Source organism: Varroa destructor, unplaced genomic scaffold (genome assembly GCF_002443255.2).
Source record: "Varroa destructor unplaced genomic scaffold, Vdes_3.0 BEIS01000001.1, whole genome shotgun sequence".
In the NCBI taxonomy this organism is placed as follows: Eukaryota; Metazoa; Arthropoda; class Arachnida; order Mesostigmata; family Varroidae; genus Varroa; species Varroa destructor.
Genome location: NW_019211454.1, coordinates 39,397,279 through 39,648,684, shown reverse-complemented (window position 1 = coordinate 39,648,684; position 251,406 = coordinate 39,397,279). Strand labels below are relative to the sequence as shown.

General features: G+C 40.2%; 9 protein-coding genes and 4 long non-coding RNA genes across 31 annotated transcripts; 6 read left to right on the top strand and 7 right to left on the bottom strand.

Moving 5' to 3' along the window:
* The first annotated feature begins 794 nt into the window (after positions 1-794).
* On the top strand, positions 795-7,420 carry LOC111247265 (uncharacterized). The gene is made up of 2 exons (XR_002672052.2): positions 795-5,420; positions 6,066-7,420. It is a non-coding gene; the product is annotated as an uncharacterized LOC111247265 (long non-coding RNA).
* A 3,291-nt stretch (positions 7,421-10,711) lies between these two features.
* RpS3 (ribosomal protein S3) lies at positions 10,712-12,957 on the bottom strand. The gene is made up of 3 exons (XM_022797961.2): positions 12,798-12,957; positions 11,984-12,193; positions 10,712-11,331 (listed from the first exon to the last, which is right to left on the bottom strand). Exons 1-3 carry the CDS (start codon positions 12,825-12,827, stop codon positions 10,822-10,824), a joined length of 750 nt encoding a protein of 249 aa, XP_022653696.1. The 5' UTR covers positions 12,828-12,957; the 3' UTR covers positions 10,712-10,821.
* Positions 12,958-13,108: 151 nt separating this feature from the next.
* Ctu1 (Cytosolic thiouridylase subunit 1) lies at positions 13,109-15,552 on the top strand. Its single transcript, XM_022797952.2, has 5 exons — positions 13,109-13,462; positions 13,849-14,000; positions 14,237-14,396; positions 14,564-14,685; positions 14,939-15,552. Exons 1-5 carry the CDS (start codon positions 13,331-13,333, stop codon positions 15,516-15,518), a joined length of 1,146 nt encoding a protein of 381 aa, XP_022653687.1. The 5' UTR covers positions 13,109-13,330; the 3' UTR covers positions 15,519-15,552.
* A 5,592-nt stretch (positions 15,553-21,144) lies between these two features.
* Polr2K (DNA-directed RNA polymerases I, II, and III subunit Rpb12) lies at positions 21,145-22,194 on the bottom strand. The gene is made up of 2 exons (XM_086978451.1): positions 21,903-22,194; positions 21,145-21,355 (listed from the first exon to the last, which is right to left on the bottom strand). Exons 1-2 carry the CDS (start codon positions 22,016-22,018, stop codon positions 21,289-21,291), a joined length of 183 nt encoding a protein of 60 aa, XP_086834577.1. The 5' UTR covers positions 22,019-22,194; the 3' UTR covers positions 21,145-21,288.
* Positions 22,195-22,414: 220 nt separating this feature from the next.
* G9a (histone-lysine N-methyltransferase G9a) lies at positions 22,415-36,010 on the top strand. 5 transcript variants are annotated; one of them, XM_022796604.2, is made up of 10 exons: positions 22,415-23,537; positions 24,479-24,592; positions 25,142-25,260; positions 27,677-27,851; positions 28,075-29,165; positions 30,024-30,440; positions 30,659-32,127; positions 32,313-32,477; positions 32,771-32,947; positions 33,269-36,010. In XM_022796604.2, exons 2-10 carry the CDS (start codon positions 24,490-24,492, stop codon positions 33,429-33,431), a joined length of 3,879 nt encoding a protein of 1,292 aa, XP_022652339.1. In that variant the 5' UTR covers positions 22,415-23,537; positions 24,479-24,489; the 3' UTR covers positions 33,432-36,010. The 5 variants fall into 5 exon arrangements, with proteins under 5 accessions (XP_022652339.1, XP_022652169.1, XP_022652251.1 ...); XM_022796434.2 differs by having other exon boundaries at positions 27,470-27,851; XM_022796516.2 differs by having other exon boundaries at positions 25,142-25,404.
* A 227-nt stretch (positions 36,011-36,237) lies between these two features.
* Positions 36,238-41,603, bottom strand: Dus1 (Dihydrouridine synthase 1). Of its 4 annotated transcripts, none has more exons than XM_022796743.2 (8): positions 41,403-41,562; positions 40,423-40,725; positions 40,123-40,282; positions 38,574-38,772; positions 38,070-38,318; positions 37,615-37,812; positions 36,928-37,153; positions 36,238-36,744 (listed from the first exon to the last, which is right to left on the bottom strand). In XM_022796743.2, the coding sequence occupies exons 2-8, from the start codon at positions 40,675-40,677 to the stop codon at positions 36,565-36,567; spliced, it is 1,467 nt and encodes a 488-aa protein (XP_022652478.1). In that variant the 5' UTR covers positions 40,678-40,725; positions 41,403-41,562; the 3' UTR covers positions 36,238-36,564. The 4 variants fall into 4 exon arrangements, with proteins under 4 accessions (XP_022652478.1, XP_022652565.1, XP_086834576.1 ...); XM_022796830.2 differs by having other exon boundaries at positions 37,615-37,692; XM_086978450.1 differs by having other exon boundaries at positions 41,324-41,453.
* Positions 41,604-42,718: 1,115 nt separating this feature from the next.
* LOC111246460 (uncharacterized) lies at positions 42,719-55,711 on the top strand. Its single transcript, XM_022796217.2, has 18 exons — positions 42,719-42,935; positions 43,974-44,050; positions 44,241-44,487; positions 44,619-44,909; positions 45,413-45,891; positions 46,153-46,391; positions 46,529-46,792; positions 47,017-47,637; positions 48,223-48,386; positions 48,562-49,182; positions 49,642-49,920; positions 50,215-50,610; positions 50,884-51,449; positions 52,180-52,572; positions 52,778-53,037; positions 53,404-53,584; positions 53,870-54,115; positions 54,470-55,711. Exons 1-18 carry the CDS (start codon positions 42,912-42,914, stop codon positions 54,543-54,545), a joined length of 5,424 nt encoding a protein of 1,807 aa, XP_022651952.1. The 5' UTR covers positions 42,719-42,911; the 3' UTR covers positions 54,546-55,711.
* A 2,811-nt stretch (positions 55,712-58,522) lies between these two features.
* Positions 58,523-68,666, top strand: LOC111255628 (protein THEM6-like). The gene is made up of 4 exons (XM_022817783.2): positions 58,523-59,139; positions 62,723-62,943; positions 63,147-63,236; positions 63,463-68,666. The coding sequence occupies exons 1-4, from the start codon at positions 58,995-58,997 to the stop codon at positions 63,655-63,657; spliced, it is 651 nt and encodes a 216-aa protein (XP_022673518.1). The 5' UTR covers positions 58,523-58,994; the 3' UTR covers positions 63,658-68,666.
* A 341-nt stretch (positions 68,667-69,007) lies between these two features.
* On the bottom strand, positions 69,008-75,631 carry LOC111242851 (prostatic acid phosphatase-like). 2 transcript variants are annotated; one of them, XM_022787744.2, is made up of 5 exons: positions 75,407-75,631; positions 74,441-74,752; positions 72,978-73,258; positions 70,102-70,259; positions 69,008-69,709 (listed from the first exon to the last, which is right to left on the bottom strand). In XM_022787744.2, the coding sequence occupies exons 1-5, from the start codon at positions 75,447-75,449 to the stop codon at positions 69,280-69,282; spliced, it is 1,224 nt and encodes a 407-aa protein (XP_022643479.1). In that variant the 5' UTR covers positions 75,450-75,631; the 3' UTR covers positions 69,008-69,279. The 2 variants fall into 2 exon arrangements, with proteins under 2 accessions (XP_022643479.1, XP_022643480.1); XM_022787745.2 differs by lacking the exon at positions 75,407-75,631 and adding an exon at positions 75,078-75,282.
* Positions 75,632-82,986: 7,355 nt separating this feature from the next.
* On the bottom strand, positions 82,987-87,914 carry LOC147758624 (uncharacterized). 2 transcript variants are annotated; one of them, XR_015318968.1, is made up of 3 exons: positions 87,448-87,914; positions 86,674-86,763; positions 82,987-85,547 (listed from the first exon to the last, which is right to left on the bottom strand). It is a non-coding gene; the product is annotated as an uncharacterized LOC147758624 (long non-coding RNA). The 2 variants fall into 2 exon arrangements; XR_015318967.1 differs by lacking the exon at positions 87,448-87,914 and adding an exon at positions 87,050-87,193.
* Positions 87,915-97,094: 9,180 nt separating this feature from the next.
* Positions 97,095-249,203, top strand: rdgC (retinal degeneration C). 10 transcript variants are annotated; one of them, XM_086991390.1, is made up of 15 exons: positions 197,803-197,819; positions 198,620-199,284; positions 205,041-205,168; positions 216,190-216,289; positions 225,255-225,357; positions 226,257-226,329; positions 228,183-228,344; positions 229,547-229,713; positions 238,731-238,767; positions 239,890-240,102; positions 241,529-241,714; positions 243,972-244,117; positions 244,584-244,690; positions 245,916-246,167; positions 246,687-249,203. In XM_086991390.1, exons 2-15 carry the CDS (start codon positions 199,068-199,070, stop codon positions 246,962-246,964), a joined length of 2,169 nt encoding a protein of 722 aa, XP_086847516.1. In that variant the 5' UTR covers positions 197,803-197,819; positions 198,620-199,067; the 3' UTR covers positions 246,965-249,203. The 10 variants fall into 10 exon arrangements, with proteins under 10 accessions (XP_022651143.1, XP_086847820.1, XP_086847755.1 ...); XM_022795408.2 differs by lacking the exons at positions 197,803-197,819; positions 198,620-199,284 and adding an exon at positions 97,095-99,186; XM_022795428.2 differs by lacking the exons at positions 197,803-197,819; positions 198,620-199,284 and adding an exon at positions 154,222-154,355.
* On the bottom strand, positions 130,471-132,630 carry LOC147758623 (uncharacterized). Its single transcript, XR_015329518.1, has 3 exons — positions 132,452-132,630; positions 131,044-131,173; positions 130,471-130,633 (listed from the first exon to the last, which is right to left on the bottom strand). It is a non-coding gene; the product is annotated as an uncharacterized LOC147758623 (long non-coding RNA).
* On the bottom strand, positions 134,395-154,178 carry LOC147758622 (uncharacterized). Its single transcript, XR_015329538.1, has 2 exons — positions 153,889-154,178; positions 134,395-134,510 (listed from the first exon to the last, which is right to left on the bottom strand). It is a non-coding gene; the product is annotated as an uncharacterized LOC147758622 (long non-coding RNA).
* Positions 249,204-251,406: the final 2,203 nt, after the last annotated feature.

Here is a 251,406-nt window from a genome sequence, read left to right as displayed (position 1 = left end):
ACTTCACACATCAGTTCTTATAACACCAGTACCTAGTATGCAGTACATCTTACTTCTGTTTAAAAACACACATGGCATCCTTGATTCAATTTATAGTCATTCGACAAGTATAGATTTTTTCGAGAAAATACTTCATTAAGGGACTTCTTGATTTTTCTTAACTGTATTCGGCTCAGTCTTTAGATGAAGATATCAGCGTTAACATGTGAGTGCGATATAATAGGAGGTACGCCACTGTGGCGATGATGGCAGAGAAAAGGACGAGGCTGGCGGGAATTAGAAACCAGAGATTAACGACTGAGGTGTATGTATGTGATTAATGCGTTGTAAAGCAGGCAGGTGTTCCGATCTATCAGTTCACAGAACTGAGCTGAACTGAAAGATAGCTGGTTGGGCGGGTGCTAATTTGCCAATAGAAACAGGAATCTGTCCCTTCGGAAGATGATAAAGGAAAACAACAAGAAGAGTGGGATGATATCTATAATGAGGCGGCAATCGAAAGTGGCGTTGCGGATAAATTGTTCATATGGGCTTAAATAAAGAATAAAAACAAAACAGAAGACGGTGTTGCCGGTTGACCGCCGAAAAAAGCCATTATTTTCCGTTAGCTGTACGATTACGCATATAGTTTCTATAAGACCTTACTTTATAATTGTTATTATTTTACGAAATAGTACCGCTATTGTTACACTTCTAAAAAGAGGGAGCAAAATACTTAACACCTTATTCTTCGTGGTCGTTTTGGTCTCCAAGACTTCCATCAACATAGCGAAAAGCCTGTTTGACTGAGACTAACCTGAAAATGACATCAACAAAAAAACAACTGAATGTATTTGCATAAATCTGCTTTTATTACAAATTATATACATTTAAAACCTACCTAAATAGAACATCAATACGAAGGGCTTGCTTGGTTTTTTTATGGCAGTTATTCTCCTCATTCAGTTGGCGGCTACTTTTTCGCATACATCTGCTCGTATCTCTAAAATGGCGGCACGGATATTTAGTTTAGTTTGTTCATCGTCGGTGAATTACCGTATACCGAGAATTTCCAGGCATCCACGAAAGGGATTTGCACCCTACGATAATTGCGATGTAGGTCGTAAGCATCATTGGCTTTTTTTGGCAAAACTGTTGACCTTGTTCGCTAAAAGGAGATGATCGCACTCCTTTGTGCAAATTATATCGTTGCAAGACTTATGGCTTCAACAGGATAATTTATCCCTCCACGTAACTAGCATCGTCATCATTAATAAAGGATCGCTTAAGTGAGCGGCTGATGTCGAACGTATCCTAGGTAATGTGGCCTAACTTTGCTCGATAGTTTGTATAGGGGTACTTAACATGCAACGTGTGCTACAACAATTCACGGATTGGGGACAAATTTAAGGAAAGTATTTAAGAAAAAGATAGATGTATACGACAAAATAGACTAAAACTGGATGAAGCGAATAACTGCAATGACAAAAGCCATGGAAGACGTCGTTATTGATGTTGTATTTAAGTAAAATTTTGACCATATGAAGCATTTCATGAAATATATTAGGTTATTCCTATCGGCCTCACTTCGAAGTTGTCCGTGACCAGATGGCCCTTCTTGTACTAGGTGAATGCGTAGCTTTCAATTTCTGGTAGTTGCAATCTGCATTCTTAAATCAGACTCATCTCTGGTTTCGTTGCAAGCAGGGCTCTTATTTAGACTGGGTCTTCTACTCGCTCTCCACAGTTGACGGCAATGGCTAATTAGTGTCTACGGTAAAAAGTGAAAAGTTGCATAGTCTGCGTAAAATATAAGGAACCACGTACATACATATAATCGAATAATGAGTTATGCCTAAGAAAAGCCTTTCAGTCTTTAATTGGATATAGAAGTGTTACCATGCTAAGTGGTCATTGGGACAGTCACTGAAATATCAACGTCCATTCACTCTAATTATCAGTCTAACTTATTTATTCTATTTTGCCCTATTTGATAAATCTGCCTAGTCAAATATCAACCTAGTCATAGGACACTTTATGTGGTTAATTGCTGTAGACCTAATAACGCTGATGTTTCTTATACGATGAACACGTGATTTAAAAATGCGAACCACGCTGGGGGGCATGCCAGGCCTCGCAGGTCGTTATTTCCTGCGCTGATACTTCAGCTCCAATCTAAACATTGGTTAATGATACGTAGGATACAGACCAAGCGGACGAAGAAGTCAATTATATTATGTCATCATCTATGTTAAATCCGAGCATCCTAATCCTACTGGTAGCATTTATGTACTCGAATGTTACATTACACATTCAACTTGTGCTGTTATTGTTTCGAAAGGGAGACAGCAACAGCCCCAAGGAGTGTCATGGCTTCCTCCTTATTTAGCACACCAATATTATTGTATTCCCATAGAAAGAGATATGTGGATTCATAGTAAAATTTGCTCTTCTCACTCAGGGGTGCCAAATCAATACTTTCAAGTATTTCATCTAAATGTAATTAGGCCACTGGCGTATGAAACGTAGTATTACAAACGGCACCAAATCCATTGAATTGGTCCTGGAACCTCAGTTGGTGCACAAAGGTTATTCACAAATTTAGAGTTTGTCACAATTATACTTTTATCAGTATAACTGCAATTGGATTAGTTAAAACATTCTAATTGTAGCTATCCCTTTAACAGGACACACCTGTCCGAAAATGAGCAATACAAGCGTATATACATTGATACATATGCAACTGCTGTGAACATTTTAGGAGACAAACCAAGAGGTAAAACTGTGGTATTACTTTGTATGACTTTAGTTTTGTCAGTGCTTTGTTTCTAAGACTGTATCTAAACGAGAACAGATATTTCAAAGATTTCTTTTGCCTGCATGCATGCGCCACTCACTAATCATCGTCAAAATATTCTTTCTTTAATTCGTAAAGATTTATATATATGACGGTAAATAGTGGCGCCGTTTTTTAAATAGTTCCCCCTAATGCTGCACAATATTCGAAAGCTCTCAGCCTCCTTCATCAGTCTGTATCATTTGAGTTAAAAGGTAAACGCAAAATACAATACAAATAAAACCACAAAAATGAACTTCCAGGTCAATAAATGAACTTTCGAGATAAAACTGTGACATCCACATTAGTTCTCGTTCTTTTCATATAGAAGCTTTAAAGCACTTAGTGAGATCTCTGATCTCTAATGTGTGTTGTGCGATTTCTAATCTGATAATGTATCGAAGAGGTATGGTAAAACCTCAAGACAATCGTGTATTCATTGTATCACTTATTATATAGCAATCGGATGGACTCCATCTGTAATGGGCCACCGTGCAGCCGAGGAGATAAATAAAAACTATCCAACGTGACCTAGACGATAACTAAGCCTTTAGGCTGAAACCAAGGTGCAAATTTGTCTAGCTGTGATTCAACAGTGTTGGTTCCCAGTAGAAAAGTCAACGTTGTATGCCGACACCCTCGTCTTACTCTGCGATTTTAGATTTATGGAGAACACAATGAATGAGCAACCTTTACGAGTGGTAAGGAGAAAGCAGATAAATCGGATGGAATTGTCACGGTGATCTACGAGATACAAAATGGCTATACTTCTCGAGAGGGTGACGGGTCTTGAATCTCTGTCCGTCGATGCTGACAGCGCCAAGCCTAGAGTATACGACTTAATAGCCGCTGCTAACCGAGAATATATTAACGGAAGTGCGTTTACTTTCGTACTCCTTTGATGCTTGACATCGATAGCTTAAAGACCCGCTCTATATATCTGGCTATAAGATATTTTCCTTTTTGTTAGCAGTTCGTACATCTTCGTCTGATAATTCGATATCGTAAAACCGCAACTCTACACTTGAGGAGATTTCCAAATTTATAAGATAAAGGGAGCTTCGTTTCTTACAAAACTTTTGAGGAAAAGAAGTTTTGCAATCTTTTACTAATTTATACGAATTTTCTCAAAAGAAGAGTGAATAAAAACTGTACTTTTCAATCTATCTAAGCCCAATGAATGTCATACCATTGTGCATCAATGATTTTCTATGAAGTTGTCAATTTCTTACACCTATATTAAAAATTTACATATAGTTACAGTATAATACCTATGGTGATCATGTTTAGCAAGTCCAGTCTCTAGATCCATTTCGCAGTCAAAAAACAAAACACAGGTTGTCTATGCACCCGTAGTTTAGCCTAGTTTTCTGTCTTTTTCCTAGCAAATGATTAAAGGGAAAATAAAATGAACCCGTATGAAACTGCGCGCACGGAGAAGACAGCCATTCATTGATATACTGATTGCTATGCATTTGATAGGGAAGCAAATCTCCGAGCAGAGAATGAGAAAATGGGTCGCCACTTTTATGTTTGCAGTTAGTAGTTTACTGCTTCTATTTCTACTTCTATACTTCTAGTTTACTGCTTCATGACTGAATAGAACTACAAATCGCGTTGATTAAGTAGCGATTTTTTCGATTTTTATGTCGACTCTTCCTGCACGGGTACGACACGATTAAATGGAGTATTGCTTGAATTCTCGATTAACTCGGCACTTACTTTTTCGGAGGTACAAGCGAAGGTACATGAGGAGTTATATCTTATCTTCGGTGAAGGTCGCAAGTCATGTGCCATTTTCGAAGATTTGAAGGAACAGCGCTATTTTAAACGCGTATTCAGAGAGTACGTCTTTGTTTTATCTATAAATCGTCGCTGTACAGTCGACGGTGTTAAGTTTGGTGTGTTACCCGTAAGCCAATATCAAGATCAAGTCATCACTATAACCCGAAATCATTAATGATGTTACTGTACACACTGTTTTTCTCGTAGGGCTTCCTAGATTCGAAGATGTTACGCGGCTGATCTAGAACATGGCCTTAACAAACTAAAATTGACCCCATTCCTTTAAATGGAACCTTTAAAACCAATAACTTTTAAACCTTTTATAAACAATTAGTGTTTTTCTCGGGATTCAACGATTTCACTTGCTTTGCATCTTCTCCACCGAGGCGCGGCTGTGTATCTGTTTTGAGGCCAACAATCTTGTACCAAAAATGTTCATCAACGTCACCTGTATGTATTCATGCCATTCTCAACTCAACAACGCAATTGTTGTGTTGGCTAGAAATTCGCGAGAAGTCAAGATGGCACTTGTCAACTTGCTTTGCTTGTGCCGCGCAGATAGCTGAAGACCTTTCGAGAACCTATACCTCGCCGACAAACTTCTCTTGCGCGTCAGAAACGACCTCCACAAAGACTTTGAGCTGCGTTAGGTGATCACAAAATAATTTTAGCGATTTCCATTAGCTATGTGGTATGCCGTTTCTTAATTTTTATCTTTTTCTCAATTCCGCTTTGTCGCACAGTGTTAAGCATTTTCGTGCTACGCATGTCAAAGGAGTTTTCTAAAATTACCGTGTATTACGTGCCTATGTGAATTAAGGTGAGCATACACCTTTCTCTCTATCAGAATTTTTATGTCGCCGTGCTTCTATTGAATTTGAAATTTTTTTCTATTCTATATTGGCTATGATACTTAGAGAAAAGTCATTAAGGAAACGATTAACCGTTTATGGAAAGTCATCTATAAGAGACATGCCAAAAGATAATCGGAATATCATGTTCCAACTTTCAAACCATTATAAAACGCAAATGCAATGAATAATTATTCATAAAATACTATGAAGTGGTTTCGAAAAATTGAGACATTTATTTTTATGTCATGGATCGCCACTAATATAATTAAAGATTATAGAGATAGATATTATAAAGCTCCATACATCTGATTATTTACCACTTCCATAAAATGAGTAATAAATAAGCATAACCGTATGGTCCGTTTATATTTAGGCTTATTTTTTGTTGGGTACATAAATAATGTTGTAGTTAAATAGATAGCTACTTCATCTTTGCTAGTATTTATTGCTTTATTGATTTTAAGAGGGCTACATGAGATACTCATCAATTTTTTTTTTGCAAAAATAGAGTCAGCACTTGCGATATATATTGTAAGATAAGTGACTAAAAGGATTTTTAATTACTTTTAATTAAGTCAATTAAACTCATTAGTTATGTTGTTTTGCTTCAGGCGATCTCATCCATTCGTTTGGCCCGCATGAAAAATGCTGTAGAGATTGTCTACAACTCTGCTAAAACAACCAAGCTATAACAACAGCAACATAAACCATGAAAAGTGGGTGGTGTGAAACTAACAATATTCGGGCTTCAATAAGGCATAACCTTACCTCCGTTAGGGTAGCACTTCGTTGATGCATCCCCCGTCCCATTTCCCCCGTTGTACGGCAGTTCGTTTTCCGTACAAACTCGTCCTGTCGCCCCTTTTGCATCAAACGTGTTTCCACAGACAGTAGTCGTCCGCGGCCAAGCCCCAATCCGCTGTGGAGGTCGCCACCGATGCCACCCGTTGCAACAAGAATAAACTGCCTCTTTCGGCGATCTCAGCAGCGAGTCCCCAGTCCCGTATTTTGAGGGTAACGCATTTGCCTGCTAATCTTAGGGAGACGTTCTGGTCTAGGCTAGAGCTCGGGCATAAACAGACTTCGTTTTCATGTTGGGAACCAGCCGTCTGGTGGGATGCCTGACGGGGATACCGCACGTAAAACTAGAAACATGGAAGTCTCACTCTCCATTCTTTAGAATCGAACACGAATCGCGGAGATAAATAGGTCTCGCGGTTTAATGATTAGGTCATGTGTGGGCTTCGTAGATGGGACCAAAATCAGAAGCTGTTCATCAAGCACCGCTAGTGGCTAGGGTTTTTTGTGTCCTTACCACATTCAAACTGTAATATTGCCACGCTTCATATGTCCAAAGGCGTACAGGACATAAAGATTACCTGACCAAAGATACGACCAGAACTTTTTTGGTTAACTTCGCGTAATTACTATTAGCGGATAGTGAAAAAATCATTGCCTAACAATACTTAATCCATTAGATACCTACGCCATCCATAAAGCTTGAAGATTGAATTAATCATACCGTTAAAACGATATTTTTTCATAACATTTGGTAACATTTTCTCTAAGAAACCCAAAAACATTCTATTACTCTTTTCGGTGACCGTATCAGCGCCAACGTATCCATCTGGTTGCGCCTGCAATCGGTAACCTCCCGTGGCCACACACTACTTTTAATATCTTCAATAGTAATAACTTCAATAATTATTCATCTTATAATATTTATTTCCTCTATAAACTCCATAGCCCTGTTAGTTGATTATCAGTTTTTTTCCAATTGAAACAGAACGCTATAAATTCATACAAAAATAGTGATTCAAACTACTGTGTCCGCGTTCATTAGCGACATCCAATGTTACTTTAGATTGCTTCATTATACACAAGTAAGTAGTCTCTTTAGCTATTGAAACAGCGATGTTCTACAGGAATTCTAGTAATAAATTCATTTATTCTGTATTCGCCGTTACTCTCCGCCACTTTCTTTCACCTCTTAGCCAATTTATTTTATTTATCCTGCCATGAATTTTCTACTTTCTGTTGAAATATATACATAGCTTTTCGTTACCTCGCACCAGTTTACATTAAAAGCTGTCATTATGGATGCATGTTGCCTGGTTCTGGACCAGATGTCGGAAGGTCAACTCTTAATTAAAATATTATTTATATATAAAAAATTAAATACACTGCTCGTAAAGTTTTGGGCGACAAGTGGTTTCGAAAGCTAAAAATAGTGATGAATATTGATTATTACATATTACAATTTTTGGCAGCTCAAAAGCTTTCGTTTTCTCTAAAACATTGGTGGTTCCTACCGTAGAATGACGGTAGGGTCATTCTATAATCGTATTTCAAAATAACAGAAATAAAGAGGCGCTACATGGGAGCATATTAGTGGAAAAGATATCCGTCACCCCAATGATGGTGAATAGCCACTTTCAGCCGCGCAGTGTAACCTGACCTTTGCTGACGCTTCCCGGATAGGAAAAATCTGACTGACTATTGCTAAAGTTCCGGAGTTATTATTTTTATTAGAACTGAATTCAATTCAGCTGAAAGTAAATGGCAGCGAATCAACTAAACCTTTTGCGACAAGCATGTACTGTATTGTCGTTTTTAAAAGAAACAATCTCATCACTTCGTCTTCTTATTGAACATATATGTAAAAGACATATATGTACATATATATATCTAATTTAACTGTTTAATAATATATAGAACAAAAAATCTGTTATTTCTATACCTGCATTTACATAAAAACAAGCATTTTAGTGAAACGTTTCCTATGCATTAAAAGTATCGTCCCCGAGGAACATGTTTATTCGATACAGCTACCATCAACCGCGATTACAGCTTCAATTCAGGAGTTAAAATACTGTAATTTTTAAGATATTTCTTTTTTAATCCGCAAATAACGTTTTAATGATAAGCAAGCAATATTGATAAGTATAAACTCGTTGAAATGTCGTTCAAATACACTACGTACAAAAAATTAGTAGGATTAAATTTTGGGCTGATAATAAGCCAAAAATACATATGCTCAAAACGGCTAGAGACTTCAAAAGGTATAAAATAGTACGAAAAGCCTCGAGAAGACTACCGGCTGAAGTTTATCTGGACGCAATTGACAATTGATATTTCGCTGTTCATACTGATCGTCTATCTCCGCCTAAAAAATCCAGATGTATCAAATATAGCTTTTTGAGTCATTTTTATTATATTTCGAGCCTTTTAGATTCAAGCTCTCTTGAGGATCTCCAGACTCGCCTCATAGAAATGTTTTTCGAATTTTTCAGACCCCGCACGAAGCTTGGAAACAAGACATCGCATAATAGCTGATCTACGTTCCAGTTGCGAAAACGAACCATTTGAATTTTGAAACTGTTTTCCGCGGTAGCGATTTCGCTGTTTTGTTCTAAAAAAAAACTGCCTTTCTTCTAGTGCCACAAAGTAGCAGGTGAATTGACGCCTGCTTTAATAAAAAACTTGACTAAGTTGGTCCGTATTTATATGCGTTACCTTCAATATATATGACGTGCGTACGCCTATCCATTTTTCTTAATATATTAAGTACTGCCTCTTCATCCGGCATCTAAAAAAAAAAAAAAAATATATATATATATATATGGTGGAACCAAGGTCACTTAACACTTAAAAAGACTTGATTTTACGTGAGAGTGACATTGGAATACAGTACGATAGAAATGAGAATGAAAAAGAGGTAAGTAAAAACTATCAAATTGTCAAGTGACTTTTGCCTCACCTATCTAAATATAGCTATATATATGAAAGCGCATTATTCGAACACAAAAACAATTTTTTTTGCCCTTCTTCAAGATCGTAAATTTATTCAGTTTCATGACTATGCCGAAAATCAGTTGTCATTATTTTCCAAACTCATAGAACAGCCTAGGCCTTTTTCGGAGCCAATTTACCATTCGTAGTTTATTGTTTCGACTGTGCCTTGTTCTCGGTAGCAAAAAGCCCTGTAAATACAATCCACCTCTGTCTTACTTTACGTACTCGTATTGCCTTTACTAAAATTTAGTGACGCCACGATATTATGCATTTTTCATTTTTGCAAAAATACCAACACCGAATGATGGACTCATTCATTTGCCCGCAGGTAAATTAAAACTTAGTCTGATAATGTCAAGCACGGTAATACCCGTTAAACATATGTACAATTTAATATCCACTAGACATAACACAACCCGATAAAACCACCTCAACGAGTTTATGATATAGTAGAGAAGTTTTAGCATAAATATTTTTAATGTCGATCCGCTTAAGGGTAGGTTAGTTGTACAAGCACATACCTTTACATGCAACCACGAACTTTATGATTAAATGTGTATTAGTTATTAGAATATATTCTATGAAATAAAACCAGGGAGAGGGAGCACGAAAATACAACACGAGGTGAGGGAAAGTAAGCTTAGCAACAGTTTTAGTGGGTCCATTTGTTTCCTAGCTTTAAAGCCAAGAAAAAAAAACCTTAAAGTAAGAGAACGACGAATAAATTGTGCTAACCTGGACATGGGCATAAGTTACTTTAAAATTTTGGCAAGAATAATGGAATGCCACCCTCCGGCCCACACCTATATTCGCAGTAAAGAGCATTATCTTGGTTATTAAAAATGATTTAAACGGCACAGAGCTAATTTGCTTTCTCATACATCTCCTTATTGAACACGGACCCTTCCCGTGTAACGTGTCACGTTGTAAATAACGTATAGGAGAAGCTCCTTTGATCACTTGGGTGTTATACCCAAAGAGCAAAGGAGACGGCGCCCCACATAAAAAACAATGTGCTACGCTCGAGTATATCCGCTATAAACGTTAACATCCAAATACTCTTAACAGAGGAAATAAAAAGGTTGCACACTTTTGTGCACATTTAGAAAGGACTGCGAAGCAGAAACAAACTGGCTGGAAAGGTCGTAGTAAAAATAGGCAATTCAAGGGAAGGGCGGCAAGATCACCATAGACAGAAACAGCTTAGGTAGACGATTCAAGGAACCAAAAACAAATGTTTCGAAAACAGGTATTCTTATTGTGAGCCAAATCTATATCAAATTTAACAGATCCTGTTGTAGTTTATAATATGTATTTGCAATCAATTTTACTGTCCCTGTTAAATTCTACTATCATATTAGGCAGAACTGATACGGTTAAATCACACTGAAGGTCCTAACTATACACGACTATGGCGATATTACACGGGTATTGCACCTAACCGAAGTAAAACACAGCTTAATTGTCCCCAAATGATTTATTTCACATTTTGCCCGCCTTTGCATAAATGGAACGCGGCTAGCGGGTGGCCACTACTGGCCAAATGTTCCGGGTGAGCGTTTCCTTTTCATATTAAAGAACAGCTGCCGTAGCTGCCACTGCAGCCGTCGCCGCAGCCGCCGGTGGCTTTGTATTGTCCTGCTTGTTGTCCGAGCGGGTCTCGACATTGTCGTCCTCGTACTTGGGCACCATAACGGTAACTTTGTCGGGTAGCATGAGAGCGGGGCCACGCTTGCCTTGCGCGTCGAACGGGTGCATGATCTTCACTTTGATACCAAGTACGCCCTGTTTGAGCAGTACATGACGGACGGCAGTCTCAACATAGTGGTTTGTTGGATCGCCAGAATGAATCATGAGACCCTCGACGAATTTCATGCTCTTCGCGCGCTGGCCTCGAAGTTTACCAGAGACGACAACTTCACAGCCCATAGCTTCAGCCTCCATAATGCAACGGAGAACTGAGTAGCAAGCCCGACGAACAGCAAGGCCCCCAATCAATTTGTAACGGAGGGATTCACACTGTGTGATGGCACACAGGCCACGAGCCGACACCTTCTCGGCGAACAGATTGACCGTACCCTCCTAAAAAAGAACACGAAAATATGGGGCGAGCAGAAAGTTGAATTGTTAAATAATGTGAACGCAGACAATGTTATACACTAGCGTCTATGTTAACTAGATCGGTTTACCACGTACTTATCAAGAAGACGCTTGCTGGCAGCATTGAGTGCCCCTATTAGCTATTATTATTACTCGAACTTTAACGTTGACGTCTACCACAAAGGTGTTACAAACAATTATTGACACACAATTGAAAGCATGAAAGCAAGCATGCATGAAAGCATGAAGCATGTGTGACCGCCTTGGCTACTAATTCTAGTGGCTTGTTCTTTAAAGGACTACCCGTACGGTTCGCCAGTCGATAATATAGCAGTTGTAATGAGGATTTTACAATTTGTTATCTAAGCCTTGCGAATTATCTTAGGCTGAATGGAACTAAACTTAAAACAAGAAAATCAACACCAGATTTACTAAATAATACAGAATCGATTACAGTGGCACCAGCCAGCTACTGCTGCAATACAAATAAGGAGTATCGGTACATAAATGGCCAATGTCTCCTTGTTTGCGAATAGAAAAATATGGAACAAGTACACACGTCTATGAACATCTATTGATTAATAGATTCAAAGTCCAGCACAGTGATAATACACTTAATTTTCTGGTGCCCTACCTTGAAGTTGAATCTTTTTTGAACAACAGCGGTAAGTTCACGGATCTTACGTCCCTTCTCTCCGAGGACATCTTGCGTACGAGTGGCCATGATGATAATGTCAGTTTTCATCGCGCCGTTGCGCACCTCTACGCCCGAGTAACCATTTTCGGCGAGCTCTCGGCGAAGGAACTCGTTCAACTCAGCATTGAACACTCCGTCCGCAACAAACTATATTACAAAAGCACACCGTTGAGATATAACACAAAACAGAACAAAAAAAGTAATTACAAGTAACGGAGCTTTTCTTTTTTACCAAAATTTACTGCTTGAGTTAACAGTGTACGTTAGCCACTTCGTGATAACTGAAAAAGCCTCGCAGAACACTGTCAAACTGTCGTTTTAGAAGCTTGAGTTGACAGAGTCCTAAATGACGTCGTATAAACTTCCAGACTGGTGTCACAAAATCTGACTGGTGATGTGCCGCGAAACCCACATTGCTAAATTGGTTCAGTGCCCAGTAATTCGGCTCAAACTTAGAAGAAAATTTACTGTCTATTTCAGCTTCCCAAGTCCTACAAATTCGTTACTTTTTGCGCTCATATCCTGCGATTAACACAATGCCACAATACAGTAACGGAGCTAATAACTCCGGCTCAACCGCATAGCGTGTCATGGCTTGCTACGGCGGTTCTGTCCTACGCTCATCCGTACAAATCCCTGATACAATGAATATCATTTCACACAAATCATATATGGTATTGATCTACAGACACTTCTTTTCGCACTGCACACAACTACCTCGCAAAAATATAGGTGAATTTTAATAAATTACCCTGCGTTTCTTGCTTAGTGCCGTCGCCATGGTCGGGCCTTGACGAAAAAAGAACAATCAAAACACAGCGACATCCGGTTTCGGAAATCTATCGGATGTAAACACATATATGGTACCCTTTTCTCCGAATTCTGTTTTAGTAACAAGTATAGTTCTTGTTCACTCTGTTTTTGAATCTGCTAATCACATTGATAAATCAAGATTTAAAAATAGGTCATGAATCGAACTATTTTAAGCAAAAAATACTGAGTTTTTTAAAGACGAGAGTGGAGCAGACGATGTTTTGCTAACAAATGGAAATATTCCAATCTTCGAAAATTTAGAAATGCCATGTGATTCCCAGCAACAATATTGTTTTTCACTATGGGACATAAATAATTTATGACATGTTTAGATACCGAAATGGTTGTCGCTCGCCTATTGCATAATGATTTTTGCATTGGATACAAAATTTAATTGGGACTTGGCGACGTGATAAGAGTGTGTTTTGCTGTCAGAAAAGAACTAGAAGTTGAGCTTGAGGCGATTCGAATATGAAATTGTGTACAAAGTGTTCGACACGCAAGGCCTGCTTAAAGCGGCCAAAAACCGGCGACCCCTTGTGCAAAGAATGCTTCTTCGAGGCATTTGAGGAGGAAATCCACTGGACAATAACAACATTCAAGGCAGGGAAAATGTAGATCATTGTCTATTAGATATTTAATATGTCTTTAAAAAACAGCTTTAGAATAAAGAGATAGAAGTGCGCACCATCGCAATATGTGAAAATACGATCCAACGTATTTGAGTATGGCACAATTTGTATGAATAAAGAACGCGGCTTATTTTTCATAATCTGAAGCAAATTTATTTGTCAAACTAAACATATGACCCAATAATATAATATCATGTTAATAAGAATAATAATAGTATGTTTGTCATTTGTCCGTTTTATTTTATTGTTATCAGCGATCTGTTATTCCCAAAAAATTTAGTCCGCCTGAAAGTATAAAGTACCTCAGACCATGTCAAGCAATATTTTGCCTAATTCGGAATGTCACTGGTATTTTAGTTATTTAATCCAGGCGAGTATGTAGCGATTGCTGCATCAGGAGGTAAAGATTCAACGGTGCTGGCCCACGTAATAAAGCTCCTTAATGATCGTTACGGGTACGGCATAAGGCTTGTGTTGCTTTCAATTGATGAGGGAATCACCGGATACAGGTAATAACTACCAATGGTAACGTTTTTAAAAAAGCACTTGAAATAAAGACACGATAATAACATTTCGTGACTAGAGATTATTGACCATTGCCAAATTTTCATCCTTAGTTATTTCTTTCAACTGCAATTAAACATACTGCAGGCTGGGCCTCTCGGAAATTCATTAGCCCTTGCATGGCCGCATTAATAGGTGTCTTTTAGGCTATATTCGATTCATCTTATTTTGTAAATTTCAGAGACGATTCGTTGGAGACTGTAAAGCGGAACGAACATCAGTACAACATTCCTTTGAAGATTTTGTCATATAAAGATCTGTACGGATGGACAATGGATAAGATCGTTGCCGCAATCGGGAAGCGTAGTAATTGCACATTCTGTGGAGTATTCCGTAGACAGGTTAGTATTATATATTGCAGAAGGGAAGTTGATGTACCTACAAATTGTTTTGAAAGCGATGACCTAGAGTTTTTTTTTTCTGGAAACGAAGTACTTAAGAACACAAATGTGATTTTTATGAATTTGCCATAATTAAAATTAAAATTGATGACCTGTTTTCTCTGCAGGCCTTGGATCGAGGTGCCATGCAGTTAGGTGTTACTAAAATGGTAACTGGGCACAATGCAGACGATATCGCTGAAACAGTGATTATGAATATCCTTCGGGGAGATATTGCTCGGCTACGGAGGTGGGCAAGCCATTTTATGTATTTACAAGTTATTACTTCCATTGCTAGATATTCAAAAGAGCCATACTTGGCTACTAGATCGATCTGTTACTGTTTGTGATCGAGACATTAAGACTCCAACATTAATATTGTTCTCCGACAAATTTCTTGCTTAAAATATCAGCTTCCTGCCGGGATTTTAGCCATCTAAGCGCATATTTCCTTTTATTTCGTGTACGTAATGGAAATTGTTTTATGTGGACTGTGCTTTCAGATGTACGTCTATTGTCACAGGCTCCGACGGGCTTATACCTCGTTCAAAGCCGTTTAAATACACATACGAGAAAGAAATTGTTATGTATGCGCATTTTAAAAAACTTGACTATTTTTCAACAGAATGTATCTATTCGCCGAATGCCTATCGGGGTCATGCGAGAGCCTATATCAAAAACCTTGAGTTGCAGGATCCGTTGGCTATACTCAATATTATTTATTCAGGAGAGTGCATGGACGTGCGGGATGATGTTCGCTTGCCGTCCAAGCGAACGTGCAAACGTTGTGGGTACATTTCGTCGCAGGAGGTGTGCAAGGCATGCGTTATGCTTGAAGGACTAAATAAGGGCATACCGCGGTTGGGGATTGGAAAAACAAGCAAAGTAAATAAAAAAATAGAGAATCTCAAAATTTCGTCCGACAGAAGGATAAAGGGGGGTGATGAACTGAAGAACGTAAACATCGCTAATGATAGCAACGACAAAGCGAATAAATGTACTAACAACGACAATCAAGCCTCCGATACATGCAAAAATAAAATTAAGAGCTCGCTTTTGAAAGAGACCACGTTAGACTGGTAATAAATTGTTTGTCTTTGTTGTTATAGTTTCTTTATATCATGTCTTTCTTTCTAGACAATTTTTATTGCTATAGAATAGTTATTATGTTAATTGAGGAGCGTTTCGTGTTTCAACTCATTACGTTGAATAGTCCAAATGGAATTCGACTTGCATATAGGAAGAAGATATACTTTGTCACTGGAGTCGCGCCCTGTTTAGTTGGAAACATTTCGCTACTTCACCCCCAAATTACAGCAGTGTAGAATAATAAGGAAAAAGGCTAAAAGCAAAAATCCTGGTCTATATTCTCTTAAGCCTTTATTAGTGGAAATTATTAACGAGCCTCAATTGCATCTGACCGACGCCGAACTTTCCGATTTCTGTGATAAGCCGTCTGTAATGCTGTTCTTTATAATTTGGTTTATTGGATAAACGGCAAAAGGGACATGAAACAGTTCGTACAATACAAGTACCTTTTAGCGGTGCGAACAATAAACTCAGGCTATATAATCATTCACACACAGCGAAATATGGACAATACAGATGAAAACACATTCAAACATTCCCGTCCAGTAGAACCCCAGTACCACTGGGAACTTAAAGCCATATATTCCTAACTCTAACCTCGCAACGCGTGCTCAAAGTGGTGCGGATTTGCTGGGAACTTGCTAATTTGTTAATGAAGCATAATACTGTGATAATTTTGAGAGCCTGCTGTTCACACCAGCTTTGTGGCAGACAAGATTGTTGTAAAGCATTCCAAAACAAGTAGAATGATTTGTCATTTCTATTAAAAAAAAAATATGTAGATTATGTTAAAATTTATATAAAAACAATGGACAGCTAATTGCTACAAAGATAAATTTGATCTTGCATAAAGCATTCATTGAAGATGGCCAGAGTCCACTCAAGTGTAACTTAACACGGTAGCTTTCTCAGTGCCAAAGATGACTCACGTGTGTGTACTGCATTTTCCTTTGATATCTCGAATGCTAGTAATAAAGCATAGCATAGTAATCTATAATATCTAAGTAGATAGTTTACAAGTCTAACCATGTTGGCGAGTTTTGTAAACGCGTGGTTCGTGCAGATATCTATTTATAATGGTTAGGTATCACCGAGCGCATTGACATACTAGTATCTATGCGACGATTGCGAACGCATTGCTATTCGTCACAAGAAGGATATCGGAATCTCACAGTAATTTCAAACCTTTCCTCGTTTTTTTAATGTAGCCTCTTTGGCAATCTAATAAAAAAAATTATAAGGGTGGAAAGTTTGCCTCCTCGCAAACGTTATATGGTTTAAATATATTCGCTTATACAGTTCCGCGCTTTGATGCACTCACTGCTTCTGTAGACTGTGTAACAGAACGTTTAATTCCATCTTTTTCAGAGTGTCTTAAATGCGAGTGAAAGCGTAGCTGCGATCATGGATTTTTTTTCTTTTCCTAGCAGCCGCTACGATATAAAGGAATGTAACATACTAAAACCACCTTTTCACTGCTCAGACCGACCTACTGACAACGTTTTTGTGAAAACATGTGAGGTTAGCGACAAAGATAAGCAGGAAGTAAGCAAAATGTCCCATATCATTTCAGGAACGTGGTACCTGCCGAATTTGCCTGTATGTTTGTTTTAATAAATTAGTAAATTTCACAGGGATTTGTTTGCTGCTATCATTGCGTAGACAAACTATTTTTACTTTTTACGCGTTTTTTTGATAAATTCTAGTAGCTATCAATGATTTTAACTCCTAATTAGAGCCTTTCGAGTAAGAGTTTGAACACCTAGTGCAAGTGAGCACTTTAGTCAAGGAGGTGTTTGTGATAATTATAGGCCACAATAGAGTCGTTGAAAAAAATATGGCGTTACTGGGAACTTACATTCGTTTATCATTGCTACTTGACTTGAATTGGTAAGTGAGAAACGTTGATACTCACCTATTGATGAAGGTATTTAAAAAAAGTCGTGAGCGTAACGACCTTCGTTGATCAGTTTTTCAAACATTGTCAACTACACCGAACGGAAAATCGTCATTCTCGAATAGCAGCTATATGCATCTTCCTCGCGAACGTTCATTATCACGTTTGCAATCAGAGGTGTAATAAAGACCAGGGGTCATATCAATATCCCGTCAATGCTTTGTTACTGGCCTGAGTAATAAATTCAGTAAAAAAAAACATTGTAATAGTGGCAAATAATAATTATGACTATAACATCACATGAGTATATAAACCCAGAAAAGCAGCTTCTTCTTTTTACTTTATTTCGTCCCAAATACTTACATAATCTTGTACGAATAACTCTAACAGTGTATATACCTACATCCTTTGCTGAGATAACTAAGAGAGGTTCTTTTCAGCAAAAATTTCTCATGGGTTGCAATATATTATATATATGTGTTACATTTTAGTTGATGACGAACACACATCCACATGGAACAACTGGACAAATCACTTGTTTGGTCTATTTGATGGCGCTGCGTACTCAGAAAAAGTTAAGGAACGCGTGACAATTATAAAATTCGATTTGGATGTCTCAATAAGACAGTTGTCTCTTATAATTAAGCACGTAGTTGCGTGTTCCTTATACTCCATAAAAATGTTGACTTCACTGAATTAACAACCATGGTTTGTTCACAAAAGCTATGAGGCTCTATAAATAATAGAGTAGCCACGGCGAAGTACTTGATATACCTCATAACCTTTATAGTTGCCACGCTGGGCAGTAATTAGAGTGATAAAAGATAATGAATGCAAAGAGGACTAGAGCAACGTATGTCTACACCAATGTTTTCTGCTTTTCTCACGTAACGCTGAAAATCTGAGTAATTAGGGGCAACAAGCTGTTGCAGTAACAATGCTTCCTGCACACTCGACAGATGGGCGTTAAACAATTTGTAGCGTTTTTTCGTAAAGTGGTACTGCTAAGTTTTACGCACGGTATCGCCGTTCGGCATTCCATCATACGGCTGGCTCCTCGTACGAAACGAGCTGTTTTTATATATAAGGACTCGAATTCAGACCACAACATGTCCCTAAAATGATTATGCAAATTTGTTACCCACTAAGCTATCGCGGGTGTAGGTCTAGTAAAATATGGATCAGCATCAAATCAAGTCAGAGGATGAACTGATGTGTCAAGCCGGCTATGCACACATACGTTGTGGAACCCTCGCTTAATCCTAGTGACCGTTCTTAGACAGCGATATAATCAACAACATCGAGCAGCAAGTTCCGCTCACTCGACACAAAGCAGAATATGAAAAAACCATATGGGGGTTCAGAACGAAACTCGCTGGTAAAATTAGACTGCATCTATCAGGAATGTTAAGGGTTGAAAGCACTAGGGAACCTCCTGTTCAAGGGAAACCATTCTCCTCATTAGAACAACTGGTACAACTGTTGCTACGACCCTGTGGGTTTTAATCTGTCGAGTGCCTTAGTTACTTATATGGTACCTGATACGAATAAATAAGAACTCCTCCTTGTAGAAGACATTTACGCAGCTCACAAGGGTTTGTACTTTAAAAATTAATTTTCAGATATATTAGTGATAATGCCATGGAATGGCGCGGAAAGTTTTGCTTAAAGACTGTGCTCTTGTTCTAGATATTTGGATATATATGTATGTGTTGTGCCTGTGTAAAGTGGCATCTGATAACGCAGACTTGAAGTACGTAGATATTGTGTGTAAACTTGAGTGCTTTGCTAGGATAATCGCAAACATGCAGTTATTGGTGGTTCAAGTTTCAACGTAAGCGAATTGTTACTATGGGATATTGTTATCATGCCTTTCAGTAAATCTGTTAAAAAAAAACCTAGATAAGTCCTGCAAGATTCACAAACCGGACAGCCAACAACCGATGGAAAGAAACATGGCTTTACATCGAGGCTGACATTCTGACTCTTGCGGGGAGGTTGCCTTTTGTGGTTTTCGCCAGGGGCTTGAAATGAGCCTAGTTCGCCAGGGGCCTCGTCCACGAAGAACGCGATTCAGACCCAATATGACTAAATACACATAAATATATACAGAAACTTTGAGCTTTGGCTATAAAGCTTATTCTATACTATGGGCACTGTATGATTTCTTCATCGTTGTGCATGCGGTTTAGATTACGTGATGAATTAAAATTATTATTTCGTTCTGTTGGACTTGTAAGAGCCTGTTGATATGGATTATCAGCCTGCAACAAAACATATGGTCTAACTTTAATCTTAACAAGTTTTCGTCAATAGTTGAAATGTTTCCAGCTTACCTTCAGTACTGGCATTAAGCATTACGACAACGAACTTATTCAATGTATAAAAAATATACAGCTGAAATTAAACAGCTTATCGTAATACCTCATACGTCTCACCTTTTGGACCTTCATTAAGCTCATATTGTAAGTAAAAATCTTATGTGAGATTTTTATTGGTCGTTGTAACTGTTGATGTCCCACAACAACCATAGCTTATGCGCACGAACTAGCCTCTCAAATTAATATGCTAGAAAGGAATATGTGAATTTTTTTATACCACCATGTGTGATAGATATGCCCTTGACACCTTATTGCTTGATTTATTTCTCCATCCCCAGTCCAATAGAACAACGCAGCTCCTAATGATGGAGTCACTTATTCTATCCTATCATTTTTTTTATTAACGCAGGTATCAAAAGTTCGTTTGGGCATGCAACGCAATGTTCTTCCATCTCAGTAGACAATTCCTTATTTTATATATAAACAGAATACAAGTAAATCCTCATTTTTATTTTTGATCCTTACGAAACTTGTTAATTTTTTTATCATTAGGAATAGGATTTTCAATTATTTCCTAAGTAACTACTTGTATGATGTCTAATTGGAACTAATGCAACACGTTTCACCTGCAAACTTATGGACTCGGCCGTTAAACATCCACTTGACGTACAACTGGCGAAATTTAAGAGTTGGAAAAAGAGTCAGCGCTGATTCCAATTTTTATTAGTGGAATCCAAGAAACCGAACAGACGCGACAACAGAATCTAACGAAGGGTTTGGAAATCAATATACACCTCGATTCTATTATAATGGCAAGTGCGGCTTAAGTTAGCACTTAGGGTTTTCTCCGACACGGTCGTGAACACTTTGCCGATTGCTCACGGGGACGCACGTTTTATTCAAGTTTCAAAGATGAAGGACCAAACAACTGAGAGAAAACAAATATTTCAGGATATCATGGGATATTTTTAGGTAAATATGACCATGTAGGTTACTAAAAATTCGCTCATACTCTGGAACTGACTAACTCTTCTGACAGATTTCCTGCGTACAACATGGAAACTTAAGTGGATCCCTGCCTTTCTTAGCACCTTTTTTTAAAGCGCTGACTCTCTCTGGAGCTCTGGTGGCCCTAACTAATATAGTTTGATCAATGACGTCCGACTGGAGTTACGGAGACATGTGCGCGGCATTCCTACCCAAAATCACCCCGTTACCTATATTTCGCACACGAAGACAATTTAATTCATTTTAGCCCTTTAGCATTCGACTAGCTTACCTGCATTATCTAAATATTAACCCTATGTCTTTCGCTACTTCCTGACAATCTGCGTATTTAAGACGACCTTATTGTCAGCACTAATTGCTAGATGTATTATTACTATTATTAAAACACGTGAAATTTGCATTATCAAATAATTGTTGAGGCGACTACTTTATTTCAGTTTACTAACTAAATTAATATGTTCAACAATGTTCAGAAATCCGACTGTACAGCCGACGATAGCTGCATATAGGCATAAGGGATCTGTGTGAACATACGTTATTACCGAGCGTCGAACACGTTGTGGTTCTTTGTCCGTCGCTTGTACATAATACGATAACCACACTCGCTGCAAAAGTAAATAAAACCACAGCGTTATATATAGTTTTTTCAATGTGTTAAGCCCGGCTATTTTGCGCAATTTATATTTGATAACCATAATCATGCAATGTTGTTCTGATTGTTTTCAAATTCATTCAACAGAGTCGATTAACAGTCGATGGCACAGAACGGTTGAGATGTCATCGATTGCTCAGTGGAATATTTTTCGACGTACACGTAAAGCATACCTACTGTGTACTAGTCGAAGCATTCGTATATACTTCGTGTGTAATTTGCAAACAACAATTTTTTTCCTGCTGCACACCAATTGTTTACCAATTGCGTAACTTATTAAAAAAATAAAGCTATGCCAATAACAAAATTAGTGTCCACCTTGCAATATGAGTCAAAATGGTAATGGAGTATGGTAGTCAAGCAACGTAAGTCAAATCGTACATCGAACACAACTGTTTTCGCACACTTCCAATTGTACCGCTTGACGAAACGTTGCTTACATTTAGTTATGGGCTATCTACAAATTGGGAAAAAGTATAACCAGAGGTTGTTTGTCTTACCGACAACGGATGGGATCGGAAAGTTTCATTTCGTTTTCATGATGACAGTCTCCACAGATGTATACCATCGGCGGGGGCTTCGATAGTGAACTACTGTTTCCCGGCTTATCCGACATCTTGTTCGCTCTCGATTGTTAACTTGCTCACGATTTTACAGAATAGTCGACTATTGTCGATACTAGCCAGCTATATCTCGGTTGATGTTACCAGCGTATCTCAGTTTGGCAAACCGGTCGACAGCTAACAATGTCTCACACTGCCTCCCAAAACGCAATTACAGCTGAAACAAATCACCATAATGTGCGCTCACCTCTCTTGACTAGATGCAGCCTTGGACTAGACACGAGCCCTGCATCAAACAACTCCATTGCCTTTTATATTCCTATCTTCCTCTCTCTACCATGACAAGCCGATAACCTAAAATAATAAGATAAGATATGAAACTACGAGTACAATTGTCCTATCCACACACTCAAATGAAAAAATGCATCCGGTCGCAGGTCGCGTATCTAGCCATCGGGGACGAGCGATAGACCGAAACCTGGTCCGGGTGCAAGCAGCAGCGCCAGCACTAGCTGACCACTGAACTCAATTGAACCCGAGGAAGTGCTCGCCAAGCTCGATTGGCCGCGTCGCTTTTGCCCAGTGCTAACGCAGACAGTACCGTCAAATAACAGTAGCGGTACGCAATTGTTATTTTCAGTGACAGTTGGGTCAGCAACGGCAAGAGGCTTTCACGTCGCGGCGTCTTCGTCTGCTGTCGGTGGCCACTGCAGTGACCGTCGTTGCCGCTGACCTGGTCTGCTGGTTCGTCCCCTTGTCGCGGCTCGCACCGTCGCTGCCAGCAGCAGCGATAAAAGCCGCTAGGGGGCCGCCGCACAGCTAGACAAGCGATCTCCTGCTAGTCGTAACAAATCAACGACAAGATTGTTGTTGCGGTGAGGCCGATTCGGACGGGGGAGTCAAAAGCGGGCGTCTTCTGACGGTCTTTACTACTTCTTCTGGCGAGTGCCGTCGTAGCACGGGGTGGGCGCGAGATCTGCCGCTGCTCCGACCACTTCTATTCGAAGAAGCTTCTGGGGCCATTGTGGATAGTAGCAGTACTGGAAATCATTGTAGTATTATCATTAGCAGTCGCAATAGCTGTGTAATAATAACAAGACGAGCGACTTCAACAGCACGGGCTTTGTGTCGAGTGCGGTCTCGGAAGTTGTACTGCTAATGAAGTCGTAGTTTGTTAGTATGCAACTGCAGTGTTGTGTTGCAGCTTATCTTGTACGATGTTAGTGCCGGTGTAATGCCAGTTAACGCAGCACCAAAGGCAACTTATGCGTATGAATAGTGGCCATTACAGTAGTATTAATGTATAGGTGATAAAAGGCAAAGAACGCTGGCTGGCTGGCTGGCTGGCGGTTTTGTTCGGTTCAGTGTACTACTGCTGCTGCCGTCGCCTGCTGTGTCTGTGCTGTGTTTTCTAACAGCAGATAGCAGGCGCCCTCGTTGGAATCGCTGAGGACGCCGGCTTGCCGCGTAACGTTACGCAGGTCGCGTCCAGTACTACCCCCTGAAAAGATCGTGTGCTATTACAACAGAACAAGGTGCCGCGGTGGAAACAATCGAGATTCGGCGGCCGCGGTGAGTCGAATTGTCAATGCTGAAATCAACAGTACGCGGGATTCTATTGTTGTTGTTCATACGAAATATAAAGTAAGTTGAAGATGGGGCCAACAAAGACACGACAGCGGCGCGTACCTGTAAACGCCTCCGTCTATGAAAGTTTGAACTAATTTAACTTCTGATTTTAAAAGAAGTTTGTTATATAAAATAGATCAAGTTGTGCGCTATTTCTTTTTGTTGTTATTTTTCGTTGTCGATCCGACACGCCAGTGTTGTTGGCGCCGAAAGGTCCGTGCGATCTTTGCCCTCAGGAAAACGATACACAGGTGTTATGATGTGTATAAACGAAAACATGTCGTTTATATTACATGGGAGACCTGGTCTACATTTGCTCTAGTTAGAATGTAACACTCTGCAAGTAAAGTAAAACTATTTTATTTCATTAATGCTGTACAATTAAATGCCACACGATTTGTTTTAATAAAGAAAGAAGTGCTATAATTAGATTACGTGTGTTAGACTGTCCAACCGGCAAGTGAATCGACTAAAGACTATTTGAGACCTTTACGTCGAAAATTTTTTAGTGATATTACGCTGTATGGTTTTACAGGCGCATTTATAGACTTTTCGGTTAGAAGGTTTACGACGGGGTTATAGTTCTGGGGGAAATGACCAGGACCAATATTTCATGACGGAACTGGTACAGCAAAAAATGAAATAGACATGTACTGATAGCGCACATAAAGAAGGCCCGCAAAACTCATTCATCCTGCTAGAAATGACCCGTATTACATAATCTATGTATTTAGAAACGCGTAATGTGCATAGCTTTAACAATTGAGTTAGAGCACACCTTTGTGTTTCTACTCCATTTAATCCTAGGACACAGGGAATATCAGTTTAATATGTACTTCATTTCTTAATGTTATATATAATTAAGTCTTGTTGATAAATTTTAGATACGCCGAAGATGGATAAGTCGTTAATTCGGCCACGAGGCCGACCGCCGCAAGCTGTCAAGAGATCTCGTCACAGCGACGGACTTTCGGAGCCAGCTGCTCCTCCAGCTCGAGGTAAAAAAGAAAGATGCTACTATAAGGGCAGTCTACGACCGCCGTTGTTTATAACCACTTTTCTTTAGAGGACTATAAATTCTACATGTGCGGTACTACAATCTCTGAAGAGAGTACACAACTCACTTTACGAGGAATGAAGCTTGTGCGTTTTGTTGGTGCAAAATCGCCCACGTCAATATATAAATAATTTGATTGTAAAATCAGCACTTATGATTACTCCTCCATGATTTCACTGGTGCATTGAAATATATTGGGAACAAACACGTACATCCAGTACTCTTTGTAAATTAGAAAACAGGATGAAGCGAAATCACTGCATCAAAATTAATGATTATTTTACTAGCATGGCGTTCCTACCTGTCGCATCAAAAAAAAACTTTATCACTTTTATTTCGTTAATATATAATTAAAGGGACAGCGTGGTAAAATCGCAGATGTGTGCATAATATAATTAAAATGGCAGTACATGCGGTAAACCTATAAGGAAATCCTCAGCTAATGTCGACACACTCTTCGGCCTTTTTTTCGGTTCAACTTTCTACACAGAAAGTGAAATTCGAACGCGCCGAAGTGCTGGGGCCAGCACTCAATTGGGTGGACTCGGACACGACAACACAGTCACCCCATCGCCTCCCCGAAAGAAAGCCGCTCACGACAACTCCAAGGTACAGAATTCGTCATCCGCTTCCACTCCTTCCGAAAGCAATGGAGCTTCGGCCAATGGCGAGGGCGGCACCGGGCCGCTAGCTCGTCAAGGTTCTGGAGTCAACACCAGCAGCAACGTTCACAGGACGCGCTCTAACAAGCAGGTGTGCCTATTGCGACGGGTGGTGAACGTTGTAATGCTAGATGTCCTAAACTTTGAGATGATAATCTGATTTAATGTTATGCGCATTTTAACATTCCTTTAATAGAACTATGAAATGGCCGTAACGCTGTAGGGTTTAGCCTAAATCTTATAGCCTAAACCTTACGGCGCAAGAGATGATTAGCAAACATAAGAGATAGGAAAAAGATTGGAATTTGTTAAGCCTAATCCGTTTACCAACCCGCTAAAGACCACATTCTAAAGTTTGAGTGGTACTTTATTTGACTGTTTGATCCGATCTAAAGTATCATTAGCTTGCTAACGGGAATTTTTGTCAGATTTTCATCCAACAGTTATCGCTGTATTAGCAGACTTGAGTTGGATAGTGCTGTATGAAATCTACATCCCTAGAATAGCTGATTTGGTAGCAGCTTGATAGTGCCCTAGGGCACACATGTATGATACATTGCTCGCCATGATTGTCTTTATCAGTCTGAAAAGGATCGTTTCCATTGAGATCGCGTGCGCCACCCGTAGCACGCACCTTAACCGCTACCTCTATGCGCTTACGGGTTTTTTTATTATTTTACGATTTTATTCGCACATCGAGCTTTGCATTGGTTATTGTTATTATTGTTTTTCCATTGATTAACATTGCGGATGCCTGAATTATACGGACATGTAACTAACCGTTAATAACGTTGAAGCTTTCTGTGATGCTATCAAAATGTCGACGAGCACAATGATAGATATTGCCCTTTGACGTTGTAGCTAAAGGTGAATTCAGCAAATGCATGATAGTTCATAATTTTAACGAAAAATTCAGCGTGAAAGTCTCTAGTTAACGTACAAAATGTGTGATGTCCATACATATACGACACTGCAAATGTCACAAGATTCCGAAGTCTTTTTTATTACGTTATATGAACAGAACCCCTTGATAAGCTACACCATTTTCTACAAATAACAAAAAAGCCCCTGCAACACTATAGAATTGTTTTCCTTCGGAAAATATTTTCCCGAAGATGTTTCCATTTATTTTAAGTATCGTTGTAAATTCAGTGACAGCCATGCACGGGTTTAGAGAAAACTTAACTACAGTTAACTTTCGTTACAACTTACACTGGTGCTAAAAAATCAGTCAAAAATGTAGTTATATTACAAACTAGCTGTTTGTTTATTTATGTATAATCGATGAGAATATCATATTTAGCTTTCTTAATTATATATGTCCATAAAGCTGATCAGCAAAATATGCACTACTGTTTATCTGGTAAAAATCATTTGGGTGCTTTGGTACAAGATGTGTAATACAACCTTAGAAATCCTATCCTATGTGCATTTGGCTGTGTTTAATTTTAGGTTTAGCATGTCATTTTAATCATTGATTCGCGGAACTCTAGCGCTGAAACCAGCATCTGCTGGTTAGGGCTTCAGTATGTAATATTTGGAAGATACTTCGCAACCATCATGGTCTAAGGAATAATTATGTGCTTAAAGTCAACGTTTATAAGATTAGAATTGTCTGTGTTGCGTTTTTGGTACCACATTTGGCTGTTGCTTACATGTAAAGACGTGCATTCTAATAGACTAATGGTTGGTAATAAGGCCTCAGCATTTATGAAGTTTTCTATTCAATTATATACATACCATCATCTTACATACATCTAACAATCCGGACATCCGCACCTCTCCATTAAAAATGAATTCTTTGTCAAGCACTACATGTGTGTGTATGCGGAATCTCATCGTATGCTTCAATCTACCTAATTATACGTCTAACATGTATTGTTCTCTAACAGCTTTGATAGTAACGCATCTCTTATATCCTCCATTCCCAGCCGCTTGTGTCTAACTAATGTGTGTCTGTTTGACGTGCACTTACCTGAATCATCCATTCTGCTGTCAACACCCGCAACACCTGGCATCTTTCGTGGTGATGGTGGGGCTATGACCCTGGCCTCTCGCTGCTGGTAACTGGGTTCGGTGGTGCTATTCTGTTCTCCTGGCTCCGCCACGGCTGCTCGGGTTGGTGCCTTTGCGGGCTCGCTTGCGTATGCTTTTAGGTTGCTCAGCAGTTAACGCCGGTATCCACCACCGGTAAGGCGTCCCACGCCGTCGTGGCGCCTGTAACCAAAGCACAGGTGATTCCTAGCAGGAACCAGTCTGTTGCTTCACAAAACGCTGCTCAGCCCAAGATTCAACCGCTGACGGTTGTCCTGGAGCGTGAGCGGCGATGGGTTGCGAGTCCAACTCATTCGACTTCGTCGCAGGACTCCGCCGCCATCCCGCCCGCCGACCAGCAGATCCGCAGTGCGTTCTTCCGTAAGGAGGTGAAGCGGCGACGCTACTTTAAGGGCATGACGTACTCACTTGGCACGCGAAAGAAGAAGCCGAAACCGAAGGCAGCAAAAACTAACAGTCCAACTGGAAAAAGTGTGGCATCCGGTGAGTGAGGGTAAAGAAAAAATATATGTCACACAGGGTCTGAATGAGACTAGGGTTAGGTCAAAGCCTAACCAAATATGAATTACGGCAAAGGAAAAATCGTTTAAGCTCCTATTGAAAGCGAAGATTTCCAATTAGGTCTTGACCCTGTTGGTCTACGTAGTAATCTATGGTTCTCTTTTTTATGCTCTTCCCTTTATGGTCGATATTCCGCTTTTTTTAGCGTCGAACGCTACTTCTGTGGAAGGTCAGGAAAGCGAATCAACCCAGGAGTCGTTTGCAGAGGATTCGGCCGCTGAGGGTCACGCAGATACATCGGCGGTAATGGAGACGTCCTGTGATGACAGTAAGGACGTTATCGAGGAAGATGAGGAGGAGGAAGAGTGCCCACAAGAGTCTGACGTAGAACAAGACAATGCCGATCAAGAAAACGATGACGGTCAGGAGATCGATAATGATGATGCCGACACTGGTCACGATGATGAAGGCGATGCCCATGATGATCAAAGTCGTGACCAAGCAGAGGCGGATCAGGACGAACAGGACGACGATGAAGATGACGATCAGGATGAAGAGGTGGAAATTACCGAGCCACGGAAAAGACGAAGCCTCAGGGAACGCGTGCCAGTGACGACTGACAACGATGCTGACGACGACGAAGTTGACGAAGATGAAAGCGAAGAGGAAGAAGACGAGGATGAGGAGGAGTCACAGGACGAAGCGAGCAAGGACGCCGTCGTTATGAAATCTGAGGAGGGAGTCGTAGATGAGCCTGATGATGAAAAACTCCAACAGAAAATACACATCACGATCAAGATGGCCAACCAAGACACCAAGGAGGGTGGGACGCCAAAGGTAGTTGAAACTCGACGACGCCTTGAGGAGAATGGCGCGGCTGCGGGTGTAGGTTCAGTATCGACCCCAAGAGCAAACGGTAGCGCAGTGAACGGCAGGGAAAGTCGTGACTCAGGTGGTGGTGGAAACGTTGGCAACAACAGTATTTTGTCGTCGGTGAAGACGCGAAACCGAGTGAAACGAAGGTACGATGAAAATCTTGTTGATATTGACGACCCTACGTTTGTAGAGGCTGCCGGTGACGTTCAGGGCGGCGACACAGGACAACAGACCACAACTACAGTTGCGGGAGGCACGTCTGCTGCTGCGACGGCCGTTGCTATTAGCGACGGACCCGAAGAGCCCGCTAGACCTTCCCGTGGCCAGCAACCCTCTCCGCCCGTTCAAGGAGCCGCGCTAGTGCCTTATTACACTCAAGAAGCATCGATCGTACCTTCCAACTATAAGATCGAGCATCTGGTGCGTCCAAACTCAATATCAATATTGAACGTATTTTGTAAGCAGTTTAGAAATGGTCTAGGTAGGAGATATAGCCTTAGTAATAGACATGCAATGATTGAAGTGGGGTTAAAGCTGTGCATTTCATTCGAGATAATAACTGGACATCATTTAATTCTTTTGGCGTTGTAAGTAGGTGAGTAAGCAAAATTGAGTTATTGTATTCAAAACGGTCGATTGGAATGGGTTAAATAGCTTTTTTTGTGTGGAAACATATAGTTCATATATGAAGTAATTTCGCGTCATATTGCGCGTGCTATTGTATTTGGCTTTTCGCCATTTTCGCAGTGTGCAATTTTAGCTCGTCTGTCCAGTAATAGCAACACCATATTAACCCACCTAAAACTGGACTAGTAGATAAATGTAGAGGTAGCGTATGTTTAGGATATTCGATTTTAAAGTCGTTTACCGTCGGTAAACGCTTTCGGCATCATCAGCTGTACTGCTTAAAATTTTAATGAATCGATCGACAATAAACGCTTTGTGGTCAGATGCATATTTACAATCTTCGAAGCATAATGCACGGCCGTAATTCTTTCTAGAACGGTTAACATTTATCTATTCAAGTCTCCACAGTTCGCTACTATTAACACTGATGCGGATTAGCACAGAGGGAGATAAATTATGAGTTTTCATCGCTCTTATTTTAATGCCAGTTACTCAAGGTCGTGGTACATGTTTTGAGATTTATGTTAAGGGTAGTAAGAGTGACAGCAGCTAGATTTTTATGCGTATAATGGTATACAGTAGGTACAATTTATGAACTGTTGTTGAATCATGCTTCAGTATAACAGATCTTTTATCAATGCATGCTTGCAGATCGATAAATCGATCCCAATGTACCGGTGTCACTGTTTATCGCTACCTCTCTCGCATGCCCCACCGCCAGCGGCAGGAAACGATTTTCTTTGCCAGGCGCTAGATGGCATTGCGGGACGCATTCTTGGCTGTTCCAAGAAAGTCAAAAGCTTCGATTTGTATCGAGCATCGCAACGCACGGCCTTTGGCTTGCTTTGTGAGGGTCACCTCGTGCGTCTTCTCGGACACCAATGCTGTCCCACATGTGGTGTGTTCTGTACTCAAGGTGAATTCATGATGTGTAGAACAGGCGAAGGCACTCGTATCCAACGGCATTTCTACCACCGGGAATGCGCGTTTCGGCCATCGCCACTAGAAACCGTTGGCGGCGTAACGGACTTGTGCCCGCACTGCGGTGAGACCAATAAAATGATGTCGGTATGTATCCTTTAATTATCCTCAACATGCCTTGATGATATTTAATCGCATTAATAAAGGAGCCCCTGTGTAGTTTGTATATTTCGATTACTTTGAATTTTCGTTTAAACTCTAATGACGACTTTCGACTCTACATGTTAGGTGTAAGAAACGCTTTGATCACCATTTTAGTCTACTTAAGCCGATTATATAACTAACCGTGGTTGCTTTGACTACAGATCAAGCTGACATTGGAAAGTGAGTCGTCAGCAGTAAGTTTCAGCCAGAAGATCTCATCAACCGGTCCACGAGCGAAGATGAGTCTTGGCAGTTCAGCACGAGATATGAATGACGGAATAGAGAGGCCAGCAATAACTTTAGCCGGAATGCCCACGCCGGAGGAACCGCTAGGTGATGAAGTTGATATCATGGTCAATGACAAATCGTTGCTCACTGCCAACACAGCTTGGTGTCCGGACATCAATCGAGTGACTCGTGCCGCACAAGCCTTCAACAAGGCGTTAGCGCCCCGGGTGAACACGAAGACGCTGTTTTCAGCCGCGCGTCAGGGTGACGTCGAACGTGTCGTACTCGCTATCATGTCAGGTGTGGATCTCTGTAGCACGTCAGCGGAGGAAGATAACTACACAGCGTTGCATGTGGCAGCCGAAATGGGACATGTTGACGTGTGTCATCTTCTGGTACGCGCAGGCTGTCCACTCGACGCGCTTGACGCCGGCCTATATACGCCATTCATGACGGCGGTCGCTGCCGGGAAGGGTCGTGCGGCACGGTGCCTGATGGCTCTTGGTGCGGACACTGCAAAATGCGGTGAAGACGGCATGACATGCCTGCATCTTGCCAGCAAGGCTGGATTACACGATGTCGTACAGCTAATTCTCAAACGCAGCACGGCTCAGGTAAATGCACAGGACGAGGGCGGTTGGACGCCGATTGTCTGGGCTTCCGAACATCAACATTCGAACGTCGTCTTACTTTTGCTGAAACACGGGGCCAACCCGAATATCCGCGACTCGGAAGGTAACACGGCGTTACACTGGTCCGCCTATTCCGGGACTGTCGACATTTTGCTCATGTACCTCGAGCTCGGCTCTGATATCAACGGAGCCAATGAGCTGGGCGACACACCATTGCACGTGGCTGCTCGCCAAGACAAATACGAAATGGTTATGTTGCTCCTGGGTCGTGAGGCAGACGTGTGCGCCATCAATGAAGCTGGCCAAACGCCCATCGAGGTTGTTAAGGACAAAAATTCGCCGTGCTTTTATGCGATTCAGCTTAGCGTCGAAATGAAAAAAGCTATTCGCAGCGCTCGCCGAGCTAAGCCGGTCCCGCGTGTCGTCCACAAAGACATTTCTCGCGGCAAGGAGAAGCACGCAATCAGGGTCGTGAATGAAGTCGATGAGGACCGTTCAATCCCGTCCGATTTCATGTACCTGACTAACAACTGCGAAACGACGCTATTACACATTGACACGACAATACAGTCGCTTCAGTCGTGCAAGTGCCAAGATGATTGTACTTCGATATTGTGCCAGTGTACACAACTAGCGAATGGGTGCTGGTACAGGGACGGCCGACTAGTTGAACATTTCAACTTCAAGGAGCCCCCGATTCTATTCGAGTGCAACCGAGCATGCGCCTGTTTCACGACATGTCAGAATAGAGTGCTGCAAAACGGCATTAAGTAAGTGTCTCTCTTTTATTATGCTGCAAATTGTATCTTCTCCACTTTTCCCTTTTAGTGTAAACATTGGAGGTTCAGTTCAGCCATTGAAGACTATATCCGGTTGAATGTGTTTCTGTATGAGTCACAATGTATATTTTTCAAAAGGTTTTTTATATTTGCTACCACGTTTGGCTCTTTTTCAGGGTACATTTAGAATTATTCAAAACGGCACTAACCGGTTGGGGAGTGCGAGCGCTACAGGAGATTCCCAAGGGTTCATTTGTGTGTGAATATGTCGGGGAGGTGATAACCGATAAGGAGGCTGATCAACGTGAAGAGGACAGCTATCTTTTTGATCTCGAAAACAGGTAAGAGCCTCATTTATCGGCTAAACATGACAAGATATCAGGACGTTTCTACTAGCCATAGATCTAATTGAAGGGCTCCCAGCATCATCGACAGATCTAAAAGATGAAAACATGGATTTCAATCACTCCTTTGTCGTCCATTGTATACCTTGTGTACCTTTAAAAGCAATCCAAAGCATGCGTCAACGTCTCGCATAATAGCCCAGAAGTGCACTAAAAATGTACTTTCGATGTCTTTGTAATTTAGTGATATCTTAATGGGCAAATATGCTTATCGGGGCGTTATGTTACAGGGACGGAGATACGTTCTGTATTGATGCTCGTCACTATGGTAACGTGTCACGTTTTATTAATCATGCATGCGAGCCCAATGTGCATCCGGTGCGAGTATATGTTGACCACCATGATCTGCGCTTTCCCAGGATCGCCCTTTTTGCTACGAGGGATATTGCTGCTGGCGAACAGCTAGGGTTAGTAATTAACACGACGGTTTTTGTCCATTTATTAATAGAAAATACACCTAAACACATCTTACGGTCATTGTCTACAATGATAGTTAGTTGAATCGAGCAAATATGAAGGTAGATATCAAAGGAAATATTCTTCATGCAGTCATTATCGAATACACGATATAACTTGTCTTTGTTGAAACAACGGCAAAATTATTCGCATTGTAAGATCGAATCCGTTCCATATAACCTCTTAACTTGTCGTTCCACTGACATTAGGTAAAATGATGTGGTTCTACCTAACATGCTTCATCTTTGCATGTGCTGATTTTGCGTTTGCAGTTTCGACTATGGTGAAAAATTCTGGGTGATTAAATACAAATCGTTCCTGTGCGGGTGTGGTAGTCCACGATGCAAATACAATGCCGATAACATTCAAACCGCACTTGAGGCGTATTATAACCGTAACGCGACAGACGATGACTCCATAGTGAGCGGGGAATAGTAGTTGCGCTGGACTACCGCTGCCACCATGGAAAACTCCGATAGCCGAAGATCTATAGATTGTTTATGCGGAACTGCTGCACCGAGTTGCCAGCGTCATTGAATATCAGAAATGCTCACTCGCGTCATTCCGGAGCCTGCGACACAACTTTGAAGCAGGAGGGCAATATCGTCACACAAACTGAATATATTACTCTGGAGCAGTTACATGGCGAAAATAGAATATAAGAAATGCCATTTGTGCGCAGTTAACTGCGCAGCACTGGCGTTCGGCTGTTGGGCTCAGTGTTAATCAAGATGCCCCACAATCGCTGTAGTGTCGACATAAGAAACGATCCTTAAAGCAGATGTAATATGTAACGGGTCGTATGCGTTATTTAGCCAAACCGAGAAATAGCTTCGTTATGGGGGAACTGTATTAGGCGTTATTATTAGAAACGAGCTTTAGTGAACACTTAATACCCGTGTGTGTGTGTTTATGAATGAATGGTGATGATTCGTAAAATCACTGACGAGCAGCTCAATAGGCTGGCTGGCCGGATATGTTAGGAGATATAGAGATGCTAGGATAAGAGTGCTCGCGGATAAATGTCTAGGATAGATATAGCGCTAGAGGAGACAACCAGAAAAAGTATCTGGGGAAAAGAATTAACAAAAAATTGTATGAAGTGAAATTGGGTGGTGCTAAGCAAAGCACGAATGGGGGACTGTACCTTTAGAAATACACATTGCCTAATATTCGAGAAACACCACAAAAATAACTATTCCGATACTATTGATTAGAGCAAATGTGATGATGATTATGATTTACATCTTATATGAGATATAAGACTTCCTGTTAGATGCAACTAAAGTGACTTAAATGATCCAGTTCGTTTTTACATATTTGCAATTTACAATCGGGTAATGGTGAAATGAGAAATCAGTAGTCACATTAATGACGGCGTAAGCCCCCACAGTCACGTCAGGCACATGTTCGCAAGGTTAAGTCGATTTAGCTGAGTAGTCACCAGTCATTCTGTGGATAATGAAACGAAGCTAGAAAAAACTGAAGAGTTCACGCGATAGTTTTTTTAGACCAACTTGAACATAATTAGAGACCGAAAAATTGTATCATGACGCCCAGAGAGTGCGTTTTTTTTGTATTCAGAAAAGAACAAGCCACGAAAATTATATTAAAATCTCCTTTTACTATAATGTTATATATATATATATATATATATAATTGGTTTCCACAGCGACACGAACAATAATAGCCTTGTAGAGTGAATACTAACAATGAAATATTTCAGCTCTTGCAAAAAATTGCACATATAAAATCTTGTTTAATGACTCATTTGAAACCATCGCAAAAACTGACGTCAAATCGGCTTTTTGTCTACATCTATGTACGTATTGGTAATTGAAAGTATATACAGGCATTGGTGATAACAGTCATATTGAGCTTGTAATCCACTGAAGTAGTGCAGGAAGAGCATAAGCAATAGTTTTGAGATATTGACATGTCGCAGCATTGGTCTTATTCTGAGAAATAGATTCTAGTATTATTTCTCCCAAAACAGTTTTATTTTCGAAATTATCTTTACCTAATTTTTTTTGGGGGTTTTTGAGTTTCTTTACACCTGCCTGACATCTGAGTAAATAATCACGTACTAGCAATGAAGATTTCGTTATACATCTAATCTTTTTTGATTAACGGTTTGTGGCTAGAACAAGATAAAGTGAATCTACAATATAGAAACCAACTAAAAGAAGAAAAGTATAGATGACATATAAGCCGTTCATTCATTTCCTCTGCTTATAAAGAATGCTACTCTCAGTCGTCTACGGTAGGCGAAAAAAAGGAGCTTTTCTTATTCATTTTCCTGGCAACTAATCAGGAGTCGTCGGCTCTGAACATTTTGTGCATATATATAGACATATTACTATATTTTACGAATGTAGTTTTTGGTGGTAAAATCGAAGAGACGAGGATCGTAGGATACGAAAATATCGCGTCTATTGTTCTTTGTATAATTTTGTCTTGAATCAAATATATTGGTAAAAATAAAGCAATATTGCCCTTTCTACTATTATTATTATTATTATATTGGTCGACGCAAACGTATTAGCACACTAGTCAATTTGCGACGTGTTTCTTTAACGATAACACTTTGCTCCATTTGAACGAGCGGCTAGCGTTATCCAATCGATAGAACAGAGTTTCTGTTATTGTTACTATTCGGATTTATGGAATGGATCTACGCTAATGATGAGGAATATACAACACATGGTGGTGAAGGATTTGCGAAAGTATAAACATTAGCATCAACGCGTAATTTATAGTTGAGGAAATCTGCGTGGTGTATAGAATGATTGAAGAATTAGTTTACGAAACGGTGAAAAGCTATACCCGGGAAGGGTGTGCCGAGAACGTGTGTGCTCGCGTGTGTGTGTGTGTATATATTCATATAAACAATAATAATAATAATAATAATAAAAGTATTATTATTATTATTACAAGTGTATCAATTGACAAGGGTCCTCAATTATGAATAAAGTGTATTGGCCGTTGTAATCTGCGCCAGCGGTTTACTTGTAGATACAGATTTTTCCTTTCATAGGTGTGTCATCACTAAGTTGGCTTGTACGGAATTTTCATAATATGTTTCATGGTTTTTCTGGTTTTAGTTGAATTAAGCACGTTTAAATTTAAATTGTGTTATGATTGCTAAATAGCAAGTTTGTTAGAAATAGTAACATATTTTAGGTAAGCTACGAGGATGATCACATTAACAAAACTGTAGTTAAAACTTAACACATTTCACTTAAAAAGATATGTTTTTAAATTAATTAACGGTTTTTATTTTATTTATTAAACGCTAAATATTCACCCAGCCTTTAACGCCGTAGTACCGCAACCGTTATCAGCTAATTTGGTGGCATGATACCAAATTTAATCGTGGGCTCAAGAAAGGCATAGGTAAAACGCCTTGAAGCCCAAAGGCGGAATATATCACTTAGACGTATGATAAGCTCCTGAATGCCGAAATAATGTAAATAGTTATTAATTTTATAGCATACATAGCATTCTAAAATGTACATGATATGTACATGATACAGAAGTGAATTAGTTACTCCTAGAAGGACTCGTCTCACAATGATACTTTATCTCCGTTTTTGTGTAGATCGCCAACCACTGGTCGGTCTTTCGCGGGTTCATTAGATTTTGTTAGCGGATCGAAGTACGCTTTGTGGGACTCGCAGTTCAACTCGTTGGTCTGTACATGAGCCCGGCAGCAGGCACGGCACATTGTGTAGGGACATTTTGCTCCCTGAAAAAAATGTCGTTCATTTACGAGAAAATGACATGTGTGAAAAAAGTAAATTCTTCATACGTCTTGCACAGACATATCACACAAAAGGCAAATTTAGTATCTATTCCAATATTATGCAGATTATATATAATGATAATGTGCGTTGAAAAATGGAAAAGCACAATTAGCTCGTCAACTAACCTTTGGGTTTTTGCACTCTTTACGCGTACATAGAGGAAATTCAGGCCTCTCTGCCAATATTGTGAAGATTTTAGTTGGATTCCGACGCAGCTTCTTGAGCTTGTTTTTAGACAACGATTCGAGATTCACGTCAAGGGGTCGCTTCAACTTAGCCGTACTCTCCAAAAGTTTACGATATTCCTCAACGGTATCACGTTTAGGGACTTCGTTTGGTTCTTTATTTGGACTGTTCAAATGCCAACAGCATAAGAGTTGAGTTGCGTTACCCGAACACGGGTGTATTATCTGTTAGAAACCAGACACTGCTGGCTGCACTTTTACGTTATGAGATCAAACGACCAAAAACTTTAGCTCTTGAGTATCTGTACACACATAGATTAAATCAGACGGAATCACGTTTATTTAAGAAAAGTTGTTCCGTTACTTCTTAGACATATACAAAGATACTGTATGTCATGGTCATACCACTTGGTCGCCGTCAAAGGAAACATTTGTGACGCGGACCACTTTCAATGAATGCGCTAGAAACGTTTGCGTAAAGCTTATTTATTAAATATATATATATATATATATATATATATATTATATATTATATATTATATAAATGACCAACTAGTTACATGTTGCATCTGGCAAAATGCGTCTAGTAATTTCTAATAAAATAGCATGAAAGCCGTTAGTACTTACTTGGGTCTCACATATGGTTGGCATCTCCAAATGGCCAAGGGTCGAAGGCCGCATTGCTTCTCCCAGCCCGACAGTTCCCTACGATCAAAAGCTCCTTCATATTTCTCTTCCAGCGCTTTAATGACAATTATAAAATCGTCTACTGTGTCTGCTTTCGCTATTTTTTCCCGTAGATAATAATTGTCCGGATGTTGAATGCTGATTATTGAATATAAGAACGCGAAAATTTTTTTATTGCTATTTTGAGTAGGTCCTCAGGACCGATCATAAAATCTACATAATTTAAATAATTTCTTTTGGTATTTTCTTCAGCCGATTTGATAACTATGGTTGGCATATTTTTAGAGGATATTTCTAGTATAATTAAAGGTAGTACACTGAGTCACGGCTCTCCATACATTCGGGTACTAATTAACGAATAAAGCTGCAAACTGTAAATTAATTATTTAACATACGCATGATGCAAAATTTTAAAGATGTGACCCCGCATAAATGAGAACGGACACGGATGCTCCTTAGTGATTTCAAGATATTCTCGAGCCATTTTCCAGATAGGCGGATTTTCGGAGGTGAAGAGGGCGGGATTATGCAACTGACCTTCGGCAGACATTACACCATCAACTCCTGTATATTCAATACACCGCTGTACGTCTTCGAAGAACTGAATATTACCGTTAGCGAATACAGGGATTGGTATATTCGCTCTGAAGTAAACAAGAGACAAGCAAAAAGTCAGGTTTCTTGCTATTTGTTTAATTGCGTGTATCAGCGTTACAGAGACAAATGCTTGTTTCGATGGTTATTGATTGTAATAAGCGGAAAACGGGCAAGACAGTTTGAGAGAAATATATCAGTAAAGTGAGTTTGACGCTATAATGATTGAGGGTATCCATTTAAGGATACATACAATTATGCAACTATATTTCATTATATTCTAGCCAATTAAAAGCTGAACATACTTAACATCTTTAATGTATGACCAATCCGCGATGCCTGTCAGCCTGCCCTTCATTTCTCGTGTTCGTCCATGTACGGTGAGCATCGAGCAACCAGCTTTTACAAGGGTACGCGCATACTCTATAGTACGTTTCCGATCATCAAACCGGCGAATCTTGCACGTTATTGGCAAATTTGGGAGTTCTTGATGCACCTTCGAGACTGCAAAGTTAAGGAAAATAGCAATTGCGTGCAAATTATTTTTAGGAATGGTAAATCACTGTGAGTCAACATTGATTTAATGCTAACTCTGAGAACAGCTGTTGTGACGAGAAAAATACATAAGTGTGCCAATTAATATATATAAAAATGAATTAATTTTTCGAAAATATCAATTACAGACATTTATGGTCCACTAAGGATCTTGTAAGAATAGACGGTTATTGAATAAAGCCATAGAGTGAACGTCTGCTCTTTGCGGAAACGCTGTGACATTAGATAAAGATGGCGGTACGTTACGATCACTTAGGTCCAAGCTAGGTAGATCATATTCTACCACAAGTTTTCATAATTTTCTGCTGGCAGTCCGGAGTAAAGTTTTGAATGTTCCAAACACTGGCACATTGAGAGCTTATATTCATTGTGAAAACTGAAAGGGTACTGTAATAATATACACACAGCTTCCTAGCGTTGACTGAATTGCATCGAAGTCTATGTAACTATGTAACTTAGCAAAGAGTGACAAAGATGACGACTCACTGAAATGCGATGCAGTTCTTAACGATATCATTTAGTCTCGACAACACCCTATGGCGAATACGTCACACTTTTCATCAAATGACAATCCCACAAAGATACGATACTTCAATTTAGTTACATCTACGCAACTGTTAGACGCATTTATCGCCGCTACGCTGAATTATTGTCTAAAGCAAGATAGTTCTTCCAAGTTATTTGTTAATTAGCAATTTATAGCATCCTATTTCATATATGCCAAACACATAGCAGCCCATATAACTACAATATTATCCTGAGCAGAATATTCATATAAGTTAGTGTAATTTAGTTTCAATTCAACAAGCATTTTATAAAATACCAAAAAGAGATACTGAGGTACCTCGATCCAACTTTTTGAAATCTGCTTAGAAAAAATCTAGAAATTTAAGTAGAAACATATTCGTCCTAGAAATCCTGAAAGTTTGATACTATTTGTCAACAAAGTTCTTTTCATTGGAAAAACTCAATGGTCGTATAACCTCATCATTACCGATATCAACCAGACTCACGCTAAATTACTGTGATCTATTATTTATCTATCAGCTTTGATGTAATGATACCTAAGATCGCATCCTGACGAAAAACACAGAACATTTAATTTAGATAACGAGGAGTTTCCCTTTTTGTAATATAAGTCTAAAATTTACATAACAGTAATTAGTATATTGAAATTTCAGATATTTCGAAAAGCAATGTCTCGTGGTGGATATTCCTAGAGAATAAATAATTATTTTCTCATTTATAAGCGATCATAATGTCTGTGCAATTGTTAGAGAAACGTATTATTAGAACTACCCATTAAAGCGACAAGGTCCCATTCGTCCTGCAAGAAAGCGCCATAGTGGCCCGCACGTGCTATAGCCTGTGGACATCCAAGGTTAAGGTCCACGGCATCGCATTGCCCTTCTACAAGCCTACATGCTGCCAGCAGTATCTCAGGATCGTTTGCACAAAACTGAAACACGAAAAGGAACGCACATACCGCAAATACCGAGCATTATTCGCTGATTACCAAATCATTTCGTCATTAGTATAGTTATTATGCAAGAGAGTAAAAATGCGATTAACAGCGGAAAAAGGGAACTATCGTTCTACCTGCACAATGAGGGGACGATCCTGCTCGCACGTTTTAAAATTCTCCTTTCGGTACTTAGGATCGTTCACGAACGTGTTAGCGTGAAACATTGGTGTGTAACAAAGTTGAGCGCCATAGCGCCGGCTTAGAAGTCGCCAAGCCAGTTCACTTGCGTCGACCATAGGCGCGACCAGATACCGTGGTCGACCCAACTTCTCATAAAGTTCCCACCCCGGATGACGTTCAGCATGACTGCCAACCTTATTCGAAGACATTGCTAACTGAGATCTACCCTTTTAAACAAACTGGCCAGTTTCATAAATCTGAAAAAGATGTGTAACAATGTAATTCCCCGAACTCCTTTGATATAATAACTATGTATTATTTTGAAAAGCTATTTGTTTAGCTTCTTAGCTAAAGTTTAATGAGATTTTTATATGGCCTACCACTACAGAAGACGTCGAGAAGCTTTACATATATCTATAGCTGTGACAAATGATCAAGCAAAGCTTTTGTGACTTGGACTTCTATTTTTTTAAACTTTCGCCTTTTTTAATTTCATAATTTTTTTCTTTAACAACGACTTAAGTAATCTGGATTATTCTCTACGCATAAAATGATGAACCCACCTTTTATAAATATAAAAAGTCTGTTGCAATAATCTGAATGAAATGAGAAAAATACGAGCTTAATAAAAACATCATATAACACACGTACTTGAATCCAAAAAAAAAAATAAATGTGCCCCTTCCTACACCATTAGGTTTATTTAATAATCAGTTATAATCATCACATAAATAGAGAAATTCGGAGTATTGAAATATATGGAAAGTCACTCTTTCCAAATGCCCTCGTCAGCCTTAAAAGGTTTTACTATATGCCACATGTAGGAGTTTATGAACACCGTACTGAAATACATACGTAATACCTGAACACACCAACAGCTGATCATTTAATCTCTCGGCTATGCGAATCTATTTGTTATACCAATTACACTTACAGTTAACTTTAAGTCGTTTACAGCCTGTAACAATGGCTCACGTATCATTAGAAGCAACTACTGAGTAATCACGTTCTATCTTTATGTCCAAGTGCTGTCGTAACAACATAACCAAGATTCATATCCAATCGTTCGATTTCTTCGAGTGATCACCAAGAGCTCCACGTGCTTGATAAATCGAGAAACCCTCTCTCACTGAGACACAACAATGCTTGAAGCAGACGCTTGCCGAATACACGTAGAGCAGTAGCTGACGGCTCACTACTCTTACCTCAGTAAAAGCTATGTTGTGGCGTCATCTTTTTTATTTCGAGTTGAACAAATTGTCGTCACCAAACTTCCGAGGCGGCTTCAGAAAGCCAAGCTCATTTTCGCTCAATTTATTACTCTAGAAGGAACTTATAAATTGGGATGACATTGAGTCTTATTGTGGAGAACAAGTAATTGCTTCAAGCTTCACTGTTTATTCCAACATTGGTCCTTAAATCATTTGCCGCTTACGTGTTGTACCGTTCAAGATAAATCTATATTAGAACGCGAAGTGTTTTAATGAGTAAAGCATGAAGTGCTATACAGATATCAGGTTTTGTTACTGGATCAACGTTGCTTGCTTAATGTAAATTGAAATTGTGCTCCCATGCGGTCCAAATCCAAAAAACGCAATTGGTTATAATGAGCTGTTTATTTCTTGGCAATTTTTTTGGTTAATTGTTTAACTGCACGCGGAATCTCCTTTTGCATATATATATAATGAAACATTGAAATCGAATGACTTTCAGCGCTAGCTATTATGTATTGCTTAGCGGATAGTGGAAAACCACAGTTTAGTACTGATGTTTGTTTCAGTACACATCCTACCTATTATTTATCGATGCGCGCACCCTATATATACGCATAAAGGGTTCAATGATTTAGTAAAAATTTAAATCTCTATGTATATATACCAGATCGAAGGCAATGTTACGATTGTCAGAGTTTTTGTAAAGTACTATGCTCATGAAGCTTTCATGGAAGCCAGGAAACGAAATTAACAATGATTTTGATTTACAAATTACATTTAAAATGTTGATGCCTAATTTAAAGACTAGTAATATAGAATTCTGGGTCAGCACGAGTATAGACTTTGAATGTCTAGAATCGCATTCGGACTGCTTTCGTTATGGCGAACCTCTAGAGCTTGACAGGCGCTATGCTCCTCGCATTTAGATTTTTTGAAAACAAGAGTTAGTAAATAACAATTATTTACTCACAAGTATCAATTATGAGAGGAGGCAGAGCAGGCGAGTATATGTATGCGCGAAGGAGCCGCGATCTGTAGGCGTCGCCAAGTCAAACCGTTTCAAAAGTTGGGCGAGCGCTTAAGCAATTGTATCAGTTACAGGGATAGACTTCTGACTGGCAGATTCGTGTGTACTTCTTTAAACAAGATTTTCGCTTGTGGTTTTGTTTTAATAACGACGAGTTCTGTGCGCGCTATTTTAGATGCTCAGCGCGTACATCCAGTAAGCAATGGCAAACCCTCTCGACGTTCTAGTGAGTGTCATCCACCTTAGCCTGTTAAATGTTGTATCTACGATCTAACGGACAACCAACTGATTGTACTTTTAGACTTTTTAGACTTCGTGAACTAAAGGATTAGTCTGAACTTATATTACTTATGATTTGTGCCATAAGTATACTCACAGCGAAATAATCTTGCTTCCCTTCGTTTGTATGTGACAGTTGTGACTAGAGGAAAGCCGTTGCTTGCGCTTACTCAAAAATGATTAACTGTTTGTTGCCGACAGCTGTAACACAACGGGAATTTTGTTGAGTGTTAATGAGAGCAGTCAATAAACGAGCATCTATAAACCAATAGAATTAATTGCGGCTATATTCGGTGTATATATATATATATTTATATAGTCAACATACTCTAATAAGAAGAACCTTCGGAAGCTTTGATTCATCACCTTATTGGACAGAATTCAAAGACCTAGATGTCTACCAGATTAATATTTTTCACTAATAAATTCGGACAGAATTAGGAAGATTTGATGACAAAAGTAAAAAAGAAGCTCCCAAGGTATACGTAATTTCTATTAAATATGATAGCCATATGATCGACGATTATTTATATAGCAATGCTCTCTTAACTACGATATCTTTAAGAATATTAATTGGGAATAAGGTCGTAGTGATAACGTTAAAAAATCCGGCTAGTGCAAATAATGAGTAACTCTTGGTATATGGTATAAAAAAACTTTGATATATAATATTGGATAAAAACTTAGAAGAATGTAAGGCTCATGAGCAATATGTATTATAGAAAGAAAGGTTTATTGCTTGTTTTAAATTATGTAGTCCTTTAAAGGTTAAGTTCTAGAGTTTCTGTAGATTAAATGGGGAAATTGCGTAATAACAAAATTTTTATGGTGAGCTTTGTTCTATAGACCTGTTTGTTTTATAGACAAAGTAAACATTTTGGATTTTAATGATATTAGTTAAGATTAGTAGTAGCTAAATTGTCAAATGCCATCGACGCAGGTTACAATATAATTAGTTCTTAACTGTTTCTTTGCTAAATTTCAGCTCAATTTATATGGAGTCAACGTCAAATCGGTCCGTCATCTTCGCGGCGGCGTCAGACTTTTAGAATTATTCTCTATGTGAGTGCTTATTAATAGCAAGACTTAAGGAAGATTTCAATTGCAGCTAACCACTAATCACGTAACCATTTCAATACTAACCACGCAACTTTGTGTATTAGTTTATTTAGAATTAGATTAGTGTATTAGAAAAACCGATGGAATTGTGATTTAAAGCAATACATGTTGTGCTTTATTATTATTGGTGTAGTGAACCAACAAGTTCGCCGAACGAAAATTGGAATCAGCTGCGTGATGTGCTTCGGTCCTATTTCCCGCAACTCGACACTTCGTTGAACATCAACAAGTGCTGCCATGGAGAACTGTTTGAGCTATCCGTAGCTTCAGCACTGTCGGTGGGAGCGCTAATAGCTCAGGACTTTTCGAAGAGTTCCACTTCACCAGAGCACGAGCTGAGCGGCCGTCTTAAGCTTCTGTGTGACTATAGAGGACCCGAGGTACGTAGATACAAAAACTTCGCGCTTGAAGAGTACAGGAAGTCGAAATCTGTTTTCAATCTAGACCACGAAATTTTAGAACAGTGCTTGAAATTAATCAGCGTTTTGTTCATGGTGCTGTCACTTCGTAGGTGGACGCTATAAAGGACTTCTGCGAAGTTGTGTGCACGGGCGAACGTGTAGCTGCTAAGGTGCGTGAAATCGTTGCGGCATGGATGGAATCAGCAATAGCGGCCGGTTCAACGATGTTTGTGGGAGGCCTCACTTGTGGAAGCACTCCTGACCTACTGTCTGTGTCTGCGTGTTCGTCGGCTAGTTCATCCTCCTCTTGCGTTTTAGCTCTTCGGCCACCGGCTTCACCCCTGCACGCGCTACGGACTCCGGAAAATCACCAGAGAGTACGCGATAAATACTCCCAAGATGTAAGAACTTGTATCCAACACTGAACCACATCGGACTAAACACATCTAATCGATACGATAGCATATTTGGATCAATTTTATTTAAAATTCCAAGGCGTCATAACTAAGGTAGTCATACATTTGACTTGAGTTTTGATCTATTAGTTATTTACTGCCATATTAGAATACATAGTGTAATTTATCATGATGCATCCAACTCAGGTCTATTTGTTTGTATTTACAGAGCGAGCAAGATAAGGAATTGGTTCGTTTTAACATCACATGTTTATTAAGTCTAATATGTGGAACAAATGGTTACTGTACATAAGGAACATGTAGACTTTGCTAATTCGCTGTACGAAGCCGTGTGCATAAACATTTCATGCCTCCTTTGAACCATACTGTTTTAGTACCCTTGAACCATTTTAAAGCCTATAATTAGGTGCATAAGTAGGATCTTTGGGCGGTGTTCATCCAGGCAGTTGGAGAAAGTAATCGTTTTATCCTTTCTGTACAATCGGCAGATCATCAAACTTCGCCGTGAGCTCTTAGTCATGCAAGATCGTTATGAACACCTGGAGGCGGATTCCAAACTCCAGATTGATGCCAAGGAGAACCAGATTCGGCAGCTGCAAGCTCGACTAAAGATTCTGCGAGAAATGATGGATCAAGAACAATCAAAGGAAAATCGATTTCCTGGGGGCCAAGAGGGTGTTTTAGCAGATAGTGATTCGGTCACAATGTCAAGACTCAAGGTTGCTCAAAAAACGGTAGAGCAGCTGAAATCGTACGAGCAGAAATTTTTCGATGAAAAAGCCCGAGCTGAAGAGCTCGAAACGAAAATACTTCACGGCGAAAAGAAATTAAAGGAGTGCAAGGCTCAAATACAAACATTGGAGCTTCTGATTAACGAACGTGATGAGGAACTGTTGGAAGCGACGGACAAAATTGTGGAGCTGCAGTCGCGGCTCGAAGATGAACGTCTGCAACGGTCCTTTTCTAGGTTAGTAGATTGGTAACCACTTTTTTGTTCGGTTCTTGTTCGGAAATCGGTTCCCTTGTGAATTCGACTAATGCTGAATGCGTCCGGTGCGGCTAACTGGTATAAAAGACGTCGTGTCAAACCTAAATAGAAAAACACAAGCATACGGTTATTTATATTGTTTTAAGTAAATACGTGTTGTGTACATGTGCTTGAAAGCAAGGAATTTTCTGACATATTAGTAAATAATTGAGTGCATCTAATATGTACTATTGGATACAGACAAAGGAACCGCTCGGAAGACACTTTGGATAATGTGTCCGGTGAGAATATGGGTGAAGCTGTTGAAGCAGTACTCGTTGAAGATCATAAAAAAGTCATCATTGACCTGCAAGAAAGACTGAAGATAACTGAAGAGAATCTTAAAATAAAGGAACAAGATCTAGCCGATGCCACTTTGAATGCCAACATGAAGCAGGAGCAGATTGAGTCTCAAGAAGCGCTTATTGCGTCCCTGCGTGGTATGTAATATTCTTGAATGCAAGACATATATATATATATATATATATATATATATATATATATATATATATATATATCGTTTACTAGTTCTGAAAGTAATTTATAAGAAGTCTGATGTTGTTTTCTGAACAACCAGGTCAAATTAGCGATCACACCGAAACGATTTCTCAGGCGGCTACTCGCGCTAATGAGCTCTCCGAGAAACTGGTCGTGTCAAATGACGAATGTAACGGCTTGCGGGAAAAATTAGCAGAGGTTAAACTCATTCGAGATCAGCTGAAAGAAGCAATGACAAAGAATGAACTTCGGGCTGAACAACTTCACGTAGAAGTAGAACAGTCGAGAGAAGAGCTTCGCAAAATGAAGTACATCTATGAGCTTCTCGAAAACCGATATGAAGGTAAATTTGATTTGACATTATCCATCTCAATCCTTATGCGAGAATGCAAATCGTACGTTTTGAACTGGAGCACACAGAAGTATATAGTTGAGTGAGAAATAAAGCAACAACTTGAACCTACAGTTATGCCAAAATTCCCGTAGATTGTGCATCAAACAGTACACGTGTTTATACGAAGCGTACTTGCTTCATTTCTGGCCTTATTTTCAATAATTATTTTGCAGTTGAGTCTATCGGGGCTGAAGGACTGCGAGAGCAGCTTGTTGAAAGAGCGCAACGTGTCATGACTCTAGAGAGAGAGCTAACAGAGGCTAAAAACACGCAGGATGCCGCCATTCGATCACTTAACGGTGAAATGGAGCAAAAGCGCAGAGAACATTGCGAAGAGAAAACCCTTCTTAGTAGGAATATTTCAGACCTTGAGGGGCAGTTACAGGAGTTATCCTTTCGAGCTGACAATCTGTACCAACAGTTACAAGCGTCGAGGGATGAACAAGCCAGAATGTGTACTAAGTTAGGTGTCAAATGTGAAAATATCATTCGATTGGAGCAAGAAAAAACGTCCGTCGAGAAACAATTACGCCTCGAAACCGAAGAGAAAAGAAGTTTTGAATTGTCGCTTAAACAGGCTATTGCTAAGCTGGAGAAACTGAAGACCGACTGTGAGGAAACATTAGCTGAAAATGAACAGTTGCGAGCCAGTAAAACAAGCTCAATGGAACAACTTATCAAGATGGAGTCTGCATTAGAGGAGAAAACAGCTGCAGTTCAACGACTGGAAAAAGAAAAGAGCGACCTTAAGAAAAAATACATTGCCATTTGTTCAGATAGGGACAATATTGCTGGTAAGGTGTTTTTTCGTAGTAGATAGTCGTGCATAGAAACATACCTACGATTTTTCCGTACAAAAATACGAATTTGTGCGGTAACTAGTGTATTCATTGCTTCTGTCGTTATAAAACTTGAGGCCTCTTATTATGTCAGCATAGTTTAGGTAATTAAGGTTATTATGACCTAATTTTTTCGCATTGGCTGGAATATATCTATATATCTATATTGGCTGGAATATATATAGAAAATATCATAAGTGTTTGATGCTAAGTGTTTGTAGCACTGCTCAGGCATTATTATGAGAAATTATTGCTGCGCAAGACTTCCAAGTGATTAAACTGAAGAACATTTTTAGATAATTATCTGCTATCACCTGGCGCCCTGGATAACGAGCTCCTGTTCGGACTTTGATGGAAACATCCAAATATTTGGGCGTGTTTATTACTTCAACCACAGTCGGCGTTGCCGAATAATAGAATAACCCATCGGAAACGTTGTTGTGGACCATCAGTTCATAGGGTACTAGCTTGAACAGATGCAGGCGAATAGACCGTTAGTGCCGATGCACCCTGAACTCACGGATTTTGCATGGATTCCAGAAACGAGCAGCCTAGTGGGTTCTGTCAGCTACTCAAAAACGAAGATTACAGAACTTGAAGCAGCACTTTCAGAAAAAAATAGGGAGCTCGCCAAAGAAGAGGCCAAATGCACAGAACTCAGTGATGCCATTTCCAAAGAAGTTGAAGACAAAGAGTTCATGCAGGCAAGTCACAGATCAGTTTCATATTCTCCAATATGATTTTCCACATTAATCGATGTATAAGCCTGATTCTTGTTCTTATCAAGGTAGTAACGTTAAGTCATTATAGAGATACTTTCCAAGCATTCACCGCACAACTTAAATGTCAATACGACAATTGACTTTCTCTCTGTCATAGGAAACTTTGAATGAGGCGACACGAACGTTGTCTGCTAAGGAGAAGCAAATCGCCGAAATGACAAAGTCAATAGCTTCTCTTACATCGGAACTAGAATCTGCGAAGGCTAACCTAGCTATAAAGGATGGCACCTTGAAGATTATAGAAGTAAAACTCGATGAAGTTAATTCAGCGGCGAAGAATATGAGCGCTGTACTCACAGTTGCACAACAAGAGAAGGCTGAACTCGAGAAAAAACTTGAAATTGCCAATCAGACCATTGCAAAGCTTGGTCACGAACGAGATTCTATCGCTGATCAGATCGAATCAAAATCGAACGAAGCAATTCTCAGGCTCAGAGCGGAAAAGGAGGGCATGGCTAATGAGGTCAGGGATATTAACAATAGAGCAGCTATTTTAGAAAAACAGTTAGAAGCCGCGCGACAAGAGAATAAGGATGTTAATGAGGCGGTCACAACCGCTCGTCAGGAATTGCAAAAAACCAAAGCAAAGCTCGAGGCAAACACGCAAGCATGTATAGAGAACTCGAGTTTCAAAGATCAGGTGGAAACCCTGAGGAAGGCATTGGCTGAAAGTCAAGAAGAATGCGCAGTACTCAAAGAGTCTATCTTTTCGAAAAATGTGAGTCTCTTTCCGTACCTTTAACCCAAGCTACCGTGGTATACGATTTACTATTTAGGCGATCCCTGTGAATGATGTACATAGCGCATTGATGATTTTCTCCTCCATAATTTTCAAGAATATTCAAACCTTTTATTTAGCCCTAATGATGAGATACAATATTCTAGTCTGATTGTACTGATTTTAATAGTTAAGAGTCATTGAGTAATGAAACCCATTTTTCCTATATATACGTACAGAACGATATTTCCTGTTTTGTATACAACAGATCGCCGGAAAGGTTGGATGTCAATACTGGATGAACCTGATAGGACGTTTCAGACGTTGGGCCAAATGTGTCAAATTTTACGTTAAGCATTTATGGTTACTGCTAGACTACTTAGGAGTGTAAATTTTATACACCTAAAAGCTAAAGAAACAACCGAATAAATTATAGTGCAATTTTGTTCAATCGTCTAGGTTATGTTGGATAATATCGGTCGTTCAGTGAAGTCACTGCAAGCCGAGTGTGGCCACCATTTATCGAGAATAAATGATCTGCAGGCGAAGATCAAATCATCTGAAACCTCTATTAAAGAACAAACAGAAGTAATTCATCAACTAAAGAGAGCTCTCAAAGGATCCGAGGCAGGCCGAACTGAAGCCGAAAAAGCTTTACAGGAAAACATCGCCGAAAGTCAACAACTTACGAAGGACATAGATACTAATCTCGAACAAATGAAAGAGTTTATGGAAGAGGTGTGAAAAGTTATTATACCCGTTTTTAGCCTAGTGCTCATGAGCTATAGCTTCTTGATCCAGGCCTATTACCGTTGTTTCGATGTGAATGTGTCCATAATCTATTCGTTTTTATTAAGATTCACCGAAGCAAATTCCGCTTTTCTATTGTGCCAAAAAATAAGGGAAATATGGGCTTATATTATCTATATTGAAGTAGCAGATAATAAATAAGTGTAACATGTAGGAATTATTAAATATACTCACAACACACATGCGGGTTAACATGAGGAGATTTATGTTTTGCGTGTGCAGGTCCAGAGCGCCAACAAAGCAAAAGACGAAATGGAAAAGTCTAACAAGATACTTAAACTTGAACAACGAAAGCTTAGTGCGGAAATCGCACGTCTGCGAGCAAATGCAAGCTTTGAATCCAGTGAAGACGCTCAGAAGCTAAAGAGTTTCAAGAAGAGTCTTGCGGATTTGCTGGAGCAAATGGATGTTCAGGCGCCCATCATGGGCCAGGATGAACTCCTAGGTGTCGTCGAGAAGTCAGTCGAATCCGCTAAGAGGGTCAAAGAGCTTGAAGCAGAAAAACGAACATTGCAGCGGCTGGCAGAGAATTCTGAAGCTGAAGTCAAAGGTAGAATCACGTTGGTAATCAGCGAGAACGATCAGCTCAAGCGAAAATTACGTGACGCGATGGAACAGGTAAGTCACTTGTTACTTCGACTACAACTGATAGGGTAAAACGGATCACATTCGAAGTGCATTTTTAATTTGGCGGGTAATCGCTGGAGTGAGGAGTAATAGTGACACAAGTATTAATATCATAACAAGTTTATTTGCTATCTAGATTTTTATGCGTTACGTTTATGTTAAGCTTTTAGTCCCCGATACTCGTAAAACTACGAACGCAGGAATTCCCATAAAACAAATTACTATTAATAGCTGATTATTTGATTCTATTTGCTTGTTTTTCAGTTGAAGCGAACAAAAGACGAACTAACAGAAGTGGAAACAACCATTATTCGAGCAAAGGCGGGCGACATTGTTGACGGTGGAATAATTTCAATGGTGGCAAGGGACGTCATGAACCTCGCGGTTAGCGCTCAAGATAACAAAATAACGAAAGATGAAGTAACGCAGCTTCGGCTTCAGCTTTCGAAGAGCAACAGTGAATATGAACGACTCGTGAACGAGCTAAAAACAGTTGAGGATGCCCGGGTAGAAGTTGTTAACTTACGTGAGCAAAGATCCAAACTTATAAAAGAAGTGACAAATATGCGACAAGAGCGACTGGAAAACGATCACGAACAAACAATTAATATTCTGCGAGAAGGAAATGATTTTGAACAGGAGCGATTACGCAACGAGCTAGCCGAAGCTCGAGCGCAACTCGATAACGCTAAAAAAGAGATCAAGGTTAAAGATGAGCAAATATCCACTCTTCTCGATAAATATGACATTACCAAGCACCATAGCGAGCGTAAAATCTCAGGTCTACATGGGATCCTTCACCAGAACAACATCTCGCTTTCAAAAGCTCGGTGAGTCAACATTGTTTCTTGAGGTAACTATAAGTCGCATTCTACCAGCGCTGTGAGTAAAGCGTTAAATACAGATGGATGCTCATAGTAGACCGATAGTACTGTACTTCCAAGCTGGGAATAACCACATTACTCTGTCGTTCAAAGAGAAATGCTCGACTTCGTCACGTAGTAACAAGGCCACAGCATAGCATAGTATCATCAATAGCTAAAGTATCAATTACATCCAAATAGTTGCAACCCAAGAAAAGCAATTTTATTGTGCGTACGGGTCGAACGACTCAGCTTATATTTTTTTAACAAAAACAGATATTTCGGGCTCTGTGTCTCCGATCGTATCCTGTATTGTAAAATAAATTTAGATTCTTTTCACCCTGTTCATACGACCTGACGTCACTAGACTTTCCCCAATGGTCGTTTGAACAGCAGAGCCTCATGAAACTTTGTGAATAAAGACTGTATCCGACATAAATATTTGCATGAATTATACTAAACTTTGCATACACAACAGCATACTGTTTAGGATGCTGTTGTGTATACAAAGTAATATAAACTCATCCGTTCCTACCGATAAGTTTCGGGAACCATCCTGTAGGTAGGTGCAATGTCATTGCAGTACAATAAAAACATCTTTTATATTAGAGGCTTTCATGTGGTATGAGAATGCTATTAAAACAATATTGTTGACTGTGTTATGTCCGGCATTTATTATGGATCATTTTATAAATAGCCGCAAGAGCCCGAATCAGCTGGGCCTCCCTGTAGTGATGCCACGTACAAACAGCGACGATGATCTATCCCGGAAACTAAAAGAGAAGGATGAAGAAATCCGACGGTTGAAATTGGCCAAACGCGAGCTAGAGAAACTAGTTTGCAGCAATACGATCATGGAACGCTCTCGAATGAACGAATCAAAAATCAGCTGCGGAAATTCCATTCGAACGAGTTACGCGCCCGCAACGGATGCTGACCATAGAAATCAGATGCCACCACCGCAAGCTTCACTGTTAAAAGAGTCGCATAGCGCACCGAATAGTCGAGCTTGGAATGAATTCCGAGAGCCACCAAGGCACTCAATATCAAATCTGTCTGATACGAACAATGACGCATCGTCAGTCCAAAGGTAGGTCCGCCTAATTGCGCGTTTTCGTTCAGTGAATTGCATAATTTTCTAGAGCGTGCTGTTGGTTTCTAACAGTTCGCCCATCAATATTATTTTTTTTGACGTCATAAGTTATGTGGAACTCTTTCCGCTATTATACATGTGAAAATTAGTTGGCCATATTAAAGCGCTTTATTTTTGTTCTGTCAATCTGCTTTACGTTTAGTTACCCGACATATCGCCAACTGTCCATCTCCACAGTCTCTCGTTCGTACTCGTCACGGTCACTACTAGATAGGGAACCCGAGCAAAAGCCTATGCTAAAACCTCGAATGGATGATGAAGATGAGTACATCAGGAGAACTTACGCAAGGAAGCAATACCACATTTTACAAAAACCACAGCTACAACTGACATCAGAGCGACATTCCGATATAATAACCTCGACCCAAGAAAGCGTTACGATATCCACCTGTTCACAAAAAGGTTCTGACTAGTGCTCTTTTTTTATTATCCTCTCAGCTTGATAGTAACTTGACCAAATAATAGAATAATCTATAGAATAAATCTTTATTTTCGGTAAAAATTTCTTCTTTGATTTCGTGTCAAAAGTAAAGGTAGCTTTCTTGGTAGCACAAAACTCGTACTCAAAAAATCTGAGAGGCCGCGTTCCACGCCAGAGGGATGAATGTAAAGAAGTACATTCAACTCAAGTTCAGCAGACGAAGTTCAAACGATGCTTAGAACAATGCAAATAAAGAGTGAGTCTTGTTGCTATAATTGAAGATCGCTAGAGAGTCGTGGTTGTGGCTGGCTCGGGATACTGTTTACCATAATCTCTGCTCTTTTCAGCATCGAAGGCCGCATCAACGTCCAAATTGTTGATACCTGAGATTAGCGAAAGTTACATAGATCAAAGCCTGCCCATCGCAATGTTGGAGAAGCCACTACCGACGCATGAAACCGTTCAAAACAGCCTTTTAACAAGAATGAGCGTATTCGATAATATCGGAGATGGGCTAAACTATAAATAGTAAGCGCCTTTGTCATGTAATAAAGTGAAGTAGAAAAACATGTGAAGTAATCGCTGAGGCACAGCTTACATGACTTGCACTAAATGTGTGTATAATCAAGTCTTCTTTTCGTCATATTACCTATCCGAGAGCGATAAAGACACATCAGTGAGAAGAGAGGGATAAATTCGATAGGTGATGCCTTTGATTCCTTCTAATTGTTAGCGACAAGCTAAGAAAACTCTTCCATAATGATTATGCCCTGAAGTTTCTCTAACATTTTTTATATTTGCATTCTCGTACAGTGACCTTCGAGCGGCAGCGGGTTGTTTATCTGAAGGAGGAAGTCGTGGAGCGCCTGCGCGTGTAACCGGCTTAAGTGGTCTGGGAATGGGTGATGACGAGGAAGCACAGTTTATGAATCCAAAAAACCTTGAGGAGCTCGAGCGAGATGGTTTCACAGCAGATTCTAACTCTCCACCTTCGCCGACCGACCCATCTCGTACCGACGAATTACTTCAAAGAAATCTACAAGTGTTACCGCATCTTAAGTAATTACTGTTATTGATAATATCACCTAATGGGTATCGTCTTGACCATCTGGTGCCTATTTATGAACACCATTTAACTTGCTGAGTACTACGTCATTACCATGACATGTCCTACGATGCTCCGTTTTCATAAATGTAAATACGTTGTTTTCTTCGTGCCCTTGACAAGCCAGCCCAACGAGTCAAACCAATAATTCTCATATAATATATACATAATAACAGAGCACAATAATAATGAGCCGCGTTATTGAATACTGAATTAACATTACACGCTATTATTGCAGCGAAGATAAATCATTTATGAAAATAAAGCAGATCCTAACTGTACGTTTGCGTGATTGTTTTCTATCTCAGATCTTCCTACCCTGTGGAAACCCAAAGCGGTAAAATTCCTGTGACCCCTCTACTCAAGAAATCCTTCAGGAAGTAACGCAAAGGACGGCGGTGATGCACAAATAGACATCATCGTTTTAGGGTTTAACTGAATCTTTCATTATATTATGGTAACGCGAGCCATCCTTCGCGAGTGTCATTTATTAGGTCTTAAATTTTTACCCCACTTCAAATATGTGCTATATATCATATGCAAATCAATTATTTGACTGTATATCGCAAAATTATTTAAATCATATTAATAATAATAGCAATAATATTGCTACTAGTAACTAGTAATAACAATAATATCGGTAATAGCGATTGCAGTAAAGCGTTTTCAACGCTGAGCATACCTCGTCTTGCAGCCCGTCATTATGGAAGTATTAAATAATTGTTAATAAGACTATATATAACTATTTAAATATTTGTTGACGCCATTTACGTCGACAAGAAGTTTTTTTTCGCTATTTGACTTCATTCGTCCTGAGCATATCCTACCATGTAAAAGCTCCAATTTTGGCAATGGCAAACAACAACTCTTGTTCTTTCGTTACATTTTCCTTTATCGTGTATTCTATAGTCGTACGTTTATGAATTCTATATTTGTTAGGGACGCTATTACCAATATAGGATATGATGCATTTGAAGGATCTGTCACATAGTTAAGATGGTGATGAAAGTTGTGACGGCACGCTGAATAACAGTGGCAGCCAATATTTTAGAATAGAAAAATGTACCACGGCATTTGAGAATCGGTCATAAAGGTCGGATAATTAAGTTTGTTTGAGTTTGGGAAACTGGAAAAGGTTTGTGCGCTTGCAGAAAACCAAGTGGACGAAAAGGTTAACTTCCATAGACAGTGTGGTCTAAAGCGAGTGTTTTAACGTTATGTAAGTTGAATAAAATATAAGGAGTGTTGCATTGTGAAATCATGTATTGAAAGAACCTTTTCTTATGGCTGCTCTGCTGCGTTGAATTGGCTTTTCAAATTTTTGTGAATAAGTGCTTCGCAATGTGACATGGGAGGTGACATTACGGCGACAAACCATTGTTTGACCTGTAGTTTGGCAAATGTCATGTGTTTTTTCTAAATCGCTAAGTATTGTCCTAAGACAACTACGTGCCGTCAAATACATTTATTTTGCAAGTCTGTACAGAAACACAGAATTTTAATAAAAGGTTGATTACGACAAGTTGTGTTACTTTGGAAAGAACGATGAATATATGTTGTATTCAATTACTTGATTATTGAGCGTTTTTTTCCTATCTAAAACTGAACAGCTGCTGAATATGTGCCAACGATTAAACTTTCGCCGGTTGTTTATTGTACAAAATTAGCATGTGACGAAGTTAGAAACTCACACTTTTTCTCTGTGGTATACAACAAGCTGCTTGACCAGTGACTGTCACGATGTACAACCTAGTTGATTCATGAGAGTCCGAGGAAAGAGAGACTGTAAAAAGATTCGATCTGATGTCGTCCACTTATCATACAGCCAACTCCCACGGTTCCATATTGTTATGGAAGCAAGCTTAGACCGTTACGACTTTTTCATCTTTTTAAGTATCAAACGCCGCAATGCTTTTGATATTACTGCAGCCTTGGTATGGTTTAAAAGTCTTTAGGAAATAAGATTACCTTCTTAAACCTTCAGTATTGTCGTGAGATTTTTCATCTGCCTTATCACCCGTTTTGTGTAACTAAAACGACACACGCTTCAACACTCTGTACATATATTGAAGTGGTACAGCTAAAGCTACAGGACTAATGTACAGGTCTAAGCGTCTTTCCTTGAAGCTCATAGCGTGGTGTTATTACATATATACAATCATTTATTGAAATAGTCTCGCTTAAAAGAAAATGACTCTTGTTTTGATAACAAACGATCTCAAAAGCGGCTTGCAGAACTAGGCATGATTTAGTAACATGGATAGTGCACTCTCAAAAGTTTATATTTGCTTACGTAATTATGAGTAGGTACACGTTAAATGATGCTCGCTAGAAACAGTCTTTCTAAAGGTACAACCTTAAATCCGTATTTGTGTGCTATTTGAAATCCTCTTCTTGCCACTGGCGCGTGAACATTTGCTCCTTAATGAAGCTTTGCCAGTTTACCGAAAATGACCTAGACGGCAACGCTTTGGTAGAAAAAATCTGTGATTGAAGGACCTAACCGCTTTAATGAACGGAACTGCCTGTTACAGACACTACCGTTAGTTGACACAGAACTTCATATAGTTTACACATCGGCAAAATTAAGCTTGTCTACCACTAAACCGGCGGAAGTATTTATCTATCCAAGTAAATCCTTGCATATCTTTGTTCCTTCTCTGTTAAAGTTCCGGTCATGAGAAATGCATGGGTCTCCCTATTGTTTACGACTGTGACCATTGGTTGCACAAAGACTCAAGCATTAGATTTCAGCAAACTATCTGCTGAGTAGAGAAAACAAGTGATAAAACGTCTTGTGTAGGCCTTCCTTATGCCTATTTGTATAGAGCATTAAGCTGAATATAAGAACAGTGTCGCTCCGTAATCCGGCGTCTATGGCCTGGGAAATTGCTAGCGCCGGTTATGCATCGTCGAGTCGAAATCCAGGGCTACTACCTACGTACGACGAACATTGGAGGAAGGTCACACAATGATACAAACAACAAGTTTCGAAAATAAATACGTCTAGACTGTATTATGGAAAGTATTGTGAGAAAAACATAAACGTTTGTTTAACTAAACACGGAAGCAACTAGGTTCAACTTAAAGGAAATTATTTCCAATCTGAAGTAGCGGAGTTATTTGCTTCAAAAAAGCATCGTACAAGTCAGTCTATTCATTGTAAGTTGCGCACATACATATGGCGAGCTTGAACCTACAATCCTCTAAACTCGGCATTCAGGTGTTTATGAATTTTGAATTAATTGACATGCCGTGTCACCAGAAAGTTAATGCATCACTTTAAAGAGCATTGAATGTTCTAAAAGTAATACATCCAGCTCTGGTCTATTCTGATCTCTAGTTTAAAAGCTATAGAATAATCTTAAGTTTTTAAAAACGTTTATTCTGTTTGAATCGAATGGCTTTATAGGGCACGTTACAAGATCGTACAGCTAAAATTATAGATAGGAACTTGTCCGTGGACCTGTACGTCATTGTTTGCAAAACGGTATGCGTTCTTAAACTTCAATAGATAATTTCTAGTTACGTTGACCTTTATATGTTGTGAAGAAAGTACGTCATTGCTAACAGTCAGTTCCAACATACAGCGTAATTACTAAAGATGGATCGCGACTTATAATAATCTGTGAAGCCTGATGGACGATGTACATTGATTAAGGCAACCAAATCTAGATGTTAAAAATTTTACAGTTGCTAGACCATAACAGTGTGTACCGGACGCTCATCTTTAGCTTTCTCTCTACATAAGCCAGCGACTGTAATTGTAACACACCGTTCTTTGTAACAAGTGGTTTCGGGGCAAATATGCAAAACAAGGATAAGTGAAAGGAGTTTTTTGTAACGTATCATGTGATCATAAAAATAAATAACATGTGAACTAAAAGCTAGATTCAAGCTTAATGATGACATCACAACAAAACTATCAGCAGTTTACCAGAAAACAGTATCAACATATGCTTAGTGTGCGGATCATATCTTTTCGTGTCCAGGATTCAATTAATAATATTGCCTAGTTCAATTTCCCTCTTGCATGAATTCTGTAAAGTACAAAACCTATACGTGCTGTTTGGTAAAGATGTGACACCTGAACAAGCCTGTGAATTCTTTTTTAAATGCTCCTTCATTACTTTGTTACTATTCTAATATATCTGACTTATTTATCATGTCTGGAATAAAGAGCGCACAGTAGTGATGAACAATATATTTGCACATATGAAGCATCACGATCTGAAGTTTATTTTCCAGCACATAGGTAACCCGCTTAAATGTGATCCAAGCTCTCTCCTCGGACCTGTCTGCTCATGCGCAGAGTGTCTGCCGACACTCTCCCGATCAGCCCTCGCCTCTTGTTTCTCCTATCTTAGAGTGAAGTGTATAATACTTACCGTTGCACCGTACGGTGTAAAGTACTTGGACCCCCGATCAGCGAGATGAAGTGGGATAGGTGTCATGCTGTCAGCTGGAGACATTGATCTGGAACGACGCTACCTACTCCGTTTACGGAGGACGTGTACCTGAAGTGTGCCTGATGTGTAGGCCGCTGTTCCGGCAAGCGACGCCTCTCTGTGGGTGTACTAGTTGCGCTCAAATAAAATAAGATAAATTGCCGGCAGAAAGGCAAGACCACGAATAGAATGACGAAATAAGTGGCTAGCTTCCGCCCAGAATAACTATTTAAGAGTCCAGCTCCTGCTAAAATTATAGTAATATCACAGTTGCTATCATCAAAAACGAGGAAAAAAGCGATTTCTTATTGCGTCGTATGCTGTCTGACCGAACGGATACTCGGTTAACAAACAGCAAAGTTGCATGTACCTCTGAAACAGTAAAATGGAATTGATCAGCATAGCGTTGGTGTCACTGTGTTTGATATTCGACGTGACATACTTCGTCAAGGTAGGCCTCCAATGTCTTCCGTACCTACTTGGCTTCAAGAAGAAGATACGAGACGTGCACGAAGACGTTGAATCGTACGGTGCGTACTTTCCGAACCTTAGGTACGAATGCAGTGTTTCGCTGCTGGCTATATTAGCTTCGAATCGAATAGGATCTTGCTTTTAAACGTCGTGCTTTTAGCGAATACAAGCGTACCAGGCTGGCGACACATGCTGCTGTATGACATCCCTGATTTCTTCTAGTGTAAAGGGCGTGAGAAATTGGCTTAATAAGAAAAACTAGGATGCTGTCGATTTGTAGAATAGGTTCATTAGGAAACCGTTGAAGGCCAAACAGGTTTTCCATTTTTTTAACGCTGGTGGACTCGTTTCTTCAATTAAACCTGTTAAGAATGTGAAGATATGAGGTTATTGAGGTTATTCTGCTAGTACATGCTAATGTTTTGTAAGTTTTATCGGCGACAGGGAATCAAAGAGCTGGTTATGCTTGCTTGATATCGAGTGGTTTATTTGAAACGTGCATAATATTAACATATATCTGAATATTAGACTAGGCCGGTCTTTTCTGTAATGTATCAAAGATATATATTATAGGCGAAATATGTATGTGATTACGATAACATGTACCATCGGTAATATCTAGCCACAGATTCTGTCTTCCTAGCGTTCTGTTCAACACATCGTGCAGTAAATACATCACTTGATTCCTTTGAAGATCATCAATACGTTTATATTGTCAATCGTTGCTTCATTATCTATAATTACAAAATTGCTTAACTAACTGATAACACTGTTCACGTTACATCTTATGTTGTTACTGGACACTTCGATATGCATATAGTCATCTTGCTCAACATTGAGTTTCAATCTGATATTAGCTAACCTTTCTTTCACCTTCTGCGTAATTCCTTATAGCACCTAGTCTATCGATTAACATTCAGTCGTGAAACTGGTCTTTTGTTAAAAATCAGTTTTGCTAAACTTCTGTCTAAATTTCTAAAAATTTCTAAAATTCTTTGACGAAGTTGTTGCTCAGTTAATGGGGCTTTGCCTACTCTAGGGATCAGAGTATTTAGCATGTTGTCCTTTCCAGATGCCGGTCTGATTATTAAATACCTCGATTACTTACGTGAGACACCCCTCCTGAATAACTTAAACTAGCATTTCTAAGTCAATTCATATTAAAATGGATCTAACTCGTTATCGAAGATGAATATTTTGCTTAGTAGTTAATTGTTGTTTTTCGGTGTGTCTTTGTCCGTTTGCTATTTATCGCGTTCATTCTTGCGATTATCGTTAAGACGAGTAACACATTTGAGTAGATGCAATCTATGCTGCGATATTTTTCGATTGGGTCACAAACGATAGCTATAGCCATTTGCACCATACAGTTTTCAGAATGTATGTCAAGAAAAGAATAACAACTCTTTGTTCTCTTAACTTAGTTCATTACGAGAATAGGTTGGTTATGGACTTCAGTGCTTTATGCTCACAAATCTATTCTGTAATTAATTCAGTTGCGATGGGTCCTAAAATTTAGTTTTAATTTCTGCATCGGGGTACATAAATACTACAAATAAAAACTGTTTTTATGTTCGTGAAAGGGTCTTGTAATCTCAGTGAGTTTGTGATGACACATAAAATAATAGAATGGCACTAAGTAATCTTCTGGAAGACGTAATACTTTGACGAAATGTTTTAGGGTTGGCAGAATTGCCATTACGATACCAGCGTTATATCTAGTATGTGTCTTGTTGTAGCATCGGTAAAGTTACGACTAGGAAATTCTGGCAACCGGTTTGGGAAACACGTTGGCCGATTTGGTTAATCTTAAACGAGGTTTTTTTAATTGCTATGGCCAGAATAGCCAGCTTGGCTGCATAGCGTTTTTTCGATTAACAAAAGTTCGAGAGAACATTGGCATGATTCACTCAAATGTTATCCTATCCCTTGGAGCACATGTAAAATGATCATTTCAAATTATCTTATGGACTAACGAAATCATTCCCTATTGAGGCGTGATTGACATTCAACGCGTTAGTATAATTTATGCTTTTATATGAGAGGTAAATTTTCCCAGGAGTGCGATTAAAAAGAAATATATATCTCCATTCTTTCTATGATTCTTAAATTAACGAGTTATTCTTATAATACGATTACTAGACACGTTGTATACAAAGTGCATACGTCCAGACACATTTAGTACATAAACATATTATGTTTATCCTTTCTGTCGGGCTTGTTAGGTTGAAATTGAGGCCCACCTGCCGGTTTCTTCAATATTGATAAAATCATAATTATATTTAATGTAGGTTAGGCTCTGTTCTAATGTACAATTCAAATATACTCTGTAGAGACAGGCAGCTCAACGAACAAAGCCTCTTCACAGTCCCTATAACTTCTGTGGTACTTCTCCACACATAATCGCTGGACTTTGAAATTTTAGCAATTGCAAGATATTTGTACTGGTTAACAGAAGGGTCTGAATTCTTGATTTAATTAAATATTTATTTAATTGAAAAAAATGTTAAAAATTAATTTTTGAAAATATTTAAAAAATAAAAGCTTACTGGTCGCGAGCAATGCTGATAAAATTATCTGATAGAGCTGATATTACAAAAATCAAGCCTTGGGGAAATAGGTGTTATTATCTTGGATGGTCCATATTGATAAAATAGCTTGTGACCTCGATGTTTAATTAATGTACCTAAATAAAGTAGAACTTGTGTAATGCTGATTGCTCACCTGTTAAATCATCACGTAATTTTTAGTTAGAGTTCAGACCGATGCAAGACAGGTTAGTTTTCTTAATTTGGCGTATTTATCTATCACGTAGTTATGAAACATTACCTAGTATACCTAAACCAGGTCGTTGGTGGCACGCCCTTTAAACATACGGTAGTTACAAAGAAAAGATTGAGGTCAACATAGCTGCATAAATCACATGAGCATCGTCGTATTTATAAACAATGAGGTTCACAGATAGCGTGAGTGGCCTTAATAGGTTGTCCGAGGGTTTCAGTGAAGGTCGCATTAAAAACACTGCACCCTTTTCAGTGTTTCAATTTAGGTAGTGAAATTTTGCTATTCGCAAAGCTTAAAAGCAGCGTATAGTCTTTACGATTTGGATCTGACGATCTTGTACGGTATATAGCGTCCTGTACTACATACAGCACAGGTCTGATGTCCCTTCTTGGTCACGCCTTTTTTTCGTCGACACTAGTCTCCCTTCAGTGCCTTATTTCAGCGCCGGCGATTACGTGAATCACAAGCTGACGCCATTACTGGTATTTACGGTTGCTCTAGAGGCCTGCCTCCTGCAGCGATCCGGTAACTTATGTGCTCCGGGTCTGGTTCTCGGACAGCTGACGTGCCTGCAGGTCTTGTGATTCGGTCGCTTTCACAGGTTTCGTTAAGCGCGGGCTTTACTGCTGCCAGCGACTTAATGAGTATTAGACCGTTAATTGCAGGCGGATATATTCACAATGTGTTTTAGTATATAAGCATTTTTAATTAACCTTATATTTGAAAATGAGCTGAAAATATTGTGATATCACGCAGATACTCGTTCGTACGGTCTTTAAAAGTAGTAAACGACGTTGATTTTATATCTTGCCACTTATTTACTTCGATCCCTCTTTCCTGTTCCGTCTTCTGTACCAGGCATCTGTTTACCATTCGATTTGGATTATATGTTGCATATGAACCATGGTAAATACCTTCGCAGTTTCGAGTATGCAAGGGGAGTATTTGTTGGTGATACAGGACTGCTAGACTTCGTTCTCGACCTCCGAAAGACAAACCGTAATTTCGTAATCGCTGCTATGGCGATTCGTTACCGGAAGCCGGTGACTTGTTTTGAGACATACAAAATTATCACCAAGGTAGGACGATCCAAGCGTCGACTAGATAAATAACGATATTCTCATGCTCTAATACATACATGTACATGGTAAAAAAAAAAGCAGGTAAAAACGAACTAGAGCTTTTAGTTTCAGATTATAGAATATAGAACCGAAGAAACCGAAATTTTATCTCCAGAAATTAGTTTTTCATTAATTGTATTGTTATGCTCTATCTATTCTAGTTAGTCTTAGCCGAAGATCGACACCTGTTCTTCGAACAGTGGCTCGTCGGCATTAAGGACGAATTTATCAAGGCCGCCTGCTATTGCAAGGTAATACCAATGTAAAGAATTGCGATAAGATTAGGAAAAGCGCCACAATGAGGGTAAAATTCGTCGCCGAATATGAATTTAATTATTAATATATTTGCATATGGTAATAATACGAATCCAATCAGAAAATATTACTTAGCTTTGAGGTCACGTATGATTTTTAGAGATAAAACCGTACTTAATATATTGAACATACTTATTCGTTCGTTTTGTCGATTTCTTAAAGGTAACTATGACCCAATCTGGAGACCTACGGGAAATTTTGCAAGCGCGAGGAATTGAGCCCAGGGTCTTCTGCGGACCTATTACGGAGGATCTTCATCATTTCATCGAGTTGAACCGGGCCTCTAGTGAGAAGCTTAACCCTACAAGGGGAGCCTTAAAAGTCGAACAAAAAAAACCTACCAAAAAGGAGGAATAGTTGTATCGATAGTAATAATTAATCTACTACGGGGGGCTAAGTGTTGTATAATGTATGCGGTATAATATATTGGATATAGCCCTGTTATACATATGTTCTTGGTGACGCGAATATTTAACGACTGGCAAACCGAATGCGTAGGAATTTCCCAGTATGATACCTATTTTGATTGATGCCTATCGTGTAAATGTACGATATCGTGATGCTGAATGATCGTATCTTCTCGCGCGCTTTATTAAAATCGCAATTTCTTCTTATAGATTCGTTCCATACGTACACAGCTCTCGAATAATGCAGGATGCATTCAGGTACCGAGCTACATTGTAAAACAATGATGAGATGGCCGGCGTACAGCATCATTGTATTGCATAATTTCACTGTGTTTCACTGTGTTTTTGTTATTTCGGTGAATGCTTAGTGTAACAGTGAAAACCTTAAGTAACCCTTATTATAATTCCGAAGCCAGATCGCCATATTTTTGTGGCTCGACTATATACGATTTGGTTTTCGCAAACTTTGGCAAAGATGCAATTCTATTCTGTGCTCAAATGTTATTAGAATCCATATAGGAGTAGAAAATAATCCAGGTTTTTTTCGGCCCGGTAGATCATTCAATTGTATTGAAGCTGTTACTTCCGAGGACTGCCACATAAGTACTTGTGGAGAGTTGAAAACGCGTGTCTTTTTGAGGTCACTTTATCTAAGCTGTGTGTAATAATCCGACCGTCTCCTTTTATACGTTAGGTTATCTTTGAGGAGCCAACATAACACGTGTTAATTAGTAAACCAAGTCCTTATCGAAAGTCATATGATGAAAGACCACTGAACTAAGTAATAAGTTCGTCATCTATCACTGCATCTACATTTCTTTTCAAAACCTCACCTATAGGCGTAGCCATTGTTAAATAGCCCGTGTAAGGCCAAACTGAGTGTCGCTTGGCATCACGGCTATGGGCATTTCTATCTTTTTGAGATACTTTAGGTAGGCGCATAAAATAGATGCGGGCTTAAGTTATATTAGTTTATAAAGATGCTGATCTCTTGACAGGGAGTTTAAATAACTTCTGTAGGGGCGGGGGCTATCAAAGGGTTTACGATATGTTAAGTTTGCTAATCGAACGCGAATTTTGATCATTTTCGTGTTGGTAGTGGATGATTAATTTACATGTTACTAGTTGTTACCTTGTTAGTGGTTGATCTTCAGCTTACAGTTATATCTATATGGTCGCTGACTAAGTTAAAAATCAAAAAAAGAAATAAAAATAATTTAACAAAAGCTAGAAAGCTTATATATATATATATATATATATATATATATATATATATATTATATGGGGCGCTCTATTTTTAATTGCTGTTAATAGTTTTGATTTTTTCGTGAAAAACCAAATATGTTATTATAAGCTCTTGAAATGTTAACTAGTGGATCTCGTCAATTCAAACGCGCGGCAGCATGTTTCCAGCATGCTTACGTAATTGAACTCATAGCTACAAGGTAGGTTAAAAAGCACGGCTTTGAAAAGCCCCTGTTTGTTACCGTTTCATTTTAGAAACTTACATGTATTGCACTTGCAACTGTCGGTAAAAGACAAAAAACAATCGAATAAAAACGTTCTGATAACAACAATTATCTGATTGTGTAGAAGTAAAAAACGTTGGTTAATAGTATACCTATTAACACCGCCGAAAAACTAGGACATAATCAAGCACTGGATTACTAGAGGCAATATGCCTTTTAAAAGCCTGATCAAAGAAAATGCTTGCTAATACACAAATATCATTGCCTGTCACCATTTAGCACTTGTGGCAACGACATGGAGTACGACAGTATTGTCTTAAGCTCGTTTTGTTTTGTTTTGTTTGTAATGAGGTGAACATCATGCGTCTCCAGATGTTCAGGTTTGGAGTACCGAATTTTGTTGTTAGGTTAAACGCCTATGTATTAAAACAAGGTGTGATAAATGTATCTTGTCATTTTCAAATTTTTTTGATCCAAACACACACCCACACGCAGAAAAAAAAAATATATATATATATATATATATATGTAGGTCTCTAATGAGTAACTAATTTTGTGGAGGAAATACGTCGTACGTGATACTATGTTCAGGGCTATATCAACAAAAAATCGTAGAGCAAAAGCGATAGCACAACTTGTTATTTGTTTGTTATGTTCCGGAACTGTTTTTTTGCCCAATTTCATCTTGACTGTAATAGTAGGACAGCAAAAAAGCATATGCCACTGAAGCTCTATGTGGAAAAATGAAAAGTGAATAATCTCAATTTCACGTTCGGTCTCATTCGATAAAATTTGACGGTGGTATGAAAAAACTAAATAGTTCAATTAAGACGACCTTTAGTTAATCCTATGTTTATGTTACATATATGCAGGGTGTTGAGCCTAAATCTGGACTTCGTGCTGCGTTTCTAAGACTGCATCTATTCTATATCTATCTAAGACTTCAGGTATTTTAACGTTACTATTTTGCATGCGCTAAAAGTGTCATTTAGACGGCTATAATTATTTTACATTACTGCCGTTTTCCCCGACTACAACTATAATAATAAATTACTCATTAGCCATTCTCGTAAAGCGTTTTTTGGTGCGTGAACACTTGTTAATGTATAGACAACAAATTTCGGTGAAATTATATTTTGGATTGATATCCCGCCTACGAAATTCAACGGGTCGAAACTGCCAAAAAGTCCAAAAGGGGCAAAATATCTCCAAAAGAGTAATTGATCAAGCTTATCTATCTAGATGGCCACTCTCTTTTGTCCAAAACGGCTGTTAATTTTTATTATGTCGCTTTTTATGCAATTTGTGAAGATTTTCTACCTCATGACGAATCTGACTATTGAGAATCATCCGGTTTATCTCGTGAAGGTCTTCATCAGACTTCACGGACGCAATAACGTGGACCGTAGCCTTTGGTTGATGTCTTGCTTAGCGCGAGGAGATTGTAGAGAAGCTGGTCTTTGATCAAATTCTGAAAACGACGGTTTGACAAAACCTGAACGCGACGAAAGGTTTGTTCTAAAAATAGTGAACATAACGGAACCTATTTGCGTTATTTTCCAGCGAGGAAACATTACGACTTTCAGGCTATATGGGACAGCTAAGTATCTTTGCGTATTATTGAATTTTAGTTGAGCGATAACGCTACCTTGTTTCACGACTACAGTTTTGCCTGTTTCAAGGACAAACTGTAAAATCATAAGATCAAGTTATTATCGTCTTAGAACTTATGTTGGCAAAGGTGAGATGGAACTAAATGGGCCATCGCATTTCGAATCCATTCTATTATACACAAAGGTAACTACAAAGGTGCTTGCAGAGTGCAACTCAGCACAATAGGGACGCAGATATGTGTATATATGTCAATTTAAAGTAAGACATCGTAGTTTTGTATCTATCGTGCCACATGGAATCGCTCTTAAAACAAATTGTCGACGACCTAACGCATTGTACTGGTGAAACAATGTTTCACACCTATGCACCACAGTAAGATTAATGATCACGAGAATTTACTACGTATCATTATCTAAACCAGAATCATACATAACTATAATTGTTATACAGACTTCAATTAAATCAAGCTGGCTTTGAAGAACGGCGCGCATATTCCTACCGTCTTTCTTTCTCTTCGCACAAAACACAACTCGTGGATGTGCCATTTGGGTCATTTAGTATGGTCGACTCCACATAGCGTGGTAGGATCCATCTACTCTGGGCCTTTAGTAGACGGATCATAGCCTTTGAGCTGCTTAACTCGTTCGTAAATGATTAGGGCTCGGCTTTTCTTACCATTACCGCAGTTTTTCTAGCGTTTCTTCTTCAACCCACTTAAATGACTGACTTTTTCGAAAATTACTAGCGGCCCAAATAGTCCTATTTTTGTGGGCTAAATGAACTAACGATACAGATGTCTTCAACTGACATGTCATCGAAAATGAATAAATGATACTGAGCCTATTTAAATAATAGAAGAGCCTTGACCCAATAAGCTGATATATTATTTTCGTTCTAACGATGGTGTTCAATAAATTCTTGGCCCATATAGCTATACTTTATTCTATATATTAGAAGCGTTGTTTCGTTGGCATCTTACATGCATTTAACTAGCATGAGACAGGTGAACGCATCCATAAGGAATAACTTTGAGTGACTCCTATAAAAAAAAGTCTAGTTTTTTTTACAGAAAAAACCTACACAGAAATAGCTATATGATTTCGGTAGTTTTTAAAAAAAAAAAGTATTTGCGCTGAACGTGATGAGCAGAGATGATTCTTTCAGAGAATAAAGTGAGGCATTATGGGGGAAACAATAATTTTATTGAATGTCTACTAAATAGTGACTTATACGTATAAAGTGCGAATAATAGTTTCACATCACAATAGTGGTGACTAACAATTTCGTTCGTAAATGAATGAATAAGTCGTTCGAATTTTCGCGCTTTTGCGTCATCATTTGATGCCATTCTGGAAGACCTTTGATAGCGATTGCAGACAAAAACGTTGTACTTCCTAAGGTTTGCTTTGACCGCCAGGAAATTGTTGATCATGAGTTCATGCCGTATGATTCGACGCTTCCCGATGAGTACTATCGAAATATTTTCACATGGCACGAGTTTCTTCAACGCAAGAGGCCAAAATTAAAGTATAGAAGGTCTTAGGTCCTCTAGCACAATAACACACCAAACCGCATTTTACCACTTGCATAACAGTTTTTGCTAAAAAGGTCTGTGTGTCTGCCCTGACCTTGCTGTTCAGCGGACTGAGTCCCCTGTGATTTTTCCCTATTCCAAAAACAAAAGGGAAGCATTGTAACACGCTAAAAGAAATGATAAAAAAATTCGCTGGCTCTAAGGGCTATCCGGTTGAATTTAAAAAGGGGTTTAGGGGTTGGTTCGAGCGGTGGCATTGGTCTGCGCATCTGGCGGAAATTACTTCAAAAAGCATAACTTGAAATTAGGACTACTAAAAAATACTCACCAACCTGAAACAAACGATACATTTTTGAACAAACGGATTAATTGTGTGCGCAGTATTAAGCGAATATTATGCCGTGCAGGTAAGCGAACTAGGCTAGAATTCATGGTTATCGCAACACATCGCCAACACCGATAATTTGGGGATCGGGGGTATCTTTTTACGCTACAGCTTAAAAAAAAAGAGTATTTGCACTTTTAAGTCGTTTGCTAATACCGGTTTTTCGCTTTATAATCTTCTATTTATTTGTGTACTTTCATATTAGTACTAGGGAAGTTAATCAATATTACTTTAGTTAGTTAAATGTTGGTTGATGCTGCTCTTCCTTGTCCAAAACTAAAATAAGCACATCATTGAATGCAAATACATAACTTTATTGAGTTCGAGTTTAAAAAAGCTATTAAATCATTTTAACTAGAATTGGTGTTTGTTTCAATCGGTGAAATATGTAATGATATTTAACTTCACCGACTGAACGTTTCGAAAAGTGGCTAACTCTTGAACCAACTCAGCTTAGGCAAACACGATACGTTTTCAGTACAAATCACAGCCTTACCTGAATTGTTGCGAAGATTTTTAAAATCAACTTTAAATATCAACCGTGGTAACATTTCTTAGACACTCGTCAAGTTAAATTTTGGCATCATTACCAAAATATCCACAATTAGTTATATTGAGCCTATGCTCGTAAAAGGTTCTCATAATGTGAAGAACCTCACCTAATTCGTCAATTACCTGGCCACCGGCGTTCTTCATTTTTAGGTACTCATCCGGCTGATAGACCCAATTAGTTGTAAGGCCTTCACTCATTCTTAAAGCCACACGGAATTGATCAGTCTTACCAGGGGTCTCATGCTTCCACAGTTCGAATGCCATTGTGGAAAGTGGCTCAGCAGCCTTGTTTCTGATGCCTAACGCACGCAGACACGAAAGAACACTGATATCGTGAAACGAAAAGAGGGACAGCTTAAATTTAGAGCTGCCTTCTGAGGAGCTTTGCAGCTGATCGGCGATTCCGTTTAACAGGTGGTGCCCGTAATAAGGGCCGAGCACGTCGATACTGTTGACAACCGAGAAAAGTATACGGATTGATTACCATAAGGATGACCTATTAGATGTGTCCGCAACTTATTTATATAGATAGTATTCTTTGTTCACGTAAGCGGTAGAGGCTACCTTAGCACGCGCATATAGTTAGCAAGATGCCAGCACGTTACCCGTCAACAAGGAATTAGTCAAACTATTTCTTCAATGATTATTAGTATTACCACCAAAAAGATACTCTATAGCTGTTAATGTGCGCTAAATTACTGAACGATCCTTTTTCTAGAATTAAAAAAAAAAGAAGGATGTTATCTATGGACAAAAAATGGTTGTGTATGAGATAAAAAGGGGCCCCTGCTTTTTAAGAAGAGGAACGCAATATACAGAAACGGTAGCAGCTCTTATTACCTGATTTCGAGAATATAAAGTCGGGAAAACTCTCTTGTCTTGGGGTACTTCAATATCCAGTGATCATCTTTAGTAAATCGATGCTCGAAGTCAATCGACACGAAGCCTTCCATGTATGCCATGTAGAAGTAGCTCAACGATTGATTATGCTCACCTGTCTAGAACAGGAAAAGAAATACAAAATGCTTATACGCTAATTGAAAGACTACTTTTTTTATCTGTTGGCCAGCAATGCAAGTTTTAGTTGAAACAAAATACTAAGTAGGTCTTCAGAGTACTTCCCATATAGATTCGTGGCGGACTCATTTATTTGACCGCAAACAACGCCGCTTCACGCAAGCAATATTTCTATTATTATTTGGAAAACATAGACTTAGGAGATTTCAGTAAAAGCAGCATGAACATAGTGCGGTTAGTAGCAATGTAAGACTTACAATGTGAAGAAGCAAAGGACCCAAATCCATGTTGGCTAAAAACGACGATAGCAATTTCATATCGCGCGTAAATAATCAAGTGTTCCCTTTTTATTCTGAACGAAAAAGGTCGTCGACCTAAACTGCATTTTAAGTTAAGTTCAGTAACTTTCGTCTTTGTAGTTCCTCCGACAGCAGCATATATAGAAATGTACTTAGACCCTTTTCATGGAAAACCCTAAACCTGCCTACGCCTGCCGATATTGCATAGTGTACATATTATGTAAATTTTTTTTAGGATATTTTGTCAGAGGCTTTGTCAGAGTTTGTCAGTAGTATATATATATATACATATATATCGATATACATATATATCGATTTAAGTCCTTTTGAGCTGAAACCATGTGCCTTCTTTTACGCAGCATTATTAATTATACGACCATTAAAAACACTGAAGTAAATTATAAATGGCAGGCAACAGAATACTTCCGTTTTTTAAAGTTTTTTTTTTACCATAGCTACACAAGCGATTACCTCACTAAGGTAACTTAAGTTTCTGATCTACAAGCTGTCCACATTCAAAAGTCTTCATTAGATAGCCGACGACATCTTCATTTTTACGTAAAATTTCAGTTTGTTTATTCATTGCAGTTTTTCACTTATCCAGTTATTGCGATGAGTCACACTGTGTTTTCTAAGATCGGTCGCAAGTAATTGTCTAAGGAGACCTTCAGATTATCTTGGCGCTGCAACCAAGAAATATCAATACATCAAGTTCACGGCATGGCTTACGCAACTACACTTATCAAATGATGTCAATGGCACTATATTGCCCATAATGTAGATATTACGTAACAGAAGGCGCATATGGAAGGTCTGTGCTCAAAAAGGCGTAGATCCATATTATATATATACATATATATATATATATATCCACATTCAAAATGCATTTAATGCTTCTGACAAGCTGACAAAATATCTTAAAAAATTCAAATTATAGGCACTGCGCAACATCAGCAGGCATAGCAAAATTTAGGCCTTTTCATGCAAAAGAGTCTAAGTACATTTTTACATATGCTGCTACCGTAGAAACTACAAAGATGGTAACTACTAAACTCAACTTGAAATGCAGTTACTTTCATTAAAATCATATTTCATTAATAAATATTGGGTATCAGAGATGTGTCCGTGTCCTGGGACCACAGGACCATTGGCAAAATACAGAAGGTGGCAGTGGTGTCTTTTGAGGTCAGGAGGTATTTTTTTTTGAGCGCCCACTTTCACATTACAGGAAGGATGCAACGCACTTACTGTACACCACGTTAAAACAGTTGCGGACGCATATCTGTTAACGAAATTTCAGGCTGTGGCTGGATGAGGCCTAATCATTCTTGAGGTTTAACTCTGAACAGGTAACTGTCCTTAGACATCCAATGGTAATAAACATGCACATCTAAATTCTAATGGGGATACTGTTTATCGAAACCACTAAATCTGAAGTAGCGAATTAGTAGCCAATCAAAATAAGTAGGGCAAACTTGAGCGTTTTCAGAGTATAGAGTACATATGTATTCGCTCACCACAAATAAATCCAACCAGAATAATGAAAAGGCATGAGACATTCTACCGTCTGGTGTTGACAAATGACTTGGTAGCATTAATGAAAATAGACTCATTTCTTACTATACGACACATCATGACATCGTTGATACGGCCACCTTATAACTACGTGACGTATATTCACCTTTGTATGCTCTATGATTGTTAGCCCTTGGGGCTGTAACTGGCCGCCAGTTTATTCCACAAATAGAGGATGTCAGAATCAGTGTCCTTAAGTAGGGAAAAACTGGAAAATTTAGATCTTGTCATGACCATTGTTTCTGTAGCCGGTCTAGAGATTAAGCCGTACTTAAGACGAAGTGGTAGACATAGGCAGGGCGAAACAGCCTGACTTTGCTGAATCGATTAAGGGCATTACATACAAAGAGTCGACAAAACAACCTTCGATATCCCTTTAAACCGTTCTCTGCGAGACGCAAGGTACTCACAATGGTGCAGTGAAGAATCTGTATTCAATAAAGGGTTATCTGCATAGAAGTTACTGGTCAAGCTGCATGAATAATAAGTTGAGGGTTGGGATACAAGCGTAGAGGGCAAAAAGGACAATTACTTGTCCGTGGAGAACCTAATACTAGCTAGATTTGCATAATCGCATGTATTACTAAAGTGACGACAACACGATAATCCGGTATTTATTTTTTACGGGCTTTCGAAAAATACATGTAGTTACGTATTCTGAGATACTTCAATGCTTGAGTATCAATCTCTGCTGTATAGGACGCCGATTAGGGCGATGATTGGAAAAGAGGTTTTGGTAATTTCAAGTGAACCCTCAATCAGAGAAATAAAAGAAAAAAAAAGGTCTAATAAATCTCTAATTCTTTCAGTTTTTTTTACCCTTACCATGTTTCTGAGGAAATCGACGTACTGGCCAACTGTGTAGAAGTTTTCTTCCTTGGCAATTTCGTGCGGAATTGGATGTTGTGGGTTGTAAAGGCGAGCTGTGTACGCCATTTGACCGCAGTTCTCTACGTATTTGTCCGTGCCACGTGGGGGCATTCGGATTGCCACTTGGCTGAGAGGAATGTCATCAGGTGAGGGATACCATGAATGCAGTACCATGGCGAGTGTCTCATAGCATCGTTCGGCTTGTGAGCTGCGTGCGAAAACCTCGTTTGGGTTGCCTGAAGGAAAGCCATCCACCTCATTAGACTAAGAAAAATCGTTCATTTTAATGAGCTAAAACTCGTATACAAACGATTTTGTTGTTGAAAACACTGTTGATATAGGGTTTGACCCGTCTCACAGTGTACTAATTTGCCTAGATGATTTTGAATTCTATTCTCGGATAGCATTTTCAATTGCTATTGGAACTCAGTGTTTCATACACTAAACCGTTATAACTGTAGCGCTAAAATCACTTTAGTCAGAAAATACCTTGTAGAGAATTTGCATTACCAAAATACATCGGGCCAACAAGGGCACGTTATAAATATTACTCAACTAGTGAGGCTCTACTTAGAATAGATGTTTAACGTTAGCGACATAAAACACGTAATAGTTTAGTCTGCTTACCACGTTTCTGGCGCTTGCAGCGGGCCTGTTAAAGGTCAAACTACCTACGTATATCAATCGTCTCATCAAGACATATATAATGAAAACTTGGCGTGGCCAAGTAGCATGGCAAGGCAGGTAAATAAGAGCAAACTAGGAATATATTTTATGACCTGTCAGTTATAGTACACCGTTATACAACTGATAACAGTATCGTTAGTGGACTGGAGCTGTTTTTGGTTTAGTTTTTATATATGAGCAACTGAAAATAGTTGGACTAACGATGTAAGTCAGAATTTTATCTAAATATCTCTACTAGATGTTTGGGCCGGCGTGTTGGTGGCTATTCTTTACAAGGCGGCTACAGTAGTAAATGGGGCCGCTAAAAAACCTCTGCTAAAAGTTCTGTTGCGTACTATATATTGAGATCTTGCAGCGAGCTAAAAGGTCGAATGCTAAATATTGTCTAACATTTACCTACATGCGAAGTATCACATCGTCTCTTATATATCGTGTGTGGGTTGTATTGCAGCTCAATTTGACTTTACTCAAGATGCCGTCACAAGTCTCGACTGATGAGATGCTTTTGCAATCCAATGATGCGGTCTTAGTATCACACATTTACGAATTTTGCAATGGGTTTTGTTAAGTAATTATAATAACGAGCGGGCCTAGCTGTTCGAAAGGCTGTTACGTTTCTTGGACAATAAAGGGGGGTTTTCAGCGATAGCTATAAAGGTCTTGCAACGGCGGCCAGATCCCTTGCTTGCATAGGAGAATTTTCTGCGCAAATAGGTAGATCTAATGCATACCAGTGAGGAAGTTTTTGTACCAGTCTTTCCAGATGAGCGACGTATTGCGGGCGGCTTGAAGTCCTTTACGTGTACTCCGTACTAGGCCACGCGGAAAGGATTCCAACCGGAGTAGAGGGTCACTTATTGGTAAAAGTCGCGGTGCGCGAACCGTATGACGGAAGAGCAAGGCAACGTGGATGAGTTTTGGAGGTACAGGTGATAGGTGATTCGCTGACTGCTCAGTGGTTAAGTTTCCTTTAGGTATGGAAGCTTCGAGCTGTGCGCCCCGTCCGCTGCTGGCGCCAAGCATGGCAATAAACACGATGATGACTGTAACATGAGAGGACAAACGGCATAGTATCTCAGTGTCAATTACTTGGCGAAAACTTATTGAATCGAAGGGAAATTAGAGAAAGGAAAATTAATTGTGTTTTGTATTGGAGAGAGATCGGAGTAAATGATAATGCGTTTGTGGTTAGTCTAACTGGCTGGTCCCATGGGACCTGTGTCCTTATCTAACTTAATAATTTCATATTCCAAATCAAAATAGTCTTTTTCGAAACACGACGTTGATACATGCAGCGAAAATAGGTCGAATAAGATCCTATTTATATTTGTGTACACCGTTCTAACAGTTTAACTAAATGATAAGAACAATTAACGATATTCCAGCGGTTGCGCATTTCGTTCTTCGCTCGTCAGCTAAATCCTAAGCACGGTGACAGTACTGACGGTTCTGGAACAGTAAGCACGACTCTAGCACACTGAGATACGGTATTGTAATCGTCGTGCTTTTATCCTTTACTGAGGCGTATCATTGCGGGGCCACATAAAACATAAACAGACGCCTATGAGTACGAATGCATCTTTGCCCGTAATCTATAGATACTATTCCGATTTCATTTGGCTGCGGGATTAGCGTGCCGACTCGAACACGCCTATTGACCAAAAGTCACGGCGTTGATCGGCCGGTAGAACACTTACTAGCGATAATCGCGAACGCCGGTAAGATAACTCGAGTATTCATTTTGACAGCCAGCGAAAGGACTACTGGGTAAGCAGAGTGTAGAACAACGATAGGATTCGCTAGCTGATAGGTGTAGCTCCACCGACGCCGCTATTATCTCCCTCAGGAGGCAAATTAGGCGCATCAACCTGGCGTTAAGACCGCTTCGGCGTGACTGTTTCACCGTTGCCGTTACCGAAATGCGATATCACTACCGTATGTCGTCCGACACTATCATAATAGCTTCCCTCTCACTTGAAATTCGCGGGCGAGAAGACATAAAGTACGTTAGTAGGTGGATGATACAGGACGCTCGTGGCTGCACCAGAAAGGCAGAAACGCGTAAGGCGACTAGCGAAATGCTAAGAGTACAGACGAAAGTCGTTTCAGGGTGAAGAAGTAACAGTGGCAGTCTGGCACAGTGGAGTAAATCAGACTAGGCCGTCATTTATCACGTCCATGATAGCTCCTTATCGAGTTTGTAATTTTTTATGTCTCGTTTTTTTTTTGCTAATTTCTAACTGGACAAGTTATTCCGGCCTTAATGAGTTGGCCATCGGAAACACCAAAACAGGTTAGGATTCGAAAAAATTACTCATTTCGACGTGTAAGTAGGTGGATTAAGAGTTTGCGTCTCACAGTGAGATACTTTAGGAAAAGAGCAATATTAAAACTGAAAAAAAGAATCGCCAATTTATCGAAGTCACGTTTTTTCAGGGTAAATAAAGTAGATTCATTCAAGATTGCGCTCCAAATCACTGCAACAGATAGGTCAACAGCCAGTCGTGCTTAAGGAAGAAATGGGCATAGTGAGTGTCTGGCAAGTTGACGAAATCCTTATAGATTTAAGTGCTTTATTGGAACATTGTCGTCAAACGGATAGCCAACTTTCCTGGTCCGAACAGCAATCAGCAGCCTGCGTCGGCTGCGTTGGAAGACTGAGTTATAAGATTTTCTTTTAGTTCTTTTTCTACGGTTATTTGCGAGTCATGACTTCCTACGATCGACATTGCACTTAAAGGACATAGCTTAGCGTTATCGGTTTGATTAGAGAAGTCTATTGGTACAGCTCAAGTTTGCCAAGAAAAACTTAAACGGAGGAGCGTAGTATACAAAATAGCGAATTACAGAGAAACACTGCAAGATTTTTCGCAAGGCACAGTAGAAACGTAGAATAAATGGAAGGGAAATTTTGAAAGCTTATATAGGTTAGCACGAATCGTTTTACGGGTGACCCTATCGCAAAACAACCAGTAAAATTAACATTAGCTCTATTCATATTTAATGTTGTGTCTAGATAATTATTAAATGCTTAGAGCAGGCAAACCACGGAATACTGCACCAATGTAGGGTCCAACAGGTAGTCTGCTTTAGATCTTGGGCGATTTATGTGATGCATTTTCGTTTCTGATTTATCAGACAAGTCCCATTTTTAGAAATCTCTGCTCGTAGACGTCATATAATGTCGAAACAGCTTGTTCATTCAGTGTTTCAAGTGGGAAGTATCCTTGGAAGATAGTAATTGTTAACCGTGATGAAGTTGCACTATGTAACTACCATTTACATTTCAACTAATGGCTTAAGTAAAGATCTCTGATGCGGCGTTCTCGGCCGAACATATATATATAAGTACAGCTTTTTTTTATTCACATACATTATCTAGTATTTGTGAGTCGTTTCCAGAATTATATACGTAGATGAGACAAACAATTACGATATATATAATACCTTCTGGAACAGATAATAAACAAGTAGTATTTGTCTCATCGTCGCGCTTCTTGATGTCACTTTTACGCAGTTGGCTTTGAAGAGCAAAACTTTTACCAAAAATTTATTATGTATTAAAGATAAGCTATCAATACATTGTGTCCTAGCTGAAACATTTGCGCGGAACTACAAAAGCGTTTGATGTACTCTTCTCAGACAACGACCTTCGAAGTTAACACGTACTCTATGAGGCTAGAATGTCAGTTTGCAAAATACGGCCGTATCTATGTTCAGTGACGATTACGTCATCAACCGTATCTTCGTAACGTTCAAAGCTGTAATTGATGAGGCTTTGTTAAACATATGCTTTTCAGGACCGCACAATAGTGAGCGCTGTTTTCAGATAGTGACGGTGGTGGAATATGATGAATCGCGGTGAAACAGTGAAAGAATCTACCTATAATTAGCTATCAAAAACACAACTACCGAATGAAGAATATTTTCTTTATTCTTCCAGGTGGGCAGATATGACGAGAAACCATCCAAGTAGTAGAATGGCCGCGTAGATATGTATGTAATGGACATTCTAAAAAGAGCATCTGGGAGCAGTTTACCCCATAATGTAGGTCCCTTTTTCAGCTACTAATTATTTTTTAGCTCGTTTTCAGAGAGAAAATCAGCTATGAATACCAGTATATAAATTCAGTTGGAAAAAATAGCAATGTGGGCCTCCTTGAACAAAAGAAAAAGCTGGAGATTGATCGGCGGTGTACAAAATTAGTATCTTCACTTATCGTATCGCGGATGATGACTGGTGGTTAACTCAAGTACGATTAACTGAGTGTGGATGTAAACACGTCTCAAGAGCGAGACACGGTATTCAAACTCACGTAGTTACAACGAGGAGATAGGCTGTACCTTAGCTTGCCGTCAGGGTAGTCGTAACAAGGTTACGTCCATCTGCAATAGTTACATAATAGAAGAAATAGATACATTTCACTCAGATCCCGTCTATATATACAATGTACACAAATGTGATGGCGGCAACATACATGTGATTATCGTATTGTTTTTATAGATAACTAACTAGAGATCACGTATTATTTTACGTATACCTACTGCATGTCTTTTTTGCGGTTCAGTAATATAAATCTCATTGTTTCACCTTCATTGCTTCAGAGTTTCGAATCTTCTCGTTGTATTTATGCGGCCGTTACGATCTGTAAAATATTCCGATTTCATCAAAGGTGCTAAACATCGAAGAAGACAAACTAGATAATAGTATTAATATGTATATAGCATGTAAAAGAATATAAAAAAGCTACGAAAAATACATTCGCTGGTTTCAAATGCTAAGCGGACTTGGTAGTTATTAGAAAAGATTAAGGTGCTTTCTGTTGCTAGCTCGAGCGTCTCAATGGAACGTTGAAATGAATGTTATGTTCAGTATTACAAGCAAGTGAAATCTTAAGCGTTTGTCAAAAATCACAGATATTTTCAGTACTAATATTGAAAATGACATAATTTCTATGGTGATATACGACGATGATGCCTCCCATCAATCTGCTTTATACACTTTCGCGTTTCGGTAAATGTTACTTTGTCTTCGGTATTTAATGATGCCATGGATTTGTCTGTGCAGCCTTCAAACTTCGTTGTGATTACGTTTCCGTTTTCGCCGGTCGCCAGTACTTTTCATTAAAACGAGGTAGGCACCATTTGGTCGCTTACACTTTCACCGATTCGCTTCAGGCGTCATGGCTCCATTATTAGTACCGTTTCCTGCGACGAAATCGGAACGCTGATTTTTGAAGTCATGCACTCGTACCTACTCACTATATTTTTCGGATTTAGGTCTTATTCCTTCAAATGAATAAGAGAGAGCTTTACTCAGATTAACAGAGTACACACATATCGGTTTGAAGATAGTTAACTGATACCAGGTTAAACGTAAAAAATAGATTGTGCGTAGAATCTTTAGCTAATTGAAAATGAATTTTTCGATGCAAAGTGAACTTGAATTCTTGCTGGAAATAATGCTGGCACTAACGTCTGGAACTCAAAAGGTGCTCTGAGATTTATGTGTCGCATAAGATTTTCTATACATGGATGACGTCTCGCATAAGATGATTTTTTTCGCGTTTACATATACTCCGCACTGCAAAGCAGCATTTAGAAACAGAGAGGGCCTATTTTGCTTCAGTGTTTTTTCCTCGTCGTGAAAGAGTTTCAAATGTTAGGATTCCATCTAGTGAAGAAAGGTTGTCGATGGCCTTGAAGGACACCTCAAGAGCTTTTCCTCGTCCTTTTTTATTTTGAGGTAGCCTCATCGCCTTCGTAGAGGCGCACGTGTCGAAGCTTCTCTCAGTGATAGAATGTCGATACGGTTGAAAAATAGATGCGGTAGATGGGCGATCCGTTAGTCACTTATCGTAAAAGGTTCTATTCAGCAGCCTCGCGGAAAAAGCGACCAGTCTTCTAGAGAAAAAAATCAACGTCCTCTTCTTATAGCTTGAGAACCTAATGCGATAGGTCTAGCCTCGGCCTATCTGAGAGTATGATGATGATGATGGCTGGTGTGATGAGACGTCCGTGGCGTCTTTGTTGAAGTAAAATTGAAAAGATACAAATAATCCCATAGCAAAGGATCCGTCTGACACGAGCTAGAAGCAATTAAGGAAACTTTTCTTCAAGCCACCAGCAAGAAAATCGAAGAAATTGAATGCTCATCTATACAATGCTTCTGCCTGATTGATGTAGATATAAGCTACCTTGTTCGTGCTGTCAATAAATATCAATGCTGCTTTCTTTCTTTTTCATTTTTCATTGTTTCGCCGATCCCGTTTGTCGCAGGTGATTACGCCTCGTTCTTGAAGGATGCTGCATGTGAATGAACAGTTACGCTAGGCGTTTACAAGGCATTGGTTATGCTCCCTTATCCGATAGCAATGCAGTTTTCGGGCAATTTGTAGAAATGTTGAAGGCACACGCTGTGGCATATCTGATAGTTGGCTGTTACAAAAGTGACTTTGCTTCACCGGACGTCCCCTTTAAACAGGATTAAGGAGACAATCTAGAAGCTGAACTGGCCTATGGCAATTCGTATCGTATTCATGTGGAAAATTTGGCCTACATTCAATATTGAGGTAATGATAGCGAGAGAAATGTCATTAATTAATTCTATCTCTGGCTTAATCACATCTTGACGGGCTGTACAGGCAAATCTTCATCGATCAATAAATTTGTTTATCTGGCTCAGGAAGTCGACTTATATCGCAAATACAATTATTGTTGAAGTTGAGCGGAGGTAAAGTAATTAATTACACGGCCGATACAGTCTTCAGTCGAAGGTAATGGGTCTGGGCTGATTAGCATATCATCATCGGGAGCTGGCTATCATTAGAGACTTTGAGCTCTGAAAATTCTATAATCTTTTGTAATACCGGCATTCATTATAACATTTAGGAGGCAATACGTCGATTTGATGACATTTTTTTACAACTAACCCTTTCAGTAGATAGAGAGAGATATATAGACGAATGCCATTGTTGTGTCTAAATAAAATGCAAATTTACTGAACAAACAATACGTCGTAAAGCACTGAATAGGGCCTACATTGTGATAGGCACCTACTTCATATTAGTGCACTTCGTTTGAACCTCATGTTCGAGGAGGTTAGGTTCGATCCAAGAAAATTCTGCTAATTTAATCTTTTACTTTACAAAAATACCTCTAAACAACGAGCTTAAGACGTAACCGATACTTTTAGGATACGACACTCTATAAACGGGCTGTGAACATTATATGACATATCGGTTTTATAACTGAAGTAAAATAGAAGGCCGACAATGCTAGTACTATCTGTCATGAGACTGACGCCGTTATGGGCACTGACGTCGACTGCTTTCCTTAGGGATTTTCAGCACGTGTCAGACCTTTGACCTAACATAGGAAATAATATAAACAAGGTGTTTTTTCGCTCCAGGGATAAAATTTTCTTTTGTTAATAATTGATTGTTTGATCCAGTGTTTCATACGCGTTAAAAGGATAGGCAGCATGTAGAAACTACTTTTGAATATACAACTTATCTGTATGTAGAGATAATTATTTATTATCCAATTCTTCGTTAAGAGAAACACTTATACTTACCTTATATATAATAGAGAAAGAAATAATGGAATCATTACATGTGCAAAGTCACTGGCGATAAGCCGCGCTGCGTTCTCTATTATTTTTTATATAATACTATTTTTATATAAACGAATGTTTATGTAAATAGCAGGAAACGATCAAGTCTTTCATCAATCAAAAATTAAATATCTATGACGGAATAGACGCCTAGCAGTATACTAAAAAGGAAGTACGATATCTGCGCTTTTCATATATATATTAGGCGCTATTGGCATTCTACGCCGAAACAATACGCGTTGTGTTTTTATGTTGTACATTATTTCGGTCCGATACGTCCACAGGGTCAAACCTCGTACGACGAGGTATATCATCGAAAAGGGCCAATACCGTACTTTCTGCTGTTTACATAAAAACATCATTGAATTAGTGTGGATTATCACAAATAATATAGTATTATGACTTCGCACGTGTAATAACTGTAACATTACATCTTTTACTATACTTTCGTCTTGCCTCTTGTGGGATGAACTGAAGGGAACGATGTAGACAGCGCGTCTGATAGAACGTTAACAAGATTGCGCCGACTTACGTTTGAACAGATTGACTCAGAGGAGAGTTTAAGGAACAAAAAAGCAAAAAGAAAGAACTTTACGTCCCTCTTCCGGCTGGTCCTTTCTTTTACAGTCCTTCTTTTATTTCGAAATACGAATATTAGCATTTTTATTAACTTCTTCGCGTTTGAGGTGGTGGCGTATTACTCTCGTATATCTGATATACTATAAGGACAAGTATACGTACGTACGTACGTACGTACGTACGTACGTACGTATATATGTAAACTTGTAAAAGCTCTCAGAGATCCATGCTGAGTTCAGCGCCTTTTGAATCCGGGAAATTGTAGCGAAAATGATGGCTTTCGAAAAAGGACGACACAGAGTGATATTGGGGCCTAAAGATGAACGTCGGCCCGGGCATGCAAATATGACATATCATAAAAATTTCGCGGAAAGAAAACTGATCATTGAAATTCCCTTCTCTTAGTGGTGGTATATATTGAAGAAAACGAAAAGATGAGCATCTCTCACGGCCGAAACGCAGCCAAAACGGAAATGCTTGGGGGAACTATAGGTAGGTGGCTTTTTCAGGGTGGACTCAAATAATGCTCTCGTTCGATAAAAACTATTTTTCTTTCAATTTCATTTCATTCATCAAGCGATTTCACTTTCAATATATAGCTAAATAACGATATTGTATGCGCCAGCAGCACTCACTCTGAGAGAAACATTGTAATCAATGAGCCTGATAAGGTGCGAAAATGGTTAGGAGCCAACCTGCCAACCGTTATGCCACTCTGACTTGCTCCGGACACTAGCGCTAGAGCTTTTACCTATGTCGGAAGAATATTTAACGGAAAACCGAGTTTCGATTAGTCCGAGATCAACGTAATGGAATGACCCTGATTTCTATATCAAAATATGCATAGCTATAGCTTTTGAGACCCTGAAAAATGGTATCTATAAAACTCAGGCAACTTTTCTTTTCATATCTAATGCGGTTCCAAGGTCATAATAATTAAAACCTTGAAGGCAAGTTATGAATTATGCTAATACGAATTGATAGCTTGTCAATGTAACTTAATATGATTAATAGGGTAGCACTTTATATTGTACCTTTAAAAGGTATATTAAGTTTATTTGCGAACCGAAAAACTTCAGCATCAACAGTTCCGTGGTACGCGTACATTGCTTTAACGAAGTAGAGCCTGATTGAAACGCGGTTCTTCCTATAAACCTTTTCCATCTATCTAGTTGAGTGTTAACAGCTGTCCTTAGGCAGATACAAATGTAATGATTCTTAAATCTAGAAAAGAATGATTTTGACATTCCGTGAATGAAAAGAGGCCATATAATAATATAGAAGTGTATGGCAGATCGTGTCGTCACGACTAATTACCGCTGATCGACAACTTCGGTTCTCATTTATGGGTAGCGTTTGTTTGCGGGGCTTTGATGTTTCTCCAGAACCCTCTAGTCTTCCAACTGTTAAGTATAATATTGTTGAGCTTATAGAAACCAGACTATGTCCCCCTGGAACTTGTAAAACTTTATTGTGAACCCCGGTCTAAGTTATTGCCACTATACAGATACACTAAATTAATAACACTGCATAATGAACTGTAAAAGATAGTACGTTCAGATATGTGTAACGATTGTCCTTTTTACTGATCGTTTTCATTAACTACATCTGTGATGTTATGGTCAAATAGAGATGCATGTTTGCGGCCAATGTTTGAATACGAGCACCATACGCGCACGCCATAACTTTACTAGTTTCATACCTCAAGTATCATTCTAAATAGCACCCTTCTACACATGCATTGTCTTTAACTACGGATCAATTAACCGACGTATAATATGGACTTCCTTCATATTTGGGTTTCTGAAATTACAGAGAAGATGCGATGAGCTAACTAACTACTCGTATTGATATATCTAAGTTTCTTTTTTAAGACTTGAATAGCAAAGTGCTCAGACTAAACTGAAAACTACCTCAAAAACGTAAGAAACATCTCAGGGGGAAGTTACTATAAATATATCAATACGAAAAAAATACATATAACATTTTTCAGTATTCAGCCAAGATATTTTTGTAATCGTTTTATATACAATAGTATATTTACGCTCGATCGTATCTTAGGATTGTCAATATTGTTATCTCTAAGTCCTCTGCGTCTCTGTTGCCCCCTGAACTCTGACAAACTAAAAGCCATATCCGAACTTTTCAATTGTGGATTTGTTCAGATACAGAAGTGAACAGTTGAATTGCATGGATAACCTGTAAGCACGCTCCAAGGCGTTCAAGTTCGTAAACGAAATGCGTGACATGCGGCTGCTGCATAGGTATACGATTCACAATATTTTTTTTAAGAAAATAGAAAGAAGCCATGGATCACATAAGTGCTTTCGTGCAAAAGCCCTTCAGTCCACTTCACCTAGTACTGAGAAAATTTAACTTCCCTATACACATTACAAATTTGAGTGTTAATTCTTGTTTTTAGTACCGTATGTACCGTATATTATTGCAGAGTTTAGCAAATATCGCATAACGACATATATTGAAATTGATTTAAGCCCCTTTTGACGGAAAGAATTTATATCCTATATATATATATATAAGTATACATATCGATGTAACGATTCAGAACATTCCTTCAGAACATATCTATCAGAAACGTAGTGAAGACACCGTACTGTGCTTTATTGCCAACGACAACCACATGTTCGTCAGCGTTATTACTAGACTCTTCCAAATTTCATATGAATTATGACAAAAGCCGATTCTTGTAGCAACGAGAGCAACACGAAAAGCTTATCATGCGCGTAATATCTCTATTGCTTATATATGCACCTATAACTGCCGCACCAACGTCTCACCCGGTCTGAATCTATTTGGCAATCTCGATTCCTACCTCCTGAAAAGTAGACGAAAACATCCAAGATGGTAGTCCGTCATCAATAGTTTTTGATACGCCCACTGCTGTGGCCTCTGCTTCGAAGTTGGTGACAACGGCTTCCCCATTTCTTCAATAGGTCTCCCTGATGCCTCTGGTACGCCCACACAATGCTTTGCACTACCCACTGTCGAACTCGTCGTAAACGATGCACAGGGTTATGTGAACGGAGTATGGTGTTAGCCGGGGTTTATATACAGAGGCTAGTAGATTCGAATTAGGTAGATACTATATCTGAAAGATGATGCCCGCCTCACAACTGGTCATCGCTCAGAAACTGCCGACGGTAAGCTGTCATTTCTCACTTCATGGGCAGTATTCGGTCGATAGCCGATGTCCAGTGGCAATTAGGGGCCTCCCCGCCACGTCTCTTGGCGTTGTTTCCCTGTGCTGTCCTATGTCCAGAATCAAGATGACAGACCGACTATAGAAAGGTGTTCAATCCAAGGCAGTCGTGCAAGCGAACTATTTCGGTTAGCCCGCATCGATCGTCAAGCGCGGCAGTAACTTCGTTTAATGACGTATATACTGTCACAATGTACGTGCGCGCGTGTCGATGTATTAAAATATGTCTTCGCTGGTGAGTCTTTCTTCGAAGCTACTGAGAGGAATATCTCGGATGGTATCACGCCTCATGTTTCTGTCCTGCCTTTCTGCATGCAACTCACTTTGCGCTTCCTGTCAGCGGCGGAAAAAAGGGTGAAGTTGATCCAATGGTAGCTTAATTTGTCAGAGTAGCAATAGTAAAGCTGACGAAGGGCTAGCACAGCTGAAAGGGATTAAGTAACGAACGAAGAGAATGAGTGGACAGAGAGGCAAGGAGAACATGCTACTGTTGCTGACTCGTGAATACTCTGTCCATCTTAGTTAGTCAGATGCTTAAAAAAAGAAGTTATGCAGTGGGTGAAAATGAAGTATACAGGTGTATGACATGTAGAAAAATTCATAGGATCCCTATATGGCAGTCAAGGCCCAGAATGGTTAAACCATAACTCGTTATCAATACCCACAATATTTAAATAAATAAATAAAAAAGCAACACTTTATCTGTAACTATATAATTAGACATAATATTAGATTGGTTGCTTGCAATTTTTTAATCTTTGTCATTTTTATGTTTTTTTTTTTATTTAGCCGTTCGATTTGAAATTTGGCGCGTGCCCCTCAGTGTGTGTGTGCAAAAGCTGCACGTGCGACACTAACTACTTCACTGTTTTCTAGCAGAAAGTACGCAGATAGGGGGGTAAAAAGTATTTTAGAAACTGAATACTGATGTGGAGTACTTGACAACTGTCCTCGAAATCCTTGCTGTGATTCCTCAGAACTGCCGATTCTCGTTTGATTAACCGCAAACTACTGCCGGGCGGTCATAGAAGGTGGGGCTTTTTTGCATGTAAGTGCGCCCCAGCTAAGTCAAGATACGAGTTAGTCGCACCACTGTCACGAACAGCCTGCATACACTAGCAATTATATAAAAAGTAATAGAGTGGATTCCACGTGGCCTTAGTAGAGGTGTGATTATCACCTACTCGGCCATGTAAATATAATTATTTATGGTAGAAAAAAGTAATTCAAGTATATCACAGCATTGCTACCACGAATGAAAAAGGGGTTCTTTAAAACAACTATTAGTTTAAAAATCAGTAGAAGAAGTCCAGATGAGCCTTAGCTTTGACAAAATTCTGTCACATTTGAACGAAATACTTTTATACGAACCCCGGAAACATGTTAGATTAAAAAATTTCAACTGCAAGTTAGTTTTGCAAATTGGCAACATACCTCGAGAGGCCAAGGACTTGCCCGATGATACTTGATTTCATAACATTTTGTCAATCGTAACATTACCCTAACTTTAAATTGTTTACAATAACGTTGCTATAGTAATTTGAACTTACGCTGCTGCACAATTAAGAACACCTCGTTGATATTGCTGCTGCCCACGATGACGAAACTCGGTCCTTCATCTACGGACCTGAGGGGTTTACCTGAAATTAGTGATAAGATAAGGAAAAACAGAGGGCCTTGTCACCACTCCAAAGATGACTATCTTCCCTCGAACATAATGCTAATAAATGCTAGAAATGGTGATCGAATAAGGTTACGTGAGGTTATATAAATATATATTTGACTAGATAAATGTATGAATATTGTGCTCGTAAGGTTCGATACAATTACATGGAGCGGTATGACACCTGTCAAGAATTAAGCGAGCTAGAGATATTTTTCCTAACTAACTAACAAAAATTAGAGAGACTAACAAAAATTTCATACATCCTACGATACCACTATATGTTCAGCAAAGCTTTCGGTCGTATCTATAATCGTTTCTGCATCGCAAAGAGAGGATCGCAGTTAGTAGATCGATCCGCCTTAACTGTACATTGACTGTGTAGCGGTGACGAGAATGCAGGACGCGTGAGAATGTCCGGCAGAATGATTCCATTATCCTTCGTTTTATACTATTCGAAAAGTAACGTGACCCAGTCTTTTGCCCGGAGAAGCGTGGTCACCGCCCAACGGAAGCAGCAATTGCACAGCGATCGAGCCACATCCGTTAGCATCTAGAAAGTTCGTTTCGTTGCCAATAGATATAGAAGAAAGTTGTTTCCCTGCTTCTAACTAACCCTATTAGAAATGCAAATCGGAAGGCAAAATACCCATTTACTTACGAGGGCCGCTTTTCTGATTCGGTTCAACGGCATTCTCCAGCAAACGCTTCCAGGTGTCTTATCGACTGCTTTCGCGCAGCAGGTCTACTGACTGCCAGGACTGTCATTAGGGCGGCTACAGGTTGTGGAATAGATAAAGCAACGCGTCTCCGCGAGCTATCTGAATGTGGATTGTCCCTGTTTATATTAAAGTTAAACTTCGAGCAGGCGGGTGTACATGTGGGCATGCATCAGAATAATGCGAAGTCTCTATGTGATACGTAGCGCTACTCGAAGGCGGAGACATAAGCATGAGTATCAAATCAGGAACAAAGCTGTTACGGAATCGGTAGCGAAATCCGAGCAATAAACGGTTGGGGAGGGCAAGTTAGAGAATATGCGCTCAGAGGTTGCTTTGCATACACAAACCAATTGACAAATTCACTGGCGCATGTTTTTCTATTTGTAAAGTTCCGTGTCTGTGCAAACAATCGCAGAAGCAGGCATCAATCAAAGTTGACGTTTTTGTGATTGCTATGCCATGGCGGCATTGGCAAAGGCATCCCTAAAGGATTACTAAAAGTGGTGAAATTTTAAGGATATATATATATATATATATATATATATATATATAGATGACAAAACCTGTGAAGGCAAAGATTAAAACTTACTTTTTGCCTGATTTATTTTGTACAAGGAAAATAAATTTTAGAGTGGAGCTTAGTGAATAGGGACACGTTTTTGGACATATAGCTACATTGGTTTATGCAAGCGAGTCGCTTAATTATGCTCTAGGGTTGGCTAGCTCCGTTGCTAACCGAACTCCAAATCTCTGAGTGCCCTTCAAAGCCAATCAAAAAGCAAGCTGAGTGTTGCGTTTTACTCTCTGACGCGTCGTTCTAAAGATTTTCCATCCCAACGCTGCCTTCCATTAATAGCTACTATGAACTAACGTACCGGCTCGACACATCGTCCTGAACGCGTACAGGTTCCTCCACCTTCTATTAATAGGCACACGGTAAAGCGACTCTGGCGCAAATCATTGTAAGCCATTTCCGTGGAAAAAGATGTCGCTGATAGAGGCGGCAGTGCGCTAGTTGGAAAAATATTAATGATAGCACCGAAATCAGGCAATCACGGGAATTGCTTCGAGATCATAAGGGCAGCTAATAAAAAAATTGCCTGACGCTGAAGTGTGTAATGGTTTATCAATAATAACGTTTACTTTTCTACGGTATGGAAGCAGCGCTATCATACTTCGAAAGAATTGAGTTTATTACATTCAAGCAAGAGAGCTTGTGCTTGAAGTTCTCTAGATTTGAAACTTAATTGGCGGTCCAAACTTTCATCTTTCAAGCTGGCATTGATATGTTTTCCTGTTAGGTGCAAGGATACTGAGCTGTTTCCAATATGCACAGTTTGCCAAATAGTACACTGGTATTAATGTAAAATAAAACATTTCCTTTGTTCAACCATATTGTACGGCTAGTTAATCATTCTAATTACGTTGTGAGGTTTGATGTTAAATTGCTATAATAAATTTATTTACTAATCAACCTTCTACAGGCCATGTCCAAGCGAATCTCTATGTAAGGCGCTTGGGATCTGTGTCCGCGGTTACTCTTGCTGCATATTGTCTCATGCCATCCCCTTTTAAACTGATCCTTTCGTTAACTTTTATCATAGGTCATCCACACGATTTAATCCACAAATTGTAATATTTATTAGTCGGATTTAAATATCGCATATATGTTTGGTTCGTATTTTATATCTAACTACAGTCGTTAATTTTGTATCGAATACCACACTAAAATATGGGCCCAGCCTTGTCGAAAATTATTTAAAGTAATTTTAAATAGATAAAATTAGGCAAATTAGTAGTGTTTATTTTGGCAGCAAAGCCTACTCTGTGCCGGTACTACTGTCTAAGGTGATGAAATATTGGCCTGTGTGGCGTTCGCAAGGACAGAACTAACGGCCTCCATCTACCAAACCCGTCGGCCCCTTCGATAAAGCACCTCAAATATTTTAAGTTTTATCTATGCAATTCCGAATATATATTATTATACTCTTAAATATTTTTAATGTGTACGGTAGGTTATATGGTGTTCTATCTTCTCACAGTACTTATTGCGTAACAAGAGTCATTGTCCAGCGCTCGTGCATGACCGAGATTTGCAATGCCCTACACGTGGAACGTGGCTCCGAAGCTCTCGTTGCCCAAAAAATAAGATGTCGACTATAAATTTTAATAAAAAAAAATTCAGATAAAGAAATATTTCAGTTCTAGAATCCGTTTGCTGTGTAATGCAACGCTTCAGACATGTGCGTGTAAAAACCTATTACGTACGGCTCGAAATTTAGGACAGATTTCGATAATCACAACCTATTATCTAGATATATGTATGGATTAGGATAATGTAAAATAATTATAATACGTTTTCTTATCTTGCATTATCGAATTGAGTAGGAATGCAAGGCTTTACTATGTTATGTTTAACAAAAATAGTCCGTACTTGCTTTGCCGCAATAGCTTTTAGACTTACATAAGATTCATTTTCCCACTGTGCTCTTCTTTACAAAGGTTTAGAGGAATACCTATGGTAAAATCCTTTAAAACTAGGATCCCAACTTAAAGATCCTTAAAAGACTATTTTACTTAGAAATCTCAATTTTAAGCCTTCAAATAAGACGTAGCATAAACAGGTATAGTGTAACGATGCTTAACAGAGACGAGAAAAACGACAAAAGATAAAGAGCTCAACCTTCAGACGTACGGCAGACGATACTGGCTTAAACAATTCTTCTACAAAAAGTTTCGAAACTTTAAGAAGAACGTATCATTATATTGTATTTGTGATATTGCCATGAAAGCGTTGCACACGTAAGTTAATCAAGTTAAAGCGACCTGGATATTTTGTAAGTAGAGGTCTCGTCAGGATATAGCAACCAATGGTGATATCTTCAAATTGATACGCCTTTGGGGCTCGTACGTTTGAACAAAGTTTATTTGAATTGACAAGAAAAAAATTGAACTGCGGATGGTCATCGTATCATTGTTTAAATAAGGACAAGGCAAATTAAGCTGGGTTTGGTTTTAGTCCTTTCTATTCGTTCGTGAAGTTGGGACTCTGAGTTAAATGGGTCTGCAAGCTTGTGGCACGAAACGAATCAAATGCTTAGTGTCATTGTTATTGTTAGATTGAAGCGTTTCGTGATCGACCGATTTCATTCCTGGTTCGCTATTAACTTTCAGATTGAGGACAGTTGCTAGTGCATAACTGTAAAACACCTAGTCGAGAGACCTTAGCTAATAGAAATGCAGAGACTACCGGAGTTTTTAGTTTTCAGAAGTTAGTGAACCGATATAACCTCTAAGCCGGGAGATGCTGTCGCAAGCCCCGTAACTCCAAATCAAGTGGTATTACCCATCACACGAGGGTCTCCAGCATACCTTGGTAACGATAGTAAAACTGTTTTTGCTCCTGTGCCACGAACCATTCTATTACGGAAACAAAGCAAAGTTTCCGAACGTCTGATTACCATCAAGATGGCTACCCCAGGCCTATATTTGAAAAAATTTTCTAAGGACAGTAAGATGGATACAGACCAAAACCTAGAATTCAATAGAACAGCTGCGGCAGTTCCCCTAGCGTGCTACAGGACGACGTCACCGATTACATACCTGAAATGTCTCGCGGCAGTATGCTGTATCAGAAATCGGATTCCGATGCGCTTACGTCCATTATATGAGTTCAGTTCAGTCGAAACAAATGAAAACTTTTATTGCTAAGCGAGCATGTGTTTAGACCATAATCAAAAAACCGGAGCGTTTAAGGTTCGCCGTCATATAAACAAAATTATTTTGCCAGTCCGTGTATAACAGATCTGTTCTCTAGAGTCATCTATAGTGTTGACAAACCCAAATGTATAAATACGTGGTATTGTACAAGTTTCATGTAGGAATAGCTTGTCGCATCGCCAGTTAACATGGAAATTAATTTGAAACTAGTAATTACGTCTGCAGGTTTTGCTTGATCGCGTGCAAAATATATATTTTTGCAATATCTCATTAGACCAAGCGCTCCTTCGTAAAATCAAATTAAATATTAACTACTATGGGAAATACGAGAAAAGCTAAACATGGCTTTTGGGAGACCTCATTGAAGGTCCACGTTAAAGTATAATAGTAGTTCTCGTGTGGTACTCTCTCATTGATATACATTTTCAAATTGATAATCATTTAATAGCTATAGGTAGCGCCTAAATGTACTGATTATTTTTACTTTTATACGCCAAGGTTTATACAGATATTATTCGTTTTATGTAGTCATTATGCATTGATGCTGAATTAGTGTTTACGTTAAAGATATAATAGGACGCGTTAAGATTGTTGCAATGTCGAAGGCTAATTCTGGGTAGGACTTACGCAACGCAGACGGTCAAAAATTGGCCTGTAACTTGCGAAGGCTAAATGGAAACGATGTCGTTCAACAGTATTCTTTCGTCGGGTTCTGTTACCATGCTGTGTAAGGCGAACACTTGTATCGAGAAGGGGCGAAAGTCCCAAGATAAGAGTTACGAAATCGAAACCTAGAAGGTATTCAGTAATGTTGTCTTTTGCTAACCTTATTTATATTAGGAAATAGACTTATCCTTAGTGTGAATTGTAAATAACCATAGCCCTCAGGGGTATGTAGAGAATATCGAAAGGATGCTTGTGCATTCAGCCTACTCCGACGCTTTCTGTCAACTCAAATCATATATTTGTATGTATATATATGTTTTTATAGATTCAACGACACTCTATAAAAACAATAATTGGTTTTTTTTAAATATCGTCGAACGTAAACGTGTGGGGCACCTCTGGCCCTACGTATTACCCCTTTCAACTAAGCAATACTGTCATTCACTCTTGTCAGTTGTCTTCAACTAGTCCCTGCCAGCTGAATATCAACGCGCAGACGCAGAAATGGCGAACTGTATTCAGATAGGGGGCAGCATCATCGCCAGCTGGAAAACCCGCTCAGTTGTCTGGAACAAGTACGAATCTCCTATTAGCCATCTGTGTGGTGTGCATGCGCGATAAGCGGGCATGACTGCTCGTCAACAGCTGCGAGCAACCAAGGCAGATGATGGAGGCACATAGACTAGGAAGTTTTCGCCTACTTTCCATAGCGGTGGGTCGATAAAAGGTTAACGTTCCGCATTGATGGTAGCAGCGGGAGCGACAACATACGCAAAGGCTGCCAAAGTAAAAGCGAGACTGAGAGACATTCTGCATGATGGGAACTAGAATTGGAAAAGCATCCCATCGCGTCCGGGGCCTTCGAAAGCTGACTTGGGCTATTTGAGACTGTCTTACCTACTGGTTCTTGTTTCGCGTCACCATCAAGTGAGAGCTCACCCGTGCATTGATTGCTTCCCACTCGATATGCCTCATTCGCCATGCATCCCTCTTCTGGCTAGCCAAATCAAAAAGAAACTAATAAATAAACGGCCGAAGCGAGCACAGGTAATAGTCGCGTGTCTTGCTTGAGCCACACATTATAACGGGGCATTCCGATTTTCATGTGAACACTGAATTAGCAGAACCTGGCGGTCGTAGAGAAGTTTCGTGGTGCGGTGCAACGATGCCAGTGGTGGAGAATAATTTAGTCTACTCTGTACCGTACAAATCATATGTTTTTTGCAATGCTACTATATCCGAAACGCGATATCCGTAGTCGCTTAAAACAGTGCTACAACTGCTTGATGCAACAATCATGTTTTTGCCAGAGAAAATCGAAAAAAAACTTGAAACGAAACCACCGCAAATAGGCCCACATCTAACGATAGAGTACGGCCGTAAGTATGTTGTCGAACTGATCACTCCTTATTATAGTGTCGACTTGATGACAAGCTATAATACTGACATGACTACCGATCTTGTGTTACATAGATCTCCGAAATTGATTGTAATATAATTTTTAAGAAACCCGCATTTTTTAGGCAATTTTTAGGTTTCGCTTTATTATATATATATATATATATATACTATACATTACTATCTAATATAGTAACATTATTTGTAAAGACTTACGCATTGAATTTAATTTACATTTTTCCGCTCTACAATATTAAATCACGCAATGAACTTTTCATCGAACTAACATCGCTTCGTTCCAAAACAATCATATTCAATAGACTTCACGTGAGTGCTACGGTTGCGTTGTGGCTTGGAAAAATAACTGAATAGTCTCTTCATTAGTAATTACCTTTTATTTATAAGCTACTTTAATGAAGCAAAATGCTTTCGACCTTCCATCACGTAAATTTAACGGGCTTCGGAGTCTCTAGGCTCCTATCGAAATAATGTTTTACAGAAAAGTAAACAAGTTTCAATTAGTTTACTACTGAAAGGGCCTGAATCGAACCTATAAAACATTTTCTCACGGCTTTCATCACGCTCAACTGTTGTGTGTATGATCCTCAATTAAAATACTTTATTAATATGCATGTATATAATATTTTTCTCCCGGTATATAAAAATAACGTCCTAATATAAAATCTACATCTATTTGCCTACGACTAAAAGTCCCAAGTGCTTCGTGTTATGTATTATCGGCGGCACGATGCAACAAACACGCGATGGAAGAACGGCACGCGATGGAGAATGGGTGCCCCTATACCTATTTTCGCTTGAAAAAATACGCTATGAATTCGAAAAATCGTGCCGAATTGTTTGGCGTAGCCGCAAGGAATAAATCAAGTTTCTGAAATAATGCTGCATGTTATATGAATAAAGTTATCTTACGATAAATGGTTATAATGGCTTACGTAATTACGATCCTTTGAAATAATGGTAGCTTCCTATTGCTCTGACGAGTGCTGCATTATTTTCTGTTGGCGTCAATGTCTACTATATACACACATATATAAATGTAAATTAGCGTATATTAACTCCGGGGCGATTCTTGATGCCCACAACAATAATGCCCTCGATGGCTGAACAAAAAAAAAGCGAAGCCCTACAGCAACATTGGCTTATTCACTCCGCCCAAAAAATCAACTATGGTATTTGAACAACGATTGATAATTCTTTATATTGTTAAGTAGTAGATGAGATAGCGCGAGCCAGCAAAAAGAATGACAACATTTTATGTACAATAGGTTGACGGCTGGCGTCAAGCAGCAGCAGATATTCCAACGATGATTCCTGGTGCGCATCGTATCGAAGTCTCGAATCTTGCCATAGAATTTTTGTTATGTACTTATGACTACGATGCATATAGATTTGTCTAGAGACGTGTCGGGTTCTGTCTGACGGCTCATCTCGCCAAGATCGCCTAGGCCCTGGCACGTGCTCCAAAATTCGTTTGTATCACGTTAAAGCTGTTCTCAATGGCACCGTTTAGGGGAGAAAAAAAGGTAAGTCCGACTGGATAATCATTCCACGCAGTATCATTATACGAGAGATTGATCCAATCGGTTGCCGCGAGCCGTTGTTGAACTTTTCAGAAACTGTCGTTACCAGTACTAGATTCGAATAAATAGATCTTCTATCACTGATATGTTTCTTAGTTCACAACACCCGATTAATCACGCTGTCCCATTAACCTGCGGCATGGGCTGGAAGGAAAGTTTTCCTGGTTGCCTTTCTTCCTAGGACAACAATCATTTTGATCAATTTCTTTTTAGTAGAAACAGTCTAGAGAAAAAAAGAGCTATACAAAAGGTAGCAAGTAAATATATAGTATATATATATATATATATAACCAAGAAAACATGCTCTGTCGAAATTTAGGCATTTGCATTGAATTCTGGGGCACTGTTGCTCACTGTTGGCTAGAATTTTAATCCTAAATATTTTTCTAAAAAAAAACCAATTACATTATTTCGAGACCGATAACACTCCAGTGGTATCGTACGGTAGAAACTAAAATTCTTTTTCCATTATTTTATCAACACAGTTTTATATACCGAGATCTTCGTGCTGGTTTTATTTAATAAGAAATCCAATCTCTTACATCACTTTATTACAATAGTCTGCTCCTTCAAAAAAAGCTAACTCGTACTAACTGCTTGCTCAAACAAAGAAGCTTTAACCGCCTGTCTTTTTTGATAATGAAGGCCTTGATCATCTCATCAGCCAAGATGCTATTTCTGATCTGCTAGGGTCTGTACGGGATGGTTTCGGAACTGCGTTTTTATATTATGTTAGCAGATCAATCAGGACGAGCGAAAAATGTGTCCTAAGTTGTGTCCTTCCTAAGGCTTCCGGTAGGAGTAGCTGAAGACAGAACATAGACAAGAGAATTCGATTACGTTTCGTTGTCTAATTAATTGTAGGCACAATCAACTACGTCACGGTAGAATGGCTAGGTGAAAAATCTACGGCCGGGTGCTCATCAATGAGCTTAGACTTTGCTACTTGTATGACAGTCGAATCCGATCAGTTGGTTCGTAAGCTACTTAAAGCTGACACTAAGCTTTTTGGAGCAATCCTTTTTCGAAAGGTTTTTTTGCCCCTACGTTTATTCGTGGTACTATCCAGCATTGCCTTATTGAATGGCAGTACCCGTTTGCCTAAAGTTGTATACTCTGTCTAATTGACTAATTCATTAAGGGCCTATGATACAAGATAAAAGGTAACCACGGTCCTGGACCTTCAAACAGTTCGAGGTGCTTTCATGCAATACAGCAAAGCGACTAGTGGCACCTTTGCTGAATTCTAATAAAGGTATCATCGGTTGACCTCGAAGGAGTCTGAAGCCTCGGATATGCAATCGAAAATCCTCGATACTGTCATTGTTGCTTCTGTTTTCGTATGAAAAATATGCCTCGTCACCGCTGGTGTTCAAACTGATTTGTTGATATACCGTCGAACCGACTCGACAGACTGGGAATGGCGACCAGAGGGAACACGAAACTGGCCCGGAACTATAGTTCGCGAGATTCCGCGAATACTTTTCATAAGATGGGGCGGGAAGCTCAAGGGAAAACCGTGACGAATTTGTGAAAGGGGCGGCCAGGGTGGCGGGTTAAAGTTGGGAATCGAGGCAGTACGACTAGGTGGGTCGAAGACGCAGGGAACCAGCAGCTGGGAGCTCAGCGACCTCGAGTCTGTAAGAGCTTTATGTTTGTGTGTAGAAGCCGTCTCCGCTGGTGGTGATGTTAAGTCCCTTCCCAGTCGCTGGAGGGAGGGTAGCAGCTGAGTGCCACGCGGATAGTTGGTTGGCTATGGGCATGGCTGAGGTCGAGTATGGCTGCTGAATGTTTGTCGGTCTGTTGGCGTCACGGGAGGATCTAGAAACGGGAAGGGCTGGTCCGCTGCTACCATCAGCACCGCCGAACCCAGCAGTGCGAGAAAAAGCTGTCGGCCGGCCGACTGGCTGGATACCCTACCTCGACCAAATGCGTAAACCGCTGTCGATGCTGCTCCAGCAACGACTGACTGTGTTGGTGGAGGCCCAGGCGGCCTGGCCCTGCCGGTGCCGGTCCTGCTAACAGTGGCTTACCGTTTCTGCTGACGGCGCCACAACGCACGGGCACAGTCAGCACAGAACAGCACAGCTCGGAGGCGAGGCAGCTAGCTTGCGGGAGAGGGCAGCAGTGGGAATTGGTAACGAGCGGCGGCTGAGAAGGGAAAAGGGTGCCCGGCGCACGCACGCTACCCAAACAGGCGGGCAAGTAAGCGAACGAACAAGCAACTAAGCGCGGCGTTGCGCGGCTTCCACCTAACAGCGACGCTGGCGGTGGCGGCAAAGACGGAACGGCGCGTCAAATGCCGTCGACGTCATGCGACTGCTGCACCTGCGGCAGCAGCTGAGTAGCGCGACTAAAACATCTATGTGCAGCAAGTTGACTAGTAGTTATTTTCGCGCATGTGAAGAAGATTGGCGGCAGCGACGAGAACAAACGCAAGAGACCAGCGACAGTGACTCAAACGACGGTTGCCGCTATCAGCGATACGGATAGCGACGGCATGGGCACGGGTACAATTACTATCGATTGCCTAGGTCAAGTACAAAATAATTGACAGCATTATATGGCTAGAACTTCAATCATTACTTCTACAGCATTGATAAATGCTAATATTGAATTAATACGAGCTAGCCGCGCTGATATTGCCAGCTGTACGTTGGTATCAGTACAGCCGCCATGATTGTGACTGGATTCGACCGCTACTGCGGCTACCGTTGAATAGCGTTGAACTTTGACCGCGAGCTTTTGTCATCTCTCCTGCACCTGCCACAAATGACAACACGGACGAAGTGACTGGCATGGACAAAAGGCAATCGTATATACGTTTGTAAATACAAAGAAGCAGAGTTACAAGTAAACAGAAAACGAAAAGGAAGAAAGACTAGTCAGACAATGGCTGATTGATAGTTAAGTCCTGCCCATCAGTGTTATATTGTACATCTGCGATCATCGTTGTGGCTTTTTTATGGTGATAGTGATGATCGCAATAACCGTTATCGGTCGGCCTAGCAATTTTACCTCAGCCGATAAGAACCCTGATAATTTTGGCGGACGGAGAAATCGATGACATTAACGAAGAAAGTTCGGTGGAAGTGAATGAATCAACAGCAGTGAAGAAGGGGAACGGCAGAAAGTAATCTATAATGGCACCCATAGTACCGATGTCCACGCTACCACAACGCTTCAACATAGAATGAAAAAGTGGAAAGCGAATTTAAATTGCTTAGTGTCTCGCAAGCAAACAAAACAGGATTCGCGGTATGAGCAATGTCGACGATGTCTATCGCCGGTCGCCGTTGTTGCTGACAGGCAATTCAGTCAAGTTAATCTGATCCGAAAAGCACGAAGATAAAGAACAAAAGGAAAAAAATTAGAAGACTCTCTTACAGTCCTATGACTTTCAGCTCGGTATTTTCAAAATCATCGTAAAAACGTAGACAAAAAATAGTTCAATTGCCCCCTTCGGATGCGGCTGTTGGGACACACACAGGCTAACTTTTAACTGGTGTTATTATGGATTACGCTTGTAATTCTGTCGTCTAGAAATACTGTTTGTTCAGCGATGCCAATACTCTTCGCAATCCAGCTATGTTAATTTGCTGTTAGCAACATATTACTCCGTGAAGAGAACGTGGCTTAAGTTCAAGGGCAGTTCTGATTTTTCGGTATGTAGAGTTGACCGTGTGTTAGGGACGTACCGGAATGCGTGAAAGCGCACGTGCAAGTTTAAAGCGTAGACCGAAACACGGGACGTGAGCTAAGGCATACGGTTACGTTTCCCACACGCCGATAAAGCTGTGTGTAATACATCAGAGGGTTGGCAGATCTGCGACTTCTAATTCCAGTACCGTTCTTCCGTTAGTGCCACATTAAAAAGATTCGACTCTGAGGTTGATTGTAGCAGAGAAGAAAACGAATTAAAGTGAAGTGAGTGCCGACTGTAAAACTTTGTTTCCGTATATTATGCGTCAACCTGCCGTCTTGGTTTTCCGATCGCTTCAGCTGAATAGTTCTGAGTTTGTTATTTGTTCACACGTTGATTTTATCATACTTCGAGACATCTTAATGTTATTTCATTGCGGTCGTACTGAAAACGAGGTATCGTGAACGACGAGTCAGGCGACACGCTGACTAGCTGAAACAAGAGACAGAGTCAGGGTTTCTGGCCGGTGTTCAGTGTTCGAACGCTGCGCCCAGCTACTACAATGGGTTGTACGGGAACGAAACATTTCTTCATGAAGAAGGAGTGCAAGGCCCTGCAGAAGAAGGAGGTTATGGGCAGTGCAGAAAGAGGTAAGAACGAGTTGCAGTCATTGTTCGAGTATGTCAGAAACAAACGGAAAAGAAGAAATTCACTATGATGGTCATTTAGGTGTTTCGATACTTTCTCCTGTGGCCATCATTATTCTGTAAGCACTCGATTTTAACCCGTAAAGCACGACAATTTGCAGTTAATCGATTATACACCGTCGATTGGGTAGTACGTGCTTGAAACAATGAGAGAAACAGCACCTCACAGGAAGCCTACCGAATTTTGGACTACAGTATTTAGAATGGTATAAAATAACTGATCCGAGTAAACGATTTGGATCGAACGTACACCACGCAAATAGGGAGTGTACCATTGTTACAGTGTAATCGCTGCATGTTTGATTGCAAACAGCCATGTTTTTCAACTGGGCCATCCGAATTCAGATTGTATGGCTGTATGCAATCAGACAACCGATCTATTACCTCTCATCGATGATCTGTCATCTGTCGCCATTAACGACCATCACCCACCTGCTCCTTCGTTTGCTCATTCCTTTGTGCAAACGACCCATTTTTCCTGTATTGTACACTTGCGTTGTCCGGCTCCTGTTCTTCTTTTTCCGGCCCATACGCAAAAACCTCCGAAACAATAGACAAAAGAAAGTGGACATATAGGGCTTTTCGTACCTCAACAACTTATGACTTTTTATAGCGGCTGTTTACTTATTGTTAGGCGTCCTTCCCTCCCCCATTGATCCACTTCACAAGAGTTGAGCTTCTGGTCGCACGTGACAGCGTTGGCCAACTGTTCTGGCTATAGATTTTGGGCTGGTTTTACAAGGACCAAACCCAACCACGGCCGGAGTGCCAAGTCTAAATTTCCAGTGACATAACGTTGACTTAAGGAATTGCAAAATACGCTCTTTGTTATGGTACGATGTCACCGGAATCCAGCTTAAATCTAGTGACGCATCTTCTCGGATGCGATTATAGCTATAAGATCCTGTGGGGTGGTTTCCATCATCGCTTTTGCTGCATTGTCCAGATGTTCATGGCGCGCTCATTGTGGCTGCCGTTGTTGACAGCGTACGCCGTTAATAAAAAGAAAAATATGTTCCGTCGAAAGGGCGGCGTTTTTGTAGCTTGCGAGAAGAAACGGTTGCCGGATCGTCAAAATATTGGGTGACTGGGTTGTCCGGACTGGCGAAAACGCTTGCCCACTAGCCTAAGGCAGAACAGGAAAAGGGGAAGCTGATGAAGAGAACGCTGCTGCTGTTGATAACAGCCGACTGGTGACTGCTGTTGTAATGTCAACAATTGGCTATCAATGCTGTTACAACAGTCATATGTTATAGCATGCTTTTGAAGCTGTTGTCTAAGGGCCAGCAATCAAAGGCAGCTACACAGGATGGGTCTATACGTTGCGCCATTTCCAGGTAACTGCAACTCCCAGAATGCAGGTAACTGCAGCGAGCTGAATCTCTGATGGGAATCCGTAACTTCTATGGCTAGTCTCTTCCTTTTTCCATCTCATAATGTTAACACGTTACGAACATGGCAGAAAGGCTCCCGAAGCGATAAAGCTTCTTGCGGTGGACTGTAAGGTGAGGGGCTTCGTCATTGTTTTTTACAAATGCTGAACTGGCGCTTGTACAGGTTTATGCAGGCGATCTTATCTAGTGGCGATATTGGCAATATAAACGAAAGAAAAAGGAAAGTTTCAGCACTTCGACAAAAAATAAGAAACTGCATTTTTCACGTATATTTACGTTACAGTTACCTTTACAGTTCTAGCCGTTCAGCTATCTAGTTTGCGTTGTTCGAAATACTGTGACATCTTAAGCTATTACAGGGCAGATGCCTCGTTTACAGGTTGCAGTTTCCTAATTTAATAAAAAATGTTTACTATTATTATGAAAGGATTATAATTTTATTATTCACACATAAATCGTGTTACATTTTCATGTAGCTAGCTTATTTTCTGATTCGGTAGATACATTAGCAAACAATACGAGCACTAGTTATCTGAAGGTAGAAAATCATAATAGCAAAAATATTAACCTCACCTTCACTGACCTGTCGTCATGGCAATTGTTGAAGTATCGTATGCTTTTGGCAGTGCATACACTTTACTTCTTAGATCTGTTTTGGCATTTTATGTCTCATTTACTTATTTCACCCACGTTAACTCAATATTTCCTTTGACGGAAGAGTAAAAATTTGAATACGTTGAACATACGAGACCACAGGGAAGCAACCATTACCCCGTTGACGAGGGCCACTCCACTCAAACATAATGGCTCCCAAGAACATCAGCGGCCCTTTGAGCTGGAGACGTACAGAGCATTTATATGGGGTAGTCAGGATATAGGTCGGTATTCGTGACCCTTGACATTTTTTTATTGGATCGCTCACTGGGTCCGGCGGAGACATCGGCCTCCGTGCACTTATACCTATCTAACATGCTTACTTAATATCGCTAATGTAAAGATGCAAATATAAAAAAGGCATTTCGGAAAAGGTGATCAACAGCGGTACTAATACTATAAGTTCTGCAATGCCTTAATGAGCGCTGGCGAAAAAATTAAATGGAGTGATGGTCATTTGTGTAAAGGATCGATAGCATTTGATAAGTCGAGGAAGTTCTTCTAGTGGTCTCGTCGAAACCTGTCCTATTGATAGGAATAGCAGGAGACGAGTTTAGGACACTTGTCGAGCGTACGGATAACGAGACTGCTTCAAAATTCTAATCTGCAATAATGAAAGATAATCATCTACCCGATTACTATATGGTTAATGATGTCCTCACGATATCTACTAACGTTATGATAACGATATGATTAACGCAACCCTTACAACATATGCGCAACGCTACAACAAATCGTATCTAATTGAATTTTGTTAGGCCATCGACCAAACACGACCAAGACCACGTTCAACTGAATGGCATTGGCAGAATACCAATTCAAAACAAATTTCCTGGCAATCGTAAGCTACCACAATCGGATTAAAAGCAATGAATATGGATTATATACACTATAAGAACGGCTGAAATCAATGGGTTCCTTGTATTGTCAGGCAATTGTGGTAGGACAAACGCAATGCGAATTGGTAAGGCACCAACAACCAAGCCAGTGTCGTTTCTTATCGAGTTTCGATACAAGCAAAGGCCAAACAGCCTTGATTCGGCACAAAAAATTGCCTACGTGTCACGATGGACTACCGAACGTTTAGCGGATAATCTTTAATAGATAATACAGCACTGGAGAAAAATCACAATAATTCCACTGCGGTGGAATACGTCAGTTGGTCACACATGTCTAGTGCATAAATTCTCCTGTTGGGTTTTCTTACCCGCCTAGGACAAACTTTTTCAGTTTCATATACAGTAAATTTATGCCTTGGGTTAGCTGAATTGATAGCTCCGACTATGTACAATGCCACCCATCTTATTATGATTTTTTAAGACGGTTTTGATTACTGTCATATACACAGCATAAGATTGTTAAAGAAGTACTGGCCTATCTTTACTTATTGATTTTCTTTTGTAAGTTTTGATTCGCTAGAATCCAATTGTTCCACAGTGCTATTTTCTCCAAGACCATTGTCATTGTTTCGTTCGAACCAAGAAATTTTATCCCGTACTTGGACTCTAAAAATAAATATATCGGACGGTAGGAGACAGCAACTACAGACACTTTTTTTCCTTTTTAGCTGAGAGCGGTAAGTTGTGGGGCATTTTAAGCTGCGAATCAGCCAATAAAACAATTTGTTTATAACTGAAATTGAAATTTAACTATGGAATATCGACCTAAAGAACGGATTCTGTTTGACTTTCGGGTTCGATAAAAATAGCCCCGAACCACTTTTGAAGGAGGATAACTGTTAGATGAGCCTATATCTCTTTCGCATATAGGATCCTCACAGTACCTGGAACAAATTTTCCAGGCTGTTTCCGCAGCTTCGCGATTTGAGGAGAAAGTCAGCGTGGCGAAATTACTCTCTTCCATGGAGTACGCCACCATTTGACTTCGAGCTCAAGCTAAAATTTCGTAAGGAAGAAACTTTCTCATAGTAGATGACGTTTAGCCACTAGCAGACGAAAAAAAATTCATCAACAAAACAACAGATAAACCATTACAACCGTTAGCAATGATTTGATTAATTTTCAATAGCCAAGATATGTGCTCGACAAAGCTGGGTGCTGCCTACGCGTTCTCATAGCCCTTTTAGCACATCACGGTTTATCTTGTATTCTGTTTCTATGCCATTATGTAGTTCGACCAGATTTTCGTACGTCATCGAAAAATTATGGTAGAATACGAAGTACGTGTTTAGTTTGTAGCCAGCTAAGTTAGTCAGTAGATCTTATCATGTGGTCATACAGGCAGCAGAGAATACATTTTCTGTCTTTACATCCCTATTATATCCGTATTTAGCACCTTTACCTGTACATAGCCGGTCGTAGCCGCCCGACCGGTAGAATGAGATACCTCTGTCAGTGTCAGAGACCCGACTGAACAGACGGATCATACAAGAGGCGATCACAATAACAGCAAAAGCAGCAGCGGCATAACTTTATTGAATCATTTAATCTCGGCATGTGTTCATAGAACAAAAGTACAGAGTGACTGGTCCTCGAATTAGATTTTTTTATCCTTATATTAACCTCGTCTGCCCGGCCAACGCAGTAATGTTGCCGGTAGTAACACAGAACAGACATAGGTTAAACGTTACCGTATAGCTCCGGCTATAAAAGCACACCGCCCATATCAAACATTACTTCTCCTCTACCTAGTTTTTACCTATAAGTGGTGCGGCATCACGTACTACTAACAATTTATTATCATCTTTTCTTCCAACGCGTATGTACCACTTTATATCGCAGCAGTGGTGGCAGTCCGAAAGTTCACTTAACTCATTGTCTGCTCTTCTGTAGCAAATAGATATCAGAACCGTTTAGCAGTTCTCATCAGTGGGAACGATTTGTTAAGCAGCCTCCCCACTTTCTCGTCTGTCCACTTTAATTTCCCAATTTACAGACACAAGTATCCTTTCTTGAAAGTCGATTTGTACACAATGCTTAGGAAGATTACAGGAAACCTACTGGCCCCAAAGGATGTGTATATATATACATATTTTTTCCTTATGATCAAGATATGATCTAAGCGCCTAGCTCCCTCTATCAGTCTCTGTCTTTTCGACTAGCTCGCTGGTTTCTCTATACGTGCAGAAAATGACTTCTCAAAAACGGACGGTCTCGTACGACTGCAATATAATCAAGAAGGTGACGCAGCTGATGTTTACGTTCCTTCCTATAAATTTACCTACCTATTATTCCTACATATTTATCTGTTACATACGTAGAGCGTTATATCGCGTATTTCTGCGCAGTCGCGTCCGTGTCGATAGAATTCTGAGCGCAGATCATCACAACTAAATCACTAAATAGTGAACGGAATAACTCTTACCATAAGTGTGCGACAATCAGCATTACCTCACTGCATATTGGTTACCTTATACGTCCCGTCAAATGATCTACGAAAACGCTTTGAATGGATCGGGTATTTTTCTCAAGTAAATAAATACTGTTGAAGATGTGCTTTCTCTCATGTGAAAAAAATGACATAAAATAGTAACTAATACAAGTTAATAAATTTAGTTAACTAGGTTCAATTATGGCTGATATAAAATTCTAGTGAATTTTCTATAAAAAGGAATACGTCCGTAGGAGCTGACGAAGGCTCGATATATGACAGTGTTGGCCATAACGTGTAAACAGATATTCCCTATACTTCATTATGTATCAGTAACATTATCAAGTACGTGTAAGAGAAGTTCGTATATCATATGATGATGTCATCATCCTGTGACGGCGGCACAGTTCGCCGTTCTAATTCGTCTTCATCCGAAAATTGGTATCACCTCAGGCTGTTAATGAGCAGTTTTGACCTAGTTTTGGTGCGTGCATGTGCCTGACAATATCTAATTAATTAGCCATTAGCACATCTTTTTGGCACGGGCGAGCAATTTTCAGTAAGTGACATTTGTATTGGTACGTTCGTCCTAAGTCAACAACAATTAAAGGATCGCAAACGAACGTATCTATATCAGTTTTCATTAAGAATCTGTCAACATCATCTAACAGAAATAAGTAAACGGAAAGCGTAGTTATTATTAGCTTATAACAGCACTGTTTACGTCAGCCTCGTTTACATCTGTACGTAAATAGATACCGAGGATTCGCGCACCGTACCATTAGAGAAGGGTGAAGACTTGTTGCCAACTCCCTATTACTGGCCAGCATGGCCTTGGCCTAATCAACTGAAGAACGAGCAAACGTCATCGGTTGGCTACACTCTTTCACGTCACACCCGCTAAGTCATATACTCGACAATATAATGGGCGTACTTAAGAGTGGCTGGTCTCATGTCGCTTCCCGCCTGCATAGCTCGTCTGCTAAACGGCTGCTGTTGGTATTGATGCCACTGTCATCGCCTCAGCACGACACGGAGACGAAGCTAAAACGGCGGAATGCCTCGTTAGTAGCTTATTAACCGACAGCTTACATTATCAACTATACACAAACGACATCCAAAGGATTCTGGGCGGGTTTCCCATTTACGTACTACTGCTATTAAAATAATAGGTAAAATAGGTGCGAAAGAAATTTCTTTAACAGGAAGAGTGAAATAGAGAAAAGCTGATGCGCAATACACGATTCATTCATGTACACATCTATCTCGCTATAATCCCAAATCGTTTTGGCTTCTGTTTCAGTCACTTTTGCTGCGATCGGCGACTCGGAATAGCTAAAGGAACCGATCGCTACTGTCGTTCCACGCTCTACGAGATTGTATAACATGTAATCGCGGGCGAATGATGTGAAAATTTTATTTATGGTACAAAAGCAAAGCAGAGAGTACACGAAGATGACAATGCACGTACATATATGCATGTATATATAGTTGGTGCTTCTAGGACTGGCTCTGTAGCTGCATAACTATTGTCCATCGCAGCAAGTCCATCGCGCGACGAACCGTTTTTGAATATGTCGTGAGCGGAAACGTAATATTGTTTTGTCGAGTCGGTATTAGGTAGGCGGTGCCTCGATTGTGGTATAAATGGTCGTGAATAAAGAAAAATAGTCAATCATCAGTTAAGATTTTCATAATCTATATTATGCGCTCAATTCACTTATCCTAAGTATCTCAAGAGTAGCGAAATGTGCAGTAATTCTGTTGAGATTTCTTTCACAATATAATTACCCGGGGAAATTATCTCGGTTAAATGTACAGGTAGATTAATTCAAGGCGAATCTTTTACCGAGAGAACATTGACAGTGAGTATATCCTTGTGCTGAGGGGTCGAAATGGCCTTTTACGGAATGACAACAGCCGAGGGTTGTCAGAAAGGGGAAATTGTTAATTTGACAACTGCTAAAGTATAATTGTTTTGAACGGACTGTACTTAGTTGTCTGTCTATTCAATACAGCCAATCGTTATATCTCAAGTGTTTCTATCATTCGGGAGAAGCTTTGGACAATTGATAGGTATTATTATGTGTGAAAGCTGAATGCATTAGGATCTATTTATTTCTCTCGATTCAGCACGTGTTCGCGATGTATTGCCTAATGTACGTCTAGAAATACCAGTAGATTCAGTCGTAGGTACCTTTCAACAAATCTCTTATCGGTGAAAAAATCGAATGTGGGGTAAGAATTTTTATTGTGTGAGCAGCACGTGTAGGTCGCCTTCTGCACAGTGTTTGATACTATGCAGCTTTATTCATAAGCCTATTGACATACACACATTTTATATTGTAGCCATGAGTGTCTCTCTAACATAATAACAGCAACACCAATTCCCCTGGATACCCCGTATCGTTTTCTGCGCGTTTCATCTCGTACCTTTTCCATCGAATAATATTAGTAGCATATATTGTGCACCAACGCGACACGTCAACAAAATTGATTAAGATGTCAGCAAATATTCATCTGTTCCAGTTTAGCACGTCAACACGACCGTACCTTGTTGTTGTACCGCTTTTTCGTGGTGGAAGTAATAGTGCGGTTGCAGGCGGACGCTTTTGTATGAAGGTGAAGATTGACGGAAGGCAAACAGATTGCAACGAAAGTCCAACCTTTCTGTCGCATCCAATCCAATCTCATCTTAAGTCAGCTGATACGTCAACTGTTTTTTCTTCTGGTAATAGCCGGACGCACGCACCATTGACTTGACCGTAACCGCCGCCGCTGCCCACGCCGAGCGTTCCAGCGAATTATGTTGATCCCGTTCGTAAGTGGCAAGTGGACAAGCAGGGACCCGACACAGAATAGCGAACAGCCAATAAGTAGCGCAAAACGTTATCCAGCAATGGTCTTTCTTCCCGTACATTTATAATAAATACATCTTTGTTATTCCCGCTGATTCAATATAGAAACCCTGCCACCCTGCCTGAGCCGGATTAATCCAGTTAAGACGTCCAAAATAAGGGAAAAGCGCTAGCTTCCTCGCAAAAAGATAGACCCCACATGATGCACATTGGGCGCGACGCAGCTTAGTGCATTTGTACACCGCAGGTCTACGAATCAGAAAGGAATCTGGTCAGATAAACATGCTGGCCGATTGTATTGTGGTGCAGTTTCTACATTCTGCTCCACCGTTTCCTTGTAAGGAAACCTCGCACCCAATGTTCCATCCGCAAAGGAAGACAAATCAGGGAGGGCAGAATATGCGTAGTCTTTGCTGGCATCCCTATGGAACTTCATTATCTTCTGTTGTAGGAGTAGCAAATAAATTGACTTAGCAACACTAGCGGGGGCAAATACTCTTATTGGCCATGGGAATACTGATCTTAGGTGGCTATTCGTTGCTGGCCTGTTTCTTAATCGAGCCAACCCGCTAGGCCACCATGGGCTCAAAACTGTCGTCGTGCCCTGAATGCAGCTGCGGCTTATCTCCCGAGAGTAGCTTTTGGTTTCATCTCCGTTAACTGACTATCTGCCGTCGGGCCATTGGACATCTTTTTCCTCTCCTGACGGTGTCCTGCTTATCTCGCAACACAGGCTTCCGGCCTCAATACGCCTGGCAGCAGTAGCAAGATCTATCGTAGCGGAGGCAGCATGGCGTACTGACCAACAAGCTCCGTCCATTTACGCAATTGTCTTTTGCCAGGCTTAATGCCCGTAGGTGGTTGGAAAGTGTATGGATGTGAGGTTCTTCTTTGCAACAAAGACGGCATTGCCCTGCCCACTTGGTATTACAACTTCTATGAACGCCAGCCACAAAACCAGCATCCCACGTCGTTAAACCATCTCGCGTCCAGTTCACCTGTAGTATATGTAGAGAATGCAAGGCGATACACCTTCCACGGGTGATCCGCTACTAATAATAAACCCCAGCTGGCACCTCCTCTAACAGAAGCTGATGTGGCCCCGTAATGGATAAATTGTTGATTATTAAAGATTGATAGCCAGGATTGGCTTATTTGATGGAAACTGGTCGTTTACTGGGTGAAGGATGTCACACGATACATAACCTAGTCAACATATTACCCATAGGTTATGAGGCTACGTACTGTTTTCAAAGCACGCCGACGCCGCCACCCGTGCGCTGTTGGAAGTACTGGTCCTTTAGAGAAAATGGAACTAAGAAAGTTCTTTGAACAGATGCCCCGAATTTCTGAAAAATTCAGTTTAGAATTTTCTTTAACTTATATTTGTTTTAACGTAGTATAAAAGCGAAATCGATGCAAGTATTTACAGAACGAAATGTTCGGGCTTACGAAGATTACATGCGTGAATATCATTTCATTGTATCTCTTATTTTTATTTATATTCATTATAATTTTTATTATTTTATGTTATTTTATTATTATTTGTTTAATATTTATTATATTATATAATATTAAATGCTACAGGAGTGCGTTGGACAGCCTGTATGCTGCTTCTGCTTTTCTTGATATAAATATCAACAAGATATTAGCATTCTCTATAGATATATCCCCAAGTTTCTAATGTACAAGGCTATATGTTCCGTATTACGTGTCCAACGAATATGATTCTAATTTTTGGATTATCCTGAATGGATTAGTACCTAAGGAGGAGCTACGATGTGCTGTGCTTGTGGACGGCTGGTTTTTACGCAAGCCACCACACTACCATTCGCATATCGTAGAGCATTACGTAAACGTGTAGCTGTAAACAATCACAGTTCGTAGGGCCTCCGGGCTACTGCACTCATATCCTGGTAATCTACCAGGCAAAAAATAACTACACTCTACAAAGTCTGTCACACACCAGAGCCTAATTTAGGTAGATACTTCACAGCGCAGCTATAGATCAGGTACCAAATGACCTACATGTATACTATTGTTGGGCCGAATCAGAGAAATCGTGTGTTTTGGCATATACGCCGTTTAACTAGGTATTCGTAAACGGTGTGAGCACAATTAAAAGAAGCTCGGTTTTATTAAAATAAGACATTTGTTGGTACCCGTCGAATGTACCACTACTATGAGATGTAATTGCAGTTACATAATTTTTGATAGAGACGTCCTTAATGTATTGAATCATTGTCATTAGAAAGGTCGGACTTCGTATCCTGACACTTGATATTGAGAAAATTGTTGTCCTTAGATAATTAAGCTATCGAGAAAAGCACTATAATGTATCAAATAAAAGTGCGTACAAAGCGAAACCGTCATTTATTGATTCAGGATTAATTAATTTTTCGCACTCGGTAAATCTTATGATCTTGCATGGCACAAAGGGTCCCGTGAACGGGGATGCCTTTCGGCGTCTTATTTTACGAGTCGTCCGACGTTCAAAGGATGTGCTACGCTACACAGAACGAAACGTTCTGTGTTTGTGATCTCTCAGATCAGAAATTGCACAGAGTGAGCGTAAGCATGATATTTCTCTCAAGAGAAACGCATTAATATGATTCCCCTTATTTGCTTGCTGATTGCTACCTAAAAATGGTGGCTGGTTAGAATCTGGTTAGAATTCGTAGATGCACTCATGTCGTACACATTTTCTATTCGTAAGCGCTACCCATCAATCTATCTGTCACCGAACTATCGTGTTAGTTCGATGTTGACTCTATGTACACCTGTACCTCTATAGGCAAACAGATCTAGTGAAGACCAAGGTGACAAGGTAAAATAGATTTGTTTACAAACGTTGTAAAGTGAAGGTCAGTGGCAGGCCTCTTAGCCCTATTGTACTGACCTGCGTAATATGGCTAGGGCAGTGTGAACTAGTTTATTTTTCTCTACCGACGGTCGTAGCACTTTAAAAAACGGATAATTTTTCTTCTATAATCACCATGCTGCGGCCTATAGTTTTTGTCAATTGATATTAAATCCTAGTTTTTTCAACATAGTGCACTCATCGAAGCACAGTTATTACTAACATCACTAATTGGACTATATTCAATCTATTAGTGACTGTTTTGGCTTTTGTTAGCAAAACCCTCGTTAAAGGCCTCGCCTGTGCCTCTTCTACCGGTGCATTGCTATTTCAGTTGAGAGAGTACCACTTTAACATATCCCGTAGCACTATCGTCGCCAATGTACCGCCTTTTACTGTATATATATTGTACATCAAATATTTCTCCTATTTTTGTTTTCTGCTGCGCATCACTGACATGACTATATAGTGCTGTTATTTTTGTCCTTAACAATTATTTTTATCATTATATTTAGCGAGTATTTCTTATACAGAGAAACAAACAAAAACAAATACTGATGAGAGTTTTTTTTTTGATGAATCTATCCCATCCGTATGTACTATGTGTGAACGCGGTAAGCTAACCAATACCGCTCAGACTCCCAAATCTATGCGGTTTTATCATTCGTTGTCCACGTTCTGTTATATATGCTATTGATGTTAAATGTTGTGTGTAAATTCAAAACTTTCTTGCACGCATATAATGTACATACGTAGCTATGACGATACGAACGCCAAAAGCAACGGGTTGTTTTACCAGCTCAGTATCCTTACGCCTTACGGGGCGTATATTCCCGCACTTCACAGTTACTGCTGTGCTACGTGTGCTAGAACGTTACATTTACATATAAATGTAACCAAGACGTTCGTAGAGATGGTGATTATATGGATGCATGTAAGCGACGACTGGGGTGCTGTTCGCCGCGGTCGTCTGCTTGCTTTTTCAAAGCGAGATCGAGGCGGCTTCGTATTAAAGGATCGTCTGTCCCTTCGGTCCCGCATGCTGGCAGGCCGATCCAATGAAACAAACATGAGCCGCCGATTGCCGAATATTGGTAGTTGTTTGCTCTTGAGGCTGTCGCATGACCGTCGGTTTGTTTTGACGACTAGCGACGCCAATGGCAACAGCTATGACGTTGATTTGGTTTGCCCTGAGGCAACTGCAATAAAGACACGTCGAGGCCCTTACGCAGATTACTCTGATACAAACACCCAATATACATGAACACTCAGACATGGACAGACACATGTATCTGTCTGTGTGTGTTTGTCCATGTACATACGACAAAGATTACAAAAATCAATGCACAAAGGTATTATGTGTATAATTATGGTCTACTCGCGTGAAAATGGTTAAATCACTGTCAAGTTAGCCAGCTACAGTAAATGATACCCAGCAGAGTTCGGCACCCTGAGTTTTTCAAAAATCGTCAGGAACAGCGTGTCATACAACAAAAGTGGCAGTTTATACGGGGCAGCCGTGTCAGAGGGCTAGAGGCTTGTATCTATAACTGATATCTGTCATTGGTGATGGTGCTTTTCATGCAATGGATGAAGCAGGTTTCCTTCACTTTGCTAGACATCTACCAGTGTCAAGTTAGCCGGGGGATCGCTTTCAAAACGACTGCCGCTTAAGACTAGCCGTTTTTCCGGTTCGTCTTTGGAAAGAATTAGGATATTACGTCTATTACACCCTGCGTGACTTTTGCGACCATTTTGTATGTCTAGTACGAGGCGGAGCGTCACTAGCTAAGCTTCTGGGTATTGAAAAAGCATCATCAAACTAAAAACCGTCTCATATTTTTGGCATCAATTGAATCGTTTGCCGTGGATTCGATAAAGCGTAGTGGCACGCCGGCACATAAGGTAGTTACAAAACTGTAACGGTGACGCGGTGAGCCAGATGAGGCCTGTTCTTATGTTATGATATCGTTGTGTGTTTCATTTGCTGCTGTTGTTGTTGTTGTTACTACATGGACTGTACGCAAACTGGAAACAACAAAGTATTCAAAGCTAGTGAGCTTTTCGCCGCTATTTTAGCGGCAGAAAAGAACCTGTTCGTTTACTTCAGGTGAACCGAAAATTTCTCCAATGAACTTGGCCGCTTTATGCCATGTCGACGGAAATTACTATAAAAAAAAAACACATGACAATATGATCACGGATCAACATGATTACGAATGTGCAGGTACGCTTTGAAGTGGTAATCGTGGCATACCGAACGCTGACACGGTTCCAGATTTAAAGCATGACGTTCCCACTTGAAGCTCCAGCGGGTTTAATACCGATAGATATTAATTACCAGTTGCAAGTGGCTCTAACCATTTATTTAATACGTATTAACAGTATGCTTGTGTAAATAATATTACTAATATTGTGAAATAATATAAAAATAGAATTGACTAAACGCGAGACGTTTAAAAGAAGCCCGATATGCGGTACGTATTCATACATTTGACGGTAATAAGCTGCTTCATGTGAGTAGTAGATTCATTCGACAATTTAATACTGACTGGTCTACCCTAAAGCCCCGCGGTGACAAATTAGACATGAGCTATATATATATATATATATATATATATATATATATATATATATATATATAGATATATATATATACGTACGTGATTTATATATTTGATACAAAAGATATTCAACAAAATCTATTATTTTCGTACGAATGTTAAGTCAAAAGGTAGTGCTTTCTGTACTAGTGGACGTGAGCTATGTATTGAAACTTAGTTTGGTGAATTCTGCTTTCTACGGTAACGGTTTCTTTTGGGCCTGACTTGAGCTTTTTTGCACAGAACTTTAGTTCTGTTCAATGTTCTTTTAGTAACTTCCGGAGTGGTTAAGTATAGAATTTCCCTAGATATGTGTCATCGGATCGTCGAGGACATCAACAAGATCCAGAAAATGGATTTCGCTGGCAAAGCATTGTTCTGGGTATATAGCTGCAGACGTGTACAGAGACGAAAATGGTGTTATGCATCGTCATAGATAGTAATATTAATAATCGTGTACATCGTTGAGAACGACACAAATTCTTCACGACTTCAATGTGGCCTATGATGTTACTATTAATCACGCTTACGCGCTCCATTAACGCCACCAACACCAATTACCGGTAATCAGTGGTGGGGGCCTCGAGGGCGGACCTTCTTTGCAAGGAGTACGTTGGGTACAACTGCAGAATCCTTTTGCACTGCGTCTTCTGTGATATGTGAATTTGGATGCTTCTTTGGCCTGCTATCGTTTCTGTCGGCGCTTTGTGCTCGTGCGTTGGGTCATGGATGTGATCAACGTCAAGCAACGCTAATTTATTCGAATGACGAACACAACCAATTTCAGGGTTTCCATAATAACGAAGGCCGTAGTAAGTATAAAAATTAAATAGCCCAATTTCGTTCGTCTCATAATTTTCACTTGCATTTGAAACACAATGCTTTGTGGTGGTCCTAATTTTGAATTGCTACTGCCCAGTCATTGAAACTGGCCCTATCATCGACCAGCAGGAACTGCTGCGCTCTTCAACTTCTTCTGCTGATACAACAGATTTGTTTGTCCAAAGACAAGTTACGCGGTTTGCGCACGCATTCTCTATGTACATACGTACGTGCCAAACTTTATAAGCCCGCCAAACGTCAAACGACCGCCAAATCGAAAGGAACAATCGGCCTTTGGTCGATGCCGTCAGCAATCCACTTCTGGTTTTCTTAACAGAGGCAATAATAACAACAATCATAAACTTGAAGAACAACTAATGACTATGCTCTAAGGGAAAGAAAACTCGACGTCGACCAGAAAAACAGCTTTAACATCGCTGCACATCATTTCTGTATGTTTTTCGCATTTGCCCCTTCTACCACCCCTCACCTGACTAAGTCTTACCAGACAGCGTTTTGAAACAGCGGCAAAAATGAATGATATGAAGGGTTAAGAAACACAAGAACCAGGAAACGCATCGGCAAACACCAGCACAGATATCCGATAGTTGTAGGGTGCGACGGCGAGCAATCGAAATTATTTTGCCTCGCCGTCGGCTTCATAAAACTTCATAACAAGACTGAAACGTCAGTTGCTGATGCACAGCAGACAAGGCCTTCACCAGAAAAAAAGAGGTAAACCACAGCGGGTAGATGCGTATGGTTTGTTTATCAGGAGAACACAGGACGGGTAAGGCAAAAAAAGAAAAGATAGGGAACACAGTCCTATCGAAAAAGAACTGCTTGGGGCAAAACGCTTCGAATATCCATTGAGACATCACGTTAGCGAAAAAGGAAGACAAGTTTGGAATTAAACAAGTCTGAAAAAGTTGGGTCGTTACGAGGCAGTTCCAGATTATTAATTATCTAAGCAAACTAAATAAGTAGCGAAAAAGTTACAAAAAATTTAGGCAGCGATATACAGAGTAAACACGGCGCAGCGAATTATACCTGCATTTTCGTGAGACTGTCCTATTATATAATCAAAATTGGTTCACTGTAATTTTTTCATTTTCAAAAAAATATCAATTGAATACACCTATATCGTTAGCCCATATATACACACTAGGTGAGATTCCATCGGCCATAGGTAGGGCTCTATGGGCGGCTAATGATTTCGTGTAAAGAAATCAGTTACTTAACAAAGCTAAAAGGAAAATACTTTTCTTCATAGAAAAGGCTGTCCTTTTGGCCTATATTCACTGTCAAGATAAATAGGTCAAGGTTTGATACGCTCACTACAGATCCGCATAAGGTTCTGCTGTGTGGTGCGAATTCGAGTTTTGACTAGTTCAAGTACTGAAGCATTTATGAATTGCATTTTGTTCGAGGAGCACAATCCTTCAAAATCGAGTAGATCGCCTTGGAGCCTGTATAACCATCCTGATTTTAATTAATAATTAAAATTCCAAAACAAACAATTATCCATGGTAAATTCTGACTTATTATCGTAATTCACCATATAGTAGTGCATAACTTCGAAAATTGTATTCGTACGAATGATGCGTCATATCAATAAAGACGTTAAAACCTCTTTTAAAAACAACCGCTTTTAGCACTTTGTAGACAACAGCGACATGTGTATCAAGATGTGCGAAAATACGATGCCTTAGTTTCATCTACGTTCGTACACATACGGGTTAGTGTTACTAAGCTAGGTGTTACTATATGTTGAGACTTCCTATTTTTTTTTTATATCTCTGTACAATTGGAATATACGCTTATTCAGTGGCTCGTATAGTCTCACCTCACCACGGCCCATACGTTGTTTATGTAGTACAGTTACTTTTATAAAAAAAAAAAGGTAACTTATTTACACTTTGTCAAATTTGAAGCAGAGGGAACCGAAGAAAAGAGGAAAAGAACTGAGCCAGTTATTTTGTTCCTTTATGGTTCAACAGAAGTTCGATAGAATGCTAAAATATATAGACCCGCTTTGTTTTTAGCTTGGTTATAGGAAAACTTAGTATCGCAAGTGGCACTGAGTTTTTAACGCCTTTGCGGTTTAAAAAACTGTAAACGTTTAATACTACTGAGCATTAAATCAATGTTACCTAGCTAAAAAGAGTTACCGGCTCTAAAAAAAATAGGGCCCCACATGATCTTACATTAAAAATCCCGTATACTGCATAAGTGTATAATGGAACTCAATGGAAGTTGATTAATATTATTTTCCATTTTTTTTTCGGGATTTTTCACAAAGACAATTTTGGCCTTTTCGTCACTTTGGAACAGAAAAAATCAGAATAAAAGTCAAATAAATTCTTTATGTACATGTCCAGAAGTGTAAACAAAATGGCTCTGGCTATCATCTGGTTACTAATTACTGGTTCGGTACTTACAGTGAGTGAATTGGATTTTGTTGAGTACACCGTTGGGCTATGCCCTGGATCGGAATACCCAAGGGTCGTCTATCTAGATTCGCACCTTTTCTATCTTCGTACCTAAAAGTCCTAAAAAAAAAGAAAAATATACAGAGATGCAAAAGGGCCCGAAGCGTCTCAACAAGACTAACCGTTACTTTTTTTTTTTTTTTTTTTTTCTAAAACGCCGTTAATTTCTATGTTGAAAACTTCGATGGAGATTTAAGTTTTTTAAATCTAAACCCTATTGAAGATCTACCAGTTTGCCCAATAGAAATAGTTCTGGAGTTTTTTAGATAGTTTGCGGAGGCTGCAAATTGATATTGGGGTAAGAGGGAAGGTTTCCCACTTTCCGATCGGGTTCGTCCCGCATAAAAATATTGACCCAAACTGCGAATATGGCGTACTGTTCTTACTATGACCCATGTGTTGTTGCGTTTAAGCGAAAAATTGATTTTTTCTATTACTAACAATACCGGTGCATCATGTCTGATACAACAAACAGTCCATAAAATTTCATCCGACTTTAGCTGGACCATCCTGCATGGTAAAGAAAGAGGACAAATGATCGCCGTGTGCTTCTGATGAATTGTTTCGTGCTTACTGGTTGATGTTGCTATTTACTGTTAGATGAATTTAAGAAAGTGGTGACTGGATGATCCTTTGTAGAGCATTTTAAAACGGAAACGCACCTGTTCTAGCCATTGTTGTTAAAAGCATAGCTGATTAACAACCGGCCAGCCACAATATATTCGCTTAGCTGGTATGTATTGCTACTAATGAATGCCGTGTTTAAGTGATATCCGGCAAGGGCGACCACGACATGTTTCCTGTTTCGATTTTTGTAATGTTGTTCGTTTTGTATGATTCCTACTTCGGGAAAAGGACAGCTTCGACGGACCTTCCGCTGTGCGACTGCTGGGGGGGGGGGGGGTTCGCTTCGAGATTTATATGGCCACCGTAATTTTGTTCATAGAATGATTAACTGCAATTCTATGAAATCAATGATAATTAAATAGTAGTATTGGAAACGAAAGTGTCAGACGAGATACTCTGTTCAAGCTTGTATCTACTGTTATATTATTGTCGAGTTTATCTGATAGTCCGCGTTAGGTGATGGACAATTCTCAATGACGAACGTTTCCATGAACATTCTGTATTCGACCATTTCGAACCATTCATTCTCTTTATGTATGTAATATATGTTTCTTGCCGTAACCTATGTCCGATATACGTAGCATGTCGTCCATGCTGTAATGCATGACTCGTTGCGCGTCGGCCGTATTTAGGGGCGATCATAACTGAACATCGCACGGGTTTGAGTAGTTATTATCTACTTATGTTTTTCGAGTACGAACAGGCTTCAGTCTATTTGACCAGTATTTTTGGAAGCTGTTAATCCAATCTCTCCCACTATATAGACTGCATATATCCACTACAGAGTCTAAACAGCATCTAAATTTTGCAAACGATAGACAAGTAACCCGCATCCTTCATGTACCAGTATTGTTCCAAAAGCTTTTTCGTGTCCTATTATCTGGAAACGAGGCGAACATGGGCAGAATATATATGTAGTACTAAGGGGCAGTGAATGGAGCTAACTCAGTTGCTTTCATGCAGTGCCTGTTCATGGTCCATCTATAGAGATGACTTCGCTCGTGCTCTCTCCAAGAAATGAGCGTGCGTCATCACAGTGGGTGTCGCCAATGCAATATATGATAGAATTATTTCGACCGCTAATCCGACGCGGGCAAAGTTACGCACAAATTTCATAGTACGAGCCATCAAGGCGTGCCACATTGCGTGGGTACCAGCCTTATTGTGGTTGGCCTTCTGCATGTTGATTTCGCGAGAAACCGTACAAAGTGAACATGATTCTAATTTTATCCCGAGCTTGGTATATAAGACAAAAACTTATTCGGTATCGTTGCAACTGGTGGCTAGTTTTAGATTGGCTTGACAAATGTTAGCATGATTTCTGTACCTGATGTCAATGTTATTGGCGCGACAAATAAGAAAAAGCCCCAGCTTCATAATCCAAACTTATAGGCGCTGCAGTGTCAAGAAGCACTTGATTAAGTGCTTTGTAATAACATTTAAGTTTATGCTATACGTATAACTAAAATAGTCAGTACAAACGTAGTGAATCAGTTAGTGGTTTACAAATGGCGTTTGGAGAATGTCATGTGTTTTACAATGTCGCAAGCTTGTTAGCTTATTCCAATTAACGGCGCTGTGAAGCAAACATATTCTCTTGATACTATCTGGGTATAAAATCTTTTGAAAAAAAAATTTTGGCGCCCACATATGGGTCTATTTGCCTTAATTCAGCTACGACGTAAACTATTACAAAGCAATCTGTGCGGATACAGATAATTTATGGGAATTTTCATGGCAATTTCTATAAAGATATTTACATCATTTAGTATTTGCAGGAAGGCGCGCCGTATAATGAGATCAATGTATACAGAAAACGATAAAATCATACTGACCTCGCTTTCAGATCCTTAACAGGTTACCTCATATGGACGATCGATGTTAGGGGATTCGCTGCTCCAAGTTCGTCAGTTCACTCGACTCTGATGTTACTTGCGTCCGCATCCTACGCGCGCTGTTTGCCATCGAAAAAGAAGTCCTAAGAGAATTATCAGAGTGACTAGTCATCCAATGGCACAGGTTGCCTGTACCTACGATTATTTTAGCACCATACTTTCCCTAGTCCTGCCTGATGCTACATTACAACCAGCAACCGCAATATGCCATATTATAATGTCTATTGTCTGGCAAAGTTTCCACTCCCTCGTAGCTGTGCCCAAAGACGACGCGTACTATATTGAACATGTGCTTGGTGCCTGTTGGACCGCCGGCAGTTGCTGCTGTTCTTCGTCATCAATGTACCTCGTCTGGTAGCTAACCGTTTTGTATAGTTGGATAATGAGGGACATGCACACCTAACCTATTACTGCAGTGACTCTAGCCTTAATAATAAAAATTTAACCATTGAGATCTTAAGGCAATTAAGCGTCAAACTTAATCAGGCCGTTGTTATATGATAACCATCGAAACAAGCAATCGTTTATCGATAGACTCTTGATACAATATGACGAAGTAAAAAGAAGGAGACATTTTAACACATTTCGAAATTATGCCGACAATTCAGGATTGGTAGATCATTATTCGTTATTTGGGTTCTATGCTTAAAACGGAGGTCAAAGCGTGCCGTACCTATTTATGAAATCAACTCGAAAAAAAAATACATGTTATGGCTTAAATTATTATTTCATGTACGTATAATGACGAGTGCCAAATCGTGAACGATGTAGCGCACGTAAAGGTATGGTTTCGGTAGTGGATCAAGAAACGGGATTTTATATAACCGGCAATTCACATACAAATCGATGAGTTCTAAAAATGATTTAAAATATAATTTGTTTGTATGTGCGTGCTTATACATCGCGTCAGGAGAATCAATGTAAACCTCTCTTCTGGACAGTATATACTTTCTTGTTGGCTGTACTGTTGAGGGACGCTGTCGTCTCTATCTATGAACAAATATATATAGGCTGTTGTTAATGATAAGACGCAAAAAAACACTGTTTGCTCACACGACCAGGCGCACTCAACGCCTGCTACTATATTTTCCGGCCTTGGCGAAAGGTGCTTTTGTAGGTTTCGATCTCTTAGGCTTACTGGTACGATTACCAAAAATAGTAGCTCATTGTTGTAGGGGATCTTCTCTGTTCCGAGGAGCAAACTGACTACCGGCGGTGAGTTATGATAAACTGGACTTCACGTAACTGCTATAGGTGGCCGAGGTCAAAGCCGAGGCTGTCAAAAGTAAGAGTTGGGTGTGTCATGGGAGTAACTGCCTCGTTAGTCACTCTACCTTTCTGAAGTGTCGTCAAGCTTTCAGGTGCCTATGTCAATTTTTTTTCCCTGAAAGCGTCATACTTGTATCTTTCAAACCATAACTCGTACGATAACATAGTATTAGGCCGACGCTTGCTGCGCCATCCTAGCCAAATTCTTCACCGTCATCACCGTTCATTTCAGTCCGCTTACATGTTACTGTTGGTTTTGACTTTTCGCCGTATTTTGTGCCTATTAGTTGAATCTATGCGCTAGTTTAATGAAAATATCCGAGTTCTAGGGTGCTGTGCCAGTGGACGCTGTCGCAGAAGCTCCCTTCGTTGCGTTGTCCTTTCTCCGAAACCGGTGCGGTTTTTAGAGTTAAGGGCTCGGTAAAATAACGTTTTGCTAGCTATACGTACAACAGTGATGATAGAACACCATATTGAATTGCGTATTCTAACTTCGGAGCATCAGTGCGTAATAATGCAGCGTAGTCATTAAGCGGGCGTAGTTCCGTCGACGGCTCTTGTTTATTCTAAGTCCCGCAGGACGTAAAGATTCTTGGGCCTTCATTGGTCATTCATAAGCATACTTGCATTGCAAGTGTAGAAGTTCAGGACGGACAGCGGGTATAGGGTCTGCCTAATATCATATAGTAGGATAGCTTTTATTATAAACTTTAGTTGATGATTAAATTAACATTGATTATATATGTACAAGATGAGAGATGTTATAAAAGAAATAGTACACAGGTTGGTTACAATGCCATCTAACGATAATTGGCCAAGGCGGTGCTCGTACAAACAGACGTCGACAAGGTACGTGACAATACGTACTGATACGTGCCTACCTAAATTGACGAACGATTGATTCGTGAGAATTGACGAGTAAAACAAATGACATACACACAGATAAGATAATCTGCATAAAATCGAACTCAGCGATTACGGATACTCGACTACTGCTTGGTCGATCACGGAGAGACGATGTTGCAACCGTTATTTATTATTCTCTTTAATCATAGAAATGCAGGTGAGGTTCATCTAGTGGAGGCACCATAACAAAGGTTATTTATGGAGAAATCGCTGAAAAAATAAATAACCTGTTGGCGTGATCAAAGAGCCGACCCGAATTGTTTAAGCATTTTATTATCTTCAGGACAATCTCTTCATTGAAAAACTTATTAAAAGAGGAACTTACCAGCTCTGTATAACTTGCCGTTTTTGTGCAAGTATTAATGATAAGCTCAGTTTTATAGGACTGTAACCCATCGGGTTTGGCCAAAAGGCCTTGCATTTTACTATCTGCTACTTTTATTTTTAACATAAAGGGCGCACTCGGTTCCAGCGTAAACTTTATTATAGTGACTTGAAAGTTTTGTGTGTCTCTCGGCCAGTGATGGCAGCCGCTTGTAATTTCAACGATGATTTGTTTATACAGCGCTCTGCGAGTGACGCGATTATCTATATCCGAAAGCTTATAATTCTACGCCTCCGCCAGCAGTACAAAGAATACACCTTTAGCGATGAAGCTACGTACGTAGAGAGTGCCGTAACAAATCTAGACGCTAAACTTATGCTATATTCCATATAAATATATGCCATATTCAACTATACAACAAGCATAAGTTACCACTGGTATATTTTAGACGCTTTACGGTTAAACGATTCCGAATTCTATGTAAACCACTAAAAAAAGTTCCCAAACTTTTATATTGCTTTAAGGTTTGACGACTTATATGAAGGGTTGCGTAGATTTTGTTCAGCTCGTGCTAGAGAGTATTGCGATTCGGAAGGTTGACTAAGCTCTTTTAGAATAAGGCAAAAGATCATACGTGTTATAGGTTGCTTTTATCTGATAATATGTTGCACGTTGATAATGTCGGAAAAAAACGCATTGCGCAATGATACGGCCGTTGCAGACGACTCTGTTTTTACTGACAGTTTTTCGTTAGCTTTGTAATGTATAAATTGAAACAGTGTTATTGCTGATATGAAAAAATGCTTTTGACAGTATATGATAGTAAATAAATCACTAGGAGTATTCTCATAGCCTACTATGAAGGTGCTATTTCGACTTAAATCAAACTCATATATATATATATATATATATATATATGTGAATAATGACTGGTAATAGCAGACAAGTCCAGTATTTTAAATAAGAACCGACGTACCCAAGTATTAATTGAGACAGCAGACCTTCCCTCTCGGTACCAACCGCAGCTACAAATAAAATCACCTGTTTTGTAATAATAAGAAGTAAAAAAGGGCATGTGATGGCCTCATTTTGATAGACTGATGATTTGCAATGAAATGCAATCTTATAAACAGTATGTCCGTCGCCCTATAGTAGCTTCTGTGAGGCTCCTTTTTTCCTGAGAAAGTTTGTCAAAAAGCTATCGTTTTCCTATATATACACATGGTCGTACGTGTTCTCTTTGAAACGCGTGGTGTAAATGACAACCCCTACCTTCTACGTCGCTACAAATTGAAGGTACATATTTCTACCAGTGAATGCCTGTGGGCTAATCATAAGTTGGAGTTCGCTGTCTTAAGTGGTTAAGAGTGAAAGAAGGACGGTTCTACGGACTGCAGTAGCCCGTGCTGGCGTCTTTGGAATGGAAGATATGTTTCTTTTTTCGGCGACTGCGACGCAAGAACAGATCATGGGCCGTCGGGACTAGGGCGGATGGATTTTGATAGAATGATTGATGATGATTAATGTGTAAATGTTTGGGTCCGTATCCGGCTGTACGTCTCTTGGACGCGATAGCAAAGATCGAAAACGGCCTCAAGTGCAAGAAGGCTGTGTAAATGATCTAGGATTTTGAATTGGAAAATACCGCCAAAAGCTCCGGTTGTGCCCTGTTGCTAACTCTGCAATTGTTGTGGTTTGCCTAAAATCCACAAGACACACCCGGTGCTAATGCCGTTGCCAAGAGGTAGTCACCGCCTCGTCACACTGGGCTAACACTCGCCGCTAAATTAGCGCGATAAATGCGCGAGCGTTTAGTTTCGCTTAAGTCTATACGAATGTGATCACTCTATAGGTTAGCTTCACATCCCTTTTAGCTAGTGGCAAGATAGCAGTCAGCGAAAGTGCCATTTCAACAACTGTTGGCGTGCCAGCTACCGTCGATTAACTAATATAGTGTAGTCAAGGCATATGCAGACGGCTACGAAACACGACCGAACTGGGTTGTGATTCTTTGAGGGCGCGCTAAGATCGTCTATTCGCTGTGCCCAAACATTTTATTTCAAATAGTTTTTCCCGTATTCAGTGAAGAAGGAATAACGCTAAAAGGCCGACTAGTACCTGAATGAATAGGCTAGACGGTCAGGCTTTGATTCCTACAATAGCCTCTCCTCATCTTTGTTTATAGGACAACACCCATTCTGCAACTACTACTACTACTACTACTACTACTACTACTACTACTACACCGATGGTTCGACACTGGCGCCGCCTTCGAAAATGTTATTGTCAGGGTAGCGCCGACCAACCCAACCAGCCGCTAGACGAAGGCCAAACATAATAATAGTAAGCGGCTTATCCGATTCATCGTAATAGTCGTACAACTTTTTTTTACTACCCCTACTGCTGGTGGTGCTGCTGGTAGCTTTACGTAGTCAGTTCAACGTTAGATCGACATCGCAAGGCTTGACAGTGGGTCAACGCAGCATATCGTCGTAAGAACTGTTGTTATCGTCGTTGTTCGACGTTTACTGTTTTTCTTTTCTGAAGCCGGCCAAATGACTGTTCATGATATTGATTTGTTTAGGTTTTGCAAGTGTGATCATTATTTTTAACCTCTCAGTCCTCATACATAGGCAGCCGGGCAGGTACGTACACAACGCGCACGCCTCCACCAGCTTTCACATAGTCCGCAGTCACTCGCGGATACACTGAGAAACCCACTGTGTTGAAGAACTGACTGCTACTGTTGGGCATCTATAAAAAGGAATGCCGCTTTTTGCGCCAGCAGGCCTTGAGGGCCTTGGATTCATCAATGCTCAGCTCCGCAGCTTCCCAGGTTGCTCGGTTGGCCTAACTCGGTAGGCTGCCTGCTGCAGCGGCTAGTGCACGCTATAGTGTGCTATATTCTGGCTTCCTATGTTAGCCCCGCTTGCTCTTCCACTTCCTATGCATATCTATTTATCACATTAAATTCTGTCTGATTTTAATTGTTTTTCCACAATAGCTCCCCCTAGTCTTTGAAAGAAAGCTTTCTGCTGCGCCAATTTACGTGGCAGTTAACGTATGCAATAGACACGCATGTTTAGCTGTGGTACAGATCAGATTTGAAACTCCTAACTGAAGTCGCTCTGAGTCGATCGTATGCCGACGTGTTCAACCGGCAATGACGCTTTGTACGTGCTGAGGCGTCTGCCGTCATTGGCGTGGTTGACATTGCTTCTATTGAAATTGTCAGTATCATCATTAGACTGATTTATTTGATGTGGGATGAAGTAAGGGCGTAATCGCCTTAGGGAGTGATTTGTTGCCTTATTTAAGAATAGAAAAAAAAAAAAACGAAGAGACCTGATAAGGGCGAAATAGGATGGAATTGAGAAAAACATAATGCTCTTCTGTAAGTGTGGAATGATTAACATAAATGGATGCTAAATTGACCGTTCTGGCAACCGGATGTTTGGTGTTAGTTGCCTTTGTCGTTTGGCTAGGATTACTATGCATTACATTTGAAATTTCTCCTATATAGTTAAAATTCAAGGAACAACGATGAAAAAGCTCTAAGTGAATTCACTGCTAAATGTGGTAAGGGGTACACCACCCGTGCTAGTGTAGACGAACCTCGACACGATTGCCCTTCTTGTACAATACACTATCTGGATAAGATGGCAGCCACCGACTGTAACACTGAAAATTCTTTTTGCTAACCGACGTTTCATACTGCATCGGCTAACAGATGCCCTACAGATTCAACCCAGAAATTTGTAATTCCGTTCTTACGTCGTCATGTTACAACTAAAGATATTCAATTTGATGTTTACAAAGGATTATTCGACAAAAGGAAGAGCGTCTCCAAGAACGAGGTCTGGTCTTCTTTGGGCAAATTTCTATTTTGTTATTCTTGTACAAGTCGCTCGTTAAGGTCGTGAATTAAACGATACCTTCGTCTATGGCCGATGCCTTGTTGGGGTTACGGTAAACATGATCAACTTCCATTTATGCTACAAATTCTGAACATGAAATTAATGTTCAATTGAGTAGAATCAGCGATGTCTGGTGGTGATTCAAGTTTACATCCGTTACTAGTATGACACACAGCCTTTTTCCCTTCATTTTACTTAAACGTATGACTGAACGTGAGCACGACCAGTTTCTTTGTGTGCACTTGTGTTGTCTAACTTTACACAACGGTCCCATGACAGCTTACTGGGTAACGAATTTGCTTGTTAGTGTTGGGGGGCACGTGGTGGCCTAGGTTCGAAACTGGGCATGGACACACGATTCGTTTCGTGCTAGGAGCCAGCCGCCTAATGAAGTATCAAACATCGCTAGCTGTCGTTTTACGGAGGCTTTCATAATGTGTCCCGTGGCCTCTTAAGTATGGAGTTGTTTCAATAAATATTGTAGCTTTCTTATTTGAGCGCTAGATCTGCCCTTTGGACGTATCTACAGGACTGCGAAATTTGGCAATATTAGCTATTGCAGAATAAAAGTTTCTTATTCAATTTGCTTTTGCCTAACTGAAAAATGAGAGTGGTCTACTAAAAAAATAAGAGTAACACTGATTCAGGAAAAAGGATTGTCGAGTACACAGCGATGAGAGAAGATCATTGGTGTAGTCGTAAAGTCACCCATGTGATGTATGTTATGGCAGCATTATACCGAAATGTGTGGTCGACATTCGGGGACAGTTACTAAAATTCTCAAAACAACTCATCCCGTTTACGCAGCGGACAAAATCTGCAGATATTTAAGTAAAGGCGATCTTGGTTTACTTTCAGTGGAACCGTAGATACTGATTACAGAACTTGTTCAGTAAGTGACCGCAGGACGCGCGAGCGTCATTTGAGGTGGGGGCTTAATTCCGAACAAGCACCGTACTAGTGAACTGGCACTAAACGCTAGTACTGATCGGCCTTTCCTTAAGTCGTCTGTCTCTTCGCATGAAATTGACAGGGTAACGCTTGTCGGGCACAAACACACTGCTTACAAAAGCAAAAATATAGTCATATCGAGGCTAATTAGACATCGTTTGACATTTGATTAGTGATTTCAGTGAAAACTTCGGTACGCCTTAAGCCAAACGACCATCGCAGTTGATTTCAATACACAAATATACTTCCTGCTGGAATTTTTCCCTTCTTGCAGTACTATCAGGTATTTATTCAACAGTTCAAAGTTGTGTTGATAAAAACGAGATAAATTTGGCGTCTTAAGGGACGGTACGATGACAAAACAACGCTACTTGTAAGCAGCAAAGCCCGTTAGAAGAAATGGCAACTTCTATGAAAAATATGTGCTCAGAGAACGGCAAACAATGTCTTGTACACATAAGCTGCCATCAAATTTTAGTACAGATAACTAAGAAAGTTTCTAGACTCGGATCTATACCGAAAAGTAGTTTGCGATTCTAAAATGCAAATAATGTCGTGATGCTCTTTTGAAATGTAAAGTTTTCCCTTTATACGAACTACTTGACGCACTAGAAAGCCACACCTGGCGTAAAAACTAGCATACTACTGGAGTTCTTCTTCGGTCGTGCCACTGAAAGAGTTGTATCATACCGCGTACGTACGTACGTATGTGCGTATGGGTTCATTCTATGCAATGTACATAGCTAACAATTGCGTACGCTATATGCCTAGTTCTAGATATATTTTTCGAGAAAGCATATAACCCGTTGGCCGCAAGCACTGTTACCCTTTTGAAGAGAATTAACAGGATTTAATCGACTATATCTTCAGGAACCGATTCGGCCGGAAAAATGGATTCTGTTCCGCTACATTGCCTTAGGTTATTTTCTAGTAGTGCACTAAGTATCTCCTGTCTAAGATCCTCCTGTCCAATTACATTTACTGGATAATAAGGAACATACGCCAAACGATATTTGAGGTAAAATCAGGTCAATTTGATTATGACATAGTTATTTGGTAAATATATCATTGACAAGAAGCTAATTTACTACCTCTTTTCTATATATGTATATGTATATATAATATGCTGATCTTAAATAGAATGTCTCTACTACTAATTAAATCATTACAAGCTATAAGACCGATGTTAAATTGCTGGTGATCGGACCAGCGACCACCAAAATAGATTTAATTAATTTGATTGCAATCAACAGGTAACGCCATGTTTTAGAGTCGAATTAAAAACGAACAGGATAAAATCTAAGCAATGCCAGCTTGTCTAGGACATATGACCTAGTTGTTACAACAACAAGGTTATTGACAAGGTACTGATGTCTAACATGTAATTTGTTTAAGTAGAAAGAATATTTTCGTTCGATAGGGCTGACCGTATTCGGACGTATGCCTACGTATGTAAAAAACCTCAGTAATTTATCGTAATGACGATTGTTTTTGTACTAGTAAGAGAAATTTGCCAAAAATATGGATCTATCGTGCTACTTCTGGCCGTGTTCCGGCCGTGTGTATACGGCAGGTTTTGCTTTAACGCCGACAGTGTCAATGTTTGCAGGGTGGTGAAACGTACTGTGTATAGGTGCACCAGACTATTTATCTATAATACCATCTCGATACTGTGCCTTGGTAATAAGCTTGTACGGTCTATGTAAGGGTGATTAGATGACGGTGTTCGATCGTTATCAATTCGTTATCGCGCATTTGTGTCACACAGGCATGGTTGATGGCGTCAAGTCTTATGTGGCAGATGTTTTTCTCTAAAGAAGAGGTGTTTCTCGGAAGTATTAAATCTATTTAATATCCTCTACTGCGTTTCTTTTATTAGTTCCGGCTCCAAGTAAGTCGGCTGTTTCTCGAATATCGTTCCGAAGTGACGAGTAAGTTATGAAAGTTCATTCAGTAGTCGTCTGCTTAAATGGGTTCCTAGTTCAATGGATCTATCGGGAAGTTGGGCTCAGTACCAGTATCACTAGGCAACCACAGTTGCGTAGTAGTAGTAGTAGTAGTAGTAGTAGTAGTAGTAGTAGTAGTAGTAGTAGTAGTAGTAGTAGTAGTAGTAGTAGTAGTAGTAGTAGTAGTAGTAGTAGTAGTAGTAGTAGTAGTAGTAGTAGTAGTAGTAGTAGTAGTAGTAGTAGTAGTAGTAGTAGTAGTAGTAGTAGTAGTAGTAGTAGTAGTAGTAGTAGTAGTAGTAGTAGTAGTAGTAGTAGTAGTAGTAGTAGTAGTAGTAGTAGTAGTAGTAGTAGTAGTAGTAGTAGTAGTAGTAGTAGTAGTAGTAGTAGTAGTAGTAGTAGTAGTAGTAGTAGTAGTAGTAGTAGTAGTAGTAGTAGTAGTAGTAGTAGTAGTAGTAGTAGTAGTAGTAGTAGTAGTAGAACAACCCGCCTATCAGGCCGAAATTGAATTAAAAATATGAAGATCATTATTGTACCTCAACTCCGTTCTAGACTGAATTATTCAGATGTCTGCTCGGAGCCCAAAAATGGTCCACATAAAACAAAAAATCAGACATTTTACGACTAAATATTTGTCGTTATATTACATTGTCGTTAATAATAATTAGCTGAAGTTATATTGGCCTGTTACCGTCCTAAGGTAGAGATTGCTGTCACCTTTCAGTGACCCATTGGACCGAATTTCATTTAATGGCGTGTGTATGTGCGGGTGTGTATGATCGGAAAGGAACTCAAAAGGTTAGCAGAACAATAAATATGAGGCGATAATTACCTATCCAATTGTTCTTCCTTTAGTACCTAGTGAATAACGCACGTGCACAGCTTTCCTACTCTTCTTCGATTAAAAGCTTCATTCAATTAGACCTACATTTTTAGGCGTTGAGTTATGACAAAACAGTAATCTGCTGCTAATACGATATCAATGGAATGCGCCTTAATCTTCAAGAGTTAATAATTATACCAGATAACATCGTGCATAGAATGATTTTATTTGAGGTTAAGTTAAATTATTGGATTGTTTCCTTTTCGTCATTTTTTACCGTGCACCGTGCAAACGATAAATCCATATTATCAACCCCGAATTTTTCGCTACCTCGATTGTGCTGTTGTGACCCGAAGATGTTAAGAAAAAAACTCAAATATTATGTGTGTAGCACAAACATATTTAAATACTAAACGCTGAAATAAGAACATATTATATGATATGGCCCTCCACTGCGTAATATCTCGGAATAGAATAATTTTCTCAGAGAACTATTCGCTAGCAGAGATCTAACCAATTTTGTCTCGTTCATTCGTTCCTTGGGGGGAAAAAGGGGAGCTGAACTGGGTCACTTCAGCTATTTGCTGTTCATGTACTCCAACAGAAAGAGGTCGAAGTCATCTTTACTCGATCTGAATCTTATTGGCTCGCTTGTTGCAAGGCGACGAGAGGTTATACTTCCGTTTTCTGAGTGAATTCTTGACTTTTTCTATTTACACTAATTATTAAGTGTACTACTCTGATTACACACATTGCCTTTAACAAAGGTCGAAACTGTCTTTGTCCATCCCTCGCGTATTGACGTCTACAGTGAAGTTAACGCCGAAAGCTAATATTCGTAGCCATGATTTGAGTACTTTACGGTTCGTTTAACCAACGGTACCTGGATAGGTGATCGAATTTGGTCGGAGAAGAACTGCGGACAAATAAAAGTGATCGAAGTTCGTGGATGAAGAGGGCGGGAAGGCTAAAATAGAAAGCTCGAAATAAACTAGAATCCTGTTCGCCGTCTAGACTGATTATAGCTGCCGTTCAGCTAATGTTTTAGCAATACAAATGGGGGACCGATGCACTCGTTTCTTTTAGTTGCCTCGTCGTTTTTGCCGTGAAAGGCCAACGTTATGAAGAGTAACGTCAGAAAGGAATTGGATAAGAAAGTCATCTATTTTCATATCTTCTTCTACCGCTGATTCTACCCGCTCATGTAACTAGGTGAATTTGCTTTTACATAATTGTTCAAATCGTTTTGTGGATTGCAATACCTTAATAATTATGGCAGAATTATGTAATAGCTGGTCCTGATGGTTTTGTCCTCTGTCGATTTAAGACACAAGCGAAAAAACATTTCCTTCAGTTATCGTCCAAGGGCTTTCTTAGGTTGGTAACATCTTGTAAGCAATATGGTATATTATATCTGTGTAACACTTTGATCGTATACGTAGATTCTTCATGAACGTTGCTTACCCGTTGGTATTTATCCAGCTGATAAGTACATTCGTGGCCTGCGCAGGGGAACTAACTTCTATTCGTCCATGTGCAAGTACTATTTATCCGCTGGCCGTAAGTGGCTTTGCCACGCTGTAAGTATTCTCGTTTATCCATTATTGAACTGTCGACAGGAAGTTCCCTCCTTCCCTAAGCTCGTTTCACCATTCCTTTCATCGGAACGGGAGCCGTTGGCGTATCCGAAACGTCGGCTGTCGTGAATATTGAGCTGTCAACTGCGTGGAAAGCAATACAAATTTACAGAAGTCGAACGAATGTCAGTTACTAGTATAAAATGATATTATAATAGTTCGATTTGTCTGCCATGCAGGATCGTGGCAGAAACACACAGCCAATAGTTTGATAAGAGTATTGGATATTTCGGAGAAACTATTATTATAGGATTAAAATGGTAATCGATACAAAGACACAATTATTAATATAATTGATTAGTTCTATGCCCGTATGTACCAGCACCAAGAAAAGGCTAGACGGGCTCCCTAACGCGGTGGCTGTTATTCAACCAAATGGTGTATTCGATGCTGAGTGGAGGAACGGGTCGTGAATTTGCCTCGAAAAAATCAACGTAGGAATATTCGAGTTTTGCAAAAGTAAATCTGCTTTTGAAAGATACAACTTCTAATACCGTGAGTCGGTTTGTGCTGACCCAGGCGCAGACTGGAAACGTCTACCACGGACACGTTGTATTGTCGGCGTAACGCCCGAATGCAATTTCAATCGAACCGGGGCTGATGTCATCTTCAGGCTGAAAAAGGCTTCAATCGGATAAGGCGTGCAAAGTTATTGTACTTATTTGCACCATATAACGCTGATTATTAAACGGCAGTTTGAGATTCGAATCAGTATATATACCTAACTCAACGAATTATGCTTTCTGAGTAAAAGCGGAAAAAAATTAAAGAAACCTGCTGTAAAAATAACAATTATAAAATAGTTACATTTTTCAGGTTGCTGATGAACTATGTATATTGTCGCCGTCGAATGTATAATTCATGAACTAAACAGATTACCTTGAAATAGGATCTAGATTTGCCTAGCCTGCATCAAAAAAATCCAGGTCGCAAGACGTGGTCGACGATGCCTCGATCGTCTGTCCTAAGACGTATATACTCAGAAAATATCATTTATCTTATACTAGTCCGAATATGGTGAATAAAACAGATAGGTGCGCCTGTTTTTGTAATTTAGTTCTGCAGTTTTTCCAGTCGCCAACAAAAACATCTTTCCAATTCTGTTTATGGAATTTTTCTTCGTATCGTGATTTGGGTATTGACAGCGATCCCGAACAATACAATGCTGTGTATTTGCGCCTTTGTTTTTTGATCGCCGAAGGATGGTAGACAGCGAAGGCAGACCATACTGTTTTTTTCTAGGTACGTAAATGCGTCGGAAGGCCGATGGTCCTGTCCCTCGTGAGCTGTTAGGCTGTTTCAAATCAAACAGGCACGACCAGCCTTCACCCTACATGGCCTTCTTCAGTAATCTGGTATTTCCTAGGTATTTTAAAAACTCGTATTCATCTTCTTTTTTTGTTTGTTCTACTTCTCGTTCCCTTGAGACGGAGGAACAAACAGACCCGATAACCTTGCCAAAACAGACCAGGCACACCTCTCCCCCATCGCCGGCTGCCCGTTGCAGCTGCCACTAGTAACAGTTCTATGCAATGTAGCCTATTCCGCTACGATTAGTGCTATCAGAACAAAAAACCCCCGGCACATAGTCAGTAGTAACGATGGCGGGAAGTGCTGTTAATTGCCGGTCCGACGCTATTAAACGACTACGTATTCCTATAGATTATGTTTAGACATATTGCGAACATGCCGATCCTTTGCCTGTTGTTATTTGCTGCATGTTCAGCTGGGAAAATACGATGTGGCGTAACGTAGTGCGTCTGCAAGCGGGGGATGTAGTGAAATGAAATGCTTGAATCCCGATCAAGTGGACAAAATGAAACAGTTCCTACCTTTTCTAATAGCACACAGAAATCGTTGCGCGGGATTACATTCGAGAAACCGTAAACTAAAGAAACTAACCGTGGGAAGGAGGGTAAAGTTGGCAAAAATATGGTGCAGTAGTGGGATGGCTTCATCGGAACATCGGATGCGCTCGTCACTGATAGTCATCGACACGAAACAAAGACTCGCCATTTATACGTTTGGGCTCAACGTTGTTATTATTTGTTTATATATATTGTTTTTGGCTTTTGCGCACCTACATATACAAAGCCAATTTCTAATATAATCGGATGGCGTAATCCGAAAGCGTAAATAACTCTTCTGCACTGTACGTATAGTTACACCAATGGAAATGTCAAAAGTTCACGGTTTTGGTACTATACCTTAGTAAATAGCTACTTTAGTAGAAGTTTTTTACAGCATAAATACAATAATGTGAGTAACTTTATGGTCATGGATTTCTTTTTGTAGAATTTCGAAGTGAACAAGGTCATGAGAACGCGATGGAAGAAGCTGGCTGATCATTCCAAAAAAATCCGATTTTAATGCAAGATATAATTATATATGCATGTATGACGTCTGGTAGGCTTGACAAAGCGAGACCGGCGCGTTATGACAGGCCAACAAAGGTCTCTGCTTTGCGCCACTTTTAAGGCAAAAGCAGTTTCGAAATCGGAAATTCAGTCATCTAAGAAGCAATTCAGTTAGATGTTGAAAAAATGCAAATATTCTATTACAGGTAATGATTTGTGTACGTCATATTTCAGCTACATCTCTAGCCCTGAAGTAACTGTAACTAACTTTAGGCAAATTAAATTACATTTTTAACATCTCCATATAACGGCCATGCTACATTTTTGTTCCTTTCGTAAAAAAACAAAAAAAATATTAGTCGATATAGGCATAATACCCGTCAAATATATTGGTGGCTCAAACAAGCGAAAATAACATCACACGAAAATCAAGATTCAAACAATACCGTATCTATGCATACACAGAGTTATATTTGCCTTTCTCTTTTTTCGACTCGGGCTTACGCTATCAGTTTAAATATGTTTTGTCAGAAAAAAATTCTAACATTCGGGCTATTCGTTATTAGCGAGAGATATGGGACAAGCTGAAGCAAGTCAGCTGAGACGGTGGAAAAATTGGACGACGTTAGATAGCCGAACAAGCAATGATAGAAAAAGAAAACGCTAGAGACCTGGCAAAATAGAGGAACAGCGAACAGAGCTGGCGGCGGCACGGTCACGAAAGGCGAAGGTCACGCAGTAACGTTAGAAAAAGATGATCGGAATACCGTTGAAGGAATCGCATCGTTCGCTCATGTGCTATTTCTAAAGCGTCTAGTGAAAACTAAATAGATAGATGGCTACTGCCAGTCATTTCAGCGGCCAATCTAGGCAGAACAAAGGCAGAAAAAAAAGATTTCTAACAAGTCACACAAATACTAACACGTTTTTTGTGCGGAAAACAGGCTGCCAATTATTCCTGTCTGACATAGCCTATACCTATGCATGTATGTACGTGCGCGTAACTTTGAAGGCTCAATAGTGTCATTTCGCCAAAGTTACTTCTAAAATCATCTAATCAAACAAGCTAGAGCTATGAAATCTGTTCATCGTGTCCATTATGCTAAAGTTAGCTAATATCCTATTTATTCTATAGAGACACTTACCAGAAGTTAACTAAAAATTTCAATGAGGAACCAACGCTGAATGTAGATAATATGTGTGTCAAGGCTAGATTGGTTACACTTTGGCTATAGGGATCTTCGAACGACTTTTGCTGAGGATGTTTGAAGTACTCTCTGACTGCAGCGAAATAAACTTATATATGTACGAGATTTAATACCGAAGAAAAGGGCCACTATTTCAGCTGTCCGAACAGCAGCTACTATTATTTGATTGTTTGATTTTCTTCCTTGGACGCCGCGAACCTATCGAGCAGTGACTGGAGAAATAGGAATAGACATTGCCAGTCAATATAATCGGTATGATTATGGGGAAAAAAAAACACAATTTTATATATTTGCGTTAATTGCGGTAGTTTATTGTTTTCATGATCATCTCGTTGGCGGGTGTCCATTATCGTCGACTGGATCCTTTTGCCGTCTAACATCGCATCTCTATTTATTCTGTAACAAAATAAAGTAACTAATTAGAGGCGATGGTTCATGGATTCTTCAATTTTTTCCACGGTCACCTGCCATACAATTGTACTGTAACACGCTTTTCTGGGCCATATGGTTTAGTGATCATCTGCACCACGAGTAAGTCACATAGGCTAAGGCAAAGAGTGGTACTTAATTGGCTTGGCACCTATTAAATGTTGACTTGCTTATAGGTAGCGACACGAACGATTTTATGTACATAGTCGGGGCTATTAGTTCTATCAGAAAGAACGTCTTTTAGGCTTAACGCTGCTTCTTATACAGTTTGTTAACTAAACAGCTGCAGTTCAGAATATTCAATGTGAGGATATACTCAGACAATAAAATTACAATATTTTAATTATCCGTTTTTTTCGCTCCTTAGAGAATTAAGCTCTTCTCTGGCTAAGCCAGGGAGTGCCACCTGCAGAACTGGGGCCTGGCTTTCGCTTCGGGATCGAGCTCATTGTGCAATTTTGGATGGAAAGGTTTGCGCCTGAAAAGATCAGACGCCGTTTGCATAACGGGACGCGGTACGCAACACTCGCGTCAAACATCGCTAAAACTGCAATGCTAGAAGCTGTTAGAGATCTATTGAAAGAGACAGGAAGATCGAAAGAGATAAAAAACGAGAGGGTACTATAAAGACAATAGACTGAAAGCGCAAAGTCGTTATAACAGCATAAAACTCAACAATTCTATGGGAGAGAATTAACTGATGTCTGCACTGATTGAATTCGCTTGACGATGGACGAATAGAGTTAGAATTGGGTCAATTTTACGGAGACCTCTTTATGAGTGGCTTTGAAAGGTGGTTGACATCGCGCGAACGAGATAGTAGCGATGAATACAGGCCGAGCAGTAAGTGTGTCAATACCCCATAGTATACCCATTGCAATTCAGCTTGTTATTGAAAAGTAGAGCGGTATAACCTGTGGTTTGCGAATTAATTACTTTATACTTTGGGCTTTTCGTTTAAGTGAAGGGAGAGAAGTATTTTTTCTATTTAAATTGGGTGACAGCTGCTCGGTCAGATTCCATTTGCAGATAGAAAGATAACAATACTGAACGATTATCTGGGTCTTTCGAAAGAGAACAGATTGATCTGGCGCTGAAAAGTGCCACATTCACATGTAAAAAAAACCCTTAAGCAAAACCACGAGAACAAACATTCATAGAGCGCCTTCATAATAAATACTGCACCTTTTACTATGTATAAGAAAAATAAACGTTTGCCAGTTCTGAACATTACAATTAATATCCTGAATTTGGTGCAGTATCAGCGTACTCATATGCAGCTTCATATATGACCATGTTCAAAGCACTATCGCTCTGTATTGTATATGTGCAATTATAGTTTCGTTTCATGTACATCTCATCCGAGCGCCACCTCTTCCAATGGTCCCCTGTACAACAGCTGTAACGGAAATGACGCGGTACTTTACAACGCTTCTACTTGCAGGTCTCTTGCTTAGGCCTGAACTTATGCTCCTACTATTGTAGTTCTCACAGCATTGTGCATTGTGACCAACAGTCAACAATAGCCAGAATCAGCCAGGTTCTGGGTAACTAAAAAAAATTAGACCGGAGCTTCTTTTCTGTTAGGTTAGGTTACGCTAGGTTAAACGTCGACCTTAAGCAAATGCGACAATATCAGTGGCAAGGTTTTCTAAGCTTGAGTATATCACAAAATCAAGGTGCTAGCCCATGTGAACGTCTCGACTGCGAACTACCGCACAGGTAAAAGTCACGACATTATAGAAAGAGCAATTTATGTAGGGTTCGTGAGGTTAAAAAGAACCTAACCCTATAGCGCCGCAGCCTCCAAAGGCTGGCAGTCTGTCTCAGAAAACAAAGCAGATAAAAAGTGGGCTTGTGTATGTCATTATAAGCAAGAAGGACCCCACTGCGAGCGAAATACAGTGACCTTCTGACTTGCAGTTAAGTTCGGCCTCATGATATGTTGCGTCTCATCTTGCTAGTAGGCTCCTAAACTCCGTTCCTACGCTCAGGTTACCTGCGAGAAAAGGAGATTAGAAAAAAATTGTGGCAAGCCACAGCGACGAACACAATGAATTCTGAAAAGATCCTTACCACGTATGTTGGCAGCATTGGGTGGTATCTCAAAAATGATGGCACGTCATCTGTTCTCATCGCTAATTTGGATAGATGTAAACGACTGAACAGTATATATTTTCTTTTTGTTCCGTCGCGTCGATATGAGCTTGCACACTACTGCTGCTGCTTCGGAAAGGGACGAAGAGCGCGACATGCACTAGAGACGAAGCGCCAGGGAATCGTTGTACGAGGCAGGCACGCGAGATTGAGGATAAACGAAAAAGAAATGCAACCAGACGGCTGATGGACATAAAAAAGATTCCTATCTAGTGCGTTTGCTACGATCGCAGTTAGTTAGTTAAGTGTCGCTGTTTTCCATCTTGCTGCGTCGCGTTGCAGCTACCCTCGTTTGCCCCTCCCTTCTCGTCGCAATGATACTCACGTTCCATTTGTTTGACGCGTGTTGACTCTTTTCACTCGGTCAGCTTTCTAACCTTACTCATTTCTCAGGTCCGTTTAGACGGTTAAGGATGCAAATCTAGTTCAACTACATCCAGCAGTGCGAGTAGTACGTCGGAGCACTACGCAGCTCATCGCCACTGCGAAATGAACGGCAATTCCATTGCCAGCCATCATCCCTCTGCGTTTCAAATTAGAGTGAGCCCCATCTCCCCGTTGCCTTTTCGCTATGAGTATGCCTTACCAGTCGCTAAATCTTTGCCTACATGCTACCAGCAGCATACTCTTATCTTGGAGTGTGCGAATGATTTTGGTTCCGAGCTTCCAAGGACTAGATTGGCTACACTTTTTTCTACGTTGATCTGTGTGATCCTAGCATCTGCTCTAATGCTGTTCTACTCAGATATGGAAATTGCCTTATTCTTAATTATGCTGTACTTGTTGGCACCAAAAAAGGCATGATAACGGGAGAGAAAGAGAGGGCGTCTTAAAAATGGCTCGGGCTATTGAGATACGGAACAGAGAGGACAATTTATTGCAAAAGGGTTGAAGCAGAGCGCAACAAGAGTCACCCAAAATCGCCTTATCGCCGATTGAGTCTGTGCTGCTCCGTATCGTTCTGCCCACGAAGTTCATACTGCTGCTAATTTGGACGCAGTCATCACGTTCGGTGCAGACTAAACTGTGCCCGGGCACCTTACTCCGTATGCTGTCCTCCGATTCGTGCGAACAGATTGGAAGGGGAACCATACGAAGTCTCCGATCATTTAGCATAACAGATCGTTGCTGTCTCCGCCTTATTCCTTGTTTAAAGAGGCTGGAATGCTGTCGGCAACGTGGTGCTGATAACATGCAACTTGTAGGATATGGCAAACGACACCTCGGTTACTGCAGTCAGGCTGACTCAGTGGGCATATACGGATGCAGATCTGCTTATGAATATGTTTGGGCCTTGCGCCGCTCGCTTGCGGACTAACAATCCCAACTCGGAGCACTGACGAAGGCAGTCGACGAAAGGTGAGACTAAAATAGAATGTTATAAAGGGTTTGTTTACCTATTGTTGAACACACTGTTTAGATACTGTCCCTCAAAAAACCTGACATGGCGAACGGTAGAGGTGTGATGCTGGCACGATAATAATGTAGTGTTTCAGAGAGATGGTGCAAGTAGCAGAAACAAGAAAGGATTCACTGCATGAGTCAAAGCAATGAAGGTATGATTAAGTGAAGAAACTGATTAGCAGAATGTGTGCTCGAATGGGGGAAAAACATTAATTCGGAGTTTGAAGGTCAAAAAACACATTGCCATCACTGCTAGCTAATGAAAAAAAGTAATTTTTAATAATCCGATATTTAGGACAGAGACTAAAAATGGCAAGATTAACTTTTCACAGAGCATCTATTATCCAAGTAATAGGAGGCGCTTTTATAACTTTTCGAGAAATCGACCCTTTGCCGTTAACCGTGTGAAAAAGTTTTAACATGCTAACACAGAATTTGATATTAAGGAATGCACCAAAAAACGAATTTATATTCCCTTAAAGAACGGAGCCATACACTCTTCCGAAGGCTTCTGGGAGAGAATTATAAAAAAAATTATAAAAGCACAGTCATCGAAAGTGGGGCAGGCTATACGCGTTGACGCCAAAGGCAGCTTGCCAGCAAAGGTGCCAAAAAGTATTTTATAATATTCGCCTCTTAGTACAGTTATATTCATTTGATAACCTAGTAAGTCAGATCCTGACGCGATCGACTTGTACTTACACGCACTACGAAGGTTGTAATTTTTGATTTGGGGAAGCAACGAACCCTGTTGGGTCGGTTTTCTAGTGGCTAAGTTGGTTACATGTCTTATTTCTGATAACTGATAATTACATGGGAGTGTAAACTCCAAGTTGTGTATATATTATATATGACTAAACATGTGACTTTCACTGGAGAATACACTGTATTTGAGCACAATACAACTATAGTACATTTAAATCCTTTCAACCGGTTCCAATTTAGAACATCAAACACAGTTAAGGTTCCGAAGCGAAGCAGATTCTTCCTGGCGGGCTGTTACCAAGAAGATATCTAATTCGGGATCTCATCTGACCACTGCCTCCTCCTCGTTAACTACTAAGCCCAATGGCCAACATGGTAAGCCAGGCGTTCCTGACCTCTGGCTTTTTGCTGTTCCACCAGATCGCGCTCTATTCGTATCAGTAGAACTTTGACCGGCCCTTCACCACAGAGCAGCCAGCAAAAACTTGCAACGACCCTCGGAGTCAAGCAGACTCTAGCGGCTCATACCGAATCGTGGCCGTGTATTGCGCGCAGGGGTATTCGCGTGTCTTGTTCGGCGCCAATGCAAACCACCTCCAGGATTCACGGTGAACGGAGCGGGGTGAAAGGGGATAATAGGGAAGATTCATTAGCTGAGGCAGCAGCGGCCGTGTTGGTGCTTGATAACTCCAAACAAGCGAAAGCGAGAGAAAGTGAAGGAGGCGGGGATAGGTTAGGGGATAGGCATTACTGCTCTTGACTAGCAGCTCCAACGCCTGTCTGCCTCATGAGTTGCGGTAGTCCTCATTTTTACTGTGATAAGAAGACTAAATATAGGACTACGATAAGAAGAGTGAATAAAGGACTACGCTAAGAAGATTAAATAGAATGGAGGCTAGAAATGATAGACTGAAAGGTAGACACTTCAGGCCGGCAAGTCGGTACGCGGGCGTACACCACAAAAGAGGGCGATGTCTTGCACCCTGCAGATTCGTCTAAAACTGCTTTACAGTGATATGATCCGCCATTTTCTCCAATGTTGAAAGAATGCTAACGATATTTTACAGCGTCAGGAAAACTTGCGCTTTTGTAGCCCTAAAGGGATTAAAAATTGAAGGAAGTAAAACCAACGACGATAGCTACCGACTGTTCATTACACGAACAAAGGAAATCAGCGTCACACGGATCCTTCTTTAAGGTTGGTCATCGTTAGGCCTGTTTAGCATGTACACTTTAATAGTGCATTATTATTACGTCTGCTTTATATATGAACTATATGCCAAATTAACGATGCATTCACAGGTATCCGCTACTGTCAGACCTCGATCACCCAAAATTTATCAAGTCCGTAGTATAAGAAAGGACATAACTTCTACTATACACTGTACATTACAGCGGCTATAACACTGACTTCGTATATGAGACTAGTTCAATGTTTGTTCAGTGCAAACGCCCTCGTTTGACCCGAGACCTTCGTGGCACACCCGGACTCATCAGAGGAATTATACAAAGTGGCCTGAATGAGCCGGATCCGCCAGTCCTAAGCTCGCTCGGAGCCGCCCACATCGAGTTGCTGGGTTAGGCCTAGCTATACGGCGAGTAACGGCCACCAAATTGACATCAATCGAAAGTAATTGAATTGAAACGATTGCAAATTCGCAGGATTTAGGATGAGAAGTTGGCGTCGTCAGCGCCAATCGTTCGGTGGTAGTGGGGTAGGGAAAAAACGAAGGACGCCTTCCAGACAAGCCGCGAGGATAAGCATAAAGGAGATGCGAACCAGCTTGAAGCTCCTTTGAGGAGACGGATTTAAGAATTTGGCTTAGGTTCCAGCCGGCCGAGCCTTGGACCTTGTCTTGCTTTCGCTTTGGCGCCTTCGCGAGAAGATCAAAGTTGCGCCGAGTTCCGAGTTTCGATCCAGCGAAGTATTAGTATCAAAGCAGCAGTAGCAGTGCTAGCGTTGGAATGGAGGGCGATATTGAACCAAGGAGGACCAATCTTTCTAAAGTTTCTAACCTATTACTAGTACTCGTACTACTAGGTACCATTTTCACCCAAATAACGTATTGCTTGTCGCTTCGGCATCCCATCGCTTTTAGTGACACTCAGATGGGTCCGCGTCTGAAATACTGAACCACTGTCGTCAACATCAGGGTGCGTCTCTTCAAATTGAGGCTTTTACTTGTTCTGTTCTTTGCCACAGGAAAGGTTGCAAAAGCGACTATTGTTGATAGATCTGCAAAGCGTCCAACGAAAGCAAACCCCGCGCGTATTGCCTTTCTTTCTTCTCAGCTAATGGACGCTAAGGGACGAGGCAGGATATTGATAAGAAAAGTAGACATGTGAGCTGATTAGCTACTGTTCGGTTAACTTGCTGGTTAATCGTTGATTCGGCACGCACCACCATGGAGTGTGCAAAATATTGTCAAGATTATGTTGCCGCAGTCGATAAATATATTTTCGGGTACGCTATGAGAGGGAATAGGTCTTTACATTTTAAGGCTTTCTTGTCAGCGTTACCTGTCGGTGCTGCAAGCGATCTCAGCAAAGTTCCTTTATCGCTAATCTACCAAATACAATATTTTGATATTTTTCGCCTTCAGGATAATTTTATCAGATCAATGCATCGGTTGACTATAAAAGGAGTTAATAAGTAATGAAATGTTTATGGTGTGCTTACCATGCATATTGTATGGCCTGTATGTGTAGTATGGTAATAGATGTCTTAAAGGATCAGGAGTTTCGCATAACAGCGTTCTTCCGCATGCCTTATGACATCTGAGTTAAGGAGGCGATAAACCCAACTACTGTTTCGCGTATCAGATACCCAGGATACTAGTATCTTTCTTTTTGACTGCCGTTATAATAAGTCACCTGAAATTGCCCAGGCCAATATTCGCTTTCCTAAGTTAACTGTGGTACATTCTAGTACCGCTTAGGTATTGTTTTGGATCTACCTCAGATATGACGGGGTATACCGGCTTCAAAGTGCCGACAGAATTACCCGCTATGCACTTCTAAGATTTCGCGCGCCAGTGCCAGTTGTGAGCTTCACTCACCATTGGTGTGAACCATGATATCCTCATTGTCGGGTCTACATTTTTGTTTCACCTTGCGAGGCTTACTTTCTGGTTGATATTAGATATTTTATGGGCCACAGCTTCTTTTGGCATTTGCGGTTCGACAGTTTTATGTCAACGATTTATACGCTGTTCGCTCACCGACAACTGAAGTTACTTTTCTTTTCATTCTATTCATTCTCAGCTGTGTACCATCAAATTGCTCTTGGGACTTTGAAAACCCTTCGCTATGCGTCTGCAATATCTGCATCTACTGCCGTTTACAGCATCTTCAAATAATAACTATCTCATTGTGAATCTTCATTGTTAATCACTAGGAATTTTGCTTGATACTTTGGATTCAAGCGCTCCCGCTTTCTGATTATTATAGTAATATTACATATTTATGTAATAATATATATAATATAATAATAAATAAGTAATAATTGCAAATAAAGTCTAGTGCGAGCTTTTCATGAGGTTAGCTCTAAGCCTGAGTATTTTTTTTATCCTCAGAATGAAAAATGTCGCGTAGTTTTTGAATTTCGAGCCGTTCTCTGGTCGCCTTTGTAAATAAAGAACGGCAGCGAAACTTTTTGCTGAAAAATTTCTAAGATATTCAATATAAGATTGAGCATCCTCATGTGTAGTGGGGTCGTTGATGGCGACGATAGCAAAAAATCTCAGTTGATTTGTCCACCGTTGATTTTGCTACGTCCGGCTAGTTTCCTTGCCAACTTCCAGCCTTGCCTTGCGCAGTGAGACTCCAAGAAGTCGAAAATCTCTCTCTATGAAAATTACCGTGCAAATGGCGGAGGCCAGCAGAGCTAATGCGTGGTGTATACGCTGCAAAACCGATCGCCTTACGAACCTGCTTCAATAAAGTTTACTATTTTGTAGTGACCGGATTTAGCCCTTAGCCGACTGTAGCAAGCTAACTCCCGGAAGGGGCTCTGCCAGATGAGCGGATGAATTTAGATGGGGTTGGGTAGTTCAGGCTGAATTAAGTTCTATTCACCCAGAACAGGTTTGGAACTTCCTTTTTCGTCGTCTCGTGAGTCTGCTGCTTTTTCAACGTCTTTTCAACCTGATCTGACTTCCACTTTTTTCAAGTTAGAAATTATAGTAAATTATTAGTAGTGGTAGCCGTTTTATGGTTTATTGACTTCTAAATAGCCTTTTCCTCTACTTCACGGTCGTTTACTGAAGTACCGTATATCAGGTGGGACGGTCCAGATTAAGGACCACTCCATAAGTGCGAACGCCCTCCTTGATCTTTACGTAAATGGTAATTTTTACGTAGTCCGATCGTTAGGTTTCTACAAGTCCGCTTGACTCCGCATATCACGCATGTGTTCTTTCCGCTATTGTATGAAAAATATTCTAGCTAAGTTTCATTGTATTTGACTTTTTTGACCTATCCAAGGGAGCCTGTTAGTCTAATGGTTGAAGTTATAATTTAGATTGTTGCAGCTCCATCATGCGTGATACCGACGAGTGTCGAAGATTCATTGACTGGAAAGCTGGATTATAGCAGAATTATCATGGGCTCTCCAGTATTAAAAAACGCTGTTGGTTTCCTACTTCTAAAATGGTGCAGGTCTATTGAAATTTAGCATTAAGATATATAAACGTTTCGTTCAGTTGTGCTTTTTTTTACTGCATAATCTTTTTTTATGGGGCTATTGTGTTTATATCCGACGGGGCGACGAATGTAGCCAATCATAGCCGTGCTCTACTGAAAACTACTGTTGACATATACTGAATGATGAGAAGAAGCGCAATAATTAACAACGAACAAATAGGGTTACTGGCATAGGAGGAAATCTTCTGAAAAAGAAAACGATCTACCGTAACATGTTTCGAGGTAACTAAGACATATTGTATCCTTCTGAAGGTCGTTTTTTTGCAGCGAGTGATAGCTAAGTATGGCTAAAGCAGGCCATTTGGGGGGGCGGGGGGGGGGAGGATCCGTGTATACTTAGCGTTGAGTTGACGTTGACGCTTTATTCATTTTGATGCTTGCTTCATAAAAGCATATTTTATACACATAAGCTGTACCTTCGTAAGATAACATCCTGTACTAAAGAACGTAATAACTTTTTAAGTAAATGCATACATCTTGTCACATTGGCGAGGCTTGCTTTCATAACATATTCTTGCATCGGTACTAATATCCCGCTTTCTCGACGTCATCGATACCAGTAATATTTTTTCCTTCATTTTGGAGATTGCACCAGTTCTAGGGAACGTTTCGAGGTAGCTGTACTCGTTACGTACATTTTTTGTATTAATGGTGCCAGTGTACGCACTTCAGCAACCCTAATTAATCTCAGAGACATGTTCTGGATATTTAAAGCAGTATTTGATAATGATTTAGTTCTGCGCGTTTACATTCGAGTCACATTGTGGCTTCATCGGTATCAATAGACAGAATCGGCTCGGTATATGTTCCCAAAATCAATGCTTAAGGGAATTTGGGAATTGAGCAAAGCTTCTCTTCGAGATTTTTGCTAAGTAATCTAACTTTGAACAATTAATTTGAAACCTCAAATATATGCAAACGTAATTATGAACTCTTATGGGCATGTTATTTACCAACTGATTAATCGCTAACGGTAAATACGTCGATACGTAATGCATGATTCACATCGGCGATAAGGGTAACGTAAGTGCGGGTTCGGTGGCTACAGCAAAATGTGGAGCAGGATATTTCTATTTGACTACGTTACGTTGTCAAACAACACAAGCTTTGCCCTACGACATTATATAAATGTGAAAATGCAGGAAGCAGAAAAATAGAAAGAAATAATCTAAAGGAATGTTCCTTCATCTCCATTAAATAGTGTAGAATAAAGCAGTCGGAATCAATAGCAAACCTCGAGCCGGCGCAAAAAAGACCGCCAATTAAACCATTAACGGCGAGCCGTATGAGTTTGATAGGCGGGTAGTGTTTGCATATCCGCATAGCTGTAGAGTTGGCAATTTGTTTATTGAAATTAACTTAAATTCTAGAACAGTTCTTGTCTCGGCAGTTATATTAACTTAAGTAGGTCGGTATTTGTGAAGAAAATCTCACAGCGAACGGCAGCCACTTATTTCTCTGTATGTTTCTCGAATCTTTTCGGATGTCTTCGATGACGCTAATATTAGCCTTATGAGGATAGTCAACGCTCGTCTTTCACACACGAAGTTCTTTGCTACCTCATATGTTTCCTGCTATTCCCTGCTGTAGCGGAACCATGAAACAATGCATTCTAGCGGAAACATGGAGCAGCCCGCTTTTCGTGTTTCGTTTTGATTTTGAACTTCCGCGGGCACCTATTTATTTTTTAGAAGTTGCATATGGCCAACGTGTTTGAGGTCGAGATCCTTTCTGCTTTGTCTACAAGGCAGACTGGCCGCTGTTTTCTTGTTCCTGACGTTCACGTTCGAGTGCAGTTTCCGAGGAGCATGTTCGCCTATTGTTAACTATCTCACCGCCCTTTTCCCTACCTGGTTCTTCACCGGATAAGCCCGTTGTCATCACTGCTATTGTTGTTTCTTACCACTGCCAAAGCAGGAAGAGTCATCTGTGCTAATTTAAGCAATCTAATGTAGTGGTCTTCCAATTTCTCTTATTTAGGTTACTGTAACGGAATCATCATGGTATATGTTCTCTGCTGTAAAATTCATCCATTCGCTGCATTATTTCTGTGTGTAGTTCAGTTATCGTAACTTCTAAAACCTAATATTCAGATCAAATAACACGGCTGGCCGAGACGTAGGTCTTCGACTAAGAGGAAAGTAGGTTTCCGGTTAGGGAAAGGTAGGTTTCCGATTGGAATAACCACTGCCTCAACTAAAAGCTAACCTTGCTCATGTTTGATTTACTCTGTTGTTTGTTGACTTTCTTCGAAACATATTTGCTTAAAGGAAATGAGTTAATTCTGCATCGGTGCTAATAGAAGTTTTTAGCTCTACTTTGAAATAAGGATTCCGGTTCCAAATAGAGGTCGTCAAGTTTTCCAAGGTAAAACGTTTCGCAGCAGATTACCGAGCCGAATGTACCAAACGGTTCCTATCATTCTTTAATATACTAAAGTGTAGCATAATGGAAACATGCTATAAGGTGTGATTTGCGACTGCGTCCAGTTATCAACATTGACATCCTAGTGACAGACTGACGACGGATGATCTGTGCATACCATACGTAGACCGGTCAAACCAGGCTGGCAGTAGACAGTAAGCTCTACATTGAAGTAAACTAACCCTACGGAAATTAGAAATACCTGTATGAAAAGCTAATTTGGCTTAATTCGTTAAAAACATTTACATATACGAATAACTGTAAGTTAAAAGTTAGTTAGCCCCTAAAGGGGCGGCTAAAGAGCGTGCCAGTAGTGACTTTTTAAAGTGCTTTCAACGATTTCATTATCCGTTTCGTTATCCGCAAGTCATGCCGCGCGTTTTGCTATCGAATTCATGGTTTACAGGTGCAATGAACTCGACTGCAGAATTTATCGCCGCTGACGGCTTCTCGCAATTTGTTCATCTATCTCAAAGCAGGCAAAAAGCAGTCCTATTCGATTTTTTATTATTGCTAGCCTGTTTTACAGTTACTGATTATGTTTGGAAGAGCCTCTGAAGTTAGGTAATTCAACGTAGTTTCCTGCATCCCCTGTGATGGACTCAAGGCCCATCAAAGGGGACGCAACTAGGTAAAAGTTGGTTCTAGAAATTTTTATATGGATCAATTGATTCATTGCTTCCCTCGCAGCAAAGTGAGAAGGACTGTCAATACTGTATGGACCCAAAGAAGGTGCATCTACACCGGGCAAATCAACGTCTAAAAGGCTTCAGCTGATATCATCGGAATATCTCGTTTGTGTAGTGCGCAGCTCACGGGAAGGCGTTCGACCGCAACTACATTCAAATGTAGCATCGAGGCAGGACCTAGTCCGAACGAAATAAAGTTGAGGAGGGGTTAGATTTTCCGGAGGAGGCCGGATATACTAGACGAATGACATCGACAAACCACCATTTTGACTTGCTCCGGCACAAATTCACCTAGGCCGATCGATCCTTGCTACTCTGCATTCTTGATCTTCATTAGAATATGCTGAACAGCGAATATGATGAATACCTTATAATCAATGACGCTTTGTCTTCGTTTCTGAACCAGCAAAGCTAATTAGAAGCCAAATGTTCTTATAGTGCTTAGTCCTATAGTTTCCTTATCTGCAGAGTATTGTGTAAGTCACCGTGTACTGAAAAAAACAAGCCAACGTCAAGTCGTATGTCAGAGTCTACAAATTTTTTCACAGCCGAGTTGCAGAGGGACTTGAAAATTTGCTATCTATTTTTGATTTACTTTATTATTATAATTAAAACACTATCATATTCGATGTATAACGCTTTCAGTATATTATATGATATGTCACTCTAGATATTTTTGCCACCATCGATAGCTAACAAACGCAGTCGTACCATCGATCGAAACGAGATCAGGGTGGGACCGATCTGCGATTCTGCCATCTTGACGATTCCAAAAACAACGAATTTCCCAGATCCACTCGAACGCGGACTGTTCTAGTAATTATCGATCAAGATGGCTGAAAGTTAGGTAAAAGTGTCTCAGCTTTACTGCTAAAATCTTTCGATGCTGGTTATAAATTGGTTAAACTCGTGAGAAAGTGCGATTTACTTACTGATGTATGTGTGACAAAAGTATTTGTACATTAGAGTATCTTAAACGTAATTAGACATTCAGAAAGGGGGCCATGCTAGAAATCAGGGATAGGGTCATCCCATAAAATGGCTAAAGCGTTAAATGCCGACATGACTAAGTACTGCTCGTATGATATATATATTTAGGGCATTGAGACTTAACATTTACAACGCTTAGTCGACAGTGACTACTTTTTAACTGCCAATTACAGAAGTATTGACAACAACGATGGCTATGCACGTATTTATAATAGTAGTTTTCCTAGTATTGTACTTAGATGGGACACGTTGCCGAAGTGCTACGAAAAATCACCTTTGTCAGCTATTGGTTTTCAACGGAAAATGACTTGCCCCTTATTTATATACGAACGCGTGTGGATTCTTAAACCTGGCGTTCGACTTTTGGGCATCATTTTTGTTCGCCTTTAGTTCAATGAGCAGGTTTATTTCTGTTGGCAGCAGTACCAAGTTTTTCTGCTAAATCTTTCATTGGCGTCACAATGGAATAGCCGCATGAATCGGGGAAGATCTGTGTCGAGTGGCATCTCGACAGTGACGCGTTCGTCGCGCCGCAACGCTTGCCTGACGCGAGCTAGGCATATTGAGTGTCATTGTTGTCGCTACTCGATAGAAGGCTTGCGCCAGATCATGCAAGCGACTGATCCACGATAGCCAGGGTCATGGGACTTTGATGTTGATTTTATGAGAACGATTCAATTGATGGCCTGCTAGTGCTGTCAGTAATCCGGAAAACAGAAAAGGAAAGCAGAAAAATAAAAGGGTCTATAATTGTGTTCGCTCTACCGCTTCTCTCTGTTGTATCCCTGCTTGTATTTACTATTTTTTCAGTTTGTTCGCTACGCATTGACTGTTCCAACTTCTACGATAGTCAGATTTCGTTGTCCTCATCAGAGACGTTTGCCCGGCAAGTTCCGTTTCTGCCGTAGCCTATCCTTCAGTTACGAGAACCTTCAACTGTTCGATGAGCTTACAAGCCAGGCTCGCTCAGTACAGCTGGGGGTTTTCAGTGACTGACGACATTTGACATTTGTTGCTTGGTAAATTCAGACAGTCACTCCAACCGTATGGGTAGGCTATAAGCACAATACCTGAACGACCACAAAAAACGTTAACGTAAACGAACCGAATACGATGATGGTTATTTTTCCGTACAGTTATACTGTGTGGCGACCCCTGGGCTACTGGGGCTAAACAACTGGGCTATACATTCCGCATTAGGGAATACAGTATGTCATTTTTGTAGTGAACTTTCGAATGCCTTGCTATTGAGGCAGCAGACGAGGGTATTCATAGGTGGATACATGGGGAGCATATCCATAGGGTGGCACACGATGCATTGCAAGCTGGCACAGCGTTAAAGATTCAAACCAGTTTGTGCTTATTGTTATATAGGTAATGATATGAACTCTGTGACAGACAATGTGATTGATACTGCCGACACGCAGTCGAGAGTGTAATGTCTTCCCAGCCGTACTACCGCTGATTTTTTTTCGCCTTTGATTTAAGCTGATTCAATCGTACAATGTTGACGTCCGATCTATCGTTTGTGCATGGCGCATTTCACGATCATTGAACCGAAGGCAATGCTTAATCTCGCATTGGCAATACGCTCTCAAATCTTATATTTTCAGGAGCCCTACATTTATATACAATAAGGGGCAATCGACACTATCATATAAAATAGGTTCCGCACTATCGTCATTTCCATTGGCCAGTCTGTTTATAACGAAAACAGGTCGATTAGGCTGTACTAGCTTGAATAGAATGTGAAATTTCGAATTAAACTATAACTAAATTCTCAAGAAGAGAAAAGTTATGAAGCATGCACCGTAGTGCTATTTTTCGCTGTCCTAAACCTAATAACTCCCTTAAATAATAACATCATTATTTAATTAAGCTTCTGCATGCTCTTTCTTAAAATCTTAAATTTTTAGCGCTTTCCACTTACTCTACGATAGAGCGAATATTGCTCGCGTTAACAAAAACCTCCTTGACCTAACAGCCTAAGCAGAAGTGGAAGCAGCAATCATCTGGATGCATAATAGACCTCTGTGCCTTCGGGACTGAGATGGGTAAGGAGTAAAAGAATAAATCGCTTTCACTGAGGTTTGTGGTGGTGAAAGGACTTTCTTTTTTCCTCGTCGTAAGGTTAGCGGCATCATTTGCTGGTGCTTAGCGCTCGAGGTGCACGAACTGTTACTTTACGGCTTCTACCGCCCTTATCCTCGCCTCGACTTCGTACTCTCCATCCATCCCCAGCCACGCTTGTACGTCCAACATACCTCATGTACCGGTAGCGCTTTCCGGATCCACGAACTTTTATGGAGAGCCTGCATGTGCGGCAGACGATGTATACGAGTCGCTGGGTTAACTGCTATTATTATCGCATTAGACCTGCACCAACAACCGACTTCGGTAGCGATGCAAGAAGCCTTTGCCAACAGCGTAGTACCGCTGAATGGGAGATACGCTCGAGGTCAGGGCAGGCGTGGACGAGCATTACGCGCGCGACGTACTACAGGTCGTTACGACAGTAACACATCGATTTTTGGTGCGTCCACTTCGCTTTTCCCGCTTGTTACCTCGTCAGGATTGAAGAGAAAGAGAAGATTTGCTCTGAATAATGTTGGAAACGATGTTTCCGCGCTCTCTCCTCGCCACGATTAGTATGTAGTATTTGCCGAACTAACACTGTGTGGAAGCTTGTTCTGAGCACCCCATAGCGCGGAAAAAGCCCGGAGAAAAGCAGACGCTTTTTTTGAGTTGCTATTATTGTTGTTACTGCCGGTGCGGTTATTGTGGTTTATTGAGGGGAAAGACAAGCGGCGAAAGCGTGTTGTAAACGTAGCTTACGAATGGTCCATTTTGTCGCTCATTAACAACCATTCTTCACTCAATTACAGTCTTTGGCGTTGCTGCAGAGAAGAAAGGAGAGAGGGGAATCGATAAAGGAAGGTTTAAGAGCATACGGCAGCTCAGAACAAATGAAGGCGGAAAGATCGAGACGAGCGTCGTATGATAGACGTTTGCAGAAAGGGCGAAACGTTGTAAAATTTATAATGACAATAACGCTCCGTAATGAGAAAACAGGCGCAACAAATTTGCGAAAAGAGTTTTTAGCTTCCCTATGATAAAGCTATGTTGACTATTTGCTTTTACTGCCCGACGTGATACGATGCTCTATCTAGTATAATATCAGTCCCACCTATAGAAAACAACGCGAAAATCCAAGGGTAGTTACTATATTATAAACTTTACTAGAACTGGCTATAAATTCTTTACATGAAGTAGATGAAAAAAGTCATTTGGGTATGTCTAGTGTCGTTTTTTACTATAGGGTCACCGAAAAGGGCATGCACGCTGCTAGCATACCTTCAGGCTCCTGTGCACGTGCAACGATTCGGTCTGGAAACAGTGTGCTTAGATAAACAATTAACTGAGCTTTTCTGTTTATCTGTCTGAAATCAATTCATGTCTACAAAAGCACAATTGTACGTACGAATTCAAGACTGCGCAATGACGATACTGCGGTGCGTGCTGCCTGAGACTATTTCATTATATTCTGTGCAGGTACTTGTAGCCTCTGGCAAATGAAAATCTACTGTTTTACATAAGATGTAACAAAAGCCACGTTTCGCAAGATGCATTTGTCGGCTCGTTCGGTCCGTTCCTTTCCAGGTTCCATTAGTTACAGTTCCCATATTGTCAATGCCAAAAAAGGCTTTCGCCGTCTTTATCTTCCATGTGCTGCTGAACTCCGGACGGGGACGCGAAATAGGAAGCTTGAATTGATGTCTCCAGGCGTCCGCAAATAACCGCGTCTTGCCTAGAAGCCGCACGTATCAATGAGATGCGATGCAGACCTGTGGAGCGCTCTAAAAACAGAGATTTGACATGATCAAATCTTTTGAGCTGCTTCGATGAAGGGTGCTTCCAGATGACTTGGGTTTTGTCACAAGCCAGCGGGGCTGCCTTTATTTTGAACAAGACTAGAGCTGCCAGCGAAGAAACTATACCGAACGTGCGTATTCCCACAATAGCGATCATTGCTCACCACACGCTGTGTGTGATGTGTTCGGCGAAGGTTCAGCCTCCACAGAGAAACTTAATGGACTCTATTTTTTGTCTGCGGGGATCAATAGGCTAGCCTGATTAACGGAACGCAACAGCCTAGCGAGAACTCGCTGGACTCCTTCCGAAGATAGCAGGATCATCTAAGTATAGCAGACCTTTTACCTGTTCGGTCGGACCCTGCACGTGGCGAAAGACCATTCAACAGCGGAGAATTCAGCTTACTACCTTGTACAACGCTACTGGTTAATCGAACGGCATTAACCGAGCAATTTTACTATCTATGTTCGCCGGATCCTTGCGTTTTTCTTTCTTGAATCAACGCAGTGTTTCCTGTGTGACTCTGTATTTTACAAATTTTAGCCAGTCATTATTTCTCGAAGCTATACCAGACGACAACTTAAAATCCACAGATGGCGCTATAAAGCACCTGCGCTTATCTGAGTATGGAATAATCTACTAATAAAGCAGCAGAGGAGAGTATTCGAAGTAGAAATTATCTAGCGGAAAAGCTCGGAGTTCATCGTAATGATCTGAAATAGCTTGCCTGGTACGACCACCCTTCTATGTAGAAGCTACCGTTTTATTTCGATTATAGGAAGTAGCACCACACAAATGCTACCATTTTAAGGAAGAACCAAGCAACGCCCTTAGTCAGTAGCTCCATTGCTAGAGACTGCTACTCTCGGAGTTGTCGCTGTTGTACTTTTAATGTAAATACGACATAAATTAACAACACAGTGTATCGGTACACGGTCTGGAATCGAAAAGGATTAGGAGGCAACTACCAACAGGACAATCTCTGATGTGTGTTTTCATCAATCTGGTTAATTATGACTTCGAAATGGACGAAGTAATCGAACAAGAAAAAAATCCATGCCGTTCCGACACATTTTATGGGCATTCTATGCATGATACAGCTTCTTCATGTGAAGCTGCTAACACCTTCGTCCATGAAGAATTCATTGTCGTCGACAATTAAAATCGGGCTGTCCTGAGGGCCTTTTTGCCGGCCAACTTGCAACGAAATCCTTATACCTCACTTATACCTTTATATATATAACGGCCTATACCTAACTAATTATGTATTTTTTCTGAACGCTGTCGTAACGAGAGAAAAACAAAACCTATGCATTAGGTAAGGTCATAATCATATTAATCAGATTCGTTTATGGGAACGAATGTAAGTTGAATAGTATGCAATATGAACTAATTGAAAAACCATGGACCTTTTATCTAGTCTGGAAGGGTTGTATAAGTCAAGGGCGAGGTATCTACACTCAATATTTGTGTGCCATTCTCTCAAAAATGTGACCAACTAATCAATGGAGGTAGCATTCTAACGAGATGAAAGACAGCGTTTGTATATGTGGGCAATACGATATATTTTATGTCGAAATCATGTGATGCACTGTCTTCGATTTTGAAACAATATGATAAGTGGCCGTAGCTTGCAAACTAAGTTAAGGGAGGGTGGAAAATATCAGCTTTGACTAGAATGCTACTGCTATCTAGCATGCATTCGATTGCAGGCAGCATACGGCTCGCTGTAAATTGCTTCTTATCGAACGGCCATAGCCACACGCTTTAGTCACATTCGGAACATACCTTCAGCGACGTGAACAGTAAAAAATGCCGAAACAAGATGTAAATACGTTAAACATACATATACACTATACATAGGAGTATAAACTTAATGGCCTACACGTTTTGGCAGAGTGGCATCTGAGCTGGTAATAGAAGTGGCGATAGTATTAGTACTCGCATATTTAAAGGCTAGCGGACTTGGTGCGCAATTGCAATGATAGCTCATATTATCCTGCTCTTTCCGTAGTTAAATGCAATACCCGTTGCTCGACGTTGCAGACGTTGATGCCGACGTATAGTTATACGTTACCCTTTACGTCATGTTGAGCTGTGTGCTTCTCCTTTAACTGAATCCCACTGCTCAGCCACTTGTATCCAATCGCAATTCCACGCATCCCGTGCAATGCCGATCGTTTGGCTATCGCTTGGGAGGCCTGTGAAAGCTTCGATCCATCTGCCTGAGCGATGTGGATTCTTTAGATATGGGAAACAGCCTGTGCATAGCAGTTACAAGCGATCTCGATAATATGCTGCTGTTCTGCTTGTGATGTTTTCAGGATTACTGCAATTGCTAGCGATTCTCAGACGAAATATAGGAGGACATCTGTCCTCTGTCTTCGTAGTTAGCTTACCTTCGCAAGGCCTGGTACAGATGTTTGTATCTACGTGCGATCTGCGCATGCATATTTGTGCGTACGCGTACATGTACGAGTCACAGGATGAATCACCAGTAAAATGTTATTTGACCGCAGCAGTTAATGTCGCTGCGGGAGCTCTTTGCTGGCTCGCATCTTAGCTCATTAACAGCTGTCCCTATAACATACGCTCCCATCATTCCTGGCGGCCTCAGTGGCCTCATGGCTAGATGCTGCCGCTACTTGCCCTGCCGCTACTTATAACGACGCCTGGCCATTAAAAGCCTCGGCCCCTCTCCTTTCAATCATTTGACTTTCTTCTAAGTAACTCGCTTCGTGTTCGTTTTTATGGTGCGCTTCGAACAGAACTGGTAAATCCCTGCGGGAATCGGTAAGGGTACCAGAATTTGCGACAGCTCCGGAGCATGTGATAGTGCCTAGCACTGGTCTGACGAGTGAGCACGGTAAAAGCACAGTTTGCACGATCCATTTCTCATTTTTTCGTTTTGAACGCCTCGTGGCTAGCTGGGCTAGTCAGAACACGGAATAACTTCTGCAAGGCAAATGGCGGGCTGCTATAAATCGTCTTGGCGAAGCTTCATCTTTACTAGTCTGTGTAGTGGTTCAACGCCTCTATTCGTGCTCGTCGTCTACGTTGGCATCTCGTCGAGTACTGCTGATCAGTAGCTACATTCTGTTGGCCCTGTTGGCTGTTTGCTTAGTCCCCTCTAGCCTTGGAACGCGTGATGGTTTCAGGACGGCCAACGAGCGTCTACCGCAGCTAGGAATTATTGCTATTAGCTGGGTCGCATCAGGTTTCACGGATCAAGATGACTCCGCTCTGGAAGCGTTTCTCCTCTCATCTGCTCCCAGATCCCGATCAAACGCCTCATCAGTGTAGCATCAGTTGGGTTTCAGCCTGTTGTTTTTTGCGCTAGCGTCAAGCATCAAAGAGCAAGAGAAATCTTCTACTGCCAAAGCATTCCTGCTGAGCGTACCCATGATTAGCCCGTCAGCCAACGCACTTTCGATATCTTACCGTAATTCTTTTTTAGGACTGTCGTGTCCGCCTTCAGTAACGCTATCATAACCCACCCTGCCATATTTTACTGACTTGTTGTTAGATGGGCTGTCATTGTTGTTGCTGCTTCCATCGACAGTGATGTAACTATGACGATATATGATAGTAAATTTGTGACTATCTATAGGAAACTACTGAATAAAACATATCCAAATTGTAATCAGGAAACAAGCTACGATTTTCCAACAGGCACAATTTGTTTCTATATATTGTATATTCGTGAATTAGGATAAGAAATAAATAGGACGGCGTCATGCGACCTGAGTCATTCAAGTGTCGCTTAAAGCCCGTGCCTAATCTCAGCGAAATAGTAGAAGCAGCTTAGCAAGAGGAAAAAGCTTGTGAACTGGCCTGGGTACACAAAATATGTCAAAATGTTTTTTCGATAAGTAGAGAAACATGTCGGAGTCTTGTAGGTGGATTTTCGATAGCATCCGATTTCTCCGTCCGTTCAAACCTGTTTTGAAGAACTTCCATGACAGTTACGTAAGAAGCCTTGCTATGTACAACTGTCGTTTGCAAAAACATGATATTATACTGTTAGAGTGTAGAAACCTGTTAAAAAGCATTAGCAATATACAGTATTGCAGTGTTATTTTGACACGATTAATGTCAGTTATTTGCCCTTTAACATGCAGACAACTGTCGACCTATTACACCTTGCACCGTCGCCTAATAACCAGTCTATTGGGAGACGATGGAAATATTTACGCTATTTTCATATATCAAGTTAGTGCAAAGAATGAACAAGGAACTTTATAATTTTGTCAAGACTGTTTATAGGGGCTGAGAGCGAGCTTTCAGGTATCTGTCTGTATAGCTCATGCCAGTTACTCTCGGCTTCCAACCTGCCCATCTTCGAATGAGCCCCAATTCGGCCCTACGTTAACTGATGTAGTGAAAAGAAAAGCAAGATTACGACCTATACGACCCTCCGATGGTACTAACATGTGAGAACAATTCGAGGGGTCATATTATTGATGATTCAATGTATAAATGACCCGGAACACAAGCCGGTAATCCTATCCTTCAGAGACGGGTTATAAACCCGACTTCTTTTACATGAACAATTTATTCTCGAATGTATCGCCCGTAAAGACAGAAAAAATAAACACTATAGTACTAACTATAAGGAAATAACTGTGCCAGACGAACATACTTTCATAGTCAATTACATCCCGCTCTGATAATGACGTGAGTTAATTGTCAGTGCGGGACGCAGTGAAACAAATCGGACCACAGGTGAGCCATGGTTCACATATGTGGATCACCGACAGAAGGTCATGAAATACAGCTAATATTTCAACAAATTGCCATCCCCTGGGCTTTTGTTTCCCGATAAGCGAAAATGATTCCTGGAATGGATATCTCCCACATATGCTTAGCTTTCCCAAATTTTGTACCTAAGGTATAAACTATTAGTCGCTATACTTATAAATGTGATGAATGGGGCAAAATTGGATAGCTTCAGGGTTAGACAAAGACAAAGTGAGATAATCTTGCTTTTCAGAATTAACTGAAAGGATTATAAATAACGTGTTGACCTTTAGCAATCCTCTCAGGCCTCTTCTGTTTGGCGATTGTAGTAAAGCATTATTTGCCTTTATCTATAAGCGCTTGAACACGCCAGCCTTGCAGTACAATATTAGGCTAACTTGTTGATAGTCTTTTTTCCTAACAAAAGTGAGCTAAAACTCGCTCGTGCCGCCTCTTATGCTCGATGACTTAGCCTAGATATTCTTTCATACTAAGCCCGACCTTTGTGGCAAAGTAGAACGACAATCGTAGAAATTCGAATGTTCCATGTCCTTCAGCCAAGGACACAGAACGAGCAAAAATAAGCTTATAATGAAGCGCAGCGATGCGAACTAAGAAGTAATCAACTGCTGTTAATCAGCCTTCAAGCTCAAAGGACAGAGCATTATAGTTATTGGAAACGTGAGCGATTTTCAATTTTGAAAACAAGTACTGTGCCAACGGTTGCGGATATCAGCTAAAATGCCTTGGGGCAATATTACGCCTGCGAAGCTTGCTATATCCTTTCAGTTGCTGTACCCTATTTTGGGAAAAAAGTTCCCACACGCTCATTGTTGGCTGGTCATAGTTTCATCATATTATGTCCCGTCGTATGGAAGATCAACGATGATCAAAACGAAAGTAGTAAACGAAGAGCTGGTAGCTGATGGCAAAAAGTAGATCTAGATCTCGATAGATAATCTAAGTACGGTAAAAAAAATTACTACTTACTATTGTTGCTGCCAGCACATGGATGCTTTATTTGAATGAAAGCAGATCCTTTCTTGGAGAAAACATCCAGTACTAAAACCTAAGAAAGCGAAATGTAGAACCTATGTTTTTCTAACTATTGTATCAAAGCAAATACCTATCCTAATTGTAAATACGGACCGTGTATAACTTTTTGTCTTAACTGCAACAGATTTACTCTGTCGCTAATGGTAAATCTACTTGATCCCTTCCTACGCCACATACTGATCATTTACCGTCTTCGTTTGGCTTTCTTTGCTCGCTGCACTCACATGTACACTTCATGCCGCATACAACCCACCTCATAATTTGCGACAGAAATCGATTAATAAGAAGTACACACTTCTTGACAACTCAGATACTGCCTTATTGGGAAAGTTACCTTTTCGTTACGGGAAAGTTACGTTAATCCAATAAAGGCAAAGAATGACTGGATTACGCGACCCCTACTCTTCACAGCCATAGCAGCATAGGCTGACTGATCAGTACTAGATAAAGCCCTATTAACGCAAATGGAATCGACAGTTATCATCCTACCTGTTCTTGCAAGTTAATGAGACTGAATTGTCACAATCCAGGTAGTCAGCCAAACAGTCAGATCGGGGAATTACTGGCTGCAAACAAATAGGTCTTGGTGTTGGTAAACTTTTACATAAATCCACCACTCCCGCCGCACTGGCTGATGAGGGCAAGTTCTTCATACTGTATCAAACTGGCAATTTCGAGAAGTAGCTTATGCAGTTAGGAATTGTTTAATCTCATCACACGAGCAACACATATACACCATATGGGCAAATGGTCACTTAAATCTGCTCGTTAAACCCTATACCAAAATAACGGGCCTGAGAAGACTCCCCAACTATAAAACTAAAAATGCTTATCATTAGTTCATACTGGTATGAAACGTAAATGGTACAACAAACATTCAATTTCTATTGAGTTGTCGATGATGCCGCCGACACAAACGAAATGGTTTCGAACAGAATCTTAGGTTAGACATGTTTGATCATATGGACTGATTGTTAATGCTTTAGAATCAATAGTCTTCAATATTTACGTCATCATCCGTATGTAATACGTACCATTCTGTAGTAATCAGACTATCAATACTGGCGGGAAAATTAATATAACACAGTAAGATCTACTCACTGCTGATATCGAACATATAGTCTGTCAGTTTTTAGCGGAAAACATAGATGCGTACGGTATATGAAGGGTTCGGTGATTCTCTTCAACTTGGCCGGTATCGATGTTTCCGATAGAGGTAACACTGCAGCACCACGACCGCCAGCAGGGGCGTAATCATACTGTTCGCTGCGTTATCGCGTTATGCTGTGTTTCGCATCATGGCCCATTCTGCAAAGCGACACGCTTGCCTCTTACTGTGGTCTGCCAGATGGAAACCTTGGTTTTAAGCATTGCATTGTATTTCTCGTGAAGATCGTTCAATGTTCCACGCATTTCCTTCATCGCTCGTTGAGCTGCAATAAGTTACCTAGGTAAGCTCTAATAAAGACTGAAGCGTGGCGAGATTACTTAAGTGGTCTTTTAAGCGCATTTGTAGTAGCTGATGTTTATAGGACAAATTATCTAAATGACAGCATGAGTAGTGTGCTTTTTTTATGCATAACTGTTTCAACTGAGAAAACATTACCTATTTTACTATGCAAGCCGGCTTCTAACCAAGCTTTAACTTGGATATACCAAACTTAGATATGTAGTACATTTGGTATATATATTCTGGAGATATATACTACTAGTATAGTAAATGTTATTGGTTTAATGATTTTTATGCATTAGGATCTGCAAAATCGGTGCGAACAAACATACCTAAGGACTAGTTGTTACCGATAGTCCTAAACACGCGCGAGAAATCTAGAGTCCCCTAAATAGGATACAGGTTCATAGCTTTCGTTCTCCTTTATTAGCCACGTTGTTCTAAGCGGTATTAGCGCATGACTCTAACTCTGCTGGTAACTAATCAGCTCGTTTGTTCGGTAAGTTTTCTTTTGTTGATAGGTTCCCCTGAGATTTTCAAGTTCTTAGCAGAAGCCAACGTGACAATCCCTTCGCCTTTGTTGCAAATGGCAGTACCTAATGAGCTTTCTAGAAATTGAACGGGTCTAATTTTAAGTAGTCGTTTTTTCTCCGATGGCGCTCATTTGACCGAAACCGACGGGAAGAACCAGGTTGTCGCAGAAGAGCGCAATCAGCACTTTTTCTACCTTTTCAAAATAAAAACTGCTTCAAAAATGCTTGTTTCCAGGGGACGCCTTCTAAGAAGACCTGGCTAGATAATCATAGACAGCTGTATTTATGAAACGAAGATAGGTGTTGAAAATTTTGTGAAGAGAAGAAAACTATAAGGCTGCGAAAGAAGAAGTACAAAATGAAAAGTATTACTCTGTAAATGTTCGGAAATGTTTACAGCTGCTGTCATTCCTATTTTATCACAGTATTTTCAGTATCACACAACGATTACTATATCGTGTTTTTTTCAGTTAAACACAGATAAAGGCATATATAGTAATTGACATTTGTCAAATAAGTTTGCTCAGGTTCTCAATAAATATGTCTTTTATTTTTCCAATGATTTCGTTCTTCACTGTGGTAATGGTCTCAAATCGCGCTTTTAGATCTTTGAAAGCCCAAGCAGACTTCTTGTTAAAACTGACGTTAAGATATATAGAGGGGCATTTTTGCACTTGTCAGTAATGCTTTTCCCTCTATATATTTTAGTTTCTGCCCGCCGACAGGGCAAGTACAGCTCATTAGTGCCCAGCGGGGTTCTAAATAAGAGGAGACCTAGGCAACCTTAAAAGGTCAAGTTGCCTTGTTTTCGTCTAAGGCATTCACTCACTGTAATAACTTCCAAGTTTCTCCTAGCTTCCGACGAATCCGGCAACTCTGAGAGTGGCGTGACAAAAAAAGAGCCGACAGAGGGATGCTTTGTCCATAACAAAGCATACTTGACCAAGCCAAGATTATCTGCGTGTAGTCTCGGAATCACAGATTCCACGGCATTTGTTTACTAACTTTTTAATTATTTTATAATAATTATTTTTGTCGACTCAAAAGAAAATCGCATGGGATTTTATTCGAACTATAGAATATCAATATTGGGCTCTATAAAGACTAAAGATGTGGAAATACGTAAACGCAGGCACGGGGCTTGCCGTTTCTTTATAAAATACCCACATCGATCTCTGCCCATGCAATTGGCCTAAGGCAACAGTAAAAGCAATTCATGCGTTCAACCCGGCTGTATAGAACCTACTAGACTAAGATTCAGGGAGGCCCTTTTGGCGATCGGACTCAGACTAGGCAAAATTGGGGCGTTAAAATCCTCAGCATAATGCTAACAACGGAGCTTCACGGAAGCTTGCTGTTATGTACGAACGTTGTGACATGCGAAGATCTCAAACATCACAACGACCTTCATCATAGTCGTTTTCACACGTACAATGCTTGCCAAAAGTCTAAAGGCCAAAAAAGCCCAGATACACCTATAAAAGTCCTATATGTTGATTGCAAAAGCGCCATAATAGACGGAGCAGCCTAAAAATTTAAAGCATTGGGTTTCAGCTAGCGTTCAATAAAAATGCACGGCACCCATTAGTGCCCTAACAATTCTTCCAGGAAGACTTTGCTGCACTATGTTTCCTTTAAATATCATTTTAAAAGAAAAGAGGTTAATAGAGCAAAAGTTACTTCCGTGCTTGCAGCATTTTCTACACTGGTCTCCTGTTATCGTTGTGGTGTTTCTACACAATTTTCTGTTGCTACCTCTGCTGCGTTTGTGGCTTAGCCCTGTATACAGACAGCTATAGACTTTAACAGATTTGTAACTAGGTCAGCAGCTTGGTATCCCTCTAGAACCTAGTTCATGCGTGCTACGTTAAGTCACTACGCTCAGACGTTCCCTCTCTTTTTCCCTTCTAGCTTACACCCTTTTGTCCCACAACGACCACATATGGACAGAGTCTTTTATAAGCTCGCTGCCAGCTACGTGTATCTGGTCGCGGTCAACGAACACGGTCCGAAAGAACAGGTTATAGTAGATCGGAACGCTTATTTTAAGCAGACTTTTCCACTTCAGGATACAATCTTTGCTGATAGGCAACATGTGGTCGCCGGTATAGAGCAAGCTGGTTTCCTTATCCCCGATTCTGCTTTTCTGAGAGAAAACCTCGCAGCTATCGATTTCAGAAGTTATGTAGGGCCTGTATGTTATGTCAAATTTATACAGTTCGTAAAGCGGAATTGTCGGAAAGAATACAGGCAGCCTTCTTATCCTTGCTTTGTCTGTTATACACGGACATAGCTTGAACATGATTCGGGCTGCGTATCGTGAGGGGTCCTACGAAGAACGCTTCCAGCCGTCATATTTTATATTGCGATGTGTAACGAACGCACCTTCAGATCCTTTAATAAAGTTAACAGGATAATAATTTCCTTCAAACATGCTAACACGTTCAAATCTAGCTAACAGCACCGGTATACGACGAACTTTTAGAAATACACACAGCATGTTAGATGTTGTATTAAAAATTTTGCTACGGATTATTCTATCGAGCCGTGTTAAAATTTGATGCAAAGATAATGAGCTTTTTACGCGGCCTTGTTCCAGCCTGTTGACGAGCCGTGTGGCCTAGTTACATAGCACTAACTACGTGTTATATTTGAAGTACTAAATAATGTAAGGTGGTTAATAATAATATGTAATGAGAGCGGGAAGATTCGATTAAATGTCGTTTTCAGTAAACCCGAAATATTGCGTATCTTTATCCTAGGTCTCTTCCGCCCAAGTTTAGTTTACCTAGTAAAATGTAACAGTAACTTACCTTAAAAGTTCAATAGCGAACACAAACCCGTTATTGGAATCCGTCATGCATCTATGCTCTCATGATGCCAATTACAAGCTTTCTTGCACGCGAGTTATCATCTATTCTTCTTCCATCGGCATTGGTCTGAGGGTTATAAAAGCGCTTGATGGTTCTACAAGATTTTTATTCTCTGCTGTATATGTTGACCTCAATATAATGTTCACTTCAACGCTTCTTACAGCACTTATTACATCTTAAAAAGACTCTGAAAAACAAACGGTTCCTGCGTGAAGTTTTCGAAGTCCATATCCGAATCTAGAACTTGACGCTCCGCGGCCCGATGCACCTTACAGCCGTATAAAGAAATAAGCCTCAGAAGCCCTTGGAGACTCCCATCCAGTTAAGGCTTTCCGGACACCCTACTCTTTTCCCGTATACAGGTTTTCGACCTGCTTAAATTAATGTCAACACGTTGTGTTGCATCGCTTGAGCCTTAAAAAAACTGAGAAATACTGCTTTTCGCCGGGCTCACCGCTAGACTTTAGAGCTCTTAGGTTTCCCATATGCCCTCGGATTCTGCTGTGAAATGTAAGGTTCGGTCGTCCTGACAGACCGTACGCGGCACTTTCGCTGGTGCAAATAACGAACTGATTTTGATACTATATGATGCCGTACTTTTTGTCGTCTAAGGTACTGGCCTCTGTGGTATGTGACTTTAGCTTTTCTTAATATATATTATTTCTGACGCTATCTGTCTCTCCGATAGCGTCTACGAAATTTCAATCACGATTACCTGCCAAAATCCTATTTATTGTGCATACAAGATCATAAGAAAGATGTCATAAACAGAAAATTGTGTCAGTTAATGTAAGCGCAAAAGTGGTGTACGTAGGAGTATAACACAAGCGGGTGTGTCAGTACACCATCTTACTCTTATGATAATTTGACATGATGTCTATTTGAATTAATGACTGCTTGTATGATGGTCTAAAGGCACCCACTGTGAAGCTTGAAATGAGGAACAGCTTTGTCTTAGTAGAATGTTTATACGCTTAAAGACCAGATAGAAAGAGATGTTGCTATTTAAATGGGTCTTTTGTATGGGCTGCATCCCGGCTAGCTGGGGCTACTGTTTAAATGACTACTTGATATTACAGCGCTGCCGACGATTTCCACTCTTATATGCATTCGCAGCAAAATGATCAGCAGGGGGTAGCCAGCCGTACTGTCCATCGTAGGCCTTTTTATTTTCTCCAGTCCTATTCGTGCTTTGGGAAGTTCTAAGTAAAAATATATTCTAGTCCTTCCATTAGAACTGCCTTTTACTACATGAATAGTTTTGCATAAACGCTGCGTTGTGGCTTATAATAGACCTTGAACGTAGCTCTTAAGGTGACAGGACTCACTTTTAGCTATTCAATAAGGTTGATCAAATAAATAAACCAATGAGCTGTATAATAGTAATAATTTTTGTTCTTAAATAAAGTGGGTTAGGTTTACGAGAGTATTTAAGCTTATTTGGCTATGTCCACTGCCCAAAGTGTCGAACCCGACCATTCAATTACTATTAAATACTTCCGATTTTTTCTTTCTTGGTGGACCTAACATGCACGGGGATATGTCCTAGTTGCGTGATCCGGCATGAGCAAGCATGTTAAACTTGCTTCACTTGTTAGGATAGTCCCATCCGTGTAATGCATAGAGATTATAAACACCGGCTATATCGTTGGGGGCATTAGATAGAGCAGTGAAATTATCAAGGGTTTGAGTTACGACTCTTGAAAGTTGGGTATACTAATTAGATCGACAGCGGAACAACTAAGGGATGCGTATGTTATGAGTTTGTCACCCATTCTTTGAAGGAATTCCTGAGAAGCGACCCAACTAGGCTTCGGAAGGACCATGTTTGTATTCCTTGCATAGGATGTGAGGTTGTTGCAATGTCTTAAGGCTTTCGGTGGATGTCTGGTTTTTCTTGCTCGCCGGTATGGGCATCTAATGCTTGCAATTTTCGTTCCGGTTTTTTGTTGTGCCCTGTGACCCTGTTTTCCCTCCAAATGACATTGGCCCGACGGCAAATCTGTAGCTTTTATTACGAAGCAGACTACGAAGCAGAGAACCTTTGGCATTAACAGCGTGATAAGTACACCCATCCCAGGCTATAAGTACGAGAAGGCAGTGCCATTTTACCATGGACAGAAATCGGACGTGGGCAGCCTATCGAGCTCTTCTACAGAAAGCAATATTTCGAATAATCGGTTAGATCGTTGAGGACGTAATATCAGTTCAATCCTATAACGTCCGTATCATATGTTCTTGCGTGTTCTTCTACAAGGATTACGGTACGGTCATTCGAATGACAAAGATAGACGAACATGCAGCGAAGGTTTACAAATGACAAGGAAACGCTATTCAAAATGATGCTCAAGAGAGAGAGTAGCTCTATGGGAAAAAGACTCGGTGAAAGGGTGTAAGAGTAGGATACAAATAACACCAAATAGCTACAAGTTTCACGAACTCAAGGGCTCCCTAGAGTTTAGCTTTTATAGAATATTTAAGCGCCGACTGATCTCAACTACTGTGCACGATTATTCTTCACAGAGCGGCAAAATTCATCCCAGACCGTCACACCCTGGGTCTCGCTCGGGGTTCATGTATGTGCCAATATCCTCGTTTATTTTAGCTCTGTTTCTGTGTGACTGTCCAAGAGCGGTGAGTCCTCATGCGTTACCATCGTCGCTACGCTATGCATTGGTACAGAAGCAGTCGAAGTGAAACTTCGGATAGCGGTAGTTGTACGGCTAATCTAATTAGCATCCTGTTGTAAGATAAGCCAGCTAGCATCATACGACAATGCGAAAGGAAGAAGTATATACGTTTTCTAGAGCGGATATCCTAGATTGTTTTCAGTCTTTGCATTTATCGAGTGCATGCACAGGGGCACTTCCCAATCAGCGCGGGCGACATGAATGAATTTAATGCGATGTTCGTTCCGGGACCTCTGCTACATTTAGTGACGAAAGACTTCAAATATTTGTCTTAACAAGCGGGTCCTAGTGCTTCTTCATCGTTCGATGAGTTAGTCTTGCATGTTAAAATACATGCATACGTACAGACACGCTTATACCGAATCCTAATAGCAATAGGATAAAAAATAATATGGTGATCATAGCCGATGACAAGTATTATTTCTATTTGGTTATTTATACATATACTATATAAATAAATAGGCATGCAATGTATGTAGGTAATTATATTACATAAGATGTTTTGATTCAGTCTTCTCGCTCGCAGTTGAATCATGGTAGGTCAATCCGAAATGAGTGCTCCACATTAAAGTTTGTTAAAGTATTCTATCGACGTTATCTTAGAAATGTCACATCTTGCATCCACCAAATACGATACCTAGCTAAAGTAGGCAGTGGACCACGCGGCTCCCTTCAAGACCTCCGCGTGTACTCTTCTTATACATTTCAGCCTATTACGAGCCGCGATAAAGATACCAAACGAGCATGCATAGTTTTCAGAGCGGGCCCCCTAATCTAAGTTTCCTGTATCTGTCTACTCTTTCTGTCCTCATTGTATCTTAGCGACTCAGATACGAAACGTCTACAAAGGCGTCGCACGGTCAAGAGTTGACACGCGCTTGCGATAGCTACATTCTGCTTTTTCTGTACCAATGTAAGAGGACTCAAAGACGACTTGGCTCTTACGAAGCTTCGAAGTCTTTCAGACGACGTCCGTCCCTGCTAGGTTACAGGCCTTTGTCGCCGTCAACGCCGACGATACACGACGGGCCTCGTTGTTTCGCTCGGTGTGTCTGCTGATTTTGCGGCAGCTGATGCGTACGTTGTCTTGTCGACGGTATCTCCTACAACACTCTCTTTTGCTTGTGCTACCGCAACTGCACGATGTGCGCTTGTGTAATAGAACTCAAGGCATCAGATGCCGGCAGTGAGCTGAGATAGGAATGAGGAATCTGTCCCTTTGAAAGGAAAAAGTAGAAAATGCTCTATAGTAGCTCCGACCATCACACTGCGAAGGGTGACACATGTTATTATGAAAGAACGATGACGTCGTTGGCCGCAGCGATGGGGCAAAGGGAGACCCCGAAGTTGCCACGTGTCGAGCAGACTGGAACCGTTGCTCCTACTATTGCTTTCGTCATTACTAATGGCATACCATTGGACCAAAAAAGTAACGGCATAGGGTGGCAAAAGGACGAAAGAAAGAAACTCTTAGGGATTAGTGTGGTGCAATTGGTACTTGTCGGATACCGACGCGTGTTGGTATGCTATCAGTTCGAAAAGTTGTTGCCGGAGCCAAAATGTCAAAAACGTTTGGGCTTCGGCTAGCGAGCGAGATTAGCAGTTGTAGTAGTATATGTATGTCGCAGGATCCAGCGTCCGTCCTTTTGTTGCTTGTCTAGCCTATACGATCGGTTGTAAGGGGTCGCTAAAGGTCTCCACTGGCTGCGCTAACAACGGCACGTTGACGGCACATTTCGTAGCTCGTGCTGAACCCCATTGTGCGATAGGCTGGAATCCTAGTGCCACTATTACGGTTGCTTTGCACAACTATGTAAAGCGGCAGTGCGAAGATGTTTCTATGCACACGTGTAACAACACCCGACCGTTCGCTGTGCGGAAGCGATACAGGAGACAATTGCGTTCAAGCCTGGCCTTGAGTTCGCTCTCGCCTCGTCACATTGCACTGCTGCGACACTGTCGACAGCTGCAGCCTTGACAAGGATTGATTGGAAAAAGAACTGGTTAAAGCGTAGCAAAGTCAGCACCTGGTCGTCTTTTCGCACCCAGGTGTTATACTTTATTTTTGTGTACTTTCAACATTTTCGTCTCTTTTTTTTTTATCGGTGAGTGAACAAGTGAATTATTATAGCACATTATGAACTGAAAGCCAGAAGGAAGTGTGTGGAAGAAATGGGGGATAGAGCAGTAAGAGGAAGTAGAAAACGCTGTTGCCCGTTTGAAAATGAATCCACATCTTGACAAGCGAACCACAAAGGAACGAAGCAACTGTGGCAGCAGAAGTAAAAACTTCAATAAACATTAAAGGCAGCATGCAGACAATCTCTCTTGGTTAAAGTAGACTTTTGATGCCAAGCTCGCCTGTAAAATATAAGGAAGAGACAAAATTATGGTAGCCTAAAGTTACCTGTGAAGTTTTATCATTTATCTTCAATAGTTGTTTCTTCCAATAGGCTATATTTACAAGGGCTGTGCTTGAATAAAGGCTGAATTGGTATGGATGGTATCAGTCGTATTAAGGCAATTTGTACCGAGTAGTAATTCCCTAAACGGCATAGTTCACGTAAGCTTGACCATCTTTACGTACTGCTCAAGATACGAGATAGAGACATACGATAGCAGATGTGCTCCACGTAGAATACACCGTATCCGGTCATATAATATGATAAAATATCTGCCCCATACTCTGGGGTTTTTGAAAATATAACATTTGCGCCTAAAGCTGTTTTGCTTCTACAGTACTAGACCATGTATGATAAAAATTTACACTCCAACGAACATATACAATATTTACAGATAGATCTTGAAAATAGCAATGAATGTTGAAAATATTTTCATTTATTAAAATAATTATATTCGTAGTATGCGTCATGTAGATTTCGTAGATTTTCACCAATATACGGAACCCTTTTTAATGCGTAACTACAGTAACTACCGATCCAAACAAGTCGCATGGCCGGGTTTATCATAAAACTCCTCAACTGCGCAAAAGACAATGTAAATATCGTAGAGAACCCCTCTTGAGCAGTTACAACATCCGTTCTGACTGGGTCCTCTTAAACGTGTCTTATTTTCCCAAATTGTTCTAGTCACAGTGATCCTACACAAGGTTTTTTTAACTAACGACTAATGCTATGTTCACTTCGGTTTGGGATGCAGAATAGTTGACTTGTTGGACGTCCAACACAAGGGAGCCTTTTTTACTCTACACCCTATTGTATCCTTTCTGTAATCAGCTAAAACCTAGTTGGCATCAGTTATGTTTCCTCTGGACGATTTATCATTACCTGGCATTTAGCTGTATTTGGTAACCAAGAGAACGTCAACCCGACTAACGAAGACAAAGGATAAACTTCACTATAACTATATGCGAGCAGACACTCTGTCGGGAGATCTACCTATCACTGATTCACAACTATTTCAAGGTGAGCTGCCCCCACCTGACTTCAACATCAACGTCATAGAAGTTAAGCGACGAGAAATTTGCCAGATGTTTCTTTTACGCAAAAAAGGCCGCTTGGGTGATTTCAGTCTGGCTGGCCAGGGATAAACAGAAAAATCGAGGAAAACACAAGATGAGTAGAAAGACAGGTACTTAGCACTAGAGACAATAAGGCTAAGACGGAGCGTGCACTGTGGCCTATTCAGCCTTATTTTCGATTCAGCAAACCTGAATAAACAATTTTTTTTAAATTCAATATTTTCGATGCTATCGTATGTCATCCTGGTTCAAGTCATCAGATGAATGAACGGGCTGGTACAGTGAATGCTAATAGTATTCGAGTCAATCTGTAAGCCACTTCGGTTGTTTAATTTCATTGGTTCTGAATGGATTCGTTTTGAATTGATATTAAATGAGCTTGCTCATCCAGCTTTTTTTTTTTTGGAGGTTAAGGGCAAATGCATTATGCAGACCGGACATCGTTGTCTGTGCTTTGTCAGGTACTGTGGGACTCTCACCCACTAAACCCTGGACCCCTTTATCAGCTTGGGCCATGGTTCGGGATATGTTTGATATTACTTCGAAATGCTCATCCAGCTAACGATGTGCTGCTATCTGCCTATGGAGTGCTTTAGGGCGTTGAGAATATGGGCTGAAACCAGAACGCGGTATATGGATAGAGCGGTTCTAGAGACAGAAGATGGCTAGCGAAATTCAATTTACGCTAATGTTCTTCATTACCAGAGAAGTACAGGTTTCGTACGAAGCGAGCTCCTTTAGTTACTGAACTAGCCATGCGGTGCAACATCCCCCGAGATCAAGCCACATGAGCTATATTTACAGTTTTCATCATCCGCATCAGTTACGGCACGAAATCGCCTAAGCATATTATACCTACAAAAATATCATTGCTTATAGGCGACGAGTCTGTCGAATTTCCAGAGATTTCCTACGACAAAGGAGATAACGACATGACGTTTTTGTAGTTGATTTCTCTAGATAGAGTTTATGAGTCACTTATTTTCAGGCGTCATATCTATGAAAGGAGGCAAAAATGCATCCACTATATCCTGGTGCTCTGAATCTGTGTGGAATTCAGTTCACGAATTTATAAAGAGAACACAGACTTTTGTAGTGCTGCCTGGGAACGGATCATAGATAATGATGTTTGAAACTGATTTGCTCTTTTTGCCGAGAAGCATATGGTGTGGCTTTTTGTAATAGGCCACCCTACTACCACACAGAGTAGTTTCGCCAGCGACTGTCCATTACTGATAGATTTAATTATTTTACACCAACTCGCAATAAATCGCAACCAAGTTACTTACTAACCTACGTTGTGAAGCCCGTAAGAGTTCTACGTTATATTTCGACTCACCATAGACACGTAACGAACATCGTACGTCATTTCAATTTACTTCATCAAATAAGCAGTGTTCTCCTATACCAAAACGAGCACATAAGCCAATCAGACAATCAGAACGAATACGTGATAATATGAATAGTAGAGTCGTATAAAACAGAATACTTGTCATTGGTTATTGTTATCCAGCACTATCAGTGTGGCAAATACACACTACAAGTCGGATTAATCCGGATTTCCTAAGTTAACCTTATGAGTTCGCGCCTGACTCTTTCGTCGGCAGTCACTGAAGGAGAGAAAAAGGTATTGCTCTGAGTTTCTTCGGACAGGCAACGACCTGTGCCGTTTTTCGAATGTGCCTTGCGTGTCGCGCCTGCGGCGGCGGCGGCGGATTCCTCTGGTGTGGCGCATCTCAGCAGGACATCACGAATCGATTGATTTTTTCAGCGATTCCGACACTGCGAGAACAACTTTTGCTAATCCTTGCCACGCGCCAGAACTCAGTTACAAGTTTCGGATAGGACCGGAGACGGGCGCTCCCACCTACAAGTGAAGTTCGTGATAGTGAAGCCACTGCTAGGCCGCTCCCTGCGGGAACAGTTACTGGGGGTTTAATGCACCAGAGACAACCGGCTTAATAAGAGGTTTAGGGTGGCGATTGAAAAAAACGAAGACGCTACTGGCCAAAAGTTGTGTGGTCATTTTTGAAGGAGTAAAGCCATGTAAATTCGCTACAAAAATGTCACGTATCCCGCCAGCACCGAATACAACGTTTATGGAAGGTCTCGATTATCTTAGTATTAAACTGTACATATAAACATGTTTCACCAGGTGGGTGACTTCAGGAGAACTGGATATATATGTACCTGTAAAACAAAACGAGCCTTCATCTCTTACAAAAATTAAGAATATATTTTAAAAGAAAGCTTAAATAGTAACTTACCATTAGACACATTATCAGGTGGTATATAATCTAATCTATAAACACCATAATATGTATTGAGCAATACGGGTGAACGCTTTCGACTTGTTTCTAAGGGTGCCTTACATAGTTATACTTTCGAATAGCAGGTAATATTAATTACTCTACTTTGGTAGCACGCCGAACGATAAAAGGTTGTTAGGCAGAGATTATTTAGTCAAGAATTAAACTTCCTTATTTAATTTATGTAGCGAGGGTAGCGTTTACTTCGCAACTGGCTTGTGGTTTGCAGCTGCGATCCGAGAACTCAATGCCCAGCCCTTTGAGAGCGCTGCAAGACGTTTTGTATTCTCGTAACATAATCACATTAAATTGCTAGACAAACTTCACATAATGCGTTGTCGTTTCTATCCAACAACTTCCTGAACATATTTCCGTATTCCCATCTTTCTCAATCAGTTACCATTTGCCTCCGTATGGGCGTCTGTAGCTTGTGACGCCATGTAAGATATATAAAACGTATTTTTTTTTAAATAACAGGAGCTTTTATTGCTTCTTGTTCCTGAACAGCAATATTCGCTTAATCATCGAGTCGGTGATTTACGTCGCTAGTAGTCCTTTGCACCCTAGGAGTACAGGGATTATAGAGATTGCTCGACCAATTCTTATACGAAAAACTGTAGTGGATGATGTCCTACGCTGCACGACAAATTGACCGAGGGAGCAATAATGAAAGAACAAAAAAAGGACAATCTTTCTAGCAGGTCACTCAACAGTGATCGCCAAAACATACGCTACTTTTGCCTTTGTATTGTTGTATATTTACGCGTATATATACATATCATCTTTATAGAATCAAAATAATAAATTCGTATCAAACATATCAAATTGACCGTGTAAGGCTGCAATTGGGGCTGCATCATTGATGATTCTGGCATGAACAATTATTATAACTAGAATTAACACCTTGGGATATACACGCAAGAACCAATTTTCGGTACCTCAATTTAAATATCCATTATTCTCTCTCTCTCTCTCTCTCTCACGGGCATTCGATTATAATACTAGCAAAAATACTCTCAATATAATAATAATTTGTGTATATATAGGCAAATGTACCTACGAGTGATTAGCTAGTACCCTTCCCCTGATATTCGCGTGTGTGGCTATATATGTATATTAAGTAGGAGTGAAGCCTTCGACATGTTAGATTGTTGAATTCATTATTGCTTCTACGGAGATGATACAGCGTGGACAGATTTGACAGACCAAGCGGAACACGCAAACATAACTGCTTGGCTCGTTCCTAATGAGATGTATGCTGTTTGTGTTCGGTTGAGAACTCGATCTGAGGCTATATGTGTCATCGCGAAATAGTAGTGTGACCTATGAATCGAAGCCTAGAATTTCCCCTGGGTCGTATACAGTTTGGCAATCCGAATTATGTAAATATACGCTTACCTGGTTAATAACATATAAGATAATTAAACGATCAATGCTGTGACATGTGTACGTGCCGTGATGATTATACCGAATGAAAACATTAGTGTTTTCGACAAGTAAGTCTGCTTCTTTCATTACAAGCATCATTGTGTCTTTGTGTTTTTGCAGTGTTACGTGTGAACAGTGGTGCGGGTAAATAATAGTAGACGGTAGATCGTCAGAAGCTAAACACTTAAGTGGGCCCTACTTGAGAGCCAATATCTTCTTTCGTTTGTTTTCTTGCACGCATTTCTGCAGCAGAAAAACAGAAAGTAGTCTTTACGTAAGACTGTACTCATCACTGTTGGGGGCAAGCCTCTATCAAGCCCCTAATCATCAGTTGCATCAAAGGGTGCTCGCCGACTTGCATACCCATCGTCGAATAGTTAACGGTGCGGGACCACTCGACGTAGAAGAATGATATCTATGTAGCACACAGGAACGAAAAAGGCACAGAGAGATAAGATCGGACAGAAGTGGCAGTAGCAGAAAACCAACCCGTTGAAGGTCCTAGTGAGTTGGCAGTAGAAAGGGAGGAAGACTCGAGTGGCCTTTGAGATGTTTGCTCCCTTCCGTCTTCCTCTTGCGGAAACATCCTTTTCCATACTCCAGCTCGAGTACACCCCTCACCTTTTTAGCTGCATTTTCTTTTATTTACATGTGTAACCGATTTGGAGTTCCTGTGCTTCGTATACCCGCAAAATCATCATAGTTTTCTAGCACTCTAACTGCCTAAGGCTACAGCGGGTGCTGCTGCTACCATTGGGATGGTAAAAACTGAAATGATGACTGCTTCTTCAAACAAAGCAACCGTAAAAAAGGTCGGCTGTTACCATTTTTGCCTTGGGCTCTACTTCATCAGAGTTGTGAATTCATTGTAACTTGTCGTGCATGGTATGGCGTCGTCTGGTCGAAGCGCTCTCAATGCCTTTAAACATAATAGCCACATCGACAACGACGATAATGACATTGACGGCTGCCACAAACCGGCCGCGCATAACAGAAATCCCACTTTCGTCGAGGGCAGCAAGAACCCAGCTGCAGTTCGGCCCGGAACGAGACGACGGCACGTTGTATGGTGAACAGATTAAAGGGTAGACGACATGTTATTCTCTTACCACTCGCAAAAGAGGATGTGGTGAGAGCGCCGCCGGCGATCGAGTCACTTAAGGAGACTGTAACGGCGAAAAAAACGCGAAGTGTGGAACGAGTGAAAAGAAGACAAGCGAAGCGAGAGGCCTAACAACGCGCACGACAAACGATCGTCAAGCGGACACAAAGGTTCGGAGTTTCAGTGAGCCTGTGAATTTTCCTTTATGGCACCCGGTAATCAAGTGCAGAACTTAGACAAGAGAAACTCCACTTTTATCCTACAACGAACGCTATAAGGAAACGCGTATCATACGAACAACAGATATAGCAGGGGAAAAACGTCTAACTTTATAATATATGGTTGACTACATTGAAAACAACATTCTAGCCAGAAAGTTAGTGTTATAAAGGACGTAGTTTTTGCTTATCTTATGGGCTGTGGTGAAAAACGAGACCCAGAGGAGCTACCCGAAGAGATTTGCAGTCTAAGTTGGCTCTGCCGCAATCATCTCTTCGGCAAAAGATCGTAAGCTTCTGAAAACGAGGAAGAATAAAAGAGCTGTGCTATTTAAGCAGACGACAGACAGAAAGGTCATCCAAAAGCAAACCACGTTGGTGTCTACAAGAGTCCGCTAATAACTGACACACTCCACAGGATACGAACCAAGGTGATAACGATGCCTGTTCGCTGACGTCCTTTGTTACCATATGCCCTACAAGATGTCTTGAGGGTGAACGCTATATGAACGCGTAACTGCTGCCACTGCGGAACGCGCGCGATAGATCGTGTTTGCTACGCGTTGTACACACTGTAGGTCGATTTACATTAATATAGCAGAGATCTTAGTTTAGCCCAAACTAAACGACGATATTTTTTACTGCACAGTATAACAGAACTGAGAATTCGGAATTTCGCTAGAGATTTTAGAATGTCGGATAAAAAAAGAAATTGCGAAACGAGTGCTAATCCAGATACAAGATAGAAAACATTCGGTCCTATTTATTTCCTGTTTTCGTATAGTTCCTATCATTGACATAAGTTGCTGCGCGGAGTATATACGAAGCGTTCGTCCAGTCTGTCCTTTCCGGCTCTGAACGAAACCTTATATAAAGTCTTCTCGTTTCGAGATCCAGGGGTTCAACAGACACATTTGAGAGTCGGAGCTAAGCTGCGTACAATTTGCCAGCTCTGTAATAGGCCTTCCCAAAGCCTTAAATGGTTGCGTAACGCCTAGTCCCTTGTCCTGCGGATACTTGTCATCAACGCGGCGTTGATTAACTCAACCTCGTGTATAGGGTTATCGCTATTAAAGTTTGTCTACTTCGTTAATATGAATACGGTAATGTGCTGAAGAAGTGTTTGAGTAGTAGAGTTCCGCTAATACGCTGTTGTTCTACGAGCCCCAGATATTATGTGGTACATTAGGAGTAAAGTGTATCCTGCTAATTATGTGCCCGAGAATGGAAGTACTTCAGAGAACCAGAACTTTTTGACTAAAATACAGTATCGTGCTCAAGTCGTTTTTGTAACCAAGATGCACACCCCGAAACAAGTGAGCTGTATCGCCACCAATACCTTTCCATATTGATCCTCAACCGATACAGAGGATGACTGGAGAAAATGTATTAAGCTGCACTAAGGAAACATGCAATTGGAAAGATAGCATTCTAAATGTATGTATAGCTAAATATCATAGCAGAATGATTTGGGCCTTCTATATAGCAAAATACAATGATACACGAATACATTTTTATGGCCTATATATAAGTTCGCAAATTCTCGGGAGCTGAATCTCACATACCCGTTTGAGTCCTCTCCTTGTAGCTGCGTTAACAAGCGCACCAGTTAAATATTATGAAGTTAAATATCATCTAGAATTCGTGATATTCTGTAGCGGAGACCAGCCCAATAGCTCGGCTGAAACTTAAAAGTTGAGAACGTCTAGTAAAATCACTTTATTACTACCTACTTTTACTGTGTGTTACAGACGCTTACATACGCGGTCAAAGGTCCATTACGTCTGGGCAAAGGCAGATTGCTGCGAACTTAATGAGGCAGTCATTGAAGATATTTGTAGTGCTTAACTAGAGCGCTATAGCGAATGCTGTCGCCTCCTTGTCGGTGTGGTTTTTTAAACCTCTACATAATTCTAAAAGTCCATATGTGCTATCTTGAATATCTGGGCGCTCTGTTGGCAAAGTGGCACCGGACGGTCCAGGTCATCATACCACCCGTGTCGATATTAAAGTTTACGAATATGTGCTTAGATATAAACTACGGCTCATTGCTGCTGAAGTATCCGGTAAAATTTTCCTGGCTACATTCAGTGAAAGCTATCGCCCAGTAAAGAAGAAATGATCAGCCCTTAGCTCACACGCTTATTAATTATTAGACGATTTCAACGATAATTACCAAGATATTATATGATAAATTTACTCAGTGCTAAAACGGAAAAGTGACGTGCGAAAGAACCGAATTATTCGCCTATACGCCGTCGTGTTCATAAAAGGCTAACTCTTCCTTGAATCTCCCACTGTTTCACTGTGCACTTTCTGAATTCGTTCCCAAGACATTACGCAAAATGGACATCGATGCAGCGAGGTTTGAATCCTTCTGAAGTAATACTATTGTTATCCGTTCTGCGGACGACTGAGGACGACATCTGGGGAATATTTTATCCATCCATATCACGAAGATACACCATTATTCGAATTCCTGCCTCAATTGGAACCAAGCGCCAATGAAGACGTGATACAGGAACAAAAGGCCATTTTCTCTTCATTGCTTTGATTTGCTGTAATCCATTTGTTTATTATCAATGCGTCTATATTTGCGAATCGATCTGCCGTGTCATTTCGGTATAACGCTGACATTTATGACCACTCGTCATTACGTCCGTTCCGCTTCTCATAAGCGACGTGGTATAGACAAATGACAGTTAATCTGCGTATGTGGTCCGGTGTACGGCGACCATCATTCTCTGGCTGATCTTGTCACATACAAATCCAACAACGAAAGTGAATCGGTGTTGGTCGTCTCAAACGACGGTTCTGAGCACGAGACTTGAGATAGGCCCCTGATCCACGTTGTGCCACGACGAAGCAAGAAAAGATCACGTTTAGATAGCTGTGTCTTGGTCTGTCATTCACTGTTGTCTCATCATTCGAGGATGCCATTGCCTGACCAAAATTGGTGGCGACGTTTTATAATTATCAACCGTCAAGTCGACTTTTGTTTGTGAATAACAATACGTGCTGTTCAGCCGACCATCAACGCCTTCAGCAATATTCACCCCACAGATCCCCTGTGCGCCGACATAAAACAGAGAACGAAGGGAAGAATGAGTCGAAGTAGCGCACATTGAGAGGAAATCATTAGAGACGAATGAATAACAGGGGTAAATCATTACCACACGCATATACTAACATTAATGCTGGAGGTACATCAATGAAGGCGATAAGATTTGTCCTGCTCGCAGAAGACAGGAGAAATCATTTGTGCACGTCACAGTAAACTTAGATTGGAAAGTAATCGAGATTTTCATTTGCGTCCTTTGCAAAACGCCTGCTTCTCTACAGTGTGAACGGAGCAAGTAGGCTCGTGTACTGGACTGTACGAGTCAACTTCCATAATTATAAAATAGCCATTATACACAACGACTAATGGTAATATTTGCATTACTATACTATTATACGATGTTCATTCAGTAGCTGCGTATACATTAATTCGGCACGCACATTTACCAGCGATGGTGTCTCTTATTCATTTTATCGTATTTTATGATAATTCAAGGGCAACTTCCTCACTTAATTTCGTAATCGCTCTAGTGGAAAGTCTACAGCAAGCGATCTACGATTTGAGACGTTAAAACTTAAACTTTCGGCTCACATGCGCCTCCTGGTATCGTCGTGAAATCATTAACTGTTCAATGTCAATATTGCTCAAATCGTTCATGGGCTTTCACTATGGCATCACTCCACGTACGCTAAACAAACTTTCCTTTCTTCATTTTACAGCTGAGGCAAAGTTCAAATAACATTACTTATATCAGTAGGTCCTCTGGCCATAACCTGGTTCTCTTCCATTGGGATACTTTGCTTTTCTTGAAAACCATTTCTGGTTACGTTTGCGTCCTATGCAAGGTCTTAATTAGCTGGGCCTCGTTGGCGAGCCATCAATTGCCAATGACTACACTCATTTACGCGTTTATCATTATGGGCCTATGATCATTTTCATAAAGAGAAATTTAAGAAACACCAATATAACATAAACGAGCTCTTCATGCAGTGCCACGTAAGGAATCGATTATTACCATCAGGTGAGGGAAGGGCAAAAGCTTCGCATCAGAGTTCACGACACCAGTGCTCACGAATAACGTCAGATCATCATCGCTGCAGGCGACAATACTTGCACCCGCGAACGAGCAGTCAGCCGGGAAGCATAGCGCTATCGTTGTACCATATTGCCGGCGCATAGCTTACGTTCCCACTATGATCTATTCTCAACGATAGATATAATCTACCTTCCACTCTTTGCGTGAGTTCGTTGTCGACTAACGTGTGAGACTAACACGCGTCATGGACAAGTTAGTGCATTAAAATTATGAAAAAGCTTTACGTAAGGGGCATACTTTGATCGGTTGCTCCTGGTGCAAACCGAAAACAACTAGATCACTGTATCAAACAGAGGTATGTCATTTGCGGAATTTGAGCAAAGATCAAGTATTATGCATTGATAATCGCTCTATTGTCAGTGAAGAAATTGTTTGTTAACTCTTCACTAAGACTTCAAGTAGTTGTTACAAAAGTTGAACCGGTGTTCCCTGAAGAAAGAACAAGATACTTGGTCTGGTACGTCCATTCTCTTCGAAACCAATATAATTAATAGGTCATTTTAGATTTTTCTCTGATAGTTTCTTTGCTTAGTTTCAATGAAAAAATCAATCGCAAAAACGGTGGCCGGCTCACTCAGATCCAGAAGACGCTCCTAATACTAGTAGAGGCAATTTTTCGGTTATGGTTCATGCTCGGAGTGTGGTGCTCAGCCACACTACAATTCCTCTTTTGAACAGTTAACTACTAAAAAGACTATCTGTGTGTTCTACAAACTGTTACATCAACCTGGATAGCTGAAATATTTTAAGTAACATCATGCGCCTTCCAACGAGATGGTAGTCATACTAGCCGATCAGTGCAGGGCTGGCCTCTACAAGCGTGCTCTGGAATGGAGCATATATGGCAGCCGAAGAGCTCATATTTAAACTCGTTAGGTCACTACGTTTGGAGCGTTATTGAGCTAGAGCCCAACAAATATCGGCCCGACAAAACGTCGACCCACTCATTGGTGCCTTTCTCAAGAAAGTGTTCGTACATTTGCATAAAGAACCCTTGGAACAAGCCCGTGAGGGGTTTAGGTTCTGAACTGAAGCTGTCGTAATGATAATAATGATTGTTTTTATTATAGGAATGGCACCTTCAGCACATAACATAAGTTTCGCTAAGATACCTGTTTCCGCTTAGGTGTAATATCAGAAATAACGCACATCAGTAGAGTCCTCAGTTAAGTCGCGTCACCTAAAGTATACGGGTTTATGATAAATTTTCTGCGAACGAAACTGCGGGTAGGACAATATTTACATGTCAGTAACTCAATACCGAGCTTGCCTTCTTTATCTAATTGGTTTTTTTACGTATGGAGGGTCTGACCTTACGCGTTATGCGTCGTGTGCGATGTTGGATATCGACACAATATCGAGTTCCCACATGCAGTGAATTGGGTCCAAATAGTTGGATATTTAGAATTAGAGAGAACTGCAAATGAATTAGTATAAAAAGGCAAGATAACAGAAAATAATAAGATACTATGTTAAAGAAATAGGCTTGTTATTCCTGTCCTATTTTGTGCCCATCTGCATATTGTAATTGTATGCTATAGGTGAAGGGCAAGTAAACATGCTAATCGTCTAAAAGCTAGCTAAATAAACGGAAGCTGAAATCGTGTTAATTACGCAGTAACTGGTGTTTATGCGCAAACTATGAAGGCAATGTAAACCAATTTTCAATTAACCAAGAATACACGACGTAGTTGCGCTAATAGCAATTTTCCGAAACGAGCTCATCTTATCCAGACGTAAAGTCCTCATGAGAACCTCTACGAGGTCGACAGGAAGATATGCAAATTAGGCAACCTACTAAAATGATCGAGTAACAATTTTTCTTTATACAGCCTTCTTTAAAATTGTCGACCATACTTGTATCCAGGTGCAGCCAGCACAGATCTCCTGGGGGTATACTCCTTCTTTTGTTTGCTTAAAAAACACCAAATGATCTAATAACGTTACAATTTGCTTGACCATTTTAGCTCTGTTTCGCATGCTGACTGATTTAATAGGCACTAGAATATAGGCTGCTTTCGGTTGGAGTCGATTTAGAGACGCGATGAAGGCCGTCAACAAACGTTACCAGAAGTGTTGGCAAAGGCCCACGCGTAGAATATATATAGAAGACAAAACTCGTGCTCGTTGCAATGAAGATTGTCGTGGTGGTAGTGACTAATCTTCTCACTTCTCTGCTGTGCGCTGCTACTGCTGTCCGTGGCCGTAGTGTGCCACAGCCGTTTATTGGTCGGTCGTTTAGCTATGTTTCCTGACTCTGTTAAAAACTAGGCTGTCCGACTGTAGTAGTGCTTAGAGGCCTGAACCGCGGACCCGAACTCGACCTAGGATGGATGAAGGTCGAAGACTTCTCTGGCTGTACCGGGATTATGAGGCCTGCTGGCATGACTGCAATTATAGAAGTTTCAACATCAGCAGTGTTAGTGCCCTCAAACCTGAAAGCGTCAGCTGGTACCAATGAAGGACCGAAAGTTGTAGCGGTCATCGTGGTCAAAGCGAGAAAATAGTTGTCCCTGTATCAGAATTGTACATTTTATAAATGACCAACTCCATCGGTATCATGGAACATGTAGCCTTGCCAGAATATCAACGGCTGGCGCGTGCTTATTGAGGGCATACGCTTAAAATGGGGTGCTACCCGCAAAATCTATGAACGACTCATTGTCAGTTGTCAATAGCCGAAGAGAGTGCAAGCGGTGATTATCGGCGTAGAGCAGTAAAAATGGTTATGCTGCTTCATGATGGTAGAGGCCCAGTGAACTCCGTAGCGAATAACTGAGCGATAAGCAAAAAAAGTCCCATACTTAGATTTATATAAAGCCGCTGGTTTTGCTATAACTTGCTAACGGCGTCTCTAGCTGAGCAAAAAGAGCTAGACTCGAGGAGAATCTACTAGCTGACTCAGAACCTTTGGGGGTTGAAGAAAATCAGTGAACACTCACTCTCTGCCATGGAGGCAGCTTCACATCAACGGCTCGGCCCCGGACGACTTACGCCCAACTTAGTCAGTCTCAGTGTAAGTTCGTACGGGTAAAGGGAAGAAGCTTCCCTAGCGATGCCCGTAATATGGCTGATCATTGCTCTTTGTCATCGCTATAACCACTTCCTTGTTCTGGTCCTCAATGTCTGTTTCAGATCGCACCTACAAGAAACCAGCGAACATTAAGCACTAATTCGAATTAATTTGTTGTGCCTTCGTAGCAATCGTAACAGGGGAAAGATACGGAAGGCGCAAAGCCACTTGATAGTCGACTCGCGACGTGAGGAGTGGAGTCGCTACGCCAACTCAGGCTCAGTTTTTGAAATCCTCGTTGTACACGCATTTCGTTATTATGCTTTCTTTCTTTATTCCATTCGTAATTTATTATTCGATACTAAAAGGATTAAAGTAAATCTCCGAAAGGCAAATAATTGCTCTAGATCTTACCAAGTGACGGCCTCAGCTTATACTAGGGTACAACTAGATTAAGAACTTGGGTCGGCAGTCACTACCGATAAAGTCGAAGTGTTAGGTTTAAGGTTAAATGTGCTCATAACCGTAGAACACTGCAAGCAGATAGGGAGGCAAAAGGAAAGCTGAATCAATCAATTATGGGAAGCGATTTCGGGTGACCTTTAACTTATCTGTATTTGTTTAATTACTTAGTCGGTATCTTGAACTTAAGACGAACTCTAACGGTTCAGTGTGAAAGCTGAATTAGAGATGGAGAGAAAGGGTGACATTTCATTTAAAAATGCATTCCGGATCAAAATAAATAGAGCTTGTATTGAAAAAGAAAAACTCGACGACGGAAAACAATTGTTTAAAAAGCTCTTTACGTAAAGAGCGCTGTTTTACGATGCTCCACATCGGAAATACAATGCAGGAAACTGAAGCAAAACGATTAGAGATCTCCTACTGGACATGGGTGAGACTTCTTTGACCTTGTATCCTCATAGAACGTGGCCTACCCTTTGTTGCATGGCAGAATTGCTTGGCCCCCGCCTTCCTCAGATGTCCTAAGGCAATTCACAAGCATTAATCCGGCAATCACGTTGTTCTCTAATGGTGGCCAAAAAAAGAGGGACCTACGCTTATTTCGCTTACCTAGTAAGCAAAAATTCTTAGTGGGCGCAGTCACGCACACAAACCTCGGCCTCTTCTTCGACCTCCACTCCTCTCGATTTACAGCAACGTTACATTTGACCTTTTCTCGAGCTCAGAGTATTGCATGTTGGTACGCACTTTCGACGTGCACCTATTCAACTGATATAAATATGTAGCGTGCATTGTCCGAGTGGCCACTTCCTTATTGCCGGCTTAATTCAGTTTAATCCTACAAGTTTTGATTTGCCGTGCCTACAAGTATCCAGTCCGGTATTGTCAATTCAGCAATGACCAGAAAGGTTTGATTTTTCCTAAAATGTCTTAGGACGAGAGAGAACCAGAGGTAGACTACGCATATGTGCAGGAATTAAAAGGATGTTGATCACGCGTTCAGTGTGAGGGACACTGAGACGAAGAAGCCCTTTTCAGGGTATAGCGCCTGTAAGATGAAGTGTTGAAGTTATCGCAGATGAAACAAATGAAGGGGGCCGTTCGGACGATCGGAAAAAGTTTAACTGGAAGAGAAGCAGCCAGCCAGTGGCAAAGGGCATGCGAAGCTGATCGAAGCGACTCGGGCCAGCCAGACGGAGATTCGAAGTCTTTGGGGCCATTGGTATTCAGGACGTAGTCAATCGGGATTGCAAGAGTCCGAAACAGCGCACGTGGCTTCATTAATCTTACCGCCACCAGCACAGGGACGGCTACAGTCACTAGTAGGTGCTCAGGTACTCATTACAGCGGTTAAGTTCCGCTGGGTGTTACAAGGCTATAAGCGAAGAGGAGAATAAAATAGGCAATATGAACCTGTCGCTTCGTAGCCTAGAGGAGAGTGATCGGCAAAGAGATTTTCTTCATTGATTAAATAACTCAGTCGTCTGTTTGAGGATAAGGCGATCGGACAGATGTCAAGGTCTTACTGAACTCTAAAATTTGAACTTATGGAACTAAAGTTAGCGGGAGATGGTAGCAAAACTGCACTCTGCTGCCTGTATTTGGGTATATTGGCTCGCCTCACTCATGCCTTATTCCTTATGCTGAATAATTATTATTGTCAGCACAAATATTATTGTCCCTGAAATATAATAGGAAGGATCGAGCTAACACATTATGAACTTAACTAAAAAACGCTTCGACAAATTATCGCGTCATACTGCACAGATTGCTGGCTACATATACTAGTTTACTCTTTTCTTGTAGCGCTCACGATCCTTAGAGATTATTAGATTATATGTTTCCGTTTCCTTCATATGGGTTAATGTTTGCCAAGGAAAAAAACTTTGAGCTTTCATGATATAGTCCTCTTCCCCTTTCACTCTCGTTCCTCTTTGTTTCTCGCATTAGCCCGCAGTGTTACTGTGAAAAGTACAAGGCGTAATATGTAGCATTGCTAAATTCTGAATTTGCATATTTATTTTTTTTAGCTATCTTCTTAACTTGGACCCAAACGCGAAAGGTGTATCGTGAGGCGTTGCTGCAGAGCTGTAGAATTTAAAAGACCTGCTCGTTAGGCAGTTTACACATGTTTTGCCAGATTTAAGCTGGGGGCCCCGCACGTCAATCGCTTACCAGTAGGATATGGTACTTTCATGCTTGACCTTTCTCAATTGGGGATCAAGCATTCGAAATTCAGTCCCACTAAGTGTCACTTCGGGTCCTGTTCTACCAGAGATGTTTGTATATGGCAATGGGATGTAATTAGAAAGCGTCATGAAATAATTTCTCAAATCGCCTCAGGCCAAGGATATAGAAAAGCAATGCTACTAATGTAAATACAGTGATCAGTTGAACTATTTAACGTCATTGTTGCGTGCCCTTCATCTTTGAGATCAAAAGAATGTCCAACCGTCGTTATTGTAGACTGATATATGCGTATATATAAATAGAGAGACAAAAAGAGAGAGGAGGCATCTCAGATATTTCTGTGCGTAGGAGGCTTTGGAAGTTAGTTGTAGCTTTGACTCATGGCTTGGAGTGACGTGTTTGGACTACGGTACGTTCAACAATGAAAGGCTTATATGTTCAAGTTTATTCCCCTCTATGATACCTGGCATATGCACCCATCACGACATAACAACCATCCAAGATCGTTATTTTTTGAGAAGGTTTTCCTAACGTCAATATCAACAGAGCTAGCAATATGAAACACTAAAACTCTTTTGGAATCTTCACTGTGACATTGATTACTGTTTCAGATTGTAGTTTTGCAATTTAGAATAGGCAATGCAAAAATATTGCATATTCTTTCATTCAGCTGACACTAGAAGGGTTCAAATCAGTAGTATCTAGAGCTATAGAAAGGTTCTGGCAACAATGACAGAAGGAAATACTGAATAAAGGTACACTAATGCTCGATGAGGATGGCTTGTGTTATACCTTCGTTCTTGAATAGCCGTTGCACTCCTTGCAAAGATATACTCTGTGATACAAGTGACTTTAAGACACTTCATCTTCAGGCAGTACTTGAGACATTTTTTCCCGTTTACCAGAGATCGAATTGTCGGATGTTCGATACCGCACATTGTTAGCAGAGTTGTCCTCACTGCGCGTGTCCGACACTGCATGAGCAGTGTCGGACACGCGCGTAGATTTGACGGATGACGGATTTTGACGGGATCGAACGGCGTAGATTTGATGGATGACAAAATTTGAACCAACATGACGAACTCGACCTGAGTCTTCATTTTCACCTGGGACGGAGAGGCTCTATTGCTATGGTCCGCAACGATGACCATTACGCTAATGGAGTATTCTATTGAGAAAGTGGCAGTGCTGTTTTTAGTCGAACTTTGCCGGCTGCCTAACATTAAATTCCTTCTTAACGGTAAAGGAGAGCGAGCACATCACCATCCACGACTGAATTCAGTCCTATAATACATCGTCGCACTTTTTGATAATTTCAAGATGAATCCGATTCTATAGAAATATCCAGAATCGGTATTATATCTGTATGTATCACTAGGTGATCAGTTTCACGCCCTCGACTTCTGGCGATGCTCCTAGGTTTAGTTTCAAGTTCTTTTCGTTTTTTCTACTAGAACATATAAACACGACAGCCAATAAAGTATCCGTAAATATAATCCAGCTTTTCAATTGAAACGTCTTCGTTTCCTTTGGCATACTCGATGGTGTAGAAGCGCTGACGTCTGTGTGTTCTCTAAAAATTCTGATGTGACCGTTGTAACTAATTAAGTAAGAAGTTAGAGTTGGAGCGTAAAAATAGAATGCTATTTAAGCGATTGCAATTTAATGAAGTGTTTTGGCATCAGTTGCTGTTGATCTAATATTGCAGACGACGCAGTAACTAACAACCGAAAATGTAAACCAATCAGCATTTAATGAATTGTTTTGCCAACCAGGGCATTTCTAAACTTTTCCTATCAGATAAGGACTCTCTTTCCTCATTTAGATGTAGCAAATTGTTGCGTATAAGAGTGCAGCTGTTGCTATTGTTATTAACACTGCTTTTCGTTCAGCGGACCTTCTTCGTTAAATTTTTCAGTATATACTCGTTTTCGCTGTGCCAGTCTATTCATACCATTATTGAACAAGTCAATATATACGCAGTAACCTAAACGGGTTGTTTTTATGCACCAGCTAGGGTACTTCAATGTACTTTGCGTTATCTCTCTATTGGGATGTTTTGTTGCATTATCCATTACCATCAATGCACAACGCTGTTATGGCTAGCAGAGTCGGACAGGTAGGCAAGAAATTATACGATTACCCGCAGTAAGTACACTACCGTTCCTTGAGACATTCGCAACGTCATAACAACAGACTCATGCAGATTCTGCACAAACTTTGGCACCGCCATTTGCATCTCAATTTCTCGAAGTGGCGTTTTACTCTTATTCCGCTGTAATCCTGATGGCTGCGGCAATTCTGCGACATTAAGCGGAACTGCCAAACTCATAGTCCTCACGAGTCAGCAGAAAAATGCGCGCACGATACAGACTAAATGGCGCAATGAAGAGGACGGTGCCGATGAAGTTAAGGCTTCATCAGGCCGACTGGAAGATTGTTAATGTTTATAACAGTTTTTTAGAAGGTATCTAGCATGCACGTTCCTTCCTTTAGCTACTCAAGGCGGTACAACGTTGGAGTCATGCCCTTAGTTACAGTGCACCCCTCTTAAATGGTCCCCATCATGGTCAGTACTCGAATTTCCCTAGATACAGAAAAGCATGCTTTTGGTGACCTTATGATTCTTCTTTTTGGGCTACTGCTATATCTACTTACAAACCCAATATAAACTTCTGTTCAGCGCTTCTTTTGTGATTAGATGTGGGCGCGTGTTCAAGTAGGCGATATCGAGGTACATGTCCGACAAAGTCTTTGTACCGGTTCGTTTTCATTCGTTTAATCAGGACGTCAGTGAGTACATGATATCTCGGCGTCATTTTATAACTCCAACTGGCAATGACCATGTAAGCGTCCAACTAAATTCGGCCGGACAGTATTAAGCAGTTCCTTGTGACCCCTGCGTTTTTTTCTTCTTGCTGTATGTATGTGATGTATCAAGCAAGAGCACTCTTTCATGTCACTCTGATCTGATCCATAGTATTTCCTTGAGGATACTACCCATGCCACTCTGACCATACAATACCGTACCTAGTATAGTGATTCTTTACTTGTTAGTTCGAGTGACATTATCGATGGCTGTCCACGTCCACGATGTCGCCGACCTCCAATATCAATTTCTTTCATTTTCAACCTATTCCTATGTGCGACAGTGCACAGTTCTTAATAAAACCTTCGTAGCAATGATGGTATAGTCGATAGTACTAGACAGTGTATTATACTTGAATAAAAGGAATACTACAGGAATTGATCGAAATACCGAAGTGCCGATTCAGAGTGCGACAAATTTTCGAGCACTCTCACATTGTGCCTGCTATTTATATCTACGAAACCAACTATTATATATGTAAAAATTCTAAACAAACAAACCGATAAGGCTATACAGCTTTGTTCGAATAATAAGAGTACGTACAAGTATGTAAAATATACACTACGGTGACTTTCGTTTTTATGTGCTGTTACACCTCTAATGAAACTGTATTTCAACCTACTGTTGCAAACTGGATATCGATCTAAAAACGTGTCTAGATCAGACTTCGTGGCTTAGATCGACGAAATCGATCACTTTGACCACTGAAAAGCAACCCGGGTTGAATCAACTCTATCCCGTGCCACTTTTTTTACACCCAGTCAGAACCGAGCAACGTGTTTCTGTGTATATACGCTCTATTCTTGGCAGCTACCATGCGTCTGGAGGTGAACCAAGTCTTTGGGTCACAGTAGGTACAACCATAGGCTTTGTCCTTTGTAGACTTTTTTTTTTCAGTTTACATGATCTAACTGGCCCATGCATGCAAGCTTGATTAGCAATTTGGTTTTTAGGCAAATTTGTTTTAAGCGGATCCCATCATGGGATAGGCTGTGACCGCGGATTTTCAAAAGATATTCGCACGTGCTCTTATTTCTCCTTTTATTCAAACATAATCTGCTTCCGCATAGTGTAACACTTCTAAGTTGTAACCTCGCCTCAGTTCCAGACTGACTTTTGTCTTCGACATCTGCTGTCAAAATTTGAAATCGTAATGCCTTATTGCAACCGTAACTGGGTGTAGAATCGTCAACAGGAACATGCAAAGGGTAATAAAATTTTATTGAGCCTTCCAAGTCGAGTTCTGTTATGCCCCCCAACTGCCTTTCATGGTCCTTAGACCATTAATAAATCTTGACTTTTTTAGAACAAAGTTCATGTCGGCAGACGTCGTAAATCCTGTGATTGAAAAAACTGAACTGAAAAAAATGGCTACTTGATAATTAATCTGACACATTCTTAATTGCGGATAACCTTCGTGAGAGCTAACAAACACATGCATGTATATTAAATCGGCTGTACAGCGAATTATAAACAGGTGCGTCCCCAACACCACTTGATCATATAGAGGCAATTTAATGACATTAAGCACATATTTTAATTGCTTTATCAATGTCTTCGTGTTCTTTTGATCTATGTTCGACTTGTAATAATAAATTTATGGTTGCTTTTATATCTGTTACGATATAGCCTGGTTTTGTACCCTGAAGGACGACAACGGAGAAATACGCGAAATAGAACCGACGACTCACGTTTTTGAACGCTGTGCTGGTGATCCGTTATTGATGTACCTGCATGTAGATAACCGTGTAGCAATAAAGGCACCATTAGCGTCTTGGCGACTAAGCCGCTTCTTAACAATTGCTTTGTCATCTAACCCAATCAGATCGGTCTCCTCCAAACTTCTTCTGTATAGATTACCACCATCTTGCTAGATTTTGACATTAACCCCGTTTGAACGTGGAGCTGGCAGTTTTATGTTTGTACAGTCAGATCTACTAGTAAACTAGCTTTCATAACGTCGCCCGTTTTGCCCCAGAAACGATATAACACGAGCTCACGAGATCCATATTTCTTTTGTGTAGTTTCAAATTAAGTTAACCTGTAGACTTCATTGTGGGCTGTCACTTAATGAGCTTTCCGTTTGCTTTTGCACCGCGTGTGTGGGATTACAAGAGAAACTGAAAGCGTTTTCCGCATCCTCCATGTCCTTTTAGGAGTCTCCTTTGGCCTGCTGTGGAAACGCTGTGCCACGATTGAAAATATGCGTACAGGAGATTGGATGCAAACCTTCTGCGATTCTAAAGAAATTCTTGAATGACCAACTCACTTGAGTCGGCTTTTAGCTGACAAAGGAAGTGGTGTATAGTGCGCTTGTTGCTCATTAATTTTCTCTCGTATTTCTGTTAGTACAAAGCCTTATTACGCAAAAAAGGCCACCGCAAAATTCCAGATTTAATGCTAGGGTCGTAACCACTGTGACGTGTAAGGTTTTGGCGAGGTCTCTATGAACAGACTTAGAATGACAAAAGATAGAGCTTTTTCGTAACGTTCTTCCTCGAGTGTTAAAACTCTCACACTTAAATTATACATATTTATGTGAACTAAATGAGTGAGTATGTATTACTTATTAATATATTTACTATTAAGTCAATGAATTTCTACATGAAATTGAACCTGAGGTTTTCTTCTTTTTTTACTTATTCAATAATGATATTACAATAGTATATATATCTGGTTAAAAATATCTCTTTCTCATATTCACCTGTTGTATACCTAACAGCTTGTTTAGCGCTCACGTAGGCTCCTATCAAAATATATTCAGATAAAACAGACAACTGGATGATAATCCGTCTTTAGATAATATTCGACAATACTCAAATATGCTTTCCAAAAATGAAGTATGACACTTCAGTTGCCTGTACATCACGCATGAAACAAAAAGCTTTAAGCTTCCTTCACTGCTCTCATTCATGATAAGCAGTGAAGCAGGGAGTGTTTGCAGAAAATGAAAAGCTGCTCTTCGTTGAATATAGACCTGATAACAGGTAGTAAATTCCTGACTAGTAACCTGACTTCTATAGGAACACGTATCTGAGTCCCAAGAGTGTACCACACTTGCTTCAATATGTCGTCACCGACGACCATGTAGGGACGTCTGATATCCTTAAGCTGATTAGTAATATCACATGCATTATCCGATGTATATGTTACTTGGTCAAAAAAACACCATGCTACAGCTTCTAGTGTTGTTTTTTTACTTGTGTATCTACGCGACATTTGCAACCGAATACAATCACTATCTTTACTAAAAAAATGCTGTGTTCGGAGAGTACTGAAGTTACCAAGTGACAGTGTTCTAAGGGCATTTATTTTAGGGGCATATAGCGATTGCAATTTTTTGACCGCTGTTGAGCACCATATCAAAGCCAGCTGGCAAAATGGGCCTCAACGACATGCTTTACCCGTTCTAAAAGATGTTACAGTTTGTTGATTTGTGGTAGTCATCTCAACTGAGTTGTCGAACGAAATTGGAATAGAGCTCGAATGAAGGTGCACTCAATCCATGTTGACAATTTTAACCCTGAAGTATAGACAGGCAACGTTGTGTCTGAGTTCTCCCCCTTTATTCACACTAGTAATCTTGAAAAGGCCCTTATTGGGAGCGCTAGGTGGCCTTTGCCATTTGTAGATCTCGTTTCGCAGTCTGCTTAGTATCTCTTGTATTCTTGTTTATTTAAGAGAGCATAGCATATAATCGTGTAGTACTTCATACTGTGGGCTCGGCAACAGCAGATTTAAATAGTTCTTCTAAAGGTCAATTCTAGTAACTACAATTTTTTGTTCTCTAATCATATCTTTCTAGCTTCGGGTTTACTGGTCCTGCGTCACCTTTCTTTGTTGTCACGTATTGAAACAGCCACGTATTGTATAATTATCAGGCGTTCACATTACGCGCACATACATAGAATCCGGCATAGTCTAAGTCCTTCCAGATCCTGCTCGTATAATTTTTTGTGGTTACCTTCTTTGTTCGCTTTCCATCAATCGCGCGAACTGTCTGCGCCATTTTCTTGCCGCAAGCATCTGGTTTCCAATAGCGGCCTTCCTGCTGTCAACAACACTACGCTCGAGGTAGCCTAGTTCCTTATTCACGAACTGGGTCAACTGGAATGACACGTAAAATGCTCTGAGTGTGAATGCTCTTAGTTCATTCTTATTCAACGAAGCCTTTGTAGTTGACATCTGGCTACGTTTACCGCGCATGTCCGCGTGTTAGCTGGTACTTGCATCAAAGCTTAGCTTGATCCAGCGAAGCCATTCTGGGCACGGAACCTGCTATTATTTGGAATAGATGGAAAAAGAGATATGAAGGAAAAGAGAAGGACAAGGAGATTTGGGTTGCATTACTACTAGAAAGTAGAGTGAGAAGGGGCTTGCGGAGTATGCTTACCAGAAGCTCAGTAGTCGAGACAGCCAATTTGAGCTTTCCGACTGGCCTCGGCTTCACTATTTGTGCATGTCCTTTGCAATATTCAGACTTGATTCCAGCCACCTTAGTAGGCTTGGTTTCAACAATAGCCCTCGGGGATAAATCTCGACCTCAGAGAAACACGGGTCCACTCCGGCTAAACCGTATCTGAGTCAACCTATTTCCGGAGGGCGCGCAAAAATTATCTTCTGTGTCTAAAGAGAGTACGGTCATCGACAGACACCCAGAAGTTAAGGGAGCAACAACCAACGGACAAATATCCTCCGTTTTTTGCATTCTTTCGCGGAAGGCCAGACAGCGCACGGTCTACGTGTTTCTGCTACATCTGCTTGTTGGGTGCTAGTTCTGTTGCTCGGCTTTGACGACGCCACCCTCCTCTTCGCCCTCATAGAGGCCGTCATTGAAGTACCAAGACCGCCATTGCGCTTCTCTCTACTCACGTACGTAAAAAGATTAGACTAAAATACGTATTTAACGTTGTCCTGATAGTAATTCATTTGGTCTGTATTCCCGCAGCAGATCCAAAGCGACGTGGTAGTGGAGAGCGAAAGTATCTGCCTGCACGAGACAGAAGGAAAGCGAATGCGAAAAAAACATGAGGCATAAGAGAAAATATTATGAGTCGCTTCTCGTGGTTCTATGACTGTCGCCACAGCGCTCATTTCAGCTCCTGTTCAGCAAGACTAAGTCTGGCCAGACGAAGTCGGCTTCTTCCCATCTGCGTACATTGTGACAGCGGCCGTGTGTGGTTGTCATAATATTGTCAGAGCTGAGCTCATATAGTAAGCGCTCATGACTAGCCAAGCCATTCGCGAGCGGTTCGGGAGCGCCCGTAAGTTGGGTAGTGGGTCGGCTGCTAGCTTACTCACTTGCTGGCACCAATATTACGGTGATAGATGCACCAGGGCGCGGAAAGCATATGTGTTCCACCTAATGGCCGCAAAAACGTGGTTATAACGACCACGGCTTCGTTGTCTATATATCCGTCCCCCTATTCTTGTCCGAAGGCAGTTTGGTCATAAACGAAAAGTGGGTTTACTGTTGAGCAGTTTCGAAAGAGGGTGACTAACGCCATTTCTTTACGATTTTGGTTAAACATCTATTTCTCACCGTAAGTTACTCACTGCTACGAACACAGACTTTACAATATTTGATTTAGTTGCTTAATAATAAGCTGGCAAACACCTAACACATGGTAGAAACATTATCAAGAAGATAACTAGGAAAACGGAAATAACGGTGAAATAGTAATAATCACTGTCATTACAATGCAGGAATAGCACAGTCAGGAACCATAGACTACGCCAGTGTACACGATCATTGTGTAATTGCCTAAAAAGAACTTACGCTAGCTTCGTTGTACTACCATCACCACGTAACTTAACCATTGAGTTCCGTTTTCCTCATACATAATGCTCAAAATTATGAGCATCAAGTCCCACTTGGATGAACTGTTCTCTACTAACTGTTATGATAGGGTGCTGAAGAGAATTAATATATGCTTTATTTGTTTCGACTTAAATCCGTTCAGTCGTCGATTTAATGTAACTAACAAAAAAGTTTAGCTTTTCCACATAGTCCGTTAATAATATCGTAACCTTCGGAAGGACAATTTTCGACATATCTAAATAATAATCGAGTAAGTTCTTGATAACTTTACGTGATTAATGTTTTTTGAAACAGCGACCATTGCGCGCTACGAGAATAAATTGACACCTTCGTTGGATGGATACCTGTTAGGTTTTAAAAGTTTTTGAATTTCGTCACCTATGCTAAAAAATAATGTTTGAGTTAGCTAGACGACGAAACTCAAAAACTTTTAGAACTTAAGAAGTACCCGCCTGCCGACCACGATTTCGACTTAATATTTACTTAGTATAATACAGTGGCGATGAAGCCCATACAAGTTAGCAGGTAACGACGTATAGGCCTCCCGCACCTGGCACAGAATGTTTGCACTAAAACGAGCTGTCATAACCATATGGGCCTATTTCAGCACTCCTGAGACCTGCTTTTGAGAAGAACTTGTAAACTCCAGCCGCTTCTTTTAACTTGCCGCATTTACCCAAACTTTGCTGTACGTAAATTGACAGTAATGGCTCATTCTAGTGCAAGACTGTTGCGCTACGCTTCTGACACCTAAACGTAGCTATGCTGCTCACGACTTAACGATCCATGAACGGTTACTTTTTGCTTTCTGATACTCTACATCAGCGCCTTTCGTCTTACGCTGTCGAATCTCGGGCTTTAGTTAGTAGAAGGCTTTCTTTATCCTGAATGGGTGAAAAATAAATCACGCCGTCGAAGAAGCTTGTCCAGTGTCCGGCATAACGAATAGTTTTTATCAAGCGGTAACACTGTTAACGTTCCAAATGTCTTGTCTGCCCGATAATTCTATTTATATGGTACCCAAAAAGAAAATTTTAACTACGACAAGCAGCTTGTCTATAGGCTCATGGAACATCTTTGTATACGTATCATAGTTGAATCATTGTATCATGCTATCATGTTAGTACTGATACTAATCTATGGAAGAATACTTTAAAAGAAACGTTTTTCCTCGTATTCTACGTCTATCTTGAATAAATAGTTATTCCATTTTTGGGGTTTGAAACAACAGTTTTCCCTTTGTATATATTACAGTAACATACTGATCGCCAGCACTTCCTGTTTCTGCAGAAGTCAATACCCAAATGACCTATTTTTCCAAAACCATCACACAAAAAAATACACGTTTTTTGCTGCACCTCTTACCTTTTGTCTACCCCTATACTACAACGTGAGCAAGCTCGTATCCATAATTTAACATAAACGATTATGCATGAAGAGATAATCCGAGTAATTTTATCAAGAGCCGCGTATGAGCTAGAATCGTTCTCTCGAGGCTCGTGTTGAACCACGAACAGGCCAATCAGGGAATAAGACTTTAAAGACAACATATGCATTAAATGAAGTATTAGTTTTTGCTACACGCAACTCCGACGTTCTTACAATTCTACTTCGTTATTTTCTATTTTCAGCGTAGATCCCGTCAGCAAACGTCGGACCAGCTCCCAACATTGTTAGAATAAAGGTCATTGACGTCAGAAGATATCCTACTACCTTAGGTCAAAGAGCCGCATATAGCCTTTTTGTATGATTATCTGTGTAGTCTTTTATCAACTTTAGTTATGTAGGGACGCGGTGCAATTAAGGACCCCAAGAAAAATTAACCTATATGCACAAAATTAAAGGTAAATTAAAGTCATGTTTTTATGTTTTCGAGAAGTACAAGGGTATACTCGTACGTGTTCATGATCAGCGGTTTCTCCTTCGGGAGCCAATAAGGTCGTTATGTGTGAATCAGCGAACTCACTGACGCAGCTCGGATGCTGGCCAGGAATACAGAGGTATTTTTTCGAAATTTTCATTGCAATATCTAGAACCAGAGAAGGGTTTGTCGTCATTGCCTAGGCCTATGCGTAGCGTTATGCATACTAAAAGGTTGGCCTGAAGAAAATAAACATTTCAGCCACCTGTTGTCAAACATTTAAAAGCTTTCAGGGTAACATTGGTAAGTACACACCAAGGGATATAGGAACTTTTGATTATCTATTTACCTAATGCAGGAAATACAGGAAACCTTGCAGGTATGTTCCTGTAATTTTCCTAGGTGTGGAATGCACACCTAGCTGTGGATAACGCAGCACCGTTTTAGAGAAATCGATCGATAGATTGGTAGAATGTAGATGATAGACCAGACACAATTTCCAGATTTGTTTTAGCTTTCCTTTAAACGTAGAGCATATTTCGCACGTGGGATAGCCTGTCATACCGGAGTCGTTGTCATGGTAAAATGATGTTTACAATAACAAGTTTTTTCGCGATGCACTATGCAACAGTTTACTCGATTGACGCGTATTAAAATCCAAAGGGGACGATTATTTAAGGTAACTTGGGTATATATACATACCAAGTAAGCCTAATGCCGAGTCTCAGCAGACCAGTGACCGGTTCCAATAGAGGGCTTGTTCGAAATCATTGTGCGACTAAATAGTTGTATACCCCTCACCAGTCTACGCCAAGTACTAGGTACAGATTTTGTCGCCAGAAACCACTAATGGAGTGTGACCTTAAAGATTCTTATTAATTAGGCAAGTATGATGGGCAGGCTGTAAAAATAACATTTAAGCAACTGAACGTGGGACCGTAGGCATATCTTTTTCATCTAAGAGAAACAGCGTTCCCGTTTTAGACTTTTTGCGACGTAAAATAGGCTTCAAAATGTTAGTCTTTAAAGGAACCTTTTGGCAAAGGCGTAAAAGCTGAATTAAATATGAATAATCAAAAAGCATGAAGAAGAATAGGTCTTTGGAGAGGGAACAGCAGTAACGTGACCGCTTGGTACTTTGAAGGCCTGCGTCCAAAAATCACGAATACTGTCAAAAATGAAAAATAATTGATTGCTAGGGCTCAGCTGGTTAAGTAACTTTTTTTTAGACTGAGTTGATCAGACGTCCAAAGGTCCTTCTGTTGCATCTCATAAAGTATATTAAGATGGAGCGCAATAACGACGAGAGATACTATTTTTCTAACCTTAGTAAATAAGGCATTATGCAGCATAAAGTTCCCCTTAGCTAACCGAAAAAAAAGTAGTGATTTATGCAATGAATCTCATTTTTTTTTCAGTGCTTACACCAGCAAGGGTTGTTCCATTACGCATTGACGCTTACCTGACCACTCACATTAGGACGCGCCATATTATGTGGCTGTATCGTGGAAGCTCTTACTATTCGAGTACAACACAAAAGCAAGCGCCCCATATTATTGTCGAGCTTACTATGCTTATTCTTGACTCAGTTCCTCTTGGAGTTTTACATCCGATGCTGCTGTTAGGCACCCCATCAGTACGAGTCAAAGGGAGTGCACTTAAATTCGAACCCAGACCACTCGAACCACACGCTACCCGCTACACCATCGCAGAGATATTTATTGTTTCATCTAGGAACAGATAAGTTATCTTTTCCCTGGCAATTCATGATGCAAAAGTAATCATTAGCGGAACTTTTCGGTCCCGTAATGCTCGAAGGCAACACCTGAGCACAATCGCTTTGTTCAGAGACGTGCGAGTTGATCTTTTCTCCATAATGTGGTTGTCTGGTTGGGAGAGATACTGTTCCATTTCATATGCACATAATGAAGGCGTATCCTCTCAACTGCGCCCTTATAAGTTTGCTAACGAGCGCGGTCGTTTTCCTTTGAGTTACTCTGATATCCTTACAGTTCGAAACAAGGCTGTACATTATACTTTGCTTGTTTGAAAAGCAAGCGAACCAGTCTCCCGTCTTAAGCTACTTTATACAGATAATATGAACAAATTGTAAAAAAATAGTATAAGTAATGCTTAGATATGTGCTAAAAGAAAGCCATTCGACTTCCATAAATAATTAATGGTATTAGCTTTTGAGCCTTTGTCCTGTTCCACCTGGCAAAGCACAATTGTGAATAAAATCCATCGTACTATCTCGTTCGTCAGAAACCGCATAGGACAAAATTCGATAATTCCTTAGATGTTTACATTATTCGGATGGAATATTGATACATACGTCTCAAGCGTTAATCAATGCAGGTTTATACCAAATTCTGGTTGAAAGGAAATTCCCAATTAGTTCCCATCTGTCCATTCCAATTGGTAGAAGGCCTACGAATTCATAGGCCATATCTCAACTTAATTTGAGTTAGGAAATCATTTCGGTTAAGTAGGGACGCGCGTTATGAGAAGTTCTACACCTGGGCAAACATCTCCGGAGGATGCTTGCCTTTCAACGTCCTAGGACGCTCGGTAAAGCTGTAGATTTCTCCTGCCAATTTGGACTGATCCACCAATATTAGGAGCTGGCAGTGAAAACATTGAAAACGACGTTTTAAAAAACTAAACATAAATCATTTGCAATTTTTACAGTTGTCTAAAACTAGATTTCACCAGATTTAAAATTATTTTCTCACGCAAATATGATGGATTTCTACGCACCTGGCTGAGGCACACTATTTTTTTCTAAGATACCATGATCTTTATTAGATTAAGGCTATGAATAGGTTTTAGATCTCATTTTTCCGCGTCTCGTACGGCCTTCATTAACAATTTCCTGCAGCGTCTATAGTATTGGGGAACTCAAATATTTACTTTAGCCATCAGAAGTAACGACGCGTATGAAGCGTTTGATAATGCGTACGATCATACGTAATCACCATTTTGCAGTTCATTTCGTCGTGCAGTCGCCGATCGAATGCTAGGTACGAAGCGCTGACACAAGACATCACTCGACGCTTGGTTTAGAACTCTTTGATCTATGAAAGTATAGATCAATATACGCTATAAAGAGCTATTTTTAGCCTTAAGCGCACCCAAATATAGCTCGGACTCAGTATGAGCCATCCGTTGTGGCCAAGAAACATATCGGGCTGCTGCTACACAAATGTTCGGCGGTTCCTTTCTGAGTAAGTTGTCGAGCATGTAAACGCCTCTAGCTTCTCAGCTCTCTCTAGACATCGATAACCGTTTGTACCGAGCAGCGATCGAGAATGGCCATTCTATCGTACTTTATTGATTCACGCGCCATCGCTACGCAGTGTTTCTCTCCACCTGTTCTTCGCGCGCATAGCCGTAATACCCGTCCCTTTTCTCAGCTGTACCGCCAAACCTCTTGGCAAGAATCGATTTTTATCAACGCCTATCTTTCCAGCCCTTCAACGTTCTTTTTTCAGCGCGGAGTGCACGCTAGCCCTTCTGCTTCGAAAAAGGGTGATACCAAACGTCACATCGCTGAAAGTAGCCACAGGACTGCTTCTAATATGTTGAGGGGCGAAAAACTAACAAATCTGCTGACCTATAAAGATGCATTTGTGTATGTTTGCCACGTGTACCATTAACACCTGTGAAACTTTGCCACACAGTAACATCAGTTTGTCTTCCTCTTTGCTCCTAACCTTGGATTTATGGCGCATAGTTGATGCAGCCAGAGATGAACATATTTATCAATGTGACAATGTGTGGCCCACAGTGGTGTTTCTTAGCGGGTTATAAATATAGATATTTACAACAGCCACATCCATTACTATAGCACTTCATATCGCGTCACGTTAAGTGGCGAAGATGTATTTTCCAACCATTAGGTGCTCTGTACAGCTACTCCGCGTTTTCCCGTTAACTGTTGCATCTATACGTAATAAAGGTGACGGCCACATTGTGCATCTGTTATACGGCTGTTTCGCTGCGTGAAAAGAGCTCGTTCTGCCCCGCTGGCATTATTTTCGTCGACTTAGGAAAAAGAGCGGCGGCTTCGATGTAATGCTACGTACTGGTGCACTACATTTATTCATCCTTGTTCTTTATTTCTCTCACGTTATCTCTTGCCTATCGTTACTGAGAGTGTACGGAAGTGGGTTCTTATTGCGGTTGACGACGAATGGTAACCGCAATGGCTCTACCGGTTTTAAAGGGCAGCATGTCGTGTCCAGCTGCGTGTCTCGTATCCTACGTTGGCCCCGAATCGTCCGGCGAGTTGATCCACCCTCCCCGGACGGTCGTGAAGGGAGAGGACGCATTTACGAACAGCTATTGGTACATAGTCTGAAGCGACGAGCGCTGTCTGGCTGAGTTTACGTTCTCGTTCCATTGAACAGGTCGTGGCAAGCCTCTTGGCAAGCCTAGGTCTGAACTAGGAGTACACCGGTCGGGTTGTGGGGTGCGGACTATGTAAACTCGTGCTTATTACCGGCTGAGTGTTATATAGAGCAGCCTTTTCATGTGTGAGCGTCGGTAGGTTACGCTATCGTGTAGAGCTTATGTGCGAGATGCCTGCGTTCGTCGACGTTTACCCTGTGCTGTCTAATACATATGAGACTTATTTCAAAGTAACGCTCCTTAGCGAACTTTGCTGACCTCGCTTAGTATTACGTGACTCGTGTACATCGAGCGATAACTGATGAGCGTGCAGTATGGCGCGAGTTTCTTTGAGAGTGCAACCTATCGGTGATCTTTCGAAACGTGCATGACCCTTCGTGGTTGCTAATTTGGCAAACTCGCAGTTCCCACTTCCGTGCACACAAGTAACGGACGCTTAACGTTTCAACCGCTTTTGTTAGGTCAAGCTGAGCTACTAGCTCGACCGATCGGCCAACACCGGACGCGTCTATCCAGCCACCCTTCGATTGCTGTTTATTTAAGAAAAGGCCAAGGACTTCTTGGCACTGCCGTAATACTCGAGCTATCAGTGCCAGCTAAGGAAGCTTGTGCGATTACCTTTCTCTTTAACGTTGTTCACCACCTTCGTTTCGACGGCTCACGATTGAGATCAGCTGCCAGATGCTATCTTTACACGCATCCATTATCACTTAACGTCGAGTTATCGTTCATGTTTCTATATGTCTGTACGTACCTTGCTGGTCGTGTGTTATTTCCTTCTCTACTAAATCTGAGTAAATTCGCGACCGACGTTAGCGTAAGTGATATCAGGCTTGTTGGGCTAGACTGCATAGACGTCAGTCAATCTTAACGGACAATTTGTTATTCGTGTGTGAGCCATATCCTGGAATGACCTGGAATTGTGGGCCGTGTTGCAAGACAGATGTTAACGAGTGCATTCGGCATGTCGGATGCAATCGCGAAATGAGGCGCACCCGCGACATGCCTGGTAACGCCGTATTATTATTCAGTGAAATCGAACGGAAAGATCGCAAGCGTTCGATGGTTTCGGTCGTTGTTCCCAGGGTGGAGAATGTACAGGAAAGCCACAAGCCGGAGGGTGTCGGTAAGTGTACCACAAACAGTTTTTTCTCGGTCCTGTCGGATTTTCTCCACTTAAAAATACCGTCCGCCAAGTAGTCTCTTTTTCGTAACAGGCGTGAAATTTGGGAATCTATGTCCTTGAATGATATTGTACAAGAGTTATGTACTCTACGTAAGTTTACCTCAAGGCTTTATGTGCTATACACTGACTATGGCAAGAGGATTGAGTAATATACAAGCACTTATCTATAAACCCTTATATAGAATTTAAATAAGGAAGTGGAAAATATACGTCTTATGTAGATGCAAGCGAGATACGTAGAATTTTAGCAGAGATCAATGCGCAGGCTTCGGCGACATTGGCAAACAGTATATTGCAGGTCTGACTGCATGGTTCTAAAGTATTTGACTTTCGAGGTACTGCCTTTAGCAAATGTAAAGCAGTATTTACTTATTTAACAGAATAACGCTTTCTATAGATTCCTTAGCCTTAAGGTTTATTTGTAGAATAATAAGGCTACTATATGGAAATCCCAACATCCTCGCTGATCATCTTCATAAATCTTATACAGTTTTGGCTACGTAAGATGAATTGATGGCAACACATTTTGTATCTGCTCCAACATATCATCGCTCTCCTATTTGAGAACAGCTGGGAGTCGGTAACTAAAAATGGAAATATGTAATTAAAATACGCAGAACATGTACAGTTGGAGGCAAACATCATTTCGCCAATCAACTATAAACAAAAATATCTTCATACGTATAACGCTAAAGTTTTATGCGAAAATTGAAATTAGCTAATTAAGAAGAACATTCACCTGAATACGTGTACCTGCACACAAAATAGGTACTGTGGTAAACATCGTGGATTTTCAAAAGGTGTCCACTGCGCAATGTAATCGATAGCACATTATTCCATTTCAGTAATTTTTTTTTACACTCTATTTCGTAAATATCTACTGAATGAGTAATTCGTTACGCTTGAGAAATCCGCTTTTTATGCGATTACCAGAAATTTTCAAAAAAAAATTACATACGAAGCGAACATAAACATGACCTATTTTCTCGCATTATGTGCTTCTTCACAGAAGGTACATTGTTTTCGGTAATATGTCAATGTATGTGAGTCTCAACTACACGATTCGTTGCATTACTCCGAACCGATAACGTCTAGTAAATTCTCACCGATCAAATTCTGCCGCTAGCATCGACGAGTACTGAAAAACCCGGATCACCTCATTGTATAAACAATAAGAAACGGACAAACAATAGTCTTATTCTATTTATCTTGGCTAGCTTGTTGGCCTCGCAAAGGTGACGCTAAAAAAAAAACCTAAACATTATCGCCACTTATAAATCGATAGTTGATTTTATTAGCAAGCGGCGCGAAAGAGCCCTACAGGTATCTGTACTTCTATTTTTCTCACAATGTAATATATTGCTAAATTCGAAATAGAACTCATGGAGTACCTAACCACCCCTTGTGATTTCATAGCGTGCGACAGAATGCACTGCGCCGAAAACCGAAATATTCGAAGCACATCCAACTCGACACAGTCGCCGTGCCGTAGTGCATACAGAACATGACGAGTGACACGGTCAAGTCATTTGTTAACAATGTAGTTTTCACCCACATTGCTGTGCATATGTATATCCATCTATTTTCGTCACCCTGTCAAACTGCTGACCATCGTTAGCTGCATCTCTTCTCTCGTCGTATGCCACATGTATATCTCAATCATTAGAGTTAGTCGCGATTCACGCCATATCTACATTGCTACATATTAAAATGACCTTTGCTTCAATAATTGAATGTAAGTAGTTTATTATTACCGCGATAATTATGCATTAGCCGCCATTAGTGTTATATTCCTGATTCGGGCAACGGGTACCTGAAAAAAAACCGACCCAAATCGCACCATGATACTCAGTAATAAACCCTGGCTGATTTTAACCAACGAGGCTGAAAGCGAATTTTGATGTAATGATTGCGCGGTCGCTAACCTTACATTAGGTAAGTATGTGTAAACGCGTCTAGCATCGACTCGCGTCTAGCTACTGTTACATAAGCTTCCGATCGCCTGTCTCATGAAGTCTCAAGCTGATCCCGTCAGGTAACTATGATCACCGATCTGGTAAACTGCAAAGGAAATAAATGTAGTATGTTGTTTTTTTTTTGGAAATTTTTGTTGTAAAAGAAAAATTGGAAAAAGTTACTTTCGAAATTAATCCAACGCATGCCAATAGACTGGCTAGATTTGAAGGCGTCTATTATTGAGGCCACACATCTGTCTGTATGCTACAATAACAATGCAATAGAGAGAAATACACCCTTGAACGACCTTGATTTCCTGCCAGCCTACCCTACGCAGAAGACTTCATAACAGTTATCGTACATTAGATAGAATAGTGATTCTAGAGATTATGCATCAGGTGATGATTCAGAAGATCAGTGCGGGTGAATAGGAAAATCAATTCCATCCTGGTGAAAGTTATGCGGGATTTTCTTTATAAGATACAAACATTTTTAGGTAAGTTGACGTCACACTTCTGTTTTCACAGTGACAGGACAACGCACATATCGTGTGAGTGTATATGTTATAATTGTTATTAGCCGTTACTATAAACCGATATCTTACTTTTTCATATGAACGATGCACGCCTCCCAGGTCACTGTTTATTAACCGATTATGTCAAATGTCATTAACTCGAGAACTTTCTGTTTACGTGCACAAGCAACAATCTTAAACGGCCTTGTTCATCTATTGTCTGCTTGAAGCCTCACACCTAGGACATGTTCTGTTCCGTTTCGGCCAACCAGTATGGGCTTCCTTTGTATTATTATACATCTAGGACACACCGTGACTAATTCGGCTAATGAAAAAAAAACTAGCAACAGAGTTTGCAAGGAAAAATGACACCTGCAAAAAGCGAAATTATAGATGGAAACTGCTGAAATTCCACGATCGTGTATGTATGTTCCACATACTACAATAGTACCGCAAACTGGGCAGCGTTTCGGCAAGATCATGGTAGAAAAATAGCTTGACCACTTCAGAAGACGCTTATACAAATATCTATCCAGCAGTGGCACATGTAGAATAAATTTTTACCGCGAAGACGGTGCAGTTGTTGACATGGTACGTCGATGGAATGGGTTGCAGACGCTGACTTTTCCTGTAAGGCGGTCCTGGAAATAGGTACCACTGTCGTTCCAGTATGCTAAGCACAGTCGTCACACATATTCGAACTGTGAGCTATTAAGCACGTTGACTACGCGTACCTGTTAGTACACAAATTGCTTGAACAGTGTGCACACTATAAGATCTAAAATCAAGTGGAAGAAGTAAAAAATCGAGCAAAATAACTGGACTAAAAACAACATCGGAGCCAGCTTTTGATAACGTGATCGAACAAAGCTACCAGTCTTTGTGTTTTTAAATGTGTTTGATTAAGATACTTATCACAACCGAGTTTCCTTCACACGATCAGTCGTCAGGATTTACCGCTTTCGCCAATAGTCACCAGAAGCCTTGCCAACAGACCGGGACAGTCAGGGAAAAAGTAGTGGCAGTATCGTGGTCGCGGAATCTACGTTGAAGATCAATTACATGTAAAAGCTACTGCTCACGAACTACCGTTCGTAGTGCCGTCAGCTATTGAGGAAATGATACAGGCATGATTGCAACAGGTAAAGAATTCAACTTGGGTCTCGTAGAACTCACTTTCGGTTAGGCTTCTCATCAGGCTAACCTACTTCGTTGTACTACCTTTATGCATTTACTTCACAGCGACAGATTTACTTAAATCGTCATGCCAACTGCGTTCCGCCGCGCCGTCTGTGCTAATGGTTGCTGTAATAGCAATTTACGTAGTTGTACCAGCTCAATCTAGCGGCCCACTACACCCTTTCAATTTAGCCAGAACAATCGGTGAAGCAAGCTCTATTTTTTGTTTTCGTGAGTTGGCAATTTGCCGATATCGTCTTGTTTGAAAATTTCTTGCGACCGCTGGACCGTTGCGTCTGCAGAAAGGCTTTCCTGCACCGACTGCCAGCTATAAATGAGTTTGATTGATTGTTGCAGTGCGACTATGTTCAATATATATGAATGTATGCAAACATGCAACACAAGGTATGTAGCAAAAAGCGTTGCCAGTTAAAAGGCACGCATATCAACAACTATTACAGAATGGATATTGCCGAACGTATGTAAAATTTGCATTACGGAAACAAACAAAGGAGGGTCGTCTGTATCCTACACAGTATTATAGTTTGAAAATATAAATGTATCGTATTTATTATTGTATGTTATGTTTTTGCGCTTTCTCCACCAACTGACTTCTATGAGATGTATAATAATCGTGTGCGTACTGCGTAATGCCAAAAAAAATCATTAATAATTTGTTTTTAGCAATAACGTTTTTCAACTCAAGCAGAGTAATCCCCTATTGTTATTTGATAGGAATCGGCCAAGCGTGTTACATGCTTTGTAAATTATTCTGCTAAGTAGAACAAGTCAATCCCTGTTGAGGAAGAAGTAATATGCGGTAGTAATCACTGCGACGGAAGCAACCTCACACGACGAAAGTCTCAGGGTTCAATGCCAGACAGACTATAGAGTCATCACGTATACACGGCTCGGAAAATCCTTCGTAGATCTTCCGTCAGTTACTAGCTGCATGCGTACTTCGTATAAAAACATTAGTTGGCGTTGATACCTTTGATGCGTCCTGCCGGTAACACCAGTTTCGGATACTAGAGTTTGGACGTACATAAACATGCAAATTTACGATAGGTCATCAATAAAGATGCTTAATATGAATATGTAGGAAGTTCTTGACTGATCAAACCTTTTTGTATTTGTTTATTGTGCTACCGCGAAGAACCGGCAGGCCGTGAGATGGCTCATGGGCTGTATGATGTGATATATATTGAACAATTAGTGTTGGACATTGAAACTGGTAGAAATACGAAATCAATACGAACTTTATGTAGAATCGACTGCCACATACGTAGGACAATTGTAAACGTAAAACAAGAAACATACATAGATCTATGTTAATAACAAGTTTCCACGTTGATGAAATTTGGTTACTATGTATGTGTGTGCTTGACCTCGCAAATTTAATAATTATCTGTGTCGAAAAGTTGTTTCAATAAAACAGTGAAGACCATAATATGGAAATAACATTTGTTGCTCGTCGTTATCGGGTCTAGCTTCTGTTTTCGCAGTAATAACCTGCCTCATTTCATTGACGCCTTCGCATATCTGTCACTTCTAATTGATTAGGTTAGTAATTATATTTCCTATGGAACCATTGTTTTCACTGCAAGCGAGCGTAGGTAATGCATTTACGCGGAAAATCGGAACGGTTCGTATTGAAAAAAAGCACTTAGTACTGACGCTGCCAGGCATTGGGGATAGGCCGAGATCAGAACTAGGAATCACAAGTCAAACCAGGATATCCTGTACTAGATATCAACAAATTGAAACGCTCATGTCAATATACATGATACACTTTCTAAAGCAAATGTCAATCTATGCATTATTCTAAAGTGAGGAATATATCTCTTGATTGAACACAGATGTTCCGTTATCTAGCCTATAATAAATGACGCCATGTTAAGGTCACCTTTTTATACGCCCCCATTACCCGAAAGATGTGAAACGTATGTATATGTAATAAGTGCTATCAGCTATAATACGAGGTAAAATAGTTCCGCATACAAAACAGATCAACAGATTTGCGTTTATCTTTGATTGCAATTTTCAGCAATGAAAGCGGCCTTGCTCATACAGCGGTGGTATCGACGTTACTTAGCGCGTCAGGAGATCCGCAAACGATGTTCGTGGAATATATTTCAGAGTCTGGAATACGCTGGCGAACAAGATCAGATGAAAGTAAGTGCCTATATGTACACTCATGCCAGTTCAAGGCTCGTCTAAAGTACGGCTCAACCAATTCATTCGATGAACACGCCCATGTACGACGTTTAACTTGATTTACCCGCCGTTGGAAAAAGCGCCTTTGCACAATTCCAGCCAGATACGTAGATTTTATATCGAAATGTTAGTTCAACACCCGCCAACATGTTCTAGTAACCGTTAATTACTATTTCACCTGTGTAATGCATGAACCATTCCATCAATTCAATACAAGCGGTTCGCTAAATTAAACATTCTATACTGTACGTCCCTCTAAACAGCAGCTTATCGTCTTGAAAGTTACCGCGGAACTGGCCAGACGCCGCTGCCTGAGGGGTGCTGTCGTAGCAGTGGAGACGGGAATTCTGGGTCCCTCTAACGGCTTTTCTCGGTCACTCTCCAGTAGTTCTATATTTTTCCGCGAGAAACAGCTGCTCTGCAAAGCCGTGCATTGCTAAATCGATCGCAGCTTTAATACAGGATTACACTGGTCGTTGTCCAACACACTTTAAGTTTGTTTCAATTTATTGTCTATGATGTTGAAATAGTAGGGTGGTGTTGAAGTGTTCTGCATTGCCACATAGACAAAAATAGCTTGTTTCCGAATTGAGCATAACTGAAGTACGGTTGCAGTCACTCACATTATCTTAAGCGGTTTTTTTTTTATGACTTGAATGATGGTCAGCTTGAAAGGTTCGCCAAACGACGATGTTAACTTTTTGAAATTCATTATAAATATTACTGGCTATTTGAAGATCGTCAAAAAAGGTATCGGATGAATTAGAACTAAAAGTTGTCATAAACTGTTGTTTTAAAAAAAAAAACTCTAAAAAATATTTGCATCCGCTTTATTGAGAAAAACAAAAGGTAACTTTTATCTATTCATTTATGCGACGCCAACATATTGAACGTCGCAGTTACCAATTATGCATTGTTTTTATTGAACGATTCAAAGGTAATAAATTACAAACAGATTGGACGCATGCCTTCTGCAAAGAAAGCAGGTACTAGATCTAACGAGAGCGAAAAGTTCATTATCGTCAAGAACAATAGAGAAAATGCCAAATTATCATCCTATTTAGAACGGAATAGAAAGAGCCTGCCGATTGTCTAGTTCGTCGTAAAGCTTGGTAGGTAAACTTTATTCTCTAACCTTTTTCTATTTTCTACCCGAAATATTATAGCGATTATAAGTCAAGCACGTTTTTGCCACCTCAACTTAGGATTTTGTTCAACTGATGAAAATGCTTTGATGAAAGCCTTGCTAAAGGCTCATAGTGAGCTCATTTTAGATGAAACAAACACATTTTCCCCAATTTTCGACGGCTGAAGTTAATGGAAGAACGTGAGACGCATGGACGAACGGAAATGGCAGCTTTCCTCTGTGACTTATTGCACTAGATTATATGAACCAATAGTGATTTGGAAAGGATAAACGGCTGTGTGTGTAAGCATAACCAGGTGCTGACCCTTAACAGTTTGTATGCCGCGCCCTACTTAGCGCTCAACAGTGAATAAATTGCAGAATTTAAGATGAGATAAACAAATAAAAAGTTTTCTAGCGTTTCAGTAAACGTGACGAATATTACCTCGACCATGAGTGTCCTTTGTTGGCATCGCTCGAGATTATTTGGAACTTTTTCTGCATACAAACATTAGCCGCGCGTTTTTCTAACATATTTTTTTATTACGAGTGCTGAACATATCGCGGAGAGCAAATGTTCCTGCGCATTGCTATATTCCACTGTTGCAATGCGCGAAAAACAAACGGCTGATCCTGAACTCAAGGACCAGCGCTCAGCTGGATTTTTATCTTCTTTTACAAGAAAAAAACAATGGAATCGGGTAGGCGAAAAGTGGAAATTCTTATGTTATGCGCCTTAGACACATGTTAGCGCCCAGAACTTTTCTATAACAACAGGCCCGATTATAACCCACACTTTTACGATCCAAATACGATAACACTACACTAAGGACGGTTAGGGTACAAGAGATTTTTAAATGCATTGTATAGTAAAGGTGTAAGACAAATGACAGTGAGATTACCCAGAAACTTGATCAATGGAAATGTTATGCTGCCAGCTTCCACTTGTAGGACCTTCAAATGTATTATCATTCTGTAGCTAGCTGTCTAATGAGACTACTGATGCCGAGAACTGCCAACTTTTACAAAGTTCAAATGTTACTTTGAACCACGCTATGATAAAGCTTGAATCTCCTAGGCCACAAAAAAAACCTGAAATTTCTCTCATTCTGTCAAGTAAAAAAAAGAAACGAGAATCTTTACAACTGCTACTGTTGCTAATGGGGGGTTCTAGCTAAGCATGCAATCAACATTGCAAAACTGACCTGTTAGTTTATTGTAACAAGCAGGCCTAGAAGCTAATCGCCACCGTACTTTTAACTTGGTCCAGCCAATGTAGGATATTGACCCAGAAAACTTTGTGACATTCTGGTCAACTATTAAATACATAAAAAAGAACGCGATGTTGGTTCCTTTATCAGAGGAAAAATATGCATATATTGTATATTGTATGTATTATCTGTGATACTGGAGAGCACTAGTAAGCTCTAATTCCTCGTCGAGCCATCAGAGTTTCAAGTTTGTTGCTTAAGTAAGAAATAGCTTATAAAAAAGCTATTTCTAGAGATTAACGTAGTCTGGACAGCGGAGTCGAGAGCAACAGAATGTGGAAACAACGACTGAGAACAGGGACTTGTTTTGGGGCTAGTTAGTCTAGATTAACTAGTGCAGCCTGTCTAAGACCCAGGTTGCCCCAAATTATTACTATCATTAGAACTAACTCATATGCACACTAAGTTCTAGATTGACTGTGGCACAATTGCCAAGAGTTATGCCCTTTCTACGATATTCATTTTCTTGTGCATAGCAGTCTAGCCCACATTAAAGGCTGAACCAATAAATATTTAGGGACATAACGAAAGTTGCCCTATCGAGCCTCTGTCGCATTTGGTCAACACGGATCACTGCTTAGGAGACTTGAGGAAAATTTTATCATAATTTTCATTCGCAGTAAAAGAAATAGCACATTTTCACCGTACCCCACAGTAGCTAACTTGGCTCAATTTCGATCCACGTGCTAATTCTATGCTACTTAGCTACATACGTATATTTAACTCAAAGCTGAGAAGCTACATTGCGCTCTGTCGAAAGTTGAGATATTAGGTGGCCATTGGTTAGTCTCGCCGCAAATCCCATTTGTGTCCTTCGACCCAGCACAATTTTGCATTGGAAATCAAAAGCGTATTGGGTTTCCTAGTTTATCTAAATAGTGATTGTGCGTTTTAGCAGATCAAAGGAGCTTACCAGAAAAAAAGCAGGTGAAGTTAGACTGTCATTTATTTTATAGATTTATAGACGAAGACCAGACAGAAGCGTAACTTAAAAAGTGAAAGCATAAAATCTAAACTTACGAGTACATTAGATACGAGCAGAGTAAACGACTCTGTTATCCAACAGTGCCACCTAGTATATATATGATGAAAGGGAGTCTCCAAGCTCCATTCGACCGACTCCGAGCAAATTCAACCGATAAACCTGAAATCATTTCGTTAAGATATATCTTCTCCGTTTCGAAGATCAGCTTACCATGCTACGAACGAAGAAATATGGCTTATTTGGCGCTGTAGACTGTGATCTCGTGCGAACGTATTAGTCTAGCATATGTAATATCGTGCTGATAAGACTTTTTTGAAAAGATTCTTCGCCAGCTGCTGTGATCCTCAGCCAATTCGGGCGAGATCCGTCACGCATTACTATACACAACAAAGTATGAACACATGAAACAGCGGACGTTTTCTTTATTACAAGTACTAATTATGGCCGGTTTCAAAGGAAATGGTAAGACGATAGAGCCCTGCAATTTCCTGAAGACTTGAAAAAAGGCGATCCCAAAGCATTTTGGATAGGTAATACTTAAGTTAAATTACTGAAATAAACTATATAGTAGGACCAACGGAGGTCCAGAAGCAAGGTTGAGGGGATTATTTAGAGCTAAAAACGTATCAAGTATACAGTTTTGTTCAGGAAAAATTTTACCAATAGCCAGTTATTTGTACCTTATTATTTACTGCCGATGCTCGTTGCTCTTGGGATGATGCTTCTGTCACACGAAAAAATTACTGGTAGCTAACAGGGAGAAATACGGAACGAGGGACAGGTGCTAAGCGTAAGCGCATGTATGCGTTAAAAGGCATGTATTTCCTATAGCTACTGTAGTACATAACGGATGGAAGCGGAGTACAAAGGTATGGATAGAAATAAATCAATTCTAAGGAAAAAATGGACTCTTAGTCATAATAAATGTAGATTTACAGGAAGGTGGCTATGACAGTTACTTCTTGCCCAATTGAAAGCCTTTCTGACTCAGACGGTGATTGTAAGACACTCCAGGCCGAGGGTGGGTCAAAAAAATATCCTAAAACTGAATACTTACAGAGAACCTATATAGGTATCTACGTTTGCCCTTGCTTTTTCTGCAATAGCAAATTTGCATAGCGCGAGTTTTTTTTTTTAATTTTTCGTTGACGTTTTTTACGGTATAAACAAGTCCTTGGAATGACCTTATTGGCGCTATATTTATATATATATATAAACTTAGTACGCCTGGAATATAAAAGCATAAATCACACATACTTCTGTAAAGAGAATGTTTCGCCGCTACCTAAAGTGTTCCGAATTAACAACGGGACTAGGTGTCAAAAACGACGTTTTTCGTTTTTTTTACGTTCGCTCCATAGTGATATTATTGTACGATAGCTAAACAGTATCCATGCGTTTGCTATGGACGCACCATATAGCTAACATCGTTTCTACATAAAGCGCTTTGCATGCGCGAGGTTTTTCTAAACTATCACGGTCGTCTAGCTACTATCTGGTCGATATTAGAACCTCGTGAAGACAATGAACATGAGACCTTTAAGAAGCAAAAAATGTCTGTATTCAAACACAGATTAAGAAACGTTTCGTGAATACAAATACGAGAACAAACGAATACGAACCACAATATTCTCTTAGTACACGGCTCCCGTTACAAAGAGATAGGCAATCGATAATATAACACAATGATCCATAATGTATGTTTTGGTTGAACCCATTGGGCTTTGGATGCATGTATGTGTAAGGAACAGAGCCGAGTAACCATCGTCTTCTATATCCATTTTCCTCTGTTACTCGCTTCGTGGAGCTATTTATGAGAGCACTGATGGAACAGTTTTTTGTCACAAAAAAAAACAAGCACACCAAATATAAAGACTCTAATATATATCTTATTTCACCAGTAAGTTGTTTCGTAAGATTTTATCTTACTACCATCCACATATGCGCTTTGATTGAACTATCGCCACTTGCTATCTCCGTCGAACTACATAAGTTCTTTGAGTTCATTTTCTTATATATATATATGAACCTTATGTATTCGTATAATGTGTTGCCCGAGACATTAACTTTACGAAGCGAATGAATAATAGGTTAGGTTAGAGAGAATTCCTATACGCTCTCCATGTACGTGATTCGTATAAATAACAAGCCCAATGTGAGCCTTACTGAGAACATGATTGACAGAAGAGTAGTGAGTTTGAGGACAGCAAAAATGAAAAAACCATATTTGTCGTAATACTCCAAAGGCCCGATCGAATAAACAACAGAGATGGCCGAAATTTGTAGCGGTGGGAGTAAAGCGGTTGAATTACGCAGTACGCACACATAATCTCCATCTTCTCCATGTATGTTTCAATGTTAATTTCTGTGTGCTTTGTCGTTCTTATAAACTTAAACTAGGTTTATTAGTGCTACTGAGGTTCTGAGCTCTGTATTTTTCTCAACACGAGTGACGTCGATGGTGCGGTATCGCATACCAATTATTTTTTCAATTTTCAGGACCATCTCCAAATGTGTAGAGATATGATTTTTACCGATGGAAGTGCGTATCGCATAGTTTTTTGAAAGCTAGACGTAGATGCGGACTAGGGTATATCCGTTTTTCTTGCTTTGCGCTAACGACAGTTGACAATTATCCAGTCAAACAAATGTCCTCTTTGCCAGACCAATTTTGGTACTTCCTCGACATGACTATAGTACATAACTATATTTTTTGTGTTTTATTTTTAAAGCAGAAACCTGCCTGTAAAATAGGGTTCCAACAGTCGTCTTCTGCGTCATACTCGACGATAAATACATTTCTCGTTTGGCCAACCGTACGCCATATTCGAAACCTATTTTTGGCAAGCCATATCTGTGATCTGTGATATTTCGCGATGTGAAATAGTTCTTCACACTTTACTCCGATGAACTATGACGATTGGCACAATGATACCTCGACTTCAGGCCTGTTCGGTCAATGATAGGCCTGCACGCATGACTTTGAAATTCAGTCTAGCAGAATAATAGGGTTACTGTCACGTACCTCTATACAAAGATCCATCGGCGTCTATGTGGCGGATTGCGTAAGGCAAACCGATTGTGAGCCATATTGTATTTTGGAAAATGCAAGATGGTTCCATGCCTGGAATTCGTGTATGCATATCACATTTACTTTAAGCTCTTATTCATAATATTAAATATTAGATATTGACGGTCCGAAACAGCAAATAACATAGAGCGGAGATGCTTTACGCCTATAACGCATATAGCAACCAAACAGGGCGATTATTTCAAACTTATAAGGAACGTGAGAATAAGGCCTTCGACGTCACGTTGATCGATCTCAATCAATAACGTGTTATAACGTGGAGCAAGGCTCTGCCAGCACCCTCCTCGTCTCAGTTGGTTGTAATTTCGGCGGGCATAATAGAGTACATTAGAAGTTGACATCTCTCAAAGGGGCCTCTTTTCTCCCTCTGTCATACGACCATTTGCCTTCAGGGCTTAAGCAGTTTTAGTTCACAGGAGACGAAGAGAATATGATGGACAAACAACACAGCAGCTAGCGCCGAACAGACAGCAAAAGAAGAAGCTAGTTTTGACTCCCTTCTATAAAATTTTGCAGGCAAGCATCACCGATCTGAGCCCAACATCTATTCTTTCATCTTTGAATTTTCCTAGAAACAGAGTAGTCTAGGGATGTATAAAAATAATATTAGCCCTCACCAAGAAAAGCCGGTACCTGCACGACTGGCAGTTCGACTCTGGGTATTAGAGAGTGGGCTGAGGTAATTATATTACAGTCAAGGTAATTAAGCGACCTTGATATGAAAGCAGATGCGAAAGTGAACCGCTGTACAACCAGTCTAATAATGGATAACATAAAAAGCAAAACGAATATTATACATCGTCAATTCTGATAGCTATACAAGTCAAGGGGGTGCATCGGATTCTCTGGCTTCTGACTGCTGATATCCGCTACGTAGAGGAACTCGCTCTCGTAGGACCTGCAGAGTCTATTTGCTTTGGCATCTTCACTAAGAAATAATAACTCCGAGTGAACGTAAGTATCAAAAAGGTTACGCTTCAACGGTGATTCTTTTCTGATAATGTCTTTATCTATTGTGAAAAATTACGTGTTTGGTTCGCTAGGGGCTTGAATCAGCGATTTGTTTTTTGAATAGGATAAACAGGACATTTTTGTCTCCTGCGTGTGTCAATTACGAACCTATCTATTTGGGCTGCTTGCCTGCATAGCATGATTTTCTAGTGTTTGTTTTGTTCTGCTGGCCGACAAAGTGTTTATTAAGCTCAAATTGTATAGAATACACCTACATATGAATGGGGATTGCGCTCGATGAAGGAAACATGCATTGTTCGACAGGGAACAGAGAAACACTTGTATTCAGTCCGAAAAGCTATTTCCGTCGGACGAACGAACCGAGAAAACTTATGTTATGAGGATGGCAACCTAGGCCACCTTTTCTATCCAACAAATCCTTCTTAGGTCTCTAGCCAAAAGGCATTTACACGCAGATCAACGCAAATGATCCTAAACGGGATATTTTAGCAAAAATATATTCGACAAAAATGTTAGGTCGTCCTTTTCAGCTCAATTTGAATATTGCTCATTGATATGTATTCACTCTTGGGTGCGGATTGAAAAGTCGAGTTTGACGTATCTTATACCTAATAGAGCTGTTTAATGCATCATACTTGAAAAACATACTATTCGAAAACAGGTTTTTTTTTCCCATTCCACATCCTCTTTTGGCTATACAATTCCAAAACCTATTTAGATTCGAATTCGCCTTAGATTCATGTATTTTTCGGACATGCTTCCGGTAACTGCAACGCAAAAAGCGCGATAGTAACTCAACCAGGAACGCTCATTTTCAGGTTTCAATATACAAACAATCCACCATTACAGTTTATGCTAGGCAACAGTATCGTCCAGAACAGATGGATCGCAATAAAAATATAGAACGCAATCGGTCTACAAAAACAGATTTCTTCGTAATAGCTGTAAATTTTTTTGAAAAAAATTTAAAATAAACTTATGGCCGCGTCACCTTGGCATAGATATTAAAAGCAAAAACACATTTGGATCTGTTTTTTGGGCTGGCAGAGAAATGGACGTCTCAATAGAATTCGATTCCGTAGTCATTTCGATGACTCGAATAAAATTTTATTTGTTTTCACTTCATAATCTGCATTGACAAGATGATCAGAATTACAGATGGCTTATCAGTCAACATATTCACTACATTCGTATTCATAAGGATCAGAGCCGTGTTGAAAGTGCTACATACATATATGAATATTACGTAGATATGTATTACTTCTTCAGCTCATCCCTTAACTAGCACTCTACTACCTACGTATAGACTTAAAAACGTACAGACAAACGGACGACTCGCCACACTATGCGATGTCAATTGTGTGTTTTAAGCACTATTGTCAGTCCATCTCCAAGGTTCTTACAGGTTTGACTGTTTAAGTCATCACGCCCACGTCGCCAGTCGTGGTATGTTGAAGACACCGTTGACTACTGACTCAGTGACAACTAGTGACTTGTAAAATCCAACAGTACTAAGCTCATGAACTCTGTGACGGCCTGAGGGAAACCTGGGCCTCCTCCGCGACTAGTCATCTCTCTAGGAAATGTTTCTTTTAACTTTGTAAAAGATACGATAAGCAAGTTATTAGCAGCAGCTACCAAAGAGAGCTGCGTCTACCCACAATTACCCAGGAAACAGATTCATTTCTAGGTTTGTATAATTGTCTTTATTGCTCTGACGCTTGTGGCTGATAGCCTAACCACGAACGTACACGCACGTAAATAAACATATATTCGAGCTCGTATATATATGTATATGTATATAAGAGCTCGTAACTGTCTGTACTTGCTGTTTTCAGCTGTCGTCTTAAACTTCTGCATTTTGCAGCCACACCATATCGATTTCTTCCGCCAGCCGTTCCCAGATTGCCGCCACCCGACTCAGTTTGCTTACCACCGTCACGCATCATGTACGCTGGGAAATAGTGGTCGCTGCAATAACCGCTGCATACAAAGACCTCAAGTTCTCTTAGGAGCAGTAAATATTTCAACGGCAGAATGACCATTACATCGTCACGCTGGCAACTTCAGCAACACTGACGGAGGCAGCCGGCTTGTTTGAGTCGGTCCAGGCGATTCGTTAAAAATTAGGGTTTAGCTTTGATGAGATTGCGTAATGTTAGAGATAAGAAAAAAACTGACGAAACGAAAATGAACATGCCAAGAGAGAATGACAATGAGAAAAACATTATCTTTTTCTCCGTTTGTTTCCGCGGTGAAAAGGTTTTGAACCGTTTGAATGGGGAAGAAATACAAGGCTGGGAAGAACGAAAAAGATCGATCTTTGCAGAATCGTCAAACGTTATGCCACGTTTATGGTAGAGAAAAGCTTTGCGATAGGGCGATAAAGTGTACCATGACGGAGCCCTGTAAACAGTAATAGCAGCAGTCGGCATCCAAGCCTCTCGGCCTGTCGCACAATGCATCACCGTCATCTCTAATTTTTCTTGGTCCTTTTTTCCAAAAATCATATAAAATATAGCCATCTCAATTGCCACATTGGCTATCCAAGACACTCTGCAAGCGCTAGGTGAATATTGCTCGTCCTCGTAGCTACCTGCTTCTGGGGTCGGTGGAAGAAGGAAACAGTGGACGCATGCAGGCAGGCAGGCAGGCGCGGCATTGGTCGTGGTTGGATGGAAAATACCAGGATAAACAAAAAAAAAAAACAGACCATTCTGCGTAAGAGAGGCATCTGTCATAATGCCAGCCACAATCGACCCACTCATTGGTCAAATTAAATAATTTGCTGCAGCGCGAGAAGAAGCAGCGAACGTCCCATCGATATGGCTCCGACGGTGTTTGGAATTTATTCGGTTTGCGAAGGACTCAAAAGTATTATCATTATGTATGTTATTAACTTGATGATGTTTCTAAAATTGACAATTCGAAAAGCTGAATATTTTGTGTTTTTCCTCAAAAAAAAAAAAAAAAAAGAATCCTTAGTTTCGTAGATTGCCTCTTTTCCACGTGTGGGTGAATTATTTACAAACTGATAACGGGGATGGTAGAAAAAAGATCAGGTGTTTGCGGCGTGCAAAACTAGAGTTCATTGAAAACGGCTGATTGTATAATGCAATGCAGACCTATAAATGTGCCCTCCCCAAATAGAGATCACCGCTTAAGCGATCTTAATATTGTTGAACAGGAACAGACAACGGAATAAGCTAGCCTAAAAGTATTCCAAAATAGCTAAAATAACCCTAATCGTTTTTTGGATAGCAAAATTCTTACCAAACGAAATGCCCCACGATTGATTGTTGCCTTATCATCGTTATCACTATTGTCTGAATCCTGTTAGTTCTACAGTGATCAAATATAACCTCAGCCTTGTTGGTTGTACATGCAAAACGGTTGTAATGCTCCCGATAGGTCGAGTAAAAAAACCTAGCTATTGGTTCATACCAATTGTCCTAAAACAAGCATGTTAACAATATGGCCTGAAATATGCGGTTACAGTTCTTATATTTTGTAATTGTCTCGGTGTATTTTCAGCTTCAGAATTTCTTTCATGATCTACTGACTCATCTGTCAAACATCAAACCTTCGGTAGCCGCCGCCATATCAAACCCGAATCCGGCAGCATCCCTGAGAGGTAAGCACAGATCAGAAGACATAAAACGATTTTATCATAAATTAATGAGGCAGCTAGAGTTATATACCACATGTTGAAAATAGGCATTATATGAATAGACCAAATATCGGCGACTAATTGTCAGAATAGCCTTATGGGTAGAAGTGGAAAAATGCCACGTTTCACCATCTATCTATGCTTAGGTAGATATGTCCACAGACAACATCCGCTACCCAGTTCTATACCGTATACATTATCGCAGTCTGCAGCTTGATGTCCTGTGCTACATGTCCTGTGCCATTTTCATGATAGCACATTGGGAAACGTGTTTGCTTGTTAAACTTTGGCGCATAAGGTTCAATCTGTCTAGGGATATTTCTATTCAAGCTTTTAATTTAGAAAAAAAAATTATGTCTAACCGCTTCCGAACCGGACGTACATGACGGGCGTAGAACATGAAGTAGTTTATATTACTATGCAAGCAGTTTGTACGTTAATTTTTACAGCTTAGATTGTACGGCTTCACCTGGAGGCAACTGATACAAAAGCAACTAGTCATTCTACCCGCGCTGAAGTTATGTTGCATGCAAACAAAAAAAAAAAGGAAAACTTAACGTTACGGCGTTACGATTAGAGATGAAAATCGTTGTACATTTTAGCAGTGCGGTTTGCATGACTTGTAGCCAATCAATTAGCGTAGAATACGATCACTCGTTCGGTGATTAAGCTAAGATCGGTGGCCACCCATGCAACGGCTATCTCCGTGCGTCAACGTTGCCACGTAGTTTTTATATGGTTTGTTGTATACATATATTTGTTATGATTTGGAGTATGTTGAGACCTAAGCAACAAGGATTCTTATAGTCGTTTACCAGAGCTCTGACTATTATTTTATATAAAATCCTTGACTATTTTTCATATTTATATAGTAAAAAAAATTAATCAACTTTCAAGACTTCGCTAAAGGTTAACTTCAAAATATAGTGCCAGCGTTGTGATTTTGATTTTGACACAGATCGACAAGCTTCGATCATGTCCTTTTGCAATAATTTTCACGGAAATGCTTGTTACCATCTCTGAACGGTTTGTGTTCATAAGCAATTCGACCGGAGTTTTCCCTTCAAGCTTTTCGATATACTCTATAGAATAATGAGTATTCTTTATATCATTTTTATAATCATTATACTTCGTTGGGCATATCAATTGTGATACGGTCTTTTAGTTGCGAATTTCGTAATAGAGTAAATCGTCATTATAGTAGGAAGGCTTTCAAGCATATTTCAAGATTGGGTAGAATGTTTCAGAACCTATTATTATAGCCATAGAGTACGATCGAAGGCTATATTTAATGCCGGAGTTAAGCTTCTAGACAGATAGGCTAGCATGTTTAGATTGACGCTTAACGTTTCTCCTCACAAAGATATAAAATCCGCTCGCTGATGTAAACGTTGCACAGCGTAAGGCAGTCTGCGCCGGTCTCAGTTGTATCGACGTTAAGAAAGTCTGATACTTCATTATTCCTACAAACTGACTGGGCTAATGAAAAAGTGTCGATTGTTTTCACGAATGTTTTTTTTTTTTTTTTTTTTTTTTTTTTTCGGAAATCACATATCTCCGCTAATTTAGTATTAGTGTAGGTATCAAGACCGAGATTGGGTAGCAGTAAATGTGCTAAAATTGTTAAATGTTACACTCAGACCGATGATAGAGAACGCTTTGAAAATGTATGAGATATCAATTTTATAATGCTACTACGATAAGGACATCAGACTGGATTCTGGAAATTTAAATGTGAAAGAGGAGTGATTGATCAGTTCCGAGGAACGTTAATGAAGTAATTGTGAAAAGTGGACAAGAAGGTACCATGATATCACACAATTTCGAACCATTTGAAAATTACAAACAAGATGTTCAGAAAGAGTCGTTGACTTCAAGCGGTTCATCACATGTGATCAAAAGTGGCCAATAATGTGCTAATGAGAAAAATATATTACATAACTTGTGCCAAAGCCCAGACTAAGCCAAACGAGATGACACTATATGCTTGATGTAACTGGAGAAGAATCATGCATCATGAGTTACTGCTGCTTTGCGGAATGACTCATTTCGACCTCTTCCGTCAGTAACTGAGAAGATTACAACAAGCCATTAAAAAAAATGGATTGAAACTAGTGAACAGAAAAGTCGTCGTGCCTTACCACCACAATGCCAGAATACGTAGATCTTCAGCTACCAGCCAAAAATTAAAGGACATATCGCTGGGATCTTATCTTGCACCGTCGGACAATCATCTATGTCTCTCTCTGCAGAATTTTCTTAATGGCGTTATTTTAGTGTCAACGGAGGGATCATACAGATATCACTGGTTGTAATCTCGCTCAAAAATCACGAACACTCTACAATAATGGGGTGATGACGTTTCCAAAAAAAAAAAAAAGACAAAATAATTATCGATCGCAATGGTGCATATTTAATTAGTTAATTAATATTTTTATAAAATTTAGAAAATATTTGCTTTGCTTTGCTTTGCTTTTAGTTTAAAAGCAGTCTATGATTTTTCAACGAGCTAGTTTAATGTTCTTATGTAAGCGCAAGGTAGGAATCATGTGATTTCCAAAAGCGAACGTGCGTGTGCGACACGTAACACGTAAGATTGTGCAACAGTTATCCTGTCAGAGCATGCACGCCAATGGTGGGATCTTTCCACATTACGCAACACGAAATTTAGAAAACTTCCGTTCGAGAGAAGAGCTTATATCACTTGCAACGTGAGTTGGCGGAAGAGGCAAAACCTTAAAAGTAAAAAAAAAAAACATCTTCCTTACCGCCGTCGTATCCCAGCCCATAGATATTGTAAATAGTAAAGGATGCCCAGTGCGATGCGAGAAACTTAAAAATCCAGAAAGCAAACGCTGTAGCGAAAACGCAAGGAACGCCGGATTGTAATTATAACATTAAAAAGCATGCTCCAATACACTTACCGAAATCTATGGCCGAAAAACGGTTAGGGCAACCTGACCATTATATAAATTAATCAAAGTATAAGCTAATAATTTGAAAAGTTATACGCAAAGTTACGGCATTTTTTCTTTATCCATTCTGTCGTAGAGTTAAAAATTCAGTGTATTTAGCCAACTATGAGAAATTCATGACCGATAAAGGCGCTAGCAGCTTCAGTTGTCTCATAAGGGTATAATGTCCTATCGACGAGGCTAATCTTGAAGCTTACCCTGCTTTCGGTTCAATTTTAAGAGAATCTAGTAATTATCGTTAAGCCATATTGTAGGCTCAATATTTGCTTAGCGAAGGCTTTGCGCAATGAGACTGCTACCCTTTGGGTTTCCTATTATTCTATTTAGATATTCATGGCTGATTCGCAGCTTCCAAAGTACAAAATGAATATATTATCTGTTGCACAAGTACCAAGCGTAAAAAATTAGGGACACGTTTCAAGGTGGATGAGTTGTCTACGACACAAGGTGCAGGACCACCAAACGGGTAGTAAGCTTCTCGACCCTCATGGGAGTATATAAGGCCCAGCCTCACCTCTGGCAGCATTTTTTTTATACAGCGGATACAAGTATTCCGTTTTGACATGTTCATTTGCCATATTCTTTTATACTTTTAAATCGACACAGGCTCAACCTAGAAATGCGCCCCAATGATGGCCGGTTAGTTGGTAAGGTTGCAAGCGTCCATATTCTTCAGAACCATACTCCCGCAAGGAGCGGTTTTAAGTTCGACACCTCAAAAACAAGTTTCGGATAACTTGCAAGAAAAAAATATAACCAGATTTACATCACTCAAACTACCTACGAGAAACAATGATGTTAATAACTCAAATAATACTTTCTTTTCCTTTTTTTTTTTTAATTTAAAAAAGTATAGGAGACTTCATTTGGTTGCGTTCGAGTCCAGTCAGTCACAGGCTGTCAACGGTTGTTCTTTTCAACTTTTTGTTTGTCTTGTAGCCAACATGACAAATGCTGGAGACTCGTCAGTCTCAAATTACTGTCTTCTGCCCTGATAGTAACTTCAGTTTATGATGTAATAGTATGAACGTTCCTTATATATATAGATTTTGTTAGGTTTATGTAAGCGTGCTCCACCTGTTCGTACGCAATCGAGCGATTTATCATGAGGCTGCAGGAACAATCCAACAGTTGGATAACTATATGTGGCGTTATAAAAGGTCCAGTCAGAGACCGGGTTCAAACTGTCAGATGCTGGAGTAAACTACCGGCTTCATTAGAGAGAATAGCGCCATTGGTCCGGCGCCATTTTGAAATTCCCGCACCCATTTAGAAATCATTTTCTAACATATAGTCGGACTGATCTTTCGGACCTAATCGAGCGCTTTTGGATACAACCTTAAACGATGCAAATAGCTCACATTGCGCTTCCTTATACATAACTAGTGGTCAGATAACTGTGTTATGTGAATTGTAAGTTAAGTACGGTAATTCAATGCATCGATCAACTGTTTTTCACTATATATAGATATAGATATAGAATACAAAGACTATTTTTATTACACGTTTATTAACAAATGCTTAGCTAAAACATTGAACCACAAGCTACGAAAGAGTTTCAGTGAGAGGAATATTTGTCTGCTATTTCTTGCCATCTAGCCAGCAAAGCTGATTTTATAACGTTTCCTCTCCTTGCACACTTTTGCAACAGGATGTAATTTGCCTTACGTATGGCAGTGGAACAAATATAGGTTCATCGAAAACGACGTGAGGTAATGCGCTTTTCAAAAATATAGGTAGTAGATTAACTCAGGTTTGTGAAATTTCCTACAGCTGCAAAATACTAGTAGTTTCGCAACCAGTATATGGGCTTTTGGCCAATACAGGACATCGCCGCGTACTGCGCTGTATTATTTTTTTTTATTTTATATTTTTTATATATTTCAGCAAAAGAAATTTAACTTTTCTCATATGTCAACCTCATATTTCTTTTATCTAGCATAAAACTGTCACAGAAATATCAGAATTAGAATTTCATAAATGCTTCAAGGTGGGGAACGAAGCTGATGAAACGTCCCCACGACAGCCTACTATAGAAAGGGCAATATCACCAGGATTTAATCAATATTTCTCGTTTTATGAAAGAATCTCCGACCAATATCGATCAGCCGTTTTGTCGACGATCCAGGACCCCATTTTTAAATTCGGGTTTCGGTAAAGTTCCGTCATTGGTAGGAACCTGAAATAATGGATTATACAGTTTGCAACTAGATTTAACGTTATATAGTTTTACATTTATATGTATATTATCACAGGAACGGCTTGTTCCGATAGCCCTAGTTAGAGCTAATAATGTTAAGGTTGGTCAACATATTGGTGTGAAACCCCTGACGAATAGAACAATCATTTCATCAATGAAATGAGGAAATCTATCTCTTGAGATCAGTCAAATTAATTTCACTTAGACAGAGTTTGCAGTCGTTTTTTCTGGCCAATGTATAATAGCCTGACAATAGGCCCGCATCTAAAACTAATAACAAGACGAAAAAGTGCTACGCTTTTAGCGTACTTTTTTTCAAACACAGAACTTGCAAAAACTCTAGTTCTTTTTAAATTTTCGAACGAGACCTGGGCAAAACGTTCTGTGCATCAGGAGTAAAAAATTGGCCTTGCTAGTAGCGCAAGTGGCGACATAGTGAGCTCTGAAATTCCGCGCAGCAAACCCTAGTTTCGGTATCGTCCTCATGTTTGAAAACGGCCTGAAAAAAGGTCTGCGTTCATGACGTTTTGAGATAGGTGCCACTGTTTTCTCGTGACCACCTCATTATGCATCGACAACCAACGCAATAGCGATTAGCTTAATTCAATTTCGAATAGAGCGTATTTTTGCCTGCCCAGTTCCATATGGTAGGTCATTCAGTATAAAAAGAGACAAACGTTAATCTTATATATCAACACGAGGCTATTTTATAACGGCGCGACATTTCAGAGCATTTTTATTTCGTATGTATTTGTAACCTAAGAGCATTTGCTCGGATATCGTCAGCTCGGGCTTTAAGTAAGCAAGTTGTGTTAAATTAAAAAATCAAGTTGTTTTCGAGTATAGGCTCTAGCCTAGAACTACAGCAGTTATGCAGCTCGCTGTACGAACTCAATATTCAATGGATATCCAATTACTAGAAAAACTTTGCCGAAGAAGGCCTCGTACAAAAGTAAATAACGAAGATTTGAGGGCTCTGGATATTTAGAAGCTAATTTATTATACAGGAGCGTTAACGCCGAAATTTGGTACATGAAAAATAGCATATTAACCACTTGGATGGAATTAATATAGTCAAAAAATTGTACAAACCAATACTACACGACTTGGACAAAAATTAAAAAACGGAAACGCAGACACGCTTGTTTTCCTGTCACAGATTTTATGTTACAACAGTGACACGTTTTTGTACCGAAATTTATTTTATTACGAAAAAGAGAATCTAGGATAATTGCAGACAGCTACATTAGTGAGTGGATGCCACTGAACCCGCGGGACGCCATATTAAAGCAAATTTACGGCTGAAAAAGCTTATGGTGCCTGTTTAATGGACTAATGCAGGTGTTATTCGCTACAGGTTCATGAGGCCTGGTTCATCAATTACGGTCGAAATGTATTGTCAACGGTTGGAGAAGGTGATAAAAAAAACTCTTCTTAACTATTAAGTAGTTAAGCAAAGATAAACATCGCTCGACCTCACGTCGTAGTCGTCCCACCATCGCATGCCCTGCCACGCACAATGGCAAAAACGCAGAAGTTACATGTGGAAACCCTGTGTCATTTACCATTCTCGCTAGACACTGCTCCCGCAGATTACCACTTCTTTTTGAATCTCGAGAACTTTCTAATAGACACATTTTTCAGAGCTGAACGCGATGTCGAAATTGCGTTCCGAAACATTGTAGACTTTCGTGCTCCAAACCTCTACGGCAGCAAGATGAACAAATCATTATCCAGATGGCAGATAGTTATCAATAATAACAGTGCACACTTCGACTCAAAGGTACAGAAATAAGCCAATGAAAAAACTATAAAAGTTAAGGCTAACCGTGTTAGGTTTCATACTAACGAACTAACATATACATGCGGCACCTACCATGTCAGTCCTTGAAAAGGTAGTGTTAAGTTTAAATTAGATCTCCTGCCAAACATTTTTACCTAGAGACGCCATAAGCTCCCGCAGTTCCTCAAGCTCCTCGTTTCGAGCAAATTTCTCATACTTTGTTTCCGCCTATTTCTCTGCTTTGCCTCGGGGCGGAACCGTGCCTCTTTTTCGAGGGATAGGGTATATGCAACGAATATGGTAAGCTGGCAAGATCGAAAATATGTCCCAGTGCTTCCACTTATTCTCCCATTGCTATAGTTAGCCCCTTTATGCTAGTTGCTGTTACTCTTGCTTACTGACGCGAAATGGTTCTATATATGATCGATTAGGTTGACGAAGTAAAATTCTCGTTATTCAATGTGTGGAGTGTGGATGAGGTAACGGTGCCTGATCCATTTGCTCCGTCGTTCGCAAGCCGCTCGCAGAGGATTAATGCCGTCCTCTCTTCATTTACCTTTGAGAAACATTTTGCAATTGCGATCTTTGGTTTTTCCTTGTTGTTGTCTTGTTCCGTTTTATCGTTACATCCACGTGCCGTCCGGGACGCCCCGACTTCTCGGTTTCACGACTGTGCTACGCGTAATAAAAAGGCGCCCTAATAGAACCGTTCAAAGTTTATCATTATTAGAAAGATCATACGAATTGATTTTTACTGAGATATTGGAGAATTTATATGATGTGAAATATTAAACATACTCACGGTTAAGTAGGCTGACAAAAAAAAAAGAGAGAGAGAGAGAGAGAGACACGCCAGCTCAGATTCCGCAATGCGCGAACATTCAAAACGAGATAATGCACTGCTGTGGCCATGGACTCGAGGGCGGAGTGTGCAACAGCAAATGTCCAAACTAAGCTCACGTAAACGTGTACGCAAAATGCGCATAGGTTATTCACTGTTATTATTTTCCGAAACTTTTAAATCTAGTCAAGAAGATTTCATCTCACTATTATCTGCCTTTATTCAAGCAAGCCAGATGTTTACCATAAGACTGATCATAAACATTCCGCTTTCTATCTATAAGCCGTTTATTTCATTGTTTTTTGTGTCCGAATTCATTGAAGCGTAGATATCTGCATCTGGTGTATGTATGTGTTTCAGTGCGGCGTTTGGAGATGCGACTTGACTTCCTCGTAAGTTAGTGGGCACTGAAAACTTTTTATTGAAATACAAAAGTACGGCTCTTTTTGTCAGTTACGGTAAAAATTACGATTCTGTCGGCGTTTGTAACCACAATTATTTCTGCGGTTGATGAATAAGCAGAATTTGCAGAAATTGGTTGCTTTATTTCTGAATATACGCAACATGTTTTCAATCTTGCAGTCCATGATTGAGTCCTAACATAAGGTCTAAGCTCCCCCGGGACTACCGGGGAGATATAATAATTTATCTAACTAAAGAATAAACGGTAATGTAATGGTTTTCTCACTTATATTAAAAGCTTTTTCATTGGCTTATATGCAAAGTCGCACTTTAATTACGTCTCTTCCATGTTTACTTTACTCGACAAATTACGACTAGGTTTAGGGCTCGTCCTCTTTCACTACCTTGAAGTTGGTAACAAGTTGGAAACAAACGATATCGCAAAAAAATCCACTGGATTTATTTTAGCTAAGATAACCTACGCAATATTTTGAAAGCTGAACCTGACCTGCTATTATATTTCGTTAGATCAGAGGAAAAACGGATCTAGAGGTTGTTAAGAAAGGCGGTTCATACAGATTTTAAAAGGAACTGCCTTCATAAATTTTCGTTTGTTGATGACAACTAATAATCATTATTGGTAGTTTGTTTGTTTGTTTGTTTGACCATAAACCATCACAACTCGAAGATCTCTTATGTTGCCTTTTGGTGTCGGAATCATTTTGCAGGCCTTGAACCCCTACCAAAGGACCAACTACGTCTCGCAGCTGCCGAAGCGGAACTCTACCGGAACACTGATCCAAATGAAATTATCGTCGAAGAGACCTACAGGTAGATGAGCAGCTGAAAAGCACGTGGCATTTTGCCAAAATTAATCACTCCTATCACATTTATTTAGTTATATGAGTAATGAAGGTATGATATTCATTTACATCTATCTTAAAAAACGAATAAGAATGACTGAATTCTTTAAACGTAGATCTGCTAACCGCTGTTATAACCTCTACGATTTCATGATGATGGAAGTTTCGTGGTCTTTGGAAAAATAAGTATTCAAATAAAGTAATGCAAATCTGTGCAGTTGCAAAACTTTAAACGGTCTTTCTATGGCTAGTTGCGTAATATTTCAGCACCGTAGGCTACTGAGATTGCCCAGACACCTTGGTCTTACCCAGAACGGTTATGGGTATATATTTAACTTTTATTTAGATATATTTAACTAACAAATATTTGCCACCCACATTTGTAACATAAAGAACTTACACTGATCAATTTATCTAAGGTTTGCAAAAATCACAGCCATCAAGTCCAATATAAAATTTTTGAGGAAAAATTTTTTTAAAAAATTTTGCCACTACCACGTTTACAAGTTACTACCTATGTGCCACAAGTATACATTCAATGTAAAGTATACCGGTAGCAATTATGAAATTCAATTATCAAAAATGCATTGTACTGATTTGCAGCCATAAACTATTTTTTCTCCTGGGCCGTCTTAATGCTCGCCTGGTATATCAGCCTCTATGTTTCAAGTTTTACGTCACGTATCGCCGTTAGGCATTCAGTCAGACGGCTGGCTGGCTCCCAGCACGAAACGAACTGCGTATCTATGCCCGGGTCGAACCTAGACCACAACGTGTCTTTAAGACTAGCAAGCGAACACTAATCTATCATGGGGACGAGTATGTCAGCCTGGTGTGATTTTCTTTATTTCATACGGACTTTTCCAGAGGAGCTCATCTTGAGCCGCCATTCACCTCGCAACATGTCAACCAGCTAATTCAATCCTTTAAGGAAAGAAGGGTAAGTGATAAGATAAAAAGTGCATGATTTTTTTTACCTTGGAAGATGGTCGAAACGTAATAGTTAACAAGGGTGTGTGCGGTCAAGCTCGTCCAATTGCGATCCAAAAGTTGTTACTTATTCATTTTATCTAACAATGAATCTATACAATAGACGACAACATCTACTGACTGAAGCTAACGTACCGTCGGTTGACTATTTATCCAAAGAAAAACTTTACCCCATCAAATTTTCCCGTCAAACATCAGGTGGCTCATCGGGTCGTTAGAGTGAGTAGCAAGACCTGGTTTCCTTTGCTAATGCCCATCGCAGATGGGTTGAATTGTATTGCCATATTATTCTTGCTTGATGTGGCTTCTCGAACCTTTACAGTTAACATGGAGCTATAGAATGCTCGTACCATTGCATCGGTTGTACGTTCCGTGTAAGCGCATTTCGTTCTCTTCCTTCGCTTGTATAAATAAACGTCAGTCTTTTGTTTCAACAATTTCTGCATCGTTCGACGCTTCTTCTTCTCAAGGGTAGACTTCACAGATCTGTCGCTGTATTAAACCTCTACCTATACTTTGAAGTTATTACCAATGACGACAGCGATGAAATAGACGGCCGATACGGACTGTTTTAGGGTTGCTTACAACAAAACGACTCGAAGTCTCTACCCTTCGAAGCTCAAAAATCAATTTCACTCCATTCACCTGAAGCCGAGCCTCTTTTAAAAATTTCATCGATCCTTCAGATCAGAGAACAGCTACAAGTATGACTTGAATATACGAAGCAATGAAATTCTTATGGCAATATTGTTTTAGGTCACTCAAACGTTGATTAGTATAGCGTATGAAGAGTGCACAACGGGACAGTAACTCGAAGCGTTAACAATTTGTATTTCAAAATGAGGTGTTTCGCCTCTGTAATAGCATATGCAGATCTACGTTCACCAAAAGCATATACCTTCGTTTATTCTACCAGGGCAAACATGGAGCATTGTGCTTATTACCCACATGTCTCATACAGGTAGAAGATTTGTTGCTGTCAGTATTGCCAGATGCGGGGTAAGTGTTAAAAAGGCGCAAATCAGTATCTTGTCCAACCTTATTGCCGATTTCTTCCTGCACACTACACTGTTGTCGACACCTATCGTTCTTGAAGTTTACATAATTCACGATCGTAAACCAACGGTGGCAGACATGATACAGGTTTTGCTTTGATACAGAATCGTAGTCGCTGGGCCGCTCTCACCGGGCTTAAGTAATGCCACACAGTGCGCTTATTGTTCAAATACTATGGTTTTGAAAGAAAGAACGGGATTATTTCATTTATGCACGTGTTTCAGATATTTTGTCAGAGATTACCTAACTATTTGTGTTAGAAATAAGTATAAGGCAAACAGTTGTGTATCTCTCGATCAGGATGTCCATTTGTAGCGATGGTCTTCGCACCATGCCAGATCTCTTCATACCTCTGAATAATTGGCCCACTTCGACTTATACAGCTTAACCTATTTAAGTTGATCCGCATTACGTCACCGTTACGGCAATAGTGTCATTGTTGAAACTTCTAGTAATTCCTTTTTAATCCATTGCTTTACATATTCTCCCGTAAGGTACCCGCACCTCTGCTAATGATCGAGGATCACGTGATTGTATATGATACGCTGTTGTTGAAACGTCAACGTCACGAAAAAAGCATATACTGAATTGAATTGTAGAATAGAATTAGTAGTCAGAAGACGCTGATTCATGATATAACAAAATTCTACAAAAACTAATGCGTTTCAACGAAAGGTCAAAGTATATCACGAAATACAGATAAGCGATGTTACGTATGCTTGTGTGTGGCTGGCTTGCTCGTTGCAGACGTTACATGCAAGGTACGTTCTTACCATTATCCACGAGGCGCGATATTTTCTACGGCAGATGCCTAATCTATCAACTGCATCAACCGCTTTTGCCAAGCAGATCACCGTCGTTGGTGATTTGCACGGAAAACTCGATGATCTACTAACAGTTTTTTACAAGGTAGGGGCCAGTTAGATATATGAAGAGTGCACAACGGGACAGTAACTCGAAGCGTTAACAATTTGTATTTCAAAATGAGGTGTTTCGCCTCTGTCAGCAGATTTGACCTCTCATTTTATTATATTTTTATAGATCTAACTGCTTGTGGTTATTTACTGTAAGGTTGCTTATGTTCCTAACTTTCATCGGTCCAGGCTAAATTTTAGGACGCCCGTGGCTGTAATCTGCTCTAGCTATAAGCAATGAACAATGTAGGTGAAATATTTACCACTGAATAGCAATTTCATAGAAGGTGTTTCTTGTAGTAGTTTGAGGTAAACGAATCAAGTTTAGGGCCGGTTTACGTTAAGCGATTCGATATGGTTTATGATGATTACCGGCGTCCTATAAGCACCTATACTGATTATACCTTGGACCTATGGTGATATGCAGAAATGTGTGATGAAATTTGTCGCCTTTGTCATGCCAAATGCCAAGAGGTCACGTTTTGAGCGGATGGTTTTGGCTTATCTTAACCTTTTACGTTTAACCTGTTACACCCCTGATATACTAACTTCATAAAGCTCAAAAATATGGCATGGAGACCCAAGTTCAACTTAATACACATTTACTAAGCCTGTCAGCGCGCGTGCACTAACCTTGACATCTAGATGCCGGCTAATTCTTTTATATGTAAGCTATCTAAGCTAAGATCCGGCTAGTTCTTTTATATGTCTAACTTTTCTAAGTGAAAGCTATATTACTAAGTGTAAGAAATGATGTAGTTAATGCTGATTGGCCCTATTGGTCTAGTTCTGGTTATTGTTGCATGACAAATAATTGGTGCTCTTGCATGTAAAAATAATTTATCCTCCAAAAAAAACATGTATCCTCCAAAGGCTCGGGCAAGCAATGCCTCACTCTAGATTTTTACTCGATTGTCCACTGCCTCATCAACCCAGATTTCGATATCGGTAACGAACAGAGCGTTCAATTGCTACCATTCTCCATATAACGAAGTAATTAATAAAAATGTAATCACGTTTCATCTATAGTTAGGCTCCATTGTGGAAACTATCGTAAAATCATACCTGTACTACGTGTAGCATTTACTTCTCTTCAAGAGTCTTTAAGAGGAAAAGTAGGGACCTCAGAAGGGCCGGATTAGTCTAGAACTACAAGCGGTACTTTTAGCACGCTGAATTGAAAATGTGTACTTCCAGAATGGCCTACCGTCAAAGGACAACCCGTACGTGTTCAACGGCGATTTTGTCGATCGTGGCATTCACTCCGTCGAAGTTTTAATGCTGTTGTTACTTTGCATGCTCGTGTGGAAGGACTGCGTTTTCCTCAACCGTGGCAACCATGAAGACTTTAACGTTAATCTTAGGTAAGTACATTATAGATTTAGTGCGCGATCAGCCGCCCTGGTGGAAGAATTTTCGTGAAGATGTAAATAGGCTGCAAGGTGCGATTACCTCTGATACAAAGTGCAAATGCCATTTCTAATCGTGAAGCCAAACCGAAGTTCCTATCTAGCAGATCTGTTATTAGTTGAGGTATTAGAGACTACACGTAGAAGTTGCGTTGCCTCTTCTCGTTTAAATTCTATGAAAGATGAAAATTGCTTGTAATATAACTACTAAAGACAGACGCGCTTTTAGCCGCTGTTTATGATGAATGGAACGATCGTCGTAAACTGTAAAAAAAATCTTGCGCAGCATGACATATGTAGAATGTTGTAGCAAACCTTCCACTTTAGAGAGCCACAGCAACGGACCAAGTTCCCGATCGTAAGAGCAAGCCCTGTAGCGGATTTCATATTTCAACTATCCTCAGATAACAAATCTCGAATTTACGTGACTGCAGAGAATATTTCACAATTTCGGCCAGCAACAAGACAGGACACCTATAAATTGATTCAAAATTGGGTTGGACGAGCGTTATTTTTTCGATGAAATCTCGGTTAAAATACGCAGCTACAGTTTCTTGATTTGGTAAGCCAAGATGACAATTCAAGATAACGGGCGACTAGCGTAGAAAGGTGTGATGTATTGCTAATATCTATGGCACACTTTTGTGAGCTAAAGTGTGCTCCAGATATACAGATTTTTAGGTCGTTAGCTGCCCTGATAAGTACCATGAAATTCTGTTCGTAGTCGACTATTAGCCTTAGTCTGTTTAAACCCGAAATAGATATTTTCTATTTTTAAATGTTGTTTAAAAAGACTTATCTTACCCCGGACATTACGAGAGCTCAACAGTGTCGTCGATAGCTCATTTTTTCGTAAATTTACCTGGCTCCGGATTTACTCGCCTAGCTCAGTTAGCTCTTTTTGTTCGACCAGTTCTTGCCTTTCCTATGTACTTGAGACCGGTAGTTGTTGTAGCAATATTAATGAATGACACTTTTTGAAGAGAACTAAATCGAAATGTCTGCGTTGTACGAACATAAAATGCGTTTGCTTATAGAAATGTGCAATTGTACCAGCGCCCACAAAAAGACCTATCTGAATTATCTTAAAACAGAGCTTCATCGTTTCTTATTTACTATATTTATATATATGATTGTTGTCCCGAGCAAATAGTACCATTTTGCATTGCGTTTACAATGATAAGATGTCGCAGAAGTTTCTGAGAATGTCCGCCCTTGTTTGTTCTAATTTATTTGCAAGGATGAATCTCTGCAATTTGAGATATAGAGCAAACCAGCCATATTTTCGCTTAACGTAATAGTCATCACCTACATATACGTAGAAGAAATGGTATCATTATTTAAAACTAACCTCTTTCGTTAGATTCTGCACTGTATTAAAACTGACAGCTGTTGACAGTATGTGCTTTTTGTATATAAATCCTATTGCACTCACCGATTGCTCTATTGACAATATGTACGATAGGCCATGTCTTCTCTCAACATGTGTGTAACATTTTATGGAATTGTTTATGTTAGTTGCTGGTCCATGATCAGGTCGCTTGGTACAAAAGATTGTCCTATAAGAATAGGCTTCCTGTCCACCTTTGAGCTTAGCAATGCCGCAACGATTCCCCTTTTTGAGTGGCGGCAGTGATGACGGTTGCAGTAGTAACAATCGCCTACCAGACATCGGAACGGTCCAATGGTAAATATCCGGATACTGGTGCATAATGCTAACGAATGTTCAGCGTTTTGCATCAAGCCAGCAAGTGGTAGACAGCGGGAAACGGACAAAGAATCAGAAAGGGCTAGGGGCGGGGGGTGCAGCTAGCGTTAAGGGTTCACCGTCACATCACTCTCTTTGCCGTATTGCCTCCAGGCTGATGGGTTTAGGGGGATTCTTACCGCCTGTGTATCTTCAAACGAGCTTACTCTGTGCTAAAGCTGATGTTTCTCTTTATGCACGCTGCATATGAACAGCGCTGCTAGCTAGAGTAAGACCATCCCAGATAGAAGCAAGGGCTTAACGGATGACGCGAAGCAATGATTAGCAGCCAACGATCCCCGTCTTTCTTTTAAGTACAGCTCAAAAAGTGAACCGAAGTAACTGAAGTGTTTGTTTATACCACGCGACTATACGGCTGGCGTCTCTGTCGCGACCGCAGCGGCAAACGGCTCCTCACTGGCAGCTGATTCTAGCCACTCGCACCCTCTATAACTAGAATTCATGTGAAAGGAAAACAGATAGGTGTCTACTAACAAAGTAACCCATGAGCCCTCTCAAAGACAGAACTAATGCGGGAGAAGTTGACTGCTTAACTAACGCTTGAAAAGCCTAGACGCGTGTATAAAGCAGACAAATCGAATCGATGATTATCTGTTTGCGTGCACGGGTGGTCTTTGCGTAGGCCACGACAAGAAAAGCTAACCGTTAAAGCTAATTCACACGCGCATGTTCAGCACTGGTATATTATGTTGAACATAGGCCTATTTTTAAAAGAAATTTAGTTGATGTCTGGATGTGAGTTGCCTATAAACGATTTTATCAGTATATGGATGTGTTTACACAGTTGTTGAGTGCTTTAATCAGGCAGCTAGCGTACAATGTTTGGACACGCATACGTTATCATTACGGTTTAGGATCTGTTGCACTATAATATCATAGAATACTTTTCAACTGTAAAACCTATTGTTGTAAGTTCTTTCTTATTAATACGTATTACATTGCTGTATATATATGTAGGGGAAGGTAGGACTATATGGTCCAAAATTTGCCAAACACTCCCATTGAAAAATACCGGTGCCACGAAAAAAAGATGTTAGTCTCTTCATCAAATACTATTCTGTTATATCATTCGTCATATCGATTGAGTCTACTATAATTCATTCATATGTCAGAAAAGATTAATAGAAGGTATCTACGTTGTAGGCCCATAATAGGTAGAATTAAATAGGCTAAATATGGGGCTAAACGGACCCTATGAACATTTGATATAAAAAAAATAAGTTATCCAACAGAGTTAAAGAGAAAATGCTTTCTTAACCACAATAACCTTTTCTTTACAGAAAAGGTTAACTGTGGTCAGTTGTTGCCAAGTTACACAGGACGAAAGTTTGCATATGTCCAACATAGGCCAGTATGAAACTTGCTGAGTTTTTAATTGTCCATGTACTAGCAAGTCCGCGAGTGGCATCCAGCTTCAGAAATGAGAACGAATAGCTCCGAAACCAACTTGAGTACACTGAAGTCTCTACAACTGTAATGCTAATGCATGACTTTGGTATAAATATTCATCCATGGTAAATGTTCATTTATTTTCGTGGTCATTTGCGATATGGTGCGTATATCTGCAATGCTGGTTTATCTGCACGATAAGTTATTGTAACGAAGTTCCTCCGAAAATTTCTTCCAAACGTAGGCACATGTGACACGTCGCGCATAGCAGCGATATGTGGTTCAACGTGTACGAACTACGATACCTTAGTTTCACTTTCCATGTATATAAACGTGCATATTCCTGCAGTTTCTCTGTAAAATTAGCGTCAACGGTTTACGGTTTCGTATATAATTGAAATGTAATGGCCCATGTTCTAAATTAAATATCGGCCCCTTTTATTAATGACCTTCTGCTGTTTTTCTAACGCCAAAACCCCACCGCTGCAGAGCTGATGTGGTTTCTGAAAAAAAAATTGTGACAAGTTCTTTTTGAATTTCTCCATTGAAACTAAATTGTACACTATTAACGGAGTGCTGAAGAGGCCGAAATAGATAATAGTCTAATAGTGCAAGATTTATTAATGCGGGTGCGTTAAGATTTTCCGCCCACTTTTTCTGGGTGGCTGACGATATATATGGCCTGACATTGGCATGTAAAAAGCGATACTTCTTCTATTCATTAATTTCGGCCGATTTTTTTCAAGTGAGTAAAAATTCGAATCAATCCTTTTACCAGGCGGCAGCGGCTCATAATGCACGATCTTTTTCCGATCCAACAAAACACACAGCATCACCTTCTTTGATGTTAGTCTAAGCTTTGCCATAGATTTTAGAACCCTTTTGTTGTTTTTTCGCACGTTATCGTCGTAAGTAATCTACACAGCTGCGATCAACCACTTTAAAAATAGCTTGATTTCGTACTTTCGAACCCGTTAAGCCGAAAACGTACGTTCAGTTCTTTAAGGCCAGAGACGTCGTTTGGACCCACAAGGCCAGAAACGCTTATTTGAATCCACTAAGTGTTAGAGGATTCCAGCCGCGAGTTAAGGGTACTCTGCGGAATAAGCGTGGCTCGACTGTCATGACATTAACAGTACGATATTAACTGATGAGCAAGTACTCGTCGATCATAAATGCATCTTTGCGTCTACATATGATCAGAGCGTTATTGACGGGAATATTTGGGAGTAAATATATGCACGTCTATCATAAATACACGCCTGTGTTTATATCCAATAGCGGCTAGTGGCTGTAAGGCGCTATAGAGATAACGACGCAAATACCCCGTGACATTCGGCTGCACTACCTACTCACGTGTTCAAGTATACGGTCTTTGGCCATCTGCATCCTTTGCTAGCTTTATCTTGGGAATACCGATCTTCTGTGCAAACGCAACTGACAGCCATCTAAGGTTTGCCGTACTCACGTTGTCCAATGATTGCTGACATTTTTGCGCTCTCCTTCAAGCACTGCAGTTCCTATGTTTTATTAGATTGGACCTTTACATACTGCTGCTGATCGACACACCTCAATATCCGTGCAAAATATACGCGTCTAGGTCTTTGGACTTCAGGCGTCGCCAACCTTTATACCAAGCCACTGGCTGACCTTTGTAGTCTTTCCGGGGCTTATATGGAGGCGTTTCTTCATCCTTTGCATGATCACAGCTTCAGCCCAGGGTCGCGCGATCTGCAACGGCGCTCTTTTGTTCCCTCTGATTCAGTCGACGAGCGCGTACCCCGTAATATCTGCTTCTGCTTCAAATTCAGCGATGACCTCGTTTAGATAAGATTCGTCCTGTTGCATTTTGTTGATCCCCTTGATATTTTCCCAATAGCGGGCAGCATCGAAGTTTTTGCATTCGATTCAGATATTTCCTTCCGTACCATACTACTGCATAGCCTAGCTGCTCTTAACGCTGCAAGATCGGTTCAGAAACACCTCTACACATCACAACAAACATCAAAGCTTGACCTACTGTCGGTGTTGTCCGGTTCCGCCAACAGTGCAGATGCAACTGCACATCGATAACTTCGGTAGTCGCTCGCGAAATCGGACGATGGCGCTGCAGTACGGGATTTCACGAAGGACTTCACTGACTGATCTCAGGCCGCCGTGCTGCCCACAGCTGGTTGGATTAGTACTGAACTGGCAGGAAACCGACAGCAAGTTTGAACAGGCGCTTATGTGACCGGTCGTGCACACGTGCCGTTGTCCTTGAGGTCCTGACCTTTTGTTCAAGTTTCGAGTAGTTAAATAAATCGTTGCTTCGACGGCGACACGGTTCCCTCCGTGCTCTACACCTCGTCCACATACGTCAACAATGACGGAAGTATTTAGGACTAAATATATTGTTACACAAAGCGAGTTCCACAACATTGGCGCGCTGAGCTCGGGACGCACCTATTATCCCAGCGAGCGATTTACCAAATCTTAGGTAACTTTAACATTAAACCGATACTCCATACATATGCCTACTGTTAAAAGGGTTATTATTTTGATAGATATTCGATGACCTTTATTATTATCTTGATAGACCTCGATGAGGGAAGTTGATAACCCCTGAAATACGTGAGCCTTTAAAAAAATATTTGTAAATGTTAAATTAACGGTTCTGAGACGAGGTACATATATTAATGTGCGAAGAGTTGTCGGCTTATGACTATAACCGACTATAGAAATCAAATGTTAAAAATATTGTAGCCCTCTGTCGAGAATACTTATATTTAAAAAAACAGGGTTGCTATAAGACGCATATGAGTCATGTATGATATATATACTAGCCTAGGTTGGTTTATGGTCAGTTGAAGTATAATTCGTGATTTTCCAAAATGATCATGAAGAACATATGCAAAGTGATGTGATGCTTGAACGAAATGTGGCCGAATGAAACAAATCCTTAACATATAGGACAGTAAATAGTCACAACTCTAGTAAACGTTTTCTGATTTGATAGCTGATGAACACTTAGATCAGCCAAAAATTATACTGTGGATAGCCTTCCACGGGCTGTGTCTCGCGCTGTCGAACGACATTGTGTTACTGGAATAATAAATAACGCCGCGCCACGATGATGCGTGCCTTCGGGTAAGACGGGGCATCGGTCCACAATATCGCAAGTGTACGTGCGTGTCTCAGAAGTTAGCCTGTAAATAACTAGGCTTCTATGGTCTTCACTATGGCCAGACTTCATTTCAATAGATTCCTTTGTCTGGGACATGGTGAAAGACAAAGTTTTTGCGTCGACGCTCAGATCCATCAAGTTAACAAGGTCTTCTTACGTTGCGCATGCATATGAAGCGACCGTTAGCAAAAGGAGACCATGCCGATGTGGTTAAACTACTAAATACGGGCAGAATACGAAACTTGGTGAAGTACATGTAATGAAGATGATCGCCTTAAGCATCCACTTGACGCGAACGGTCAGTACCGTTGTAATATCATTATAAATTAATCAACATATTCAAACGTCATGATCTTTATCACGTTCGTATATGGACAACTATTAACCTGGCTATTTTCACCCAAGATTCAGCTGTCAGCTCATTTTTGCTAGGCTTTATTTTTTTGGTACCTAATGTAAACTAATATTCTTAAACTGTCAAATGATTTTCTCGTTAACGATGTTGCTAGAAAAGAATTGCCAAGATGACCGTGTCTTTTACTGATGTAATACGCTTCTCTATGTACAGTTACATACAACCTTATTTTTCCGCACATGATACATGGCTTGCTAAACGAATGAGCTCGAAGCTGCTATCCAACGCTATAAAACCGGCCACATTCAGTTATGTATTGTCGACCTTTCTGCCACTTCTACTGCCTCTACAACGCAAACCCATTTTTTCCTAATCTGACGGACTGGAACCGTACCCCTGCCATACTGGGCCGATATATCGTCTCAACAATTCCACTATAATGAGGGCCCACTTATGGTACGATACCTTACTATAGACTCGAAGCAGACAAAGGCAAAAGTCAACAAAACCTATTTGTCGTTTGTATTCGACGAGACTCCACAATATGAGAGTTCTGTAAATGGCGGGATCTGTGTGTTTCATGCATTGATTATTTATCATTTTTTACGCCATTCAGACCTTTCATACGATCAAATAGCAGATAAGCTGAATCGTTTCGTCTCGATTAGTTTGTGTGAGCTCCGAGGCGTACGATTGCGTTTTTGCATGACTGCCACTCACGATATCTTTCGTCAAGATGATGGTTCCGGCGTAACATATTTCGGCAGCTAATGATATCTATTTAGCAAGGCTTAGAAGATGGGTCTGCCGGAAAAGTGATTCAGTCAGCCGAAGACAGAAATTGTACAAATCAAATAAATCTGCCTTCATTCCAATGGTCTGCTAGAGTTAAATGGAGGCTAAACCTTCCTCTTCCCGCTCAATGAAGCTGGCGACAGGATCATATTAATTCGGTTGCCTTCGTTAGCGGATCGACCGAGCTAAATAAGCCAACGGTCTCCCAAGCGAACATAGCAGATCGGTTTCCGTATTAAAGCTTTTCTAGAAAAGAGTCTAGAACAGCGACCAGTACAAAGTATATTTAAGCGTCGGATGCCACGTCTAGGCAGGCCTGTCGGCGCATGCCCGCGTGGCAAGGTGCTGCCTTGAGCCTTACCTAATGAAATCAATCTTTTTGTTAAATAACTTTTCTGGGTCAGAGGAAGTGAGGTAAAGAAGTTGAAAAAATATTTCAGAGATGAGGCTCAGAGAAGTCGGTACAAGACTTAAAACATATGACAAAAGAAAGAGAGTGCTAAAGCAAATAGACACTAGCTGCTGGCAGGGTCAGTTTCGGAAACGACAACATACGAAAGTGTAGCTTAAATTAGACCATGCTCAGGGATTTTATCTGGGATTTAGGCTTTGCAAAAAAACCTACGGCATTTTTGTACCCAAGAGGGGTGCAAGTATATCGTGGGAGGAGGAGGGGTACTATCGTTAGCTAACGTTTACAATCACAGTACAGTTATCATCTGCCGAGGAGCTCATCCTACTACACCAGCATATAAAAAAAATCGATTGTTGTTTTTGCATGTTTTGTATGTTGCATTTTCTTTACCATAATGAGAATGCGCGAATTATTCTTGTGTCGGTAATTCTTGACGTTCTGGGGTGCTTTTATCCATAGTCGAATATATGTCAGTTTCGACTGAATGAGTATCATGTACAAATTATTTTTTCAGTGAACCCTACTTCTTTCGGTGTTTGTACTTTCATCCATTACTGCTCCACCGGTACCACTGCGTTATGATTGACTGAACGCGTTGTGGCCTTATGTTGCACAATGGACCAAGATCGCGTAGAGACCCAAGGCATAGTCAAGATAAGAGAGCAGGTCCCTAAGCATTCTTCCAACTAAAAGTGATCCTACCCTGCACCAACTGTCCCTTCCAGCAAACCTTTATTACACCGGAATGTACACAAGAATAAACGTAAACTCGGTGAACAGAAGTAAATCTTGCGTTCGAAACTCAAAAGGAGGGCAGAATCGTGGGCAAAGTATTATTCTGAATTCAATAAATCGCATCGTAAATAACATCCGTGGTATACGCTACAGCTATAATGAAGAAAATACGTGTGGAAGATGATTAGGTAGAAGTTGAGAATTAAGGAAGTTACATAAGTTTACATAGTTATGATTTTATAGAGACGAAATAGTTCTAAGGATCGCGACGAGAAAAGTTTATCTGGCTCTTGCGCTTTGGATGTTAAACAGCAGTCACCTTAACCATTTGATTTATTCTTCATTGCAGGTATGGATTTTTAAAGGAGATAATGTACAAGTACACGGTAAGTATTCGATTGCGATGATTGTATAGATATACATTTGGGTCAATGATAATCTTCTGAGTATTTATCTTGAAGCTATGCAGTTTTGATGAAATCATTATTGTACTTATAAGATAATTGATGTGTTTTCGCTAGCCGTTTCAAGCATCGAACGTCACTTTATATTCCGTATATTTTTTATATTCCGCTAACTGCTGCTGACTGCAGTGTATAATTTTGCATTGGCTGCATGTTTCTATCACGTTTGAGTAGAGCCAATTTTTTCCTACTCCAATTTGACAAAACCGCCACAGGCCATGTTAATAGTCACAAATCACAATCAGTATCTGTTCTCTCGTCTGTTCTCTTTGTCTGCCCAACCTCATCAATTCTGTATATTTGTTTTTGAAACCAATGCGAAAGGGTCGCAGGTCTCTGTTCATTTGCTTGCGGAAAAGGATTACAAAGCTGTTCCAGCCATCCTGCGCTCCCTATAACGATTAGGTTCGTTTGTTTCCAAAGGGATAGCAGCAACTGTACGAGATTTTATTCCTATCAACTACATACAACATTGGAGTAGGCTTACTATGATCTGTTGGTATTTGCAAGTTCTCTACAAGACATCTCGAATGTTCGATCCTTATAGTTTTAAATATTAAGATCAGGTAAAGATAGTTCCATGTGATCATATATTGGCTTGGATTTTATTCCAGCCATATGCATGTGCTTAATCTAATGTTAGGCAGCTAGAAGGGTTTTGTTAATTACGGCACCGTAAAGTCTAAGCACCCGGGTAGAGCAGCAACAGCTGAATGATCAAGCATCTCAGCTTGGTTTCTAAGTAGAAGCCGTATGACCAGACATACACGATAGAATCTGTGTGCCGAAAAATCTCTTTGTTGTAATAGACGGAAAAGTTGGTTTGCGCTTAAAACGTTCCGTAAAACACAATGTTTCTTTGGTGGAGCTGTTTCGCATCGTTTGAGAGAAATCATTGTGGGGCCTATTGTTGAAAGCTAACATTTATTTTTCATCGTAACTAGGCGATCTAACTAGCTGAACACGATTTAGGACCGAAGCGTTTTTTGCATCACTAACTTAACGCTTTCAATATTCGTCTTTATTTACATTTGAACTTTGCAGCGTCAGGCACCAAAAATTATTCAGGCCACTGAGGATCTTTACAGCTGGCTTCCGCTGGGGACGCTGATTGACAATAAGGTTCTTGTTGTTCATGGCGGTGTCTCGTCGACTACTGATTTGAAGGCAATCGCTACCGTTGATCGTCATCAGTTCGCTACGGTGCTTCAGGCTCCAGGACAGCACTCTAACTACACCTATAGGGAGTGGCGACAGGTCAGTGAATACTGACAGCGATATACGTCGACATTAAATAGACATGACGACTCATGGTGAATCAGTGCATCTTTCTCAAACGTTATCTCTGAGCTCTCCTTTGTCTAGTTTAGAAGAGATGAATCTTATATCGTGTATCTTACATAGTGAAATATTTTAAAGATTAGTATGTATAATATACCCAAATGGAAGTTTACTAACCGATATCGTTCATCATATTGACATATGCGTTTGCTATACTCAAAGTGATCGTGATATCAAAAGTCACCCCGCGTGCGATCACTCGCGTATGGATTCTTGTTATTAAAAAGGCGTCTGTCGTGTATAGCGCTTCATCTATGTTCAACTCCTACGTTGCGCTGTTAGACGAAACACCGGGTTCAATAGGAAGCTATTGAATATTTCAAGATATTTAGTGTATTTCTCATTGTCCTTGTATGTAGCCTTTCTCGTTGTCTCATTTCTCACTGATTTCGTTGTTTCTTTTTCGTGTGGTGTTAGCGAAACTCAAATATGACCAACTTGTTCGCTAGTATGGTTCATGCACAACAAGTTCCACGTAGTGCCGTGTTTTTTCTCTAAAAGGCTGAATTGTTTTCTCATGCATGCACAGATCACCTATTGATCCGGTCGGCTTTTGTACAACCTATTTAGCGTTTTCTGTGTTATCTTAAAACATTCCTAGTCATACGCACACCTAGGGTCTTCTGCAAGTCAGTTGCGTAACTTCAACACTGAACGTACAACGAATGGGTATTGCAATTTTTTTTTTGACGAAATTGCTATCGTTATCGAAGGCCACCTTGTTAACAACCTATACAGCAAAAATCGTTTGACTTTCATTGAGTTATGTGAACAAAAAAACTCAATATCAGCTATCGTGAACATAGAATGGCTCTAAAACCTCTGTGTTTTGGGTTTTGCGTCCGGTATCACACAGCACGAAACGAGATGTGTCTGTGCCCGGGTTTGCACCTAGACGATGACTACTTTTTAATATAATATTAGCAGGCAGACACGTTACCCACTAAGCTATGACGAGGCATGTAAACCGTACACAAACGATGTTTTTAAATGGAGTTCGAAAGGTCATCGCTGTTAATAAAATCACTTTGAACGTACTGGGTTTCCTATTCTTTTTTAATTTCAAGAGAAATCGCACATACGTCTGGTCTGGCAACAATCTAGTCGTGAAGCGCCATCTTGGTCGAAGTTGTCATATATATGTTTGTTTTATAATAGTTAAAATACGCATACAAAAAGAAACAGTTACTATTGCAGAGTTCTATGGGAGTGTAACATTACGTTTTATACAATCTTCTGCAGAAGTCCGGATCTAATTTAAGCAGATGATGATGGAACATTTACTAAGTGATGCAATTATCATGTCATACGTCTTATCGACTGTTTATATTGTATATTTTAGGTGGTCGATTTACTGTGGTCGGACCCCCGAACACTGAACGGATGTCAACCTAATAATCTCCGTGGAGGTGGTTCGTTCTTCGGTCCCGACGTGACAGAGGCGTTCCTCAGGAAGTACGATCTACAGCTGATTATACGTTCACACGAGTGCAAAGTTGATGGATATGAATTCACTCATAACGGAAAGGTTTGTAGGGCAAGCGCGTGCGAACATATGGTATGTACGAAATAAGTCAATAAAATTACTCCAGTATAAATCGTTCGGGGCACTCCTGGGAAATCAATCTTGGCGTCTGTAATACAATGATAAGTATGTGGGGACACACAGGAAAAATATGCTTGTCGTGATGACTTAGTCGAGAGTCTCTGGTTACAAATACAGATACCAGGACCAAGGTAATACGATAAGCCTACAGCGTATGCAGGATAAGGAAAAATATAATTCGTTATTATCTAGTTGCCATAGAACAATGCGTATTGTTACCGTGCTCAGCTGGTAGATAATTTGTTAGCTGTTGTCTAAATGGGTTGCAGTTAATGGCTGGTTAGCATGAGCGCCGATATAAAGTGACTTTGTTTCTGTTCGGTTGAATGAAGCAAAGCTTCAGTAACTCTCTCTTTACCGTCGTGTTACGTATTTGCGAGGACCTAACGGTGTCCTATTGAACCATGTAGTCTTGTTGTGAATAAAATGGCATGAACCCGAAATGCCAATTTTTAATGCTCTCTGCATATGTAATTTTGCTCAGTTGAAAAACTCGCTAAGTCGACCAACTAGATGCATGCTGTTTCCCACTTTTCATTAAAAATTTTCCTTATGATTGCCAAATGTTCAACGAATCGATACATGATGGATACTAGCAGCCCATATAACAGCCCACAGCCGCAAAATTCCTAGTAATAATAATAACAGTAATAATAACAATTGTGGTTATTACTATTATTCGTAGTTACTTATATACATATAATTTGTCGGTGCGAAACAAATAATTGACGATCGTCACGTATTTTATCGAATTATGAACGATCTAAGTAGGTCTAGTACATCCAACACCTACATAGAAAGATATATGAATACACCGGACGAAAACAGGCTCAGATTAAAGGTGAATGATGAGTGTTTGCATGAACCTTAAGCAAGAGCGATGAGGAAAAAAATCTCTTCTATTAATGATCTCTTTAATGATAATTTTTTTCACTAGTACAATCTTTCGACAACGCAGTTTGCATACACGAATCTGGATAGAAACTAAAAAAACTATCTCTGTGACTTGGATATGAACAATATTACTTTATAAACACGCCTAATTTTATCGAATGAGTAATCAGCGATTCTGATAGCAGTCGTATTTACAGACGGAGTCGTTCAACGTTGTTTCTGGCTAAGGGGCACGTCCATATCACTGAATGACTCCGTGCTTTCTCATATGCTGAATATGAACTTATTATATATTCCACGCATGCTGTGAGCTGTCTGTTCTCCGTCTTCACCGAGTTGGCTGGCTGGTCAGTCAGCGGCTTATCGTCGTACGAGCAGGAGCAAAACTGCCGCAGCCACAGTCTTAGTCGCGCACTGATTGGCACACGTGTCTGTGTCGTTTTGCAAGATTGCGAAGGACGTGTTTGCCCTGAGCAAGTAAGATTGAGTCCGCTGAATTTTCCACTCGGGCGCGGGGCATTTATTGAATACAAAGTATGTGGCCGCGACTGCGACAACGACAAACTCTAGGTCTGGGTCTGAACCCAACCACAAATAGGTCGAGGGCACGAGGTATTATTTTTCATGAATGGTGAAGCCACCCAATATACAATCATTAACCACAATTGACAAACAGGAATTGGACGATGAAAGGGGTTCGATTTCGAAAGTACCCTAATACATATTATAGTTATTCATTACAGCGTAGCCCTATTAAGCTAGTTTACATACCTATAGAAATTAGCTTTATTTTCAGTGTTATATCTGCGTATGTATAGTTGCTTTGATAGATCCGTTTTTTGGTCTCAAAGGAGCTTCAGTATGATAAGAGGAACGAGACAACCCGTTCCGGGTAGTTGTCCTTATTCTAAAAAGCTACACAGTTCAAATTTGCCTCATGAAAGCAGTAGACAGGTTACTGTAGTCTTCCAATTACATTATGAAAGCGAAGCATGTATAATTATCTTCTTAGTAAGTTTACATTGCAGTGTATCTCAAAATTAAGCAATCCAGTAAGTAATAATATTGTGAAAATTATGCACCCGCCAAACAATTGTTCGGATGATCATGGATCAAGATAGAGTTTATAGTGTTACATTGTATCGTAAATCAGCTTCGTTCCTCACAAATTTTACATATTACTATTATTAGTGTTGCAGGTAAAATCCACCCACTTCTAAAACAGGTAGGTCGATAAGTTTTAGTTAAAAATTCTAACAGATTATCTTTTTTCTATTACTGGCAGGTGTTGACTATTTTCTCTGCGTCGAACTATTATGATGTGGGTAGTAACCGGGGCGCATATGTGAAATTGTGTGGTCCTAAGCTTGTTCCGCATGCCGTCATGTTTGTCAGTACCGCGCAGACGCGGAAGGCCACCATTCAACAGAGGTAGGATAATAAGTTTGAAATCTTTTTACGTGAGCAGCGGCCGCTCGTTAACTGCACTCATCTCTTGTAAGGGCTGCAGGCTTCGCTGCTTTTTTGTCTATCCAGCTATTTCTCATTAGCTTAGGCCATTGTAACTTGGCTACAGTGCTTCTTATGCTTAATCGTTCTAGCATTATATTCTATTTAAATGTTATTAAAGTTGGAATAGGTGTTTGCTAACCGATGTGTCCTTCCAATGTCCCACATGTCAGTGTTCCCTCTGTTTTTTTTGTCTATCAACGATTCTTTAATGAATAGAAAGCTTAACATCAGCTAAGCCTCTTTTGAATCAAAAGATTGAGCTGGCATTTTGTTATACATGGGCTTATGGTAGTGGCTCACTTGGTGGTAAGCTTTAATGGAAGAAGGAGAACCCCTTTGAGTCGAACTTCAAATGAGTAATGGTGTTCTCTTATGTCTGACACAGGAGTGGACTAATGGAGCATAGTGCACTGCGGGAATTGAAGCACCACATTTTTGCGTGTCAGTCATTACTTAAAAAAGAGTTTCAGCGAACCGATCCAAATAAGACAGGTCAGTATCTCTGCTATAGTTCTATTTTCATGCACATACCGACATATTTGTATGCGTTGAAAGGTTTGATGATTCATCATAGGTCGAGTAGTAATAAATGCAATGCACCTAGAACACGATGTTAACATGCAGCGTTTGCGTATCATATTAATAGAGTGACAATATTACACATGTATATGCAATGTTAAAAAAAAGGTGTTTGCCTTTCTGGTGCTAAAATGGAGTATACAGCTTAAGTATAAAATTGTATGAATAAAAAGGAGACATAATTTTGGAATTATTTACAAGAAGGCAACTGTACTATTTACTAATTCCTGGCTTACTTTTAGAACATCGTAGACCACCCCTGTAGCTTTGCATGCTTCAGCTTCCGATAGATATATGAACATCTCTGTGCTTAATGAGCTTATTGCTCAACAAGTATCGCGTCTTCTGTTTCATAGCTACGGATAGAAAAAATTAAATCAAGCCGTGTTTATCTTAACGTGTTACCTCTGAGCGCAACTGTGATCTTTTGTAAAAAAAAAAATAGATGATCAAGGGAATATACGTACAGGCGCCTATCTATGCATAACTCTTCCCATCTTTCAGCAAAAAAATTTTGCAATAAGAAATATGTATCCTTTCTATGTAACCTTTAGGTACAAAGAGATTTCATGAGCGTACGCGTATCACACACACGATTGTTTATAGAGTTCGCATGAGATGATCTTTGCGATTCTAGAACTTTTGACACTTCGGAAGATTGATAAAAATAAGAACGTTTCATATCAATGAGAAAGTTCGATAAGGCCGATTATGCCTTTGAGCCGACAGCAGCTGTAAACGGCCGATACCCAATTACTTCTAATACGAGCAGGTGTTATTGCTCAGTGCTGGTGATTTTAACATTGATCTATTTCCACATAGTTAAGTTGAGACTTCAGTTCCATCCTGAATTACTACAAGTAATAGAAACGAATACTGTAGCATCGGCTGTCGAGAGGTTTACAGAATTTTTCACCGGTTATCGGTTGCAGTAATTTCATATAGATCCATGTACTGTGTATGGTTAGTTCTAAATTTGTGCAAAAGATAACTGAGTCTATACACATATCAATACCAGGCACGAGCATGTAAATAATGCTTACCTAAATTGCAATCGTAATAGCATGTATCAGCCTTATGTAAATAGAACTGATGTTCCAGCCTATAAATATCACAGACTGGATTCTTCCTGTTTCAGGAACGGTGAAAGTTAGCGACTGGTGCGATATCATGGAACGAACAGTTGGTCTAAAGGTTACATGGCGCCTGTTATGCCCTAAGATAGCGCAGGTGGATCCTATTCAGGGCCTGGTTCATTACGAAAGCACGTTCGACGAGTACTACCTAACAAACGCACTTGCTCAGGGTGGACCTACTTTCCTTGAGAGTCTCTATAGAAACAAAGAAGCGCTAGAAACAATCTTCCGTATAATGGATAAAGATGGCTCCGGTATGTCCCTATGTCGGTCGTGAACACGTAACAACATACACCTCATTATAATATGTATTACTATTTTCTCGATTTTTATTTGTACATAATTATGTTGTCAAGAACAAAATTGTATGTATAAAATTATGTTTTGAAATATGCTTGAAGAGCAAAGTGTTTCTGTTGCTGGCTGGTACATCCCAGCAAATGGCGTTGCAGCATAGAATAATAAAACAACTTGCGGAATCTACGCTTATATCCTATCGGGGCGTAGTTATTTTGTTTGCATCTTCATTTGCAAGGGAAAAGATGCATAAGTGTTCTTAACTAAGCGATCCACTAGCTAGATTACTGAGCCGGTTAACTGAGTCGGAAAAGTTTACGAAACGTTTATTTTATTCCTATATGTTTCGCTGCCATGTATATTTTGGTATTGTTTCTGTCGTATTATTTGCATGTTGGCTATTAAGTATCTTGATTTGATTTACGGTAGTCGCGCTTGTACCTTAAAAGTAAATCAGGCACTGCTTGTAATTTCAGGGTTGATATCGATGCAAGAATTTCAGGATGCGTGTGATCTTTTAGGCCAACATGCCGAACAACCAATGAGCAGAGAGCACATCGAGCAGCTGGCCAAATCAATCGACATCAACAAAGATGGATTTATCGACTTCAACGAGTTTCTTGAAGCATTCCGTCTCGTTGATAAGACGCCATCGCTCGATGAGAAATCACCGGATCAAGAGGACAGGGACTCATTTGACCAAAGCAGGAACCTTCAGGAAAGTAACGGGGGCATTGAGATTACCAAGCTCTGAGCAAACGACAATCTCGTCCCGCGTTCGCACGGCTACTTTCGTTGAGATCTATGCCCCCTCATCTTCACTGACCACACGATATAACGTTGCACAGTTGATTGATTTAGTGGCCAGTGCGGCTGGAGTGGGTAGGCTCATGAAAAGGGCTTGGCAGTGATGTCCTTCTTAGATGCGTCAGGATCAAATTCGCAATATAGTACGGGTTTTCGCACAACACGCGGTATTCACACGTTGCCTAGTAGCTATACGGAAATGACAATAGCGTATAAAAATAACGAGACGATATTTTAACGCAAGAAGACACTTACCTAGAAGAAAAATATGGGAATCTAGTGAACTTTATTCTGTAAGGGTCACGTACAAGCCGTTACAGAGTGAACAAGCTAAATAGCTGTGAGATCTAAGCAATGACAATGAAGAGAAATATTTTATCGCTCTCCCACGTTACGGGGCTAACCTATGCCTTGATGAGGTCATATATAACAAGTATGTTTGCCCTGTGCGCTGGCGGGTCTAGGTGTTTTACTAACGCTAATTAAAGCAACCTTGGCAAGCAGAACCAGTGCATACTAGGAAGCAGTTAAATATATTTGGAGATAAATAGCCATAGTTCTCACGTCATCATCGTCCAGTAAGGATCTTGTCCATCTTATAATTTCTAGGTTAAAATGTCGTCAACTGATGCAAAAACAACAAAGGTTGGCCATCATACTTGAGTATAAATTAACGGTGTTGATGTCTCACCAAACCATACACGATTTGCATAAGGCATACTTCTGTGCTCTTTTATGGCCTGCTTTCCAGAAAAGGTTTTAGAAGGCAATACTTGAACACGTGTTTAGTACAAAAATGCCTGCGCTTCTGTTTATTTACGGTCTGCTTCTTGAATATAGCCCAATTAATATATATACAAGAGATCGCAATAGACACATATTTGATATTTAGAATCGTCAGACAAGCTAATTCTGAGAAAAAGGATAGTAGAACAAATCAGAACTGCTATACTCCTCCACTGTTAGGGTTCTGTTAGTGCGCGAAAAAGCAACCCTTTCTACTAGCTTAAGCCGAACACCATGATCAAGATAGAAATCAGCACTCGGGCAACTGTTAGCCAGCTGTTATCTGAGGAGCAAATCATGTGATAGCCAGCCACTCTTAGCCGTGTGGCGTCTACAGGAATTCAAGGGACTCTGCTATCTTTTGCGGCAGTGGTCCTGCAGTAATGGTGACAAGGTTCATCATCTCCACGTTCTAGCTCTTAGAGTTCCCTTTGCACACGTGTTTGTTTCGCAGAACAAATCATAGATATAACAAGCATGCCCTACCTTTACTGTCATGCCGTGCCGTACGCTTATGACGTCTCCCCTCTGTATTCGCATGGTTTACTTTACGTGTTGACTACGAGCGCGGCAAGGAGAGATCAAAGATAACAGCCGAAGAAAGTAAATGCAGTACGAGGAAATGATGACAAAATGGTGGTGCCGCTTGTCCCAAAGTCATCGTAGTTTATAGGCTGGATCAAAGGGGCCAATTCGTTTCATCACGTGCATTTATAAAATAATAAGTACTTCTAACATGATATTGTTATGACATTACATGCCTCTCATTCATGCATATAGAAGGACCATATATATATACGCGCTGATAATGTGTTTTGCGTATGGGCGACATAAGCGACCGGGAAAACAAATACGGTCCGTTCTATTATTACTATTGAATATATGTGTACGTAAATATGTATGTATATATAAGGTAGTGAGCAAATACAACACATGTTCCGTATATGCTTGCCTACATGACAGTTATTATATATTATGGTTAGTATCCGAAAAACCAAAAGCACTATAGTTAAAATCAGTCCACCAGCGATGAGCTGTCTGCGATCGATCGCGCACCGAGAAACTCGACATATATTAGCGACATTTGTTGCGTCTTCTGGATATGACCAAATGATCGCACTACTCAGTTTCCTATAGTAAGTATTATTTTTAGTGTTATTTTAATTGTTATTATTACTGTTAAAGTGGTTAAATCACGAACTCTGTGACAAAGTATATTATAGTTTCGACACACATCGGATTGCTTTTTTGATTGCTAGACTGGGCAGCAAAACAGGTTCCGCTACAGGTTTTTCTCTCTATGACTTGCCGTTATCACTGTGGTCGCTACGCTGGAAGGCCATAAGATGCAGTCAAATCATCGGCGCTAAGTCAATAAAATTTCTACTTCCTAAGGATTACTATTGAGTATTTGCGTATATGATAAACGAATAGTTATCTTAATGATTGTCAAAAAGATAACCTTGTGGCAGTGCAACTGATTTTCGCCCAAAGTGTTTGTTAGATAAAGCTATACGGTTCTATCTCCCCGTGTGGCATATTAGTAAAAGGGGGCAATTTCCCTAATTTCTGCTGGTATAAAGATATGTCGAGATGCGATAGGTCATTGTCGTCAATTGTGCTAATCTCAATCAGTAGTCACCTTTGAGCCGATTTCATCGGTATCTTAATAATAGCAAAAATGTCTGTGGGAGTGAAAGATATGCGTCGGTGTAGCGTGATAAATACCAACTAAGATACGTCCTTTACAGTTGATGTGACAGTTATCAATACCATTCTTATTCCTATCTTAGCGTAACGCTATTGTAGCTCAGACGTAGCTGACGTCACTTTATTTCGTGACGAAGCTCGTTACGTTTATTTGCGAATGAACACGAAATCTCAATGGCTTTGTTATCGCAGATGAGAAGTTCGCCGTACACCTCTATTCTAAACGGACAGAAGAACACGTTCGCAGGCACTTGTGCGCTCACTGCCTCAGGTTTATAAACAAACCCGAAGAGATCAGGTGCGTAGATGTAAATAAAGAAGCCGGGTACAGCGAAACATGAAAAATCGAAAAAAAAAAAAAAGGAGAGCAATTGAGAAACAGAGCCACGTAGTCAGTACTCGATCAAATATAGTAAGTGGCACAAGAAGTTGTGTTCCTCAATAAATTTATTTATTTATTATAATGTCATATTAGAAAATAAATTACGAGCTAAAGATCTGCGGGTTTGGGAGGTTTTATACACGTTTCGAAGCGCTTGAATTTCGTCTGAAATTCGATTGATACATCAGCAATCAGGGCGTTCACGATAACTACAAAAGTGCTGTATGACTTCCGCTGTTTTTTTTGCACTATATATATATATATATATATATATATATATATATATATACATATAACATAATTGCTATCCTGCGATACTATGACACAAAGAAATGGCTCCCCAGCCATACCAAAAAGCAAGACGCACTTGTAAATATGAAGTGACCAATTGGGCAGGTAACAAATAATTTAGGATATCTTTTGCTGTCATTGTATCATCGTTACGTCTATCTTCATCCTTACCACTATCTATGGACCTAGTTATCTCATATTTATAATAAAATAGGATAACTTAAAGGAAAAGTGCTATGGTAATAATTCCCGCTGGTCCACTCACGAGTCGGCTTGGATGCTGCACCAGAGCTCGACCAATGCTGAATGTGTTATAATGGAAATGTGTTATTGCACCGAACCTATTATTCTTCTTCTCCTCCTACACTTCTGCTCATCGATTTTCGTTCTGAATCAAGGCTTTTGTGTTGACGTTATGCTGGCATACCATGATGGATACATATATTTATAAATGAAAGAAAACAGTTATGCTTAAATTATGAGTGTTGTTTCGCTGGACGCCTTTTAGCTAGCATTCAGAATGCTAAATAGGACAAGACCTGACTTTTGTCTGTTGGAGCTCGTATCAATCCGTTCGAAAACGCAAGACGGCTTTTCAAGGAAAGGTAAATACGACGCTAAAAAATTATGCTGACAATGTTGTACGATAATCAGGTTTGTTGCCACCAGTTTTGCCTTCTGCTGCACGACCGTACATTTAATACCAATCGTCAATTATGTAGTCAAATAATCAAACCATGACGACTATATGAAATAGACTTAGCTAAAACATTATTATAAATGGAATCAAACTATCCAATCCAAAAGGATCGGGCTATCTAAAGTTTTTTTTGGACACAACTAGACGTTATCTGCAAATCTCGTTTGTATACACCTGATACAGGAAGCAATGGAGCTGGCAAAAACGCTAATTTCTACCGCATATAATATACACACCACTGCGAGAGTCAAATACAAAACACACACATATATATATATATATATATATACATACAAGTAAATAGAGAAAAAGGAGAATAGATACATGTTGCATAACCGTACAGATAGTATTGTATCATACTACAAACAAACTAACAGATACACATGTCATCCATACGTTTGATTGTCCTTATACCACCGCGGCGTTTGTACCTTGTAAAGAATACTTTTAAGTATAATAGCAGTATATATACATTTGTATAATGATTACAATGGAAGAAGGATTACTACGGTTAATATAT

Excerpts from the sequence above, each read along its gene's own strand:
- RpS3 (XM_022797961.2), bottom strand. The coding sequence starts at position 12,827 with ATGGCGACGGCACTAAGCAAGAAACGCAGG. Across the intron at positions 12,194-12,797 it reads CACTAAGCAAGAAACGCAGG|TTTGTTGCGGACGGAGTGTT; the intron begins GTAATTTATTAA and ends TTTGTAATATAG. Across the intron at positions 11,332-11,983 it reads AAAAAAGATTCAACTTCAAG|GAGGGTACGGTCAATCTGTT; the intron begins GTAGGGCACCAG and ends GTTCTTTTTTAG.
- Ctu1 (XM_022797952.2), top strand. The coding sequence starts at position 13,331 with ATGAAATTGTGTACAAAGTGTTCGACACGCAAGGCCTGCTTAAAGCGG. Across the intron at positions 13,463-13,848 it reads GGACAATAACAACATTCAAG|TTATTTAATCCAGGCGAGTA; the intron begins GCAGGGAAAATG and ends CTGGTATTTTAG. Across the intron at positions 14,686-14,938 it reads GATATTGCTCGGCTACGGAG|ATGTACGTCTATTGTCACAG; the intron begins GTGGGCAAGCCA and ends CTGTGCTTTCAG.
- Polr2K (XM_086978451.1), bottom strand. The coding sequence starts at position 22,018 with ATGTCGGATAAGCCGGGAAACAGTAGTTCACTATCGAAGCCCCCGCCG. Across the intron at positions 21,356-21,902 it reads TCCGATCCCATCCGTTGTCG|CGAGTGTGGTTATCGTATTA; the intron begins GTAAGACAAACA and ends TTACTTTTGCAG.
- G9a (XM_022796348.2), top strand. The coding sequence starts at position 24,490 with ATGGATAAGTCGTTAATTCGGCCACGAGGCCGACCGCCGCAAGCTGTC. Across the intron at positions 24,593-25,141 it reads AGCTGCTCCTCCAGCTCGAG|AAAGTGAAATTCGAACGCGC; the intron begins GTAAAAAAGAAA and ends CTTTCTACACAG. Across the intron at positions 32,948-33,268 it reads GCTGCTGGCGAACAGCTAGG|TTTCGACTATGGTGAAAAAT; the intron begins GTTAGTAATTAA and ends TTGCGTTTGCAG.
- Dus1 (XM_022796743.2), bottom strand. The coding sequence starts at position 40,677 with ATGTCTTCGAATAAGGTTGGCAGTCATGCTGAACGTCATCCGGGGTGG. Across the intron at positions 37,813-38,069 it reads TTTAAAATTTTGCATCATGC|CATTCAACATCCGGACAATT; the intron begins GTATGTTAAATA and ends TTCAATAATCAG. Across the intron at positions 37,154-37,614 it reads CAACCATATGTGAGACCCAA|TCCAAATAAAGAACCAAACG; the intron begins GTAAGTACTAAC and ends GCATTTGAACAG.
- LOC111246460 (XM_022796217.2), top strand. The coding sequence starts at position 42,912 with ATGGCAAACCCTCTCGACGTTCTA. Across the intron at positions 50,611-50,883 it reads TACGTGACGCGATGGAACAG|TTGAAGCGAACAAAAGACGA; the intron begins GTAAGTCACTTG and ends CTTGTTTTTCAG. Across the intron at positions 53,585-53,869 it reads GATGGGCTAAACTATAAATA|TGACCTTCGAGCGGCAGCGG; the intron begins GTAAGCGCCTTT and ends ATTCTCGTACAG.
- LOC111255628 (XM_022817783.2), top strand. The coding sequence starts at position 58,995 with ATGGAATTGATCAGCATAGCGTTGGTGTCACTGTGTTTGATATTCGAC. Across the intron at positions 62,944-63,146 it reads CATACAAAATTATCACCAAG|TTAGTCTTAGCCGAAGATCG; the intron begins GTAGGACGATCC and ends TATCTATTCTAG. Across the intron at positions 63,237-63,462 it reads AGGCCGCCTGCTATTGCAAG|GTAACTATGACCCAATCTGG; the intron begins GTAATACCAATG and ends GATTTCTTAAAG.
- LOC111242851 (XM_022787744.2), bottom strand. The coding sequence starts at position 75,449 with ATGAATACTCGAGTTATCTTACCGGCGTTCGCGATTATCGCTA. Across the intron at positions 74,753-75,406 it reads GGCGTTCGCGATTATCGCTA|TCATCATCGTGTTTATTGCC; the intron begins GTAAGTGTTCTA and ends CTCATGTTACAG. Across the intron at positions 73,259-74,440 it reads GTACAAAAACTTCCTCACTG|GCAACCCAAACGAGGTTTTC; the intron begins GTATGCATTAGA and ends GCTTTCCTTCAG.
- rdgC (XM_086991390.1), top strand. The coding sequence starts at position 199,068 with ATGACCTGGAATTGTGGGCCGTGTTGCAAGACAGATGTTAACGAGTGC. Across the intron at positions 238,768-239,889 it reads AGATAATGTACAAGTACACG|CGTCAGGCACCAAAAATTAT; the intron begins GTAAGTATTCGA and ends TGAACTTTGCAG. Across the intron at positions 244,118-244,583 it reads AAGGCCACCATTCAACAGAG|GAGTGGACTAATGGAGCATA; the intron begins GTAGGATAATAA and ends TGTCTGACACAG.